The sequence below is a fragment of the Entelurus aequoreus genome, linkage group LG01 (genome assembly GCF_033978785.1).
Source record: "Entelurus aequoreus isolate RoL-2023_Sb linkage group LG01, RoL_Eaeq_v1.1, whole genome shotgun sequence".
Taxonomy (NCBI): domain Eukaryota; kingdom Metazoa; phylum Chordata; class Actinopteri; order Syngnathiformes; family Syngnathidae; genus Entelurus; species Entelurus aequoreus.
This window is the reverse complement of record NC_084731.1, coordinates 65,789,260-66,031,759: the sequence shown is the minus strand read 5'-3', so window position 1 is coordinate 66,031,759 and position 242,500 is coordinate 65,789,260. Positions and strand designations below refer to the sequence as shown.

Sequence of the window (242,500 nt, the reverse complement as noted above, 5' to 3'; positions counted from 1 at the left end):
CACACACACACACACACACACTTGCATTCTTGTATTTGTTACCTTCTTGAGACCGCCGAAAAATGCCTCCCTCTTTAGGACCACCCTTTCTAGATATATAAAGGTTTGTATTTACAACATTAATAATATATACACACTTTGCAAATATAAAAATGCTTGTTGTTAAAAATGAGTTGGAATTTCACAAGAAAAAGGTCACAATTTCACAAGAAAAACTTAGAATTTTACCAGTATTATAATAAAAGTCGTCATTTTACTCAACGCAAGTCAAAATTTTACAAGAAAAACTGAACATTTGTGCAATATTATGATAAAAGTTTGAATTTTACTCAATAACAGTCGCAATTTTACAACAAAAGCTTAACATTTGGGCAATTTTATTAAAAGAGTCGTAATTTTACTCAAACAATCAATCAATCAATCAATCAATGTTTATTTATATAGCCCTATCTCGACAAAAGTCACAATTTTATAAGAAAACTAACAATTTTGGCAAATTATAATAATAATCGGAATTTTACTTGGCAAAAGTATGACATAAGTCACATACTCAAAAATTGTCACTATTTTACAAGAACAAACAAATTTGAAATTGTCAGAATTTCATTTAAAAAATGTCACCATTTTGCATCAAAAAGTAATAATTTTACATTAAAAAGTAATAATTTTACCAAAAAATATTGCAATATTACAGAAACAGAAAGAATATGAGAAATTGTTCCCAATTTTATGAGAAAAAAGTCGACACATTGTGAGAAAAAGACTGCTTTTAGTTAATTTTTTAGTAATTGCTTTTTAATCTTCATTATTTACTTCATGTTATTACAGTATGTCCCTGTATACATATTTATTTATTTTAATTAATTTGGGCCAAAGGGGGCTAATGTCAATTTCTTACACACACTTGTTATTACACATGTTGGCCAGAGAGGGAGCACTTGACACTTTTATACTCACTTGTTATTTCATATGTTGACCAGAGGGGGTGCACTTTTAAACTGACACAGTCATTTTGAAAATCCCTCCTTTTTGGGACCACCCTCATTTTGAAAGATTTCACCACCAGGGTGCAAATGAGAAATTGTCTATTACAGTGTTTTTCAACCTTTTCTGAGCGAAGGCACATTTTTTCCGTAGAAATATATCCAGAGGCACACCACCAGCAGAAAACATAACAAAATTAAACTCAGCAGCCGGTATTGACAATAAAAAGTCATTGTCGCAATTGTTGGATATGAATTCAAACCATAACCAAGCATGCATGACTATAGCTCTTGTCTCAAAGTAGGTGTACTGTCACCACCTGTCACATCACACCATGACTTATTTTGAAGTTTTTAGTGTCTTCCTGTGTGTAGTGTTTTAGTTCTTGTCTTGCGCTCCTATTTTGGCTGGTTTTCCTGTTTTGTTGGTATTTTCCTGTAGCAGTTCCATGTCTTCCTTGAACGCTATTCCCCGCACCTGCTTTGTTTTCGCAATCAAGACTATTTCAGTTGTGGGGACGCTATCCTTCTTTGTGATGACATTGTTGATTGTCATGTACGGATGCACTTTGTGGACGCCGTCTGCTCCACACGCTGTAAGTCTTTACTGTCGTCCAGCATTCTGTTTTTGTTTACTTTGTAGCCAGTTCAGTTTTAGTTTCATTTTGCATAACCATCTCTAAGCTTCAATGGCTTTTCTTAGCGGCACTCGCCTTTTACATGTGTGGTGTGTGGTCTCATGTGGTTTGTGGACTTGGAGAAGGCATTCGACCGTGTACCCCGGGAAGTCTTGTGGGGAGTGCTCAGAGAGTATGGGGTAACGGACTGTCTGATTGTGGCGGTCCGCTCCCTGTATGATCAGTGTTGGAGCTTGGTCCGCATTGCTGGCAGTAAGTCGGACCTGTTTCCAATGAGGGTTGGACTCCGCCAAGACTGCCCTTTGTCACCGATTCTGTTCGTAATTTTTATGGACATAATTTCTAGGCGCAGTCAGGGCGTTAAGGGTATCCGGTTTGGTGGCTCCAGGATTAATTCTCTGCTATTTGCAGATGATGTGGTCCTGATGGCTTCATCTGGCCAGGATCTTCAGCTCTCACTGGATCGGTTCGCAGCCGAGTGTGAAGCGACTGGTATGAGAATCAGCACCTCCAAGTCCGAGTCCATGGTTCTCGCCCGGAAAAGGGTGGAGTGCCATCTCCGGGTTGGGAAGGAGATCTTGCCCCGAGTGGAGGAGTTCAAGTACCTCGGAGTGTAGTTCACGAGTGAGGGAAGAGTGGATGGTGAGATCGACAGGCGGATCCATGCGACGTCTTCAGTAATGCGGACACTGTATCGATCCGTTGTGGTGAAGAAGGAGCTGAGCTGGAAGGCAAAGCTCTCAATTTACCGGTCGATCTACGTTCCCATCATCACCTATGGTCATAAGCTTTGGGTTATGACCGAAAGGACAAGATCACGGGAACAAGCAGCCCAAATGAGTTTCCTCCGCCGGGTGGCGGGTCTCTCCCTTAGAGATAGGGTGAGAAGCTCTGTCATCCGGAGGGAGCTCAAAGTAAAGCCACTGCTCCTCCACATGGAGAGGAGCCAGATGAGGTGGTTCGGGCATCTGGTCAGGATGCCACCCGAACGCCTCCCTAGGGAGGTGTTTAGGGCACGTCCGACCGGTAGGAGGCCACGGGGAAGACCCAGGACACCTTGGGAAGACTATCTCTCCCAGCTAGCCTGGCAATGACTCGGGATCCCCCGGGAGGAGCTGGACGAAGTGGCTGGGGAGAGGGCTTCCCCGCTTAGGCTGCTGCCCCCGCGACCCGACCTCGGATAAGCAGAAGAAGATGGCTGGATGGCACTCGCCTTTTGTTTATTTTTTGGTTTAAGCGTTAGATGCATTTTTACCTGCACGCTGCCTCCCGCTGTTGTCTGTGAAAAGCAATTAGCTACCTGCCGCCACCTACGTATATGGACGAGTACTACAGGGTTACTCTGCCGAGCTCTAGACAGCGCAGACACTCAACAACAGCACATTTGCAGATTATAATTACTGGTTTGCAAAAAATGTTTTTAACACCAGACCGGTTGAAAAACACTGCTCTATTAGATGCAATGGTTTTCCGTATATTGGGACCATGATTTCGGTCCTAACTTGTTCACCGGTCCTCATATGGAAGGTACTTTTCCTTGTTGATGTCTCAGGAAGGGTAGAAATACAAGAACACACACACACATGTCCTCCATGCACCACGGCTCTCATGTGAAGGCACAAATGCCACGTGAGCAGGCCATGCGTGAACGCGCGAGACACCGGAGCCGCAGAGCAACGTGGTGTGGTTGTTTGCTCGCCTCGCAGCCTACCAGCGCACTGCAGAGCGGACACACCCCTCCTCTCCACACGCCTGACCGCACACGTTCGGAAAGATGTCAAACAAACAACACGGCGTCCGGGGCGCGCGGAACCAAACAGGGCGGGCACGCGCACGCCGTACAATTGTGTCGACGCCCGTCGTCTTACGAAAAAAAAAGACACGCGAGACACCAGGCTGGAATGTCGGTAATGTGATGTCTCATCTCCCCGGTCATCCCCGCCGAATCGCCGATTGGAGGCAAAAAAGCCTTGTCGCCTTAAAGCTCACGCGGTCAAAGTTGTTTACCTCTTCGTTACCTCTGACGTCACGACACACCCCTGTTTCAATGGGCGGGGCGTTGTCTTTGCGGACACTGAAGCCGACCAATGAGGGCGCGGCTATTCTGGAGTGTCACCAACCAGATCGGGGCCGATCCGCTTTACCCTCCTGTGATTGGCTGCGAGGGATCTGGTGGGCGGGGGAACGAGACCTCCTCCCCCCGTTGAAGCTCGGAGGAGGAGGCGGTGCATAACAAAAAGTAATGGCCATCTATTCGCTCACTGAAGAGCCAGGGATATATGTCGTCGTGCTACAGTAGGTGTTATTTACGTGTATACTATTTGGGCGTCTGGGGGCCCTGGTGGCGTCGTGACTCGGTCCGACTTTCTCGGCCGTCGTCCTGGCTTCACAAGCTGGCCGAAGTTGCGGGGTTTAAAGCAGCCAGCTAAGCGGGCTAGCGTTAGTTAGCTCCTACCCGCGCCGACGTCTGCCAGGGCGGACAAGTCTCTTCGCGGCTCCGCTCACGTCGGAGAGATTAGCGGCACGTCTAGCGTCGAAACGCCCGCGGTGCGGCGACTAAAGAGCTTAACAGCAACTCGGGTCTTAAAGGGGGGAAAGTTGAGTTAAGGTATGGAAGTCGCATTGCACAACAATAAAGTCAATAGTTGACTTCTCGCACCAGACTGCTGACTTGACTCCAAACTTGTCTCCTTTACCCGGGCAGCTGAAGGTGACATTTTAGAGGCTGCGGGACCATTCATGTCGCGTTTGTTATGCTGGTGTTGAACATAGTTGAGTTGCGCAAAGCAGTGTTTTTCAACCACTGTGCCGCGGCACACTAGTACTAGATTATCTAATTTCACCTATTTGGGTTAAAAATATTTTTTGCAAACCAGTAATTATTGTCTGCAAATGATGTGTCGGTGCTGTCTAGAGCTCGGCTGAGTAACCGTGTAATACTCTTCCATATCAGTAGGTGGCGGCAAGTAGCTAATTGCTTTGTAGATGTCGGAAACAGCGGGAGGCCGTGTGCAGGTAAAAAGGTGTCTAATGCTTAAACCAAAAATAAACAAAAGGTGAGTGCCCCTAAGAAAAGGCATTGAAGCGTAGGGAAGGCTATGCACTGAACTGGCTACAAAGTAAACAAAAACAGAATGCTGGACGACAGCAAAGACTTACTGTGGAGCAAAGGCAATGTACATCCGAACATGACATGACAATCAACAATGTCCCCACAAAGACGGATACAAACAACTGTAATATTCTTGATGGCTAAAACAAAGTAGATGCGGGAAATATCGCTTAAAGGAAGACATGAAATTGCTACAGGAAAATACCAAAAAAAAAAGAGAAAAAGCCACCAAAATAGGAGCGCAAGACAAGAACTAAAACACTACACACAGGAAAACAGCAAAAACCTAAAAATAAGTCAGGGTGTGATGTGACAGGTGGTGACAGTACACCTACTTTGAGACAAGAGTTATAGTGATGCATGCTTGGTTATGCTTTAAAGTCATATCCAACAATTGTTTTTTGTTTTTTAATGATTCCCGCTGGTGGTGTGCCTCTGCATTTTTTCAACGCAAAAAATGTGCCTTAGCAGAAAAAAGGTTGAAAAACACTGGCGTAAAGCATACTTGCCAACCTTGAGACCTCAGAATTAGGGAGATATTAAAAAGGCCCGCTGGGGGGAGCATATATATAGCTGTAATTCACTGAAATTCAAGTATTTATTTTATTATGTATGTATATATATATATACGCAAATAAAAGGAGGAGGATAGGAATGATGTTCGTTAAGAAGTTATCGATGCCATTAGCGAATCCTCTTATCGAACCGATTCCTTATTGAATCCAGATAGGTTGTTGTGTGTGCACCTTGTGTGTGCACTGAGTTCCAAAAGCCGTAGATGTTATGTGACCGGGCCGGCACGCTGTTTATATGGAGGAAAAGCGGACGTGACTGAGGACAGCATGCGGCCGTTAAAGGGTGAAGGTTTCAGGTGAGAGAGGACGCTAAAGGCACGCCCCCAATATTGTTGTCCGGGTGGAAATCGGGAGAAATTTGTGAAAATGGTTGCCCCGGGAGGTTTTTGGGAGGGGCACTGAAATTCGGGACTCTCCCGGGAAAATCGGGAGGGTTGGCAAGTATGGCGTAAAGTGCAATGGCTGCAAGGTCCGAGGGTGAAGGCCCCCTTCACTGACGTGCCACATGCCTCTTTCTCTTCCGCGGGACAGGGTCGACATCTCGGGATAGACGGAGGACCGCGTTCACGTCTCGGCCACTGTTCGAGGGCATGCTCAAACCCCAGGTAAGTAATTTTCATCATATATAAGCCATATAATATGGCCTTTTATTAATATCTCAATATTTTTAGGCCATGTCACGATACACCATATACAGTATATCTGGATATGTTGCCTTAGCCTTGAATGAACACTTGATGCATATAATCACAGCAGTATTTTAAACTTTCATGCAGAGAGGGAAATCACAACTAAAACTGTATTTATCAAACAGTTATTAAGCAGTGGCACAAACATGTCATTTCAAAACAGAAAGTGCAAGATTGTCAGAGACATTTCAAAACAAGCTTAGTGCACTTTTGTGCATGATGTCACTAAGATGACATATCAAAACAACACTAAATTAAAGTGCACTTTTTGTACAGAACGCCACTACAATAGTTTAAAACAAAGTGCACTTTTGTGCATGATGTCACTAAGATGACATATCAAAACAACACTTAATTAAAGTGCACTTTTTGTACAGAACGCCACTACAATAGTTCAAAACAAATAATGTGCACTTTTGTGCATGATGTCACTAAGATGACATATCAAAACAACACTAAATTAAAGTGCACATTTTGTACAGAACGCCACTACAATAGTTTAAAACAAATAAAGTGCACTTTAGTGCATGATGTCACTAAGATGACATATCAAAACAACACTAAATTAAAAGTGCACTTTTTGGACAGAACGCCACTACAATAGGTTAAAACAAATAAAGTGCACTTTTGTGCATGATGTCACTAAGATGACATATCAAAACAACACTAAAATTAAAGTGCATTTTTAGAATAGAATAGAATATATCTTTATTGTCATTGTACATTGTACAGAGAAATTGCAAGCAAACTAATTTACTGCAAATTCATAATAACACATAAAAACATAACAACATGGTACTCAAGATAAATAGATAAAAATACATAAAATATGTAAAAATACCAAGCACACAGCTCACATGCACAGTCATTCTTTTTTATGCCTTGTGTTCAGCAACACTATTGCTCTCTGGTAAAAGTGTTCTTAAAACTGTTTGTCCGGCATTTTGTTGTCCTGTATCTCCTGCCAAACCACCGCTTCTCCTGAAGCCAAACCACCGCCAGATGATGTACCCCGTGTTGTTTTTCTTGGGATTTAATTCTTCTTCCTTCATTTGTTACCAGATTCGCACCTTCTCTCTCTCGTATTACCACTCGCACCGCTAGCCTCACAGCTAACGTTACCCATGCCGCTACCTCTCTGCTCGGCGAGGGCGTATGACGTTGCACGCGCGACAGTATGTGACGTATGTAAGAAGGTGCACTTGTTTTAGAGAAGGAGAGACAAGAAAGAGTGAGAAACGCCTGTAGTGTAATGCCCGCAGCTAAAAGCAACTGCGTGAGAACATATACTCCAATATCACAATATAGTCAATTTCTGTATCGCACAGAGACAAACCCGCGATATATCGAGTATATTCCATATATCGACCAGCCCTACATATAAGTTAAAGTTAAAGTACCCATGATTGTCACACACACACTAGGTGTGGCGTAATTATTTTCTGCATTTGACCCATCACCCTCGATCAACCCCTGGGAGGCAAGGGGAGCAGTGAGCATCAGCGGTGGCCGCGCCCGGGAATCATTTTTGGTGATTTAACCCCCAAGTCCAACCCTTGTTGCTGAGTGCCAAGCAGGGAGGTATTGGCTCCCATTTTTATATGCCGTGTATATATATTTATTTTTACCCCACTCAGTCAGGGCCGTAACTACTCGGAGTTGACAAATACCGAGGTCAAAAGTCAGTGGTCCTCAGTGTTGGTGCTAGGAATTTTCAAAATGGGACCCCATCAAGTCATAAAAATGTAAATTTTTGGGGTCCCACTTTTTTGTAAGCCTTTTGAAAACAAACGATACATGTATGCATTATCCTGTTATATCTCACATTCTATATTGTGTTTTGGAAAAAGGTTGTCATAAACTTTACTTCATTCATTAAAAAAAATAAAACAAAATATTTTTTTTTATGTATATGTAAATGTATTCAGTTATAAACATTGATCAACTTCAGATCTATTCGTCAATTCTTTTTTTTTTAATGGTATTTGTTTGTTTTCTGCCCTTTTTGTCAAAGAAAACTATGTTTTTATGGCAAACACACCATATGCTAAATATTTGATGTGAAGTTATGGGAGCCTTGTATAGGTCAATAATTCAAATACACATTGATTTTGATTCAATATTATGTTTTGAGCAATGACAGTTTTGAAGAAAAAAAACAGCTTTGTTTTATTAGTCAACATTGCAACTTTTTCTAAAGTACATTTCACCTGTAAGCTTTTTTTATTCCACTTTTGTTATGTTTTTGTTTATTTGAATAGTATTTTTAGAATGTGCTGCAAGCCTTTAAAACATTAGCTGCGGGGCCGCAAATGGACTCCGGGCCACACTTTTGACACCCCTGCTGTAGATGATAAAAATACAATCTGATAAGTCTAACGATAAAAAGCAGAGCCTGACGACGCATGCGCGTTTATCATAACGCACAGTCAGCATCTCTGCTTCAGTAAACAATGACGGTGATGATGTCACTGGCTAACTTGTCAGCCACTTCTCCAAGAGACTCCTTTTGAACACTCCTCGCACATTAACACTTCAAAAGGCACATTCGCCCCGTTTGTTTACCTGCAAAGTATGTTTTTGAGGTGGAGGAGTCTGGTCGGGTGCTGGTTAGCTCGCAGGTGCGTCCTCGCTCTCCTGGCCAGAGAGAGAGAGAGAGAGACGTGACGGTGTGATAAGAGCGCACCATTACAATAAACAAAACAAAACACCGGCGGAAAGCGATAATCGATAAAAAAACAAAAACAAGCAAACTGGAGTTTTGACCCGGAGAAGGCAGGGTCGATTAAAAACCCCCAAAAAACTCTGCGTCCCAAGGACGCACAGACTTACGGAAATGCACGTCCTTTCTGATATAAATGCTTAAAGAGACACAAAAAGTGCGTTAACGCCAACACTGGTCCTAGAGGAGCTTTGACAGGCTGAAATCATGTGTATCCCAGCAACTGATCAATAAGATTACCTTGAGCAACAATAGTGTTGTCCTGATACCAATATTTTGGTACCGGCACCAAAATGGATTTTGGATACTTTTCGATACTTTTCTAAATCAATCAATCAATCAATCAATCAAAGTGTATTTATATAGCCCTTAATCACCAGTGTCTCAAAGGGCTGCACAAGCCACAACGACATCCTTGGCTCGGACCCCACATCAGGGCAAGAAAAAACTCAACCCAATGGGATACAATGAGAAAACCTTAAAATTAAATAAATAAAGGGGACCACAAAAATGTCATTATTGTCTTTATTTGAACAAAAAATCTTAGGGTACATGAAACATATTTTTATTATTGTAATTTAGTTCTTAAATAAAATAGTGAACATACTAGACAACTTGTCTTTTAGTAGTAAGTAAACAAACAAAGACTCCTAATTAGTCTGCTGACGTATGCAGTAACATATTGTGTCATTTATCTACCTATTATTTTGTCTACATTATGAGGGACAAACTGTAAAAATGGATTATTAATCTACTTGTTCATTTACTGTTAATATCGGCTTATTTTCTGTTTTAACATGTTCTATCTACACTTCAGTTAAAATGTAATAATCACTTATTCTTCTCTTCTTTGATACTTTACATTAGTTTTGGATGATACCACACATTTAGGTACCGATCCGATATCAAGTAGTTACAGGATCATACATTGGTCATATTCAAAATCCTCATGTGTCCAGGGACATATTTCCTGAGTTTATAAACATAATATAAAAAAAAATATATATATATATTTTGTGATGCTAAAAAATATTGCTGTAAACACACCGTTTAAGTGTCTTTCATGGAAACTGTGCATTATGGCCATCAGTGAAGAAAAATCCATAAATTAGCCACACCGTTTTATAAGACACAAAGCATAGGGAAAAAATAGCGGCTCTTAGTCCGGAATTCACTTATTGTATTTAACACGTGTCTATTTTTACACCCAAGTTGTCATCGCCAAGTGGGCCACTTTATGATCATGTCAGAAATAGAGAAAAGACAAAAGGAGTGTTTAGTCATCAGCTAGATTTATAACCTTGCTGCGTCCGTACAACAAAAGATGAGGAATACAGCCTCATAGAAAAATTAAATTTAAAACATTTGTGTGCACGTACAACACTTAAAACCTTTAGTATATGAGTATGTGGAATCAAATTATAGAATGGATTAAGTAAAGAAATCAAAACATTTACTTTAATGAGTCAATTTAAGAGGCTATTGAAGTGTTTACAAAGAAGAACCATAATTAACATCCTGAACTTATTGATAATATAATTCATCTCACTATATAAAAATAAAACTTACTTCACATGATTGTTATTATTTAAGGAGTATATTGTGAATACATTGAGAACAGGAAGTGAACAGTGTTAGCAATTGCTATGTAATGGATATAAGCTATGCTTCTTCCCACTCTTTTTCCAACATGTTGAAAAGACAAACTGGAAATTGTAATGTATCATATTGTAATGGTATGCATGTTGCAAATAAACTCCAACCATAACCGTAAGGCCTAAATGTCAACATATATTTTTTTGTTTATATCCCAACCATGACCACCCCCCCCCCGCCGATAAAAAACAAAACGAAAAACAGCAAAAAAAACAAAACAAAACAAACCAAAGTAATAATAATATTAACAAAAAAAATAAAAAAAAATAATACAAAATAAAATAATAAAAACAAATAGTAAGTAAATAAATAGCAAAAAACTATAGACCTATAGGGAGTAATCTTTTTTTAAACAGTACAATCGCTAATTCCATCCATCCATCCATCCATTTTCTTCCGCTTATCCGAGGTTGGGTCGCGGGGGCAGCAGCCTAAGCAGGGAAGCTCAGACTTCCCTCTCCCCAGCCACTTCGTCCAGCTCCTCCCGGGGGATCCCGAGGCGTTCCCAGCCCAGCCGGGAGACATAGTCTTCCCAACGTGTCCTGGCCTGGGTCTTCCCCTTGGCCTCCTGCCGGTCGGACGTGCCCCAAACACCTCCCTAGGGAGGTGTTCAAAGTTGGGCTCTCCTGTAATATCCCTTTCTTGTTAATGCTCTTTTTGCAAGCCACTAGTAGGATATTCATTAAGTGAACAGAGACGATCAACGCTAGGTGAAATCTCACTTGGGATCGAACCATAGAGACTGGGTATACGCGCCATTCTCCTCGGTACGCAGTGGTAGACCTAAACTGCAGCCGCGGAAGGGGAAGCCACAAAATGGATCTTTTACAACTGCCGTTGCCTCGTGTTGTTTATGGAGATGTGTGTGGTGGGCTTGGCACAGTCCATTAGGTATCCATACCGTGAGATGCCCTCCCTCTCCCCCCGTCCGTGATCTGGGTAATTGGTTTCTTCCTCTCACATAATGTATAGACAGAAGGAGGTGGTTGTACTTAGCCACTTGTATGTACACGCCACATAGGTTCAGTCAACTAATGAAATGTTAAGTTCACCCCTGATGCTTGATGGTCTTCTAGACTATATATGTTGTACATGGAGAGCAGCTCAAGCAGAAGTTCTACTTGGAAGGCAGCAACTTAACTGATTAGATATGCTTCGATAACTAATGCAATACAAAGCCGCCCCAAGTTAATCTTTCCACTGTGAGAATTGTATTGTTGGATCACATGCTGTTCCTTTTTTTAAATGATCTTTCGGAATTCCTTTGTTCCATAGATTGCAGTTATGCTGTATTTTCTTCAAATTTAATTCAACCACAATTTTTGGACAAATCTTTCGTCAACATTGGAGCATTTTTTGGACGGTTATATAACAACGGATGGCGCATGGGTACCCCCTCCCGTACCACACAAACACACACACACACACACACACACACACACACACACACACACACACACACACACACACACACACACACACACACACACACACACACACACACACACACACACACACACACACACACACATTATTGTATTTGTTACCTTCTTGAGACCTCCCAAAAATGCCTCCCTTTTTAGGACCACCCTTTCTAGATATATAAAGATGTGTATTTACAACATTAATAATACATACATACTATGCACATATAAAAAAGCCTGTTGTGAAAAATGAGTTGGAAAAAAGGTCACAATTTCACAGAAAAACTTAGAATTTTGGCAGTGTTATAATAAAAGTCGTCATTTTACTCAACGCAAGTCAAAATTTTACAAGAATATCTGAACATTTGTGCAATATGATGATAAAAGTCGCAATTTTACAAGAAAAGCTTAACATTTTGGCAATTTTATGAAAAGAGTTGTAATTTTATTCGACAAGTCACAATTTTATAAGAAAACTTTAAAATGTTGTCAATATTATGATAATCTAAATTTTACTTGGCAAAAATTATGACAGAGGTCATCATTTTACTGAAAATATTTAGCTATTTTACAAGAACAACAAAAAAGTTGGCAATAGTGTGATAAAAGTCAGAATTTCATGACAAATGTCGCCCTTTTGAGTTTAAAAAGTAATAATTTTACATAAAAAAGTAATAATTTTACGAGAAAATATCACAATATTACAGAAACAGAAAGAATATGAGAAATTGTTCCCTATTTTGTAAGAAAGAAGTCGACATATTGTGAGAAAAAGACTACTTTAAATAAAACATTTTTTTGTGTTTTTTTATTTGTTTTCAATCTTCATTGTTTGCTTCAAGTTATTTATCTGTTTTTGTCTCTATTTATATATTGCATTTTTTTAAAAATTCATTTTGGCCAAAGGGGGCGCATTTTAATTTCTTACACACACTTGTTATTTCATATGTTGACCAGAGGGGTATCACTTTTAAAAGCAACACACAGTCAATTTGAAAAATCCCTCCTTTTTGGGACCACCCTCATTTTGATAGATTTCACCACCAGGGGTGCAAATGAAACACTCTTTATTGGATGCAATGGTTTTCCATATTGGGACCATGATTTCGATCCAAACTTGTTCACATTTCCTCATATGGAAGGTACTTTTCCTTGTTGATGTCTCAAGAAGGGCAGAAATACAAGAACACACACACACACACACACACACACACACACACACACACACACACACACACACACACACACACACACACACACACACACACACACACACACACACACACACACACACACATGTCCGTTGCCTGTCCGGTTCTGTCCAGTTAGCTCTCCATGCATGACTGTGTGTGCTTGAGAATGTGCAATGGCTGTCAAATTGGGCAAAGACATAAACAGGACTCTTGGTGTGAGTGTTTGAGTGGGCTTCTCCCTGACTTTCCCCTCTCCAGAGTCCAGCGAGGGGCCCAGCCTAAGGGGGCAGGCTGCCTCTCTCTCCCCTTGCCGGCCAGCAGCGGGGGGCCGGGGCAGGGGAGCGAGTTGGACTCGGGACCCCTCCACCCCAGTGTGGGACACAGGTCATCTTGCTGCTGCTGGAACATGCTCCAAACAGCAGAAGCGAGGGACAGGACTAGACAAGCTTTTGTACTGCTGAGCAAACTCACTTTATCTTCTTTATTGTTGTCGTAGTTCACCTCTGTTCTAGTATTTATCGACCTCAACTTCCTACATTCCAAATATCATATTTTTGTTGCCCACGTCAAATCGTTCCTTCTTGTCCCCGGTGCTTTTTCAACATGTGACCAAAAAAGCGTTCTACTGTGGCCCACTTTTGTGCAGTCCGGGTCATTCCAGATCTGAATTGTTTTATGTGTCCTTTGGACTCGGAGTGACCCGCCCAAAGTATGCGCCAAAGCACATCAACTTAGGGTTTCCTCCCTTCTCTCTCCACAACTTCCTCCCCTCTTTCGATATGTCTTCCATTCTCCGCCTTTTTGGAGAAACCTCTGGCAGCACGTAACAATTTCAGGACCATTTGTGGGATCGTTCATGTGATGTCGACAGAGGATGCTCATTAGACTGTCAGAGAGGGCCTCTTTCCACAGCTTTATGTCCCACTTCCACTACCTTTCTTGGTCTGGACCAGATTCTGACTTTGACTCATAAGTGTTAGGATGTGGTTTAAAAAGTTAATTGCTGACATTCTTCTTTTTTTGTTTTCATTTCAACTTTACCGCAGTGATCTCTGTCTTTTCCCCATGTCTGCGCAGCGTTAAATCCATTTCTTCTTAGGACTTCGGTCCCGATCCTCCAAGTGTATTTATGCATTTATTTGACATGGACAGTACAATGAAACATTGCTACCCACAGGTAAGCCATGTCAAAGTACAGAAGACTTCTAGCCGTAAGCTAATTTGCAACCCTCGTCCCTGGTTAGGCTTTTAAAGAAAAGCTAAAAAAAAGTGTAAAACACTAGGGTGGCAAAGGGGTGGAAAGTTTCCGGTAAATTTCCGGAAATTTACCTGGGGAAGTTAAGCTCGGGAAGTTTGGAAATATTGACCATTTTTTGATTATTCAAAGTTGGACACTGTCCATGGGAATATATGGGAATTAATGGGGAATTATATCCATCCATCCATCCGTTTTCTACCGCTTGTCCCTTTTTTGGGGTCGTGAAGGGTGCTGGAGCTGAGGGCACTATTTTCAGACAGTTTGGCGTATTTATGTGAGGCAAAGGGTTCCAGCAGGTGTTCCCAGGGAATGTATTTTTTTTAAACGTTAGTCCACGAGTGGGCTCCAACTACCCGGTAACAAATGCTGGACTCCTCTGCCTCACACAAATACGTCAAACTGTCTGAAAATAGGGCCCCAAAAGGCCTCCTATTCCCTGGGAACACCTGCTGGAACCCTCTGCCTCACCTAAATACGCCAAACTGTCTGAAAATAGGGACCCAAAAAGCCTCCCATTCCCCGGGAACACCTGCTGGAACCCTCTGCCCCACCAAAATACGTCAAACTGTCTGAAAATAGGGCCCCAAAGGGCCTCCCATTCCCTGGGCACACCTGCTGGAACCCTCTGCCTCACCTAAATACGGCAAACTGTCTGAAAATAGGGACCCAAAAGGCCTCCCATTCCCTGGGAACACTAGCCGGAACCCTATGCCTCACCTAAATATGCCAAACTGTCTGAAAATAGGGCCCCAGAGGGCCTCCCATTCCCTGGGCACACCTGCTAGAACCCTCTGCCTCACACAAATACGGCAAACTGTCTGAAAATAGGGCCCCCGAAAGGCCTCCCATTCCCCGGGAACACCTGCTGGAACCCTCTGCCCCACCAAAATACGTCAAACTGTCTGAAAATAGGGCCCCAAAGGGCCTCCCATTCCCTGGGCACACCTGCTGGAACCCTCTGCCTCACCTAAATACGCCAAACTGTCTGAAAATAGGGACCCAAAAGGCCTCCCACTACCCGGGAACACCTACTCCGATTCCCCGGGAACACCTGCTGGACTCTTCGGCGTCACCAAAATACTCAAAACTGTCTGAAAATAGGAAATAATTATATTATTGGGCACTTGTCTATATGCTGCCACATCTTTGTGGCATTTTTGACGTAGCTCTTTGCACAGTATTTGCGAATGTACACAGCCTTTCCGCCTACATTGCTTGGGGTTAAATGTCTCCACACATCAGATGGTGTACGTGGCATTATTCTGTTTGTGTTTATTTATTTTTGTAAAACACAGATATACATAGTCAGCTAAACAATTGGAGTAGTCTTTAAAAATATTTTACCGATGCACAAATGAATAGAAATAGGCTAGATGAATAAGTGAACACTCAATCAGCATGCTAAATCAAACTATAACCTACATTCTTGTACGACAACAGAATGGCTAGCAGAACAGAAGGCAGAGGAAACTACACATTTTGATTTAGTATTTGCCAGTTGAAATTTACAGATCACAAAAAAGGTCAATTCAGATCGCTAATGTTGTTAGCATAAATTAATGTGATTTAACATTGAGAAAATTAGCATCATGGCTAACGGAAAAATATTTTTGTTTCATTATGAGACTGCGGTGGTACATAAACCTAGCTAGCTTGAGATATTGGCCCCAAAATCATTTAACAAGTATAGTAACAGCTAGATAGCTTGAGTGGAAGTCTGCTGGAGTAGTCTGCAGTCATACAGTAACAAGCAATTACACCTCTATTAAACTTAAATACCATAGAGCAAATATATTTACCCCGGTAATATCATCAACACTTACCTGACTGGATGAAGTCCTTGGGCTCAAATACTAGTGTGGCTTTAATAGCCCTGCTGTAGTGTGTAGCATGCTGGGAATTATCTGTGCATGTGATGGAAGAATGCACTGCACACGTGATGGAGGAATGCACAGTAGAGGGTTGAAATTTTACTGAATTTGCATTAAAACAGGTTTTTTTAGCTAATAATCATGCTGCAAGATCTAGCATGTTGCATTCAATGTTTCCATCCATCCATCCATCCATTTTTTACCGCTTGTCCCTTTTGGGGTCGCGGGGGAGTGTTTGAGCCTATCTCAGCTGCATTCGGGCGGAAGGCAGGGTACACACTGGTTAAGTCACCACCTCATCACAGGGCCAAGAGCATTCAATATTTATTCCCATTAATTCCCGTTAATTCCCATATATTCCCGTTAATTCTCATTGAAAGTTTCCAACTTTGAATATTCCCGGAATTTTGCAACCCACATACAAAAAGATTAAGACAAGTACAAAATACAAATACATAATAATTACAGAAAAGTTTAACTCTGACTTTAACTCCAGTGGCAAAGAGTTCCACAGATTTGAGGTCTTCACTGGAACGCAGACTGACCTACAGTGGTCCGCCACCTTTACACATCACATCAGGGGCTAATCCATTAAGACACTTAAAAAATAGCTTTTAAAAATTAGAGATTTCTAAAACTATCAAAACTCATCATGTTATATTTTTGGGTAATATGGCAGTGATGCTCCACTTTCCTAGAAACTCACTCAGACACGCTCTGTCTAAATGCTCTTTTTTCCCCCCAATATCTATTGGGTAGTGGTCCAAATCAAAGTCAACTTTAATAGAAGTTCATCTTAACTTCTGGGCGGTACTCCAAATCCTTCTTTTTTTGCAGCAGATGTCTCAATTTGTGCTTGTGACAAGGAAAGTGAGAAACCACGGGTGCTTGGTACTCACGCTCGCAAACAATGGTGCTTATGGAAATTGAATGCAATTAGAACTACTACAGGCTAAGTGGCGTCGGAGTCCTGCCACGATCCACCTCGGCGAGGACTATCTCACTGCAGAAAGACCCGATCAAATATGTCATTACATAATGCTCCTCGTTCAATAATAATACCATGAAGTGTTGCCTCATATTAGCATTTAAAACACATTAGGCCCTTTTCCACAAAAAGTTCAGGAACTTTTAAGTTCCTGGGAACTCTTGTTCCAGGAACTAAAGGTTCCTGTAGAACAGTGTTTTTCAACCTTTTTTCAGCCAAGGCACATTTTTTGTGTTGAAAAAATGCAGAGGCACACCACCAGCAGAAATCATTAAAAAACAAAAACCAGTTGACAGTAAAAAGTCGTCGTCGCAATTATTGGATATGAATTCAAAGCATAACCAAGCATGCATCACTATAGCTCTTGGCTCAAAGTAGATGTCACATCACACCCTGACTTATTTAGAGGTTTTTGCTGTTTTCCTGTGTGTAGTGTTTTAGTTCTTGTCTTGCGCTCCTATTTTGGTGGCTTTTTCTCTTTTTTTGGTATTTTCCTGTAGCAGTTTCACGTTTTCCTTTGAGCGATATTTCCCACATCTACTTTGTTTTAGCAATCAAGAATATTTCAGTTGTTTGTATCCGTCTTTGTGGGGACATTGTTGATTGTCATGTCATGTTCGGATGTACATTGTGGACACCGTCTTTGCTCCACAGTAAGTCTTTGCTGTCATCCAGCATTCTGTTTTTGTTTACTTTGTAGCCAGTTCAGTTTTAGTTTCGTTCTGCATAGCCTTTTCAATGCCTTTTCTTAGGGGCACTCACCTTTTGAGTGGGCATCCATAACACCTCAGCAATGCCACAGGCTGATTGCCTCCATGCCACGCCGCATTGATGCAGTAATCCGTGCAAAAGGATTCCCAACCAAGTACTGAGTGCATTAATTGACATTTTCAAATGTTTGATTTTGTTTTGCTGTTGTAAATCTTTTTTTTTTTCACTTGGTCTGAGGAAATATTCAAATTTTTTGAGATACGATTTTTGAGTTTTCTTAAGCTGTATGCCATAATCAGCAATATTAAAATAATAAAAGGCTTGCAATATTTCAGTTGATGTGTAATGAATCCAGAATGTATGACATTTTTGTTTTTTTAATTGCATTACAGAAAATAAAGAACTTTATCTCAATATTCTAATTTTCTGAGACAGTCCTGTATACAAGCCACGTACAGTTGACACTTTCATTGTTTTTTGTTTCTTATACATTTCCATGATCAGAAAATAGCAGATGGAAGAATAATATTCTTATATGTATCTGCCCCCTTTTTAACACAAATTATTTTGGATCAAATCAAATCAAATCAACTGTATTTATAAAGCACATTTAAAATTTACCACAGGGGTAGCCAAAGTGCTGTACAATGGGCAGGTTAAAAGATAATACGAGTACCGAGCAAACACAACACAACACAAACAGAACACGATAAAAAATAAATAAATGAAATAAAATAAATAAAACATAAAAACATAAAACAGGTTCACAGCAGGTGTATTATGGGACGCCATTGCAGGATGGATATCACTCAGTGTTAAAAGCCATGGAATAAAAGTATGTTTTTAAGAGATATTTAAAAACAGGAAGAGAGGAGGCTTGTCTAACACTCAGAGGTAGGTCGTTCCAGAGCTAGACTTTATAACTGTTCCCTCCACCAACACCCGAACTCTAACATACTTTTTAATTTTCGTTTAAGCATTTTCACAATGACACGTCCAATCAAAATCAAAAATCAGTTTGATATAATTCCAGTTGTCTCTTTTTGTAACTCTTTTTAAATTTCTAAAATATTCTTGCAACTTTGTAAGTCTTTCTTTAGAGAATTCCATGCTTTCACAGCAGCAACAGACAAGCACATTTCTTTCAAATTTGTTCGCACTCTTGGATGTTTAAAGTCATATGGCCTTCTGTGGTTCTCATCTTCAGACGTGAACACAAATAACTTTTGCAAGTCCTTCGGAATAACTTTATTTCTAGCTTTGAACATCACTAATAGAGTATGCAATTCTACAATGTCTTTTAGTTTTAGTAATCCTGCCCTAATGAAGAGTGCATTTGTGTGGTCTCTGTATTCTACTTTAAAAATAATACAAATTAATCTTTTCTGTGAAAGAAATAAAGGCATTATGTTGCTTTGATATGTATTTCCCCATATTTCTACACAATAATTGAAATAAGGTAGAATAATTGAGCGTTGAACGTTTGCGCACGTCTCTCGCCTCAGTGCCATCCCCTGCTGGCAACTCCTAACCACTTAAGACACCTCTGAAGGTCTCTTAAATATCGTGGAGAGTAGGAGTGATTCTTAGACTTAAGAACGTTGATAAACAGCTTTTATTCTTAAGTTTGAGAGTAGGACTAAATTTCGCAAATTTTCAGGACTTAAGTGTAAAATGGCACTCTAAGAAGCTTGATAAGTACGGCCCCAGTTCTTTGGGAAACCTTACCTGAATAATAGGATCTTTTACCTGTGTGACATTATCTCAGTATTGCACATTATTACTCCAAGCTGAACTCATGCAGCTATTTTATTTATTTATTTCAAGCGGAAGAAAAAGTAGTTTCCACTAACAACATATCATTTAGCCAAGATCTCAATAATTGTGTTCCTGTCATTCGTACACACTACCTCAAATGACTGAAGTATCACAATATCGATATTTTGGTTTGAGGGTTGATCCTACATCATAACAATCTGGTATCGGCGGTATCTATACTTCAGTATCGATCCGCACATTACGAAGCAGCATAGCTTGTAGGTTCAATGTACACAGTTGAATACTTTAGTTACTCAGACAGCAATATGTTTCTATACGTTTAAATTGGGGTATGTCGTTTCTTAATGGGGATAAATGTTAATGTCTCTTGTTTTCATGTTAGCATTTAAGCTAGCGCCAATCCGTCACACACACACATGTAATCGATATCAGCAGCATAAACCCTTGTTAAGTGTTCCTCCATTGCATAAGAGCAGGTGGGTAAGTAGGTAAGGTTAGTTTTGCTACAAAGTGAATTATGCGACTTAATTCATCACGTCCCCCATTTTTTGTCTCAAGTTCTCAGTGCCTCTAAAATGTGCATTCCACAGCTGTTAAGTTTGCTTGCAGGCACGCACGTTTTACAGTCAAATAGCCTTTCTAATAAAAAATGAATCACAACATTGGCAGTGTTGCCAACAGAGCTGCAGTCGATCAATGGTGCTGGGTGGAAGTTGACACCATCGTCTACTTTGCATAATTGGCCATGGGCGCATCATAATGAACTCAAAAAACTTAAGTTTGGTAAATGAAATACAAGATCTTCAGTGTTGGGTTGGTTACTGAAAACCAGTAACTAGTTACAGTTACTAGTTACTTTATTTAAAAAGTAACTCAGTTACTAACTCAGTTACTTACACCAAAAAGTAATGCGTTACTGTGAAAAGTAACTATTTAGTTACTTGTTTTTATTTGTTATTATTAATTTTTTTTTTGAAGGCTCCCATTAATACCCTTTTAGCCTTCATTTCAGTACTGCTATTGCACTGGGGAATAATACAATCTGTTGATCAACTTGACATGCATTTGCATCACTGAACTCTGCTAAGCAATGTGGTCTACATACAACACACAAAGACAAAGATATGTTACAAAGGGCCAATTTATTTCAGGCCAGAACCAATTGACAAAACTATTTTAACTAGCTGCAACATAACATACATAAGTAACAAACCGCATAATAACAACATAGCTGTAAAGCTGGCTTCACCCAAGGAAGGCACACATGACATACACAAAGCCTAACCAGGCATTTTTTTCTCTCAAGGAATTGTGAAATAAAATCATGTCTTCAGGAGATCAACACTGTACAGAAGCCCAGAACACTCTCATTTCCCCAGTTTTAGTTTAGAGATAAGGAAAGATTGGCCTGGCCCACAAGGATCCCTCTTTTTGTTTGTGAACTTTATAGTCTATACATTTAGAGTGATGTGATAATCAAACACTCTAGAAGTCTAGAATGAAAGAGAAACAATATATAAGAGAATTGACAGAGTGTGTGTACCTTCTGTGCTGAATGATGAGCAGAGGCAGAGTTTGGAGTGTTTTAGGGCTTGGTTGGTAGAGCGGACGTGCCAGCAACTTGAGGGTTCCAGGTTCGATCCCCGCTTCCGCCATCCTAGTCACTGCCGTTGTGTCCTTGGGCAAGACACTTTACCCACCTGCTCCCAGTGCCACTCACACTGGTTTAAATGTAACTTAGATATTGGGTTTCACTATGTAAAGCGCTTTGAGTCACTAAAGAAAAGTACTGTATAAATATAATTCACTAATTCACTTCACTTCTTTAGCTCGCTTTCCATTTTTATGTACTCACTGTCCAGGTGCCATATATGTATATATATATATATGTGTATAATATTTATACAGGTGCCATATATATATATATATATATATATATATATATATATATATATATATATATATATATATATATATATATATATATATATGTATGTTAAGTTAAAGTGCCAATGATTGTCACACACACACTAGGTGTGGCGAAATTATTCTCTGCATTTGACCCATCACCCTTGATATGTATATTATTTATATATATATATATATATATAAATGTATGTATATACAGTATATATATATATATATACTGTATATGTACAAACCCCGTTTCCATATGAGTTGATCAATTGTGTTAGATGTAAATATAAACGGAATACAGTGATTTGCAAATCCTTTTCGACCCATATTCAATTGAATGCACTACAAAGACAAGATATTTGATGTTCAAACTCATAAACTTTATTTTTTTTTTGCAAATAATAATTAACTTAGAATTTCATGGCTGCAACACGTGCCAAAGTAGATGGGAAAGGGCATGTTCACCACTGTGTTACATGGCCTTTCCTTTTAACAACACTCAGTAAATGTTTGGGAACTGAGGAGACACATTTTTTAAGCTTCTCAGGTGCAATTCTTTCCCATTCTTACTTGATGTACAGTTTAAGTTGTTCAACAGTCCGGGGGTCTCCGTTGTGGTATTTTAGGCTTCATAATGCGCCACACATTTTCAATGGGAGACAGGTCTGGACTACAGGCAGGCCAGTCTAGTACCCGCAATCTTTTACTATGAAGCCACGTTGATGTAACACATGGCTTGGCATTGTCTTGCTGAAATAAGCAGGGGCGTCCATGGTAACGTTGCTTGGATGGCAACATACAGTGCCCTCCAAAAGTATTGGAACAGAGAGGCCAGTTCCTTTATTTTTGTTGTAGACTAAAAACATTTGGGTTTAACATCAAAAGGTGAATATGAGACAAGAGATCAACATTTCAGCTTTTATTTCCAGGTATTTACATCTGGATCTGATACACAACTTAGAAGATAGCATTAATTGTAATGGAACACAACATTTTTAGGTGAGCAAAAGTATTGGAACATACAAACTTAAAATAGATTAAAGTGAATAAGACTTAATATTTAGTTGCAAATCCTCTGCTTTCAATAACTGCATCGAGTCTGTGAGCCATTGACATCACCAAACTGTTGCATTCTTCTTTTGTGATGCTTTTCCAGGCTTTCACCGCAGCCTCTTTCAGTTGTTGTTTGTTTTGGGGGGTTACTCCCTTCAGTCTCCTCTTCAGCAGGTAAAATGCATGCTCTATTGGGTTTAAGTCTGGAGACTGACTTGGCCAGTCTAAAACCTTCCACTTCTTGCCCCTGATAAACTCCTTTGTTGTTTTGGCAGTGTGTTTTGGGTCATTATCTTGCTGCATGACAAAGGATCTCCCAATCAGTTTGGTTGCATCTTTCTTTAAATTAGCAGACAAAATGTTTTTGTAGACTTCTGAGTTCATTTTGCTGCTGCCATCATGTGTCACATCATCAATGAAGATGAAAGAGCCCGTCCCAGAAGAAGCCATGCAAGCCCAAGCCATGACATTACCTCCGCCGTGTTTCACAGATGAGCTTGTATGTTTGGGATCATGAGCAGATCCTTTCTTTCTCCAAACTTTCGCCTTTCCATCACTTTGGAAGAAGTTAATCTTTGTCTCATCAGTCCATAAAACTTTTTCCCAGAATTTTTGAGGCTCATCTCTGTACCTTTTGGCAAATTCCAGCCTGGCCTTCCTATTCTTCTTGCTAATGAGTGGTTTGCATCTTCTGGTGTAGCCTCTGTACTTCTGTTCATGAAGTCTTCTGCGAACAGTAGATTGAGATACCTTCACTCCTGCCCTCCGGAGGTTGTTGTTGATGTCACTAACGGTTGTTTTAGGGTCTTTCTTTATAGCTCTCACAATGTTTCTGTCATCAACTCCTGATGTTTTCCTTGGTCTACCTGTTCGACGTTTGTTGCTTAGTACACCAGTGGTTTCTTTCTTCTTCAAGACATTCCAAATGGTTGTACTGGCTATGGCCAATGTTTGTGCAATGGCTCTGATTGATTGTCCATCTTCTCTCAGATTCACAATTGCTTCTTTTTCACCCATAGACAGCTCTCTGGTTTTCATGTTGGTTCTACCTCTAAATGCAGTCTGCACAGGCAAAACCTATCCTACCCAATGTGAAACTGAGCTCAGACATTCAGTGCTATTTATTGTTTGAATAATCAATGTAATTGGGAGACACCTGGGCAACAAAACACACCTGTCAGTCACATGTTCCAATACTTTTGCTCTGATGAAAAATGGGTAGTTTCAAACAAAAAGTGCTATCTTCTAGGTTGTGTATCAGATCCAGATGTAAATACCTGGAAATAAAAGCTGAAATGTTGATCTCTTGTCCCATATTCATCTTTTGATGTCAAACCCAAATGTTTTCAGTCTACAACAAAAATAAACAAATTGGACTCACTGTTCCAATACTTTTGGAGGGCACTGTATGTTGCTCCAAAAGCTGTATGTACCTTTCAGCATTAATGGCGCCTTCACAGATGTGTAAGTTACCCATGTCTTGGGCACTAATACACCCCCATACCATCACAGATGCTGGCTTTTCAACTTTGCGCCTATAACAATCCGGATGGTTCTTTTCTTCTTTGGTCCGGAGGACACGACGTCCACAGTTAAAAAAAACAATTTGAAATGTGGACTTGTCAGACCACAGAACACTTTTCCACTTTGTATCAGTCCATCTTAGATGAGCTCAGGCCCAGCGAAGCCCACAGCGTTTCTGGGTGTTGTTGATAAACGGTTTTCGCCTTGCATAGGAGAGTTTTAACTTGCAGATATAGCGACCAATTGTAGTTACTGACAGTGGGTTTCTGAAGTGTTTCTGAGCACATGTGGTGATATCCTTTACACACTGATGTCGCTTGTTGATGCAGTACAGCCTGAGGGATCGAAGGTCACGGGCTTAGCTGCTTACGTGCAGTGATTTCTTCAGATTCTCTGAACCCTTTGATGATATTACGGACCGTAGATGGTGAAATCCCTAAATTCCTTGCAATAGCTGGTTGAGAAAGTTTTTTTCTTAAACTGTTCAACAATTTGCTCACGCATTTGTTGACAAAGTGGTGACCCTCGCCCCATCCTTGTTTGTGAATGACTGAGCATTTCATGGAATCTACTTTTATACCCAATCATGGCACCCACCTGTTCCCAATTTGCCTGTTCACCTGTGGGATGTTCCATATAAGTGTTTGATGAGCATTCCTCAACTTTATCAGTATTTATTGCCACCTTTCCCAACTTCTTTGTCACGTGTTGCTGGCATCAAATTCTAAGGTTAATGATTATTTGCAAAAAAAAAAAATGTTTATCAGTTTGAACATCAAATATGTTGTCTTTGTAGCATATTCAACAGAATATGGGTTGAAAATGATTTGCAAATCATTGTATTCCGTTTATATTTACATTTAACATAATTTCCCAACTCATATGGAAACAGGGTTTGTAAATATATTAGAGGTATGTTGCTTTTAAAGGTATACTATCACATGACACAATCAGTTGCTCTTAGCGCTGTCGACATGCACCATTTATCCTAAGAATTTATCACCTGTCTACAAGCTTTAGTGCTCCACGCATGGTTGCTTTATCACACCTTTAAATCCAGCGGGAGACCCATTTTCAATCCCTTTCTCCAGTTTGAGACACACGTGTCATTTTAGCTACAAATCATCGTCCCACCTTAAGTAGCACTTGTACGAGCTCAGCCAATTTGCTGGTCTAAAGACAGTAGAAAATTCATGTAGCAAAGACTGTCTTTTATTTTTTTGAAGCATTCTCTAAAGAGCTTGGAATCTATTTTTATCCACGTGCAAAAAAAACCCAGATAACTAATTTGGGCATGTTCATTTATTGGAGTGGAGGACATAAGTTAAGCTCCCATATAATGCTCAGGATTTGACTTGTGTTTTTCACGTATAGCAGGGCTTCCGCGGGTCAGTAAAAAGCATCAAAAGTAATTAAAGTCAATGGATTTTGCAAATATTTAGGCCTTAAAGGGGAACTGCATATCGTTCACAATCGATAAGAAAGACATAACGAAGGATGTCTTTTTTTAAATGCATTTTAACTTGTAAATAAATGCGATCAAAAGTCTGCTTACAATGGAGTCTATGGGGGTCACTCTATTCTGCCTATAAAGCCCTTAAAAACATCCAAACACCTCCATTAGGGTTTTATATACATGATGTAAATATATACATATATATATATATATATATATATATATTAGGGGTGTGGGAAAAAATCGATTCGAATTCGAATCGCGATTGTCACGTTGTGCGATTCAGAATCAATTCTCATTTTTTAAAAATCGATTTTTATTTATTTATTATTATTTTTATTTAACTATTTATTTATTTATTTTTTTAAATTGTATTTTATTTTTTTAATTAATCAATCCAACAAAACAATACACAGCAATACCATAACAATGCAATCCAATTCTAAAACCAAACCCGACCCAGCAACATTCAGAACTGCAATAAACAGAGCAATTGAGAGGAGACACAAACACGACACAGAACAAACCAAAAGTAGTGAAACAAAAATGAATATTATCAACAACAGTATCAATATTAGTTATAATTTCAACATAGCAGTGATTAAAAATCCCTCATTGACATTATCATTAGACATTTATAAAAATAAAAATAAATGAACAATAGTGTCACAGTGGCTTACACTTGCATCACATCTCATAAGCTTGACAACACACTGTGTCCAATATTTTCACAAATATAAAAGAAGTCATATTTTTGGTTCATTTAATAGTTAAAACAAATTTACATTATTGCAATCAGTTGATAAAACATTGTCCTTTACAATTATAAAAGCTGTTTACAAAAATCTACTACTCTGCTTGCATGTCAGCAGACTGGGGTAGATCCTGCTGAAATCCAATGTATTGAATGAATAGAGAATTGTTTTGAATCGGGAACATATCGTTTTTGAATCGAGAATTGCGTTGAATCGGAAAAAAAAAAGATTTTGAATCTAATCGTGACCCCAAGAATCAATATTGAATCGAATCGTGGGACACCCAAAGATTTGCAGCCCTTATATATATATATATACATATATATATATATATATATATATACTATAGTAACATTTATAATAACATTTAATACTGACTTATTGTGATCATTTTAAGCATACGCAGTGCTCTTTTTTTTAAACATCACTGATTATTACTCACTGCAGACTTTATGAGAGCCAACAAACATAAAACATCACTTACTGTACAATGTCTGCTGTCATTAGGATGCCGACTGCTAAGATGTTCATATTCTCCCATTTAAATGAAGAATGACTCATAATCCTCGTGAATAAAAGGGGGTCCTTTCCTGTCGTTTCCGAGTTTAAATTGACTGTCAAAGTGTACATATTCATCCTTCTACTATCCAGGTGAGAGGCATGATTTATGATCTAGAATAAAGTTTGACGAGCAAGGAAGCGAGGAAGCAGCTGATTATGTCAACATTGGCACGCAAGCTTGTGATGACGCTATAAATAGTTTGTCTGCGTTAGCGCTTGTAATAACAATATCACTAATACTTGGTTAATATTGAAGTCACCAAATGTAAATGGATTATTGTTGGCGCTTTTTGGATGTTTTTTGGGGGGGTGGGGTTCATGGGCGGAATAAAGGACCTCCTATTGGTTCCGCTGTAAGCGGACTTTTATTAACGTTTATTTATGTGTTGGAACCCATAAAAAAATACATCTGTCATGTTTTTCATAATGATTGTGAACGATATGCAAAAAATTCTCCCCCAAAAAGTGCAGTTCCTCTTTAAATGCCATTCAAAAGCATTTAATACAATGTCTAGGGGCATTAAAAATGTTTATACAATTGCAAATGGCAACAGAAAAGACAACAAAACAAACCAACCATGCAGTTTTTCCAATAGGGCAAAACTTAACCTCAAGATGTTCAATATTTATTGAAGTGTCTTTTTTGCTAACAGAGTTAGAGAGTCTGTTTTATTTTTGTGTGTTTACCTATTTAGCATAAGAAAGTTCCATTACAATGGTAAAAAATACTACAGTAACCAAAAATGTTTATTGAGTTTTAGAGGGTTTGTATTTCCATTATTATTATTAATTTGACCACAGTTCATGTAAACTTTTCAACTATTTATCATTACCAATGCTTACAATTTTGTCATTTTGTCTTTACAGACAATTGTATGCCTTTGACTATATATATATATATATATATATATATATATATATATATATATATATATATATATATATATATATATATATATATATATATATATATATATATATATATATAAAACATTTCATGTTCACACTGAGAAACTTGGCAAATAATCATGAACTTAGAATTTAATGGCAGCAACACATTGCAAAAAAGTTGTCAGAGGGGCATTTTTACCACTGTGTTACATGGCCTTTCCTTTTAACAACACTCAGTAAAGGTTTGGGAACTGAAGACACACATTTTTGAAGTGGATTTCTTTCCCATTCTTGCTTGATGTACAGCTTAAAGGCCTACTGAAACCCACTACTACCGACCACGTAGTCTGATAGTTTATATATCAATGATGAAATCTTAACATTGCAACACATGCCAATACGGCCGGGTTAACTTATAAAGTGCAATTTTAAATTTCCCGGGAAACTTCCGGTTGAAAACGTCTAGGTATGATGACGTTTGCGCGTGACGTCAATGGTTGAAGCGGAAGTATTGGTACAGCATTGTATCCCAATACAAACAGCTCTGTTTTCATCGCAAAATTCCACAGTATTCTGGACATATGTGTTGGTGAATCTTTTGCAATTTGTTTAATGAACAATGGAGACTGCAAAGAAGAAAGCTCTAGGTGGGATCGGTGTATTAGCGGCTAACTGCAGCAACACAACCAGGAGGACTTTGAGTTGGATAGCAGGCGCGCTATCCGACGCTAACCGCCGACCGCATCGATGATCGGGTGAAGTCCTTTGTCGCGCCGTCGATCGCTGGAACGCAGGTGAGCACGGGTGTTGATGAGCAGATGAGAGCTGGCGTAGATGGAGAGCTAATGTTTTTAGCATAGCTCTGTCGAGGTCCCGTAGCTAAGTTAGCTTCAATGGCGTCGTTAGCAACAGCATTGCTTGGCTTCGCCTGGCGGTACAGCATTAACCGTGTGGTTACAGGTCCAGAGTTTGGTAGGATTGTTGATCTTCTGTCTATCCTTCCAGTCAGGGGCTTATTTCGTCTGTTTCTATATGCAGTTAAGCACGATGCTATCTCGTTAGCTCCGTAGCTAAAGTGCTTCGCCGATGTATTGTCGTGGAGATAAAAGTCACTGTGAATGTCCATTTCGCGTTCTCGACTCTCATTTTCAAGAGGATATAGTATCCGATGTGGTTTAAAATACAAATCCGTGATCAACAATAGAAAAAGGAGAAGGTGTGGAATCCAATGAGCCCTTGTACATAAGTTACAGTCAGAGCGAAAAAAGATATGTCCTGCACTGCACTGTAATCCTTCACTCTCACGTTCCTCATCCACAAATCTTTCATCCTCGCTCAAATTAATGGGGTAATCGTCTCTTTGTCGGTCCGAATCGCTCTCGCTGCTGGTGTTAACAATGGGCCCTTCAACCTGCGACGTCACGCTACTTCCGGTACAGGCAAGGCTTTTTTTATCAGCGACCAAAAGTTGCAAACTTTATCGTCGATGTTCTCTACTAAATCCTTTCAGCAAAAATATGGCAATATCGCGAAATGATCAAGTATGAGACACAGAATGGATCTGCTATCCCCGTTTAAATAAGAAAATGTCATTTCAGTAGGCTTTTAAGTTGTTCAACAGTCTCCCTTCTGCTATTTTAGCCTTCATATTGCACCACACATTTTCAATGGGAGACAGGTCTGGACTACAGGCAGGCCAGTCTAGTACCCGCACTCTTTTACTATGAAGCCACGCTATTGTAACACGTGGCTTGGCATTGTCTTGCTGAAATAAGCGTCCATGATAACGTTGCTTGGATGGCAACATATTTTGCTACACAACCTGTATGGACGGCGTGGCGAAGTTGGTAGAGTGGCTGTGCCAGCAATCGGAGTGTTGCTGGTTACTGGGGTTCAATTCCCACCTTCTACCTTCCTAGTCACGTCCGTTGTGTCCTTGGGCAAGACACTTCACCCTTTGCCTCTGATGGCTGCTGGTTAGCGCCTTGCATGGCAGCTCCCTCCATCAGTGTGTGAATGTGTGTGTGAATGGGTAAATGTGGAAATACTGTCAAAGCGCTTTGAGTACCTTGAAGGTAGAAAAGCGCTATACAAGTATAACCCATTTTTCATTTATTTACTTTTCAGCATTAATGGTGCCTTCACAGATGTGTAAGTTACCCATGCCTTGGGCACTAATACACCCCCATACCATCACAGATGCTGGCTTTTACACAAAGCACCGAAAACAGTATGGATGGTTCTTTTCCTCTTTGTTACGGAGAACATGACGTCCACAGTTTCCAAAAACAATTTGAAATGTGGACTTGTCAGACTACAGAACACTTTTCCTCTTTGCATCAGTCCATCTTAGATGAGCTCGGGCCCAGCGAAGCGTTTCTGGGTGTTGTTGATAAATGGCTTTGGCTTTGCATAGTAGAGTTTTGACTTGCACTTACAGATGTAGCGACCAACTGCAGTTACTGACAGTGGTATTCTGAAGTGTTCCTGAGCCCATGTGGTGATATCCTTTACACAGTGATGTCGCTTTGTTTATGCAGTACCGCCTGAGAGATCGAAGGTGACGGCCTTGCCGCTTACGTGCAGTGATTCCTCCAGATTCTCTGAAACTTTTGGTGATATTACGGAGTGTAGATGGTGAAATTTCTAAATTCCTTGCATTAGCTGGTTGAGAAATGTTGTTCTTAAACAATTTGCTGAGGCATTTGTTGACAAAGTGGTGACCCCCGCCCCGTCCTTGTTTGTGAATGACAGAGAATTTCATGGAAGCTGCTTTTATACCCAATCATGGCACCCACCTGTTCCCAATTAGCCTGGTCACCTGTGGGATGTTCCAAATAAGTCTTTGATGAGTATTCCTCAACTTTCTCAGTCTTTTTTCTCACTTGTGCCAGCTTTTTTGAAATATGTTGCAGTTACTAAATTGCAAATGAGCTAATATTTGCAAAAAATAATAACAAAGTTTTCCAGTTCCAACGTTAAATACCTTGTCTTTGCAGTCTTTTCAATTGAATATAAGTTCAAAAGGATTTGCAAATCATTGTATTCTCTTTTTATTTACCATTTACACAACGTGACAACTTCACTGCTTTTGGCTTTTGTATAATAATGATCTGCAGGACATTGTTGATAACTGATAACCTTGTATAGCTTCCAGCTCAAATCTGCACACGGTATTTTACATTTAGACATGGTTTCTGTGCTACATGTAAAACCGAAGTCTGCTCTTTAATTTTCGCAACCGATTTAGAAAAAGTGGCATAAAAAGGTCGACTCCACCAAGAAAAGTGAATCACTTTTCTCCTTGACGCTTTGAGCCGTCAGGGATGAGACACGTTTATATTTAACCTGCAATTCAAGTGTTCTATTAATGTGTATATTTAGCCAGCTTCTAAACAGACCTGCTTTGTTTGTGTTGCCCATGGCTCTGTGCCAGCATCTCATGTTAGCCCCGCCCATTCTAGGGTACACTTGGGCTACGTGACCCAGAAAGTCACAAAGAGGTCATCCCTCCCCTGGTGGTGGCATCTATGCATACTTTCCTTGCTTCTCTTCTAGAGCCTGCTTGCCTCGTAAATCCCTCTCTCCTTCCCCGCACCCGACTGCAGGAAACGGCCATTCAGCGAGTCGCAGACGAGAAGACCGAGGTGCACGATTGCAACATGGGTCGTTAAAACCATGCAAGGTTGTCCATAGCAACGCGGCGTGACGACCATCCAGAGGGAAAGTGAGCTCAAGTGCTAAGCGGCCGCAAAATATTTGTCATTTCACGTGAACCCTCAGCACAACTGCACATGTTTGTGTGTAGTGGGTCACATGATGGTGACGCTAAGACATCCATGTTGCACTATGACCAGGGTTTTGGAAAGTGGCACATTTTAGTCAACAGAGTCAAGAGTATTTGACATAAACCAATGTGGTCGTCATAAATGTTGAGCTGGTCAAAGCTACCTCAATGAGTCACGTGGCTCCCTCCCTGCTTCATAAAGCTATGTTTTATTACTGTATGTTATCTACAAAATACATAACATGTCAAAAACAGCTAGTCATAGCAACATTTCAAGTTGAAGTTTCAAGTTTATTCACAATACCATATTACGATTACAACAGTAGTGAATATCCATTTAAGGATGGTGGTAAGTGAAAGGGTCCCTCAGATAAGCTAGAAGCTTTTGTCAGGGGGTCCAGAGGTCAGTATATGCATGGAATGCTGAGACATGGTGGCAAGCACAAAAACACGATATGACAAACACTAAATAGGAGCACAAAAGCAAGCATACACATACAGTCGTGGTCAAAAGTTTACATACACTTACTTGTGAAGGACATAATGTCATGGCTGTCTTGAGTTTCCAATAATTTCTACAACTCTTATTTTTTTGATAGAGTGATTGGAGCACATACTTGTTGGTCACACAAAACATTCATGAAGTTTGGTTCTTTTATTAATTTATTTTGGGTCTACTGAAAATGTGAGCAAATCTGCTGGGTCAAAAGTATACATACAGCAATGTTAACATTTGCTTACATGTCCCTTGGCCAAACAGCTAAATTTGTGTTTCATCTGACATCACATGGACAAAGATAAGCCCTTCTGGAGTAAACTTCTGTGGTCAGATGAAACAAAAATTTAGCTATTTGGCCACAATACCTAGCAATATGTTTGGAGGAGAAAAGGTGAGGCCTTTAATCCCAGAAACACCATCCCTACCGTCAAGCATGGTGGTGGTAGTATTATGCTCTGGGCCTGTTTTGCTGACAATGGAACTGGTGCTTTAAATGGGACAATGAAAAAGGAGGATTACCTCCAATTTCTTCAGGACAACCTAAGACCATCAGCCTGGAGGTTGGGTCTTGGGCGCAGTTGGGTGTTCCAACAGGACAATGACTTGAAACACACGTCAAAAGTGGTAAAGGAATGGTTTAATCAGGCTAGAATTAAGGTTTTAGAATGGCCTTCCTAAAGTCCTGACTTAAACGTGTGGACAATGCTGAAGAAACAAGTCCATGTCAGAAAACCAACAAATTTAGCTGGACTGCACCAATTTCGTCAAGAGGAGTGGTCAAAAATTCAAGCAGAATCTTGCCAGAGGCTTGTGGATGGCTACCAAAAGCGTCTTATTGCAGTGAATTTTGCCAAGGGACATGTAAGCAAATATTAACATTGCTGTATATATACTTTTGACCAAGCAGATTTGCTCACATTTTCAGTAGATCCATAATAAATTCATAAAAGAACCAAACTTCATGAATTTTTTATTTTTTTTTGTGACCAACAAGTATGTGCTCCAATCACTCTATCACAAAAAAATAAGAGTTGTAGAAATTATTGTAAAGTCAAGACAGCTATGACAGTACGTTCTTTACAAGTGTATGTAAACTTTTGACCATGATAAGGCTGAAACAACGCGTCGACGTAGTCGACGTCATCGACGTCATCGGTTACGTAAATACGTCGACGCCGTTTTTGTGCGTCGACGCATCGCATAATGACGTGACACTACCGTCATGGCGAAGCGCAAAGCAGACGATCAAAGAAGACGATGCGAGCGGTGCGAGCGAGGGGGGAAAAGCATGCCAAAGGTGGTCAAAAGTGTGGGAGTATTTCAATAAACGGCCTAATAATGTTGTTGTATGCACACTGTGTCGAGCGGAAATGGCCTATAATAGCAGCACAACGGCTATGAACGAACATTTGAAAAGAAAACCATCAACTAGTCAATCGTCCGCGCGAGCATACGTTGTCATCATTACACAAAAACATGAATGTGTCATTTGTATCTGCTAGGGGTGTAACGGTACGTGTTTTGTATTGAACCGTTTCGGTACGGGGCTTTCGGTTCGGTACGGCGGTGTACCGAACGAGTTTCTAAGCTAAAGCTAAAGTCTTAACAAGCTGCTTTGCTCCGTCTGCCTCTGTCTCAGCACGCAGCATTGTCCCACCCACACAACCATCTAATTGGTACACACGCAGCATTGTCCCACCCACATAACCATCTGATTGGTACACACGAAGCATTATCAGCCAATCAGCAGTGCGTATTCAGAGCGCATGTAGTCAGCGCTTCAGCGTGGAGCAGATAGGTGTTTAGCAGGTGAGCATCAGGCAGCGAACTCTCAATCAATCAATCAATCAATGTTTATTTATATAGCCCTAAATCACAAGTGTCAAATGATAATAAACACCTCCCATTCAACTACTAGTAACATCACTATGAGCCCGTTGACCTTCTAGAAACTTAAACTGCAGCTCAGCTCACTCGCAATCCTGGCTTGAGGTGAAGGCTAATTAGCTCTCAGTTCCAGCCACATCGACCCCTTCTGAGCGCCTATTTTCAGCTGCTGGGAATATTGTAAACAAGAAAAGAACCAAAGCATGTAGACATGCTAACCTTTCTTCATTACAACTGTTAGACACTCACTGGAATGAGTAGAATTGGTTATTGTGTACTGTGTTGGACTGGATGTTTATTTTGCACATTTTAAAAGCAATACTTAATGTTTACAGTGCTCCAGAATATTTAGATTGGCACTTTTTTGTATTGGATGTTTATCTTTATTTTTGCACATTTTAGCAAATAAGCAATACTTTCACTTTTGTTGAAATGTTTACACTGTTGTTACAGAATATTTCGTTTTGCACTTTTTTGTATTGGATGTTTATCTTTATTTTTGCACATTTTAAAGCAAAATAAGCAATACTTTTACTTTTGAAATGCTTATACTATTGCAGAATATTAAGATTTGCACTGGATGTTGACTTTTATATTTGCACATTAAAAAGCAAATAAGCTACTTTTAATTTTGTTAAATGTTAAAAGTTTTAAATGTTTACATTGTTACAGAATATTTAGTCATGTTGTTGTCAATGTTGACTGAGTGGCCATACTTCTTTTTTTTTGTAAATAAAAGCCATGCCTTTTGAAAAAACGGGCCTACATTTATTTTTTCATCTTCATTTTGAATAAAAAAATAATCGGTAAAAGGAAAAATAATCTATAGATTAATCGAAAAAAATAATCTATAGATTAACCGATTAATCGAAAAAACAATCTATAGATTAATCGATAGAAAAATAATCGTTAGCTGCAGCCTTAGACCATGACTGTACATAAATACATTCAACCACGCACAACCCAACAGTAGTCTACCCCGAAGCCACATGTGACAATTAGAATAGAATAGAATAGAATAGAATAGAATAGAATAGAATAGAAAGTACTTTATTGATCCCTGGGGGAAATTCAGCACCACAGTTTGCTCACAATAGACAGTAATAATAATAAATAATATATTATATATATAATATATTATATATATAATATATAAATAATATAAATATATTCTACATATATTCTACATTTAAGTGCAGTCAAGGAACATATGTATTATACAGTCTGATGTTTGAATTAGGGATGTCCCGATCCAGGTTTTTGCACTTCAGATCCAATACCGATGTTGTTTTTGCACTTTCGATCCGATGCCGATACTGGCCGATACTGGCCTATCCGAGCATGTATTAAAGTTTAAAGTTATTTAGCCTACTTAGTTGTCAGATTCATGTTGAAAAGGGTTTTAGTACTCTTGATAACAACTAGCCAGCTGAATTAGGTGAGTTTGAATAATACACAATGGTTGGTAACAAGAAACTGACCTGTTTGTTCAAGGATAAACACAAAATAGACAAAATTATACATGACAAACAGAAATGGCATCATTGAACTAGGGCTGGGCGACATGGCCTTTTTTCAATATCGTGATATTTTAAGGCCATATCGCGATACACCATATATATCTGGATATTTTGCCTTAGCCTTGAATGAACACTTGATGCATATAATCACAGCAGTATGATGATTCTATGTGTCTACATTAAAACATTCTTCTTCATACTGCATTAATATATGCTACTTTTACACTTTCATGCAGAGAAAGAAATCACAACTACAAAAATCACTATTTTTTTCATATGGTGTTGATCTGGAAATGTTTGCCTCTGCATTTTGATGGTGTGGGCGTGTGGCACCGAACGGAGATGTTGACATGCAGAGTTTCAAACGCTCTTCATTCTCTAGCAGGTGACTTTTCAAATGATGCTACATATTAGCAGTAATGCTACTTTTTATAGCAACGCTTTTGCTCCACACTTGACAAATTACGGTTGTCTGCTTGACATATTCCCACTTGAAGCCAAACCACCGCCAGACGATGGACCCCCCGCTTTTTTGGGGGGGAATTAATTAATTATTCCTTCATTCGTATTACCACTCGCACGGCAGCGCTACCATCACAGCTAACGTTAGCCATGCTGCTACCTCTCTGCTGGGAGAGGGCGTATACGTATGTGACGCATGACGTGACAGTATGTGACGTATGTAAGAAGGTGCGCTTGCTGTCTGTGAGAAGGAGACACAGGAAAGAGTAAGAAGAGCCTGTAGTGTAATGCCAGCAGCTAAAAGCAACTGCGTGAGAATGTATACTCGAATATCACGATATAGTCATTTTCTATATCGCACAGAGACAGCTGACATTTTTACCGGTAACTTTTAATTCACATGGCCGTCTTAACGGTTAGGACACAGACCTGTGGATGTGTTGAAGGTGTGCTGGAAAATACGGAATGGAAATTAGGGAGCAGCAGAAAAGTGGAATGTAATATTTAAATCGGTGCGTTGGAAAACACGGACCGGAACCGGAATTTTAAAAAAAACTGGATCTGGATCGGCATTTTCCCATGCCTTGCCGATACGCATTTTTTGGCAAATATCGGCGGCCGATCCGATCCAAATATCGGATCGGGACAACCCTAGTGACAATGCTAACCCTCTAAAGGAGCACTAGTTATTCACATGAGGCATTAGAGATAGGTGGTTAATAGGTATGATTTCAGTTTCTTTTTGAAGTTGGAGAATGAATACAGCATCCTGAGGCTCTCATCGAGCCGGTTCCAGATCTTTGGTCTCCTGCATACAACACTTCGAGCAGTACAAGCCAGTAGACGATGTTTACCTGATATCATGTCAAAGTTACAAGTGTTGTGGGCATGCTGGGGACGATAGATAGAAACCAAGCTACAGAGCCTGAGATTCAGCCTGTGGATGACTTGATAGGTAGACAAGCATTGTGATAAATATTGAACTCTGTCAGTCTTAAGAGATGATAATTATGGAATAGATGTCAAGTGGGGGCATTAAACTTGGACCATGACATGGCCTGTATGATTTTCTTTTGCATGGATTCTAATTTGTGAAGGTAGCTAGGGAAGATGTTACATCCTCGTCAACAAGTTGTTTTACCATGAATTGATTTACGTGGACCCCGACTTAAACAAGTTGAAAAACTTATTCGGGTGTTACCATTTAGTGGTCAATTTTACGGAATATGTACTAAACTTTGCAATCTACTAATACAAGTTTAAATCAATCAATCAATACACCAGATGACATTACAGTAGTTTAGATGTGGTTCAAAGATAGGTTTGTATAGAGTAAGTAGAGCATAAAGAGCAAGATAATGACGAAGGTAAAAGAACAGGCCAACATATTTGGATAATTTGTTTAACAAATGGCTAATGTGACATTGTGCCGGTCTTTAACATTTCTCAATTTGTACTTTTAGATGTTGTTGTTGCGAAGGACAAATACAATAGCAAGAAGAGAAGTCTGAATTTAATTGAATTTAATTGAATTGCAAATGTTTATTGTAATTTGAGGATCCCCATTAGCTGACGCACAAACGCCAGGCTAGTCTTCCTGGGGTCCTTTTCAAAAGTTCAAAGTTAAATAATACACAAATCCAATTACAAATAAAAGAAAGGAAAATGACAAAAAAAATAAAACATTCTCAAAGTAATAAATTAAAATAACAGATACAGTTACAGAACATACTTAAATCCAGTTACAATAAAAGAAAATAAAAAGTGAAAGAGGAAATGTCATTGTTTTGTGTGTTATAAATTGCAGTCTAGATTTATAAAGGCAATGTGGACAATGGTTTTAATGCTTTTTAAGTTATTTCATTGGCAACCATTCTTATGACTAGGGATTAGTGTTGTCCCGATACCAATATTTTAGTACCGGTACCAACATGTATTTCGATACTTTTCGGTACTTTTCTAAATAAGGGGGACCACAAAAAATGGCATTATTGTCTTTATTTGAACAAAAAAATCTTAGGGTACATGAAACATATGTTTATTATTGTAATTTAGTCCTTAAATAAAATAGTGAACATACTAGACAACTTGTCTTTTAGTAGTAAGTAAACAAACAAAGACTCCTAATTAGTCTGCTGATGTAGGCAGTAACATATTGTTTCATTTATCATTCTATTTTGTCTACATTATGAGGGACAAACTGTAAAAATTGATTATTAATCCACTTGTTAATTTACTGTTAATATCTGCTTATTTTCTGTTTTAACATGTTCTATCTAAACTTCTGTTAAACTGTAATAATCACTTATTCTTCTCTTCTTTGATACTTTACATTAGTTTTGGATGATACCACACATTTAGGTATCGATGCGATACCAAGTAGTTACAGGATCATACATTGGTCATATTCAAAGTCCTCATGTGTCCAGGGACGTATTTCCTGAGTTTATAAACATAATATGAATTTTTTTAAAAAGGAAAAAAGATTTTGTGAGGCTAAAAAATATTGTTGTAATCATAGTAGTATCAACTAGATATACTCTTGTACTTGATATCATTACAGTGGATGTCAGGTGTAGATCTATCCATGGCATTTGTGTACTTTCAGGGTGCTAGCTTGCTGTTAACGGTTAGCTATTGTATTGATTCATTGATTGAAACTTTTATTAGTATATTGCACAGTACATAACATATTCCGTACAATTGACCACTAAATGGTAACACCCAAATACGTTTTTCAACTTGTTTAAGTCGGGGTCCACGTTAATCAATTCATGGTATCCTCCTACGGTGTGTAGTGAAGCATGTTTAGAGTCACCTCGTCCTCCAGTGATAATGCTACTTGTAAGAAACTGACTTTATTTGTCGCCATGGAGGCCAGGATTAGTGATTTAGAAGTAGCTTAAACACTGCTGACTGCAAATGGATGTTAGCTGCTAGCTAGCTAGCCATGTCTTAAAACACCTCTTCCTGAGGGTGTTTCAGTGTTATAACTTCACCTTTATCTTTAGTTTTTACACCAAAATGCGTCCATTCTCCCTTTTCTGTCTACACACTGTGTCTGCTTGTAAGTACTCCGTGTGTGTGCGCTGCCGAACATGCTCCTCTGCTCAAACAACCAGCAATGTCACGAAGTGACGACGCGCCGTCATGCCCGGGAACCGGTACTTTTCAAAGTTTTTGATTTATTAGTACCGCGATACTATACCAGTACTGGTATACTGTACAAGCTTACTACGGATGTATACCGAGTACCGGTATTTTTTGGTAGCAGTTCCTAATTAAGTCGGTTCATGAGGACCGTGACAATTCTGGACTAAAGATACAGCTATCAGTATTTTTTTGTTTCAACTGACAGACGTAATTATGACACGCTGTCACATTGAGTCCAGCTGCCGCTGCTACACATTGAAGTCAGCATTGAATAATGACAAATAGGGAAGCAACACCACACAAAAGTTTGTACCACAGCCATATTTCCTCTTCAAAAGTCACGCACACTGTGTCAGTTTGAAGTGAACACTCTTTACTCACGACCACATTTCATCAACCGTCCTCGTAGCGATCTGTTAATCCACAAGCCAATATAAATCAAATCAAAAGTGAAAAATTGAGGTATAATATAATAATCCATAAAGTTGCTTTGAAGCTAGATAGCATCCAGGTCTTTAGTTGCGTGGCATTAAAAGACATCTTGCTTGAATGTGTTTGTTGGTTCTGTCTCTTAAAGGCCTACTGAAACCCACTACTACCGACCACGCAGTCTGATAGTTTATACATCAATGATGAAATCTTAACATTGCAACACATGCCAATACGGCCGGGTTAACTTATAAAGTGCAATTTTAAATTTCCCGCCACACTTCCGGTTGAAAACGTCTAGATATGATGACGTATGCGCGTGACGTAAACGGTTGATACGGTAGTATTGGTACCCCATTGAATACAATACAAAAAAGCTCTGTTTTCATTTCAAAATACCACAGTATTCTGGACATCTGTGTTGGTGAATCTTTTTCAATTTGTTTAATGAACAATGGAGACTGCAAAGAAAAAAGTTGTAGGTGGGATCGGTGTATTAGCGGCGGACTACAGCAACACAGCCAGGAGGATAGAGATGGATAGCAGACGCGCTAGCCGCCGAACTCACCTTAACTTCCGCCGTCTCGTCGACCGCATCTGTGATCGGGTGAAGTCCTTCGTCGCACCGTCGATCGCTGGAACGCAGGTGAGCACGGGTGTTGATGAGCAGATGAGGGCTGGCTGGCATAGGTGGATAGCTAATGTTTTTAGCATAGCTCTGTGAGGTCCGGTTGCTAAGTTAACTTCAATGGCGTCGTTAGCAACAGCATTGTTAACCTTCGCCAGGCTGGAAAGCATTAACCGTGTATTTACATGTCCATGGTTTAATAGTATTGTTGATCTTCTGTCTATCCTTCCAGTCAGGGATTTATTTATTTTATTTCTATATGCAGTTAAGCACGATGCTATCACGTTAGCTCCGTAGCTAAAGTGTTTCGTCGATGTATTGTCGTGGAGATAAAAGTCACTGTGAATGTCAAATCCAAACCACACGAACATAAAACAATAACATTAGTTGGTCATTACAGTATGAATTTATACATATATATATATATATATATATATATATATATATATATATATATATATATATATATATATATATATATATATATATATATATATATATATATATATATATATATATATATATAGCCTATTATTTGTGCACGATTGACAAGTGATGTACTGAAAACCGCACTACCGAAAACCGTATGTCAACGAAATGCACGCCATTGTGGCTTTTAAGAAGAGAAAGTGAAACAATGGCTACAGCGCCTAGCATATGTGACGTCACGCTCGCTGCAGCTAGTCAAGGACGTCGAGGGACAGAGTCTCTAAACACAAGTTTAATGATAGCACCAGAATAAGATGATCATTTGTTGCTAGTTGTTTTTAAGTTAAAAAAAAACTCATTAAAAGTCTGTAAACACTTGAAAGAATCTCAACAAAGTGCATTGTGCAAAAAGCAGCAACAATTGAAAATATGGCATAACGATAAATAATATATATGTTATTACTAATTAATAACATTTGTTTTTAAATGTATGTATACATTTTTGAGCCTTTTTAAAGAAAACCATAGCAAATTATGCAAATTAATTGATGATGTCATGGTGGCCACGCTCATAACTACACCCCCACCACCACAGGTATCTTGGCATTTTAGGGGAAACCTGGATTGTATTGATTTATATAATATATTTTATATTATAAGTATCATGTAAAAGGTTTGTGTTGCACATACATGCCATGTATAAATATTATTTCCAGCTGTGTGTAATTGTGATGAATAGAAACACAGTGATGGGTCTGTGTGGTCCAAACAAGAAGATGACATTTTCACCTCACACTGACTTCTTTAAGACTTCAAAACAGGTGTTGATAAAAGACTTCCCTGCTCTGAGATGTTACAGTACATCATGTTGGAGATGTTCAACATTTTGTGCTACTTTTAATGCTAATTAAAATGCATTTTTTTACAGCTTTATTTCCACAAATCACATACACATCACATCACATATATAAGTACCGGTATCAATAAGTAATATCAATAAGGGTATCGTATCGATAAATTCTTCCTAATATACATCCCTACTTATGACTGAAACAAGTTTCAGTATTTTAATTACATGCCTGGGGCCGTACTTATCAAGCTTCTTAGAGTGCCATTTTACACTTAAGTCCTGAGAATTTGCGAAATTTAGTCCTACTCTCAAACTTAAGAATAAAAGCTTTTTATCAACGTTCTTAAGTCTAAGAATCACTCCTACTCTCCACGATATTTAAGAGACCTTCAGAGGTGTCTTAAGTGGTTAGGAGTTGCCAGCAGGGGATGGCACTGAGGCGAGAGAGACGTGCGCGAACGTTCAGGGAACGGAACAATGATTTTTTTTTTTTTGATGACGAGCAGCTGATCAAACGGTATCGTTTAGACAGAGCGGATATTATTTTTGTCAGAGATTTAATACTTTTCGATTCCTTGTTGATTTCTGCATGTGTCTGCAGTGGGCTAGTATATATAGAGCCACCCACACCAGTTTCAAATTAATTGCCTAATTAATGAATTGGAAAGAAAATGTTATGACAGTAGCGTATGTGTGTGGCCGTGAGGTGAGTGACGTCAGTGAGTGTGTGGGCGATAGAAGAGAGGGAGCGGTAGCGTGAGTGCCGGCGGGGACTAGTTTGTTTTGTATTATTTTGTAGTTTATTGTCAAAATATACACTCCCATTGTCCACTTAAATACTTCCAAGATATTTCTTTATTCTTAGACAACGGATTCCATTCCGTGATTGGTCATTTCTATGGACACAGAAATGACGTCACCTAAAATTCCGTTTACGGCACATAGTAATGTCGTAATTCAGCTCTGAGTGTGACACTTAAGATTCAGTCCTACACTTCGCTGAAAGTGTGAGTAAGACGCTTGATAACTAACTTTTAAGTGCAGCTTTCAGCGAATAATTTATTTACTCTTAAGTCAACTCTTAGCAGACTTCTTAGGAGTAATTCTAAGAAGCTTGCTAAGTACGGCCCCTGATCAATTCATCTGTTATTACTACCAAAATCAATTGGTGTTCAAATATCCATCCATCCATCCATCTTCTTCCGCTTATCCGAGGTCGGGTCGCGGGGGCAGCAGCTTAAGCAGGGAAGCCCAGACTTTCCTCTCCCCAGCCACTTCGTCCAGCTCCTCCCGGGGGATCCCGAGGCGTTCCCAGGCCAGCCGGAAGACATAGTCTTCCCAACGTGTCCTGGGTCTTCCCCGTGGCCTCCTACCGGTCGGACGTGCCCTAAACACCTCCCTAGGGAGGCGTTCGGGTGGCATCCTGACCAGATGCCCGAACCACCTCATCTGGCTCCTCTCGATGTGGAGGAGCAGCGGCTTTACTTTGAGCCCCCCCCGGATGGCAGAGCTTCTCACCCTATCTCTAAGGGAGAGCCCCGCCACCCGGCGGAGGAAACTCATTTCGGCCGCCTGTACCCGTGATCTTGTCCTTTCGGTCATAACCCAAAGCTCATGACCATAGGTGAGGATGGGAACGTAGATCGACCGGTAAATTGAGAGCTTTGCCTTCCGGCTCAGCTCCTTCTTCACCACAACGGATCGATACAGCGTCCGCATTACTGAAGACGCCGCACCGATCCACCTGTCGATCTCACGATCCACTCTTCCCTCACTCGTGAACAAGACTCCGAGGTACTTGAACTCCTCCACTTGGGGCAGGGTCTCCTCCGCAACCCGGAGATGGCACTCCACCCTTTTCCGGGCGAGAACCATGGATTCGGACTTGGAGGTGCTGATTCTCATCCCAGTCGCTTCACACTCAGCTGCGAACCGATCCAGCGAGAGCTGAAGATCCTGGCCAGATGAAGCCATCAGGACCACATCATCTGCAAAAAGCAGAGACCTAATCCTGCAGCCACCAAACCAGATCCCCTCAACGCCTTGACTGCGCCTAGAAATTCTGTCCATAAAAGTTATGAACAGAATCGGTGACAAAGGGCAGCCTTGGCGGAGTCCAACCCTCACTGGAAACGTGTCCGACTTACTGTGGGCAATGCGGACCAAACTCTGGCACTGATCATACAGGGAGCGGACAGCCACAATCAGACAGTCCGATACCCCATACTCTCTGAGCACTCCCCACAGGACTTCCCGAGGGACACGGTCGAATGCCTTCTCCAAGTCCACAAAACACATGTAGACTGGTTGGGCAAACTCCCATGCACCCTCAAGGACCCTGCCGAGAGTATAGAGCTGGTCCACAGTTCCACGACCAGGACGAAAACCACACTGTTCCTCCTGAATCCGAGGTTCGACTATCCGGCGTAGCCTCCTCTCCAGCACACCTGAATAGACCTTACCGGGAAGGCTGAGGAGTGTGATCCCACGATAGTTAGAACACACCCTCCGGTTCCCCTTCTTAAAGAGAGGAACCACCACCCCGGTCTGCCAATCCAGAGGTACCGCCCCCGATGTCCACGCGATGCTGCAGAGTCTTGTCAACCAAGACCGCCCCACAGCATCCAGAGCCTTAAGGAACTCCGGGCGGTTCTCATCCACCCCCGGGGCCTTGCCACCGAGGATCTTTTTAACTACCTCAGCAACCTCAGCCCCAGAAATAGGAGAGCCCACCACAGATTCCCCAGGCACTGCCTCCTCATAGGAAGACGTGTTGGTGGGATTGAGGAGGTCTTCGAAGTATTCCCTCCACCCATCCACAACATCCGCAGTCGAGGTCAGCAGAACACCATCCTCACCATACACGGTGTTGATAGTGCACTGCTTCCCCTTCCTGAGGCGGCGGATGGTGGTCCAGAATCGCTTCGAAGCCGTCCGGAAGTCGTTTTCCATGGCTTCCCCAAACTCCTCCCATGTCCGAGTTCTTGCCTCCACGACCGCCGAAGCCGCACACCGCTTGGCCTGTCGGTACCTGTCCGCTGCCTCAGGAGTCCTATGAGCCAAAAGAACCCGATAGGACTCCTTCTTCAGCTTGACGGCATCCCTCACCGCCGGTGTCCGCCAACGGGTTCTAGGATTACCGCCACGACAGGCACCAACTACCTTGCGGCCACAGCTCCAATCAGCCGCCTCGACAATAGAGGCGCGGAACATGGTCCGTTCGGACTCAATGTCCAGCACCTCCCTCGTGACATGTTCAAAGTTCTTCCGGAGGTGGAAATTGAAACTCTCTCTGACAGGAGACTCTGCCAGACGTTCCCAGCAAACCCTCACAATGCGTTTGGGCCTGCCAGGTCTGTCCGGCATCCTCCCCCACCATCGCAGCCAACTCACCACCAGGTGGTGATCGGTAGAAAGCTCCGCCCCTCTCTTCACCCGAGTGTCCAAAACATGAGGCCGCAAATCCGACGACACAACTACAAAGTCGATCATGGAACTGCGGCCTAGGGTGTCCTGGTGCCAAGTGCACATATGGACACCCTTATGTTTGAACATGGTGTTCGTTATGGACAATCTGTGACGGGCACAAAAGTCCAATAACAAAACACTGCTCGGGTTCAGATCCGGGAAGCCATTCTTCCCAATCACGCCTCTCCAGGTTTCACTGTCGCTGCCAACATGAGCGTTGAAGTCCCCCAGTAGAACGAGGGAATCACCCGGGGGAGCACTCTCAAGTACTCCCTCGAGCGAATCCAAAAAGGGTGGGTACTCTGAGCTGCGGTTTGGCGCGTAAGCGCAAACCACAGTCAGGACCCGTTCCCCCACCCGAAGGCGGAGGGAAGCTACCCTCTCGTCCACCGGGTTGAACTCCAACATGCAGGCTCTGAGCCGGGGGGGCGACAAGAATTGCCACCCCAGCCCGTTGCCTCTCACTGCCGGCAACGCCAGAGTAGAAGAGAGTCCAGCCCCTCTCGAGAGAACTGGTTCCAGAGCCCTTGCTGTGCGTCGAAGTGAGTCCAACTATGTCTAGTCGGAACTTCTCCACCTCGCGCACTAGCTCAGGCTCCTTCCCCCCCAGCGAGGTGACGTTCCACGTCCCAAGAGCTAGCTTCTGTAGCCGAGGATCGGACCGCCAAGTGCCCTGCCTTCGGCTACCGCCCAGCTCACATCGCACCTGACCTCTATGACCCCTGCTATGGGTGGTGAGCCCATTGGAGGGGGAACCCATGTTGCCTCTTCGGGCTGTGCCCGGCCGGACCCCTTGGGGACAGGCCCGGCCACCAGGCGCTCGCCATCGTGCCCCACCTCCGGGCCTGGCTCCAGAGGGGGGCCCCGGTGACCCGCGTCCGGGCGAGGGATATCTATCGCTACGGAGTTTCATTTTTTTAATGTTTTCTGCTGGTGGTGTGCCTCCGGATTTTTTCAATGCAAAAAATGTGCCTCGGCTCAAAAAAGGTTGAAAAACACTGCTGTAAAGCAAGTCAGTATACTTGTAGTTTTTTGTGTAGCAGGGTTCTTGCCAACCCTCCTTAAAGTCACTAAATGCCAGTATGAGCGATACAGACCCCCTCAGAGGTGTCAGTCAACTAGTTGTATCATCCCAAAAGTTATGAACATATTTGATGAAGGTTGAAAAGTTACTGCTTTAAAGCAAAGCACCAATCACTGTTAGTGTTCTGTGCACTTGCTAAACTACTCAGTAGTGAATGATGTATCTGGTAAAATCACATGTGTACAAACAACATGCACACACACGCAAGTCTAAGTCTATATATTTATACACTGCAAAAAGTCAGTGTTCAAAAACAAGGGAAACAAATACAAAAATTAGTGGTATTTTACTTGAACTAAGCAAAATTATCTGCCTATATAGAACAAGAAAATTTGGCTTGTCAAGACTTTCCAAAACAAGTAAAATTAGCTAACCCCAATGAACCCCAAAATACCTTAAAATAAGTATAATTTCACTAATAACAAGTGCACTTTTCTTGATAGAAAAAACAAACATGAGACCTTTTTTCTCAGTATGTTCAAAAATATTCTTAAATTAAGTAAATGCTAGTGCCATTATCTGGACATAAGGATATGCGCTCGGCATTACATTTTTTGAAACCAGCAAACTTATACTAAAAACTAGTTTATTTTTCTTAATGGAAAGGCAACAAGGCAACCGCTTGTTACTCTCGGGGTCTCCTAGCCGCTCAGGCAAATCATATTGTCTAAAAATGCATTTTCCCATCGATAACATGACATCATCGCACCAAGTGCGTGCTCTTTCAGTCAATTAGTGCGCAAGGAATATATATGTGTGTGTGTGTGTGTGTGTGTGTGTGTGTGTGTGTGTGTGTGTGTGTGTGTGTGTGTGTGTGTGTGTGTGTGTGTGTGTGTGTGTGTGTGTATGTATGTATGTATGTATGTATGTATGTATGCATGTATGTATATATATATATACACACACTACCGTTCAAAAGTTTGGGGTCACCCAAACAATTTTGTGTAATAGCCTTCATTTCTAAGAACAAGAATACACTGTCGAGTTTCAGATGAAAGTTCTCTTTTTCTGGCCATTTTGAGCGTTTAATTGACCCCACAAATGTGATGCTCCAGAAACTCAATCTGCTCAAAGGAAGGTCAGTTTTGTAGCTTCTGTAACAAGCTTAACTGTTTTCAGATGTGTGAACATGATTGCACAAGGGTTTTTCTAATCATCAATTAGCCTTCTGAGCCAATGAGCAAACACATTGTACCATTAGAACACTGGAGTGATAGTTTCTGGAAATGGGCCTCTATACACCTATGTAGATATTGCACCAAAAAAAACCAGACATTTGCAGCTAGAATAGTCATTTACCACATTAGCAATGTATGAGTGTATTTATTTAAAGTTAAGACTAGTTTAAAGTTATCTTCATTGAAAAGTACAGTGCTTTTCCTTAAAAAATAAGGACATTTCAATGTGACCCCAAACTTTTGAACGGTAGTGTGTATATATATATATATATATATATACACAGTATATATATATATATATATACTAGAGATGCGCGGATAGACAATTATTTCATCCGCAAACGCATCACAAAAGTCGTCATCCACCCGTCATCCACCCGCCATCCACCCGAACTAACATTTTATCAAAACCACAACCGCCCGCCACCCAACCGTTGTTATATATCTAATATAGACGATGCAAGGCATTCCTGTTAAAGAAAGGAGACTGATCCAATGCAGCAGAGACAGGACAGTCGCGTGCGGGTTAAGGACCCCCGGTAACTTTGTGACTTTATTGGACGCAGCCCCGGAAGTAAATGGGTGGAAGGCTTTTGTAGGGGGTGTCACGCCAAATTTCTACCCCCTACAACCCCCCCCCCCCCCCCCCCCCCCCCCATTTACTTCCGTGGTCATGTTTCCTCTTACGTCATTGACAGCGATCGATAGCACTTCGGCTTTGACTGCCCGTCGCTAGAAGGATACTTCGTCTTTGACAGCTGCTGGAATCTGAAGAAATCGATTATTGTTTTTTTTTGTACAGGCGCGAAACAGGACAGTCGCGTGCCGGTTAAGGACCCCCGGCAACTTTGTGACTTTATTGGATGCAGCCCCGGAAGTAAATGGGGGGGTTGTAGGGGGAAGAAATTTGGCGTGACAGGGGGAAGAAATTTGGCGTGACAGCTGCAGCAGTGCCTGATGAATAATTGCCTGTTTCAAAGAGTGCTGCTCGTTTTTCGTATGTGGGTAACAACATTTAACTATGTATTTTTTTTTCTGAATTGGTTCAACCGCCACCCGCCCGAATCTATTTAAAATCTATTTTTTTCGTCATGCATCCGCCCGACACGCGGATTACCCGCGGAGTCCGCGGTTGTGTCCGCAAACCGCGCATCTGTAATATATACATATATATATATTTACAGCCCAGCCCCAGGCCAATTTTTTTTTATTGTAATTTTGAAGAATTTATCTGAATGTGCATGAACTATTTCTGCTCAAAATTGTTTGAAATGTCGAATGTTTAATATTAACTGTCAGTTTACTGTAGTGTGCCAACTGTACTACTATAAGAGTACATATTTTCTATTGTTTCATTGAAAATAAAACAGCAAAGTCCATTTGGCTGTCATCTGTTTTAATTATGAGACACACTTGTGTCAAAGTCATGATTTTTTATTTCATGCTTGAAATAAGAAATGATTACTTTGAAAAGGTACTTTTATACTTTTGAGTGTTGATGACATAGCTTTGCAACGGTTGATATTCTAGTTTCAAGCATGTTTTACTCAATATGGGTCATAAAATCTCAGCTAATTTAGGACCAAAACACTTAAAACAAGTAAAATACTCTAACATAAAATCTGCTTAGTGAGAAGAATTATCTTATCAGACAGAAAATAAGCAAATATCACCCTTATTTCAGATATTTAATCTTACTTAGATTTCAGTTTTTGCAGTGTATTTCCTTTGGCAAACTGGAAATTAGCCGGCAGCTACAGAACATACTTAAATCCAGTTACAATAAAAGAAAAAAAAAGTGAAAGAGGAAATGTAATTGTTTTATGTGTTATAAATTGCAGTCTAGATTTATAAAGGCAATGTCGACAATGGTTTTAATTAGGGCTGGGCGATATGGCCTTTTATTATCAATCAATCAATCAATGTTTATTTATATAGCCCTAAATTAATATCTCGATATTTTTAGGCCATGTCACGATACACCATATATATCTCGATATTTTGCCTTAGCCTTGAATGAACACTTGGTGCATATAATCACAGCAGTATGATGATTCTATGTGTCTACATTAAAACATTCTTGTTCATACTTCATTAATATATGCTCATTTTAAATTTCATGCAAAGAGGGAAATCACAACTAAGTCAATTTACCAAAACTGCATTTATTAAACAGTTATTTAACAGTGGCACAAACATTCATGTCATTTCCAAAACAGAAAGTGCAAGATTGTCAGAGACATTTTAAAACAAGTTATGAGTTCACTTTTGTGCATGATGTCACTAAAATGACATATCAAAACAACACTACAATAAAGTGCACTTTTTGTACAGAACGCCACTACAATAGTTTAAAACAAATAAAGTGCACTTTTGTGCATGACGTCACACAAGATAGTTCAATAACTGTCAAATAAAAATGAGCTGCATAATAGGAAATCAAATAGTGTATGTCCTTCGCTATGTGGTAGGTTCCTGCGGACGTTATATCCTTCTGTTGTTTTTTTATACGGTGTTGATGTGGAAATAGTTGCTTCGGCATTTTGTTGGTGTGGCACCGAACGGAGATGTTGACATGCGGAGTTTCAAGCACTCCTCATTCTCTAGCGGGTGACTTTTCAAATCATGCTACATTAGCAGTGCTGCTACTTTTTGTAGCAACACTTTTGCCGCATAATTGTTCAACATATTCCCACTTGAAGCCAAACCACCGCCAGACGATGGACCCCGTGCTGTTTTTCTTGGGAATTAATTCTTCCTTCATTTGTTTCCAGATTTGCACCTTCTTTCTCTCGTATTACCACTCGCACCGCTCCGTTAGCATCACAGCTAACGTTACCATGTCGCTACTTGTCTGCTCCGCGGTAGCTTATGACGTTTCACACGTGACGTTTTAAGTCTCTATGAGGAGAGACAAGAAAGAGTGGGAAACGCATGCAGTGTAATGCCCGCAGCTAAAAACAACTGTTTTAGAACGTATACTTGAATTTAACGATATAGTCATTTTCTATATCGCACAGAGACAAACCCGCGATATATCGAGTATATCGATATATCGCCCAGCCCTACTTTTAAAGCTTCTTAGGTTCTTTCCTTGGCAACCATTCTTATGACTAGGGATTAGTGTTGTCCCGATACCAATATTTTAGTACCGGTACCAAAATGTATTTCAATACTTTTCGGTACTTTTCTAAATAAGGGGGACCACAAAAAAATGGCATTATTGTCTTTATTTTAACTAAAAATCTTAGGTTACATGAAACATATGTTTATTATTGCAATTTAGTCCTTAAATAAAATAGTGAACATACTAGACAACTTGTCTTTTTGTAGTAAGTAAACAAATAAAGACTCCAAATTAGTTTGCTGACGTATGCAGTAACATATTGTGTCATTTATCTACCTATTTTGTCAAAATTATGAGGGACAAGCTGTAAAAATGGATTATTAATCCTCTTGTTCATTTACTGTTAATATCTGCTTATTTCCTTTGGCAAACTGGCAATTAGCCGGCAGCTACAGAACATACTTAAATCCAGTTACAATAAAAGAAAAGAAAAAGTGAAAGAAGAAATGTCATTGTTTTATGTGTTATAAATTGCAGTCTAGATTTATAAAGACAATGTCGACAATGGTTTTAATGCTTCTTAGGTTCTTTCATTGGCAACCATTCTCATGACTAGGGATTAGGGTTGTCCCGATACCAATATTTTAGTACCGGTACCAAAATGTATTTCGATACTTTTCAATACTTTTCGGTACTTTTCTAAATAAGGGGGAGCACAAAAAATGGCATTATTGTCTTTATTTTAACTAAAAGTCTTAGGGTACATGAAACATATGTTTATTATTGTAATTTCAGTTCTTATGTGTCTTGTACATGTTAAGAATGGACAAAATAAAGGTGCTGTCTGTCTGTCTATCTTATTGCAATTTAGTCCTTAAATAAAATAGTGAACATACTAGACAACTTCTCTTTTAGTAGTAAGTAAACAAACAAAGACTCCTAATTAGTCTGCTGATGTATGCAGTAACATATTGTGTCATTTATCTACCTATTATTTTGTCTACATTATGAGGGACAAGCTGTAAAAATGGATTATTAATCCATTTGTTCATTTACTGTTAATATCTGCTTATTTCCTTTGGCAAACTGAAAATTAGCCGGCAGCTTCCACCGGCCAACCTCCAAGAGAAAAAACACGGCCAGCATGAAACACATTGGTCAGTGCGCGTCCTGCTGATTCCAACGACGGCAGGTTTGATTGATGCTGCTGACGGCCATAAGCACCACGCATATTATTCAAGAGTGGTAAGTCAGCGGAAGCCGCACTGCTCCAAGCTGTTTGTTCGCTGTATTGCGTGCCTGAAACTGGAATGAGTACAGATCTGGTCTAATAACCTGATGAAATATTTAGAGCCCCCTCTCAATACAACTCTGCATTGACTGTAATGGCCAGTCGAGGCACAGAGGGCTGATTTGACTCGTCAGTGAAGGGTGAACCAGCATTTTCACTTGATAAGTGGCAAAGAGAATGCCTTATTTACGCATGATTGCCTTTATTATGTAGCATGATGAACCATTCCATCGGGACTTGATAGTGACAAAGATGTTGACTGTGTTATTCGCAGCACTACATCTTTTTGAACCAGATTTAATAACCATTCATGTTTGGAGGCTCACGTTAACCTGCTAAAATCCTGGCAAGCATGTATCTGAACTAGGAATGAGCACAATACTTGAATAAATAATTCATACATCTCCAGGAATTCTGTAAATTTTTGTGGAAGCGATTGAAGCAAATTCAAGTCAACTATTAGTCTGCAACCAGCAGAGGCGCTGTTATTCCGTCCAAACCAGTGTTTCTTAGCCATAGGGTCAGAACCCTATGGCTAAGAAACATGGTCCAATGTTGGTGCAAACACAATAAAACATGGTCCAATGTTGGGCCACCAAAAAAAGTGTTTCTCAGCTCTGGTCCATATGGGCGCAGCGGTACTCGGTTGTAATACATTTTTAAGTAATGACAATCTCAAACAAACAGAGGTCTGGAGGTAAAGTCATAAAGAAGTTTCTTCAGCGCAAAAGTTATGACGACATTTTTAATTTCCACTTTCATTTTATGGAGAGTTTAGTTAAGAAGCATATTCATTTTTCATTTAGTTTATTTATTCTAGGATAACATAATTTTATGTAAATACATTTTTCGTCAGTTATTCATGAGTCCTTTCTTATTGCAGTTTAATTGGTTTTAGTACCTATTTTTGTAATCAGCCTGACCTAATCCTCAGGTTTCAGTGTTAAATAAATAATAATCTTTGTGACTAACACGTGATTTCATATAATTTGACAAGGTTGTAAACTGTAAGGACTGTAAGTAATATAAGACTTTTAAAGTCATTTTGATAAATGGTAAATGGGTTATACTTGTATAGTGCTTTTCTTCCTTCAAGGTACTCAAAGCGCTTTGACACTATTTCCACATTCACCCATTCACACACTGATGGCGGGAGCTGCCATGCAAGGCCCTAACCACGACCCATCAGGAGTAAGGGTGGAGTGTCTTGCTCAAGGACACAACGGACGTGACAAAGTTGGTAGTAGGTGGGGATTGAACCAGGAACCCTCAGGTTGCTGGCACGGCCACTCTCCCAACCGCGCCACGCCGATAGTAGGCTAATGTAGCCACTTATATCATGTGTTGACTTCATTTTAACACTTATATAAGACTTTCAAAGTATTTTTGATAGTAGGCTAATATAGACACTTACATCATGTGTTGACTTCATTATAACACTTATATAAGACTTTCAAAGTATTTTTGATAGTAGGCTAATATAGCTAATATAGACACATCATGTGTTGTCTTCATTATAACACTTATATAAGACTTCTAAAGTCATTTTGATAGTAGGCTAATATAACTAATATACACAATTGCATCATGTGTTGTCTTCATTATAACACTTATATAAGACTTTTAAAGTGATTTTGATAGTATAGGCTAATATAACTAATATAGACACATAATGTGTTGTCTTCATTGTAACACTTATATACACATACTTTTAAAGTAATTTTGATTGTAGGCTAAAATAGACATTTACATGATGTGTTTTCATTATAACACTTGTATACGACTTTTAAAGTCATTTTGATAGTAGGCTAATATAACTAATATAGACACTTACATCATGTGTTGTCTTCATTATAACACTTATATAAGACTTCTAAAGTCATTTTGATAGTACACTAATTTAACTAATATTGACACTTACATAATGTGTTGTCTTCATTATAACACTTAAAATTAATTATTTTGCGGCTCCAGAAAGATTAGTTATTTGTATTTTTGGTCCAATATGGCTCTTTCAACACTTTGGGTTGCTGACCCCTGTCTTGACTGAACCATTAACACAAAAGTGCTTTATTTATAAAACCATAACACTTGTATTCAATGCTTTATGACATTGTCTCCAAGTCATGATATTGTTTTCATACCACGTGAATGCCTCTGTTATACAATGTTTACGTCTGTGGACCTTTGGTTTGAAATATGATCTTGGTTCTTGAAAAAGAGTGAGTGAACAGAAGCGTTTAAAGAAAAAACAAAGAGTAGTACACAACCCCGCCATTGTTTTTGCTACTCATGAGAACAAAACCGTTTTTTCGCAAGTTTGTCATGTTCCGACTTCGATTCAAGCCAACATGTCTGCTTGTTTTTTTCATTCCTGTAACATTTGAAAGTAGGGCTGGGCGATATATGGAATATACTTGATATATCGAGGGGTTGTCTCTGTGCGATATAGAAAATGACTATATTGTGATATTTGAGTTCACACAGTTGCCTTTAGCTGTGGGCATTACACTACAGGCGTTTCTCACTCTTTCTTGTCTCTCCTTCTCACAGAGACATAAAACAAGTGCACCTTCTTACATACGTCACATATGGTCGCGCGTGCAACGTCATACGCCCTCGCCGAGTAGAGAGGTAGCGGTATGGGTAACGTTAGCTGTGATGCTAGCGGTGTGAGTGGTAATACGAGAGAGAGAAGGTGCGAATCTGGTAACAAATGAAAGAAGAACAATTAATCCCCAAGAAAAACAGCACGGGGTCCATCGTCTGGCGGTGGTTTGGCTTCAAGCGGCAAGATGTTGAACAGACAACAGTAATATGCAAAAGCATTGCTACAAAAGTAGCAATACTGCTAATTTGTAACATCATTTGAAAAGTCACCCGCTAGAGAATAAGGAGTGATTGAAACGCCACAGAATAAGGAGTGATTGAAACGCCACATGTCAACATCTACGTTCGGTGCCACACCCACAAAATGCAGAAGCAACCGTTTCCAGATCAACACTGGATGAAACAAATAGTCAACAACAGAAGGAGATAATGACCACAGGAACCTACCACATAGCGAAGGACATACACTATTTGATTTCCTATTATGCAGCTCATTTTTATTTGACAGTTATTGAAATATCTTGTGTGACATCATGCACAAAAGTGCACTTTATTTGTTTTGAACTATTGTAGTGGCGTTCTGTACAAAAAGTGCACTTTAATTCAGTGTTGTTTTGATATGTCATCTTAGTGACATCATGCACAAAAGTGCACTTTATTTGTTTTAAACTAGTGTAGGGGCGTTCTGTACAAAAAGTGCACTTTAATTCAGTGTTGTTTTGATACGTCATCTTAGTGACATCATGCACAAAAGTGCACTAATAGCTTGTTTTAAAATGTATCTGACAATCTTGCACGTTCTGTTTTGGAAATTACATGAATGTTTGTGCCACGGCTTAATAACTGTTTAATAAATACAGTTTTAGTTGGGATTTCCCTCTCTGCATGAAAGTTTAAAATGAGCATATATTAATGCAGTATGAAGAAGAATGTTTTAATGTAGACACAGAGAATCATCATACTGCTGTGATTATATGCATCAAGTGTTCATTCAAGGCTCAGGCAAAATATCCAGTTATATATCATGTATGGCCTAAAAATATCCAGATATTAATAAAAGGCCATATCGCCCAGCCCTATTTGAAAGTAAGATTTGTGTTACTTCTCCATCAACTGGCACAAGCGTGTCAATTAGGGCTGGGCGATATGGCCTTTTTTTAGTATCTTGATATTTTTAGGCCATATCGCGATACACGATATATATCTCGATATTTTGCCTTAAACAGTTATTAAGCAGTGGTACAAACATTCATGTTATTTCCAAAACAGAACGTGCAAGATTGTCAGAGACATTTTAAAACAAGCTATTAGTGCATTTTTGTGCATGATGTCACTAAGATGACATATCAAAACAACACTGAATTAAAGTGCACTTTTTGTACAGAACGAAAGTGCACTTTTGTGCATGATGTCACACAAGATATTTCAATAAGTGTAAAATAAAAATGAGCTGCACAATAGGAAATCAAATAGTGTTCGTCCTTCGCTATGTGGTAGGTTCCTGCGGACATTATCTCCTTTTGTTGACATTTTTTTTCATACGGTGTTGATCTGGAAATGTTTGCCTCTGCATTTTGATGGTGTGGCACCGAATGGAGATGTTGACATGCGGAGTAAGCACTCTTCATTTTCTAGCAGGTGACTTTTCAAATGATGCTACATATTAGCAGTAATGCTACTTTTTGTAGAAACGCTTTTGCCCCACACTTGACAAATTACGGTTGTCTGTTCGACATCTTCCCATTTGAAGCCAAACCACCGCCAGACGATGGACCCCCTGCTGTTTTTCTTGGGAATTAGTTCTTCCTTCATGTGTTACCAGATTCGCACCTTCTCTCTCTCTCGTATTACCTCGCACGGCTACGCTAGCATCACAGCTAACGTTACACATGCTGCTACCTCTCTGCTCCGCGAGGGCGTATACGTATGTCAGAATCAGAATCAGAAGAGTTTTTATTGCCATTGTTTGAGAACGGGTTCACAAACTAGGAATTTTACTTGGCGCAATCGTGCAACATAAAACACATATAATACAGAATAGAATAACATGAGCTGTAACTGAGCTATCAGATCTTGTTATTATTCATGTGTCTAATGGCCGAGGGGAAAAAACTGTTCAGGTGGCGGGAGGTGTGGGTCTGGATGGAGCGTAGTCTCCTGCCTGAGGGGAGAGGGGAGAATAGTTTGTGTCCAGGGTGAGAAGAGTCCGCTGTGATCCGACCCACACGCCTCCTGGTCCTGGAGGAGAACAGGTCCTGGAGGGGTGGGAGTTTGCAGCCAATCACCTTCTCAGCAGCACGTGCCATGCGCTGCAGTCGATACTTGTCCTGGACTGTGGCGCCGGGGAACCACACGGTGATGGAGGAGGCGAGGATGGACTTGATGATTGCTGAGTAGAACTGCACCAGCATCTTGGTCGGCACCTTCATTTTTTTCAGCTGCCGCAGGAAGTACAACCTCTGCTGGGCCTTCTTGATGAGGGAGCTGATGGTCGGCTCCCACTTGAGGTCCTGGGTGATGGTGGTGCCCAAGAAATGGATGGAGTCCACAATGGAGACGGGGGTGGGAGAGTCAATCAGGGTGAGGGGGGATGGTGGGGCTTTGACTTTCCTGAAGTCCAAGATCATCTCCACTGTTTTCTGGGCGTTCAGCTCCAGGTTGTTGAGGCTGCACCAGGACGCGGGCCGGTCCACCTCTCTCCTGTAGGCGGACTCGTCGCCATCCGAGATGAGGCCGATGAGAGTAGTGTCATCCGCAAACTTGAGCAGCTTTACTGACTGGTGACTGGAGGTGCAGCAGGGGGAAAGTACACAGCCCTGAGGAGTACCAGTGTTCGTGGTTCGACTGTCCGAGACAATCTTCCCCAGCCGCACGTGCTGTCTTCGGTCTGTCAGGAAGTCATTGATCCAACTGCAGAGGGATTCAGGCACGCTGAGCTGGTAGAGCTTGTCTCGTAGCAGTCCAGGGAGGATGGTGTTGAAGGCAGAGCTGAAGTCCACAAATAGGATCCTGGCGTAGGTTCCTGGGGAGTCCAGATGCTCCAGGATGAAGTGAAGGGCCAGGTTCACTGCATCATCCACAGACCTGTTGGCTCTGTAGGCGAACTACAGTGGGTCCAGGAGGAGGGCGGTGATGTCCTTGAGGTGGGGCAGGACCAAGAGCTCAAAGGACTTCATGACCACATGTATGTGACGTATAACGTGACAGTTTGTGACGTGTGTAAGAAGGTGCGCTTGCTGTCTGTGAGAAGGAGAGACAAGACAGAGTGGGAAGAGCCTGTAGTGCAATGCCAGCAGCTAAAAGCGACTGCGTGAGAACGTATACTCCAATATCACGATATAGTCATTTTCTATATTGCACAGAGACAAACCCGCGATATATCGCGTATATCGATATATCGCCCAGCCCTAGTGTCAATAGTTTATTGTCATTCTCCTTGTTTTGGGTGTTTTTGCTCAGCCACACCGAAAACATTGTCTTGCAGCTGCTTGTGTACACGGCGTTGTCACTCACCATAGCACAAGGTCGTCAGACCCTTTGTTGACGCTTGTGATGTTCAGATCCACAACAGCAACTTAGCCATTTATTAAACGCGTGCTATGCGGTCTTCCTTTCTTTGAAAATGTCCTCTGACATGGACGTAGCGGAACGGAACATTCCAAAAGACAAGTTGTAAGAACAGCAGGCCGTCTGATTGAAGTCAATAACGGATCCAAACATTTTGAATCATTCATATGGTCCTTACCCCTCCAGCAGTTTGTGACTTTGTTGAGGTTTGTGACTGGTTTTCTCTTAGTTCCTGTTTTTTTTCCCCCCTCCATCTGGCTCGCTTTCAGTCTGCGACGGGAGCAAAGAAAATGGCAAGAAAGGCGCTTTGTGGAAAGGACAGTGCATGTTTGTTTAAGAGGATGCCGGCCTCGTGGTGACATGCCTTTTTGTTGCCTTCACAAGGATGTCGATTGAAATAGACACACAGGAGCCGCTTGTAAACAAATATACACTTCTCGCAGTTTGCAGGAGAGCAAGACTCCTACGCATACCACGCTGGATATTTTCCCCGAGACACAAACCCTGAGCACAATCTGGAAACTATCTTCCGACAGGAATTCTGTCCGACTTGTAATATAAAAACAGATGACAGTTAAACTCGATCGCACTTTTGGTATGATAAAAGGATAAATGATGTCCATTGTTTGTCTTTTGCAAACAAACGATTAAAAGTTACATGTTAAGTAAACAACAAGCAAATGAGTATATACTTAGGTGACTTAGTATACCACAAGTCGTAGTTTGACAGGAAAAATGTAACCATTTGTTTACCAGAATAAAGGTATGTAAAGAGAGCAAAGAAACTATGAATGGGGCCGTCATAGATGTGTAAGTTACCCATGCCTTGGGCACTAATACACCCCCATACCATCACAGATGCTGCCTTTTACACTTTGCGTCTAGAACAATCCGGATGGTTCTTTTTCCTCTTTGGTCTGGAGGACACAACGTCCACAGTTTCCAAAAACAATTTGAAATGTGGACTCGTCAGACCCGCAGAACACTTTTCCACTTTGCATCAGTCCATCTTAGATGAGCTCGGGCCCAGCGAAGCGTTTCTGGGTGTTGTTGATAAATGGCTTTGGCTTTGCATAGTAGAGTTTTGACTTGCACCTACAGATATAGCGACCAACTGTAGTTACTGACAGTGACTTTTCTGAAGTGTTCCTGAGCCCGTGTGGTGATATCCTTTACACTCTGATGTCGCTTTTTTATACAGTACCGCCTGAGGGATCCAAGATCACAGGCCTTGCCGCTTACGTGCAGTAATTTCTCCAGATTCTCTGAACCTTTTAATGATATTACGGAGCGTAGATGGTGAAATCCCTAAATTCCTTGCAATAGCTGGTTGAGAAATGTTGTTCTTAAACAATTTGCTGAGGCATTTGTTGACAAAGTGGTGACCCTCACCCCATCCTTGTTTGTGAATGAGTGAGCATTTCATGGAAGCTGCTTTTATACCCAATCATGGCACCCACCTGTTCCCAATTAGCTTGATCACCTGTGGGATGTTCCAAATAAGTCTTTGATGAGCATTCCTCAACTTTCTCAGTCTTTTTTGCGACTTGTGCCAGCTTTTGTGAAACATGTTGCAGGCATCAAATTCCAAATCAGGAAATATTTGCAAAAAAAATGAAGTTTTTAAGTGTGAACATGAAATATCTTGTCTTTGCAGTCTATTCAATTGAATATAAGTTGAAAAGGATTTGCAAATCATTGTATTGTCTTTTTATTTACCATTTACACAACGTGACAACTTCACTGCTTTTGGCTTTTGTACAAGAAATTTGCCATTCACTCGTTACTTAATTGTTATTATACTCTAGGGATGTGAAATCTTACATTTACAACACTCGATTCAACACAATCCTCGATTCAAACCAATTCTTGCAATGTATTATATGGTATATAAACTATGTATATTACTCAAAATATTTTTCAAAACAGGTTACAGGTTATAAAAAAAACCCTCATGTTGGCTATACAGTATATATATATATATATATATATATATATATATATATATATATATATATATATATATATATATATATATGATTTACTGTTAAGACATTTATGAGTGTCCAAGGTCTTCTGCTGTCGTTTAAAAAAAAAAAAAAAAAAATCTAAAACGGTCTATGCTTAAACACTTATTATGAATAAAAATCAATGTTGTTTTGAACTATTGACCCATTTAATGCTCCAACTACTTCACATCAAATATTTGACTTCTGAGTTTTAGGGGGGAAAAGATTGCATGATTGTTGTTTATGCCATAGAAAAAAGGGTTTTCTTGGACAAAAAGGGTATAAAACATACAAAAAAACATACCTAATGTCAATAGATAGATCTGAAGTTGATCTACAGATTTAAGCATTGAAAGTAAAAACAAATAATATATGACTAACTTGTAACAATTTTATGAGTGGGACTTCTAATGTCGTTTTTTTTTAATATAAAGTGTTCAATGCTCAAACCATTATTATGAATCAAAATCAATGTAATTGTGAAATATTGACCTATTCAGGGCTCCAATTACTTATAACTAGATATTTCAATTTTGTGGGAGAATATTGCATAGTGTATTTTTGCCATAGTGAAAAAAAAGGGAATAAAACAAAAAAGAAACATAGAAAACTTTATATCAACAGATAGATCTGAAGTTGATCTACAGATTTCAGCATTGCAAGTAAAATAAAAAAATGCATGCCTTACTTGGAACACTTTTATGAGTGGGGCCCTCAAGGGGCCAAGGGTTTTCTAATGTCGTTTTTTTTATTTATTTAAAAAGGTCAACGCTCAAACCATTATTATGAATCAAAATCAATGTAATTGTGAATTATTGACCTATTTAAGGCTACAATTACTTCACATCAAATATTACATTTTTGAATTTCGGGGGAGAATATTGCATAGTGTGTGTTTTTACCATAGCGAAAAAAGGGCAGAAAACATAAACAAACACAGAAAACTTTATATTAACGATAGATCTGAAGTTGATCTACAGATTTCAGCATTGCAAGTAAAAAAAAATAATGCATGCCTTACTTTTAACACTTTTATGAGTGGGACCCTCAAGGAGCCAAGGGGCTTCTAATGTTTTTTTTTTTATTTAAAGTGTTCAATGCTCAAACCATTATTTTTTAATCAAAATCAATGTTGTTGTGAATTATTGACCTATTTAAAGCTCCAATTACTTCACATCAAATATTAGATTTTTGAATGGGGGGGGGATTTGCATAGTTTGTTTTTACCATAGCAAAAAAATGTGTTTCCTTTGACAAAAAGGGCATAAAACAAAAAAAAAAACATAGAAAACTTTATATCAACAGATAGATCTGAAGTTGATCTAAAGATTTAAGCATTGCAAGTAAAAACTAAATAATGCATTCTTTACTTTGAACACTTTTATGAGTGGGACCCTCACGGGGCCAAGGGGCTTCTAATGTTGTTTTTTATTTATTTAAAACGGTCAATGCTCTAACCATTATTATGAATCAAAATCAATGTAATTGTGAAATATTGACCTATTAAAGGCTCCAATTACTTCACATCAAATATTTGATTTTTGAATTTTGGGGGAGAAAATATTGCATAGTGTTTTTACCATAGCAAAAAAATGTGTTTCCTTTGACAAAAAGGGCTTGAAAAAACATAGAAAACGTTATATTAACGATCGATCTGAAGTTGATCTAGAGATTTCAGCATTGCAAGTAAAAAAAACAACAACTTTCTTTTAAGACTTGAATTAATGAGACCCTTTCGGGTCCTCTGACCTATAATGTTCAAACCATTGAAGAATTCCCTGAGGGTTAGAAACAATTCTTCTAAAGGTTGCATCAGTTCAAAATCATTATTAATAAGAATCTCAATTCGAATGCTAATCATGTTTTGTCCGGCACCTTTATTATACTGTTTTTATCCTCTGTGTTTTTTACAACGGGCATAATCTTTCTTTTATATATAACTCCATCTTCCCCCGTCTCTCTGCAGTGATGGAGTCCACTGTTGTGAGTACGTCCACCCTGGCCCCCGACGAGTTCGACAGGAATGTGCCGCGGATCTGCGGGGTTTGTGGCGACAAAGCCACTGGCTTCCACTTCAACGCCATGACCTGCGAGGGCTGCAAAGGCTTTTTCAGGTAGACCCACACGCCAGTGACGTGCCCACACGAGAGGGTACACTCACTTATGTACTGCAGGTGTCAGACTAAATGGGACATTTGCATATTAGTGTGCACATCCTGTATATGTATCACAGACCCCATCACTTGCACCCCTTTTACTGTCAAACGATTAAAATATTTAATTAATCACACTTTGTTCACAGTTAACTCAAAATTATTTGCTATTAATCACAGATAAATATAATTTTTCATCATTAATAAGAGTACCCTAGACAGATAATTCTCACGTTTTGATACCATGCAGTGTTGGTGCTAGGAATTTTCAAAATGGGGTCCCTGGGACCCCATCAAGTCATAAAAATGGGGTCCCACAGTACATTTTTGGGGTCCCACTTTTTTGTAAGCGTTTTGAAAATAAATGATGAATGTATGCATTATCCTGTTACATCTCACATTCTATATTGTGTTTTGTAAAAAGGTTGTCGTAAATGGAAAAGGGTATTCTTGTAGAATATGCAGAGATAAGATGTGTCAGTATCAACATGTTACTTGGAATCAATTTTTGGCAGCAGCAAAGTGGTCATTTGGGTAGATTTTAGCTTTTTAATTGTATTTCAACAAGTCAACAGTACAGTAGGTACTTAATTTTATATATGTAATGTACAGTACAGTACAGTAGGTACTTAATTTTATATATGTTATACTCATAAGGATATTCTAGTAGAATATGCAGAGATGAGATGTGTCGGTATCAAAATCTTTCGGCATGATTGGTAATGCACTTGTAGGTTCCCTGGTATCATCTGCGGTTTAACCTGAAAAGCTCTGCTATAATTACTGTCAAACATTGCCTCACCTGCTAGAACATACCGTAATGTCCGGGCTTTAGAGCGCACCTGTTTTGAAGCCACACCCACCTCATTTTTGGGCAAATATAATTTCATACATATATTGGGCGTACACGCGTCTATTAGCCGCAAGCATACAGTACACCCACAAAGTAATTACAGCGCTTCACTTTTTCCACATTTTATTCAATTAATTTTTGTCCTCAAAATTCTACACACATTACCCCATGACAATGATATGTTTTTATTTGTTTTTGTTTTTTAAAAATGTATTTAAAAAACCTCAATTTTGGGCAAATATAATTTCATACATATATTGGGCGTACACGCGTCTATTAGCCGCAAGCATACAGTACACCCACAAAGTAATTACAGCGCTTCACTTTTTCCACATTTTATTCAATTAATTTTTGTCCTCAAAATTCTACACACATTACCCCATGACAATGATATGTTTTTATTTGTTTTTGTTTTTTAAAAATGTATTTAAAAAACCTCAATTTTGGGCAAATATAATTTCATACATATATTGGGCGTACACGCGTCTATTAGCCGCAAGCATACAGTACACCCACAAAGTAATTACAGCGCTTCACTTTTTCCACATTTTATTCAATTAATTTTTGTCCTCAAAATTCTACACACATTACCCCATGACAATGATATGTTTTTATTTGTTTTTGTTTTTTAAAAATGTATTTAAAAAACCTCATTTTTGGGCAAATATAATTTCATACATATATTGGGCGTACACGCGTCTATTAGCCGCAAGCATACAGTACACCCACAAAGTAATTACAGCGCTTCACTTTTTCCACATTTTATTCAATTAATTTTTGTCCTCAAAATTCTACACACATTACCCCATGACAATGATATGTTTTTATTTGTTTTTGTTTTTTAAAAATGTATTTAAAAAAATGAAATAAATCATGACACATGACTACCGTAAGCAAAATTACCTGCCAATAGAACAAGAAAATTCGGCCTGTCAAGACTTTCCAAAACAAGTAAAATGAGCTAACCTCAATAAACCCAAAAAGACATTAAAATAAGTATATTCTCACTAATAACAAGTGCACTTTTCTTGGTAGGAAAAAATCTTGACATAATGATATGCGCTCGGCATCATGATTTTTTTTTCCATGCTTGAAGTAAGAAAATATTATTTAAAAAAAGTAGTTTTATACTTGTGAGTGTTGATGACACAGCTTTGCATCAGTTGATATTCTAGTTTCAAGCATGTTTTACTCAATACAGGTCATAAAATCTCAGCTACAAGCTGTACTATCTTACTGAGATAATTTAGGACCAAAACACTTAAAACAAGTAAAACCCTGACATAAAATCTGCTTAGTGAGAAGAATTATCTTATCAGACAGAAAATAAGCAAATATCACCCTTATTTGAGATATTTAATCTTACTTAGATTTCAGTTTTTGCAGTGTACAGTCTTTTTGAATATAATGCCTAGGGGTGTAACGGTACGTGTATTTGTATCGAACCGTTTCGGTATGGGGGCTTCGGTTCGGTCCGGAGGTGTACCGAACGAGTTTCCACACGGACATATTAAGTAGCACATCGCACGTTGTGTAAACAATGCACACCGAGGCACAACACACGGCATGCTAGCAACGACCGGGCTACGACCACATATAAAAGCCAGAGCTGGAAGACCCTCCTGCCCCTTTAAATCTCCCGTTTGGGAACACTTTGGTTGCGCGGTGCGGAGGACGGAGGTTTGCCGACATTGTTCAGCAGCGGTAAGGCATACTTCTGCCAACACGTCAAACATGCTAACCCATTTGAAGCGGCACCACCCCCAAGTGAACATCGCTTCAACAAAGACAAAGACGAGCAAACAGCTCCCACCTCTTACTGCCAAGTTAGCCAGGCTGGTTGGGGGGAAGAAAAGTTAATCTAAGGCTGAGTTGACTTGATACTGTTTAATGTTGCACTTTTTATATGTAGAAGAAAAGTTTTGTCATTTTTTTTAATCTGAGCAACAACTTCCATCCATCCATCTTCTTCCGCTTACCCGAGGTCGGGTCGCAGGGGCAGCAGCCAATGAAGGGAAGCCCAGACTTCCCTCTCCCCAGCCACTTCATCCAGCTCTTGATTAACGTGGACTCCGACTTAAACAAGTTGAAAAACTTATTTAGGTGTTATCATTTAGTGGTCAGTTGTACAGAATATGTACTGTAATGTGCAATCTACTAATAAAAGTCTCAATCAATCAATCAATCAATCAATCAATCAAAAAAAGCACTTTTTTTTATGTAGAAAAGTTTTGTTAAGAAACCATTCTGAGCCTTATCTTATTTAGTTTTTATTTTATATATGTTGGCCACATTAACCCTGGCAATGGACCCTGTGTATATATGTTATGCCATTGTTTACAAATTTGGTAAATAAATAGCCAAAAAATCTATATTTTGATGTTTTTTTTACTGTACCTAAAATGAACCGAACCGTGACCTCTAAACCGAGGTACGTACCGAACCAAAATTGTTGTGTACCGTTACACCCCTAATAATGCCACAAGCTTGGCAAACATATCTCAAATCTGTGAATACTAAAATATATGGGATTTTTTTTTTTAATGTATTTAAATTTTATTTTCAATACATTTGCAAAATTGTCATTATTGGGTGTGGTATGTAGAATTTTGAGGACAAAGACACATGTATTCCATTGCTTGAAGTGATGAATAAGGAATTCATAGAAGTAGAAATGCTGTGGACGTCTAGAAGACTCAGCAGTATTTATACTTCCGGTTCTTGAAAGCACTAAATGGAAGGAAACTGCAGCGCCTGCAGTGACCGAATTTGTCGGAAAGATGGCGCCATTGCACAATCAATAAAATACCCTCTTCGTGTTTTAAAAAAAAATCAAATTATTTTTTATCTTGGCTGTCAGCGAGGAAAAATCCATAAATTAGCCACTCCGTCTTATAGGCCGCAGGGTGCAAAGTGTAGGGAAAAAGTAGCGGTTTATAATCTGTAATTGTCGGTACTTAAATGAGTTTTCACGTGAAACCCCCTCATATTTTAGCAATGGCGGATTTTATTTTGCTGCGGCGGCGTGCCACAATCAATGACATGTAGGGGAAACCCTGACGCTTAAATCGCCGTCTTCACCCTCATAGGGCCGCCTTCACCCTCCTAGGGCCTTCCGCGCTTCTTTTTCCCGCAGAAATCCCTAAATAAGGCGCAGAGTTGTGTAAAGAACATAGTTCAAAGTCTGTGGGGAAATGTAGCGACTTATTTATTAGAGTAAGTACAGTTTCAAACATGGTTGGACACGTGTATTTAGCATTTTTATGTTTCTTAACAAAGTGGTTGTCATTGAGGGCCACATGTTCGGCCCCAGAGGGCCGCTTCTAACAGTAAATACTATTATTACACAATTTTTTTGATGCATTTTATGAGTAGATTTTTTAAAAACTAAAATGTAAAAAAATATGGTAAATTGCAATAATTTCAGCTCAAAATGTAGTGTATATTACTGTAAATGGAAAAACAGTACTGTTGTTTTTATGGTTTAAAAAAAGGCAGCTCAGTTGCCAGAATTTTACTGTAAAATTACTTGTTTTATGGTAAATAAAAAAAACTGCAATTTTACTGTAACATTTTGGCACCTGAGCTGCCAGTTTGTTTGTTTATTTGTTACTGCAAATCAACAAGTGTAGATTTTTCGGTGTATTACTGTAAATGCCAAAACGGCACCACCGTTTATTACAGTTAAAAAAGGTACTGTTTTTTTTATTTAGAGAAAAATGCTGTAAAAACCACAGTACATTTCACAATTTGACCTTGAAATCTATTGCTACTTTTACATGGCAGTTATGTTTGGTCCCAGAGGGCCGCTTCTAACAGTGAATACTATTATTACACCATTTTTTTGATGCATTTTATAATAGATTTTTTCAAAACTAAAATGTAAAAAAATATGGTAAGTTGCAATAATTTCACCTGAAAATGTAGTGTATATTACTGTAAATGGAAAAACAGTACTGCTGTTTTTATGGTTAAAAAAAGGCAGCTCAGTTGCCAGAATTTTACTGTAAATAAAAAAACTGCAATTTTACAGTAAAGTTTTGGCACCTGAGCCAGAATTTTACTGTAAAATTACTTTTTTTTGCTGTAAATAAAAAAACAAAACTGCAATTTTACAGTAACATTTTGGCACCTGAGCTGCCAGTTTTTGTTTATTTTTTACTGCAAATTAACAAGTCTATATTTTTCGGTGTATTACTGTAAATGCCAAAACGGCACCACCGTTTATTACAGTTTAAAAAGGTACTATTTTTTTCATTTAGAGAAAAATGCTGTAAAAACCACAGTAAATTTCACAATTTGACCTTGAAATCTATTGCTACTTTTACATGGCAGTTATGTTTGGCCCCAGAGGGCCGCTTCTAACAGTGAATACTATTATTACACAATTTTTTTGATGCGTTTTATTAGATTTTTTTCAAAACTAAAATGTAAAAAAATATGGTAAGTTGCAAAAATTTCACCTGAAAATGTAGTGTATATTACTGTAAATGGAAAAACAGTACTGCTGTTTTTATGGTTAAAAAAGGCAGCTCAGTTGCCAGAATTTTACTGTAAAATTTGTTTTTTTTTACTGTAAATAAAAAAACTGCAATTTTACAGTAACATTTTGGCACCTGAGCCAGAATTTTACTGTAAAATTACTTTTTTTTACTGTAAATAAAAAAAACTGCAATTTTACAGTAACATTTGACACCTGAGCTGCCAGTTTTTGTTTATTTTTTACAGCAAATAAACAACTGTATATTTTTCAGTGTATTACTGTAAATGCCCAAACTGCACCACCGTTTATTACAGTTAAAAAAGGTATTTTTTTTCATTTAGAGAAAAATGCTGTAAAAACCACAGTAAATTTCACAATTTGACCATGAAATCTATTGCTACTTTTACATCGCAGTTATGTTTGGCCCCGGGGGGCCGCATCTAACAGTGAATACTATTATTACACAATTTTTTTGATGCGTTTTATTAGATTTTTTTCAAAACTAAAATGTAAAAAAATAATGTAAGTTGCAAAAATTTCACCTGAAAATGTAGTGTATATTACTGTAAATGGAAAAACAGTACTGCTGTTTTTATGGTTAAAAAAGGCAGCTCAGTTGCCAGAATTTTACTGTAAAATTATATTTTTTTTAATTATTTTTTTTACAGTACATTTTAGGCACCTGAGCTGCCAGTTTGTTTGTTTATTTGTTACTGCAAATCAACAAGTGTATATTTTTCAGTGTATTACTGTAAATGCCAAAACGGTACCACAGTTTATTACAGTTAAAAAAAGTACTGTTTTTTTCATTTAGAGAACAATTCTGTAAAAACCTCAGTAAATTTCACAATTTAACCTTGAAATCTACTGCTACTTTTACATTACACAATTTGATGGATAACTTGCTTTGAAATCATTATTAGTAGTATTTATTTATAATAAAAAAAATGGTTTGATAATGTATTTTTGTATAATTAGACATCATTTAAGTTAACTTGATTTGTGATTACATGGAGTACATATATTTGGGTTCTCCCAAAATAGAAAGAAAGAATACATTTAGTAAGAAAAGTCACAGTACTGTATTGATACATATTATTTCCAGGCTTTCCAGAGCCAAATAAAATGATGTGGCTGGCCACATCTGGCCCCGGGACTTGACTTTGACACCTGGGACATAGACTATAGGTGCATTTAAATTATACAGAGTATTTGAAATAAAACAGCTATAGTGAACTTTATAAATTTGATTTAATATTTACTCATAATTTCTATGAACATTTTTTTGTGTATGCTGCAATAACAGTTGTCCAATGTTTCAGGCGCAGTATGAAGCGCAAGGCCTCCTTCACCTGTCCCTTTAACGGCAATTGCACCATCACCAAGGACAACCGGCGCCACTGCCAGGCATGCCGGCTCAAGCGCTGTGTGGACATTGGCATGATGAAAGAGTGTAAGTATGGCCGCTGACCCAAATAGCTGCAAGGTATTATGTTGACTGGAAATGTTTGTTGCACTTGATTACTGTCGCCTGATTGGCCAAACAACAGATATGATGTAATATTTAGACCAGGGTCAAGTGTCTTCAGGTTTTTGCCCCCATGACAGCGTGGACATGTTTGAACAAGTGGAGCCTCCTGCATTGTAAACACTCATTATTCTACACCTGCTGTCACATAGCATCCACCTCCACTTCTATACACGTTATGTAAATGGTAAATAAAAACCGAACACAATGATTTGCAAATACTTTTCAACTTGTATTCAATTGAATCAACTGCAAAGACAAGATATTTCATGTTCACACTGAGAAACTTTATTTTTTGCAAATAATCATGAACTTAGAATTTAATGGCAGCAACACATTGCAAAAAAGGCATTTTTACCACTGTGTTACATGGCCTTTCCTTTTAACGACACTCAGTAAAGGTTTGGGAACTGAGGAGACACGTTTTTGAAGTGGAATTCTTTCCCATTCTTGCTTGATGTACAGCTTAAGTTGTTCAACAGTCTCCCTTCTGCTATTTTAGCCTTCATATTGCACCATACATTTTCAATGTCTGGACTACAGGCAGGCCAGTCTAGTACCCGCACTCTTTTACTATGAAGCCACGCTGTTGTAACACATGGCTTGGCATTGTCTTGCTGAAATAAGCAGGGGCGTCCATGATAACGTTGCTTGGATGGCAACATATGTTGCTCCAAAACCTGTATGTACCTTTCAGCATTAATGGTGCCTTCACAGATGTGTAAGTTACCCATGCCTTGGGCACTAATACACCCCCATACCATCACACATGCTGCCTTTTCTAATTTGTGCCTAGAACAGTCCGGATGATTCTTTTCCTCTCTGGTCCGGAGGACACGACGTCCACAGTTTTCAAAACCAATTTGAAATGTGGACTCGTCAGACCACAGAACACTTTTCCACTTTGCATCAGTCCATTTTAGATGAGCTCGGGCCCAGCGAAGCGTTTGTGGGTGTTGTTGATAAATGGCGTTGGCTTTGTATGGTGGAGTTTTAACTTGCACTTACAGATGTAGCAACAAACTATAGTTACTGACAGTGGTTTTCTGAAGTGTTCCTGTGCCCATGTGGTGATATCCTTTACACACTGATGTCTCTTTTTGATGCAGTACTGCCTGAGGGATCCTAGATCCATAATATCATGGCTTAGGTGCAGTGATTTTTCCAGATTCTCTGAACCTTTTGATGATATTACAGAGCGTAGATGGTGAAATCCCTAAATTCCTTGCAATAGCTGGTTGAGAAATGTTGTTCTTAAACAATTTGCTTAGGCATTTGTTGACAAAGTGGTGACCCTCGCCCCATCCTTGTTTGTGAATGACTGAGCATTTCATGGAAGCTGCTTTTATACCCAATCATGGCACCCACCTGTTCCCAATTAGCCTGTTCACCTGTGGGATGTTCCAAATAAGTCTTTGATGAGCATTCCTCAACTTTCTCTTTTTTGCCACTTGTCCCAGCTTTTTTGAAACATGTTGCAGGCATCAAATTCCAATTGAGCTAATATTTGCAAAAAATAACAACGTTTCTCAGTGTGAACATGAAATATCTTGTCTTTGCAGTCTATTCAATTGAATATAAGTTGAAAAGGATTTGCAAATCATTGTATTCTCTTTTTATTTACCATTTACACAACGTGACAACTTCACTGGTTTGGGGTTTCGTACTTTCCTTAAAGCCTTTTTTTTCCTTGTCTTTTCTTTTGTGTACAGTAGTACCTCAAACTTTTAAAAGAAAAACAAACTTTGCGACAAATACCGTGTAAAAAACTACAATAGAAATATTACTAACTACAGTAGTAATGTAATAATGTATGACATTCACCTTGGAGACTGGACTTCTACATTATCTACTTCCAGCTGCTTCTCTGTCAAACACACCATCAGCAGCTTCTCCATATTGTCCTGGTTAAATATCCGCTGTTCAGATAATATTTTCACATTCTCGGCTGGCTATGCACATATTCTGCTTCAGTATGATGCCAGACTAGCAGTGATCTGCTCAAATTGTTTCGCCGAGTTTTCCTCATGTTTTTGATGATTTATTTTTTTAATTCAATTAATATCATCCACTTTTTTTCTGCGCTGTCCTTCACGCTCGCTTTCTTCCTTTTCACGGTTGGAAAAAAAGTTATGTCCGTATCTTGCTATAAGGTAGGGGTTCTTTACTTTTTGACCTGGGGGCCCAACCTTTTCACTACAGAGGGGCCCACTCAAATATGAACACTTAATTCGTTTTAGGATTAGTTTTACTGAGTTACTTTTAATCATCATCAATAATCCCTCGCCCTGATGAGCAGCCGCTCAACCTGGACACAGCGGATGTCCGGAAAACCCTGAGGAGAGTAAACCCCCGGAAAGCACCGGGACCTGATGACATTCCAGGCAAGGTGCTTATGGGATGTGCAGACCAGCTGGCTGGGGTTCTCACAGACATCTTCAACATCTCGCTGACCCAGGCTGTGGTACCACCATGTTTTAAGATGGCCACAATCATTCCAGTGCCTACAAAACCCACACTCTCCTCCCTCAATGATTATCGCCCCGTTGTACTCACCCCCATCATAACGAAGTGCTTCGAGAGGCTGGTAAGGGAATATATTGTCTCCAGACTTCCCCCCACATTCGACCCATACCAGTTTGCTTATCGCCCTAACCGCTCCACAGACGACACCATCTCCTCTGCACTCCACCTGAGCTTAGAACACCTGGAAGGAAAGGACACACACGTGCGGATGTTGTTTCTAGACTTCAGCTCAGCATTCAACATCATCATCCCGCAGCATTTGGTGAGCAAGCTGACCTCCCTTGGATTCAGTACCCCCCTATGCAACTCGCTGCTTGACTTCCTCACAGACAGACCCCAGTCTGTGAGAGTGGGCAACAACACCTCCAGTGCCATCTCCCTGAGCACCGGCTCCCCCCAGGGCTGCGTCTTGAGTCCGCTGCTGTTCACGTTGATGACCCATGACTGCTGCGCCAGGTCCACCACTAACCACATTGTGAAGTATGCGGACGACATGACAGTAGTGGGCCTCATCCGTGACAGCAACGACATGGACTACAGGGAAGAGGTGAAACATCTGGTTGACTGGTGCAGAACCAACAACCTGCTTCTGAACGTCGACAAGACCAAGGAGATCATTGTTGACTTCAGGAAGCACCAGTCCAGCCACGCTCCACTCTTCATCAACGGCACAGCGGTGGAGATGGTAAGCAGCACCAAGTTCCTGGGGGTGCAAATCACTGACAATATAACCTGGTCCCTACACACCGGAGCTCTTGTAAAAAGAGCTCAGCAGCGCATGCACTTTTTGCGTCGGATGAAAAGAGCACAGCTCCCTCCCCCCATTCTCACCACATTCTACAAAGGCACTATAGAGAGCCTGCTGACCAACAGCATCTCTGTCTGGACTGGAGCCTGCAATGCCTCAGACTGGAAGTCTCTCCAGAGAGTGGTGAGGACGGCGGAAAAGATTATCAGGACTCCTCTTCTTCCTATCCAGGAGATCGCAAAAAGCCGCTGCCTGACCAGGGCTCAGAAAATCTGCAAAGACTCTTCCCACCCCCACCAAGGACTGTTTTCACTGCTGGACTCTAGGAAGAGGTTCCGCAGCCTCTGAAGCAGAACCTCCAGGTTCTGTAACAGCTTCTTCCCTCAGGTTGTTAGACTCTTGAACGCATCATAATAATCCCCTCAATTCCCCCCAAAACGGATTAACTCCCTAGAATAAAAAGACAATATAACATACATCCATAAACGTGGATGCATATGAAAAAGTGCAATATATTTATCTGTACAGTAATCTATTTATTTATATCTGCACCTTATTGCTTTTTTATCCTGCACTACCATGAGCTAATGCAACAAAATGTTGTTTATTTGTACTGTAAAGTAAAAATTTGAATGACAATAAAAAGGAAGTCTAAGTCTAAGTCTAATTATATATAACCTACGTGCAGTCTTATCAGGATAAACCTTTTCAAATGATATAAAAGCATTTATTAAGATTAATTACCAAGGCTTAGGTCAGACGGATTACAAAAATAAATATGAATTAAATATACTGCAAAAGAAGGAGCTCATAAAAACTGATGAAAAATAAACGTATCATATTTTCCGGATCATAGAGTGCACCGCACCAGTATATAAACTGTACCCACTAAATTTGAGAATTGTTTCTTCTTCTTCCATATATTAGCTGCAGCGGACTATAAGCAGCAAATATAAACTTTATGAAATGTTTTCTTTGCACAGAAATATTTTGTAAATGTTTATTTACATACCTTAATTTTTTCCGAACAGTGTCTGTAACACGGCAGTAAAACGGCTGATCAAACAAAACAGAAGTCATCGTCGTGGACCCGCTAGCTCTCCAATTCGCTAAACAGACTCAATAATTCCACGGTGACGTTTTGGTGAATTTACTGAGGAATTTGTGAATGTGAAACAATACAAAACTAATGCTATTCTAAGTTAATAATACTAACACAGAGTTAACTAATGCTAACGACGTTAGCTTGATTACATTACGATAGCACATACAAATATGCATGAAAACACTCCTACAGACGTCGTATATGGGACGGTTTAGTTAGTATGAATTGTTTTAGGTATATTATAAAACTTACAAACTCTTGGAGTGATGAATGAAAAATCCGTACGAGTAGAAACGCTATAGACTATAGAAAGGACTAAATCGACCGTGCAGTGAGCGAACCCGTTGAAAAGATGGTGCCATAGCACAAACAATGACACACCTTATCAGTGTTTGCTTGTTTTTTGTTTTTTTTAATATCTTGCATTATGTTTGTCAGTGAATAAAATCCATAAATTAGCCACGCCGTTTTATAAGCTGCAGGCTTCATAGGGTAGGAAACAAGTAGCGGCTGATAGTCCGGAATCGCACAGTGCTGAAATAATTTTTTTTTAACTGAATTTGATCATGAATAATAATAATTATCTGTTTCTTAGATAAACTATCAATGAAATTAAAGTTCAAAGGAAAATACAGCTTCACACTTTAGTCATCATTTTGTGCTTAAGAAACTTCTCTATAACTTTCGCTTCTGACTTTTATTGTTTGTTTGATATTGTCATTACTGCCACAAGTGATGGAAAAGTGTATTACAACTGAGTACAGCTGCGGCCCACAGCTGAGAAGCAGCTATTTTTTGGTGGCCCGAGAGGGGGCACTGGTGACCCAACAATGGACCCCGGCCATATGGTTAAGAAACACTGTTTATTGGGATTATGCTCGCGAGAGCGGGGTTCACTCTGACATTTGCTGCGCCAACTAACGGCCCGTGGGCCATTGGCATATTGATTCTGTCCTAGTAGCTGACACTGTTTTATAAGCATATTATTGTGTGAGTCCAGTCCATAGTGGATCTAACATAATGGTGAGAGTCCAGTCCATAGTGGATCTAACATAATAGTGAGAGTCCAGTCCATAGTGGATTTAACATAACAGTGTGAGAGTCCAGTCCGTAGTGGATCCAGCATGATAGTGAGACTCCAGTCCATAGTAGATCTAACATAATAGTGTGAGAGTCTAGTCCAGGAGTCACCAACGCGGTGCCCGTGGGCACCAGGTAGCCCGTAAGGACCAGATGAGTAGCCCGCTGGCCTGTTCTAAAAATAGCTCAAATAGCAGCACTTACCAGTGAGCTGCCTCTATTTTTTAAATTGTATTTATTTACTAGCAAGCTGGTCTCGCTTTGCTCGACATTTTTAATTCTAAGAGAGACAAAACTCAAATAGAATTTGAAAATCCAAGAAAATATTTTAAAGACTTGGTCTTCACTTGTTTAAATAAATTCATTAATTTTTTTACTTTGCTTCTTATAACTTTCAGAAAGACAATTTTAGAGAAAAAATACAACCTTAAAAATGATTTTAGGATTTTTAAACACATATACCTTTTTACCTTTTAAATTCCTTCCTCTTCTTTCCTGACAATTTAAATCAATGTTCAAGTAAATTAATTTTTTTTATTGTAAAGAATAATAAATACATTTTAATTTAATTCTTTATTTTAGCTTCTGTTTTTTCGACAAAGAATATTTGTGAAATATTTCTTCAAACTTATTGTGATTAAAATTTTTAAAAAAAATGTCTCTTCTTTTTTTCGGTTGAATTTTGAATTTTAAAGAGTCGAAATTGGAGATAAACTATGTTTCAAAATTTAATTGTCATTTTTTTCGTGTTTTCTCCTCTTTTAAACCGTTCAATTAAGTGTAAATATCATTAATTATTAATAATAACATAGTTAAAGGTAAATTGAGCAAATTGGCTATTTCTGGCAATTTATTTAAGTGTGTATCAAACTGGTAGCCCTTCGCATTAATCAGTACCCAAGAAGTAGCTCTTGGTTTCAAAAAGGTTGGTGACCCCTGGTCTAGTCCACAATGGATCTAACATAATATTGTGAGAGTCCAGTCCATAGTGGATCTAACATATAGTGTGAGAGTCCAGTCCATAGTGGATTTAACATAATAGTGTGAGAGTCCAGTCCATAGTGAATCCAACATAATGTTGTGAGAGTCCAGTCCATAGTGGATCTAACATAATAGTGTGAGAGTCTAGTCCATAGTGGATTTAACATACCGTATTTTTCGGACTATAAGTCGCTCCGGAGTATACGTCGCACCGGCCGAAAATGCACAATAAAGAAGAAACAAAACATATATACGTCGCACTGGAGTATAAGTCGCATTTTTGGGGGAAATTTATTTGATAAAATCCAACACCAAGAATAGACATTTGAAAGGCAATTTAAAATATATAAAGAATAGTGAACAACAGGCTGAATAAGTGTACGTTATATGACGCACAAATAACCAACTGAGAACGTGCCTGGTATGTTAACGTAACATATTATGGTAAGAGTCATTCAAATAACTATGACATATAGAACATGCTATACGTTTACCAAACAATCTGTCACTCCCGATCGCTAAATTACATGAAATCTTCCTCCTCTGTGTCGCTCCTGGTATGCCCCGCTAGCGTCCATTCTTTCTGCTGCGCGATCGCCGTTTTCTGGTGCATATTTCACTACGTCCAGCTTGTAATCTGCATTATATGATTTCCTTTTCGGTGCCATTTTAGTTCAGTCCTTCTCAGTTTTTATAAGTTACCGCCAACGTTGATGTGATCCATTTTAGTAGCTCCTCAGTAGCGTATAGCATATAGCAGTTAGCATTCCAAAACCCACAATGCACTTCTGCCATGACCCGCCCCCGCCAAATTCTTATTGGCTGACGTGTGAGTGACGATTGCTGAATGAGATAAATAATATTATTTGATATTTTACGGTAATGTGTTAATAATTTCACACATAAGTCGCTCGGGAGTATACGTCGCATCCACGGCCAAACTATGAAAAAAAACTGCGACTTATAGTCCCAAAAATACGGTAATAGTGTGAGAGTCCAGTCCATAGTGGATCTAACATAATAGTGAGAGTCCAGTCCATATTTGATCTAAAACAATAGTGAGAGTCCAATTCATAGTGGATCTAACATAATAGTGTGGGAGTCCAGTCCATAGTGGATCTAACATAATAGTGAGTGTCCAGTCCATAGTGGATCTAACATAATAGTGTGAGAGTCCAGTCCACAGTGGATCTAACATAATATTGTGAGAGTCCAGTCCATAGTGGATCTAACATAATATTGTGAGAGTCCAGTCCATAGTGGATCTAACATAATAGTGAGAGTCCAGTCCATATTTGATCTAAAACAATAGTGAGAGTCCAGTCCATAGTGGATCTAACATAATAGTGTGGGAGTCCAGTCCAGAGTGGATCTAACATAATAGTGAGTGTCCAGTCCATAGTGGATCTAACATAATAGTGTGAGAGTCCAGTCCACAGTGGATCTAACATAATATTGTGAGAGTCCAGTCCATAGTGGATCTAACATAATATTGTGAGAGTCCAGTCCATAGTGGATCTAACAAAATAGTGTGAGAGTCCAGTCCATAGTGGATCTAACAAAATAGTGTGAGAGTCCAGTCCATAGTGGATCTAGCATAATAGTGTGAGAGTCCAGTCCATAGTGGATCTAACATAATATTGTGAGAGTCCAGTCCATAGTGGATCTAACATAATATTGTGAGAGTCCAGTCCATAGTGGATCTAACATAATAGTGTGAGAGTCCAGTCCATAGTGGCTCTAACATAATAGTGACAGTCCAGTCCATAGTGGATCTAACATAATAGTGAGAATCCAGTCCATAGTGGATCTAACATAATAGTAAGAGTCTAGTCCATATTGGATCTAACATAATATTGTGAGAGTCCAGTCCATAGTGGATCTAACGTAATATTGTGAGAGTCCAGTCCATAGTGGATCTAACATAATATTGTGAGAGTCCAGTCCATAGTGGATCTAACATAATATTGTGAGAGTCCAGTCCATATTGGATCTAACATAATATTGTGAGAGTCCAGTCCATAGTGGATCTAATAAAATAGTATGAGAGTCCAGTCCATAGTGGATCTAGCATAATAGTGTGAGAGTCCAGTCCATAGTGGATCTAACATAATATTGTGAGAGTCCAGTCTATAGTGGATCTAACATGGTATTGTGAGAGTCCAGTCCATAGTGGATCTAACATAATAGTGTGAGAGTCCAGTCCATATTGGATCTAGCATAATAGTGTGAGAGTCCAGTCCATAGTGGATCTAATAAAATAGTATGAGAGTCCAGTCCATAGTGGATCTAGCATAATAGTGTGAGAGTCCAATCCACAGTGGATCTAACATAATATTGTGAGAGTCCAGTCTATAGTGGATCTAACATGGTATTGTGAGAGTCCAGTCCATAGTGGATCTAACATAATAGTGTGAGAGTCCAGTCCATAGTGGATCTAACGTAATATTGTGAGAGTCCAGTCCATAGTGGATCTAACATAATAGTGTGGGAGTCCAGTCCATTGTGGATCTAACATAATAGTGAGAGTCCAGTCCATAGTGGATCTAACATAATAGTGAGAATCCAGTCCATAGTGGATCTAACATAATAGTAAGAGTCCGGTCCATATTGGATCTAACATACTAGTGACAGTCCAGTCCATATTGGATCTAACATAATAGTGTGAGAGTCCAGTCCATAGTGGATCTAACATAATAGTGTGAGAGTCCAGTCCATAGTGGCTCTAACATACTAGTGACAGTCCAGTCCATATTGGATCTAACATAATATTGTGAGAGTCCAGTCCATAGTGGATGTAGCATAATAGTGTGAGAGTCCAGTCCATAGTGGATCTAACATAATATTGTGAGAGTCCAGTCCATAGTGAATCTAACATAATAGTGAGAGTCCAGTCCATAGTGGATCTAACATAATAGTGTGAGTGTCCAGTCCGTAGTGGATCTAACATAATAGTGAGACTCCAGTCCATAGTGGATCTAACATAATAGTGTGAGAGTCCAGTCCAAAATGGATCTAACATAATATTGTGAGAGTCCAGTCCATAGTGGATCTAACATAATAGTGTGAGAGTCCAGTCCATAGTGGATCCAACATAATATTGTGAGAGTCCAGTCCATAGTGGATCTAACATAATAGTGTGAGAGTCCAGTCCATAGTGGATCTAACATAATAGTGTGAGAGTCCAGTCCATAGTGGCTCTAACATAATAGTGACAGTCCAGTCCATAGTGGATCTAACATAATAGTAAGAGTCTGGTCCATAGTGGATCTAACATAATAGTGTGAGAGTCCAGTCCATAGTGGATCTAAAGTAATATTGTGAGAGTCCAGTCCATAGTGGATCTAACATAATAGTGTGAGAGTCCAGTCCATAGTGGATCTAACATAATATTGTGAGAGTCCAGTCCATAGTGGATCTAACATAATATTGTGAGAGTCCAGTCCATAGTGGATCTAACAAAATAGTGTGAGAGTCCAGTCCATAGTGGATCTAGCATAATAGTGTGAGAGTCCAGTCCATAGTGGATCTAACATACTATTGTGAGAGTCCAGTCCATAGTGGATCTAACATAATATTGTGAGAGTCCAGTCCATAGTGGATCTAACACAATATTGTGAGAGTCCAGTCCATATTGGATCTAACATAATATTGTCAGAGTCCAGTCCATAGTGGATCTAACAAAATAGTGTGAGAGTCCAGTCCATAGTGGATCTAGCATAATAGTGTGAGAGTCCAGTACATAGTGGATCTAACATAATATTGTGAGAGTCCAGTCTATAGTGGATCTAACATGGTATTGTGAGAGTCCAGTCCATAGTGGATCTAACATAATAGTGTGAGAGTCCAGTCCATAGTGGCTCTAACATAATAGTGACAGTCCAGTCCATAGTGGATCTAACATAATAGTAAGAGTCCGGTCCATAGTGGATCTAACATAATAGTGTGAGAGTCCAGTCCATAGTGGATCTAACGTAATAGTGTGAGAGTCCAGTCCATAGTGGATCTAGCATAATAGTGTGAGAGTCCAGTCCATAGTGGATCTAAAATACTATTGTGAGAGTCCAGTCGATAGTGGATCTAACATAATATTGTGAGAGTCCAGTCCATAGTGGCTCTAACATAATAGTGACAGTCCAGTCCATAGTGGATCTAACATAATAGTAAGAGTCCGGTCCATAGTGGATCTAACATAATAGTGTGAGAGTCCAGTCCATAGTGGATCTAACGTAATAGTGTGAGAGTCCAGTCCATAGTGGATCTAGCATAATAGTGTGAGAGTCCAGTCCATAGTGGATCTAAAATACTATTGTGAGAGTCCAGTCGATAGTGGATCTAACATAATATTGTGAGAGTCCAGTCGATAGTGGATCTAACATAATATTGTGAGAGTCCAGTCCATAGTGGATCTAACATAATATTGTGAGAGTCCAGTCCATAGTAGCTCTAACATAATAGTGAGAGTCCAGTCCATAGTGGATCTAACATAATAGTGAGAGTCCAGTCCATAGTGGATCTAACATAATAGTAAGAGTCCGGTCCATAGTGGATCTAACATAATAGTGTGAGAGTGCAGTCCATAGTGGATCTAATGTAATATTGTGAGAGTCCAGTCCATAGTGGATCTAACATAATAGTGAGAGTCCAGTCCATAGTGGATCTAACATAATAATGAGAGTCCAGTCCATAATGGATCTAACATAATATTGTGAGAGTCCAGTCCATAGTGGATCTAACATAATATTGTGAGAGTCCAGTCCATAGTGGATCTAACATAATATTGTGAGAGTCCAGTCCATAGTGGACCTAACATAATAGTGTAAGGGTCTAGTCCATAGTGGATCCAGCATTATAGTGTGAGAGTCCAGTCCATAGTGGATCTAACATAATAGTGTGAGAGTCCAGTCCATAGTGGCTCTAATGTAATAGTGAGAGTCCAGTCCATAGTGGATCTAACGTAATAGTGAGAGTCCAGTCCACAGTGGCTCTAACATAATAGTGAGAGTCTAGTCCATAGTGGATCTAACTTAATAGTGAGAGTTCAGTCCATAGTGGATCTAACATAATAGTGAGTGTCCAGTCATAGTGCAGTGTTTTTCAACCACTGTGCCGCGGCACTAGTGTGCCGTGAGATACAGTCTGGTGTGCCGTGGGAGATGATCTAATTTCATCTGTTTGGGTTAAAAATATTTTTTGCAAACCAGTAATTTGAGTCTGCAAACTATGTGTTGTTGTTCAGTGTCGGTGCTGTCTAGAGCTCGGCAGAGTAACCGTGTAATACTCTTCCATATCAGTAGGTGGCAGCCGGTAGCTAATTGCTTTGTAGATGTCGTAAACAGCGGGAGGCAGCGTGCAGGTAAAAAGGTATCTAATGCTTACACCAAAAATAAACAAAATGTCAGTGCTCCTAAGAAAAGGCATTGAAGCTTAGGGAAGGCTATGCAGAACGAAACTAAAACTGAACTGGCTACAAAGTAAACAAAAACAGAATGCTGGACGACAGCAAAGACTACGGTGGAGCAAAGACGGCGTCCACAAATTACAGCCGAAAATGACATGACAATCAACAATGTCCCCACAAAGAAGGATAAAAACAACTGAAATATCTTTGATTGCTAAAACAAAGTAGATGCGGGAAATATCGCTCAAAGGAAGACATGAAACTGCTGCAGGAAAATACCAAAAAAAGAGAAAAAGCCACTAAAATATGATGATTTCTGCTGGTGGTGTGCCTCCGGATTTTTTCAACGCAAAAAATGTGCCTGGGCTCAAAAAAGGTTGAGAAACACTGCCATAGTGGATCTAACATAATAGTGAGAGTCCGGTCCATAGTGGATCTAACATAATAGTGTGAGAGTACAGTCCATAGTGGATCAAATGTAATATTGTGAGAGTCCAGTCCATAGTGGATCTAACATAATAGTGAGAGTCCAGTCCATAGTGGATCTAACATAATAGTGAGAGTCTAGTCCATAGTGGATCTAACATAATAGTGAGAGTCTAGTCCATAGTGGGGCCAGCAGGAGATCATCTTGAGTGGAGACAGATCAGCAGAGCAGAGACGTCCCCAACTGATGACAAATGAGTAGTCCACCCTGGGTCCCTACTTTGGACAGCTACTGCTTCATCTGTGGTCACCGAATCCGTGCGCCCACACCCTCTCTCCACGAAGGAGATGGGGGGCAGAGCAGAAAAGAAAGGGCAGATCAACTGGTCTAAAAGGGGGGTCCATTTATTGCTCCTCTTTGTGTTCGGGCTCAAAACTACAAGGTTCTGATCATCATTTTCCCCAACATAATCGTTGTTGGCTCTCATAAAGTCTGCTTTATTAGCATTGTTGTTGATGGGGAAGGGATGTGTGGTTCCTCCTCCACGTCACGTGACTGGCCTGCTTATTAACTCCCTAAATGGCTGGAGAATCTATGTGAGAGTGATACTATTTTGATCATGTATATTTATCCGCAAACTTTGTAAGTCTTTTGGTGTCATAGATCCGATGTATATGATATTAGTTCAATATAGACGACACTTGTTTTTCCACTCCACTGCTACTTTAAAGTAAAACAATGAACAGGGATGCAACTTTCATCTCAAAACACCCTTAAGTGGAGGTACCACTATTTGTTTTCTCACATCCCCTTATAGTCCCAATTCACCTTTATCCTCCATCAGTTTACGGGGGTAATTCGGTGAGAGGAGAATCATGGATGCTTGGATGGCACACATGAACAGGAGCTGTGTTGCGTTGCAAAAGTGCCAACATGTTATTGACAGGCTGCTGGCTGACTCTGGCTCTCTCTGTGAGCTCATTCAGTGGCTTGAACAACAAGGAGGCAGCAGAACAAAGACAATGTTCTCACTTGTTTAGTGCAGCAGGGGTCTCCATATGGACGTGCTCCCCTCCCACTCTCTTCCTCCCGCAGAACAACAACACCCCCGCCCAACGCTTTATTGACATAGTTGCTGTCACGGGTTGTCCCAATACCAAAATGTACATCAATACTTTTCCAAATAAAAGGAACTAATTTGGTACCAGTACCAAAATGTATATCGATACTTTTCCAAATAAAAGGAGCTATGAAAAAGGGTCAGCAATGGCTTAATTTTAACAGACAACCTTACAAAACAATAAACATGTTTCTTATTGCACTCAAATAACAATAATAGAAGGTTAAAATATAGATTAAAAGGCATTATACACATTGTGTTTTTCTTGTTACACTCAAAGAACAATTGATAATTTTCCATATTACATATAGTCTGACATAATCAAGGATTAGATTAGAATATAATAAAAAAACATTATTGACATTATATAAAATTATTCATGATTTATGGTTGGCACTCCTGGTCTGTGCTTTAAGAAAAATACAATTATTAGTAAGTACTTAAAACAATACTGTGGATAAATGTACACAGATAAGACATTTAGCAGGTAAAACACACTTTTTTCAAAGATAAAACACCAATTGTAGCAATTTGTTACCAAATTCAGTCATTTCACTTGCATTAGTTAACCGTAGATGGGCGGTCTTAACTACGCTAATATTTGGCATCAAGCCAAGCAGCTGTGTGCGTTTGTACATGTTACGTATCTACATGTTACGTATCTAAATGTTACATATCTACATGTTACGTATCTACATGTTACGTATCTACATGTTACGTATCTACATGTTACGTATCTACATGTTACGTATCTACATGTTACGAATCTACATGTTACGTATCTACATGTTATGTATCTACAATTTCTCATTGGGGATTAATAAAGTACTATCTAATCTAATCTAATGTAACGTATCTACATGTTACCTATCTAAATGTTATGTCACTTCCTGTTCCGGTTTCACGTCACTTCCTGTTTGGAGTTCGCGCGCGTCTGACTGACTGTTTTCGACGTAAGGCTGTCGAGTTTAACGATCACCTTGTGCAAAACCAGCACATCTTTTCTGTACTTTTTTGGCTTCACTGTGTCACTGTGCCGTGGCGCTTTGCAGTTTGTGTCGATCGGTGCTGCATCAGAGGAGTTCGAGGAGATGAAGCTCACACTCCACTCCCTGTGCAGCGATGTGACTGCGGTCAGAACACAGCAGGAGAAGCTTCTGGGGCTACTGGAGGAGGTGAAACAACTACGCCTCCAGAACGTGGAAAAAGACCGGCGCATTGTGGACCTGGAGCACCGAGTGGACAAGCTGGAGCAGTACACACGCATGAATGATGTGGTCATCACCGGCATCAAAATCAAGCCGCGCTCCTACGCGCGTGCGGTGGCTGCGGACAGCGGGGAGCCCAGCAAACAGGAGACACAGTCGGTGGAGCAGCAGGTGGCTTCCTATCTCCAGAGCAGGGGGCTAGAGATGGACCTTTAGCACATCGAGGCTTGTCACCCACTGCCCATGAACCAGAGACCACCAGCTGTCATCATGAGATTTACAAACAGGAATAAGAAAATTGCACTATTGAAGAAAGGACGCAAACTGAAAGGTACAGATGTTTTCATAAATTAACACTTGACAAAGAAAAATGCAGTACTTGGTATCAATGTAGCTTTGTGACTTCTACATCATCTCAATGCTACCCACACCAAGAACACAGACCTCACCAAGTATTGATATGGACATGTTACAGAAGATCTTACAACATCAACAAAAAGAACTGGACATGTGTGAGTATCAAGAGTACGCCACAACAGAGACTGATATGGAGATAGACCCTGATAATAATTTTTTCTCTGCCATTGTAAAAAACTAATTATTTTACCTGTGAACAATATGAAAGCAGTGTAAAATCAGAAGATAGTTTGTCAGTAATACATTTCAATAGTCGAAGCATGTACACTAACTTTGAAGGTATCAAGGATTACTTGAAAGAATTTAGTCATCCATTTACCTTTATTGCAATTACTGAAACCTGGTTCAACAATGATAAAGGTATTGATTTTAGTCTGAATGACTATGAATTAAGATACATGAACAGGATAAATAAAATAGGAGGAGGGGTCGCATTGTACATTCATAAATCTGTTACATTTCAAGTTTTAACAAACATGACCATAGCAGTCGATGGATTATTTGAATGTTTAACAGTGGAAATCCTGAATGACAAAAAGACAAATATCTTCATGAGTTGTGTATATCGGGCACCTGGTTCAAGCATAGAAACTTTCAATGTGTCAATGGGTAAACTATTTTCCTCTGTGAACCATAAAACCATATTTATCTGTGGTGATTTTAACATTGATTTGTTAAACTCAACCAAGCAAAAACATGTTGATGACTTAATTGACACAATGTACAGCTTGTCTCTATATCCAACCATAACCAAACCAAGCAGAATAACAACACCTAGTGCCACAATCATCGACAACATTTTTACTAACATTATGGGAAATCAAGTCACCAGTGGCCTATTTATATGTCATATTACTGACCATTTACCTGTTTTTACTTTATATGACTGTCATTTCAAGAAAACCAAAGACACTTTGGCAAAAATCTCTAAACGAATAACAACTGAGGAAACAATCTGTGCCCTAAACAATAGTTTAGCAGTTCAGGATTGGACTTCAGTATACAGAGAACCAAATGTGGACAGTGCTTATTGTAATTTTTTAGACATCTTTACTTCCCTGCATAATAAACATTGCCCCTTGAAATAATATTTTATAAAAGGAAAAAATAAAAATAGCCCTTGGATCACAAAAGAGATATTTAATGCCTGTAAAAAGAAAAACAATCTCTATAAACTTTTCATCAAAATAAAAACAAAAGAAGTCGAACAACGATACAAAAAGTACAAAAAAAAATTAACTGATATTATAAGAACAAGCAAACGGTTATATTATCAAAAAAAACTATATGAAAACAAAAACAATATAAAAGGAACTTGGGATGTTTTGAATAGTCTAATCAAACAAGGATATTCAAAGTTAACATATCCTGATTACTTTATTGATGAAAACGGTGAAGATTATAATATGAGTAATGTAGTGAATAAGTTCAATAGTTTTTTTGTAAATGTTGGTCCTAAATTGGCTGTTGATATCCCAGACAATGGAGTTACAAAATCAACTATTGAACAGAATTCTTCGTCATTCTTCCTCTCAGCTACAAATGAGCAGGAAGTGACAAACATTGTGCGGAAGTGTAAAAGTAAGTGCTCCACTGACTGCCATAATATCAACATGATATTGGTTCAAAAAGTTATACTGAAGAGTGTAAAACCCTTAACTTATATATGTAACCTATCATTCCAGACTGGCTGCTTTCCAAGTCAAATGAAAATCGCTCAGGTAACACGCTTTCACCAATTACAGACCAATCTCTCTTTTGCCTCAGTTCTCCAAAATTTTAGAGAAACTATTTAACTCTCGACTTGAATATTTTCTTGAGAAGCATCATATAATCAATGACGGTCAGTATGGCTTTAGGTCCAAACGAACAACATCAATGGTGATAACTGAAGCTATTGAAGAAATTACTAAAGCACTGGAGCATAAAAGATAAGCAGTTGGTATTTTTATTTATCTTAAGAAAGCCTTTGATACCATTAATCATTCAATTCTACTAGATTAAATGGAAAGATATGGAATTTGTGGGCTGGCTGGTGACTGATTAAAAAGTTATTTAAAACAGAACTAAACATAGTAAAATAATGGATGAACACTAATAAATTATCTTTGAATATAAATAAAACTAAGATAGTGATGTTTGGAAATCGCAACATAATGTCTGAACAGAAAATAAGTATTGATGGTACCCAAATTGAAATCGTAAATGAGAATACATTTTTAGGAGTAATAATTGATAGTAAACTATCATGGAAACCTCATGTCAGACACATTAAAACAAAAATCTCCAAAATCCTCTCAATTATAAACAAAGCAAAACTATACCTCAATGAAAATGCACTCCGTACTCTATACTGCACCTTGGTACTGCCATACCTTACATACTGTGTTTAAGTATGGGGGAATACTTACCACAACACAATTCATCCTCTGATCATATTACAGAAAAGAGCAGTGCGGATCATTTACAACGTTGGTTATTTAGAACATACTCATAATCTGTTTATGCAATCAAAGTTGCTCAAATTTGATGACCTTGTTATTAATAATCTTATATAAAGCATTTGACAAATGATTGCCGCCTAATCTACAACGTTTTTTTATAAGACGAGTGCAGGCTCATAACTTGGGAGGCTTTGGATATTTCTTATTGCCGAGAGCTCAAACCACTTGTAAACGTTTTTGTGTGTCTGTATGCGGAGTAAAACTATAGAACAAACTGGACTTACAACACAAGCAATGCCAAACTATTAATCGATTTAAACTATTATACAAACATGGGGTCTGGTTCAAATATAGAGATGAGGGTCTTTAATTTGACCTGCTGTTGTCTCAAAGTGTTAATGTTCTCAATGTTTCCTTACCATTATTGCTATGTTGTCTATTACCATTATTGCTATGTTGTCTATTACCGTTGTTGGCATTTTGTCTATTACCATTGTTGGTATATTCATTATTCCTACATTGTTGATACAAATTATTGTTACAGTGTAATAATTATTGTTACCTGTGGTAATGCCACTGTGATACAACATCTGTATTATAATCCTTGAACAAAGTAAGAGTAAAACTCATGTGAATAATCACTGAATGGAGAACTGGGGTGGGATTAAATAAATTATCTTCTTCCCACTCCCTTTCAGGCAAAACTGGACAATCATGCATTACATACTATACATTACCTTTTGCACTATATTAATTTATATTATTATGTGTTGTCAATTTTGTACTTTTTTATGTCATTGCCTGAAATAAATAAATAAATGAAAAAAAAATAATGAATGAAATTTATCTACATGTTACGTATCTCCATGTTTCGTATCTACATGTTACGTATCTACATGTTTCGTATCTCCATGTTTCGTATCTCCATGTTTCGTATCTACATGTTACCTATCTACATGTTACGTATCTACATGTTACATATCTACATGTTACGTATCTACATGTTACGTATCTACATGTTACATATCTACATGTTACCTATCTACATGTTACGTATCTACATGTTACCTATATATATGTTACGTATCTACATGTTACATATCTACATGTTATGTATCTACATGTTACATATCTACATGTTATGTATCTACATGTTACGTATCTACAATTTCCCTTCAGGGATTAATAAAGTACTATTTAATCTAATGTTATGTATCTACATGTTATGTATCTACATGTTACGTATCTACATGTTACGTATTTATATGTTATGTATCTACATGTTACGTATCTACATGTTGCGTATCTACATGTTATGTATCTACATGTTGCGTATCTACATGTTATGTATCTACATGTTACATATCTACAATTTTCCTTCAGGGATTAATAAAGTACTATTTAATCTAATGTTACGTATCTACATGTTATGTATCTACATGTTACGTATCTACAATTTCCCTTCAGGGATTAATAAAGTACTATTTAATCTAATGTTACTATGTACATGTTATGTATCTACATGTTATGTATCTACATGTTACGTATCTATATGTTATGTATCTACATGTTGCGTATCTACATGTTGCGTATCTACATGTTACGTATCTACATGTTACGATTACACATGTTACATATCTACATGTTATGTATCTACATGTTACATATCTACATGTTACATGTCTACATGTTACGTATCTACATGTTACGTATCTACATGTTACGATTACACATGTTACATATCTACATGTTATGTATCTACATGTTACATATCTACATGTTACATGTCTACATGTTACGTATCTACATGTTACGTATCTACATGTTTCGTATCTACATGTTACGTATCTACATGTTATGTATCTACATGTTACGTATCTACAATTTCCCCTCAGGGATTAATAAAGTACTATCTAATCTAATCTAATGTTACGTATCTACATGTTATGTATCTACATGTCTCGTATCTACATGTTATGTATCGACATGTTACGTATCTACTTGTTACGCATCTACATGTTAGCTATCTACATGTTACGTATCTACATGTTATGTATCTACATGTTATGTATCGACATGTTACGTATCTACTTGTTACGCATCTACATGTTACCTATCTACATGTTACCTATCTACAATTTATCCTCGGGGATTAATAAAGTACTAATCTAATCTAATGTTATGTATCTACATGATTGAATAAGAAGCAATGTACAACAACCAGAACAGTCTAGCTGTGATTGAGTCAATCCCAATCTACATGTTACGTATCTACATGTTACGTATCTACATGTTACCTATCTACATGTTACCTATCTACATGTTACGTATCTACATGTTACGTATGTATATGTTATGTATGTACATGTTGCGTATGTACATGTTACGTATCTACATGTTACGTATCTACATGTTACCTATCTACATGTTACCTATCTACATGTTATGTACCTCAGTGTTTCCCTCACATTCATTTATTTGTGGTGGCCCGCCACGAAAGAATTACGTACGCCACAAATAAAAAAAATAAAAAATCATTTTTTACTTATTTATTTTATTTTTTTGTCCTGTCCAGCTTCTCAGGCAAATCATATAGTTGATGTAGATGCCCATATAGGCTGTTCAGATTTACTTTACAAAAGAGAAGTGTAGGATACCTTTCTTGTTGCCTTATTTGTATTTGACCACTACTGTTTTTTGTTTATTTGTTACTGACTGTGGCAGGACACCTCTGCCTCTGTTTCACTTTATGTTGCTAGTAAATAATATGGTTGTAGTAGTAGGCTAAAGTTAAATTATTTAGTATGCACTAATTAAAGGGTCAGAGCTTTAAGAGACATTTTAGCTTTTATATTTTATAAGATATCTTTTTGTAAGAACCACAATTAATACATATATTTCAGTGAATAACTTATTGTTCAAATCTGTATATAAATATGTACATAAAGTGTTGTAATTATATTGTAAAATGGATGGATGGATGGACGCTTAAAACATAACTGTTATTATTAATTAGTAAGTATACATTTTTTGAGCCTTTTTAGAGAAAATCATATCATTGTAGTAAATTATGCAAATTACTCGATGATGTCATGGTGACCACGCCCATGGCCACGCCCCCACCACCACAGGTATCTTGGCAGTTTATGGGAAACACTGTACCTACATGTTATTTATCTACATGTTACGTAATCTAATCTAATGTTATGTACAAACCCCGTTTCCCTATGAGTTGGGGAAATTGTGTTAGATGTAAATATAAACGGTATACAATGATTTGCAAATCATTTTCAACTCATATTCAGTTGAGTATGCTACAAAGACAACATTAAAGGCCTACTGAAACCCACTACTACTGTTCACGCAGTCTGATAGTTTATACATCAATGATGAAATCTTAACATTGCAACACATGCCAATACGGCCGGGTTAGATTAGTAAAGTGCAATTTTACATTTCCCGCGAAATATTCTGCTGAAAACGTCTCGGTATGATGACGTTTGCGCGTGACGTCACGGATTGTGCGGACATATTGGGACACCATTGTGGCCAGCTATTAAGTCGTCTGTTTTCATCGCAAAATTCCACAGTATTCTGGACATCTGTGTTGGTGAATCTTTTGCAATTTGTTTAATGAACAATGAAGACAGCAAAGAAGAAAGCTGTAGGTGGGATCGGTGTATTAGCGGCTGGCTGCAGCAACACAACCAGGAGGACTTTGAGTTGGATAGCAGACGCGCTACCGTGAGTACGCAGCTTTGGCTTCCAAACATTTGATCGCTTGCCCGTACGTGCGTGCTGCTATGTGCATGTCACATATGTAACTTTGGGGAAATATATGTGCTGTAAGAACTTTACGGAGGTGAACGGTACTTTAGGCTGTGGGATTGAGTGTGTTGTGCGGGTGTTTGAGTTGTATTGGTGGATTATATGGACGGGAGGGGGGAGGTGTGCGGATTAATTTGTGGCATATTAAATATAAGCCTGGTTGTGTTGTGGCTAATAAAGTATATATATGTCTTGTGTTTATTTACTGTTTTAGTCATTCCCAGCTGAATATCAGGTCCCACCCGCCTCTCACAGCATCTTCCCTATCTGAATCGCTTCCACTGCCCTCTAATCCTTCACTTTCCTCATCCACAAATCTTTCATCCTCGCTCAAATTAATGGGGTAATCGTCGCTTTCTCGGTCCGAATCGCTCTCGCTGCTGGTGGCCGTGATTGTAAACAATGTGCAGATGTGAGGAGCTCTTCAACCTGTGACGTCACGCTACTTCCGGTACAGGCGAGGCTTTTTTATCAGCGACCAAAAGTTGCGAACTTTATCGTCGATGTTCTCTACTAAATCCTTTCAGCAAAAATATGGCAATATCGCGAAATGATCAAGTATGACACATAGAATGGACCTGCTAACATGTTACGTATCTACATGTTATGTATGTACATGTTACGTATCTACATGTTATGTATATACATGTTACGTATCTACATGTTACGTATCCACATGTTACGTATCTACATGTTACCTATCTACATGTTACCTATCTACATGTTATGTACCTACATGTTATGTATCTACAATTTCTCCTCGGGGATTAATAAAGGACTATCTAATCTAATCTAATATTATGTATCTACATGTTACGTATCTACATGTTACGTATCTACATGTTACGTATCTACATGTTACCTAGCTACATGTTACCTAGCTACATGTTATGTATCTACATGTTACCTATCTACATGTTACCTATCTACATGTTACGTATCTACATGTTACGTATCTACATGTTACGTATCTACATGTTGTGTATCTACATGTTATGTATCTACATGTTACTTATCTACATGTTACGTATCTACATGTTATGTATCTGCATGTTATGTATGTACATGTGCACAACAGGGTAGCTGGTTTACACATACTTATGTATGCTCATTCAAACGTCATATTGGTGTTTTTTTCACTGCACTCTCCCTGTTTGGTCTCCCACACCACAGTCATACTGACAGACGAGGAAGTGCAGAGGAAGAAGGACCTCATTCAGCAGCGGAAGGACGAGGAGGCCCAGCGCGAGGCGGAGAAGGAGGCGCGGCGACCTCGTCTCAGCGACGAACAGAGTCAGGTCATCGCCACGCTGGTGGAGGCGCACCACAAGACATACGACGACTCCTACTCCGACTTCTGCCGCTTCAGGGTGCGTTCTCATCACATCACAAATATTACAAGTACTGATATAACAAACTCAGTACATTGCAATATACACTTCCTAAAGGGTCATATTAGGATTTCAAACACTTCTTTGTGGTCTACATCAGGGTTCCCCAACCTTTTTTACACCAGGGACCGCTTGAATATAGGGTACTGGTACCAAAATGTAAGTCGATACTTTTCTAAATAAAGTGGACCACAAAAAATGACATTGTCTTTATTGAAACAAAAAAACTTAGGGTACATTAAACATATGTTTATTATTGTAATTTAGTCCTTAAATAAAATAGTGAACATACTAGACAACTTGTCTTTGAGTAGTAAGTAAATAAACAAAGACTCCTAATTACTCTGCTGACGTATGCAGTAACATATTGTCATTTATCTACCTATTATTTTGTCTACATTATGAAGGACAAACTGTAAAAAAATATTATTAATCTTCTTGTTCATTTACTGTTAATATCTGCTTATTTTCTGTTTTAACATGTTCTATCTACACTTCTGTTAAAATGTAATAATCACTTATTCTTCTCTTCTTTGATACTTTACATTAGTTTTGGATGATACCACACATTTAGGTATCGATCCGATACCAAGTAGTTACAGGATCATACATTGGTCATATTCAAAGTCCTCATGTGTTCAGGGACATATTTCCTGAGTTTATAAACAAAATATACATTTTAAAAGAAAAAAATATTTGTGATTATAACAAATATCGATGTAATCATAGTAGTATCGACTAGATATTGTTAAGTTAAGTTAAAGTACCAATGATTGTCTCACACACACACTAGGTGTGGCGAAATTATTCTCTGCATTTGACCCATCACCCTTGATCACCCCCTGGGAGGTGAGGGGAGCATTGGGCAGCAGCGGTGGCCGCGTCCGGGAATCATTTTTGGTGATTCAACCCCCAATTCCAACCCTTGATGCTGAGTGCCAAGCAGGGAGGTAATGGGTCCCATTTTTATAGTCTTTGGTAAGACTCACAACCTACCGATCTCAGGGCGGACACTCTAACCACTAGGCCACTGAGTAGATATGCTCCTGTACTTGGTATCATTACAGTGGATGTCAAGTGTAGATCCACCCATGGCATTTGTTTACATTGTGAAAAATACTGAACAAAACACCGTAAATGTTTTGTTCAGTATGGTGTGTCCTAATCTAATGCTTCCTCCTTTTTGTGCTCCCCCCTACTTTATTGCAACTTTAGAAAAAACTGAATAAAAATGGCAGACTCGTGCAAAGCTCTTCGGGTAAACCTCTACCGTATATGGAGGTATCCGCCGACATAACTAAGGCAAAATACGTCACTAAATTCTCAAATTCCAAACGGCTGATTTAGAGCAAGTCTGGAAGAAAACACAATTGTTGTATTAACATCTCTGCCATACCTCTATGATTTGATTTCAAATGTCCGTTACTTGTATAAATGCACAGGTGGCAACAGGTAAGAAAAGTTGCCATAGGACCTCTTCAATACAAAATGCAGAGTCATGCACTTTGTCTTTATTATTTTTGATGTCTTTATGCTGTTGCAAAAGCCAGTACAAAAGGGGTGGCAGCGGTGACGAAGAGGACACGTGAAGTTTAACAAAAGGTGCACTGTCCTGGCTGCTCATTACAATACGACTAATAAGGCAATAATGGAATGTACATCATAAAACTTCATCTCAGGAAAATATTACATTATTTACAAGAATGATGTTACAACACTAAATGACGACATACATAAATAGTAAATTAAGTATATACTTTTCAAAAGGAATGATTTCACCCTATGTACATACACATTCTTGTAGTGTACTTTTAATCAGTGTCAAAAGACGGTAAAAAGTTATCAATTGGATTTGCCATTACTGTCAAGAACAGACTTCATACAGAGCATCTGGAAAGTATTCACTTTTTCCACATTTTGTTATCTTAGAGCCCAAATGGAATACATTCATGTTTGTCCTCAAAATTCAACACACAAGACCCCATCATGACAATGTGATTTATTTATTTTTACTTTGCAAATGTTTTTAAATATCAAAAACTAAAACTTTGCTCAATACTTAGTTCATTCACCTTTGGCAGCAATTACACCTCAAGTCTTTTTGAACACGATGCCACAGACTTGGCACACCTATCTTTGGCCCATTCCTCTTTGCAGCACCTCTCAAGCTCCATCGAGTTCTTGGTCACCTCCCTGACTAGACTAAGATGAATGCAGCAATGTACAGAGACATCCTGGATCGAAACCGACACTTCCCATCCAACCCAATGGAGCTTGAGAGGTGCTGCAAAGAGGAATGGGCCAAACTGCCCAAAGACAGGTGTGCCAAGCTTGTGGCATGTTGTTCAAAAAGACTTGAGGATGGACCTGCATCAACAAAGTATTGTACAAAGGCTGTCAATACTTATGTACATTTTTCGATTTTGCTAAAATTATCAAACACCTTTCACAGTGTCATCGTGTTGTATTGTGTGCAGAATTTTGAGGACAAAAATGAATTTATTTCATTTTTTTTATAAAGTAGTCAAACTCGCAACCTTGTTCCCTCCTGCCTTGGTGCAAGTTGGTGAAAGTCAAGTCTCAAGCAAGGCAACAAAAACTGAGCTAGTAATCATCATGGGATGGGATGTCCAAAAAAAATATAGATTTTCAGATGAATCACAATTAATTGTAACGATTCTTAATACATTTTTTTTTTTAATTTAAACATTTATTTTTATTGTTTTTAAAAAAAAAATCAATCTTTCTTTTCCAGCCACTGAAACAAATCATATAGTAGATTTAGATTATCTATATCTGCTGTACACATTTACTTTAGAAAAGAGAAGTGTTGGATACTTCTCTTGTTGTCTTATTTGTATTTCACTTTATTTAGAGTTTGGCTAGCATTTTATTTAAAAAAAAGTAAAAAAAAAAAAAAGAGGTTTTCTTTTAGGTAATATAGAAATCAATCCGAGCTGTTTTATCTATTTTATGGAGGAATGTAGTTAATCGTGGAACTGGCGCCCAATGTTATTAAAAAAGTATTGATTTTTTTTTTTTTTGGCCCGTCCAGCTTTTCAGGCAAATCATATATTAGATGTAGATGCCCATATCAGCTGTACACATTTACTTTACAAAAGAGAAGTGTAGGATACTTCTCTTGTTGCCTTATTTGTATTTGACTTTATTAAATGGATTTATATTATCATTTGGTGCAGCCGGGTCGGAGCAGGAGGGGATAGAAAGAGAAAAAAAAGGAAGACGGGGGGAAATTGTAGGGACAAGAGGGGGATAAGACAGGGAGACAAAAACAACAACAGCAAACACAACAATAACAACAACAACACTAGAGCGACATCAGCAAATAGGACATGTACAAATATGATAGTAAAAGTGATAGCAAAGAAGCAGTTGGCGAAATAAATAATAATACAGAAATGACAATGAGCATTATTACACTACAGCAATCCAAATACCAATAGAAATATCGCTATTGATAATGAACAATACCAATAATTTACCTCAATTATCAACAATACAGTTATCACCTTTGTACTGATAACTAGAGATACAAAAGAATGCAGAAAAATGGAGGGGAAAAAAAGAGAAGCAACCTATATTAACCTTGTAGATTGTTATAGTAACAATACGTTAAGTTTTATCAATGTGCCATGTGTAATCAGAGTATTGATTTTGAATCAAGAATTGATTCTGAATCGTTATCCCCAAGAACCAAATGGAATGGTGCTTCCTAAAGACCCCCAGCCCTCATAAACAGCACTATAGTGGACTTGTGGTACAAGTACAGTCTGTCACACAAAACTAGAACCAGCATAAGGGATTCATTTCTTCTGTCATTTGATCAAATTTGTCCTATTTTTCCCTTCCAGCCTCCTGTCCGCCAGGGCCCGGTGACACGCAGCGCCAGCAGAGCGGCGTCCCTCCACTCTCTGTCCGACGCCTCCTCCGACTCCTTCAGTCACTCCCCAGGCGAGAGACTGCCGCTATATAAATGTCTCTCAAGATCAACACTGGCTGAAATATTTGCAAATAGACTCGCCTTTCAGGAGCACATGTTGTATTGGGAGGTTCCATAAATGCCCTGCAAGGAATATAAAGACAGAGTATTTAGAGATGACTAATATATGAGCTATTTGGCTGGTCTTATATCAGGTGTTGTCCAAAAGAGATCTATATCTACCTGCCAGTAAACATGAATGCACCAATGGAGCACACGCAGCGAGAGGCATGGTCACATGACCTCTGTCCAGCACAGACGACTGAAAATAACCCCGAGATGTTGAGAGGCTTCATGTGTTGTCATGGCTGTCAGCACACATCTCTGTTCTCAGTCGGCCTTCTTTCTTGTCCAGAAGTACAAGGTGTCCATGGAGTCTCTTTGCAGTTTTAATCGCTGGTTTTTACCTTGGTCAACACACCTCTACAGGGCATGTAGAAAGTATTCACAGCACTTCACATTTTATGTTACAGCCTTATTCCAATATGGAATACATTCATTTTTGTCATCAAAATTCTGCACACAATACCCCATAATGACAATTTGAAAAGGTTTTTCCCAAAAAACCTCACATAAGTATTGACAGCCTTTGCTCAATTTTTGTTGATGCACCTTTGGCAGCAATTACAGCCTCAAGTCTTTTTTAATACGATGCCACCAGCTTTGCACACCTATCTTTGGACAGTTCCACCCATTCTTCTTTGCAGCACCTCTCAAGCTCCCATCAGGTTGGATGGGAAGCGTAGGTTTTCATCCAGCATGTCTCTGTACATTGCTGCATTCATCTTTCCCTCTATCCTGACTAGTCTCCCAGTTCCTGCCGCTGAAAAGCATCCCCACACCATGATGTTGCCACCACCATTCTTCACTGTAGGGATGGTATTGGTGGAGACTTCAATCTTTGTCTCATTCGACCAGAGAATTTACTTTCTCATGGTCTGAGAGTCTTTCAGGTGCATTTTGGCAAACTTTTGACTAAGAAATGGCTTCCGTCTGCCCACTCTACCATACATGGTTTGCTGCAGAGATGGTTGTCCTTCTGGAAGGTTCTCCTCTCTCCACAGAGGAATGCTGTAGCATTGACAGAGTGACCATGGTCTTGGTCACCTCCCTGACTATACTAAGATAAATGCAGCAATGTACAGCGACATCCTGGATGAAAACCAACACTTCCCATCCAACCTGAAAGTGTCCAAAGATAGATGTGCCAAGCTTGTGGCATGGTATTGAAAATGTTTTGAGATATAAATATGACTTTTTAGTGTTTTGTTTGATTAATTTAGCAACATTTTAAAAAACAACTTTTCACATTGTCATTGCAGGGTATTGTGTGTAGAATTTTGAGGACAAACATGAATTTATTCTATAGTAGAATAAGACTAACATAAAAAAGTGTGTAATAAGCATACTCTCAGGATGCTCTACATGTGGGCACTTTGTAGGGGTGTGGGAAACAATTGATTCAAATTAAATCGCCATTCTCATGTTGTACGATTCAGTATTGATTCTCATTTTTCAAAAATGGTTTATTTTTTTATTTTATTTTTATTTACTGTATTTATTATTAATCCATCCAACAAAACAATACACAGCAATACCATAACAATGCAATCCAATTCCAAAACCAAACACGACCCAGCAACACTCAGAACAGCAATAAACAGAGCAATTGAGAGGAGACACAAACACAACACAGAACAATCCAAAAGTTGTGAAACAAAAATGAATATTATCAACAACAGTATCAATATTAGTAACAATTTCAACATAGCAGTGATTAAAAATCTCTCATTGACATTATCATTAGACATTTATATAAAAAAAAAAGAACAATAGTGTCCCAGTGGCTTACACTTGCATCTCATAAGCTTGACAACACACTGTCCAATATTTTCACAAAGATAAAATAGGTCATATTTTTGGTTCATTTAATAGTTAAAACAAATGTACATTATTGCAATCAGTTGATAAAACATTGTCCTTTACAATTATAAAAGCTTTTTACAAAGATCTACTACTCTGCTTGCATGTCAGCAGACTGGGGTAGATCCTGCTGAAATCCTATGTTTTGAATAAATAGAGAATTGTTTTGAATCGGAAAAATACCCCAAGAATCAATATTGAATCGTGGGACACCCAAAAATTTGCAGCCCTAGCACTTTGTAATACATTTTTACAATTGTAGTGACGTTATGGACACCCTGTATTACCGTATTTTTCGGACTATAAGTCACAGTTTTTTTCATAGGTTGGCCGGGGGTGCGACTTATACTCAGGAGCGACTTATGTGTGAAATTATTAACACATTATATCGTAAAATATAAAATAATATTATTTAGCTCATTCACGTAAGAGACTAGACGTATAAGATTTCATGGGATTTAGCGATTAGGAGTGACAGATTGTTTGGTAAACGTATAGCATGTTTTATATGTTATAGTTATTTGAATGACTCTTACCATAATATGTTACGTTAACATACCAGGCACGTTCTCAGTTGGTTATTTATGCGTCATATAACGTACAACAGCCTGTTGTTCACTATTCTTTATTTATTTTAAATTGCTTTTCAAATGTCTATTCTTTGGTGTTGGGTTTTATCAAATAAATGTCCCCAAAAAATGCGACTTATACTCCAGTGCGACTTAAATATGTTTTTTTCCTTCTTTATTAAGCATTTTCGGCCGGTGCGACTTATACTCCGGAGCGATTTATACTCCGAAAAATACGGTAATATTCATAACGACTCTCTTGACTTTTTTTTTAAATATTTTTTTTTGTTGTCTTCATTTTCCCCGCTGCAGAATCGGTGGATGCCAAAATGAACTTCAACAACCTGTTGATGATGTACCAAGAACAGGGCAGCAGCCCTGACTCCAGTGAGGAGGAAGGCTCCAGTTTCTCCATGCTGCCCCACCTGGCAGACTTGGTCTCCTACAGCATTCAGAAGGTCATTGGCTTTGCCAAGATGATCCCAGGCTTCAGGTAAATGCACTTCAGTCTCAGAAACCTCCTTCTATAGCTGTCAGAATAGTTTGCTGCAATAAAAAAAAAGAAAAAGAAAGAAACTTCTAAAGACGAATGCCCAACCCGTCCACCAGTCTTTTGAAGGATAAGCTTGTATATTTTGCTTTTTTCTGGGCTTTTTTCGTGTACCCCTGATGACAAAGAGGACAAGTGTAGTGATAAATATAGAATACTGTAGCGTCCCGGAAGAGTTAGTGTTGCAAAGGATTCTGGGTATCTGTTCTGTTGTGTTTATGTTGTGTTGCGGTGTGGATGTTCTCCCGAAATGTGTTTGTCTACTTGTTTGGTGTGTGTTCACAGTGTGGTGCATGTTTGTGACTGTGTTAATGTTGTTTTTATACGGCCACCCTGACTGTGACATGTGTGGCTGTTGACTAAGTATGCTGTGCTTTCACTTGTGTGTGTGTGTTTAAAATTGGCTTGATCATTAAAAGTTGAACCGATCGTTCATTGGGTCAGCATTTCTTGACATCTTCAAGCAAAGACATTTGTCAAACCCGTTCAACGCTACATTGGTGTCAGAAGTGGGATGGCTTTCTCAAAGAAGCTTGAGGATCTCATCAAGTGCTGGGAGAATGCACTTCCGGATGAAGACCGACTACCTCGTCACCGGGAAGAGGAAAGGAACAAGCGCCGCCCTGGTGGATTGGAGGCTCAACTACCTCACCACCAAGTAAATGAGAGGAACCTGCGCCGCCCTAGTGGACGGGAGGCCCATCCACTTGGAGGAAGAATGGAAGCTCAATATGATGGGACAAGATTGGAAGCTCAACCAGATGGAAGAAGTGCGCCTCGTGTTGGAAGGAGTGCCTGGCAAAGAAGTGCCTCTCCTGCGGTGATGGTGGACACAAATTCCCTGCGAGATGACTACAGGCCGAGCATCGCCACTCCAAAGCTTCCTCACTATAGTGGAGAAGGCTCTATTGAATCCTTCCTCCTCCAGGTCCAGCTAGCAGCACGTTTGAATGGCTGGTCTGATGTGGCAACCGCAGGGCATGTGGCGCTGTCCCTGGAAGGCCCAGCCTTACAGTGTTTGGTCGATTTACAAGAGGAGGAATTGGCTGATTGGGGGGCCATGCGCGAGGCTCTTCAACGACGTTACGGGCGACCAATCCATGCAGACGAAGCACGAGAGCAACTGTACAAGCGGCGACGCCTTTTGGGAGAAAGTCTCGGAGCTTATGCTGCGGACCTTCGCCATCTGGTGCGAAGGGGCCACCCAGCATTTCCAGAAGTATTACAGGAAGAACTCACCGTGCAAGCCTTTGTCCGTGGTCTACAGCCTGAACGACTTCGGGAACATCTCAGACTGTTTGCTAAACACTCTCTCTCTGCCGCATTGACTGAAGCCGAACGTGTGGAGCACGTCCTGTTTCCAGATGGCCGCCGTGATGTTCCGCGAGTCCGCCAGGCTGGATGGGACGAGACCGAACGAGAGGGAACCGACCAAGTGACTGCAAGGCCCCGGCCACGCTTCTCCCAGAGAAGGCAGACCGAAATGAACTGTTACCGCTGCGGTGTCCCTGGCCACATTGCAAGACACTGTCCAGCCCCTGCCCCCATTGACGTTGCCGCTGAGGTGTCGTCAAACTAGAGAGGGGTGTCAGTGTCGGGGAACTGACACCCGGGATGGTTTCCACTGTACCCGAATGTGACGCACAGCGCTTGGGCCGCCTGGGCAGGGCCCGGGGGCTATACCTGGAATGTGAGCTTGATGGAACAGTCTGCAGAGCCCTGGTTGACACGGGGTCCACTATCTCCATCATCCGGCCGGGTGTCCTTCCCCACTTGCAGCGCAGCTTGCCATCAGGCTGGACAATCACCAATGCCCGAATTACAACCGTCACGGGTAGCAAGGCTGCCATGCTGGGCCAAGGGACAGTGTGCATTAAGGTGGCGGACCAAGAGAGACGACACCCATTCTGGCTGGCTGACATTCAAGACCCCTGCATTGTTGGGCTTGACCTGTTGGAGATGTGGGGAGCTGTGGTCGATGTGCCTAGGGCCACGCTTCATCTTGGTGAGAAAACAGTTGCCCTCCAGGGTACTGATGAGCCAGGCGCCTGCAGAGTGACAGCCCCCACAGAGCCATCCCCGGCTACGGCCTTCATGGTGGACCAGGAGAAGTCTCAACCTAACCCTTCTACTAATAGACTGCCTACTATAGAGACCCAGCAGGCTATTGCAGAACTGTTAGAGCGAAGCAGTCAAGGCCTGGATACCACCCAGCAGGAGCGACTGAAAAGCTTACTGAATGCCTTCCAAGACATTTTTGCAGCGAAAGATGAAGACTGCATGCACACCAGTCTCGTACTCCACGACATTGACACAGGAGACGCACGACCAATCCGGCTACACCCACGCCGTCTTCCCCTTGCCAAACGAGTGGCTGCCCAGGAGAAAATCGAGGAGATGCGCCAGGCGGGCGTCATCGAGCCCTCCAGCAGTCCATGGGCAGCACCCGCAGTTCTGGTCAAGAAGAAGGACGACTCGTGGCGGTTCTGCGTCGACTACAGACGGCTCAACGATGTAACCCGCAAGGACTCCTACCCGTTGCCGCGCATAGATGATGTGCTGGACTACATCACTGGCTCCTCCTGGTTCAGCTCCCTGGATCTCCGAAGTGGCTATTGGCAGGTGGAGTTGGCCGCCGAAGCTCGACCAAAGACAGCGTTCACAATAGGTCAAGGACTCTGGCAGTTCAAGGTGATGCCGTTCGGGCTTTGCAACGCACCTGCCACGTTTGAACGGTTGATGGAGAGAGTGCTGGCATCCATCCCCCGTGATCGCTGTGTGGTGTACCTGGATGACCTCCTGGTGCATGCTGCAGGATTTAAAGGGGCTCTACAGAACCTCCAGCATGTGTTCCAGGCCATTCGTCAGGCTGGGCTGCGATTGAACCCCAAAAAGTGCCATTTGCTTCGGCGTGAAGTTTCCTTCCTGGGGCATGTCGTCAGTGGGCAAGGTGTTGCTACTGATCCAGCCAAAGTTGCCACTGTCCGTGACTGGCCAGCGCCAAGAGATGTTAAAGAGTTGCGGAGTTTCCTGGGACTGGCATCCTATTACCGGAGATTTATCAAAGACTTTGCAACGATTGCTGGCCCCTTGCACCAGCTCACACACAAGGGACAGTTATTTAAATGGACTGACAGCTGCAATGAGGCTTTTGCACAGCTGCGAGAGGCCTTGGTCCGAGCCCCAGTGTTGGCCTACCCAGACCCCAGCCGACCTTTCGTGGTCGATACAGATGCCAGTGATGTCGGTGTGGGGGTTGTGCTGTCACAGGAAGGGAATCACGGCGAGCAGGTCGTGGCCTTTTACAGTCGGGGGCTGAGCAAGCCAGAGCGGAACTACTGCGTCACCCGTCGGGAATTGTTGGCCATTGTCCTGGGCCTTCGTCATTTCCGACCCTACCTTTATGGTCAACGGTTTGTGTTGCGGACAGATCACGCCTCCCTCACCTGGTTGCTGAACTTCAAGGAACCCGAGGGGCAGCTGGCCAGGTGGGTCGAGATCTTGCAGGAATATGACTTCACGATTTCTCATCGACCAGGCCGCCTGCACGGCAACGCTGATGCACTGTCCAGACGGCCCTGTGAGGAGGCGTGTCGTTTCTGCCAGCGGGCGGAAGAGCGGTGCATGCCAGACCCATCAGTAGCTGCAGTCAGGCAACATGACATCACAGTCGACCTGGACAGCTTCACCCCCCAACAATTGATCGACCATCAAAGACAAGACCCAGTGCTTGAGAGAGCTCGCAGCTGGGTGGGGGCACAGCAGCGGCCGGAATGGACCACAGTGGTGCACTTGGATACTGAGACCAAAGCACTGTACTCCCAGTGGGACAGCCTCCTGTTGTCTCGCGACCTGCTGTATCGTCGCTGGGAAGCTCCGACAGGACAACATGCTGCCCTCCAACTCGTGGTGCCCCGTGTGCTGCGGCCTCAGGTCCTCGAAGTGATGCATGGCTTCCCAGGGACTGGCCATTTTGGAGTGACCAAGACCTTGCTCCGACTGAGGCAGCGTTTTTACTGGCCGGGCTGTCGCCGTGACGTGGAGATGCACGTCCACCGCTGTGATGCATGCACAGCAAAGAAAGGCCCCACACGCCGCTCCCATGCTCCCCTACAGCAGTTCCAGGTGGGGGCCCCCATGGAACGAGTGGGTGTGGACATTCTAGGCCCATTTCCGGTCACTGATAGCGGAAACCGTTACATCTTGGTGGCCATGGATTACTTCACGAAGTGGCCAGAAGCGTATGCGGTACCCGACCAGAGCGCTGCAACAACGGCAGAGAGATTGGTTTCGGAGATGTTCTGCCGATTCGGAGCTCCAGAGGAGTTGCACAGCGACCAGGGACGGAACTTCGAGTCTCAGGTATTCCAGGAGGTGTGCCGTCGCCTGGGTGTGAAAAAGACTCGCACCACGCCGCTGCATCCTCAGAGCGACGGGTTGGTGGAGCGTTTTAATAGAACCTTGGCCACACAACTTGCCATTCTCACCGACAAGAGGCAGAGAGACTGGGATTTACACCTCCCACTCATTCTTTGGGCCTACAGGACAGCGGTGCAGGAGTCAACACGCTGCACCCCTGCATCATTGATGTTTGGTCACGAACTACGCACGCCTGTTGATTTGGTTTTTGGCCCAGCCCCAGAACCAGAAGTGAGAGGAGCGCCGGGCCTGGACTACTACTACAACCTTGTGGAGCGGCTGCGGGAGGCCCACGATTTTGCCCGCACCAGCCTGACAGAGGCTGGGGCCCAACAGAAGCGGGCATATGACCTCCGCAGTCGAGGCCAGGACTTTGAACCAGGCGCGCATGTTTGGGTCTACAACCCGGTGAGACAGAAAGGACTCTCCCCAAAGCTCACTAGCCACTGGGTGGGACCCTGCAAGGTCCTCCAGAAGTTGTCCGACGTGGTCTATCGGATACGACTGGCACCTCGGAACCGGCTGGTGGTGCTGCACCGAGACCGCTTGGCCCCATACCAGCCATTGGACCAGAGCCGGGGGCACTTGGAGTCAAGCACCCTGCCAGAGAGGGATATACCCCCAGGGAGCAACGAGGATGCTGAGGTAATACCCCCTTCCGACCTACCTGCAGACAGTGGTAGCAGCCAGCCGCCATCAGAGGGGCGTCGACGACGCCGGTTGCCTCAGCACTTGCGGGACTTTGTGATGAACGCATGGGCTGTTGGGGACAACGAACCCAGCTAGGTGGGGGCTGTGTAGCGTCCCGGAAGAGTTAGTGTTGCAAAGGATTCTGGGTATCTGTTCTGTTGTGTTTATGTTGTGTTGCGGTGTGGATGTTCTCCCGAAATGTGTTTGTCTACTTGTTTGGTGTGTGTTCACAGTGTGGTGCATGTTTGTGACTGTGTTAATGTTGTTTTTATACGGCCACCCTGACTGTGACATGTGTGGCTGTTGACTAAGTATGCTGTGCTTTCACTTGTGTGTGTGTGTTTAAAATTGGCTTGATCATTAAAAGTTGAACCGATCGTTCATTGGGTCAGCATTTCTTGACATCTTCAAGCAAAGACATTTGTCAAACCCGTTCAACGCTACAATACAATCAGTGCAGTACAAGGTAAGTTGTTACATAGACAAATTAGTTTGAGGAAGTTGATGCAACGTTGAACACACAGGACCTGATGTACAAAAGCCAAAAGCAGTGAAGTTGTCACGTTGTGTAAATGGTAAATAAAAAGAGAATACAATGATTTGCAAATCCTTTTCAACTTATATTCAATTGAATAGACGGCAAAAAATTTGGTAGCAAATATGGCGGCTGTTGTTTAGTTGGCCATACTCTCTTTCCACATTATTCGAGCAAACACTTCTCTGTTCCTTCTCCCAGGAGTTACATAAGTTTTTTTTTCAAATCGGTCGAGGAATGTTGAAATAGCAAAATTTTTAATGGTATTATGGAATTCCTGGAATTTGGGGAAAACCGGCAATTTTTCCAGTTCAAAAAACAACTTTGTTTCTTGTCCTGATTAAGAGGAATGTTTTGATGGTGGAACGGTTGAAGTGGGTTGAAAAATGTGCAAATTGTGGAAGTTTGAAAAATTGCCAATTCATTTTGAAAGAGAAAAATGTAGTAGTCCACAAAAAAAAAGTGTAAAAAAAAGGGTGTAAAAAACAGGAATTCCTGGAATTGTTTTGAAATTGGAAAAACAATAGTTTGAATGTCCAGCATATGTGGAATATGTTGAATGGTTTGAATAGGTTGAAAAATGTGGGAATAGTGGAAGTTAGGAAAATGGTCAATCCATTTTGACTGGGAAAAATCTCCCGGAAAACCTGGAATTCTGGCAAATCTGGGAATTTTTGGAATGTGTCAAGGGAAAGCCCGTGATTCCCGAATAGGCTGAACAATTTGAAGTTAGAACGGTTTGAATTAAATACAATGTGGGAGTTTTAGAACTTTGAAAAATGTTTCATTTATTTCAATGGGAATTTCATGGAAATTTTGTAATTTTGGGAAAAGCGGGAATTTTTCTGAAAATGCTAAAAAATTGGAATGTTCTGAATAAGTTGGTGTTGGAATTTTCAAATCGGTGGAGGAATGTTGAAATAGTAAAATGTTTAATTGAGAAAGTTTATTACGGAATTCCTGGAATTTTGGGAAAACCGGCAATTTTTCCAGTTCAAAAAACAACTTTGTGTCTTGTCCTGATTAAGAGGAATGTTTTGATGGTGGAACGGTTGAAGTGGGTTGAAAAATGTGCAAATTGTGGAAGTTTGAAAAATGGCCAATTCATTTTGAAAAATGTAGCAGTCAACAACAAAAAGGCTTTGAAAAAACAGGAATGCCTGGAATTTTTTTGAAATTGGAAACATAATAGTTTGAATGTCCAGCATATGTGGAATATGTTGAAGGTGGAATGGTTTGAATAGGTTGAAAAATGTGGGAATAGTGGAAGTTAGAAAAATGGCCAATCCATTTTGAATGGGGAAAATGTCCCGGAAAACCTCGAATTCTTGGAAATCTGGTAATTTTTGGAATTTGTCGGTTTGAAGTTGGAACGGTTTGAATCGGATGAAACATGTGGAAGGTAGAGCGCGCCAAAATCTGAAGAAGAAGAAATAGATGAATTTTGGTGTAGAAAACTTAGCTTTGGAGCTTTCACACAATGAGTTCTACTTCTGTAGCACCAGAGGAGATCTCACAGAGAAGGTTGTCTTAAATGGAGACGGAGGCAAGGAAAAACTCTCTTTCAGGATGAAACTTTGAGTAAATATTTATGCATCAAAAATTCCTTTCTTGCAAAAAAAAAATATTCATGCAGTAAAATTTTGTGGCTTCTTTTTGGCCCGAGCCACACCCATGGTTTATGGTTTGTTGTTGCATGATGCTGCTGACTCACAGGCCGGAAAAATGGAAGACTAAAATGAGGGAATGGAAAAAAAGATGTTGCCTGCAGAATAATGACCATCAATGCCATCGCGATGCTGCACAATGTTCCACTTTCACTCATTGTTGACGTTTGATTTGGAGTCTAGGGAAGTTTCTGCAGTCAGTGTCAGAATGACTGATAACCTGCAGGAAATCTTTATGTTGCTGCAGTCATATTAGTCTATACCTGAGCAAAATAGGGCCCGCGGGCCACATGCGGCCCATTAAGATTTTCAATCTGGCCCGCCGGATGTTCTGCATCATTTTTAACATCAAAAGTGTATTTGCCATGATGATGTGCAGTGCTGTTTTTAAATGAGCGTAAGTCTTGAACTATAGAAAGTACTTCAATGGTTGAAATCTGCACTTTTGAGTGTTATAAGAGTTATTAGGGTAATCTAGGTCACAGCAGCTCAGACCAGGAACAAAGCAGAGTGGGCACATGTGTCAGGAACAGATGCGGAAGCAGATTTTTACAACAAATGTCTGCATAAAAGTGAAAATATTCATATTGTAGGTGTTTATTACACTTTGCATTCATATTTTGCTGTTTGTTACATTTTTGTTGTGTTTTGCTTGATTGTAAAAGATCCACAACTATGGAGGAGCTGGTCTGAGAAGTAAAAGATGTTCATATGTTGTTAATATTCACTGTTTTATTATTCATAGTTAATATTGTTAATATTTGGGCGGTATAGCTTGGTTGGTAGAGTGGCCGTGCCAGCAACTTGAGGGTTCCAGGTTCGATCCCCGCTTCCGCCATCCTAGCCACTTTACCCACCTGCTCCCAGTGCCACCCACACTGGTTTAAATGTAACTTAGATATTGGGTTTCACTATGTAAAAGCGCTTTGAGTAACTAAAGAAAAGCGCTATGTAAATATAATTCACTTCACTTCAATATTGTAAATCCCACTTTCTTTATTTTCATGTACATTTTGGGTGTCCCATTCAGTAAAAAAAATTAAAATTCCATTCCTCTTTTTTTTTTGAGGTGTTCTGTCATAACGTTTTTAGAACTCTATGGGACATTGTGACTTTTGGTATTAGTTTTCCTGAAAAAAAGGAAGCCAAACACACATACTGTACAGCTAAATGTGTATATATCATTTATACACACATACTGTACAGCTAAATGTGTATATATATTTATACAAACATACTGTACAGCTAAATGTGTATATATCATTTATACACAAATACTGTACAGCTAAATGTGTATATATCATTTATACACACATACTGTACAGCTAAATGTGTATACAACATTTATACACACATACACATTGGCCCCCCCAGACACATTTTTTCTCTCAATGTGGCCCCCGAGTCAAAATGTTTGCCCAGCTCTGAGTTAGCGTGAAGATATTTAGCTCTTTTCATGACTTTGAAGCGTTTGATCGGGTCAGGTTATTATCAGGTCACGGTGTTATCAGGTCAGGGTGTTATCACATGACATGGACTGGTAGAACATCCCATGGATCAGCACAGCGCTTTCTGGCTTCTTGCGCCTTCCAAACACAGGAAGAAACATGTTATGTCTGGCGGTCACTCCGACGTCAAGGCCAAAGCGAGAATTTCCTGAAAGTTGTCATTGCCAATGGCAGCCGCTGATGGATGAGGTTGGATTACCTTTGGAATGTTTGCTGGCTTTTTCTCACTTAAGACCAAACCTCTCCTCAGGATTTGAAGGTTCCAGCGAGTGTCACATTCTACGTTCCTTCAACATTCCGACACATTGAGTCCTCCATGCAGGGGTTTGTTTAAATCCTCACATGATGTTTCTAGAACCTCCCGTCTTTAATCCATCTTGCACAAATCTCACCACATGACTGCAACTCATCTACAATGACTTCTTATGCAACCAACTCCGAGTCCTGTTAGGGTGGTCCCCATACCAATGTTTTGGTACTTTTCGATACTTTTCTATATAAAGGGGACCACAAAAAAATGTCATTATTGTCTTTATTTGATCAAAAAAATCTTAGGGTACATGAAACATATGTTTATTATTGTAATTTAGTCCTTAAATAAAATAGTGAACATACTAGACAACTTGTCTTTTAGTAGTAAGTAAACAAAGAAAACATACTAGACAACTTGTCTTTTAGTAGTAAGTAAACAAAGAAAGACTCCTAATTAGTCTGCTGACGTAGGCAGTAACATATTGTGTCATTTATCTACCTATTATTTTGTTTACATTATGAGGGACAAACTGTAAACATTGATTATTAATCTACCTGTTCATTTACTGTTAATATCTGTTTATTTTCTCTTTTAACATGTTCTATCTACACTTCTGTTAAAATGTAATAATCACTTATTCTTCTCTTCTTTGATACTTTACATTAGTTTTGGATGATACCACACATTTAGGTATCGATTCGATACCAAGTAGTTACAGGATCATACATTGGTCATATTCAAAGTCCTCATGTGTCCAGGGACGCATTTTCTGACTTTATAACTTTATAAACAATAAAAAAGACAAAAGATTTTATGATAATAAAAAATGTCAATGTAAACATTATATTATCGACTATATACGCCTCTTATACTTGGTATTGTTACAGTGGATGTCAGGTGTAGATCCACCCATGGCATTTGTTTACATTCAGGAGTGCTAGCTTGCTGTTAGCGATGAGCTATTGTATCCTCCTACGGTTTGTAGTGAAGCATGTTTAGCTATTCCTAGTCCTGCAGTGATAATGATACTTGTAAGAAACATATTTTATTTGTCACCATGGAGGTCAGGATTAGTGATTTAGAAGTAGCTAAAACACTGCCGACTGCGGATGGATGTTAGCTGCTAGCTAGCTAGCCACTTCTTAAAGCACCTCTTCCTGAGAGTGTTTCAGTGTTATAACTTCACCTTTATCTTTACTTTTTACACCAAAATGCGTCCATTCTCCCTTTTCTGTCTACACACTGTGTCTGCTTGTAAGTGCTCTGTGTGTGTGCGCTGCCAAACATGCTCCTCTGCTAGTAAAACCAGCAGTGTCACGACGTGACTTCATGCCCGGGAACCGGTACTTTTCAAACAGAGTATACGGTAGTACCGTTTTGGATGCATTAGTACCGCGATACTATACTAGTACCGCTATACCATACAACCCTAATACTGTTCTGAGTATTGGATTTAAAAAAAAAAAATTTTCCACTTTGTCTTATTTGTGCATTTTCATTTTTTAAGTTGATTTATTGTCATGTCATTGGATCGACCACAACTGGTCTATTTAAGGGTGTCACTTCCTGTTGACAATTACATTTTTGCTAGCAGTTTGTATACAAATGATTAGAAGGACACGAGTGTTGCTGGCCTTGCTTTTTCTTGAAGTACACCTCTTTATTTTTGTTTTATTAAGTGTTTTTGGAGAGTGCGTGTTTTTCCTGTATTTTGTGTAGTTGGACATGACATTTTGAGGAGAGGAAAGTCTGGGCTTCTCTGCTTGGGCTGCCGCCCCCGCGACCCTACTTCGATGGATGGGTGGATGTTCAATGATAATAACGTCAGTCAATTACAACAATGTCTATGGCACATTAAGTTGGACTTGTAATCGTCAAAAAACAACCAAAAGATGTTGGTAGATGAGAATAGATTTGTATTTTCCTCTTTTTTTGTTGGTTTTCCTCTTGTTTTACCTAAAAGGGTGCTGACATGCCTGATATATTTCTAACATTTTATCATCGTCTCACGTGTGTGTGTGTGCTAAATGTTTGCTTCCTTTTTGGCAGAGAGCTGACTGCAGAGGACCAGATTGCTCTGCTGAAGTCCAGCGCCATCGAGGTGATCATGCTGCGCTCCAATCAGAGCTTCAACCTGGAAGACATGTCCTGGAGCTGCGGTGGGCCCGACTTTAAATACCAGATCAGCGATGTCACCAAAGGTCAGTGTGAAGGCTGCCACGCGCACGCTCCACGTTGTGTGTGTGTGTGTGTGTGTGTGTGTGTGTGTGTGTGTGTGTGTGTGTGTGTGTGTGTGTGTGTGTGTGTGTGTGTGTGTGTGTGTGTGTGTGTGTATGTGTTTTACATAAGGACTAGTCTGTAGACCAGGGGTGTCCATTATGTGGATGGCGAGCTAGCGGTGGATGGTGGAGGGTGTGTCAGTCCATCGCCAGACAGGCATTAAAAAAATAGACCTAAAAATGATGGCTCATCAATCTTCACCAAGACGTGACTTTGGTCACTTGATTGACATGCACGGCACCTGAGGGTCTTGTGAGATGACGCTGGCTGTTGGCCAGATCATTATTAAGAAAAAATGACCGACAGGAAGGCGAGGAACACTTTTTTATTTCAACCTGCCGTCAAAACTCTAAAGACCGACTGCGCAGTTCCTGTCTTCACAATAAAAGCCCTGCTTCATCCTGCCTGCGCTAACAAAATAAGAGTCTCAGAAATCCAGCGCACACAAGCTAGCAAGCTATGGAGTTTGCCGCCAATGTATTTCTTGTAAAGTGTATAAGAAGGAGAATGGAAGCTGGACAAACAAAAAGCAAGCACTTTCGTGTGGTATTGGACTTTTTTTCTCCTCCATTTGAAAATGTGGATGTTATAAAGTTAAGTTAAATATTATGGAATATTTAAAGGCCTACTGAAACCCACTACTACCGACACGCAGTCTGATAGTTCATATATCAATGATGAAATCTTAACATTGCAACACATGCCAATACGGCCGGGTTAACTTATAAAGTGCAATTTTTAATTTCCCGCTAAACTTCCGGTTGAAAACGTCTATGTATGATGGCGTATACGGAAGTATTCGGACTCCATTGAATCCAATACAAAAAGCTCTGTTTTCATCTCAAAATTCCACAGTATTCTGGACATCTGTGTTGGTGAATCTTTTGCAATTTGTTTAATGAACAATGAAGACTGCAAAGAAGAAAGTTGTAGGTGGGATCGGTGTATTAGCAGCTGGCTGCAGCAACACAAACAGGAAGACTTTGAGATGGATAGCAGACGCGCTATCCGATGCTAGCCGCCGACCGCATCGGTGATCGGTTTAAGTCCTTCGTCGCACCGTCGATCGCTGGAACGCAGGTGAGCACGGGTGTTGATGAGGGCTGGCTGGCGTAGGTGGATAGCTAATGTTTTTAGCATAGCTCTGTGAGGTGCCGTTGCTAAGTTAGCTTCAATGGCGTCGTTAGCAACAGCATTGTTAACCTTCGCCAGCCTGGAAAGCATTAACCGTGTATTTACAGGTCCATGGTTTAATAGTATTGTTGATTTTCTGTCTATCCTTCCAGTCAGAGGCTTATTTCTTTTGTTTCTATATGCAGATAAGCCCGATCCTATCACGTTAGCTCCGTAGCTAAAGTGTTTCGCCGATGTATTGTCGTGGAGATAAAAGTCACTGTGAATGTCCATTTCGCGTTCTCGACTCTCATTTTCAAGAGGATATAGTATCCGAGGTGGTTTAAAATACAAATCCGTGATCCACAATAGAAAAAGGAGAGAGTGTGGAATCCAATGAGCCAGCTTGTACCTAAGTTACGATCAGAGCGAAAAAAGATGCGTACTGCACTGCACTCTAGTCCTTCACTCTCACGTCCCTCATCCACGAATCTTTCATCCTCTCTCAAATTAATGGGGTAATCGTCGCTTTCTCGGTCCGAATCGCTCTCGCTGCATTGAAAACAATGGGGAAATATGAGGAGCCTTTTAACCTGTGACGTCATGCTACTTCCGGTACAGGCAAGGCTTTTTTTATCAGCGACCAAAAGTTGCGAACTTTATCGTCGATGTTCTCTACTAAATCCTTTCAGCAAAAATATGGCAATATCGCGAAATGATCAAGTATGACACATAGAATGGATCTGCTATCCCCGTTTAAATTTAAAAAATTCATTTCAGTAGGCCTTTAAGAGCGAGGAAATTTCACGACTGGATTTGTTGCACAGGTGGCATCCTATGACAGTTCCACGCTGGAAATCACAGAACGACCCATTCTTTCACAAATGTTTGTAGAAACAGTCTCCATGCCTAAGTGCTTGATTTTATACACCGGGCCAAGTGATTAGGACACCTGATTCTCATCATTTGGATGGGTGGCCAAAAACTTTTAGCAATATAGTGTATATATACTGTGTGTATATATATATATAAAACGATGAGGTGGATAACCAGGACTTGGTCATTAGAAAAGTAGCTGTTTTAAAGCGTCAAAGAAGCGGACTGGTGGACCGAGGACCTTTAATGTAGAACTTCAGCACCAGCATGTCCACTAAAGTCCCTGCAGGCACTTTGCCTTCCATACCACATTCCTTTTTCTGGGATGAAGCGAGGAATGTCACTCGCAAGCGCTTCACTGCACAAAACATCTGTCATGTCGGGAGAGACTCTCGCTGTATTTGACCATTTAATCACACAACTCCTCTATATTCACATCTATGGTAAGGTAATGCCTCTAAGTGCAATGACAGCATGAGAGAATACAATAAAGTATCATTTTATATATTGTCAATCCTGCCTTTATTTTTGGAACATTTAAAAAAAAAACATAAAACACTAGAACTTCATTCTTGTAATTGTATGATTCTTTCCTTCCAATGTTACATCATTTTTTGTAACACTGTACATTAATTCTCCAACCATTACCAATTCTCTTACTCTGACTTTTTTAACTTGATGAAACTGATCTAATTAATTTATTGTATTAAAACCTACATATTCCATATTTTTTAACTTTACAATTATTTCCCCTCTAGTGTTGTGACATTATACGTTTTTGAACTACACATTTAAAATGTTTTTATATACTACTTCCTTACACTTACTATATTTATAATTATGTACTTACATTATGATTGTTATATTATTATTATACCTGTCATATTAGTATAAATTAATTTTACTTTTTAAAGTCGTAATATTTAACACAAAAAATGATCGTGTGAATTTGTCACATTGCGTCTTTGTCTTGTGACATTAAAAATCTTTTAACTCAACGTTTACATTTATTTTTCATATATTACTGCTTTGTATTTATTATATTATTACTATACTTATCATTGTAATTTCATTTCACTTTTTAAAGTCGGAATATTTCACACAAAAAATAGTCTTTGTATCATTATCACATTGCGAGTTTATCTTGTGACAATATAAATCTTTTAACTCAATGTTTAAAATGTTTCTTAATATATTACTTTTTTATATTTATTATTATATTAATATTATGTTATAATTATACTTATGTAATTTAATTCCACTTTTTAAAGTCATAATATTTCACACAAAAAATAGTTTTTTTGTCATTATTACATTGCGAGTTTATCTTGTGACAATATTAATCTTTCAACTCAATGTTTAAATTGTTTCTTAATATATTAAGTTTTTATATTTATTATTATAATTAATATTATGTTATAAATATACTTATATAATTCAATTCCACTTTTTAAAGTCGTAATATTTCACACAAAACATTTTCTTTTTGTCATTATTACATTGGGAGTTTATCTTGTGACAATATTAAACTTTTAACTCAATGTTTAAATTGTTTCTTAATATATTACTTTTTTATATTCAATATTATATTAATAGTATGTTATAATTATACTTATATAATTTAATTCCACTTTTTAAAGTCGTAATATTTCACACACAAAATGTTCTCCTCGTCACTTTGTCATATTATTCTGTTATTCTTCTAACATTACGATTATTTTCTCGTAAGCCCACAATTTTTCCCCTCAATTTATGATTTTCTTCAACTCTATTTTACTACTTATTTTCTAACAAAAATGTAGATGTATTCTGTCATTTAACACTTCTTTTCTGTAGAACAGAGGCATATGAAAACAATATCATGACTTGGTGACAATGTCATAAAGCATTGAATACAAGTGTTATGGTTTTATAAATAAAGCACTTTTGTGTTATTGGTTCAGTCAAGACAGGGGTCGGCAACCCAAAGTGTTGAAAGAGCCATATTGGACCATAAATACAAAAAACTAATCTGTCTGGAGCCGCAAAAAATTAAAAGCCTTATATAAGTGTTATAATGAAGACAACACATGATGTAAGTGTCTATATTAGTTATATTAGCCTTCTATCAAAATGACTTTAAAAGTCTTATATAAGTGTTATAATGAAGACAACACATTATGTAAGTGTCTATATTAGCCTACTATCAAAATGACTTTAAAAGCCTTATATTAGTTACAGTCCTTACAGTTTACAACCTTGTCAAATGATCTGAAACCACGTGTTAGTCACAAGGATTATTATTTATTTAACACTGAAACCTGAGGCTTAGGTCAGGCTGATTACAAAAATAGGTACTAAAACAAATTAAACTGCATAAGAAAGGACTCATGAATAACTGACGAAAAATGTATTTACATAAAATTACGTTATTCTAGAATAAGTAAACTAAATTAAAAATGAATATGCTTCTTAACTAAACTCTCCATAAAATGAAAGTGGAAATGAAAAATGTCGTCATAACTTTTGCGCTGAAGAAATGTCTTTATGACTTTACCTCCAGATCTCTGTTTGTTTGAGATTGTCATTTCTTAAAAATGTATTATAACCGAGTACTGCTGCGGCCCATACGGACCAGAGCTGAGAAACACTTTTTTTGGCGGCCCAACATTGGACCCCGACCCTATGGCTAAGAAACACTGGTTTCTGCTGAATAACAGCGCCTCTGCTGGTAATATTCCACCTTTATTTTTTTCGTAATACTAAGAATTCTCTCTCGTAACATGACAATTATTTCCCTCATTGTCTTGGGATTGTAATGTCATCTTGTAACTTGGTGTTTTTTTACTGGAATATATCACTTTAAAGTTGTATTATTTCACTCTACGATTATTTTCGCCTAACATTAAAAAAAAAGGAATGTATTGTCATAACTACATTTTTCCTTGTAATATTATGTCCTTGTCACTTCTGGTAATTGTATTATTTGTAATATTTGTCAGTACAGTACTAGAGTACTTTATGAGAGGGGCAGTATATTACAAACCGCTTTCAATACATCACTGTAAACTACAATAATAAACCTATAAAACGGTTATATTACCAATGTCTTGCATGAGAGCTTATGGAGGTGTACCTAATGTTATGTCCCCACAAATGAAACTGCATCGCACACAAAAAAAAAGTACAATATTACATATTAACAGTTATTACGTTTCTCCTGCAGCAGGCCACACTCTGGAGCTGCTGGAGCCGCTGGTGAAGTTCCAGGTGGGCCTCAAGAAACTCAACCTGCAGGAGGAGGAACACGTGCTGCTGATGGCCATCTGCTTGCTCTCTCCAGGTACTGTGGGAAGGGGGGCCTCAGGTGATCTTTGACTTCCTGTGGGCGGAAAAATAACAATAATTAGGGATGTTCCCATAAAGGTTTTCGCTGCCAATACCGATCGTTGGAGAGTGAGATTGGCCGATACCAATACCCATCACATGTATTAACTGTAACATTTTAATTGTGTTTACAATATATATATACTATAATATTACAATACTATATATATAACGTAATAATAATAAAACATTTAAACAAGTGAATATTCAGAACAATACTTAACATGTTAAAGTTAAAGTAGCAATGATTATCCCACACACACTAGGTGTAGCGAAATTATTCTCTGCATTTGACCAATCACCCTTGATCACCCCCCTGGAAGGTGAGAGGAGCAGTGAGCAGCAGCGGTTAGCCGCGCCCGGGAATCTTTTTTGGTGATTTAACCCCCAATTCCAACCCTTGATGCTGAGTGCCAAGCAGGGAGGTAATGGCTCCCATTTTTATAGTTTGAACTCACAACCTACCGATCTCAGGGCGGACACTCTAACCACTAGGTTGAAGGGTTTCATGAGTTTTGTTGCATTTAGGATTCCTTACAGAAGTCAAAGTGCATATATTATGAATGTTTAGTCATGCAAGAAAGCATATAGTACTACCGTATTTTCTGCACTTACTACATTTTAGAATGTATTATTATTTGTTCTCATATATTAGCTGCACTGGACAATAAGCCACAGCTATATACATTGTGAAATGAGTTATTTATACAAAAATATTTTGTAAATGTTTATTTACATACTTTAATTGTTGTAACACGGCAGTAAAACGGTTGATCAGACAAAACAGAAGTCATGGTCATGGACCCACTAGCTGCGCAAGCTAGCTCTCCAATCAGCTAAACAGACTCAATAACTCCACGGTTAAGTTAAAGTTAAAGTACCAATGATTGTCACACACACACACTAAGTGTGGTGAGATCTGTCCTGGGAGGTGAGGGGAGCAGTGGGCAGCAGCGTTGGCCACGCCCGGGAATCATTTTTTGGGTGATTCAACCCGCAATTCCAACCCTTGTGACGTTTTGGTGAATTTACGGAGGAATATGTGAAACTGAAACAATACAAAAAGAATGCCATTGTACAGCTATAATACTGACACTCGTAAAGGTGTTAGCATATCAGCTAATGCTAACGACGCTCGCTTGATTACATAACGATAGCACGTAAAACTATGCATGAAAACACTCCTACAGACATCACACATGGGACGGTTTAGTAAGTATGAATTGTATTAGATGTATTGTAAAACTTGCAAACATTGCTTGGGGTGGCGAATGAAGAATCCGTAGGAGTAGAAACGCTATGGACTACTAGAAGATGAAACGGCACTTTCGGTTGAAAGCACTAAGTGGAAGGACAGAATTCATCCAAAAGATAGCGCCATTGCACACTTTTTCAGTGGCTTGTTATTTTGAAAATTATTTGCATTATGGCCGTCGGCAAAGAAAATAGCATAAATTAGCTGCAGGCTTCAAAGCGTAGGAAAAAGGGAGTTGGAAGAACCTCGTTAACGCGGCACGCATGTAATCTCCAACGAGCGTGTTGACAAAGACAAGTAGGTACACGTCAACATGGCTAACACCCAGTCCCGCCGTCCCCCCACAGACCGTCCAGGCGTGCAGGACCATGCGCGCGTGGAAGCCCTCCAGGACCGTCTGTCCGAGACCCTGCAGGCCTACATCCAGCTCGCCCACCAAGGCGGGAACCTGCTCTACGCCAAGATGATCCAGAAGCTGGCGGACCTGCGAAGCCTCAACGAGGAGCACTCCAAACAGTACCGCTCCCTCTCCTTCCAGCCCGAGCACAGCATGCAGCTCACCCCGCTGGTGCTGGAGGTCTTTGGCAGCGAGGTCTCCTAGTGGCAGGCCCGCACACACCAGGGTAACACTACGACGAAAATGGAGGGAGGGAGCTGATGATGTCCTGTACCGACTAAATGGAGTCGTGAAGTCTCTCTAAAGAAGTCAATGTGGCGAGAGAGCAGATAATAACAGACAGTAAACAAGGGAACTACATTCAGTACAACTTAAGCTAAACACTCAACTTCTGCCTATTTACAAGGTTTTTAAGTCAGGGATGCACGATAATGGAAATTTGAACCAATACCGATAATTACCAATAGATACCAATATTTATGTATTTACACAAGATTGTGTTCATGAAATGTATTTAAAATGTATACTCTAACTAAGAATATGCCAACCTATTGTAGAGAACTGATATGTCATGACGTTATTAGTAGAAGTACACTTCCTGCTATAATTCTGACCCGTGAAAACAATCAGAATCATTGTGTGGGAATTTATTGATATTACAACTTTTCAATTATTTAATTGATAGACCGCAAGCAACTCAAACATTCTGAACATGTTCTTGTAGGATGAAAAACAACAATCTGTCACATACTAAACTCAACTTGGCGACAACACCGATGCAAGCGGAGTCACATTTCAAATGATACATTTCCCGGACAGTAATCGAGTGCCTGAATATTGCTTATCATTCGCAATCTTTACATGAGACAACCACTCGTTTTACTTTTTTAATATGCATTCTCATGTAAATACAATCAGCTAACATTTGAGGTACTGGGATTTGCTCTATTCCGTGATTTAAAGTGCTCTAAACACACCTAAAAACCTCCATCACAGTTTTATTTACACACTGTAAGTATAAATGTAACATTCATAATAACATGTCATATTTTTTTCATTTTAAGCATACAGCGGCATATTTAATACCACAGATGTGTCACAATGTTGGTTATTTCCTCTAACAACAAGACTACTAGTCATGGCAGACTTCATGAGAGACAACTACTACTACTTTCGGGCAAATTATTATTTTTGAGCCTGAATATAAGAAGGATGAGCTACAAGTTTTAAAAGATGAGTGATTAGCAGATCGAGCAAGTAGCAGTATCTCTAAGTGCTAAACAAGAAATATAAACTACGAACTGGGATGTCGACTGTTAGGATGTTGATATCTTTTCGTTTAGATGAAGAATTATTCATAATCCACACACAGGTAAAAAAAACAAACAAGCGTCTTTTCGTATCTTTCCTACCATTTTCGGGTCTAAGTTGTATGTCAGAGTTGACCAACTTCTCGGTTTATGGCCACAACCTTCTACTATACAAGTTTATTTATAACCTACAATTAACTTTGACACACTAAGAGGCGATGCAGCAGTGCGCCGGCTCGGTATGTCAACAGCTGCATACGCTAGTTAGCTCTCTGTGATCACGCCGTTGCTAAATGTAGTTCCTCTGCGTTAGCACTTCTAATTACAATATCGCAAACACTTGGTCAATATGCAGTTCACGAAATTGGCGGTTTTGGGATGTTTTTTAGAGGGCTTCATAGGCGCAATAGACGACTCCTATTAGCTGCATTGTTAGCTTCCCGTATTTTACAAATTGGAATGCAGAAAAAAACGTTCTTGTCTTACAAAGGATTGTGAATGATAGGCAACATTTAGAACAAAGTGCACCTTAAGGAGAGTGAATCCAATAACAGTGGGACAATGATTGTAAGTCTTTATTATTATCGGCTCATTTTTCATGATTGGAATGATCCATGTGGCGTCAGTATCGGTGGATAATTATCGTGCATCTCTTAACTTAAATCAACGCTGCTTCAAATGCCTGGACATTTTTGTGCGCGCGTTTACAATGCACATCAACAACACTCTCAGTTATTCATTTAGCCATTCCGTTGAGCTACCTCTTCTTCTTTTTCGTTTTTTTACCGGGGTTGTTTTATATTTCTATCACTTATGTGACATTGCAAGGCTTTAGATACAGTACGGACGACGTTTTATTTGACGAGATCAGTGCCTCGACATACTTTGAGTTGATGTTATTTTGCTTCTCTCCAAGCGGGTGTGTATCGTCTCTCACCAAAGGTGTTGAACAACCATAACAGTCTTGCAGCCGCTCGTTCCTCACTAGCCTCACAACCCCTGAAGGAAAACGGTCAGTATTTGGCTTTATATTGAGTGTGGTCTGTCATTTACATTTGCTAGGATTTCGGTTTGCCTGGTTCCAAAGTGAGAATCAGCCACTAAATGTGTTTTTTGTTTTGTTTTGTTTTTTAACTGCAAACTGTCAATCAAACCGGGCCAACATTATGGCTTGTTGCTCTTAGTTTGTTTTCCTAATGCCTTTCTTTACATAGTTTATTTTGTGTAAATAGTTCATTGCTATCACATGTATCCTCAGCACTGTTATATCACCTTTTATTCAAGCCCATGTACCGATACACATGATCCATATATCACAGATTTTTAAGGGCTAAAATGCCAAATCTAACTGGAATTAAGGCCCAAGTCTGAGGCCTGAATTGTTGAGATGTATACAGTATGTATATATGTGTGTAAATATATGTATATATGTGTGTACATATATATGTATATGTATATATGTGTGTATATATGTATATATGTATGTATATGTATATATATGTGTGTATATATATGTATTTATATGTATATGTGTGTGTGTATATATACATATACACATATGTTTATATATATGTATTTATATGTATGTATGTATATGTATCTGTATATATGTACGTACAGTAAGTGTATATATATATATATATATATATATATATATATATATATATATATATATATATATATATATATATATATATATATATATATATATATACACACACATATGCACACACATTTATATATATATATATATATATAAATATATATATATATATATATATATATATATATATATATATATATATATACACATATGTATTTATTTATGTGTGTATATATATACATATACACATATATATATATGTATTTATTTATGTGTATATATATACATATATATACACACACGTATATATATATATATATGTATATATATATATATACACACATATATATACACACGTATATATACACACGTATATATATATGTATTTATTTTTTGTGTATATACAGTATGTATATGTGTGTATATATGTATATGTGTGTATATGTATGTATATATATAGATGTGTGTATATATGTATATATATATATATATATAGATACACATAAATAAATACATATATATATATATATATATATATATACACACACATACATACACATAAGTAAATAAATGTATATATATGTGTGTATATATATATCTACATATATATACATACATACACATAAGTAAATACACACATACATATATATATACACACACACACACACACATATGCACACATATATATATATACACACACACACATATGCACACATATATATATATACACACACATATGCACATATATATATATATATGTATGTACACATAAATAAATACACACATGTATATATATATATATATATATATATATATATATATATATATATATATATATATATATATATATATATATATATATATATATATATATATATATATATATATATATATATATATATATATATATATATAGCTGAAATTGGATTAGAAATGGATGTGATTGCTGTTCATCTTTAAAACAATTCCATGAATTGTTCCTTCTGGGAATATGAGTTAAAACAATGGATGCTTCAGGCCTACACCTGTATCGCACCCTTTCTTTGCTGACTGGGAATTGAATTATGTAAGAATGTTCTTTGGGGGGGGGGGGGGGGTCTTTTGGTGTGGGGCTCTCCCCTCTCAGGCCCCTCCGGGTGCATGTTGTGCAGCCCTTTGGTGGCTGTGTGGTGTAAATACCAGCTATAAATCACACTACAGTGGCTCGGAATACTTTCAACTATACGCAGTCGTGTAAAGAATCCAGGCCCTGGTAAAAATGTTATTCATCACAGAAGTTGAAAATGTATGAATCAGGGATGTGCCGATTGATCACTATTGGCCGATTTTCCTAAAAATGATGTCATCGCCGTTGACGATGACATTATTTTATTGGCGATCCCATCTGGCTGACAGTGTATTTGTTGTTATTTCCCCAGGCTGACAAGCAGCTAGAAGCTAATTATGTGTCTCCTCCAAGCTAATAATAATAATCACTTCCATTACGGAAAATAAACTGCAGTTCTTTGTGTCCTAAGTACCATTATCACTGGAGGATGAGGCTGAACATGATACACGCAATATTGTGTTGATTTTGTTCAAGTGTCAGTAGCACTCACCATAGGTGTGTTGTCGGTGCACGTGACTGGCATCGGATTCGGCAGCATAAAACCCTGATCGGCACATCCCGAATGTTTCCATTTACAAAGTGACATGCTATGATAACGCTCTCATTTTGCCTCATATCAATGCTGCGCTGCGGCCAAAGTAGTCCCTCTAAACGAGGACTGTAACTAAGCTGTAAGCAGTCGCCAGGATCCAAGAGTCTATGCCAGATATTTGTAAAACATATGCAAGTATAGTTTTCATCTTGTTTACTTTTGATCAACTCCAGCCAGGGAGCGTCAGCATTCAACACACTGCCAAAAAAAGGCGATGTCATATTTTGCCAGTTGATTTCTACATTTCCTATTGATAAATGTAAAGCCATACACCGTTTTTTACAACCTGTGGTTCCAAACTTCCAATGGCTTATGCACCCCCCCAAGGCGATTGATTATGTGGAAATAGACCGGACTTCTGATCTTTCATTGCGTTTCGTTCGAACGCCAAGTCACTTCCTGCGACCACGTACAGTTTTTGGCTATGCAGGCCCGTGCCAGACCTCACAGCGCTTCCTGTGACATCATCCCAGGGCCGCGCTCCACTCGTCGGAGAGCGTCGCCGCTTTTAAGCTGACCCGACTCACCAGCAGGACCGTTCTGTCACTGTGGTTTTTAGTCCCACCCGAGCTCCCAGACCGCTTGTAGACCTCTAGACTTGCATTGAAAGCATCCTGTAGATTCACGTAGAACATCCAGGATTGAGAGTATTTACCGTGTGCTTGGTGCCTGAATTTTTCCAAGGTCTACTCACCGATTCTGGCTTTCTTCTCTTCTCCAAGACGATAGCATGCAGTGTCTATTTGTACGTGGGAGTGTTCGGACCACCACGATACTTTGACCCCGGTCAAAGTAAAAAAGTATTACCACAAAAAAAAGTGCCGCTTTTGCAAGAAAAAGGTGTGTAAAGACGGTTCTACCGAAAAAGTTGTAGTCTGTTTTGTTTTTTTTGTTTGTTTTTTTACAAGGGGAAAAAGTTGTATTTCTACAAAAAAAGGTGGTGATTTTGCAAGGAAAAGGTGTGTAAAGATCATTTTACCAGAAAAGTTGTACTGTTACAACTTTTTTACCGTGTAAAAAAAAATATTTGTACAAAAAAAATGTGGTGATTTTGCAAGGAAAAGGTGTGTAAAGACCGTTTAACCGGAGAAGTTATACTGTTACAACATTTTTCCCTTGTAAAAAGTCGTATTTTTACAAAAAAAAGTTGTGATTTTACAAGGAAAAAGTGTGTAAAGATAGTTTTACCGGAAAAGTGTTAGTACCATTTTTTATTTTTTTTATTTTACAACTGGAAAAAGTCGTATTTCTACAAAGAAAAGTGGTGATTTTGCAAGGAAAAGGTGTGTAAAGATAGTATCACCGGAAAAGTTGTACCGTTTTTTTGAATTTTTTTTTTTACAAGGGGAAAAAAGTCGTATTTCTACAAAGAAAAGTGGTGATTTTGCAAGGAAAAGGTGTGTAAAGATAGTTTTACGGGAAAAGTGTTAGTACCATTTTTTAATTTTTTTATTTTACAACTGGAAAAAGTCGTATTTCTACAAAGAAAAGTGGTGATTTTGCAAGGAAAAGGTGTGTAAAGACTGTTTTACCGGAAAAGATGTAGTGTTACAACTTTTTTCCCTTGTAAAACAAAATATTTCCACAAAGAAAAGTTGTGATTTTACAAGGAAAAAGTGTTTAAAGATCGTTTACCGGAAAAGTTGTAGTACCATTTTTTTAATTTTTTTTTTACAACTGGAAAAAGTCGTATTTCTACAAAAAAAAGGGGCGATTTTCCAAGGAAATGGTGTGTAAAGATAGTTTTACCGGAAAAGTTGTAGTACGTTTTTTATTTTTACAAGGGCAAAAAGTTGTATTTCTACAAAAAAAAGTGGTGATTTTACAAGGAAAAAGTGTGTAAAGATCATTTTACCGGAAAAGTTGTACTGTTATTTTGTTTTTTTTATAAGGGAAAAAAGTCGTATTTCTACAAAAAAAAGTGGCGATTTTCCAAGGAAATGGTGTGTAAAGATAGTTTTACCGGAAAAGTTGTACTGTTACAACTTTTTTCCCTTGTAAAAAATAATGTTTCTACAAAAAAAAAGGGGTGATTTTACAAGGAAAAAGTGTGTAAAGATAGTCTTACCGGAAAACTTTTAGTACCGTTTTTTTGAAAAAAAATTTACAAGGGGAAAAACTCGTATTTCTACAAAAAAAGTGAGGATTTTGCAAGGAAAAGGTGTGTAAAGACCGTTTTACCAGAAAAGTTGTACTGTTACAACTTTTTTCCCTTGTAAAAAAAAAAATTTCTAGAGAAAAAAGTGGCGATTTTACAAGGAAAAGGTGTGTAAAGATCGTTTTACCGGAAAAGTTGTAGTACCGTTTTTTTTGAATTTTTTTTTACAAGGGAGAAAAAGTCGTATTTTTACAAAAAAAAGTGGTGATTTTGCAAGGAAAAAGTGTGTAAAGATCATTTTACCGGAAAAGTTGTACTGTTACAACTTTATTCCCTTGTAAAAAAAAATATTTCTACAAAAAAAAGTGGCGATTTTCCAAGGAAAAGGTGTGTAAAGATTGTTTTACCGGAAAAGTTGTAGTACCGTTTTTTTTGTTGTTTTTTTTTTTTACAAGGGGAAAAAGTTTTATTTCTACAAAAAAAGTGGTGATTTTGCAACTACACTAAACTATCTTTACACTGTGTGTAAAGATAGTTTTGGTGGAAAAGTTGTAGTACTGTTTTTTCGAAAACAAATTTAACAAGGGGAAAAAAGTCGTATTTCTACAAAAAAAAAGGGGTGATTTTGCAAGGAAAAGGTGTGTAAAGACAGTTTTACCGGAAAAGTTGTACTGTTAAAACTTTTTTCCCTTGTAAAAAAAAAATATTTCTACTAAAAAAAAGGGGCGATTTTCCAAGGAAAAGGTGTGTAAAGATGGTTTTACCGGAAAAGTTGTAGTACCGTTTTTTTGTTTTTCGTTTTTTTACAAGGGGAAAAAGTTTTATTTCTACAAAAAAGTGGTGATTTTGCAAGGAAAAGATGTGTAAAGACCGTTTTACCGGAAAAGTTATACTGTTACAACTTTTTTCCCTTGTAAAAAAAAAAAAATATTTCTACAAAAAAAAGTGGTGATTTTACAAGGAAAAAGCGTGTAAAGATCGTTTTACAGGAAAAGTTGTAGTACTGTTTTTTTCGTATTTCTACAAAAAAAAAGTTAAGAGAAAAACAAATTGTCACATAACTCTAAATTGTATGATTCCACAAAGTAAACAATCAGTGTGTATTACAACAGTAAAAAAAGGAGTAATTGCTCGTGTGGTGAAAAAAAAGTTGTCTTTTATGTTAAGAGGAAAATCGTATTTTCCAACCTATTAGCAGCTACTTTTTCCCCACGCTTTAAAAACTGTGCGGCTAATCTATTCATTTTTCATAATGTTTCGTGTTCAACAAACAGTTTTCATACGACACCAACAGAGACACTGAAAAGGTGTGTTATTGTTTGTACAAGTGTGCTCACTGCAGGTGCTGCGGGTTAAAAATGTACTGTCCGTTTTGTTCCTTGAACTGGAAGTATAACCGCCGACAACGTTTTTTTCTCGAAAGGATTCTTCATTCGTCGCTCCAAGCAACGTTTGTAAGTTTTACAATACAACTAAAACTATTCACTTACTAAAGCGTCCCATGTGTGATGTCTGTAGGAGCATTTTCATGCATATTTGTACGTGCCATCGTAATGTCATCAAGCTAGCATCGTTAGCATTAGCTAATATGCTAACACGTGTCTGTCAGTATTATTAACTTACAAAATTGTTTCTGTATTGTTTCAGTTTAGTAAATTCACCAAAACGTCACTGTGGAGTTATTGAGTCTGTTTAGCTGATTGGAGAGCTAGTTTCCGCAGCTAGTGGGTCCATGACCATGACTTCTGTTTTGTTTGATCAGCTGTTTTACTGCCATGTTACAGACACTGTTTGGAAACAATTAAGGTATGTAAATAAACATTTACAGAAGTTTTCCGTGTAAATAACTCATATATGCGGCTTATAGTCCAGTGCGGCTAATATATGGAAAATATTTTCCCCTAAAATTCAGTGGACGGGAAAATACGTTCAATCGTTTTCAACTCAGTATTTTTAGTTGTGTTTTCAACAATAAAGCAGACACGTCTTGAACATAAACATTATGGCAGGTCTCAGACGCTTTAGTTCATGTGAGAATTTTGTTTAAGAAGAAAAAAAAAACTGCAACCTTTCCATGTGAGATCACAACTTTTTTCTTAGAAAATGACAACTCCATTCTTGTATTTACCACTTTTTCTTGTCGTTCTAATTTTGCTCATTTGGGACACGGTCCTAATAGTCTGGAAGAATGTGTAACTGCCTCCACACACGGTCAGGGTTAGGGATGAAAGTATCGTCATATTGTACATACCATACATATATACATACATACATACATGCGTACATACATACAAAAGTATGTACGTATGTATGTATATATATATATATATATATATATATATATATATGTATGTACATACGTATGTACATACATATATATATATACCTACACATGTACATACATATATATACACACGTACAAACATATATACATACATACATGCATACATACATACAAAAGTATGTATTTATGTATATATATACATTATATATATATATATATATATATATATATATATATATATATATATATACACACGTACATACATACATATATACATACATACATACATGCATGCGTACATACATACAAAAGTACGTACGTATGTATGTATATATATATATATATATACACACGTACATACATACATATAAACATACATACATACATGCATGCGTACATACATAAAAAACTATGTACGTATGTATGTATATATAATATATATATATATATATATATATATACATACACATGTACATACATATATATACACACACGTACAAATATATACATACATATATACATACACACGTACATACGTACGTACGTACATACATACAGACATACGTACGTAAATACATATATACATACATACACATGTACGACATATATACACACGTACATACATACATATATACATACATATATACGTACATACATATATACACACATACGTACATACATATATACATACACACATAAATACATATATACATACACACGTACATACATATATACATGCATATGTACATACATACATACGTACGTCCACACAGTAGCGGCCCTGAAAGCCACATTTTCCAGTTAGTTTAGTTACTTAGGGTCAAAAGCGGCTCCAAACGTTACTTGTCCACATGTTTGAACTCCTGCACGGTGGTTGTTGGACCTTGTAAATTCTCCATCACATGACCTCATGGTACCATCACCAGCAAGCTTTACAGTACACTTACTTTGTGTGACCGCCGCCATTACAAGTCCTGCCAGGGATTGTAGTGGACCAACCTCATGTAGTTCTAAGACCAGGAGGGTCCACCATGGATGTACACCATAGTCTACCTAAAATACCTACCTCTTTTAGCTCTCTTTTTTGTTGCTTCTGTTTGTACTTTTTGTAATATTTGTATTCATGTTGGTATTTATTGTGGTCTAATGAGTCAAACTTCAATGATTACCTCAGAGATATCTCACACATAACGGGAGAGTCCAGCTAATGAAGTCCTTCATAGATTTTTTTTTTCACCTCTTGTACCATTCTCATACTTTACTTTCTTTTTACCCACAGTGTTTGTTTTCCCACTTGTACCATTCTCATACTTGCGTTTCTTTGTACCCAGTGTTTTTGTTTTTTCCCTTCTTGTACCATTCTCATACTTTACTTTCTTTTCATCCACAGTGGGTTTTTTTTCCTTCTTGTACCATTCTCATACTTTACTTTCTTTTTACCCAGTGTTTTTTTCCCCTTCTTGTACCATTCTCATACTTTACTTTCTTTTTACGCACAGAATACCGGGAATGTTTTAATTTATTTTTTTTCCCCCTTCTTCCAATAAATCTTGTGCCTGCACCAGCGGGGCTCACACTGGCGAGAAAGAAGCTGCACACACTTGAGAAAGTTCCCTCCAAGGACTTTTCCGAGTGGATGCAGCAGAAAGGTGTGTTAGTTCCACTCGGTAATATTTGCATACTTTTGACTCCCTTCCCATCCTTTTTCCCGGCGATATCGTCTGTACGCGTACATGCAATGCTGCTTTTTTTTTAAACTGGCGACACTACAAGATGTACAGGAGGCAGGGGATTCATATGGCCCCCTTCCTCGTGGTTTACCTGACAAATGAAACGTGACAAATTCACTCCGAGCGTTGAATATCTTCAAATGTGTTTTGTGACATTTCCACTTTCGGTTCCATCAAATCCCCCCAGGATTGAGGCCAAATGAATCCCTCCCCCACTGTGGGCGTGGTACTCATCTGTTGTGTACTTATGTCAAACTGCTTCAGGTAAACACTGAATGAAGACTGAGGAACACTGTTGCCGTGGTGACCGTGTTCCGCAGCTTCACGTGTGATTGGGAGATTGGCTAACTTCCTACTTTTGACTTTGGCATGGACTTGTACCCCAAATATGCCACATTGGATTGGAAACGCCTGAACCAACAAAAGCACTTATGATGACGCAACACGCAAACTGATTGGATGGATTTGCCGTCGGAGGCCTCAGTTTTAGGTTCCGCTTGGCTCCAATTATTAGGTTAAAAAAAAAAATGTAATCACCTAAATTTTATTGTTATTGCAATGTTATCTTTTGTCGCTTTATTATTATTATTTTTTCAAATATCTTTTTTTTCTATTATAAATTGGTGTTTATGTAATATTATTTTGTCAGATGTTTTGCAAATCAACAATAAACACTTGTACATTGTCCTGTGTTGGAACAATATTCATCTTTTTCACCATTTTAGGCAAAAAAAAAAGATCACGATTCATTTTTTCATATCAGCTGATCTCAATTAATATCACCATTTAAAAAAAAAAGAAAAAGATTATTATTGAAGCGGATTGTCCCGTGCAGGATTACAGCGAGTAGCACATCCCTCCTGTTTACTACTGCAGTATCAGACATGACATAATATTCATACTAACAGCTGACTGCTGTCATATACAGTATATCATTGTACTTACTAGAGGTGTAACAGTACAGGTAAACCCACAATCCGGTCCTTACCTGCTTTTAGAGCCACGGTATTGCTTTTTCAGTACATTTTGTGGGTTTAAAGACAACTTGTTTAACTCTCAAAGTTATGTTGCTTGTCATCAAAAAGTAAATGCTGCAGTAAACAAAGTACAATTGGTCTAGTGAATACTATAAGACTTTTACTTCAAGTTAACATTTACTAAACATTACTTTCACAAATAGTAAATTATTATTTGTATTCTTTAATGACTTGTATACATCAGTGCTTCTCATCAGTGTTCAACCCAAATTTATTATTTATTATTATTTTTAATAACTTTTATAAATCGGTGCTTCTCACCAGTGTTGTATTTATTATTTATTTGTATTCTTCAATGACTTGTGTACATCAGTGCTTCTCACCAGTGTTTTATTTATTACTATTAATTATTAGTATTATTTAATGACTTGTATACATCAGTTTTTCTCATCATTGTTGTATTTATTATTCTTTATTATTAGTATTATTTAATGCTTAATCAGTGCTTCTCACCAGTTCTTTGGCAAACAAGCAGTGACCAAAATTTGGGATTTTTTAAAACTAATTATGTCTCTTATATTGAATAGAATTACATTTAAGTGCAGTTTGAATTTGAGGTGCTGTAAAACAACAGTTACCAACACATAAAACAAGTTGAATCATTATTTCAGGGACCAAAAAACACAACGTGTCTGTTAGCAGTTATTTTTAGTCCATATTATATCAGGTACATTTAATTTTTGCAGACAAATATTTCGATCTAAAGATGCCTTTTCTGACTAAATTAATGGGTGTGTTGATTCTCCCAGTTGGGACCAATACAATAACCTCAGGTTACCAATGCAGTCTCAAAGAAGTTTTCTGAGTGCCTGCAAGTCCTCGTTCAGGGCAGGACTACTGGTGACTTGCAACAGATGGTAAAAGTAAAGTCGGCTCCTTCTCACTTGCTAAATGTACATGGACAACTTTGATTTAACTGATCATCACTCGAATTAGAATTTTCCAGTGTACAAAAAAAAGATGTGGTTGTGGCGTACATTTTCATGCATCACACCTGAAATCGGAATACTTTACTTTGACATGCGCAGAAGCCAAAACAAAGGCGTGTTGTTATTGTGGTATGGCGCAATCTTGTGGACGTGTTGGGACACTGCAGGTACGGACTAAGTGACTTCCACTACAAACATTCCTGCTTGTTCAAAGTTATCACGGTATTTATTCTTCTTCTTGTCCTTCTTTTCACTACTTTTGCTCTGCTTTGTGAAATGGAACTGTTTTGTGACGTGTCTTTAGACATTGTGTGTGTGTTTGATGCTAGTAGTTAGCACTTCAATTAGCTGCAAAGTGGTGAATAAAACAGCTCGTTAAGACGACAACTAGATTCATTATTTTATTGTGATTCATTGTTTTATTGTGACATGGACACGTGACACTCATTCCGAGATGAATAAATGTCTTCACCACAAAGTACATCTGACACCAAAGTACAAACCCCGTTTCCATATAAGTTGGGAAATTGTGTTGGATGTAAATATCAATCAATCAATCAGCTTTATTGTCCATTCTTACATGTACAAGACACATAAGAACTGAAATTACATTTTCGGCACAATATATTCCAAATATAAATGGAATACAATGATTTGCAAATCATTTTCAACCCATATTCAGTTGAATATGCTACAAAGACAACATATTTGATGTTCAAACTGATAAACATTTATTTTTTTGCAAATAATCATTAACTTTGGAATTTGATGCCAGCAACACGTGACAAAGAAGTTGGGAAAGGTGGCAATAAATACTGATAAAGTTGAGGAATGCTCATCAAACACGTATTTGGAACATCCCACAGGTGAACAGGCAAATTGGGAACAGGTGGGTGCCATGATTGGGTATAAAAGTAGATTCCATGAAATGCTCAGTCATTCACAAACAAGGATGGGGCGAGGGTCACCACTTTGTCAACAAATGCGTGAGCAGATTGTTAAACAGTTTAAGAAAAACCTTTCTCAAGCAGCTATTGCAAGGAATTTAGGGATTTCACCATCTACGGTCCGTAATATCATCAAAGGGTTCAGAGAATCTGGAGAAATCACTGCACGTAAGCAGCTAAGCCTGTGACCTTCGATCCCCCAGGCTTTACTGCATCAACAAGCGACATCAGTGTGTAAAGGATATCACCACATGGGCTCAGGAACACTTCAGAAACCCATTGTCAGTAACTACAGTTGGTCGCTACATCTGTAAGTGCAGGTTAAAACTCTCCTATGCAAGGCGAAAACAGTTTATCAACAACATCCAGAAACGCCGTCGGCTTCGCTGGGCCTGAGCTCATCTAAGATGGACTGATACAAAGTGGAAAAGTATTCTGTGGTCTGACGAGTCCACATTTCAAATTGGTTTTTGGAAACTGTGGACGTCGTGTCCTCCGGACCAAAGAGGAAAAGAACCATCCAGATTGTTATAGGCGCAAAGTTGAAAAGCCAGCATCTGTGATGGTATGGGGGTGTATTAGTGCCCAACACATGGGTAACTTACACATCTGTGAAGGTGCCATTAATGCTGAAAGGTACATACAGCTTTTGGAGCAACATATGTTGCCATCCAAGCAACGTTACCATGGACGCCCCTGCTTATTTCAGCAAGACAATGCCAAGCCACCTGTTACATCAACGTGGCTTCATAGTAAAAGAGTGCGGGTACTAGACTGGCCTGCCTGTATTCCAGACCTGTCTCCCATTGAAAATGTGTGGCGCATTATGAAGCCTAAAATACCACAACGGAGACCCCCGGACTGTTGAACAACTTAAGCTGTACATCAAGCAAGAATGGGAAAGAATTCCACCTGAGAAGCTTAAAAAATGTGTCTCCTCAGTTCCCAAACGTTTACTGAGTGTTGTTAAAAGGAAAGGCCATGTAACACAGTGGTGAACATGCCCTTTCCCAACTACTTTGGCACGTGTTGCCGCCATGAAATTCTAAGTTAATTATTATTTGCAAAAAAAAAATAAAGTTTATGAGTTTGAACATCAAATATCTTGTCTTTGTAGTGCATTCAATTGAATATGGGTTGAAAATGATTTGCAAATCATTGTATTCCGTTTATATTTACATCTAACACAATTTCCCAACTCATATGGGAAAGGAGTTTGTACATCCGACACCAAAGTACATTCGACACAAAAGTACATCCGACACCAAAGTACACCTGACACCAAAGTACTGTAACAAACGCACCCAAGTTCCCCGTGGGTTTTTGCCACTACGAAAATTAAGGAGTCACGGGTGGGACCTGATATTCAGCTGGGAATGATTAATACAGTAAATAAACACAAGACATATATAACTATTAGCCACAACACAACCCGGCTTATATTTAATATGCCGCAAATTAATCCCACATACCAAACACCTCCCCCCTCCCGTCCATATAACCCGCCAATATAAATCAAACCCCTGCACAAAACACTCAATCCCACAGCCCAAAGTATCGTTCACCTCCCCAAAGTTCATATAACACATATATTTCCCCAAAGTCCCCAAAGTTACGTACGTGACCTGCACATAGCGGCATGCACGTACGGGCAAGCGATCGAATGTTTGGAAGCCGCAGCTGCGTACTCACGGTACCGCGTCTGCCCATCCAACTCAAAGTCCTCAGACACCAAACTTTTAATCGCATTATTAGTTCCCACAAGCATACATATCTCACTCACGCTACAGTACACGCATCAATAGGGACTGGAGGTCGGCTGTAATGGCTGACCTCCTAATTTTAACTACCAAGTAGACACTATGGGGGCCTTGTACACATGCATGTGGGAGGGTTGGGGTTCGGCGCACCCCTCATTGCCTCGTCGGCCGGCGCGGATTGCGGGGACTGCAGTTTGGTGGCCTGCCAGGCTTTTATTCATTTATTATTTTTTTTTTTAATTAAATTTTTTTTATTTAATTTTTTTTTTTTATTGTATTTTATTTTTTTATTGTATTTTTTTTATTTAAATTTTTATTACTTACTTTTTTATTGTATTTATTTTTTTTATTTTTTTATTTTTTTTATTTGTTATTTTTAATTTAATTTAATTAAAAAAAAAAAATATTTATTTTTTTAATTATTATTATTATTTTTGTTAAATTTTATTATTTATTTGTGTGTGGCGTCGCGCGGGTCTCGCTTCCTGTTGGGTGGGGTCCGTGCCCGTGTGGCCCGACCTTGCGCTGTGGGGTCTCTGTTGGTGACTTGATGTGGTGGGGGCGCGGCGCCCGTGTCTGGTCTGGATACTGTGTCTCGGTTGTTTGGGCGGTGGTGTGTTTGTGCGGGTTTGGGTTGGGGTGGTGGGGTCTTTTGGTGGGGGGGGGGTGTTGGTGTCTCTTGTTTGCGTGTTGGCGTTTGGGCTGGCTGGCGGGCTGCCGCTGGCTGGTCTCCGTGATCCTGTTGGCGTGTGGTTGCCGGTCACGGTTTTTTTTGATCGCTTTGATTTGATTGGGTGGTGCTGGCTGTCTGGGGGTATTGCGGCTGCTGTTTCTACTGCCGTTTGTTTGTGGAGTGGGCGCCCGTGGCTGCTGGGTCTGGTGCAGGGGGGTGGCTGATGTTGTGACTAGTGGCAGCACGTGCGCTTGGTGGTTGTCGGGGCTGACAAACTGTGTATATGTATGTATATGTGTGTGTATGTATGTATGTATGTATGTATATATATGTGTATGTGTATATATGTGCATGTATGTGTATGTATATGTATATATGTGTATGTGTGTGTATGTGTACATGTGTATGTGTATGTATATAGATATGTAGGTATATTTCTGGGGGTACGTTCTGGGCCTGCCTGTCAGGTGGGAGTCGGCGCCTCAGGCTACTGCATCCGGACTGCGTGTCTGGAGCTCCTGGGTCCCACCGTCCATCCCTTCCGGGTGCCCGTCTTGGTTGGGGCCTGCTGGGTCTAGTCCCTGCGTCTACTGTGGTAGCTTGGTGCTGCAGGGTGCTGCGAGTCGGCCAGTTGTTGGGGTAGTGACCTTGTGTGTCAGCATGTCTGTTATCTTCTTTTAATTCTTTTTTTTTTTTTAATAGATTTTATTATTATTATTATTATTTTTTTTAAATATATTTTATTAATATTATTATTTATTTATTAATTTTTTCCCCCTACCTCAGGTGGGGGACTCGGCTGGGCGGTGGTTGCTGGTTATTCCATCTCCATCGTTGGGGTCCCTGCGGGTGGGGTGGGTGGTTCCCGTGCCCCCGTGCTGGGTGGTCCTGTGGCGGCCGACTTGGGTGGGGTGGCCGGGGGGTGGCCGGGGGCTGGCCTCGCCGCGCTCTCTGGGGGTGGGGGGTGGGCTCATGGGGGCCCGGTTGCCGGTGGGGCGGGGGCGGTCTTCTCGTCCGGTTGCGGGGGGTCTCCGGGCCCCTCGGGCGGGGCATCCCGCCTTTCTGCCCGTGTGGGGTGTGGTCTCTCACTGGCTTGGGGTCTGGCTGTTACCCTGCTTTTCTCGTGCCTTGTCCTCTGCCGGGTGCGTCTGTCTGCGGCCTGCTGCTGGCCCTTGTGGGCGGCGCGGTGGGCCGGGCTCTGGGGTTCCTGTCGCTGTCCGGCTTGGCTGCGTGGGGGCGGTGATCCCTGGTTCCCTGGGCACCACACCTACTGTTTATGGGTTGGGCTCTCGGTGAGGCTGGGGCCGTACTCTGGCTCCCGCACACACTGTGAGTCAAATGTATTGTACACACAAATTCACAAATTCTCACTAGAAATGCGCGGTTTGCGGACACAACCGCGGAGTCGGGCGGATGCATGACGAAAAAAATAGATTTTAAATAGATTCGGGCGGGTGGCGGTTGAACCAATTCGGAAATATATATACATAGTTAAATGTTGTTACCCACATACGAAAAACGAGCAGCACTCTTTGAAACAGGCAATTATTCATCAGGCACTGCTGCAGCTGTCACGCCAAATTTATTCCCCCCTACAAAAACACAGCACACCACAACAGCAAACGTGGTACGCGACAAACTAAAAACGGGAATACTAAAGACCAAGAAAAAAAAAAACAATAATAGTCAACACTTTCTTAATGGAAATGACAATAATATTATAATAATGATAAATAGTATTATCACACATTAATATCTCTTAGCCTCTAATGCGTGGCCAAGAGATATTAATGTGTGGCACACATTGAATGTCTCTGCTGCATTGGATCAGTCTCCTTTCTTTAACAGGACAAAGCTTTCTAACCTCACTAATGCCTTGCATCGTCTATATTAGATATATAACAATGGGTGGGTGGCGGGCGGTTGTGGTTTTGATAAAATGTTAGTTCGGGTGGATGGCAGGTGGATGACGACTTTTGTGATGCGGTTGCGGATGAAATAATTGCCTATCCGCGCATCTCTAATACTCACATACATACACATACACACATACATAGGTACCTACGCTTCCACATACATATACAAATACAGTACATATTTACACACTCAAAGTTCGTACATCCACACGCACATTCATTATACAAACATACACATACTGTACATATACATTCACTGTACAAACATACATATACACTTTCTGTACATATACACTCACTGTACAAACACATATACACATACTGTACATATACATTCACTGTACAAACACACATACTGTATACATGTCACCGCCTGCTGCCACCTTGTGGTTTGTATGCTCAGTTTTCATTTGTTGGTGCAGCAGACCTGGCTCTTACCTTTTTGTCTTCCTCAGAGTTCCTGTGTTTCCCTGTGGGCGGAGTTGTGAGACGTGCACAGCTGTGTCCAATCTCACCAGCACTACTTAAGCAGCACCTTGTCAGCTGGATGGCACTCGGCAATTCCACTCCTTGACTCTGTTCATATGAAGACTCCTATGCTCCTTGTATTTTTGCTACACACCATTTTGGCTATTTTCAGTGCCATCCAGCTTGGTATGTACGTTGATAGTTTGCACGTCTTGCAACTACGACCCAAGTTTAGTTAGTTTGTATATTATCTTTTGTTCTTTTTGTCACGGTGCTCTTTATGTGTTCTTTTTTTTCGCACCGTCGCTTTTTGTTATATTCTATTGTTGGATCATTGTTGTGATCGCTTCTTTTGTTAAGTAAAGAACTATTTACTCACAAATCCATCTGCATCCTTGGGTTCCTCTGTTCCACATTTAATCGAACTGTGACAATACACATACTGTTCATATACATTCACTGTACAAACACACATATACACATACTGTACATATACATTCACTGTACAAATACACATATACACATACTGTACATATACAAGTACATATGCATAAATACACTCATGCACATAATCACGTTTCATCAAACATATATTAATGTTGTTATCCTAGGGTAAACTGGGTATAACACATGGCACTCTGACAAAGCTTACCCTATTGTTACTATAACAATCTACAAGGTTAATGTAGGTTGCTTCTCTTTCTTCCCCTCCATTTTTCTGCATTCTTTCGTATCTCAACTTATCATTACGTATATGTATTGTTGCATTTGAACAATTGTATTGTTGATAATAAAGGTAAAGTATTGGTATTGTTCATTATCAATAGCGCTATTTCTATTGGTATTCGTATTGCTCCATTTTTAGTGTAATAATGCTCATTGTCATTTCTGTATTATTTTTTATTTTCGCTAACTGCTTATTTGCTATTACTTTTACCATCATATTTGTACATGTCGTATTTGCTAATGTTGCTCTATTATTGTTGTTGTTGTTGTTGTTGTTGTGTTTGCTGTTGTTGTTTTTGTCTCTCTGTCTAATCCCCCTCTTGTCCCCACAATTCCCCCCTCTGTCTTCCTTTTTTTTTGTCTTTCTATCCCCTCCTGCTCCGGCCCGGCTGCACCAAATGATAATATAAATACATTTAATAAAGTCAAATACAAATAAGGCAACAAGAGAAGTATCCTACACTTCTGTTTTGTAAAGTACATCTGAACAGCCGATATGGGCATCTACATCTACTATATGATTTGCCTGAGAAGCTGGACAGGACAAAAAAAAAACAAAAAACAAAAAAAACCTCAAAGTCCTCCTGGAAATAGAGTCTATGTTGTCCCGGTTCTCCACAGGCCAATGGAAAGTCCACAAAACAGGTAAAGAATGAGAATTCTTCCAGGAAGTGGCTCCGTAGCAAAAAACGCTGGGTCTGACAGGTGCTCCAGGTGGTTTGTGACGTCAATTTCCGCTTCCGCCCGGTCTGATAGCACCGGATGCCTTTTATATCCCCACATACTTTTATAGCCCCCCCGGCCAGCGGCTTATGGGGACCATAATAGGGTTTCATGTTTACCACATTAATAGTATCCACCTTAGACTTGTCAGTCAACCAACGAATACTGTAATTTACAGGACCTAACTTTTTCTCTACCTGCACAAGCCCTAACCATCTGGGTGCAAGTTTGGCAGAGAATTTACGTGAAGCTTTGGAAAGTGGGTGCGCCCTAATCCAGACCAGATCCCCAACTACAAAATGTACATCTTTGCGTCGTGCATTATATCTGGCTTGTCGAGCTTTGGCCGCGCCTACATGTCTCTCCACTTCCTCCTTTAGGTGTGTGTGTGTAAGTATGGTGTGATATGCAGATGTGTGTGGTGGTGGAGCTTTGTGCACCAGTCGTTCCAGGGGTCCCATCAGATTCCGCCCGAGAGTCAACCTGGCAGGGGTTGAACCAGTCGTCTCATGGACAGCGGTGTTAAGGGCAAACCGGAATTCAGGCAGCCACTTATCCCAGTCCTGATGATGGTTCCCTACAAAGGCAGCAATCATGGTCTTGAGGGTGCGATTGACTTGTTCTGTCATGTTGGTTTGTGGGTGGTAAGCTGTGGTTAGTTTATGGGTTACCCCCAGGATTCGCACAGACGGGACATCAGTTGGCTTGTGAACTGTGGCCCTCGGTCAGACACAAGATACGTGGGAACTCCCCAGCGAGTGAAAATGTCAGCGCTCGGGAGGCAAAGGCAATTGGCCGTTCTTCACCTTCAAGGCGTTGCATCAGGACCGCACCGAGGCCCAAGTCACTGGCATCACAGTGAACCTGGAAACTGATTTGTGGATGGGGCTGAGCAAGCACTGGTGGCGACTGCAAAAGGGATTTGAGATGGTCGAAAGTCGCCTGGCAGGTAGAACTCCACTCCCAGGGAACATCCTTCTTTTTTAGTTGGTTTAAGGGAGATGAAATGTCGGCCAGCTTGGGAATGAACTTGTGGTACCAGCCGACCATGCCAAGAAACCTCTGAAGACTCTTCAGGTCTGTGGGAGGGGGATATGCAGTTATTGCTGATATTTTTTCTGGATCTACTTCCACTCCTTTGCCTGATATTAGGTGTCCAAGGAAGGTGAGCTGATCTTGAAGCAGGTGATATTTCTTGATGTTGAGGGTAAGGTTTGCTTGTTGTAATTTTGCAAACACTACTTCAAGGTCAAGCAGATGTTGTTCTTCTGTTTGCGAAAACACAATGATGTCATCAATGTACACAAAACAGATTCTTCCCCTAAACTCACCCAGCACTGTCTCCATTAAGCGCTGGAAGGTCGCCCCAGCATTGCACAGTCCAAACAGCATTACTTTAAATTGGTATAGGCCCAGAGGTGTGATCATGGCAGTCTTTGGCTTGCTATCCTCATCCATGGCAACTTGCCAGTAGTCACTCTGCAGGTCAAGAGAGCTGAAATATTTTGCACCTTGCAAGGACTCCAGGATCTCATGTATGAGGGGCATGGGATAGGCGGCATGCTGGGTTTTGGCGTTCAAGCCACTGTAGTCCACATAGAATCGGGGTGTGCCGTCCTTCCTGGGTGTCAGAACAACAGGAGAGGCCCACGGAGATGTTGATGGCTCTATCACTCCAGTGCTGATCATTTTTTTGATTTGGTCTTCGATTATTTATTGTTTTTGACTGGACACTCTGTAAGCTCGCTTCCTCACAGGCATCTCATCCATGGTGGTGATTTGATGTTTAATTACCCTGGTGGCCCCAGTAGTCTCGGTCCACACAGTTGGCCACTTCTGCAGCAGTGGCCGCACCACCTCAGGTTGGGATTTGAGGAGGGGGATTGCAGACTGATTGACTTGGGGTTCCTCATTTATGGCCATGTAAAAATTGATGGAGGGACCAGGGTGAGTCCAGCGAAGCATTTCTCTGCCTTTGGGGAGAAATTTGAATTCTCTCCCTCCGGGCATGACATACTTCCTGAGATGAGGCTTGAGTACCATTTGTGATGTGGTGATGAAGTCAAGACCTAGCAACAAGGGCATACATAAGTGGCCATCAGCCATCACATTAACCTGTAGGGTGCTGTGACAGTCATGCAATTGAGGAGCAGGGTGGCTTTTCCAACTGCTTGGTTTACTTGTCCATTTGCCCTGACAAACTTTGGAATTCCGCTTGGCTCCGGAACTTCGCCGCATTTCCTCACAGCCTTCCACAGCGTATGACTCATTAGTGAGTACGTGCATCCAGAGTCCAGGACTCCATCTCCCTTAGAGCCGTGCATGTTAATAGGGACCACCAGGAGGGATTGTTTTCCCATAGCAGCGGCAAGGTCAGCCCCACTTCGACTCGGCCCATGCGCCATCTTCTTTCCCGATCCTTCTGGAGGGTTGCACTGTTGGACACGACTCCAATAGTCTTTACTATTAGTCCAATCCCGTTCAATCAGGGAGCCCACCTTGACCAGCTGTTCTACCGTTGTCACAATTCCATGTAGACCACTGGCCAACCTGGGATTGCAGGCACTGAGTATGCTGCGCACGATCTCGGCTTCCTCCATGTCATGTCTCCACTTCAAGCAGAGGGCACGATAATCATATGCGAAATCTTGCACTGATTAGGGGTTTGAAGAATGGAGTGGAGCTGCATCTCAATCTTGGATTGGTAGTCAGTTGGCAAAAAGGCTTCTAGGAAAGACTGCTTGAATGTAGACCAGCTGGTTATGTTACTGCGGGCTGCCGACCACCAACTCCTGGCAGGACCTTTTAAGACAGCATTGAGGGTTCCCACCAGCTCAGCATCGCTCAGAGGGCGGAGTGCTAGAAAGTTTTCACACTGTTCGATGAAATCTCAGACATCGGCTGAGCCTCTGGACTCTCCAAACTGGGGAAATTCCATCCTGATGGGTGGTCTGGCGGTGCCAGCAGGTGTAATGGCGGTGACAGCAGGTGGTCTGGTGGTGACAGCAGGTGCGATGGTGGTGACAGCAGGTGGTCTGGCGGTGACAGCAGGTGTAATAGGGAAGGTGATGTCTCTGACAGGTGGGTGGTGGCTGACTGGTATAGTGGCTGCAGGAGTGGAGAAGCTAGCTGGTCGCCAAAACCTTTGGGTTTTACCAAGGGTATTTTTCAATTCCCCTCCCCACCTTTCATCTCTGCGACGCAGACATGCTACGACAGCTTGGTCGAAATTCTGCACCTTTGTGTCCACATATGCTTTCATCTCTCCAGCCATGGCCTCCATCGCTGCCCTAAGTCCATCCTCCTGGTTAAGTTTGCTGTCGACCGCTTCTGTGAGTCGGTTCTCCAGAATGTCCATTCGTTGTTGCAGCGTTAGAAGTTGCTCCAGGACGGCTTCTGGTTCCGCCCCACCCTCTTCCTCTGCTGCCGCATCCTGTCTTGACTGTTCTAAATACATATTGTCCAGCAAGTTAGTCAGTTCAGCAACACCATTTTGATTGGGCCTACTGGTGACATGGTCGGAAAGGGTCAAGGGGCGGAGTTGGGTCCTGGGCTGCATCAGCAAAGTCCTGTCTGTCCTCTTCCTCCATGAGGGAGTGGCTGCTGGTCGACATTGCTCCAATTAAACTAATTATGTGTAAGTATTATTAACTGTCGTATTTGTTAGTGTCTATTTGTGTAAATGTATAAAAATGGTATGTATTTATGTACCAGAAAATGGATGTATATATGTATCAAAAATGTAGAAAAGTGGTGACACAATAGGAGTGTGTGTGCCACACTGCTGACTATTTAGGGAAAAAAGTGAACCCAATATACATTTATATTTTAACAAGAATAATAATGTTTATATACTACTTACAGTATTCCCCTTAACGTGCTTTGCAAAAAACAAGAAAATAAGAGTATCTGATATCAATGATACACTCAGCCCCGCCTCCCTGTACGGGCCACCACTCTGTAACAAACGCACCCAAGTTCCCCGGGTGTTTTTGCCACTACGCAAATTTAAGGAGTCACGGGTGGGACCTGATATTCAGCTGGGAATGATTAATACAGTAAATAAACACAAGACATATATAACTATTAGCCACAACACAACCAGGCTTATATTTAATATGCCACAAATTAATCCCGCATAACAAACACCTCCCCCCTCCCGTCCATATAACCCGCCAATATAAATCAAACCCCTGCACAAAACACTCAATCCCACAGCCCAAAGTACCGTTCACCTGCCCAAAGTTCATACAGCACATATATTTCCCCAAAGTCCCCAAAATTACGTACGTGACCTGCACATAGCGGCACGCATGTACGGGCAAGCGATCAAATGTTTGGAAGCCGCAGCTGCGTACTCACGGTACCGCGTCTGCGCATCCAACTCAAAGTCCTCCTGGAAAAAGAGTCTATGTTGTCCCGGTTCACCCCAGGCCAATGGAAAGTCCACAAAAAAGGTAAAGAATGAGAATTCTTCCATGAAGTGGCTCCGTAGCAAAAAACGCTGGGTCTGACAGGTGCTCCAGGTGGTTTGTGACGTCAATTTCCGCTTCCGCCCGGTCTGATAGCACCGGATGCCTTTTATATCCCCACATATTATTTACGTTACATATTTAATATTAACATGATTATTTAACACGCCTGTAACAGTTTATAACAGACCTGGGCATTCTACGGCCCGCGGCCCTTTGCGCATCCCTGTCCGGCCCGCATGAGGCCAATCATAAATTACAAAATACATTTAAAAAAGTATCTATGTCGAGTGTGCAATACAACGGTGCTGCTTTTGTTTTGAAAAGCGTTATTTGTATTACTTCCGTGTGGACGTATGCGCGTGTGCGATTGTGAGTGAATTGAACGGCGCAATCACAAATTACAAAATAAAGTTTAAAAAACATCTATGTCGTGCGCGCAATACAACTGTGCTGCTTTTATTTTGAAATGTGTTATTTATGGCCGTTTGTCCGGGGGGAACCTGTGAGTGAAGGTGCATAGAGGCAAGTGATGAGACGCTAAAAAAAGAAAAGTTGATGACGAATGGCGTGTTTTCAACAAGACATGGACTGGCAAGTATTTCTTTACATAAATTAAAGGTAAAGCCGTGTGCTTAATTTGTGGTACACAGCTTGCTGTGTTTAAATATCATTTTAATCGCCACCACACGATGAAACACGAGGGAAAATACCGGAATGTGTCTGATGAAGCGCGCGCAAGGGAGGCTGATGCGTTGATGGTAAAACTGCAAACCCAACAAGGACTTTTTGCCATATTGCCATATTTCACACCCCCAGAGATGCAGCTGTCAGGACAAGTTTCGTCATTTCTCACAAAAGCGCCAGAAAAAGTAAGGCGTTTTCTGACGGAGAGTTTATTAAGGAGTGCTTATTGGACTTTGTTGCGCTGTATGCCCGGAGACATGGACTGTTTTTCGCTAACTTTGGATGAGAGCTGTGATGTACGTGACACCGCCCAGCTGCTCTTCTTCTTACGTGGGATAACTGCAGACTTTCAAATCACGGAGTAGCTGGCAGCCATGCAGTCAATTAAAGAGACAACCACAGGTAATGACTTGTTCACATAGGTAAATGCGTGTTTGGACATGTTAGGACTGAAATGGGACAAGCTGGCAGGTGTGACAATCCAATCCACTTTATTTATATAGCACATTTAAACAACTAAATGTTTCCAAAGTGCTGCACAACAATATTAAAAACAATATTCAAATATTATCCTTAGCTCCACCAATGACTGAATAAAAAGAAAAAACAATTACATATAAAACCAATATAAAAAACAATATAAAATACATATGATTAAAAACTATTTTTAACAACGGATTGTTGTCCAAATCTGACGGGGAAAAATGTTGGATAATGCAGGATAAAGTGACCATCAAAAGCAATCTGCTTTTGTATAAAGTTAAGTTAGGTTAAATTAAATTATTATTATTATTATTTAATTATTATTATTATTATCATCATTATTATTTATCTTACGGTATATCAAAAATAATATTGAGCAAAATGTAATTGAAATATTTTCGTGTGGCCCTCCAGCAGTGCTCGGGTTGCTTATGCGGCCCCCGGTGAAAATTAATTGCCCATCTCTGGTTTATAATAAGTACTTGGATGACATAATAAGTATATATATATTTATTTTCCCAGCTGAGCACAAGTTAGCTGTGACTGGCAATTTATTATATATATATACATCGATGGACCCCTATGACCATTACAGTACACCTGACACCAAAGTACACCTGACACCAAAGTACACCTGACACCAAAGTACACCTGACGCCAAAATACACCTGACACCAAAATACACCTGACACCAAAGTACACCTGACACCAAAGTACACCTGATGCCAAAGTACATCTGACAACAAAGTACATTTGACAACAAAGTACATCTGACACCAAAGTACATCTGACACTAAAGTACATCTGACACCAAAGTACATCTGACAAGTATATCTGACACCTAACCTTAACCCTAACACATCTGATAACCAAAGTACATCTGACAACAAAGTACATCTGACAAGTACATCTGACACAAAGTACATCTGACACAAAGTACATCTGATAACCAAAGTACATCTGAAAACCAAAGTACATCTGACACCAAAGTACATCTGACAATAAAGTACATCTGACACCAAAGTACATCTGACAAGTATATCTGACACCAAAGTACATCTGACACAAAGTACATCTGACACAAAGTACATCTAACACCAAAGTACATCTGATAACCAAAGTACATCTGACACAAAGTACATCTGACAACAAAGTACATCTGACACCAAAGTACATCTGACAAGTATATCTGACACCAAAGTAGATCTGACACCAAATTACATCTGATAACCAAAGTACATCTGACAACAAAGTACATCTGACACCAAAGTACATCTGACACCAAAGTACATATGACAAGTACATCTGACACCAAAGTACATCTGATAAACAAAGTACATCTGATAACCAAAGTACATCTGACACCAAAGTACGCCTGACACCAAAGTAAATTTGTCACCAAAGTACATCTGACACCAAACTAAATCCGACACCAAAGTAGATCCGGCACCGAAGTAAATCTAACACCAAACTAAATCCGACACCAAAGTAGATACAACACCAAAGTAAATCTGACACCAAAGTACATCTGACACCAAAGTACATCTGACAAGTACATCTGACACAAAGTACATCTGACACCAAAGTACATCTGATAACCAAAGTACATCTGATAACCAAAGTACATCTGACACCAAAGTACATCTGACAACAAAGTACATCTGACACCAAAGTACATCTGACAAGCATATCTGACACCAAAGTACATCTGACACAAAGTACATCTGACACCAAAGTACATCTGATATCCAAAGTACATCTGACAACAAAGTACATCTGACACCAAATTACATCTGACACCAAAGTACATCTGATAACCAAAGTACATCTGACAACCAAAGTACATCTGACACCAAAGTACACCTGACACCAAAGTAAATTTGTCACCAAAGTACATCCGAAACCAAACTAAATCCGACACCAAAGTAGATCCGGCACCAAAGTAAATCTGACACCAAACTAAATCCGACACCAAAGTAGATCCGACACCAAAGTAAATCTGACACCAAACACACGCAGTCAGGATCATTGTAACCACAATTTCAAGAATCTGAATGACTTTGGTCTCCTTCAGAATAAAATGCAGATCTGCTCACAATCTTCCTGATGGCGAGTTTACATGAAGCCTTTTTATCCCGCTTTTAATCCCATTGAGTGTGTCAATGTTGTGTTTCAACTTCTACGCTAATGTTAGTCCTATTTCTTTATTCACTTTTTATGTGCTCCTTCTTTTCTTCCTTCTTTCATTCCTTTCCTTATTTCATTCCTTTCCTTCTTCCTTTCTTCTTTCATTCATTTTCTTCTTCCTTTCTACCTTCCTTCTTTCCTCCTTTCTTTCTTTCATTCTTTTCCTTCTTCCTTTCTTCCTTCCTTTCTTTCTTTCTTTCTTTCTTTCTTTCTTTCTTTCTTTCTTTCTTTCTTTCTTTCTTTCTTTCTTTCTTTCTTTCGACTTTTCTCCTTTCTCTTAATTTCTTTTTTCTTTCCCACTTTCTTTCCCGCTTCCCTTCCTTCTTTTCTTCTTTCTTTCTTCCTTCCTTCCTTTCTTTCTGCCTTTCTTTTTTTTCTTTCTTTCTTTCTTTCTTTCTTTCTTTCTTTCTTTCTTTCTTTCTTTCTTTATTTCTTTCTTTCTTTCTTTCTTTCTTTTTTCTTTTGACTTTTCTCCTTTCTTTCTTTCTTTCTTTCTTTCCTACTTTCTTTCCTGCTTTCCTTCCTTCTTTTCTTCTTCCTTTCTTCCTTCCTTCCTTCCTTCTTTTCTTCTTCCTTTCTTTCTTTCTGTCATTCTTTCTGCCTTTCTTTCTTTCTTTCTTTCTTTCTTTCTTTCTTTCTTTCTTTCTTTCTTTCTTTCTTTCTTTCCTTCCTTCCTTCCTTCCTTCCTTCCTTCCTTCCTTCCTTCTTTCTTTCTTTCTTTCTTTCTTTCTTTCTTTCTTTCTTTCTTTCTTTCTTTCTTTCTTTCTTTCTTTCGACTTTTCTCCTTTCTCTTAATTTCTTTTTTCTTTCCCACTTTCTTTCCCGCTTCCCTTCCTTCTTTTCTTCTTTCTTTCTTCCTTCCTTCCTTTCTTTCTGCCTTTCTTTTTTTCTTTCTTTCTTTCTTTCTTTCTTTCTTTCTTTCTTTCTTTCTTTCTTTCTTTCTTTCTTTCTTTCTTTCTTTCTTTCTTTCTTTCTTTCTTTATTTCTTTCTTTCTTTCTTTCTTTCTTTCTTTCTTTCTTTCTTTTTTCTTTTGACTTTTCTCCTTTCTTTCTTTCTTTCTTTCTTTCTTTCCTACTTTCTTTCCTGCTTTCCTTCCTTCTTTTCTTCTTCCTTTCTTCCTTCCTTCCTTCCTTCTTTTCTTCTTCCTTTCTTTCTTTCTGTCATTCTTTCTTTCTTTCTTTCTTTCTTCTTTCTTTTCTTTCTTTCTTTCTTTCTTTCTTTCTTTCTTTCTTTCCTTCCTTCCTTCCTTCCTTCCTTCCTTCCTTCCTTTCTTTCTTTCTTTCTTTCTTTCTTTCCGACTGTCCTTCCTTTTTTCATTCTTCCTTTCTTTCTTCCTTTCTTTATTTTCTTTATTTTCTTTGTTTCTTTCTTCCTTCCCTCCTTCTTTCCTTTCTTTTTTCCTTCCTTCTTTCCTTCCTGCTTTCCTGCTTTTCTACCTTCCTTTTTTTTCCTTCCTGCTTTTCTTTCTTTCTTTCTTTCTTTCTTTCTTTCTTTCTTTCTTTCTTTCTTTCTTTCTTTCTTTCTTTCTTTCTTTCTTTCTTTCTTTTCTTTCTTTCTTTCTTTCTTTCTTTCTTTCTTCCTTTTTTTCTTGGGTAAATAAATATTACTACATGACATATATACTTACATCATGTATATATTACATGTTATTATGAATGTTACTACATGACATATATACTTACATCATGTATATATTACATGTTATTATGAATGTTACTACATGACATATATACTTACATCATGTATATATTACATGTTATTATGAATGTTACTACATGACATATATACTTACATCATGTATATATTACATGTTATTATGAATGTTACTACATGACATATATACTTACATGTATATAAAACCCTAATGGAGTTGTTTGGATGTTTCTTTAGGGCGTCCATAGGGAGAATTGAACGACTTCTATAGGCGGACTTTTGATCAAATGTATTTAATATTTAGAATACATAAAAATAAGTCCATTCGTCTTGTCTCTCATCCCGATTGTGAACTATAGGCAAAATTCCCCAAAAAGTGCACTTGCCCTTTAATCCAGAGGGTGTGGCAAGGGGGCGCTGCAGCCCTCCAATTCGAGTCTTCTCGCCAACAAAGCAGTGAACAAAAAAACACTCGCCCCAAGGTTCCAGCGACCTTGTTTCACTCTTGGCGAGGACCGTGCGCTGCCTGCGCCACCAGAGGGCAGTGTTTCATCTGCACTTGTCTACAAGACCATCCCTGACCTCTGGGTCAACACACAGGCCTGCAGGAGCAGTTGGCATCGGTTATGTCTCAGCGTGCATCGTGACCACAGAATCCTGGTGGGTTTAGAGGGGATGCAATGGTGCAGGTCACACACACACACACACACACACACACACACACACACACACACACACACACACTGAATAGGCGTGTATCATAACACATCTGACACATGCACAATATGGCGGGTGAGATTTGAGCTCATCTTTACTACACATCTCTGGGACTTGCAGGCGAGGTGGCGTGTGCAGCCGTGTGCAGGAGGAACCCAATAAAAGGTTATCTGAGAAATCCAGTCATTGCTCGACAGTTAATTGTCAGGCTCGCCGCGGAGACCAGCGCTTGTTTTGCCTGCTGATAAGCTTGCGCTGGTGCGGTTGGCACAGACCGTTGCGTCTGCGCATGAGGTTGGACACATCCCTGAGGTGAGCGCTTCTTTTTTCTCTCTTTTTTTTGGGGCGGCGTGGTGTCCCAGCCGAGCGAGGAAAGAAACGCTCACTCGCGAGCATGTTTGCGTCCACGTGTCGGACGAATCGGACGCCAGCTGCGTTCTCCGGTGTGTCAACGTCAAACGTGGCCGACATCGGTCGGAGACACGAGTCCCGCTGCCCTGCGATCTCACCCTGAAGAGTCTGCAACAACAGTCTGTACTCAACGTTATTAATGATGACTGCCACCTTTCCTGATGAATAACATGGTCCCAATAATCCACAAAGTCAACAGTAGACTCAATAATTGACAGGCAACACCCGGCAGGCACAAGACGTTGATGCAACGTTGATTATACCCACTATATGTTCTTTAACACTGACTTAAAAACATCCATCCATTTTCTACCGCTTGTCCCTTTTGAGGTCGCGGGGAGTGCTGGAGCCTGAATGCAGCTGAGACTCAAAAAAAACCCTGCAAAATGTTGTGTTTGTAAATTGAGACAACGTTGATGTCTTAACGCTGGATCCACGTTGTTGGTTTGGGAAAATGACCAAAATTCTACGTCAAATCAACATCAGAATCAGACATTGATTAAACGTTGTCAAAAAGCATGTTGTTTCAACGATTTATTTGTGTTGTACAATATTGGTTGGGAAATGACCAAAATTCAATGGTCAAATCAACGTCTTAGAACCCAACATTGATTAAACGTAGTCAAAAAGCATGTTGTTTCAATGTTGTATTTGTGTTGTAGAATATTGGTTGAAAAAGGAACAAAATTCAATGTCAAATCAACGTCAGAACCCGACATTAAATATGATGTAGGATCTGAGCCGAGGATGTTGTCAAAGTTTATTTGTGCAGCCCTTTGAGTCACTCGCGATTTAGGGCTGTAAAAATAAACTTTAAATTTGATTGAATAAACGTTGTCAGAAAGCATGTTGTTTCAATGTTGTATTTGTGTTGTAGAATATTGGTTGGGAAATGACCAAAAATCAATGGTCAAATCTACGTCAGAACCCGACATTGAATATGATGTGGGATCTCGTCAAAGTTTAGTTATTTATTTACACACACACACACAGAAGCGCACACACACACACACAGAGACACACATTTCATCACACACACACAGAGACACACACATAAATGCACACACATAAGCACACACGCACACACAAAAACACATACTGTGACACGCACACACAAGCACACACACACAGAGACACACTTACACACATTTCAACACTCACACACATACACACACACACACACTTCAATTGACACACACACACACACACACACTTCAACAGACACACAAACACACTCACACACACACATACACTTCAACACACACACACACACACACACACACATAAACACACACACATACACACATGCACAAACAAAAACACACACAAACACAGTGACACGCACACGCAAGCACACACACAGACTCATAGAGACACACGCACACACTTCAACGGACACACACACAAACACACACACACTTCAACACACACACACACACTTCAACACAAACAGAAACACATACACAAGCACACACACACAGAGACACGCTCACACACACAAAGACTCACAGTGACACACACACGTAGACACACATTCACATATTTCAACACACACACACACTTCAACGGACACACGCACACACTTTAACGGACACACATACACACACTTCAACACACACACACACACACACATAGACACACATTCACACATTTCAACACACACACACACTTCAATGGACACACGCACACACTTTAACGGACACACACACACACACACACACATCAACACACACACAAACACACACACACAGAAACGCACACACATATACGTACACACACAAAAACACAAACACAAGCACACACACACAGTGACACGCACACACAAGCACACACACACACAGACTCATAGAGACACACGCACACACACACACTTCAACACACACACACACACACACACAGAAACGCACACACATGTACACACTCAAAAACACTTGCACAAGCACACTCACACAGTGACATGCACACACAAGCACACACACACAGAGACTCATAGAGACACACACACACACTTTAACGGACACACAAACACACACACACACTTCAATGCACACACATACACACACACACACTTCAACACACACAGAAACACACTCACATACACACACACTTCAACACACACAGAAACGCACACACGTACACACTTGCACACACAAAAACACACACACAAGCACACACACACACACAGAGACTCACAGAGACACACGCACACACTTTAACGGACACGCACACTCACATGCACACACATGCACAAACACACACACACACACACACACACACACACACACACACACACACACTTGCTTGCTTATGGTTGTCCATCGAGTCCGATGACGACATCCACTTCTATCGGTGAGTTCGTTGGTGGCTGAATAGCCCTATCCTGGATAAACAAACCCTACTGCAGGTAGGTCATGTAAATGTGGTGGTGGTGGTGGAAACGGCAACCGTAGGTGTATTCCTCCTGAGTCTTCTCTCCTGTCTCTTGGCTGTCCTATCCTCCTCCAGCAGGCGGGTGCCATCCTGGCACAGCTGACGCCAGGTGTTACGATCAGCAGCCACACCCTCCAGGACCTCAGGTCTGATTTTACACTTCCTTAGTGCAGTCTTCAGCTGGTCTTTATATCGTTTCTTCTGCCCTCCAGCAGAGCGACGACCATGGTGTAGCTGGCCGTACAACACTTTGCGAGGCAGGCGGTCTGAGGGCATCCTTACTACGTGGCCCAGCCATCGTAGTTGGTGCAGGGTGATCATGGCCTCAATACTCCTGCAGTTGGTTTTTGAGAGTATTTCAGAGTGAGGCACACGATCACGCCATGTGATCCCCAGGGTGCGCTGAAGGCAGCGTATGTGGAACTGCTCTAGGGCCTTGCTGTGGCGGCTGTAGGTTACCCAGGCCTCACAGCTGTAGAGGAGGGTAGTGAGGCAGATAGCTTGATAGACAGAGACCTTTGTGTGGAGATGGAGGTTCTTGTTTTGGAAGACCCGACGCCTGAGTCTCCCAAAAGCTGCCGCTGCCTGCTTGATCCTGTTCTGGACTATCAACAGTGTTGTCATCAGAAAAAATGCTTCCCAGGTATCTGAAGGATGGAACGATTGGTATTTGTTCTCCAGAAACAGTGAAGACAGGTGATGTAGATGGCTTGTTGGAGCTCCACTGGCAAACTACTTCCGTCTTGTTGGTGTTGACGGTCAGTCCCATCCTGCTGTATGCTCTCACCCCAGCCGCAAGAACAGACTGGAGGTCTTGTGGGCTGTGAGATACAAGAACACAGTCATCTGCGTACTGCATCTCAACAATTCTCTCCCTCTGCAGTTTGGTGGTAGCCTGAAGCCTCCTGATATTAAAGACGTTCTCTTCAGCCCAGATCTTTGTGATGTACTGGTGCAATGTTCTTGTGCAGAAGTATCCTCCTTGCTTCAGTAGTTCAGCCGGGATGTTGTCATTACCGGGGGATTTGTTGTTTTTGAGGGAGCGGGTAGCTGATCGGACCTCCAGGAAGGTTGGGGGCTCGTCCAAATTGTGCATGACGGGAAGTGTAGGCAGTTCATCCAGAACAGTGGGGTCTGCATCAGATTCCTGATTCAACAGGGTGCTAAAGTGTTCCGCCCATCTCAGCAGGATGCTAGGTTGGTCCTTCAAGGTTGACAGGCCGTCTGCTGTTTTCAGGGGAGTGATGCAGCGGTTTGTTGGGCCGTAGGTCTTCTTGACAGCATTGTAAAAGTTATGCATGTCATTTTTATCGGCAAAGGTTTGGATTTCATGTGCCTTTTTTCTCCACCACTCATTCTGCATCCTCCTAACAGCCCTTTGCACTTCTCCTCGAGCTCTCTGCCATTTCTGCCTGGCGCTACTGGATGAAGGGTTCTCTAGGGTTGCCCTGTGTGCTTTGTGCATATCCTTCAACAGGACATGGATGGTGTCCGAGTTTTCATCAAACCAGTCTTGGTGGTTCTTGCTCTTGAAGCCAATTGTTTGGGCTGCTGCCTCATAGAGAGCCGAGCTGATAGAGTTCCAGTTCTGGTCAATAGAGTTCTCAGAAGAGTTCAAGGAAGACTCCACCGCCCCAAGTTTCTCAGCCAGGGAGCGGCGAAAGTCATTTCTTGGATCAGGGTTTTCCAGGCGGGCGCAGTCTAGCTTCTTCCTTTTGGGTCCTCGCCGTCTCAAGGGAGGGCGCACTTGCATGTGGACATTGGTCATAATCAAATGATGATCTGTCCAGCACTCTGCACCTCTCATGGCACGGGTGATGAGGACGTCTTTGATGTCACTACGCCTCACTATGATATAATCTATCAGGTGCCAATGTTTAGAACGGGGGTGCATCCATGAAGTCTTATATTTAGCCTTCTGCTGGAAGATGGTGTTGGTTATGGTCAGGTTATGCTCTGAGCAGAGAGTAAGCAGTCTCATCCCATTTGAGTTAACCTGACCAACCCCATGTCTGCCAAGTACTCCACTCCATATCCTGCTGTTCTGTCCCACTCGGGCATTAAAATCCCCAAGCAAGAAGATCTTGTCATTCTTGGGGATCCGGCAGAGAGTCTCATCAAGTGACTGGAAGAAGGAATCCTTGACCTCACTCTCAGATGGCAGGGTCGGTGCATAAGCACTGAGAAGTGTGGCGTAGCGATTCCTGACCAGGGGGATACGGAGGGTCATTAGTCTTTCACTAATGCCGACAGGTGTTTCAGTGAGTCTTGGCAGCAGTGTGTTTTTGATGGCCAGTCCTACACCATGCAGATGTTGTCCTCCTGAGGGGTAGCCTTTCCAGAAGAATGTGTAGCCCATACCTTCCTCAGTTAGAGAGCCTTCATCCAGGATCCTGGTCTCACTCAGGGCTGCAATGTCAATGTTGTAGCGATTCAGCTCTGCAGCAACCAAGGCAGTTCTTCTGCGAGGTCTGTCAGATCTGCCGTACGAGTCCAGGAGAGTCCTTACATTCCATGTTGCCAGTTTCAAGTTGCATGATTTTTTTTATTTATTTCGACCGCAGGTATGGAATGGCCCGATAGGTGCGGTATCCTATCCAGGCGAGATTGAGTGGGCAATTTTTAGGCCACCTTTTCTAGGCCCGTCCTCAATTGAGGTGAGCAGTGCCGTCCCTAAATAAGGCTGCTCAAACACACAGGGGTCTGCCGAAAAGAGTTTCCACTCAACCGAGCTGTTAGCGACCTATACCCTGTGCTGCTGCCGTGCAGGGTTCTAGCTAAGAGCTTCCAGTCCATTCAAACCTGCTCCCGTTGCCAGAAACCCCATCGCCGTCAGACTTCAACCAGATGTTAGTCCAGGTACTGTTCACCATGGTCAGAAGTGGGTACCTGCGCAAGGAGATATTTAAGTGCCAAAGGAGGTGCGCTTTCTCCAGTAGCACTATCTTCACCACAATGAGGTAAACCCGGTGGCGTGGGTGAGCCCATGACGACCAGCCCCCCATCATGACTGCAGGAGGTTGCCGGGTCCTTAATCTTTCAAGGCCCGCCTATTGCGCACCGCCAGCACATTGCTTTTCTGTCAGGGTGTGCTCCCTTAGCCTTTGCCTAAATAAGCTGACCCACAAGGCAATGGGGCTATTTACCCATAGTTGGGGCAGGGTTGACGGGCGTCAGGGCGTGTTCCACACAATGGTGGGCCTATACGCCACGTCTCTGGGGCCCACTGCTGCTCCGAGATCCCCTTCAGTTTAGTTCGGGGTCTGCAAAGACCCTTATCCGTGTGTGGCCACAAGGAGGCACTGAAGGAGTCTTGGTGGTGGAGAGGCTTTGTACCAACAGGAGGAGACTTACGCACTCGGCTCCTCTTTTCACCCCCCGAGGGGGGCTAGCTGGCGGCGGTAGCTGTAAGCAGAGAGTAGCAAGCAGAAAGCAACATGCAACATGCAACATGCACTATCTACAGACATCTCTCTACTTCTACCGCACCAGACGCGTCACATACACCCTGTGTAAGACACAAACCTGCGAAACACACACACACACACACACACACACACACACACACACACACATGCGTCTCTGTGATAAATGTAAAAGTGAGATTTGATTTCTTTAATCCCACTTTGGAATCAGACTTTTGGAGATGACACCTACACACTCTTGCAAGGGAAGTAATAACAAGTGTGTGTGTGTGTGTGTGTGTGTGTGTGTGTGTGTGTGTGTGTGTGTGTGTGTGTGTGTGTGTGTGTGTGTGTGTGTGTGTGTGTGTGTGTGTGTGTGTGTGTGTGTGTGTGTGTGTGTGTGTGAGAGTTTTATTTCAAAGTCAACAGCCGCACAAGAGAAGTTAAAGTGCAAACAAGCAGCAGCATTACACAAAAAGATAAATCCAGTCACATTAAAAATGCGAATCACCAATTGACCTTTTTCTTCACGGCCCGCTCATGTGATCATCCTGATGTCATTAGAGTCATGCAGCCATGTGCTGCTGGTTTTACAACTGGAAGATGGTCCTCTAATGAAGGGACCACTTTCTCACCCACACTGTACATATACAGTATTACTAGATCATTATTTCTACTGTCTTCACCACCTCAGAAAACACTCCAACTACCACCATCATGACAACATAATGTACAGTAGTGTAGTAGACCTAAGTATTCATTAAGTACCACCATAATGACAACATTAAAATACAGTAGTGTAGTAGACCTAAGTATTCATTAAGTACCACCATAATGACAACATTAAAATACAGTAGTGTAGTAGACCTAAGTATTCATTAAGTACCACCATAATGACAACATTAAAATACAGTAGTGTAGTAGACCTAAGTATTCATTAAGTACCACCATAATGACAACATTAAAGGCCTACTGAAACCCACTACTACCGACCACGCAGTCTGATAGTTTATATATCAATGATGAAATCTTAACAATGCAACACATGCCAATACGGCCGGGTTAACTTATAAAGTGCAATTTTAAATTTTCCGCTAAACTTCCGGTTGAAAACGCCTTTGGATGATGACGTATGCGCGTGACGTAGCCAGTGAAACAGAAGTATCGTACCCCATTGAATACAATGCAAAATAGCTCTGTTTTCATCTCATAATTCCACAGTATTCTGGACATCTGTGTTGGTGAATCTTTTGCAATTTGTTTAATGAACAATGAAGACTGCAAAGAAGAAAGTTGTAGGTGGGATCGGTGTATTAGCGGCGGACTACAGCAACACAACCAGGAAGACTTTGACTTGGATAGCAGACGTGCTAGCCGACGCTAGCCACCGACCACACGGATGATCGTGGTGAAGTCCTTCGTCCTTCCGTCGATCGCTGGAACGCAGGTGAGCACGGGTGTTGATGAGCAGATGAGGGCTGGCTGGCGTAGGTGGAGCGCTAATGTTTTTATCATAGCTTTGTGAGGTCCCGTTATACTAAGTTAGCTTCAATGGCGTCGTTAGCAACAGCATTTTTAAGCTTCACCAAGCTGGAAAGCATTAACCGTGTATTTACATGTTCATGGTTTAATAGTATTGTTGATTTTCTGTCTGTCCTTCCAGTCAGGGGTTTATTTATTTTGTTTCTATATGCAGTTAAGCACGATGCTATCACGTTAGCTCCGTAGCTAAAGTGTTTCGTCGATGTATTGTCGTGGAGATAAAAGTCACTTTGAATGTCCATTTTGCGTTCTCGACTCTCATTTTCAAGAGGATATAGTATCCGAGGTGGTTTAAACTCAACGCTAAGAAAACGGAAATGCTGATTATCGGTCCTGCTAGACACCAACATCTATTTAATAATACCACCTTAACATTTGACAACCAAACAATTAAACAAGGAGACTCTGTAAAGAATCTGGGTATTATCTTCGACCCAACTCTCTCGTTTCAGTCACACATTAAGAGTGTTATTAAAACGGCCTTCTTTCATCTCCGTAATATCGCTAAAATTCGTTCCATCTTGTCCACTAGCGACGCTGAGATCATTATTCATGCGTTCGTTACGTCTCGTCTCGATTACTGTAACGTATTATTTTCGGGCCTCCCTATGTCTAGCATTAAAAGATTACAGTTGGTACAAAATGCGGCTGCAAGGCTTTTGACAAAAACAAGAAAGTTTGATCATATTACGCCTATACTGGCTCACTTGCACTGGCTTCCTGTGCACTTAAGATGCGACTTTAAGGTTTTACTACTTACGTATAAAATATTACACGGTTTAGCTCCAGCCTATCTCGCCGATTGTATTGTACCATATGTCCCGACAAGAAATCTGCGTTCAAAGAACTCCGGCTTATTAGTGATTCCCAGAGCCAAAAAAAAGTCTGCGGGCTATAGAGCGTTTTCTATTCGGGCTCCAGTACTCTGGAATGCCCTCCCGGTAACAGTTAGAGATGCTACCTCAGTAGAAGAATTTAAGTCCCATCTTAAAACTCATTTGTATAATCTAGCCTTTAAATAGACCCCCCCTTTTTTAGACCAGTTGATCTGCCGTTTATTTTTTTCTCTCCTCTTCTCCCCTGTCCCTTGCGAGGGGGAGTTGCATAGGTCCGGTGGCCATGGATGAAGTGCTGGCTGTCCAGAGCCGGGACCCCGGGTGGACCACTAGCCTGTGCATCGGTTGGGGACATCTCTGCGCTGCTGACCCGTCTCCGCTCGGGATGGTTTCCTGTTGGCCCCGCTGTGGACTGGACTCCTGCTGATGTGTTGGATCCACTGTGGACTGGACTTTCACAATGTTATGTCAGACCCACTCGACATCCGTTGCTTTCGGTCTCCCCTAGAGGGGGGGGGGGGGGTTACCCACATATGCGGTCCTCTCCAAGGTTTCTCATAGTCATTCACCGACGTCCCACTGGGGTGAGTTTTTCCTTGCCCGTATGTGGGCTCTGTACCGAGGATGTCGTTGTGGCTTGTACAGCCCTTTGAGAAACTTGTGATTTAGGGCTATATAAATAAACATTGATTGATTGATTGAAATCCGTGGTCCACAATAGAAAAAGGGGAGAGTGTGGAATCCAATGAGCCAGCCTGTACCTAAGTTACGGTCAGAGCAAAAAAATATATGTCTTGCACTGCATTTTAGTCCTTAACTCTAATGTTCCTCATCCACAAATCTTTCATCCTCGCTCAAATTAATGGGGTAATCGTCGCTTTCTCGGTCCAAATCACTCTAGCTGCATTGAAAACAATAGGAAAATATGAGGAGGCTATCAACTGACTACGTCACGCTACTTCCGGTAGGGGCAAGGCTTTTTTTTATCAGATACCAAAAGTTGCGATCTTTATCATCGTTGTTCTCTACTAAATCCTTTCAGCACAAATATGGCAATATCGCGAAATGATCAAGTATGACACATAGAATGGATCTGCTATCCCCGTTTAAATAAAAAAAAAATCATTTCAGTAGGCCTAGTGTACCTAAGTATTCATTAAGTACCACCATAATGAAAACATAGTGTACAGTAGTGTAGTAGACCACTCAGCATCTAGGGTTGGAATTGGGAGTTAAATCACCAAAAATGATTCCTGGGCACGGCCACCGCTGCTGCTCACTGCTCCCCTCGCCTCCCAGGGGGTGGAACAAGCGGATGGGTTAAATGCAGAGGGTAATTTCACCACACCTAATGTGTGTGTGTGTGTGTGTGTGTGTGACTATCAGTGGTACTTTAACTTTAACAGAAAGACATGTTTTATGCCACTCCTCCTTTGTCTCATTTTGTCCACCAAACATTTTATGCTGTGCGTGAATGCACAAAGGTGAGCTTTGTTGATGTTATTGACTTGTTGGAGTGCTTATCAGGCATATTTTGTCAGTGAATGACTGCAAACTAATCCATGCTAACATGCTATTTAGGCTAGCCTTATGTACATATTGCATTATGTGCCTCGTTTAGCCCTCTAAATGTGGGCGGGGCTGCATCATCAGAAGGGGGGAGGCAGTTTCATATTGCCTAATTTGTGTTTTATATTGGTGTTTTCGCGCAGAAGTTGAAGAAAATAGTGACACAAGTTAAGGAGTCAGCCTCCAGATGTTTCCAAGTGATGGGGGAAATGAGGACAGTAAGTCTCATTACTTAATTTAACTTTTTACTCACTATGTTGCTTTTTTTGTTCTCTTCCCTCCTGACTTGGGCATTGTTCTTCTAATTTACTGGGGAGAGGAAAAGGGCAGAGCTGGAAGAAGAAGAAGCAGCTGTTTGTGTGTGTGTGTGTGTGTGTGTGTGTGTGTGTGTGTGTGTGTGTGTGTGTGTGTGTGTGTGTGTGTGTGTGTGTGTGTGTGTGTGTGTGTGTGTGTGTGTGTGTGTGTGTGTGTGTGTGTGTGTGTGTGTGTGTGTGTGTGGGGGTTAGGAAGTGTTCTCCTTGGAAAATAATGGCTACCAAAATGCCTTTCCAGCTCACAAACATTTCCCCTGCCCTATACACACACACACACACACACCCACACACACACACGCACGCACGCACGCACGCACGCACACACACACACACACACACACGCACACACACACATTCGCACACACACGCACACACACACACACACACACACACACACACACATTCTTGTGTTTGTTACCTTCTTGAGACCTGAGAAAAATGCCTCCCTCTTTAGGACCACCCTTTCTAGATATATAAAGATGTGTATTTACAACATTATTAATATATACAAACTATGCAAATATACAAAAGCTTGTTGTGAAAAATGAGTTGGAATTTCACAAGAAAAACTAAACATTTGTGCAATATTATGATACAAGTTGGAATTTTACTCAATAACAGTCGCAATTTTACAAGAAAATCTTAAAAATTAGGAATGTCCGATAATGTTTTTTTGCCGATATCCGATATTCCGATATTGTCCAACTCTTTAATTACAGATACCGATATCAACCGATACCGATATATACAGTCGTGGAATTAACAAATTAGTATGCCTAATTTGGACAACCAGGTATGGGGAAGATAATGTCCTTTTTTTTAAAATTAATAAAATAAAATAATATAAATACATTTAAAACATTTTCTTGAGTAAAAAAGAAAGTAAAACAATATAAAAACAGTTAAATAGAAACTAGTAATTAATGAAAATGAGTCAAATTAACTGTTAAAGGTTAGTACTATTAGTGGACCAGCAGCACGCACAATCATGTGTGCTTACGCAGGGGCGCCGAAAAGGGGGGGGGGTAAAGGAGGCGGATTCTAGGGGCCCATGATGGAGGGGGGCCTAGAGAGGCCCCTAATGATAATGAAATTATAATACAGGGGGCCCTGTAAAGATTCTTTTCATGGGGCCCAAAATCCCTAGCGGCGCCCCTGTGCTTACGGACCGTATCCCTTGCAGACTGTATTGATCTATATTGATATATAATGTAGGAACCAGAATATTAATAACAGAAAGAAACAACCCTTTTGTGTGAATGAGTGTAAATGGGGGAGGGAGGTTTTTTGGGTTGGTACACTAATTGTAAGTGTATCTTGTGTTTTTTATGTTGATTTAATAAAAAAATAAAAAATAAAACTAAAACAATACCGATAATAAAAAAAACGATACCGCTAATTTCTTATATTACATTTTAAAGCATTTATCTCTATTAAAAATGCGGCAATTTTATGAAAAGAGACGTCATTTTACTCGACAAAAGTCACAATTTTATAAGAAAACTTTAAAATGTTGGCAGTATTATAATAATAATCTGAATTTCACTTGGCAAAAATATGACAAAAGTAATCATTTTACTCAATAAACGTCACTATTTTACAAGAACAACAGAAAAATTGGCAATAGTGTGATAAAAGTCAGAACTTTTTACGACAAATGTCACCAATTTGCATTAAAAAATAATAATTTTACATAAAAAAGTAATAATTTTACGAGAAAATATTGCAATATTACAGAAGCAGAAAGAATATGAGAAATTGTTCCCAATTTTATAAGAAAAAAGTTGACACATTGTGAGAAAAAGACTGCCTTTAGGTAATTTGTATTTTTTTTAATTTTTTGTTGGTAATTAGTTTTTAATTTTCATTATTTACTTCAAGTTATTACATACACATTAATATATACATATTTATTTTAATTTTTTTAATTCATTTTCGCGTTTCAATTTCTTACACACACTTGTTATTTCATATGTTGACCAGAGGGGGAGCACTTTTAAAAGCGACACACAGTCAATGTGAAAAAACCCTCCTTTTTGAGACCACCCTCATTTTGACCAGCAGGGGTGCAAATGAGACATTGTCTATTAGATACAATGTTATTGGGACCATGATTTATGTCATCACTTGTTCACACCTCCTCATATGGAAGATACTTTTCATTCTTCATGTCTCAAGAAGGGTAGAAATACAAGAACACACACACACACACACACACACACACACACACACACACACACACACACACACACACACACACACACACACACACACAAAACATACCACTGTGTTTACTCACTTTTTAGCCCGTTTAGTCTTGCGGTTTCTAGAATGATGAGATTATACATAATGTAGAGCTGAGGGTGAAACTCTTCCGAGGTGTTCCCAGTCCACACACTTCATATGTACCTTGAAAATATTTTTTGTCTTGAAAATCAACTTTTACCTTGAAAATAATTTTTTGTCCTGAAAATAAACTTTTGTCTTGAAAATCAACTTTTACCTTGAAAATATTTTTTGTCTTGAAAATCAACTTTTACCTTGAAAATAATTTTTTGTCTTGAAAATCAACTTTTACCTTGACAATCAACTTTTACTTTGAAAATCAATTGTTTCCCTTGAAAATAATTTTTTGTCTTGAAAATCAACTTTTTTATTGAAAATCATTTTTTTCCTTGAAATTAATTTTTTGTCTTGAAAATCAACTTTTACCTTGAAAATATTTGTTTTCCTTGAAAATATTTTTTTGTCTTGAAAATCAACTTTTACCTGAAAATAATTTTTTGTCTTGAAATTCAACTTTTACTTTGAAAATTATTTTTTTCCTTGAAAATAATTTTTTGTCTTGAAAATCAACTTTTATCTTGAAAATCCTTTTTTTTTCCTTGAAAATCATTTTTTGTCTTGAAAATCCACTTTTACCTTGAAAATCAACTTTTACCTTGAAAATAATTTTGTGTCTTGAATATCATTTTTGTGTCTTGAATATCATTTTTTTGTCTTGAAAATCAACTTTTACCTTGAAAATCAACTTTTACCTTGAAAATAATTTTTTGTCTTGAAAATCAACTTTTACCTTGAAAATCAACGTTTACCTTGAAAATAATTTTTTGTCTTGAAAATCAACTTTTACCTTGAAAATATTTTTTTGTCTTGAAAATCAACTTTTACCTTGAAAATCAACTTTTACCTTGAAAACAATTTTTTGTCTTGAATATCATTTTTGTGTCTTGAATATCATTTTTTTGTCTTGAAAATCAACTTTTACCTTGAAAATCATTTTTTCCCCTGCAAATCAACTTTTACCTTGAAAATAATTTTTTGTCTTGAAAATCAACTTTTACTTTGAAAATCAACTTTTACCTTGAAAATAATTTTTTGTCTCGAAAATCAACTTTTACCCTGAAAATATTTTTTTGTCTTGAAAACCAACTTTTACCTTGAAAATAATTTTTTGTTCTGAAAATCAACTTTTACCTTGAAAATATTTTTTTTCCTTGACAATCATTTTTTTCCTTGAAAATCAACTTTTACCTTGAAAATTATTTTTTATCTTCAAAATCAACTTTTACCTTGAAAATCAACTTCCATCCATCCATTTTCTACCGCTTATTCCCTTCGGGGTCGCGGGGGGCGCTGGAGCCTATCTCAGCTACAATCGGGCGGAAGGCGGGGTACACCCTGGACAAGTCGCCATCTCATCACAGGGCCAACACAGATAGACAGACAACATTTACACTCACATTCATTCACACAAAAGGGCCAATTTAGTGTTGAAAATCAACTTTTATCTTGAAAATAATTTTTTGTCTTGAAAATCAACTTTTACCTTGAAAATCATTTTTTGTCTTGAAAATCAACTTTTACCTTGAAAATCATTTTTTGTCTTGAAAATCAACTTTTACTTTGAAAAAAATTTTTTTCCTTGAAAATAATTTTTTTGTCTTGAAAATCAACTTTTTTTATTGAAAATCATTTTTTTCCTTGAAATTAATTTTTTGTCTTGAAAATCAACTTTTACCTTGAAAATATTGTTTTTCCTTGAAAATAGTTGTTTGTCTTGAAAATCAACTTTTACCTTGAAAATATTTTTTTTGTCTTGAAAATCAACTTTTATCTTGAAAATCAACTTTTATATTGAAAATAATTTTTTGTCTTGAAAGTCAACTTTTACCTTGAAAATCATTTTTGTCTTGAAAATCAACTTTTACCTTGAAAATCATTTTTTGTCCTGAAAATCAACTTTTGTCTTGAAAATCAACTTTTACCTTGAAAATATTGTTTTTCCTTGAAAATAGTTTTTTGTCTTGAAAATCAACTTTTACCTTGAAAATAATTTTTTTGTCTTGAAAATCAACTTTTATCTTGAAAATCAACTTTTATATTGAAAATAATTTTTTGTCTTGAAAGTCAACTTTTACCTTGAAAATCATTTTTGTCTTGAAAATCAACTTTTACCTTGAAAATCATTTTTTGTCCTGAAAATCAACTTTTGTCTTGAAAATCAACTTTTACCTTGAAAATCTTTTTTGTCTTGAAAATCAACTTTTACCTTGAAAATATTTTTTTGTCTTGAAAATCAACTTTTACCTGAAAATAATTTTTTGTCTTGAAATTCAACTTTACTTTGAAAATCTTTTTTTTCCTTGCAAATCATTTTTTGTCTTGAAAATCAACTTTTACCTTGAAAATCATTTTTTGTCTTGAAAATCCACTTTTACCTTGAAAATATTTTTTTTGTCTTGAAAATCAACTTTTATCTTGAAAATCAACTTTTACCTTGAAAATCAACTTTTACCTTGAAAATATTTTTTTGTCTTGAAAATCAACTTTTACCTTGAAAATCATGTTTTTCCCTGCAAATCAACTTTTTACCTAGAAAATAATTGTTTGTCTTGAAAATCTACTTTTACCTTGAAAATCAACTTTTACCTTGAAAATAATTATTTGTCTTGAAAATCAACTTTTACCTTGAAAATCAACTTTTACCTTGAAAATAATTTGTTGTCTTGAAAATCAACTTTTACCTTGAAAATATTTTTTTGTCTTGAAAATCAACTTTTACCTTGAAAATCAACTTTTACCTTGAAAATAATTTTTTGTCTTGAAAATCAACTTTTACCCTGAAAATATTTTTTTGTCTTGAAAATCAACTTTTACCTTGAAAATCATTTTTTCCCCTGCAAATCAACTTTTACCTTGAAAATCAACTTTTACCTTGAAAATCATTTTTTGTCTTGAAAATCAACTTTTACCTTGAAAATCTACTTTTACCTTGAAAAAAATTTTTTGTCTTGAAAATCAACTTTTACCCTGAAAATATTTTTTGTCTTGAAAATCAACTTTTACCTTGAAAATAATTTTTTGTTCTGAAAATCAACTTTTACCTTGAAAATCATTTCTTTCCTTGACAATCATTTTTTTCCTTGAAAATCAACTTTTCCTTGAAAATTATTTTTTATCTTGAAAATCAACTTTTACCTTGAAAATCAACTTCCATCCATCCATTTTCTACCGCTTATTCCCTTCGGTGTCGTGGGGGGCGCTGGAGCCTATCTCAGCTACAATCGGGCGGAAGGCGGGGTACACCCTGGACAAGTCGCCATCTCATCACAGGGCCAACACAGATAGACAGACAACATTTACACTCACATTCACACAATAGGGCCAATTTAGTGTTGAAAATCAACTTTTACCTAGAAAATAATTTTTTGTCTTGAAAATCAACTTTTACCTTGAAAATAATTTTTTGTCTTGAAAATCAACTTTTACCTTGAAAATCATTTTTTGTTCTGAAAATCAACTTTTACCTTGTAAATCAACTTTTACCTTGAAAATCATTTTTTGTCTTGAAAATCTACTTTTACTTTGAAAATCATTTTTTTCCTTGAAAATAATTTTTTGTTTTGAAAATCAACTTTTACCTTGAAAATCATTTTTTGTCTTGAAAATCTACTTATGTTGAAAATCATTTTTTGTCTTGAAAATCTACTTTTACCTTGAAAATCTGTTGTTGTCTTGAAAATCAACTTTTACCTACAGCTCCAAATGTTGTATTCATGGATTTTAGTGCAGGATTGAAGCAGTTCACCTACTTGGTTGTCCTACATTAAGAGCTGAAGAGTTCATATGGTGGCTAAAAAATGCAGAGTAGGCGTGAGACCATCTACCCTGATCAGAACAGCCTGAGGTAAATTCAGATGGAAGCATGTAGTGCTCTAAAATCTCTTGATACACAGCTGCATTGACTCTGGACTTGATGAAACATAGTGGACCAACACCAGCAGCTGACATGGCTCCCCAAACCATTGCTGACTGTGGGAACTTCACACTGGATTTCAAGCAACTTGGATTTTGCTCCTCTCCAGCCTTCCTCCAGACTCTAGCGCCTTGACTTCCAAATTAAATACACAACTTGCTTTCGTCAGAAAACAGGACTCTGGACCACTCTGCAACTGTCCAGTGCTTCTTTTCCATAGCCCAAGTCAGACGCTTCTTCTGTTGTCTTGAGTTCAGGAGTGGCTTGACCATGGGAATACAGCTACATGCTTCCATCTGTTGAAAAGCTCTATGGAGATGATGATTTCATTTTCCAGCATGATTCAGCAGTGCCAAAACCACCAGTAACTGGTGTAATGACCATGGCATTACTGTCCTCGATTGGCCTGCCAACTCCCCTGACCTGAACCCCATAGAGAATTTGTGGGGTATTGTGAAGAAGAAGCTGAAAGACACCGGACCCAATAATGCAAATGAGCTAAAGGCCGCTATTGAAGCATCCTGGGCATCCATAACACCTCAGCAATAGCACAGGCTGATTGCCTCCATGTCACGCCGCATTGGTGCAGTAATCCGTGCAAAAGGATTCTCAACCAAGTACTGAGTGTATTAATTGTCATTTTCAAATGTTTGATTTTGTTTTGTTGTTATAAATCTTTATTTGTTACTTGGTATGAGAAAATATTCTAATTTTTTGAGATGGGATTTTTGAGTTTTCTTAAGCTGTATGCCATAATCAGCAATATTAAAATAATAAAAGGCTTGCAATATTTTAGTTGATGTTTATTGAATCCAGAATGTATGACATTTTCATGTTTTTAGTTGCATTACAGAAAATAAATGACTTTATTACAATATTCAAATTTTCTGAGACAGTCCTGTATAGTAAGCAGGGGCCAAACAATGACACCACAGGCCAAATGTTGGGCATCCCTGAGCAGGAATCAAACATGGTACAACTTCATCACTTTACGCCGTCATTACTGAGTGAGATTCGGTATTTTTGTTGCATTTCAAAGTCACGGTTGAACCGGCAGGAAGACGGACTCATGAGGGTTTCAATAAAATATGAATGTTGTTCTTGTCAGCACTAACGCAGCTGATTGCTTCGGTCAACAGTTGGCCAAAGTGTGTGACAGTAAAACTTGGAACATTGAATGTACTTCTCTGTGGTTCCTGCATGTCCAGCATCTTCAGACCAGTATGGAACACAGGCAACATTGTTGTGAGCACCATGATAGACACATCAGAGGTTTTTGTTGGAGTTGCGTGGCTTTGTTCCAGAGTGGGTGAAAGCAGGTCGTGTTGTTACGTTTTTAACGGGTAATGTTTGTGGGTGGATGCGTTGTTGTGTCATTGTCTGATAGCGAGAGACTCTGGTGTGTGGGCACAGTGTCAACGCTGTGAAAACCTCGGTGTGCACCTGGAGACGGGCTGGGGACACCTGGCGACCTCCTTGTGGGCTTTGTGGTCCCCCTGGTGACCTACATGCAGTAGACAGACAGCATGAGATGATAGTGTGTGGGACTAAGCATACGCTTAGCAATACCTGTTTTAATTCAAGTTATTATGATTTAGTTCAGTTCATTTAATTATTTTATTCTTCAAAAAATCAAACAAAGGAAGAAACATAACATTACAGTCAACTAGATGAGGCCATTCCTGAAGGAAGTGCGTGTGAATGCTCCAATGCTGAAGTTGAAGTGAAACGCTGACAGAATGTAGTATGAATGTAAGAATAGTTGGAATGTTGGAATGGTTTGAATGTTGAAGAGTTTAAGTTTCCAGGAAAACCGGAATTTGGTTTGGAACTTGGGAAAGTGTTAGTTTGAATGTTCAGGATGAGTGGAATGTGTTGATGTTGGAATAGGTTGAAACATTTTGAAATTGTGCAACTTGGAAAAATGTCCCATTCATTTCAATGGGAACTTCCTGGAAAATTGGGAATATGGGGGAAAGTGGGATTTAAAAAAAAAATGATTAGGAGCATGTATGTTCTGAATGAGCGGAATTGTTTAAATCGGTCAAGAAATGTTGAATTAGTAACAGTTTTAAATTGAGAAATTCCTGGAATTTCGGGAAAACCGAGAATTTTTGTAGTTCCTTAACCAACTTGGTTTTTGTCCTGAATATGAGAAGTGTTTTGTTGGTGGAACGGTTGAACTGGGTTGAAAAATGTGAAAGGAGTAGTCAAACTTAAGGGGTGGAAATAGGTTACCAAAAAATGCGAATCCCTGGAAATTTGTGGAAGTTTGAAAAATGGCCAATTAGTTTTGAATGGGGAAAATGCAAAAAAAAAAAAAAAAAAGGAATTATGGGAAATCCTGTATGGAATTAATTTTAGAATTGTTGAAGTAGAGCACACAATTCTTTAACTGGCTGAATATTTTGAAGTGGGAATGGTTTGAATCAGATGAAAAATGTGTGAATTTTGGAACTCAGCACATCTTTTTGTACTTTTTTGTGCTTTTTTGGCTTCGTCGTGTCACTGTGCCGTGACACTTTGCAGCTTGTGTCCATCGGTGCTGCGGGCTAGCACACCGAAGCCGGCTAGCATTAGCAGCCTGAGATACGGAGGTGGGATTTTTTCTTCTGTTGCTGGATGCGTCGGCAGTTAGACCATCGTGATGCCTGCACCGAGGAAAAGCCCGACATTGGAGGAGTTCGAAGAGATGAAGGTCACACTCCACTCCCTGTGCAGCGATGTGACTGCGGTCAGAACTCAGCAGGAGCAGCTTTTGGGCCTACTGGAGGAGGTGAAACAACTACGCCTCCAGAATGTGGAAAAAGACCGGCGCATTGTGGACCTGGAGCAGCGAGTGGATGAGCTGGAGCAATACTCCCGCATGAATGATGTGGTCATCACCGGGATCAAGATCAAGCCGCGCTCCTACGCGCGTGCGGTGGCCACGAGCAATGGGAAGCCCAACGAGCAGGAGACAAAGTCGGTGGAGCAGCAGGTGGCTTCCTATCTCCAGAGCAGGGGAATAGAGATGGACCTGGAGCACATCGAGGCTTGTCACCCACAGCCCATGAGGAACCAGAGACCACCAGCTGTCATCATGAGATTCACAAACAGAAAAAAGAAAATCGCATTATTAAAGCAAGGACGCAAACTGAAAGGTACAGATCTTTTCATAAATGAACACTTGACCAAGAAAAATGCTGACATCGCAAGGATCACACGACAACTTAAAAGGCAAAGCAAGATTCAACAAACCTGGGTAACGAACTGTAAGATCTTCATCAAACTAAATGGGACGCCGGAGGAAGCAAAAGTCTTGGTGGTAAGGAAAATAGAAGATCTTGATAAGTATTGACATTGATGCTGTACTTGGTATCAATGTAGCTTTGTGACTTTTACATCTTCTCAATGCTACAAACACCAAGAACACAGACCTCACCAAGTATTGATATGGACATGTTAGAGAAGATCCTACAACATCAACAAAAAGAACTGGACATTTGTAAGTATCAAGAGCACGCCACAACAGAGACTAATATGGAGATAGACCCTGATAATAATTTTTTCTCTGCGATTGTTAAAAACTGTAATTATTTTACCCCTGAACAATATGAAAACAGTGTAAAATCAGAAGATTGTCTGTCAATAATACATTTCAATAGTCGAAGCATGTACACTAACTTTGAGGCTATCAAGGATTACTTGAAAGAATTTAGTCATCCATTTACCATTATTGCAATTACTGAAACCTGGTTCAACAATGATAAAGGTATTGATTTTTAGTCTGAATGACTATGAATTAAGATACATGAACAGAATAAATAAAATAGGAGGAGGGGTCGCATTGTACATTCATAAATCTGTTACATTTAAAGTTTTAACAAACATGACCATAGCAGTCGATGGATTATTTGAATGTTCAACAGTGGAAATCCTAAATGACAAAAAGACAAATATCTTCATGAGTTGTGTATATCGGGCACCTGGTTCAAGCATAGAAACTTTCAATGAGTGGATGGGTAAACTATTTTCCTCTGTGAACCAAAAAAACATATTTATCTGTGGTGATTTTAACATTGATTTGTTAAACTCAACCAAGCAAAAACATGTTGATGACTTCATTGACACAATGTACAGCTTGTCTCTATATCCAGCCATAACCAAACCAAGCAGAATAACAACACCTAGTGCCACAATCATTGACAACATTTTTACTAACATGATGGGAAATCAAGTCACAAGTGGCCTATTTATATGTGATATCACTGACCATTTACCTGTTTTTACTTTATATGACTGTCATCTCAAGAAAACCAAAGACACTATGGCAAAAATCTCTAAACGAATAACAACTGAGGAAACAATCTGTTCCCTAAACAATAGTTTAGCAGTTCAGGATTGGACTTCAGTTTACAGAGAACCAAATGTGGACAGTGCTTATTGTAATTTTTTAGACATCTTTACTTCCCTGCATAATAAATATTGCCCTGTGAAAGAATATTTTATAAAAGGAAAAAATAAAAATAGCCCTTGGATCACAAATGAGATAATTAATGCCTGTAAAAAGAAAAACAATCTCTAGAAACTTTTCATCAAAATAAAAACAAAGGAGGTCAAACAACGATACAAGAAGTACAAAAATAAATTAACTGATATTATAAGAACAAGCAAATGGTTATATTATTAAAAAAAAACTGTATGAAAACAAAAACAATATAAAAGGAACTTGGGATGTTTTGAATAGTCTAATCCAGTGGTTCTTAACCTGGGTTCGATCGAACCCTAGTGGTTCGGTGAGTCGGCCTCAGGCGTTCGGCAGAGCCTCCGCCGCAGCGGTCAAAACACACCAGACTCATGAATTGATTAACGTGTACCCCGACTTAATTAAACAAGTTGAAAAACGTATTCGGGTGCTACCATTTAGTGGTCAATTGTACGAAATATGTACTGTACTGTGCAATCTACAAATACAAGTTTCATTCAATCAATCAATCAATCAATCAATCAATCAATCAATCAATCAATCAATCAATCAATCAATCAATCAATCAATCAATCAATCAATCAATCGTGTAAATAAAAACTTCTCCCTATCAGCGTATCTGTACTGTAAAGTTAACATTTGAATGACAATAAAAAGGAAGTCTAAGTCTAAGTATTATGGATTCCCTTAAACAATGTTCCCTTTAATTTTCCATCTGATTTGCAAGTGTGTAATTTGTTGTGAGTTCATGCACTGTGTTGGTTTTGTACTTTGAACAAGTTGATGTTCATGCACGGTTCATTTTGTGCACCAGTAAAAAAAACATATAACTTTGTCTTGAATAAAAAAATAAATTAAAAAAAATTAAAAAAAATTCACTAAAGAAGGGTTCGGTGAATGTGCGTATGAAACTGGTGGGGTTCGGTACCTCCAACAAGGTTAAGAACCACTGGTCTAATCAAACAAGGATATTCAAAGTTGACATATCCTGACTACTTTATTGATGAAAACGGTGAAGATTATAATATGAGTAATGTAGTGAATAAGTTCAATAGTTTTTTGTAAATGTTGGTCCTAAATTGGCTGTTGATATCCCAGACAATGGAGTTACAAAATCAACTATTGAACAGAATTCTTTGTCATTTTTCCTCTCAGCTACAAATGAGCAGGAAGTGACAAACATTGTGCGGAAGTGTAAAAGTAAGTGCTCCACTGACTGCCATGATATCAACATGATATTGGTTCAAAAAGTTACTGAATATTGTAAAACCCTTGACTTATATACAGTATGTAACCAATCATTCCAGACTGGCTGCTTTTCAAGTCAAATGAAAATCGCTAAGGTAACTCCGCTCTTCAAAAGTGACAGCAAACACGCTTTCACCAATTACAGACCAATCTCTCTTTTGCCTCAGTTCTCAAAAATCTTAGAGAAACTATTTAACTCTCGACTTTAATCTTTTCTTGAGAAGCATCGTATAATCAAGGTCCAAACTAACAACCTCAATGGCGATAACTGAAGCTATTGAGGAAATTACTAATGCACCGGAGCATAAAAGATATGCAGTTGGTATTTTTATTGATGTAAAGAAAGCCTTTGATACCATTAATCATTCAATTCTACTAGATACAATAGAAATATATGGAATTATGGGTCTGGCTGGTGACTGGTTAAAAAGTTATTTAACAGGGAGGGTACAGTTTGTAAAAATGGGTCAATTTTTATCTGATACTCTTGGCATTGCTTGTGGTGTCCCCCAAGGGTCCGTGTTGGGGCCAACACTGTTTAATGTGTATATTAATGATATGTTTAATACATCCAAAGTACTGAAATGTATACTATTTGCAGACGACACAAATATATTCTACAGTAGTGATGACTATAATGAGCTCATAAATACAGTAAACACAGAACTAAACATAGTAAAAAAATGGATGGACACAAATAAATTATCTTTGAATATAAATAAAACTAAGATAGTGATGTTTGGAAATCGCAAAATAATGTCTGAACAGAAAATCAATCAATCAATCAATCAATGTTTATTTATATAGCCCTAAATCACAAATAAGTATTGATGGTACCCAAATTGAAATCGTGAATGAGAATACATTTTTGGGAGTAATAATTGATAGTAAACTATCATGGAAGCCTCATGTCAGACACATTAAAACAAAAATCTCCAAAAGCTTCTCAATTATAAACAAAGCAAAACTATACCTCAATAAAAATGCACTCCGTACTCTATACTGCACCTTGGTACTCCCATACCTTACATACTGTGTTGAAGTATGGGGGAATACTTACCACAACACAATTCATCCTTTGATCATATTACAGAAAAGAGCAGTGCGGATCATTCACAACGTTGGTTATTTAGAACATACTCATAATCTGTTTATGCAATCAAAGTTGCTCAAATTTGATGACCTTGTTAAATATAATACATTAATAATCTTATATAAAGCATTTAACAAATTATTGCCGCCTAATCTACAACGTTTTTTTATAATACGAGTGCAGGCTCATAACTTGAGAGGCTTTGGATATTTCTTATTGCCAAGAGCTCAAACCACTTGTAAACGTTTTTGTGTGTCTGTATGCGGAGTAAAACTATGGAACAAACTGGACGTACAACACAAGCAATGCCAAACTATTAATCAATTTAAACTATTATACAAACATGGGGTCTGGTTCAAATATAGAGATGGGGGTCTTTAATTTGACCTGCTGCTATACTCTGTCTCAAAGTGTTAACATGTGCTCAATGTTTCCTTACCATTATTGCTATGTTGTCTATTACCATTATTGCTATGGTGTCTATTACTATTGTTGGTATATTCATTATTCCTACATTGTTGATACAAATTATTGTTACAGTGTAATAATTATTGTTACCTGTGGTAATGCCACTATGATACGACATCTGTATTATAAATCTTAAACAAAGTAAGAGTGAAACTCATGTGAATAATCACTGAATGGAGAACTGGGGGTGGGATTAAATAAATGATCTTCTTCCCACTCCCTTTCAGGCAAAACTGGACAATCATGCATTACATACTATACATTACTTTTTGCACTATATTAATTTATATTATTATGTGTTGTCAACTTGTACTTTTTTATGTCATTGCCTGAAATAAATAAATAAATGAAAAAAAAAGAAAACTTTGAAGAATACCTCATTTATTTCAATGGACATTTCCGAAAAAATTGGGAATTTCGGGAAAAGCAGGAATTTTTGATGAACTTGAATGTTCTGAATGAGTTGAAATGGTTGGTGTTCGATAAATGTTGAAGTAGTAACATGTTGAAATGGTATTACGGAATTCCTAAATTTTGGGAAAACCAGGTATTTTTCCAGTTCAAAAATGTTATCCTAATCAAGAGGAATTATTTGACGGTGGAATGATTGAAGTGGGGTGAACAAATTGTGAGTAGTCGCCAGAAAAAAGGGTGGAAATAGGGCTTTGGAAAACCAGGAATTATGGAAAATCCTGGAATTGTTTTGAACTTGGAAAAATAGTAGTTTGAATTTCGTGAATGGTGGAATATGTTGAAGGTGGAATGGTTTAAATAGGTTGAAAAATGTGGAATTGGTAAAAGTTTGAAAAATGGCCAATTCATTATGAATGGGGAAAATGTCATGAAAAACATGGAATTCTGGGAAATCTGGGAATTTTTGGATATTGTAAAGGGAAAGCCTGCAATTCCTGAATAGGCTGAACAGTTTGAAGTTAGAACGGTTTGAATTGGATGAAAAATGTGGAAGGTAGAGCATGGCAGAATCTAGAGAAGAAGAAAGTACCAATGATAGTCTCACACACACACACACTAGGTGTGGTGAAATGTGTCCTCTGCATTTGACCCAACCCCATGTTCACCTCCTGGGAGGTGAGGGGAGAAGTGAGCAGCAGCGGTGGCCGCGCCCGGGAATATTTTTTGGCGATTTAACCCCCAATTCCAACCCTTGATGCTGAGTGTCCCATTTTTTTTATAGTCTTTGGTATGACTCGAAGAAGAAGTTGTTGAATAATAAATAGATGGCTTTTGGTGTAGAAAAGCATATGAGTGAATGTTTTGGAGCATTCACACAATTTTGAAGGAAAAGGATTAGAAAAAAAGTTTAAAACGTATTATATCTGCCGGCTATTTTTAAAAATACAACAATTGACTTTCAGTGTTTGCGCTGCCATATTTTCATTTTACAACTATTAAACCAATTTTACTCAGTCGTATCTTTTCATCATAGAGATGTTTACCTTTTTTTTATTACAGAAAGAGATTTCCATTGTTTTATTCCACTGTCAAGTTTGTTCCGTAAACCAACACCTCTGATTGAAGTACTTATTTCCATTATCAGTGTTGTAAATCGACATGTATTAAAGTCTCACTTCCTTTCAGATGATCATTACTTTCTCTTTTGACGTCTTCTTGTCTCTCGTAATAATTGTGAACAATAGGCACAATTCCCTTTAAGTCCTATCATTTTGTATATTATTGCTTCATATTTCATTGACTTACTTTTTAGTAACATAACTGTGACCTAATATTGTGTTTATTGACATGATATCATAGTAAACCCCTCCTCCACAGGCCATCAGCCTGATGTGTGCAAACTAACATGAACTTTGAAATGCGGTGAAAACACAAACCACACACTTCTACAGGAAGCTTTAGTTTCAAGAACAAAAAAGGTTCCAGGAACTTAAAGTTCCTGAAATTTTGGTGGAAAAAGGCCCTTTGGTTTGTCAGCATGTTACCAATATGAAGTTTTCAGAAACATTTATTATTAGGGCTGTCAATGTGAACTCATGCAATTAATCACAAATAATATTGCATTACTCAAGTATAAAGCCAGATTTAATTGACTGTACCTTACCTTGCTTTACCTTAACCACGGATGGTTACCTGTTGCCATATGGCAGGGGTTTCCAAAGCCATTAGAGGCCCACAGCACATTCTAAAATGACTATTTAAAAAACCCCAAAGTGAAATAAAATATCAAACAGGTGAAATGTAACAAGAATAAGTTGTGATGTTGACTCTAATAACACAAAGTTGCCATGCAGGCTGTTTTTTTTAATCTTTAAAACTGTCATTGCTCAAAAAATTACAAATACATTAAAATCATTATGGTATGAAATATTGACATAGTCAAAGCTCCAATTACTTCACATCAAAGATTCCACTATTTTTTTTTGGGGGGGGGGATCTTGCATATTTTAAGTTTGCCATAAAAAAAACAAAGTTTTTTAAGACAAAAACGGCATAAAACAAACAAACAAACAAACAAAAAAAACATGGAAAAAGTAATCAAAACTTGTATTACAAATAGATCTGAGATTTAAGTGGGGAAAGTAAAAATAAAATGTATGACTTAATACCAACACTTTTATGAGTGGAGCTCTTTTGGATCCTCAATCATTTTAGTGGGATTTATGAAAAGAAAAAACTGTCATTGCTCAAAAAATAATAATGAATCAAAATCAATGTGGGTATGAATGATTGACATAGTTAAGGCATATTTTGGGTTTGCCATAAAAAACCCATTGAAAAAGTAATAAAAACTTCTACAACAGATAGATCTGAAGTTTATCTAGAGATTTAAGTGTGGAAAGTAAAAATAAAATGTATGACTTATTTGTAATACTTTTATGAGTGGAGCCCTTCTGGATCCCCAATCATTTTAGTGGGATTTATGAAAAACAAATAACAATAAATGCGTTTATACATTGTGGATGCTTCCCCACCGTAAGTTTTTGCTGTTCTCCAGCATTCTGTTTTTTTTTACACCCTGATCAGTTTAGTTTTGTCCCGCATAGCCTTTCCATTCGGCTCTCGCCTTATGTTTCTTTCTTTATTAAATACAATTTTACCTGCTCGCTGCCTCCTCGGCTTTCTGCACCCTGGGAATACGCCACTTATCGCCGTCATGTGACCCGAGCGTCACAAATATATGACTTATTTTTAACATTTTGATGACAGACACTTCTGGGTCCACGGGACCAAACCCTAAAGGTAAAAAATATACATATATATTGTATTGATTTTGAAAATGAAATATGTCAAAAAGGACCCCACATTCTTTGATTTTTCAGTGGGTGGCCCTCAGTGGAAAATTTTGGACACTGGTCAGTGCAAAGAGTCCGACGGGTATGCTCACTGGCAAATTTCAAATGAAAATACACCCCGACGGTACTTTAGGTAAGATTAGCAAGCTTTGAACCAATAAATGACATAAAATGTTTTATGTGAAATCGGATTTCTGTGTAAAAATGTTGGTATTTTTAAAGTTCAGTAAAAATGATGCACACGAGTAAATTAATGCGATTAATCGCAATTATTTAAGAAACAAACATGTGATTTGTCTGATTAAAAAATCTAATCTTATTATAAACCATGACTTTCCACAGCCTGTGTAGTGTCTTCCTAAAAAAATATCGTACAGTCAAGCGTGCAGTACTCATTCTCACCACAAAGGGGCGGGGGGGCGCACATGAGCATTTCGCTGCTGTCTTCCTCCAAAGAGGCAAAGCACAACCAAAATAAAGCATGGAGAACAACTAAGTAACCGAGCATTTCCTGGAGAATGATGAAGTAAAAGTTTTCCGTTTGTTTTCAAGCGTGCAGTACTCTTTCTCCCCACGAAGGGGCGGGAGGGCGCATGTGAGCATGTTGCTGCTGTATTCCGCCAAAGAGGCAAAGCACAACCAAAATAAAGCATGAAGAACAACTAAGTAACCGAGCATTTCCTGGAGAACGATGACGTAAAAGTTTTCCGTTTGTTTTTTTGCAATTGAGTATTTTGAAAATGGCGGAAAAAGAAGTGAACGATTCTCTAGTGGTTAGAGTGTACGCCCTGAGATCGGTAGGTTGTGAGTTCAAACCCCGGCCGAGTCATACCAAAGACTATAAAAATGGGACCCATTACCTCCCTGCTTGGCACTCAGCATCAAGGGTTGGATGATCAAGGAGATGGGTCAAATGCAGAGGACAAATTTCACCACACCTAGTGTGTGTGTGACAGTCATTGGTACTTTAACTTTAACTTAACTTAACTTTGTAATGTTTTGTTTGAACGTTGAATCGAGCAAAATCACTTAAAGTTTCAAAAAATCAAGTCAGTGCCTCACGAGCCATTAACTCTTCTACTTTAATCATTGTATTACCTTACCATCCTACTTGGCTACCAGACACCCTCTCCACTGATAAATAGCACCCTTGGTAGGTTGGAAAATGTTTTACTGTATTTATTGGCAGTCATAAAAAGTATCAATAATTATCGATTAATACAAAAAACTTACACTATATTGCCAAAAGTATTTGGCCACCCATCTAAATGATCAGAATCAGGTGTCCTAATCACTTGGTGCATAAAATCAAGCACTTAGGCATGGAGACTGTTTCTACAAACATTTGTGAAAGAATGGGCCGCGATTTCCAGCGTGGAACTGTCATAGGATGCCACCTGTGCAACAAATCCAGTTGTGAAATGTCCTCACTCCTAAATATTCCAAAGTCAACTGTCTGCTTTATTATAAGAAAAGTGAAGAGTTTGGGAACAACAGCAACTCAGCCACCAATTGGTAGGCCACGTAAACTGACAGAGAGAGGTCAGCGGATGCTGAAGTGCATAGTGCAAATACTTTCTGCACAGTCAGTTGCTACAGAGTTCCAAACTTGATGTGACCTTCTAATTAACCCACGTACAGTACGTAGAGGGCTTCATGGAATGGTTTTCCATGGCCGAGCAGCTGCATCTAAGGCATACATCACCAAGTCCAATGCAAAGCGTGGGATGCAGTGGTGTAAAGCACGTCGCCACTGGACTCTAGAGCAGTGGAGACGCCTTCGCTGGAGTGATGAATCACGCTTTTCCATCTGGCAATCTGATGGACCAGTCTGAGGTTGGAGGTTGCCAGGAGAACGCTACATTTCGGACTGCATTGTGCCGAGTGTGAAATTTGGTGGAAAAGGAATTATGGTGTGGCGTTGTTTTTCAGGAGTTGGGCTTGGCCCCTTAGTTCCAGTGAAAAGAACTTTGAATGCTCCATCATACCAAAACATTTTGGACAAGTCCATGCTCCCAACCTTGTGGGAACGGTTTGGAGCGGGCCCCTTCCTCTTCCAACAAGACTGTGCACCAGTGCACAAAGCAAGGTCCATAAAGACATGGATGACAGAGTCTGGTGTGGATGAACTTGACTGGCCTGCACAGAGTCCTGACCTGAACCCGATAGAACACCTATGGGATGAACTACAACAGAGACTGAGAGCCAGGCCTTCTCCACCAACATCAGTGTGTGACCTCACCAATGTGCTTTTGGAAAAATGGTGGAAAATTGCTATAAACACACTACACAACCTTGTGGACAGCCTTCCCAGAAGAGTTAAAGCTGTAATAGCTGCAAAAGGTGGACCCAGATCATATTAAACCCTATGGGTTAGGAATGGGATGGCACTTCAACTTCATATGTGAGTCAAGGCAGGTGGCCAAATACTTTTGGCAATATAGTGTAGCGGCAGCGCTTGCACTTTTTGCGTCGGATGAAAAGAGCACAGCTCCCTCCCCCCATTCTCAGCACATTCTACAGAGGCACTATAGAGAGCCTGCTGACCAACAGCATCTCTGTCTGGACTGGAGCCTGCAATGCCTCGGACTGGAAGTCTCTCCAGAGAATGGCGAGGACGGCGGAAAAGATCATCAGGACTCCTCTTCCTCCTATCCAGGAGATTGCAAAAAGCCGCTGCCTGACCAGGGCTCAGAAAATCTGCAAAGACTCCTCCCACCCCCACCAAGGACTGTTTTCACTGCTGGACTCTAGAAAGAGGTTCCGCAGCCTACGAAGCAGAACCTCCAGGTTCTGTAACAGCTTCTTCCCTCAGGCCATAAGACTCTTGAACGCATCATAATTATCCCCTTAACTCCCACAAAATTGATTAAATCGCTGGAATAAAAAAGACAATATAACATACATCCATAAACGTGCACGCATATGAAAAAGTGCAATATATTTATCTGTACAGTAACCTATTTATTTACCTTATTGCTTTTTTATTCTGTACTACCATGAGCTGATGTAACGAAATTCCGTTCTTATCTGTACTGTAAAGTTCAAATTTGAATGACAATAAAAAGGAAGTCTAAGTCTATATCGTGATATAGTTTTTGGCCATACTGCCCAGCCCTAGGTAAACATTGTGTGAACAGTTAATAATGGTCAGTTTGACCCTGGAACATTTTAAATACATTTCCATTCTTTCTGATAGGATATACAAATTATATGAACTCATCAAGTTTGAGCTGTGAGACAATAAATGTAACTTAGTCAATCACAATCCAAATATTTGAACTGGACCTACAGCAGCTTTAGATTAAGATTTAATTTTAGAGTCCACCGATCACAAAAAATGTGTCTTTACATTTGGATATGACGACTTGTGAGTGCAGAGCCGGCCCAAGGCATAAGCGTACTAAGCGTTTGCTTAGGGCCCCGCGGCCACCAGAGGGCCCCCAAAAGCAATTAACAAACAATTCTTATTTTTTATTTTTTGCATGTACGAGTCTGAGTCAGACTCGTACATGGCAGTGATTAGTATTAATAACAAAGTCGGCCATCAGATTTCTTACAGTGATGTCATAAATGGCTTTGCCTCCAGAAAAGCCAGGAAGCACAGGTTTTAAGGAGTGGGTGGAGTGGTGTGGGTGGTGAAGAACAGAGGAAAAAAACTGTGATGTGATGGTCAAATGTGTGAATTAAGGACCTTAATTTAAGGTATTTTATTTTGATTTTTTCCCCCAAAATTTTTTGCACATCGTTATGTACATTTACATAGTTTTAATATGTAGTAACTTTATATTTGTTTATAAACCGTTATGTTACCTTGTTTCTGGTAACTCTGTTCATTAATATTATTTAAGTATTTGCTTGATATTTAATTTAATTATGTTGTTTTTTGTACAATTGAATTTGTTCCTTTTTATATATATTTAAGTGATTTTATTGTTGCACTTTATTGTTTTTCTTGCACTACGAATTATTTTTGCGCATTGCTGTTTCAGGTTTTTGTTACCAAAAATAATAAAGTGAATCAGAATCAGCTTTATTGTCCAGTTATGTTTAACACACATGGAATTTAACTTCAGTAGACTGCGCTCTCTTTGTACAAAGTAAACATTAAATATGAACAATTAACTAAAAATATAAACTAGTAATTAAAGACTAATATGTACAAGACTGATGAGACAAGATGACACTTTTACTGTAAATACAAAGCTTTATCACTTGGACTGTTCAACCCCAGGCCACGCTTGTAGCTTGATGTTTTCTACATTTTAAAATTAGGAACAATATGTGGCAGTCTGGACATCATTCGTTCATTCATTGGTATTATTTATGTTCTTAACTGGGCCACCCCCATATCTTTACAAATGACATGTCATTTGTAAAGACATGCCAGGCTGACAATAGGATAATGTAAACAACACTGCCAGAGACGCAATGAGTTTATAGTAGGTGTGTGAATGATCAACAATCAATATTATTGGCAGAAAAAGAGGGCCCCAAAATCAAATTTTGCTTAGGGCCCCATGGAGGCTTGGGCCGGCACTGTGTGAGTGCATGACAATGTTGACTCCAATCCAGGATGTTGTAACAAAACAAAAAAAGGCAACAACTGCTTGTGACTTGCCAAACCTTCACAGTCGGGCCTTCAAAGTTAAAAGTTACTCAAAAGTTCTAAACGGAAACCAACAAGCCGACGGTTGTGTGCAAGAACATGCTGAGCTATCATGGTTGCAGAACAGTACAGGTGGGAAAGCTGGTCTCACACACACACACACACGCACACACACACACACACACACACACACACACACACACACACACACACACACACACACACACACACACACACACACACACACACACACACACACACACACACACAAACTTGTCAAACACTTGTCTAACACTGTCCAACCACTAAGAGAGTGTTTGTCAGCTGCGAGGAGGGGATTTCACAAGAAGTGTGTGTGTGTGTGTGTGTGTGTGTGTGTGTGTGTGTGTGTGTGTGTGTGTGTGTGTGTGTGTGTGTGTGTGTGTGTGTGTGTGTGTGTGTGTCTGTGTGTTCTTGTATTTCTGCCCTTCTTGAGACACCAAGAAGGAAAAGTACCTTCCATATGAGGACCGGTGAACTAGTTAGGACCAAAATCTTAGTTCCAATACGTAAAACCATTGCATCTAATAGAGAGCCAAACACTAGAGTCCGTGAACATTGCTCCAAAGTCAGGATTTATTGTTGATTTAATATGCATACAAAAGTAAACATTGACAGGTGCAAAGACAGCAATATATGATAAAAACAAGCTAAAGAAGGACTTCCCTATTCATAACCGAAAAAACCCGCCAGGTGAACAGCTGATTTTACGACTTCCGGTGCTGACGTAAGACAACCCATATGTGATTATAGGATGAACAAATCCACTACGCTACTAAGACTATAGTGGCCATTAACAGTTAGCTTCTACATCTAGGTTGCCCAAAGTGCGGCACAGGGGCAGTTTTATACTTGTGAGTGTTGATGACACAGCTTTGCAACAGTTGATATAGTTTCAAGCATGTTTTACTCAATATAGGTCATAAAATCTCAGCAACAAGCTGTAATATCTTACTGAGGTAATTTAGGACCAACACACTTAAAACAAGTAAAACACTCTAACATAAAATCTGCTTAGTAAGAAGAATTATCTTATCAGACAGAAGATATGAAAATATAGCCATTATTTGGGATATTTAATGTTACTTAGATTTCAGTTTTTGCAGTGCAGATCATATCCTTTCTTGTTTGCATTATGTTATTCAACTATGTTTTGGTCACATGGATCCTTTGTTTATCTTCTATTAATAGGAGCAACAGCTACACACCTGTCCTGATTTTATGATGAGTGTTGTCACCTGGTCTAAGGCTAACTGTATCAGCCTTTCCAAGATGTCCCAGGTTCTAAATTGATACTGTTCCAGAGGATGTTGATATTGTTCTGGACTGTTGTGTGGATACACTATACATTTTTTTGTGTTTGCGTGTGTGTGTGTGTGTTCTTGTTTTTCTACCCTTCTTGAGACATGAAGAAGGAAAAGTAGCTTCCATATGAGGAGGTGTGAGCAAGTGAGGACATAAATCATGGTCCCAATAACATTGCATCTAATAGAGAGCCAAATACTAGAGTCTGTGAACATTGCTCCAAAGTCAGGATTTTTTGTTGATTTAATGTGCATACACAAGTAAACATTGACAGGTGCAAAGACAGCAATATAAGATAAAACAAGATAAAGAAGGACTTGCAGCGTGAAGAGGTTTGTGTATTCACACATTTTTATTTGCCTTGTAATATATAATACGTGCTTCATTCTCTTTTGTTCGGGAGTCTGAATTAGGTCGGCATTCTACATTTCCTTAGCTACCTTCTTAATTAAATCTCCATTTCTCTTTTTCCGCCATCGACACACTTGAAAGTGTTCCGTTCTTTGCATTTGTGAAGTAAATAAACGTTCTCCTCTTCATGTTTTTATTGAATGGTATCTGCTTCCGGGTTGTATCCCACACCTCGAGACTGGCGCACACCCCTCCTCCTCGAGAGATCTGGTTTCCAATCACATAGTCCAGGAGTGTTAACCCGACTTTTCAAAAACCGAACACGATCGGGTTAAGGTGTTTCCATAGGCAGTAGGAGGCTTATTTAGAGCCAAACTATTTGTGCAATCAGACTAATTTGATTCATGGACTCGTACTGAGTGACTAGGACGGCAGAGGCCGGAATCCGACCTGGAACCCTCAAATTGCTGGCACGGCCGCTCTACCATCTGAGCAAGTAAAGAGACCCTCCATATGGGGTGACCTCATCCTGTTTGGTTTTTGATCCGTTTGGTTTCAACTTCCCAAGTTCCCAAGGTTGTGACGGCCACAGAGAGGCTCCTTAATAGGAGTCACAAGTCTGCAACAGCTGAGTCAAACATCTGTCGGGCCTTCCCAGCCCCAGCCATAAAGTTCTGGGCTTAATTGAATAAATGGAATCCATTTGCTGATTCCACTTCCAGAAAGGGTCCCTGAACGTGTTTTCCCCCCAATCTCCTCAGCTGTAGCGTGTCTTTGAATGGACTAACCTCTGCCCCTCCTGCTATACAGCTGTTCTCTTGCCTCACATTCTTGGCTTCTTCAGGGTTGTCAGAGGCCCAGGACTCTCCTCCCAGCTTTGTGTGAGCGTGTGAGAGCCTACAAGAAAGAGCAAGGGCCGATGTAATAATGTAAGACGCAGCCAGAGCCTGAAGGACAGAGTACAGCTGCATGGCAGGCCGCCATCTCCCCAAAAACCTTCTCACCCCCAGCTGTTTGCCTCCAGTCCGTCCAGGTCCTCCCTCCCCCACCTTCCTACTCGGCCTATTTTTAGCAGGAGAGAGGAAAAGGAGAGACGGAGGCCTTGGTATTTTCTCCCTTCCGCCCTCTGTGTCCCGCTCCTCAGACTTCCCTCCCCACCTTGGAGCAGGTAACAGACTGGGGAATGGCAAACAAAGGAAAAGTGCAACACAAAAACAGGCACGGTCCGACAAACAACAAAGCAATTAGCCGGTGTTTGGTCTGGCTGGAACAAGCTCGACCTTTCAGGAAACGCCCCGTTCCTGTAGAGTTAGGTCGGCTCGCCATTCAGCCTGATTGAAGGCTCACATTCTTGACTGCGTCTCTTAAAGAGGTCACCGAGGCCTGCATGCTAACGCTTGTTTCATGGACAACGTGTTTGAAGAGGAAATATATAGTGTTGTAGTGTTTGTGCAGTGTTGTGTCACCTTCACAAGGAAGCGGATTCATATGGCCCCATTGCTAGCGGTTTACCTGACACATGAAACGTGACGAATTGGGGGGATGGACAATCCACTACGGTTGTTAGCAATGAACTGATACTTTTCTATTGTTCTTGTAATCAGACAATATTTTTGGTATATTAGTTGGAATTTTTACCAGACAGTCTTCTTTAGAAGGGTCACCCAACCACTGGGACGTGTTGCATATCAGCTGTTCTGTTTCCCCCCTCCCCCCGTCGCTTGATGGTTATTGGAAGAGGGAGTCCTAGGTATGCGATTGATGGTTTCCTTGGGCCGCTTCCTTATTTGATCGCCTCCTTAATCCATCGTTTGAATTTGTTACTTTCTGTGCCGATGATTTTGCCGTTGTCCCGGTCTATGATGTGGTTATTTATTTTGCAATGATCTGATATGGCTGATTTGAAGATTCCCTGTTCGGATTTTTGTTTTACCAACCAGGTCGACTCGACGGGTCTGCCTGGTTGGCCACGCCTATAAGAACAGCTGATAGGCAACACGTGACAGTGGTCAGGTGACCCTTCTGAAGAAGACTGCAGATGACAGTCCAAACATGTCAAGTAAAAATTAGTTCTAATATACCGAAAATATTGTCTGATTACAAGAAAAGTTGCAAAGTACAGTATATGAATAAAAAGAGGCGGCACAGGTGAAGGTGAAGGTCCTGACAAAGGTCCTGGCTTCAATCCCCGAGCTTGGGGTCTTGCTGTGTACAGAGGTGGGTAATAACGCGCTACATTTACTCCGTTACATCTACTTGAGTAACTTTTGGGATAAATTGTACTTCTAAGAGTAGTTTTAATGCAACATACTTTTACTTTTACTTGAGTATATTTATAGAGAAGAAACGCTACTTTTACTCCGCTCTATTTATCTACATTCAGCTCGCTACTCGCTACGGATATTTATCGATCTGTTAATGCACGCTTTGTTTGTTTTGGTTTGTCAGACAGACCTTCAAAGTAGGATCTATCGTATGCCTGTGTTTCATCCAATCAGGTGACGTTTGACTCCGTTTCACCAATCAGATGCAGTCACTGGTGACGTTGGACATATCAAACAGAGCCAGTCGGTCACATGACCGTCACACGTGGACCCCGACTTAAACAAGTGGAAAAACTTATTCGGGTGTTACCATTTAGTGGTCAATTGTACGGAATATGTACTGTACTGTGCAATCTACTAATAAAAGTTTCAATCAATCAATCAAAAGTGTGAAGGAAAAAATACACTTTTTCATTTCAACCGTACCTTTCTCAAAAGTATAAAGACTGACCACACAGTTTCTGTCTTCACAATAAAAGTGTTATCAGCAGTGCTGTCTGATTCCAATCAATGCAAGTCATCAGAATCAGGTAATACACCAACTTATATTCTTGTCTTCATGAAAGAAAGGAATCTATATGTCAAACATGCATGTATATTCATTAAAACACCTTTAACATGTGAACAAAAACGGCAAAATAAATAAATATGAATTATATAATGTATATATAAATGTGTGTGTATATATATATATATATATATATATATATATATATATATATATATATATATATATATATATATATATATATATATATATATATATATATATATTTTTTTATATATATATATATATATATATATATATATATATATATATATATATATATATATATATATACATATATATATATATATATACTGTATATGATATGTGTGTGTATGCATGCGTATATATGAGGTAGATCACCTCGACTTGGTCATTTATTAAGTAATTGATTAACGTTGAAAAACTTATTGGGATGTTACCATTTAGTGGTCAATTGTATGGAATATGTACTGTACTGTGCAATCTACTAATACAAGTTTCAATCAATCAATCAATGAATGCCTACTGAGCCTATGGTGCTGTTAAGTTATTGTGGCTCAATTTGTCTTAATTTTTTTTAATTTTAATGTATTATTATTTAATATATATTATTGCTTTAGTTGCTTAAGAGATATTCCTGGCTCTGAATTTGCTCATTGCTATTTGTATGTTTTTGTGCATTATTTGTTGCCGTCATCATTAAACGAACAGGTTACTCATCAGTTACTCAGTACTTGAGTAGTTTTTTCACAACATACTTTTTACTTTTATTCAAGTAAATATTTGGGTGACTACTCCTTACTTTTACTTGAGTAATACATCTCTAAAGTAACAGTACTCTTACTTGAGTACAATTTCTGGCTACTCTACCAACCTCTGGCTGTGTGGAGTTTGCATGTTCTCCCCGTGACTGCGTACTGGTACTCCGGCTTCCTCCCACCTCCAAAGACATGCACCTGGGGATAGGCTCCTCCCACCTCCAAAGATATGCACCCGGGGATGAAGTGAAGTGAAGTGAATTATGTTTATATAGCGCTTTTTCTCTAGTGACTTTGATCTGTTGTCTTGGAAGACGTTTAGCTTCTCTGAGTATTTTTCATCAGTTCATGGTCATAGACTTAACTTGGACAGATCTAATATGAACGCTTGGGGCCAAGGTCCTAACTATTTATCCTCTAACATATAAGTAGTTAGATGATAAAAAAAAAATGTGTCCATCAACAAATGGTAACCATAGAATCAAATCGTTCATACACAGTATCGAATGTCATTGAATCGTTCATAGACTAAATTGAATGGTATCGAATCGTTCATACACTAATAATAATGATGGATTAGATTTATATAGCGCTTTTCTAGACTCTCAAAGCGCTTCACAAAGAAGTGAAAAGCCATCATTCATTCACACCTGGTGGAGGTAAGCTACATTTGGAGCCACTGCTGCCCTGGGGTAGACTGATGGAAGCGTGGCTGCCAATTTGCGCCTACGGCCCCCTGCAAAGAACCTGCAACCCTCAGGTTTCTGGCACGGCCGCTCTACCCACTACGCCATGCCGCCCCTTAAATCTAATTGAATCGTTCATATGCTACATCGAATGTTCTGTTTTATAAATGCAAGTCGAATTGTCCATTACTAAGAGATTTGCATCCCTACAATCCACTTGAGCGGCCAGGTGGCAGTGGAGTGCCGAACATCTTGTGCTTTGTGACGATTCAGACGTTGACCACAGCGTCAGTTGCTATGAAGAGTGGCGCGTTGCATAATTTTCAGCAGACTGCGTTGCAAAAATTATTAACCCCCCCCTCTTTCTCTCACACGAGATCCACCCAGGAATGGGGCCACATGAATCCCTTCCCTACTGCAAGTCTGTAGAAAAGTCCTTAATAGCCATTATACCAAGTAAAACTATTTAGTAGAACATTTGAAGTTGTATGTTGTATAAAAACCTGTCAGGTTCAAACACCGAACTATCTATTAAACGAGACAAGAAGCAAGGAATCGGGCAGAAGCAGAGTTACATTTTGCTCATGAGGAGAAATGTTTGGGGCTGCACACTCAGTTACAGTCTCCCACCACGCTCTGAGGGGCAGTCCCACATGCTCCTCTATTTATTCGGGAATTCCCTAGTTAACATCACTGAGGCTGCTTCTAGGGGGAGGGGACACTTAGGACGAAAGCAGCCCCAGTATCACAATACGTGATTATTCAGAATGCAAATGTGCTTGAACTCGAGATTTCGCCCTAGCTCTGCTTTGTCTGGGTGTTGTCGTCTTATCTTCATTGAGGTACTTGAAGTCCGTAGCGGGCTGGAAGGCAGAAACTGCTGCTGCGAGACAACTTGCAGTGGAAGATAACAAGTTTTGTGCCTTTGCACAGATAGAAAAGTTCAACTTGAACACGATAGATAATAACTATAGCAATGGCCTTTAAGCATAAGAGTTGTGTGATAACTTATACATAATTATTCTAACAAGACCTTTGCTTGATCTCATCTTGAACTTTAAGGCCTCCCTCTGTGTTGCACATTTCCACATTATACAGATCCCGGTGTGTTCCTCAAGGACAGCAAGCTTCTCCGCATCAGCGTTTTCCTCTGAGCATTCCAACTGATACTTTTTTGTGTCCTTTAAATTTTGACAAACTGGTTTGTTTCTTTTATGGATGCACAAGCTCTCATTATGGCTACAGTGGCTATTCAGAGAAATCCATTCCAAGTCCCAAAATAAAAGTCACAACGTTACAAGTCCCTTCATCCTCGAAATATATCAAATATGCACAAGGTCGATCCACCTCGAGAAAGTGACTTTGAGGGGAAACTGAGCCCGAACACAAGGGTCGTGGCCCCCAAAAAATGACTTTCCTTTGGTCCGTGTGTTTTCCCAAGGGATGAAGTTACATTTGAACCACAGCGCAGAGGCAGACCACACGGCAGCTGAGATCAGGGGTGGGGGGTTGTTGACCTCCTCGGCCACATTTCTCTTCCGCAGACAGCAGACGCAAACACTCCCTCCAAAAGATCAACACAGGTTCATTCAGCTAACATAGCTGATGGCCGTCTGCCAGTAGCTTGTGCGTCTGAGCGTTTCCATTGGCGTGTCTGCTGAAAATCTTGTGGTAGGTCGCACGGGAGCCAAGTCTTTCACTGACGTACACACCGACAATGATTCCAACGTCATAAGAAAACTGATTTGACTCAAAAGAATCAGTGTCTCCCTTTATTTCCATGCAGAACATTTTAAGGGTTCAACTGAATCTGAACTTTTAAAGAAACATTTTTATGTTCACATTCTTAATAATGCAGGCAAATTACAACATTAACAACACAACCCATGTTAAAGTACGATGCTTATGAATTACAAGAAACAAACCAACTTTATTGTAAGAAATAACCTTTTTCTCCAAATCAACGATGCCCCCGCGTAACTAGCCATTAAACATAGTTGTGTTTGTTTACATCACTAAAAGAGTAACACAAATTTGTCGTCGTAACACATACAGTAAATCCCACTTCAACTGTAAGGAAAAAGGCCATGTGACTATTCCAAGGAGTTGAGGAATTGCGTGTGAATGCTCCAATGCTAAAGTTGAAGTGAAACGCTGACAGAATGTAGTATAAATGTGAAAATAGTTTGAATGTTGGAATGGTTTGAATGTCGAAGAGTTTGAATTTCCAGGAAAACCAGAATTTGGTTTGAAACTTGGGAAAGTGTCAGTTGGATGAGTGGAATGTGTTGATGTTGGAATGGTTTGAATAGATTGAAAAATGTGGGAATTGTGCAACTTGGAAAAATGTCCCATTCATTTCAATGGGAACTTCCTCGAAATTTGGGGAAAAGTAGGATTTTTTTTTAATTATTAGGAGCATGAAGGTCCTGAATGAGCTGATTTGGTTGGTGTTGGAATTGTTTAAATCGGTCAAGAAATGTTGAAGTACGAACAGTTTGTTAATTGAGAAATGGTATTACGGAGTTTCTGGAAAACCGGGAATTTTTCAAGTTCTTAAACCAACTTATTTTTTTTGTCCTGACTAAAAGGAATGTTTTGACAGTGGAACGGTTGACGTGGGTTGAAAAATGTGAAAGGAGACATCGCGCTAAAAAAGGTTGGAAATAAGGTTAGAAAAAATGGAATTCCTAAAAATTTGTTGAACATGGAAAAATGGTTGTTTGAATTTCCAGGATGAATTGAATGTGGGAATTGTGGAAGTTTGAAAATTGGATCATTCATTTTGAATGGGGAAAATGTCCCTGACTGGGAATTCTAGGATATCCGGTATTTTTTTTTTTACAATTGTTAAAAGAGTAACACAACTTTGCAAATTGTCCAATGTCGTCGTAACACATACAGTAAATCCCACTTCAACTGTAAGGAAAAAGGCCATGTGACTATTCCAAGGAGTTGAGGAATTGCGTGTGAATGCTCCAATGCTGAAGTTGAAGTGAAACGCTGACAGAATGTAGTATAAATGTGAAAATAGTTTGAATGTTGGAATGGTTTGAATGTCGAAGAGTTTGAATTTCCAGGAAAACCAGAATTTGGTTTGAAACTTGGGAAAGTGTCAGTTGGATGAGTGGAATGTGTTGATGTTGGAATGGTTTGAATAGATTGAAAAATGTGGGAATTGTGCAACTTGGAAAAATGTCCCATTCATTTCAATGGGAACTTCCTCGAAATTTGGGGAAAAGTAGGATTTTTTTAAAATTATTAGGAGCATGATGGTCCCGAATGAGCTGATTTGGTTGGTGTTGGAATTGTTTAAATCGGTCAAGAAATGTTGAAGTACGAACAGTTTGTTAATTGAGAAATGGTATTACGGAGTTTCTGGAAAACCGGGAATTTTTCAAGTTCTTAAACCAACTTATTTTTTTTTGTCCTGACTAAAAGGAATGTTTTGACAGTGGAACGGTTGAAGTGGGTTGAAAAATGTGAAAGGAGACATCGCGCTAAAAAAGGTTGGAAATAAGGTTAGAAAAAATGGAATTCCTAAAAATTTGTTGAACATGGAAAAATGGTTGTTTGAATTTCCAGGATGAATTGAATGTGGGAATTGTGGAAGTTTGAAAATTGGATCATTCATTTTGAATGGGGAAAATGTCCCTGACTGGGAATTCTAGGATATCCGGTATTTTTTTTTTTACAATTGTTAAAAGAGTAACACAACTTTGCAAATTGTCCAATGTCGTCGTAACACATACAGTAAATCCCACTTCAACTGTAAGGAAAAAGGCCATGTGACTATTCCAAGGAGTTGAGGAATTGCGTGTGAATGCTCCAATGCTGAAGTTGAAGTGAAACGCTGACAGAATGTAGTATAAATGTGAAAATAGTTTGAATGTTGGAATGGTTTGAATGTCGAAGAGTTCGAATTTCCAGGAAAACCGCAATTTGGTTTGGAACTTGGGAAAGTGTCAGTTGGATGAGTGGAATGTGTTGATGTTGGAATGGTTTGAATCAGATGAAAAATGTGGGAGTTGTAGAACTTTGAAAATCGTCCCATTCATTTCAATAGGAATTGTTCCAGTTTAAAAAAAAAACTGTCTTGATTAAAAGGAATGATTTGACGGTAAAACGGTTGAAATGGGTTGAAAATGTGGAAGGAGTAGTCGACAGAAAAAAGGATGGAAATAGGGCTCTGGAAAACCAGGGACTCTGGAAAATCCTGGAATTTTTTTGAACTTAGAAAAAAAGTAGTTTGAATTTCCAGAATGGTGGAATGTGTTGAACGTGCAATGGTTTGAATAGGTTGATAAATGTGGAAATGGGGAAAGTTCATTTTACAAACGTTTGTAAATGGGGAAAAATGTCTCGGAAAACTGTGAATTTTGGGAAATTTGGGATTTTTGGGGAATTTTTCAAGGGAAAGCCCGCGATTCCCAAATAGGCTGAACAGTTTGAATTTGGAGCGGTTTAAATCGGATGAAAAATGTGGAAGGTAGAGCGCGCCAAAATCTGGAGAAGAAGAAGAAGAAGAAGATGTAGAAGAAGAAGTAGAAAAACAAATAAATTAATTTTGGTGTAGAAAACCAAATGTGTGAACGCTTTGGAGCATTCACACAATTATAATCACTAGGGGTGTAACAGTGTTGGAGATACTGCTCTTTCAAAGTCTTAACAAAAATGCCGCGACGCATGAAAAACTTGGTGTATAGTTCTCCCGGGTCTGAAAATGAACTACATCTCCCAGAATCCTATGCGCAGCGCCGGGTCGACAAGGTGGACCGACGTAAGCAGGAAGTGAAGTGTGTTCGTAGTCGATGAAAGGAATAGTTTTTTTCGACATTTCCTGAAAAATGGATGAAAATTCATAACTGTTTGAGTTATGTTGCCAACAAACACACTAGTGGTTAGAGTGTCCGCCCTGAGATCGGTAGGTTGTGAGTTCAAACCCCGGCCGAGTCATACCCAAGACTATAAAAATGAGAACCATTACCTCCCTGCTTGGCACTCAGCATCAAGGGTTGGAATCGGGGGTTAAATCATCAAAATTGATTCCCGGGCATGGCCACCGCTGCTGCTCACTGCTCCCCTCACCTCACAGGGGGTGATAAAGGGTGATGGGTCAAATGCAGAAAATAATTTCGCCACACCTAGTGTGTGTGTGACAATCATTGGTACTTTAACTTAACTTAAGGGTGAGGTGGAGCCTATCCCGCTGCACTGGGGCAGACCCTTTGGACAAGTCGCCACCTCATAAACCATCACCCAGAAAATATATTTGAAGCCAGACCTCAGTTTGTGAGGTATTTAAAAGTTAGATTGTTGGACACAGAAAGTCAAAGACACTAAAGTGAACATTATTGTTTTACCATGCATGTTTACATTCACTTTAAAGACACTCAACTATAAGTTTAAAACAAATATTTGCTTAAAACAGAGGATGTTCCTGTACAATTCTTTGCACTTAAAAATATGTTTGTAGTATGAATAGAACAGTAGTATGAATAGAACATTTTAGCATTCAATTAAACTACAGTGAGTGTGTTATCTTAAAAACTCCTTGCACTTCATTTTGCACACTTCCGCATTTTTAAGTCCTTTTTTTGGGACATCTACCACAGTAGATGTCACAAGCCTGGTCTCTCCAATCTGTTTCAACTTCAAGGTGTATTTTGAAGTGAAATGTGTCACAGAGCAAATCAGTCCAAGTCTCCTCACTCATTTCTGCGCTGATGTATGGACCTCAACACTAACTAGACTATATAACAACCTTTCAGGTAACTGTCCACGGTTTAAGTGAAGCAGCATCTGAGGGCAAAATACATGTGGTAGTTAATTAAATTTGATACATGATTAATGGGATTATTTTTTGTGATTAATCACATGAGTTGTTTTGTTAAATTTGACCCCTGTAGTGTATTTCAATTTGGTCACTAATATACACTATATTGCCAAAAGTATTTGGCCACCTGCCTTGACTCACATATGAACTTGAGGTGCCATCCCATTCCTAACCCATAGGGTTCAATATGACGTGGGTCCACCTTTTGCAGCTATTACAGCTTCAACTCTTCTGGGAAGGCTGTCCACAAGGTTGCGGAGTGTGTTTATAGGAATTTTCCACCATTCTTCCAAAACCGCGTTGGTGAGGTCACACACTGATGTTGGTTTGAGAAGGCCTGGCTCTCAGTCTCCATTCTAATTCATCCCAAAGGTGTTCTATCGGGTTCAGGTCAGGACTCTGTGCAGGCCAGTCAAGTTCATCCACACCAGACTCTGTCATCCATGTCTTTATGGACCTTGCTTTGTGCACTGGTGCACAGTCATGTTAGAAGAGGAAGGGGGCCGGCTCCAAACTGTTCCCACAAGGTTGGGAGCATGGAATTGTCCAAAAGGTTTTGGTATCCTGGAGCATTCAAAGTTCCTTTCACTTGAACTAAGGGGCCAAGCCCAATTCCTGAAAAAAAACCCACACCATAATTCCTCCACTGACCCCTCTCTGTCAGTTTACATGGCCTACCACTTCGTGGCTGAGTTGCTGTTGTTCCCAAAATCTTCCATTTTCTTATAATAAAGCCGACAGTTGACTTTGGAATATTTAGGAGCGAGGAAATTTCACGACCGGATTTGTTGCACGGGTGGCATCCTATGACAGTTCCCTGCTGGAAATCACTGAGAGTGGCCCATTCTTTCACAAATGTTTGTAGAAACAGTCTCCATGCCTAAGTGCTTGATTTTATACACCTGTGGTCGGGCCAAGTGATTAGGACACCTGGTTCTCATCATTTGGATGGGTGGCCAAATACTTTTGGCAATATAGTGTTTCTTTCTACTAAAACTCACAAAGATACATTAATACAGTAATTATTACACATATTGTATGTTGGGTTTAGAAGTTATGCTTGAAACAATTTTTTTTTGTTTCAAACACATTTTCTCCGGATTCTAAGAACATTTTTAGTTTAGTTTAGTCTTTATTTGAAGGGACAATGCACAGAAACATTAAGCTCAAAGACAGATATGTTCTGTACCAGATTATAGCTAAATAGCTCATTTCCATCTGCAGTCCCTGGCTACCTAAATTAAAGGGGTACAAAAATCATACAATAAACATTACAGTCATATTGAGTCAAAAACTAGTTTCTGTGTTTGCAATCCTCACAAAAGCACATGTTTATAGTAACACTCACAAATATACATTAATGTAGGCATTATTAGACTTATTACATGTTTGGTTTAGGAGTTATGCTTGAATAAAAAATGGTATTGCTTCAATCGCATTTTCTCTGGATTCTAAGAACATTACTGTCATATTGAGTCAAAAACTAGTTTTTGTGTTTGTAAACCTTACAAAAGCACATATTTATAGTAAAACTCACAAACATACATTAATTCAGGCATTATTAGACATATTGCATGTTTGGTTTAGGAGTTACGCTTGAATAAAAAATGGTATCGCTTCAATCGCACTTTCAACGGATTGTAAGAACATTACTGTCATATTGAGTCAAAAACTAGTTTTTGTGTTTGTAAACCTTACAACAGCACATATTTCTAGTAAAACTCACAAAGATACATTAATTTAGGCATTATTAGACATATTGCATGTTTGGTTTAGGAGTTATGCTTGAAACTTTTTTTTATCGCTACAAACGCATTTTCTCTGGATTCTAAGAACATTGCTGTCATATTGAGTCAAAAACTAATGTTTGTGTTTGCAAACGTTACAAAAGCACATGTTTCTAGTAAAACTCACAAAGATACATGAATACAGGCATTATTAGACATATTGCATGTTTGGTTTAGCAGTTATGCTTAAATAAAAAATTGTATTGCTTCAATCACATTTTCTCCGGATTCTAAGAACATTACTGTCATATTGAGTCAAAAACTAGTTTTTGTGTTTGTAAACCTTACAAAAGCACATGTTTCTAGTAAAACTCACAAAGATACAATAATACAAGCATTATTAGATATATTGAATGTTTGGTTTAGGAGTTATGCTTGAATAAAAAATGGTATTGCTTCAATCGCATTTTCAACGGATTCTAAGAACATTACTGTCATATTGAGTCAAAAACTAGTTTTTGTGTTTGTAAACCTTACAAAAGCACATGTTTCTAGTAAAACTAACAAAGATACAATAATACAAGCATTATTAGATATATTGAATGTTTGGTTTAGGAGTTATGCTTGAATAAAAAATGGTATTGCTTCAATCGCATTTTCAACGGATTCTAAGAACATTACTGTCTTATTGAGTCAAAAACTAGTTTTTGTGTTTGCAAACCTCACAAAAGTACATGTCTCTAGTAAAACTCACAAATATACTTTAATAAAGGCATTATTAGACATTTTGCATGTTTGGTTTAGGAGTTATGCTTGAAACTATTTTTTATTGCTTCAAACGCATTTTCTCCGGATTCTAAGAACATTGAGTTGAGTTTGAGTTGAGTTTGAGTTTATTTCAAACATGCATGCATACAACATGATACATCACAATTTCCAGTTTCTCTTTTCAACATGTTCGAAAAGGAGTAGGAAGTAGAAGAGTTTATTTAATCCTGCCACTTTTCTTTTACATAACAGTTGCTAAAACATTTGTTCACTTCCTGTTCTCAATTTATTCACAATAAACACAATAAGTAATCACAATAAAAATAAATAAATAAATAAATAATACTCGGTGAAGTAAGTTACATTTCATATGGTGAGATGAGTAAGATTATTTTGAAAATGAACGGATGGATGGTTGGATGAAATAAATTCAGAATGTTTATCATGGTTCTTCTTCTTTGTACTTTGTAAACACTTTAAGTTTGAAGAGTTTCTTGAAGTGGATCATATTAGTACATTGTTTGATTGCTTTGCTTAATCCATTCCATCATTTAATTCCACATACTGATATACTGAAGGTCTTAAGTGTTGCATACAAATCTTTTAAAAAACATTTTTCTCTAAGATTATATTTTTCCTCTTTTTTTGAGAAGAATTGTTGTATATTCTTAGGTAGCAGGTTATAGTTTGCTTTGTGTATAATTTTAGCTGTTTGCAAATTCACTATGTCGTGGAATTTCAGTATCTTTGATTCAATAAATAAAGGGTTTGTATGTTCTCTATATCCAACATTATGTATTATTCTAACTGATCTTTTTTGTAACACCGTTAATGAATGAAGTGTACTTTTGTAGTGATTTCCCCATATTTCTACACAATAACTCAGATATGGTAACACTAGCGAGCACTAGAGAATATGAAGTGATTTTTGGTCTAGAACATGTTTTGCTTTATTCATTATTGACGTGTTTCTTGCTATTTTATGTTGTATATTTTTTACATGAGATTTCCAGTTAAATTTATCATCAAATATTATACCTAGAATTTGGTTTCATTTACTCTTTCAATTTGTATTCCATCTATTTGTATTTGTCTTTGACTTTCTCTTCTACTGTTACCAAATAGCATTATTTTAGTTTTACTGAGATTCAAAGAGAGTCTGTTTTTGTCAAACCATCTTTTTAATTTGTTCATTTCTTCTGTTATTATTTGTATTATCTTCTGTGTGTTCTCTCCTGAACAAAACACAGTTGTATCGTCCGCAAATAATACTAACTTTAAATCTTTTGTAACTTTACTGTCATACTGAGTCAAAAACTAGTTTTTGTGTTTGCAAACCTCGCAAAAGCACATGTTTCTAGTAAAACTCACAAAGATACTTAATAATTCAGGCATTATTAGACATGTTGCATGTTTGGTTTAGGAGTTATGCTTGAATAAAAAATGGTATTGCTTCAATCGCATTTTCAACGGATTCTAAGAACATTACTGTCTTATTGAGTCAAAAAATAGTTTTTGTGTTTGTAAACCTTAAAAAGCACATGTTTACAGTAACACTCACAAATATACATTAATACAGGCATTATTAGACATATTGCATGTTTGGTTTAGGAGTTATGCTTAAAACTATTTGTCATTGCGTCAAACACATTTTCTCCGGACTCTAAAAACATTACAGTCATATTGAGTAAAAAACAAATGTCTGTCTTTGCAAACCTTTGTCTTTGCTTTGTATTATTTTCCATGAATGTTCACACCAATTACAAACAGGATGCCGTGTAGGTTTGCAGGCATAAGAATACGTGTACAATTACTGTAATTTAATTTCAACAATAAAAGGGGTCGCAGCCAATCCTCAGCATTTAGTTTTTGTCCCTTGTTCATTTCCCCTGGGCTGAAATGCAATTGCCGGTGAGAAATAAGCAACCTTGCGCAAGTAATCATGCTAAATGCTGCGCACAAACAACAGTAGACCCAACAAAGTTTGTCTGGTAAAGTCTCCCTACTCGATAAACGTCTGAGAAATAGCATGAATTAATTGAGGACAATTCAAAATAAGAGTACTTTCTCATCCAGTTCATGAAAGCTCTAATTGGTGAATATTGACAGTATCATTGAGCAAGTAGTGTGACAACTTTATAGGCAGTGAGTCTCCGCCTTACTACGACCAACTTGGACAATAATGACCAGAGTTACAGCTTTCGTTTATTTTAATCATCGAATAATCGATCGATTAGTTTGTCCAATTAGTCGAGTAATCGGTAAAACTTTAAAGCCTCAATGCGTATTTTAGGGAAACTGTTAATATTTTTCTACTCAAATGTTTTCTTTTTTTTTTTCAATGAATGCATAGCTTTGACATTTGAAGTGAATTATATTTATATAGCACTTTTTCTCTAGTGACTCAAAGCGCTTTACATGGTGAAAGCCATTTAAGCGACATTTAAACCAGTGTGGGTGTCACAGGGAGCAGGCGGGTAAAGTGCCTTGCCCAAGGACACAACGGCCGTGACTAGGATGGCGGGGATCAAACCTGGAACCCTCAAGTTGCTGGCACGGCCGCTCTACCAACTGAGCCACACTGCCATTTAAATTGAAGTTTTGCCATGTGTGCATTAAAAATAATATTAGTGAAAAAATTCTGATAGCTGCCACAAAGATCACAGCACCCACGCACCACCGCTCTCATGTGCACTCAATTGCAGAAGCCGTGCAGAAACAATGCACGCCTATGTAAAATTCTGGGCACTTTATGCGGTCAACATTTTATAAATTTTCATTGGATAAAGTCATTAAACGACTAAACGAGGCAACATTATATAAATCAATGCTTTTTTCTAATCAAATTATTCAATTTAATTGTTGCAGCCCAATATTGACATTAACCTAAGCGGCATATATTGTTTAGGTATGTTGCTTTTAATTATTTGGATATATGTAACTTAGTGTTGTCAAATTATTAAAAAAAAAAAAAAAAATCAGATAAATCACATTTTTGAATTTGGATTCATCAAAATGAATTAAAAGTCATTATTCACGTGCATAATTTAAATAAAGATACATTTAACTGTCAGTGTCATACAGGAACATTTTTTTAAATGATTTACCTGAATGCACCACGTTTATTTGCTCAATACTTGGTCACAGTATGATAGAAAGTTCCTTCAGCGTTTATTATTATGTTAGATCCACTAAGGACTGTACTTAGAGGGGGGGTTACCCACATATGCGGTCCTCTCCAAGGTTTCTCATAGTCATTCACATCGATGTCCCTTATGTGGGCTCTGTACCGAGGATGTCGTTGTGGCTTGTGCAGCCCTTTGAGACATTTGTGATTTAGGGCTATAGAAATAAACATTGATTGATTGATTGATTGATTAGGAAGTTAACATTTTGGTTTATTGCTCGCCATGACCAAAACAATAACACACGGGAGTCCTAATACCGTAAATGCAGTATTTGTCATTGATGAAACTTTCGGCGAATCAAAATGTTAGAAATTGTACCGGAAAGTTCAGTACTTTGAAGTAGACCAATAAAAACCCAATAAACGGGGACGGAAATTTGACCTGGCAAATATAAACAAAACAAAACACCAGCGGAAAGCGATAATCCATTAAAAAAAACAAGCAAACCGGAGTTTTGACCCGGAGAAGGCAGGGTTGGTAAAAATAAAATCTGCATCTCTGGGATGCGCGGCCTTCCGGAAATACGCGTCCTTTCTGATTTCAATGCGTAAAAAGAAAAAAAGTGCGTAAACGCCAACATTGCTAAGTTTTTACCTCAACACTGACCTAGCCACCTTTAAGATCCACGGTTAAAGTGCAGGAGCATGTCAAGTGCATCAGTCATCTGCACATTGACAGTCTTGGTCAAAAGTGTACATACACTTGTAAAGAACATAATGTCATAGCTGTCTTGAGTTTCCAATCATTTCTACAACTCTTTTTTTTTGTGATAGAGTGATTGGAGCACATACTTGTTGGTCCCAAAAAACATTCATGAAGTTTGCTTCTTTTATGAATTTATTATGGGTCTACTGAAAATGTGAGCAAATCTGCTGGGTCAAAAGTATACATAGAGCAATGTTAATATTTGCTTACATGTCCCTTGGCAAGTTTCACTGCAATAAGGCGCTTTTGGTAGCCATCCACAAGCTCCTGCTTGAATTTTTGACCACTCCTCTTGACAAAATTGGTGCAGTTCAGCTAAATGTGTTGGTTTTCTGACATGGACTTGTTTCTTCAGCATTGTCCACACGTTTAAGTCAGGACTTTGGGAAGGCCATTCTAAAACCTTCATTCTAGCCTGATTTAGCCATTCCTTTACCACTTTTGACGTGTGTTTGGGGTCATTGTCCTGTTGGAACAACCAACTGCGCCCAAGACCCAGCCTCCGGGCTGATGATTTTAGCTTGTCCTGAAGAATTTGGAGGCAATCCTCCTTTTTCATTGTCCCATTTAAAGCACCAGTTCCATTGGCAGCAAAACAGGCCAAGGGCATAATACTACCACCACCATGCTTGACGGTAGGCTTGGTGTTCCTGGGATTAAAGGCCCCACCTTTTCTCCTCCAAACATATTGCTGGGTGTCGTGGCCAGACAGCTCATTTTTTGTTTCATCTGACCACAGAACTTTCCTCCAGAAGGTCTCATCTTTGTCCATGTGATGTCAGATGAAACAAAAATTCAGCTGTTTGGCCACAATACCCGGCAATATGTTTGGAGGAGAAAAGGTGAGGCCTTTAATCCCAGGAACACCATTCCCACCGTCAAGCATGGTGGTGGTATTATTATGTTCTTGGCCTGTTTTGCTGCCAATGGAACTGGTGCTTTAAATGGGACAATGAAATATGAGGATTACCTCCAAATTCTTCAGGACAAGCTAAAATCATCAGCCCGGAGGTTGGGTCTTGGGCGCAGTTGGGTGTTCCAACAGGACAATGACCCCAAATACACATCAAAAGTGGTAGAGGAATGGCTAAATCAGGCTAGAACAGGGGTCGGCAACCCAAAATGTTGAAAGAGCCATATTGAACCAAAAATACAAAAACAAATCTGTCTGGAGCCGCAACAAATTAGAAGCCATATTACATACAGATAGTGTGTCATGAGATATACATTGAATTGAGATGACTTAAAGGAAACTAAATGAGCTCAAATATAGCTACAAATGAGGCATAATGATGCAATATGTACATATAGCTAGCCTAAATAGCATGTTAGCATCGATTAGCTTGCAGTCATGCAGTGACCAAATATGTTTGATTAGCACTCCACACAAGTCAATAACATCAACAAAACTCACCTTTGTGTATTCACGCACAACGTTAAAAGTGTGGTGGACAAAATGAGACAGAAAAAGAAGTGGCATAAAACACGTCCTAGAAAGTCGGAGAACGTTATACATGTAAACAAACTGAAGGTGAGTTCAAGGACCGCCAAAATCAGTAGGACAAAACGGCGCTCGCCAAATACTCGAATCAGTGAAGCATGTTTAATACAAACAGTGTGCTTTATAACAATTAGGGAGGTTTGTGTCATGTTTGTCCTCCTACAGAAACCATATTAAAACAAAAAAAAAATTTTTTTCCCCTCATCTTTTTCCATTTTTCATACATTTTTGAAAAAGCTTCAGAGAGCCACTAGGGCGGCGCTAAAGAGCCGCATGCGGCTCTAGAGCCGCGGGTTGCCGACCCCTGGGCTAGAATGAAAGTTTTAGAATGGCCTTCCCAAAGTCCTGACGTTTGGACAATGCTGAAGAAACAAGTCCATGTCAGAAAACCAACACATTTAGCTGAACTGCACCAATTTTGTCAAGAGGAGTGGTCAAAAATTCAAGCAGAAGCTTGTGATGGCTACCAAAAGCGCCTTATTGCAGTGAAACTTGCCAAGGGACATGTATTAACATTGCTGTATGTATACTTTTGACCCAGCAGATTTGCTCACATTTTCAGTAGACACATAATAAATTCATAAAAGAACCAAACTTCATGAATGTTTTTGTGACCAACAAGTATTGGAAACTCAAGACAGCCATGACATTATGTTTTTTACAAGTGTATGTCAACTTTTGACCACGACTGTACAAGATTATTCGATTAATTTTCTGATTAATCACAGGACTTGTATTTTTGACAGCCCTGATATAAATACGAGTATTTAGTGAATATTGAATATGAAGACCTTTTAAGTCAGCTACTAAGGCAACACTTCCTGCTATTGTCTCTCAGACACAAACACACTCTGTTACGACACACACACACACACACACACACACCCACACAACTTTGGTGTGGCGTCTGCTGCGGGAGGTTGACACGTCAGGGCAACTGTGTGGTGTGTGATAGCCAGCGAGCTGAAGGGAGTGATTGGGGAAAGAGAGAGAGAGTGGAGCTCACATGAAGGGAAGCGTCAGACGTGGACATTGCAGAGGCAGTTGTGAGTCGGTGCACTTCAGCAACACACCCCTGGCGGCTCCCACAACCACGCTGACTTACCGGACTGCACACCACAACCTCACAACTGGTAGGAAATATTCTGCACAGCTGTTATTTTGCCAATAACAATTGCTTATGCAGGGTGCTCTCTGATAGAAGGCTAGTTGCTCTGCATTAAGTAGGACCCATCGGAGAAACTTTGAAAATAATGGCTCATTGTTATTTGTTTGCCTTTGGAAGTGCTGTCCCTTAAGGACGGGTAAAGGGGGGGGGGGGGGGGGATTGGAAACAGACCCACCCGCCCCGGAGTGTCCACTCACAGAACTTTGTGAACAATGAGAACCAGATCATTAAAACTATGCAGGAGGTCAACATAAACAGGTCAAACATGGCGGCTGTAGGCTGCTTTTACAAACAGGATGGAGTTATCCTGATGTGTTTTTTTTCCAGATGAATACAGCCTGTATATCTCTCCTCCGCCATCCGTCGTTCTAAATCATGACAAAGTTCACATCGCACACTTTGAATAAGTGACTGCTGAGGACTCGTATCACATCTTCATGACCAAATGACTAAAACAATAGTATCTATAGCAGAGGTGTCATAGTCGTCTTCACTGAGGGCCACATGGCAGTTATGTTTGGCCCCAGAGGGCCGCTTCTAACAGTGAATACTGTTATTACAAACATTTTTTATTCTTATTTAAAAACTAAAATGTGAAAAAAATATTGTGAATTGCAATAATTTCACCTCAAAATGTAGTGTATGTTACTGTAAATAGAAAAACAGCACTGCTGTTTTTAGAGTAAAAAAAAAAAAAGGTAGCTCAGTTGCCAGAATTTTACTGTAAAATTCACATTTGTTTTTTTTTTTACTGTAAATTAAAAAAAAACTGAAATTTTACAGTAAAATGTTGGCACTTGAGCTGGCAGTTTTTTTAACCGTAAATCGACAAGTGTTGATTTTTCAGTGTATTCTGTAATTGCCAAAGTTTATAACAGTAAAAAAAAAAGTACAGTTTTTTTCATTTAGAGAAAAATGCTGTAAAAACCGCATTTTATGGTCAAATTTCACAATTTGACCATGAAATCTATTGCTACTTTTACATTGCACCATTTGATGGATAACCTGCCTTGAAATCTCTATTATTAGTATTTATTTCTATTTAAAAAATTGTTTGAATGTTTGATCATATATTTTTGCATAATTAGACAATATTTAAGTGAACATCATTTGTGATTACATGGAGTACATTTTTTTTCCTCCCAAAATAGAAAGAAATAATACATTTAGTAGGAAAAGTTACAGTACTTTATTAATACATATTATTTCCAGGCTTTCCAAGGCCAAATAAAATGATGTGGCCCCCGATCCTTGAGATTGACACCTATGGTCTATAAGCTAAAAAAAACGATTTGAACTACTTTCTTTAAATTGCCTCCTTTCAGATTGAGTTATGGAAATGTATTTCATAATGACTCTGGACGGGCATTTGACTTAACTGTCTTCATCAACCATTATATCAGGGTTCTCCAACCAGTGGCTCGTGAGCTCGCCAACCGTTGAAATAAACTCTCAGTAGTTTTAATAATTGTTCAATTCAAACATGAAGCTTGTATTTAATGACAAACTATCACAGAATAGCATAAGGATATTGGCCACATTATTTGAGTGGAGCTCTGCTTCCTAAACAATTCAAATGTTGCCAGTCATACAAATACAACATAAAATATTTTTTTTTGTCAAAGTATCAATCAATCAATCAATCATCAAGGTTTATTTGCACCTTCCAACATCACATTGGTGCGCAACGTGCTTTAAAGGACCAGCAAGTTAATAGCAAGTAAACTCACGCATAATAAAACAGTAATAATAAATACTTATAGCAATTGTTTGTTAAAAGCCAATTTACACAAATATGTTTTTACTTGCGATTTAAAAGCTTCCAGCTCCGTGATGGCTCGCAACTCAGGTGGGAGGGAGTTCCATAACGTGGGTACGGATGTGGAAAAAGAACGATCACCCCATGTTTTTAAGTCTCGTCCTTGGTACTCCCAAAGTGTGTGTAAAGATTAGCACCAACAGTTCAAGTATGCTGGGGTCAGACCACTGATGGCCTTAAAGTCCGCCCGAGTGCAGGCTCCAGCACCCCCCTCGACCCCAAAAAGTGACAAGCGGAAGAAAATGGATGTAAAACATCCTGGGAGAACAAAGAGAATAATATGGCCATGTTATGTTCTGGAAATAGTGTCAAAGCGCTTTGAGTACCTTGAAGGTAGAAAAGTGCTATAACCCATAAAGCAGACCTGGGCATTCTGCGGCCCGCGGGCCACATCCGGCCCTTTGTGCGTCCCTGTCCGGCCCGCGTGAGGCTAATCATAAATTACAAAATAAATTTTAAAAAGTATCTATGTCGAGTGTGCAATACAACGGTGCTGCTTTTGTTTTGAATAGCGTTATTTGTATTACTTTCGTGCGAATGTATGCGCGTGCGTGATTGCGAGTCAATGTGAACAGCGGCGATCACAAATTACAAAATACATTTTAAAAAACATCTATGTCGTGCGTGCAATACAACTGTGCTGCTTTTATTTTGAAAAGTGTTATTTATGGACGCATGTCCATGTGTAACCTGTGAGTGAAGGTGCACAGCGACAAGTGATGCCCGGTTACCCCCGAGATGTCAGCTCACGCTAAAAAAAGAAAAGTTGATGACGCATGCCGTGTTTCCAACAAGACATGGACTGCCAAGTATTTCTTTACAGAAATTAATGGTAAAGCCGTGTGCTTAATTTGTGGTACACAGCTTGCTGTGTTTAAAGAATATAATTTGAATCGCCACTACACGACGAAGCACGAGGAAAAATGCCGGAATCTGTCTGATGAAGAGCGTGCAAGGGAGGCTGATGTGTTGATGGTAAAACTGCAAACCCAACAAGGACTTTTTGCCAAATTTCACACCCCCAGAGATGCAGCCGTCAGGACAAGTTTCGGCATTTCTCACAAAATCGCCAGAAAAAGTAAGGCGTTTTCTGACGGAGGGTTTATTAAGGAGTGCTTATTGGACTCTGTTGCGCTGATATGCCCGGAGAAGAGGGGCGCATTTGAGAACGTGTCACTCTCCCGACGCACTGTAACGAGGCGGGTTGAGACCATCGCTGGAAACTTGGAGCTTCAGCTGAAGAACAGAACGGCCGACTTTGTTTTTCGCTGGCTTTGGATGAGAGCTGCGATGTACGTGACACCGCCCAGCTGCTCATCTTCTTACGTGGGATAACTGCAGACTTTCAAATCACGGAGGAGCTGGCAGCCATGCACTCAATTAAAGGGACAACCGCAGGTAATGACTTGTTCACAGAGGTAAATGCGTGTTTGGACATGTTAGGACTGAAATGGGACAAGCTGGCAGGTGTGACAAGGATGCAGGATATAGTGACAGAAAATTAACCCTGTGCAGAAATTGACATTTTTGCATTGTATTATACATCAGGAAATGTTGTGTAAGACAGTGTTAAAAATAAAACCATCAAAAGCAATCTGCAAATATTGTCGATGTGGCCCTCCAGCAGTGCTCGGGTTGCTCATGCGGCCCCTGGTAAAAATTAATTGCCCACTCCTGCCATAAAGTATAACCCTTTCAGCATTTACCATTACCATGTTTTTTGGAGCATGGGTGAGGCGGCCAGCAAAAAGTAGCTCCAATAGTGAGGGAAAAAAATCTGCTCAAGATATAAATGCATTTTTAAACCAAAACGTGAGTTGTGGATATACCAACCTTCAGTTTATGCGCTGGCAAAACAAGCGTTTTGTTTGGGCTGAAAAAAAAGATTTGTTTTATTTTGTAAAAGTGGCTCTCAGAAGAAAACAAAAGGCCCTGGGTTATATCATAACACATTTTTAGTTACGGGATGTAAATATTATTTTAATAGGATGGGATCATTTATACATGAAAGTTCTGCTCTCCTGTTTCCAAAATAAGCATGTATTTATTGGTTATTGTGTCATGCAGTACTAAATTAAATGAGTGTTATCAATACTTTGATGTACTGAATGTTTTGTCTGGTCCAGAGCTGGGCAAACATTTTGACTCGGGGGCCACATTGAGAGAAAAAATGTGTCTGGGGGGCCAATGTGTATGTGTGTATAAATGATATATACACATTTAGCTGTACAGTATGTGTGTATAAATGATGTATACACATTTAGCTGTACAGTATGTGTGTATAAATGATATATACACATTCAGCTGTACAGTATGTGTGTATAAATGATATATACACATTCAGCTGTACAGTATGTGTGTATACGTAAATGATATATACACATTTAGCTGTACAGTATGTGTGTATAAATGTTATATACACATTTAGCTGTACAGTATGTGTGTATAAATGTTATATACACATTTAGCTGTACAGTATGTGTGTATAAATGATGCATACATATTTAGCTGTACAGTATGTGTGTATAAATGATATATACACATTCAGCTGTACAGTATGTGTCTATAAATGATATCTACACATTCAGCTGTACAGTATGTGTGTATACGTAAATGATATATACACATTTAGGTGTACCGTATGTGTGTATAAATGATATATACACATTTAGCTGTACAGTATGTGTGTATCCATCCATTTTCTACCGCTTGTCCATTTTGGGGTGGCGGGGGGTGCTGAAGCCTATCTCAGCTGCATTCGGGCGGAAGGCGGGGTACACCCTGGACAAGTCGCCACCTCATCGTATAAATGATACATACACATTCAGCTGTACAGTATGTGTGTATAAATGATATATACACATTTAGCTGTACAGTATGTGTGTATAAATGATATATACACATTTAGCTGTACAGTATGTGTGTATAAATGATATATACACATTTAGCTGTACAGTATGTGTGTTTGGCTCCCTTTTGTTCAGGAACACTAATACCAAAAGTCACAATATTCCATAGAGTTCTAAAAAAGTTATGACAGACCACCTCAAAAAAAGAATGGAATTTTACAGTTTTTTACTGAATGGGACACGCAAAATGTACATGAATATAAAGAAAGTGGGATTTACAATATTAACTATGAAAAATAAAACAGTGAATATTAACAACATATGAACATCTTTTACTTCTCAGACCAGCTCCTCCATAGTTGTGGATCTTTTACAATCAAGCAAAACACAACAAAAATGTAACAAACAGCAAAATATGAATGCAAAGTGTAATAAACACCTACAATATGATATATTATCACCTTTACGGAGAAATGTGTCATAGAAATTTGCTTCTGCATCTGTTTCTGACACATGTGTTTGGGGCTGGCTGCTCTGAAAACAAAGCACTCTGCTTTGTTCCTGGTCTGAGCTGCTGTGACCTAGATTAGCGTAATTGATTGATTAATTGAGAAGTTTATAGACATCTTAAAGAATTTAATCCATGTGATACTTTGAAAAGGCAGAAGGATGGCACAAAAAAGCCAAAAGGCTTGTTTCCATTGTGGTCCATTAAATATTCATCACATTTGATACATTCAGTAATAAAAGACATATAACCTGTAACATGTGTATAAAAAAATTATGTTAAAAAATTGATACATTATGTACATATACACAGTATACATGTCAGGTGATTTGAAAAACAACATATACAAAAGTAATATCTCCTATAACACTAAAAAGTGCAGATTTCAACCATTGAAATACTTTCTATAGTTCAAGACTTAAAAAACATCACAGCAAATCATCATGGCAAATACAATTTTGATGTTAAAGGTCTAAAAAAATGATGTAGAACGTCCGGTGGGCCAGATTGAAAATCTTAATGGGCCGCATGTGGCCCGCGGGCCCTATTTTACCAAGGTCTAGTCGAGTCTGCATTTCATGGAGATAAATCATTAAGGTGGCAGGTTTGTGTAGTTTGCAAAGGTCAAGGGGCGGCGGGTTAAGAGCCCTCCAGTCAGCTGGAAGTGGCCCTCAGGGACATAACTCCACTGACTCACTACAAGTTGATGAATGCAAGCAAGTTAACAAGGTTGCTGAAGGGTAAAAAAAAGGGACAAAGAAGTTGGTTTCAGTTTGAAATGTAAACGGTCACAAACATGTCCCTGATTACACTGTCAAGAACTGCACTGGTAGACTTTACCATTTCACACCAACGTTTGTGGACTACATGCATGCTGGTCTGAAGACCCGCAAGTCTGTCTTGATCTTGGGAGGATCCCTCACTGTGAAGGAGGGATTAGGATCAGATTCATGGTGTAGTCAGTATGAAAAGATGCTGTTAGATGTATGGTATACTCCGTATGAACGGACTGTTACTTATTTGAGTACCACTCTTACTTATTAGATAAGTGTTTTTCAACCACTGTGCACCGTGAGATACAGTCTGGTGTGCCATGGGAGATTATCTAATTTCACCTATTTGGGTTAAAAATATTTTTTGCAAACAAGTAATTATAGTCTGCAAATGATGTGTTGTTGTTGAGTGTCTGTGCTGTCTAGAGCTCGGCAGAGTAACCGTTTAATACTCTTCCGTATCAGTAGGTGGCAGCCGGTAGCTAATTGCTTTGTAGATGTCGGAAACAGCGGGAGGCAGTGTGCAGGTAAAAAGGTGTCTAATGCTTAAACCAAAAACAAACAAAAGGTGAGTGCCCCTAAGAAAAGGCTTTGAAGCTTAGGGAAGGCTATGCAGAACGAAACTAAAACTGAACTGGCTACAAAGTAAACAAAAACAGAATGCTGAACGACAGCAAAGACTTACTGCGGAGCAAAGACGGCGTCCACAATGTACATCCCAACAATGTCCCCACAAAGAAGGATAAAAACAAGTGAAATAGTCTTGATTCCTAAAACAAAGTAGATGCGGGAAATATCGCTCAAAAGAAGACATAAAACTGCTACAAGAAAACACCAAAAAAAGAGAAAAACACAACAAAAAATAGGAGCGCAAGACAAGAAGTAAAACACTACACACAGGAAAACCGCAAACAAGTCCAAATAAGTCAGGGTGTGATGTGACAGGTGGTGACAGTACACCTACTTTGAGACAAGAGCTATAGTGATGCATGCTTGGTTATGCTTTAAAGTCATATCCAACAATTGCGACAACAACTTTTTATTGTCATTTTTTAATGATTTCTGCTGGTGGTGTGCCTTTGGATTTTTTCAACGCAAAAAAATGTACCTTGGCTCAAAAAGGTTGAAAAACACTGCATTAGAGTACCACTCTTACTTATTAGAGTACCACCCTCTGGTGGAAAACTGATTTCTCTGCAGGAATGTGATGTCAGGTTGATGTGGATGCTGAGGGGTTTGTCTTTGCACAGGGAAAGACTGTCAGAAGGCTTTTGTCGTCTTACACAAACTTGGAATGATCCATAATGCATACTTGCCAACCTTGAGACCTCCAAATTCGGGAGATTTGGGGGGAGGGAGGTTGAGGTGGGTGGGGTCGGGGTTAAGGGGCCGGGGGCGGGGTTAAGGGGGGAGGAGTGAATTTATAGCTAGAATTCACTGAAATTCAAGTATTTCTTATATATATATATAAAATAAATACTTGACTTTCAGTGAATTCTAGCTATATACATATATATATATATATATATATATATATATATATATATATATATATATATATATATATATATATATATATATATATATATATATATATATATATATATATATATATATATATATATATATATATATATATATATATATATATATATATATATATATATATATGTGTATTTTATTATTATATATACACATAAATAAAATAACTACTTGAATTTCAGTGTTCATTTATTTACACATTTACACACATAACACTCCTCTTTACTCATTGTTGTATTTGAAAGTGCAATGCTTTGCAGCCAGTAGCACAGCCTTTGAAGGAGCGTAGGTATGGGCAGTGTAATATTCTGGGTTGGAGTCAATAACCAGGCGATTGCCTGCAAATATTCAAAGTTGATTCATAGAAAGAGACGTGGGGTGTAACCTCAGAGGAAGGGCAAAATGTAAACACACTTTAGCACTTTAGCACAAGGAAAGGTTTTTGTGTCTCAGTCTGTGGACTGAAAGCATGGACCAGCCTGAGTGATGGACTCTAACTCTGTTCAAACATTTGAAGAAATTGAACAAATGTAATATTTAGGTTGGGAATAGTGAGGTCTAGTCTTCTTTTGAATGACTTGATGATATATTGATTTATTGTCTGGGTTAATCCAGTTATGTGGATCAGATGAATGTAATCCAGTTATGTGGATCAGATGAATGTAATCCAGTTATGTGGATCAGATTAATGTGATCCAGTTATGTGGATCAGATGAATGTAATCCAGTTATGTGGTTCAGATGAATGTAATCCAGTTATGTGGATCAGATGAATGTGATCCAGTTATGTGGATCAGATTAATGTGATCTTGTTATGTGGATCAGATTAGTGTAATCCAGTTATGTGGATCAGATGAAGGTAATCCAGTTATGTGGATCAGATTAATGTGATCCAGTTATGTGGATCAGATGAATGTGATCCAGTTATGTGGATCAGATTAATGTAATCCAGTTATGTAGATCAGATGAATGTAATCCCTTTATGTGGATCAGGAGGATTTAATCCAGTTATGTGGATCAGATGAATGTGATCCAGTTATGTGGAATTTAATCCAGTTATGTGGATCAGATGAATGTGATCCAGTTATGTGGAATGTAATCCAGTTATGTGGATCAGATGAATGTAATCCAGTTATGTGGATCAAATGAATGTAATCCAGTTATGTTGATCATATGAATGTGATCAGTTATGTGGAATGTAATCCAGTTATGTGGATCAGATGAATGTGATCCAGTTATGTGGATTAGATGAATGTGAACCAGTTATGTGGATCAGATGAGTGTAATCCAGTTATGTGGATCAGATTAATGTAATCCAGTTATGTGGATCCGATGAATATGATCCAGTTATGTGGATCAGATGAATGTGATCCAGTTATGTGGATCAGATTAATGTAATCCAGTTATGTAGATCAGATGAATGTAATCCCTTTATGTGGATCAGAAGGATTTAATCCAGTTATGGGGATCAGATGAATGTGATCCAGTTATGTGGAATTTAATCCAGTTATGTGGATCAGATGATTGTGATCCAGTTATGTGGAATGTAATCCAGTTATGTGGATCAGATGAATGTAATCCAGTTATGTGGATCAAATGAATGTAATCCAGTTATGTGGATCAGATGAATGTGATCCAGTTATTGGGAATGTAATCCAGTTATGTGGATCAGGTGATTGTCATCCAGTTATGTGGAATGTAATCCAGTTATGTGGATCAGATGAATGTAATCCAGTTATGTGGATCAAATGAATGTAATCCAGTTATGTGGATCAGATGAATGTGATCCAGTTATGTGGAATGTAATCCAGTTATGTGGATCAGATGAATGTGATCCACTTATGTGGATCAGATGAATGGGATCAGATGAATGTGATCCAGTTATGTGGATCAGATTAATGGGATCAGATAAATGTGATCCAGTTATGTGGATCAGATGAATGGGATCAGATGAATGTGATCCAGTTATGTGGATCAGATAAATGTGATCCAGTTATGTGGATCGGATGAATGGGTTTAGATGAATGTGATCCAGTTATGTGGATCAGATGAATGGGATCAGATGAATGGGATCCAGTTATGTGGATCGAATGAATGTAATTCAGATATGTGGATCAGATAAATGTGATCCAGTTATGTGGATCAGATGAATGTAATCCAGTTATGTGGATCAGATTAATGTAATCCCTTTATGTGGATCAGATGGATGTGATCCAGTTATGTGGAATGTAATCCAGTTATGTGGATCAGATTAAAGTGATCCAGCTATGTGGAATGTAATCCAGTTATGTGGATCAGATGAATGTAATCCAGTTATGTGGATCAGATGAATGTGATCCAGTTATGTGGAATGTAATCCAGTTATGTGGATCAGATGAATGTGATCCAGTTATGTGGATCAGATTAATGGGCACAGATGAATATGATCCAGTCATGTGGATCGGATGAATGTGATCAAATGTGCTTCACAGGAAACTGGATATCAGTTAAAGTTAACTGTGTAAAAAAAGTTTATACTTTTTTCGATTACCCTTTTGAGATATGTTTAATTTTACTTTATTTTATTTTTTGGTGAAATAATAATATAACAATGTCATGGTGGAATCTAGTGGGACCTTTTCCACGCTCAGCTCTGTTTCCACAGTCACCCAAGCATCAATGTGGAGAATAAAACGCTATATTCCCTGAAACATATGATTTCCCACGTTACATTTAGCTTGTGGCTGGTGGAAGTAGAGGTGGGGGAATAAAACATTTCTAGATGCATCACAATTCAGACATGGACGGTTATAAAATGGATGAGTAAATGTCAATAATGGATATCTGGACATCTAGAATGTTGTGGCCCGAAGAAGATTTATATTACGGTCTGTAATAGGGTTGTACGGTATACCGGTACTAGTATAGTATCGCGGTACTAATGAATCATATTTGATACTATACTGCCACTAAAAAGTACCGGTTCCCAATATTATTATTATTTTTTTAACGGGCATGACGGCGTGCCATCACGTCATGACATTGCTGGTTTTACGAGCAGAGGAGCATGTTCGGCAGCGCAGACACACAGAATACTTACAAGCAGACACAGTGTGTAGACAGAAAAGGGAGAATGGATGCATTTTGGTGTAAAAAGTAAAGATAAAGGTGAAGTTATAACACTGAAACACCGTCAGGAAGAGGTACTTAAAAAAATGGCTAGCTATCTAGCGGCTAATATCCATCCAGTCGGCAGTGTTTTAGCTATTTCTAAATCACTAATCTTTGTCTCCATGGCGACAAATAAAGTAAGTTTATTCCAAGTTCGATTATCACTGGAGGACGAGGAATAGCTAAACATGCTTCACTACACACCGTAGGAGGGTACAATAGCTCACCGCTAACAGCAAGCTAGCGCTCGTGAATGTAAACAAACGCTATGGGTGGATCTACACCTGACATCCACTGTAATGATAGAGTGTATCTAGTCCAGAGCTGGGCATTCTGCGGCCCACGGGCCGCATCCGGCCCTTTGTACGTCCCTGTCCGGCACGTGTGAGGCCAATCATAAATTACAAAATAAATTTGAAAAAGTATCTATTTCGAGTGTGCAATACAACGGTGCTGCTTTTGTTTTGAAAAGCGTTATTTGTATTACTTCCGTGTGGACGTATGCTCGTGCGCGCAGCGGCAATCACAAATTAAAAAATAAATTAAAAAAAACATCTATGTCGTGCGTGCAATACAACTGTGCTGCTTTTATTTTGAAAAGTGTTATTTATGGGCGTATGTCCTGTGAGTGAAGGCGCCCAGCGACAAGTGATGCCCGGTTATCCCCGAGACGCTAAAAAAAGAAAAGTTGATGACGAATGGCGTGTTTTCAACAACAAGACATGGACTGCACAGGTTGCTGTGTTTAAAGAATATAGTGTAACGACCTGCTGAAGTTGATGTTGTGTTTTTGAGTTGCGGAAATGAGGAGTGAGGATAGACGTGCGTGTGGAAGAAACGAGATAAGTTGAGCTGTGTTAGTATAGCTTGCTCAATAAAAGTTTAAAAAGAGCGTCAGACTTGGTGTGCACTTCTTCTGGACGCTACAATTGGTATCATAAGTAAAACTTTGTGCATACTGCCGCTGCTTAATTGTGTGCGCATACTGCGCTGCTTGTGTGCTCAGCCTGCTACGTCATCGGGAGGTACGTGCCACGATGTTTCCTGGCGACTTTGTCAAGATTGAACAGGAGGGAAAGGACATTGAGTGGGGACTTATGGTGCCGGCAGCACTGCAGATGTCTGTGTGTATCCTGGACGTGAGAAGCTCGTCACAAAGAGAGAGAGAAAGGGAGGAAGGAGAGAGGCAGCGTCTACAGGTGCAGCGCACGCTGCTTGGCATGGGGGAATTCCGCCCTCAATGGAGACTCCCAGGTTTGATGGCAAGGCGAACTGGGAGGCATTTCATCCCACTTCTGACACCAATTGTAGCGTCCAGAAGAAGCGCACACCAAGTCTGACGCTCTTTTTAAACTTTTATTGAGCAACCTATACTAACACAGCTCAACTTATCTCGTTCTTTCCACACGCACGTCTATCCTCACTCCTCATTTCCGCAACAGCAGTGCTTCCTCCTTCTTCGCCAATCACCTTGCAGGCGTGCTACGTTCACAACAAAGAGGATGCAGGATAAAGTGACAGAAATTGACATTTTTGCATTGTATTATACATCAGGAAGTGTTGTGTAAGAAAGTGTTAAAAATAAAACCATCAAAAGACATCTGCTTTTGTATAAAGATAAGCTAGGTTAAATGAAAATATTATTATTATTATTATTTATCTTACGGTATATCAAAAATAATTTGAGCAAAATTTAATTGAAATATTGTCGGTGTGGCCCTACAGCAGTGCTCGGGTTGCTCATGCGGCCCCCAGTAAAAATTAATTGCCCACCCCTGATCTAGTTGATACCACTTTGATTACATCAATATTTTTTATCATCACTGCACACATAAGGACTTTGAATATGACCAATGTATGATCCTGTAACTACTCGGTATCGGATCGACACCTAAATGTGTGGTATCATCCAAAACTAATGTAAAGTATCAAAGAAGAGAATAATAACTAATTATTACATTATAACAGAAGTGTAGATAGAACATGTTAAAACAGAAAATAAACAGAAATGAACAGTAAATGAACAAGTAGATTAATAATCCATTTTTACAGTTTGTCCCTCGTAATGTAGACAAAATAATAGGTAGATAAATGACACAATGTGTTACTGCATACGTCAGCAGACTAATTAGGAATCTTTGTTTGTTTACTTACTACTAAAAGACAAGTTGTCTAGTAGGTTGCTATTTTATTTAAGGACTACATTACAATAATAAACATATGTTTCATGTACCCTAAGATTTTTTGTTCCAATAAAGACAATAATGACATTTTTTGTGGTCCCCTATGTTTAGAAAAAGTATCGAAAAGTATGGAAACACATTTTGGTACCAGTACCAGTACCAAAATATTGGTATGGGTACAACACTAGTCTGTAATATCAAGTTTGTCAGTAGTTATAGCAAATGTTAACACATCCACAAACGATAGTTTATTTTGAAAGTCAGACTGTGATTTAGTGCTTATTGTTGACATGCTATATCTCTATCCTGCTGACTAAGACTAAGTACTGACATGTTCGTCTTCTATATCGTGCTTTTTGGCAACGTGCCCTCCAAGTGCTGCTCCCTCACCACGTATTGCCTGACTGCATTCTTCTAATTCCTCCTGTGACTGCAGCAAGAGTAAACCACCCAGGTGTACCTTCTCTTTGGAACTCACCTGGGATGGGACATTCAGTGCTGAACTGAGCACGTCTGAATGTCTTTAAAGGACACAATATTACACGTCTCAAACTCTCTCTTCATCTTATTCGTAACACATTCTGTTTCATTCATGTTTTATGCTTAGTTTTTTTTATTTTTAGGGTTGCCCAATAATCCTGTTAATTGTGATGAATATTTATTATATACAGTGCATGTGGAAAGTGTCCACAGTGCTTCACTTTTTCCAACTTTTATTATGTTACAGCCTTACTCTAAAATGGAATAATTTGTCCTCAAAATTCTACAGACAATACCCCATTAAGACAAAGTGAAGTTTTTTTCATTAATTTGCACTATATATATATCTTGTTATTATTTGTAATATTAAGTGTTATGTTTTTGTAATTGCGTTTAAGTAATTTTTTAACTCTAACGCTACTGTCTTTGTCTGCTGTCTTCTCTTCTTGTACTTGACTGACAGAGCAACAACAACAATAGGGCTGTGCGGCACAAAGATTTGATGTAGCCACGGCCTGTCAGGACACTGATGCTGGTGGCAGTGGGAATAAGCTGAACTATGTCTAAGAAATAGTTTTAAGAGTGGTCCTTAAAACTAGTTAACTCAGGGGCCACATTAAGTTAAAATAATTTAAAAGAATCTATTTGTGTGCATGTATATATATATATATATATATATATATATATATATATATATATATATATATATATATATATATATATATATATATATATATATATATATATATATATATATATATATATATATATATATATATATATATATATATATATATATACATATATATATATATATATATATGTATATATATATATATATATACAGTCGTGGTCAATAGTGTACATACAGTTGTAAAGAACATAATGTCATGGCTGTCTTGAGTTTCCAATAATTTCTACAACTCTTATTTTTTTGTGATAGAGTGATTGGAGCACATACTAGTTGGTCACAAAAAACATTCATGAAGTTTGCTTCTTTTATGAATTTATTATGGGTCTACTGAAAATGTGAGCAAATCTGCTGGGTCAAAAGTATATATACAGCAATGTTAATATTTGCTTACATGTCCCTTGGCAAGTTTCACTGCAATAAGGCGCTTTTGGTAGCCATCCACATGCTACTGCTTGAATTTTTGACCGCTCCTCTTGACAAAATTGGTACAGTTCAGCTAAATGTGTTGGTTTTCTGACATGGACTTGTTTCTTCAGCATTGTCCACATGTTTAAGTCAGGACTTTAGGAAGGCCATTCTAAAACCTTCATTCTAGCCTGATTTAGCCATTCCTTTACCACTTTTGACATGTGTTTGGGGTCATTGTCCTGTTGGAACACCCAACTGCGCCCAAGACCCAACCTCCGGGCTGATGATTTTAGGTTGTCCTGAATAATTTGGAGGCAATCCTCCTTTTTCATTGTCCCATTTAAAGCACCAGTTCCATTGGCAGCAAAACAGGCCAAGAATATAATACTACCACCACCATGCTTGATGGTAGGTTGGTGTTCCTGGGATTAAAGGCCTCACCTTTTCTCCTGCAAACATATTGCTGGGTATTGTGGACAAACAGCTAAATTTTTGTTTCTTCTGACCACAGAACTTTCCTCCAGAAGGTCTTGTCTTTGTCCATGTGATGAGCAGCAAACTTTAGCTGAGCCTTAAGGTATGGCTTCTGGAGCAAGGGCTACCTTCTTGCATGGTAGCCTCTCAGTCCATGGCGATGCAAAACACGCTTGACTATGGACACTGACACCTGTGTTCCAGCAGCTTCCAATTCATTGCAGACCTGCTTTTAGGTGGTCCTCGGCTGACTCTCAATCATCCTGACCAATTTTCTCTCAGCAGCAGGTGATAGCTGGCGTTTTCTTCCTGATCGTGGCAGTGACAAAACTGTGCCATGCACTTTATACTTACCAACAATTGTCTGCACAGTTGCTCTTGGGCCATTAAGCCTCCAAGTGACTTTCCTGACTTGTTCAAATCAAAGATTTGTTTTTTTCAGATCTGTGCTGAGTTCCTTTGACTTTCCCATTGTGGCATTTGTAACCGAGTCTAACGACTGCATCACATGAGCCCTATTTAAATGGGCTCAGAGAAGTCAACAGGTGTCGTCAATCATAATCACTCACATGAAGTTAAGAGGCCATGCCATGAAGCTAATTTGATTTGATTGTAACTTTTCTACATCACCAAAATTGATCATGTGTGTTGCTGTATATATACTTTTGACCCAGCAGATTTGCTCACATTTTCAGTAGACCCATAGTAAATTCATAAAAGAAACAAACTTCATGAATGTTTTTTGTGACCAACAAGTATGTGCTCCAATCACTCTATCACAAGAAAATAAGATTTGCAAAAATTATTGGAAACTCAAGACAGCCATGACATTATGTTCTTTACAAGTGTATGTACACTTTTTACCATGACTGTACATTTATTTATCTCTATATATATATAAATATATATATATATATATATATATATATATATATATATATATATATATATATATATATATATATATATATATATATATATATATATATATAAATATATATATAAATATATATATATATATATATATATATATATATATATATATATATATATATATATATATATATATATATATATATATATATATATATATATATATGTATACATATATATATATATATACATACATATATATATATATATATATATATATATATATATATATATATATATATATATATATATATATATATATATATATATATATACAGTATATATATATATATATATATATATATATATATATATATATATATATATATATATATATATATATATATATATATATATATATATATATAATGTATTTATTTATTTATGAGAGGTTACCAAGTGAAAGTTTTTTAATGATAATACAAGCATGTTTCTTTCATGAAGACAAGAATATAAGTTGGTGTGATTGTGATGACTTGCATTGATTGGAATCAGACAGTAGAGATGATAACGTCCACATTTTCAAATGGAAGAGAAAAAAAGTCCTCCTTTCTGTCCAATACCACATGAAAGTTTGTCCAGCCTCCATACTCCTTTTTATACACTTTACAAGAAATACATTGGCGGCAAACTCTGTAGCTTACTAGCTTGTGTGCGCTCGCTTTCTGAGACTCTTATTTTGTTAGCGCAGGCAGGATGGAGCAGGGCTTTTATTGGGAAGACAGGAACTGCGCGCTCGGTCTTTAGAGTTTTGACGTCAGGTACGGCGCGAGAGTCTGTCAAAATAAAAAAGTGTTTCTGGCTTTCCTGTGGGTCGTTTTTTCTTAATAATGATCTGGAAGCAGCCAGCGTCATCTCACCCTCGGGTGCCGTTAATGTCAATCAAGTGACCAAAGTCACGTCTTGGTGAAGATTGATTATCACTCATTTTTAGCTCTATTTTTTTAATGCCTGGCTGGTGATGGACTGACACACCCTCCACCATTCACCGCTAGCTCGCCATCCACCTAATGGTCAACACTGCATTAGAGAGTGTTCATGGACACTTGGACTTCACAGAAAATACAAAAAAACGAACTATTTCAGAAATTTAACTAAATTTAGCACATGGAAATGAAGTGAGTGTGACTAGCAGACAGCACTGTTTTTTATTCCTTGGACCCAGACTGACCTTGGACATCATCAGGTTAGATTTAATTTTTTTAAGGGGAAAATGAAATCTGGAGTTAGAAAATGTTCTCCGCCTTGCAGGTGGACTGTGGTTGGAACAAGTGGAGATACACTATATTGCCAAAAGTATTTGGCCACCCATCCAAATGAGGAGAATCAGGTGTCCTAATCACTTGGTGTATAAAATCAAGCACATAGGCATGTAGACTGTTTCTACAAACATTTGTGAAAGAATGGGCCGCTCTCAGTGATTTCCGGCGTGGAACTGTCAATAGGATGCCACCTGTGCAACAAATCCAGTCGTGAAATTTCCTCGCTCCTAAATAATCCAAAGTCAACTTTATTATAAGAAAAGTGAAGGGTTTGGGAACAACAGCAACTCAGCCACCAAGTGGTAGGCCACGTAAACTGACAGAGAGGGGTCAGCATAGTGCAAAGACTTTCTTCTACAGAGCTCCAAACTTCATGTGACCTTCCAATTAGCCCACGTACAGTACGCAGAGAGCTTCATGGAATGGGTTTCCATGGCCGAGCAGCTGCATCTAAGCCATACATCACCAAGTCCAATGTAAAGTGTGGGATGCAGTGGTGTAAAGCACGTCACCACTGGACTCTAGAGCAGTGGAGACGCCTTCTCTGGACTGATGAATCACGCTTTTCCATCTGGCAATCTGATGGACCAGTCTGGGTTTGGAGGTTGCCAGGAGAACGCTACATTTCGGACTGCATTGTGCCGAGTGTGAAATTTGGTGGAGGAGGAATTATGGTGTGGGGTTGGTTTTTCAGGAGTTGGGCTTGGCCCCTTAGTTCCAGTGAAAGGAACTTTGAATGCTCCAGGATACCAAAACATTTTGGACAATTCCATGGGATGGCACTTCAAGTTCATATGTGAGTAAAGGCAGGTGGCCAAATACTTTTGGCAATATAGTGTACGTTCAAGTCAACTCGGTTTCATGGCAGATGTTTTCATTCTGACGCCACATGCTGGACTGTATATTTCTGGAAATAAATGCAAACCACGACTATGGTAACTTCATGAGAACACAGACAGTGAAATATATTGAACTAAATCTGGGCTATTTATTTGGTTAACATTTGCCATCGCTTCCTTCAAACAAGTTGAAGAAAAAAAGTAGTGCTGTTAAGCGATCAAAAAGAAATGAGCGATTAATTGATTTTGATCCTGAATTCATACAATTAATCTCTTTTTCAATATCACCTAAAAATGCTGCCCTCAACTTCAGGTATTTTTTGTATTATCTGATTGTGGTTGCTGACGTACTGTATCCTGTGAAATATTTGCATTGTTACATTTATAATGTATAATGAGGTCAGGTGTGAAACACCTCAAAAAAAGCTTTTATTTTGAAAAGTTTTATTTATGGGCGTATGTCCTGTGAGTGAAGGCGCACAGCGACAAGTGATGCCCGGTTATCCCCGAGACGCTAAAAAAAGAAAAGTTGATGACGAATGGCGTCTTTTCAACAACAAGACATGGACTGCACAAGTTGCTGTGTTTAAAGAATATAGTGTAACGACCTGCTGAAGTTGATGTTGTGTTTTTGAGTTGCGGAAATGAGGAGTGAGGATAGACGTGCGTGTGGAAGGAACGAGATAAGTTGAGCTGTGTTAGTATAGCTTGCTCAATAAAAGTTTAAAAAGAGCGTCAGACTTGGTGTGCACTTCTTCTGGACGCTACAATTGGTATCATAAGTAAAACTTTGTGCATACTGCCGCTGCTTAATTGTGTGCGCATACTGCGCTGCTTGTGTGCTCAGCCTGCTACTTCATCGGGAGGTATGTGCCACGATGTTTCCTGGTGACTTTGTCAAGATTGAACGGGAGGGAAAGGACATTGAGTGGGGACTTATGGTGCCGGCAGCACTGCAGATGTCTGTGTGTATCCCGGACGTGAGAAGCTCGTCGCAAATAGAGAGAGAGAAAGGGAGGAAGGAGAGAGGCAGCGTCTACAGGTGCAGCGCACTCTGCTTGGCATGGGGGAATTCCGCCCTCAATGAAGACTCCCAGGTTTGATGGCAAGGCGAACTGGGAGGCATTTCATCCCACTTCTGACACCAATTGTAGCATCCAGAAGAAGTGCACACCAAGTCTGACGCTCTTTTTAAACTTTTATTGAGCAACGTATACTAACACAGCTCAACTTATCTCGTTCTTTCCACACGCACGTCTATCCTCACTCCTCATTTCCGCAACAGCAGTGCTTCCTCCTTCTTCGCCAATCACCTTACAGGCGTGCTACGTTCACAACAAAGAGGATGCAGGATAAAGTGACAGAAATTGACATTTTTGCATTGTGTTATACATCAGGAAGTGTTGTGTAAGAAAGTGTTAAAAATAAAACCATCAAAAGCCATCTGCTTTTGTATAAAGATAAGCTAGGTTAAATGAAAATATTATTATTATTATTATTTATCTTACGGTATATCAAAAATAATTTGAGCAAAATTTAATTGAAATATTGTCGGTGTGGCCCTCCAGCAGTGCTCGGGTTGCTCATGCGGCCCCCAGTAAAAATGAATTGCCCACCCCTGATCTAGTTGATACTACTATGATTACATCAATATTTTTTATCATCACTGCACACATGAGGACTTTGAATATGACCAATGTATGATCCTGTAACTACTCGGTATCGGATCGACACCTAAATGTGTGGTATCATCCAAAACTAATGTAAAGTATCAAAGAAGAGAATAATAAGTAATTATTACATTATAACAGAAGTGTAGATAGAACATGTTAAAACAGAAAATAAACAGAAATGAACAGTAAATGATTAATAATCCATTTTTACAGTTTGTCCCTCGTAATGTAGACAAAATAATAGGTAGATAAATGACACAATGTGTTACTGCATACGTCAGCAGACTAATTAGGAATCTTTGTTTGTTTACTTACTACTAAAAGACAAGTTGTCTAGTAGGTTGCTATTTTATTTAAGGACTACATTACAATAATAAACATATGTTTCATGTACCCTAAGATTTTTTGTTCCAATAAAGACAATAATGACATTTTTTGTGGTCCCCTATGTTTAGAAAAAGTATCGAAAAGTATGGAAACACATTTTGGTACCGGTACCAGTACCAAAATATTGGTATGGGTACAACACTAGTCTGTAATATCAAGTTTGTCAGTAGTTATAGCAAATGTTAACACATCCACAAACGATAGTTTATTTTGAAAGTCAGACTGTGATTTAGTGCTTATTGTTGACATGCTATATCTCTATCCTGCTGACTAAGACTAAGTACTGACATGTTCGTCTTCTATATCGTGCTTTTTGGCAACGTGCCCTCCAAGTGCTGCTCCCTCACCACGTATTGCCTGACTGCATTCTTCTAATTCCTCCTGTGACTGCAGCAAGAGTAAACCACCCAGGTGTACCTTCTCTTTGGAACTCACCTGGGATGGGACATTCAGTGCTGAACTGAGCACGTCTGAATGTCTTTAAAGGACACAATATTACACGTCTCAAACTCTCTCTTCATCTTATTCGTAACACATTCTGTTTCATTCATGTTTTATGCTTAGTTTTTTTTATTTTTAGGGTTGCCCAATAATCCTGTTAATTGTGATGAATATTTATTATATACAGTGCATGTGGAAAGTGTCCACAGTGCTTCACTTTTTCCAACTTTTATTATGTTACAGCCTTACTCTAAAATGGAATAATTTGTCCTCAAAATTCTACAGACAATACCCCATTAAGACAAAGTGAAGTTTTTTTCATTAATTTGCACTATATATATATCTTGTTATTATTTGTAATATTAAGTGTTATGTTTTTGTAATTGCGTTTAAGTAATTTTTTAACTCTAACGCTACTGTCTTTGTCTGCTGTCTTCTCTTCTTGTACTTGACTGACAGAAAAACAACAACAATAGGGCTGTGCGGCACAAAGATTTTATGTAGCCACGGCCAAAAAAACTAGTTAACTCAGGGGCCACATTAAGTTAAAATAATTTAAAAGAATCTATTTGTGTGCATGTATATATATATATATATATATATATATATATATATATATATATATATATATATATATATATATATATATATATATATATATATATATATATATATATATATATATATATATATATATATATATATATATATATATATATATATACATATATATATATATACATATATATATATATACATATATATACAGTCGTGGTCAATAGTGTACATACACTTGTAAAGAACATAATGTTATGGCTGTCTTGAGTTTCCAATAATTTCTACAACTCTTATTTTTTTGTGATAGAGTGATTGGAGCACATACTTGTTGGTCACAAAAAACATTCATGAAGTTTGCTTCTTTTATGAATTTATTATGGGTCTACTGAAAATGTGAGCAAATCTGCTGACTCAAAAGTATATATACAGCAATGTTAATATTTGCTTACATGTCCCTTGGCAAGTTTCACTGCAATAAGGCGCTTTTGGTAGCCATCCACATGCTACTGCTTGAATTTTTGACCACTCCTCTTGACAAAATTGGTACAGTTCAGCTAAATGTGTTGGTTTTCTGACATGGACTTGTTTCTTCAGCATTGTCCACATGTTTAAGTCAGGACTTTAGGAAGGCCATTCTAAAACCTTCATTCTAGCCTGATTTAGCCATTCCTTTACCACTTTTGACATGTGTTTGGGGTCATTGTCCTGTTGGAACACCCAACTGCGCCCAAGACCCAACCTCTGGGCTGATGATTTTAGGTTGTCCTGAATAATTTGGAGGCAATCCTCCTTTTTCATTGTCCCATTTAAAGCACCAGTTCCATTGGCAGCAAAACAGGCCAAGAATATAATACTACCACCACCATGCTTGATGGTAGGGTTGGTGTTCCTGGGATTAAAGGCCTCACCTTTTCTCCTGCAAACATATTGCTGGGTATAGTGGACAAACAGCTACATTTTTGTTTCTTCTGACCACAGAACTTTCCTCCAGAAGGTCTTGTCTTTGTCCATGTGATGAGCAGCAAACTTTAGCTGAGCCTTAAGGTGTGGCTTCTGGAGCAAGGGCTACCTTCTTGCATGGTAGCCTCTCAGTCCATGGCGATGCAAAACAGGCTTGACTATGGACACTGACACCTGTGTTCCAGCAGCTTCCAATTCATTGCAGACCTGCTTTTAGGTGGTCCTCGGCTGACTCTCAATCATCCTGACCAATTTTCTCTCAGCAGCATGCACTTCTATCCTCACTCCTCATTTCCGCAACTCAAAAACACAACATCAACTTCAGCAGGTCGTTATACTATATTCTTTAAACACAGCAACCTGTGCAGTCCATGTCTTGTTGTTGAAAACACGCCATTCATCATCAACTTTTCTTTTTTTAGCGTCTCTTCACTCACAGGACATACGCCCATAAATAAAACTTTTCAAAATAAAAGCTTTTTTTGAGGTGTTTCACACCTGACCTCATTATACATTATAAATGTAACAATGCAAATATTTCACAGGATACAGTATGTCAGCAACCACAATCAGATAATACAAAAAATACCTGAAGTTGAGGGCAGCATTTTTAGGTGATATTGAAAAAGAGATTAATTGTATGAATTCAGGTTCAAAATCAATTAATCGCTCATTTCTTTTTGATCGCTTAACAGCACTACTTTTTTTCTTCAACTTGTTTGAAGGAAGCGATGGCAAATGTTAACCAAATAAATAGCCCAGATTTAGTTGACTATATTTCACTGTCAGCGTTCTCATGAAGTTACCATAGTCGTGGTTTGCATTTATTTCCAGAAATATACAGTCCAGCATGTGGCGTCAGAATGAAAACATCTGCCATGAAACCGAGTTGACTTGAACGTACACTATATTGCCAAAAGTATTTGGCCACCTGCCTTTACTCACATATGAACTTGAAGTGCCATCCCATGGAATTGTCCAACATGTTTTGGTATCCTGGAGCATTCAAAGTTCCTTTCACTGGAACTAAGGGGCCAAGCCCAACTCCTGAAAAACCAACCCCACACCATAATTCCTCCTCCACCAAATTTCACACTCGGCACAATGCAGTCCGAAATGTAGCGTTCTCCTGGCAACCTCCAAACCCAGACTGGTCCATCAGATTGCCAGATGGAAAAGCGTGATTCATCATTCCAGAGAAGGCGTCTCCACTGCTCTAGAGTCCAGTGGCGACGTGCTTTACACCACTGCATCCCACACTTTACATTGGACTTGGTGATGTATGGCTTAGATGCAGCTGCTCGGCCATGGAAACCCATTCAATGAAGCTCTCTGCGTACTGTACGTGGACTAATTGGAAGGTCACATGAAGTTTGGAGCTCTGTAGAAGAAAGTCTTTGCACTATGCTGACCCCTCTCTGTCAGTTTACGTGGCCTACCACTTGGTGGCTGAGTTGCTGTTGTTCCCAAACCCTTCACTTTTCTTATAACAAAGTTGACTTTGGATTATTTAGGAGCGAGGAAATTTCACGACTGGATTTGTTGCACAGGTGGCATCCTATGACAGTTCCACGCTGGAAATTACTGAGAGCGGCCCATTCTTTCACAAATGTTTGTAGAAACAGTCTACATGCCTATGTGCTTGATTTTATACACCAAGTGATTAGGACACCTGATTCTCCTCATTCGGATGGGTGGCCAAATACTTTTGGCAATATGGTTTCAGACATGGCCTCCAAATAATAATTTCCGCAATGTAGGAATCATTAATCATGAATTGAATATTTTTATAGCTAAAGCGCCCTCCTACAATACATGTTTCAACATTATGGGAGCTCTCTCGACATGATATAACACCTTTTTGTCATATTTACATGTTTTTAATCCAATACAGTAATGCTGCCAAAGTAATCCCTCCCTTTCTACACTTGACCATATTTTCCGGGCTATAGAGAGTACTGGTAGTTTACAATTTTAGAAGAAATACATATTTGGACATATATTAGCCACATAGAAATATAAACCACAAATAGATCATTAATATTTCACATATATTAGCTGCATCAAACTACAACCCGCAGATATATACCGCTACGCAAGATGTTGTAAATGTTTATTTACATACCTTGATTGTTTCCAAACTGTGCCAGATGGCAGTAAAATGGATGATCAAACAAAACAGAAGTCATGGTCATGGACCCACTAGCTGCGGAAGCTATCTCTCCAATCAGCTTAACAGACTCAATAACTCCACTGTGATGTTTTGGTAAATTTACGAAACTGAAACAATACAAAAAGAATGCCATTGTAAGTTAATAATACTAACACAGACACTTGTAAACGTGTTAGCAAATTCACTAATGCTAACAACGCTACCTTGATGACATTACGATAGCACATACAAATATGCATGAAAACACTCCTACATACATCACACATGGGATGGTTTAGTAAGTGTGAATTGTTTTAGTTATATTGTAAAACTTACAAACGTTGCTTGGAGCGATGAATGAAGAATCCTTCCGAGCAGGAATGCTATGGAAGGTTATACTTCCAGCACAAGACAGGAAGTACATTGTCAACCCGTAGCACCTGCAGTGAGCAAACTCGTCCAAAAGATGGCGCCATAGCACAAACAATAACACACATTTTCAGTATCTCTGCGGGTGTATTATGAAAACAATTTGTTGAATACAAAACATTATGGCCATCAGCGAAGAAAAATCCATAAATAAGTCGCAACTTTTTGTAAGCAGCAGTGTGTGTGTGTGTGTGTGTGTGTGTGTGTGTGTGTGTGTGTGTGTGTGTGTGTGTGTGTGTGTGTGTGTGTGTGTGTGTGTGTGTGTGTGTGTGTGTGTGTGTGTGTGTGTGTGTGTGTGTGTGTGTGTGTGCGAATGGCTGCAATGCATACACGAGAATGTAGTGGTGTGTGCACAAAAAGACCCCATAAATAATGACTAACCTTTTTAGGCCACGTGAATATATCTCCTTACTAGGGTTGTACAGTATACCGGTACTAGTATAGTATTACGGTACTATACTCTGTTTGAACAGCAGCGCACACACACAGAGTACTTACAAGCAGACACAGAAAAGGGAGAATGGACGCATTTTGGTGTAAAAAGTAAAGATAAAGGTGAAGTTATGACACTGAAACACCCTCAGGAAGAGGTGCTTTAAGACATGGCTAGCTAGCTAGCGGCTAACAATTCATCGACAGTCAGCGACATAGCGACAAATAAAGTACGTTTCTTACAAGTTACATTATCACTGGAGGACGAGGAATAGCTAAACATGCTTCACTACACACCGTAGGAAGATACAATAGCTCACTGGCGTCACAATGTAAACAAACGTCATGGGTGGATCTACACCTGACATTCACTGTAATGATACCAAGTACAAGAGTGTATCTACAAACGTAGTTGATACTACTATGATTAAATCAATTTTTATATCAATACAACAAAAATAAGCAGATATTAACAGCAAATGAACAAGCAGATTAATAATCAATTTTAACAGTTGGTCCCTCATAATGTAGACAAAATAATAGGTAGATAAATGACGCAATATGTTACTTTATACGTCAGCAGACTAATAGGAGTCTGTGTTTGTTTACTTACTACTAAAAGACAAGTTGTTTAGTATGTTCACTATTTTATTTAGGGACTAAATTATAATAATAAACATATGTTTCATGTACTCTAAGATTTTTTGTTACAAAAAAGACAATAATGACATTTTTTGTGGTCCCCTTTATTTACAAAAATATTGAAAAGTATGGAAATACATTTTGGTACCGGTACCAAAATATTGGTATGGAGACAACCCTGGTCCTTACCCAAACTGTTGATCACAATGTCCATTTCCTCAAATAAGAGGATATGTAAAATATGTTGATGACCTGTGGATGAGTGAGGATGCAATGACTGAGTTTACCCAGCAGTCCATTGAAATCTGATTTTTTTATTGCTAGTAAAATGTGATCTTTATCAGAAGTGGCCCCAATGTGGCCCCGATGTGGCCTCAACGTCACTTGCATGCACGGTTCAATAAAGTGAAAACAAAGGAAGTTGACCAGCTTCCGTTAATGAACAAGTAAGTCACTACTAAGTCGCAAAATCAAATAAAAGTCGCCACCATAGATATGGTTGCCACGCCTTAAAAATGAGTGTTTTTAATGTGAAAATAAAGTCAAGTAATATAGAGGAGGAACAGATGTATAAAGTGTTGTATATTTGGGAAGGTTTTCATGTTTTTATGGCTGTTTAGTAGAGAAGCCATCAGCGTGGATCTACGTCTGATTTATTTTTGTAAGCAAATGTGCCACAGCGTCAATTCCAATCTTTCAACAATTGCTATTTCTTCGGAATCAAAATTTATATTCATGTATTTTATATTAATTGCGCACTATTGACTTGTGATGCACCCAAAATGTGGCCGTCAAAAATAGATGGATCTCGCCATAACCGGATGTTGTGATGAAGTATCCACTTCCACTGACGGGCTGCGTCTTTTCTCTCATACACCAACTACAGCAAGCATTTGTTAAATATTAACAGTAATACACTGTAAAATCAAAAATACTTAATATCAGTAGTAAATGCAGTGTATTCCTGCTAACACGACACAGTAGATGACCTAAGTGACTATGGTTATAATACGTAGAAAACACATGACTTTACTGTGAAAAGAATGACAAATTGTACAATGCATTTGCAAATACTGTAATGTCACAAACATGTAAATACTCTAAAATATATGGTATTATTATTAACAGATACGGAGCATTTAAGGATAATTTGTTAATATCTCACTTGAAGGAACATGTTGTGAGTTGTCCAGTGAAAGGTTGTACAAATACTTCAAAGGTAAAATCCCCATGTACCGCTCGCATGTCTCCGAAACACAGGCATTTTGCAGATACTTGTATTGGTGACAGGGCAACACGGTGGATTAACACTAGTGGCTCACAGTTAACCTAAGTGACTATGGTTATAATACGTAGAAAACACATGACTTTACTATGAAAAGAATGAAAAATTGTAGTATGCATTTGCAAATACTGTAATGTCACAAGCATGTAAATATATGGTATTATTCTCATCTGAATTAAATATTTTGCAGATTGAACATTTACATTTACAGCATAATTTAATAGTTTTAGGGGTTTGTCTCAAAGCATTAGCCTAGTTAACATTTGGCTAACAATGTGTTTTCTTGTATTTTTATAGCAAGTAGTTTAAGACATTGAGGGGTTACATCTATGTGCTTCATTGCAAACTGCATGACAATGAACCACCTTCGTGTTGAAAGGTGTTGGAAGCAGATATTTAACAGATACGGAGCACTTAAGGATTATTGTCTCACTTGAAGGAACGTGTTGTGAGTTGTCCAGTGAAAGGTTGTACAAATACTTCCAAGGTAAAATCCCCATGTACCGCTTACATGTCTCGGAAACGCAGGCATTTTGCAGATACTTGTATTGGTGACAGGGCAACACGGTGGATAAACGCTCATGGCTCACAGTAAGGAGGTCCTGGGCTCGATTTCCGGTCTAGGAGTCATTGTGCGTGGAGTTTGCATGTTCTCCCCGTGACTGTGTGGGTTCCCTCCGGGTACTCCGGCTTCCTCCCACCTCCAAAGACATGCACCTGGGGATAGGCTCCTCCCACCTCCAAAGACATGCACCTGGGGATAGGCTCCTCCCACCTCCAAAGACATACACCTGGGGATAGGTTGATTGGCAACAGTAAAATTGGCCCTAGTTAGTTTATGGTGAATTCCTGGCAACCACAGCTGCCGGTATTTTACCACAAGTGGGTATTTGTTTATTTGTAAACAGGCTAACGACAGATCTTTTTTTTTTTCATAGTCATTTAAGGTAAGCAGAAACATTTATGTCATATACATCCTGGCAACCACAGCTGCTGCTGGTTTATTGTAAACCGTGGGGATTTTTTTTCCCACAGTGTATAAGAAACACTGCACTTCTCTCTGGTTTTCTTATCAATTCTTGTCAATATATCAGAAAATATCAATCATATAACGAATGTCATCAGCGTAAAATAAGCAGCGGTATTGAGTTGTACTGAGTACTGTTCATGGTCAGAGGGCAGGTTAGGAGTGGGACATGTTATAAGACACGTTCCAACAAATCTCTACTAAAATCACATGCATAGTTTTTATTGATTTGAGAGTTTGGTGAACAGTTCAATAGAGGATGACTTCTCTTTGTAACCTCTTTTTGTGAATAGTAGTTAAGTCCAGTGGCATTGACCTCAGATGGTATCAACATAGACTAGACTGTGCGTTTTATTGGAAGGTATTCCCAGAAAAGAAGGTGTACAAGTCTCCAGTTGTTCAGCAGAGTAATCCACAGCCGTGTGCTGACAACAAACACAGTGTTGTAGAGCAGCCACATCTCCAGATCACATTTCCTCTTCCTGGTCTAAGATCATCTCGTATGACTGCGATGCACAGCAACGGGACCACCGGTGGGTTGTGTGTGGGAAACGAGCAACAACAAGGTGCAACAGCCGCTTTGTTAAAACCATTAGAAAATAACTGTCTTCAGATTTTTTGTCCATTTCCTAATCATCTTGTTTGCATACTTTGCACCAATTCTATTCATTCTGTCTCATGAGAGAACACTTACAGCTGTGCTGTTGTCACAGGGGCATTTTTACCACTGTACATCGCCTTTCTTTTTAACAACACTCAGTAAAGGTTTGGGAACTCAGGAGACACATTTTTGAAGTGGAATTCTTTCCCATTCTTGCTTGATGTACAGCTTAAGTTGTTCAACAGTCTCCCTTCTGCTATTTTAGCCTTCACACATTTTCAATGGGGGACGGGTCTGGACTACAGGCAGGCCAGTCTAGTACCCGCACTCTTTTACTATGAAGCCACGCTGTTGTAACACGTGGCTTGGCATTGTCTTGCTGAAATAAGCAGGGGCGTCCATGGTAACGTTGCTTGGATGGCAACATATGTTGCTCCCAAAAGCTGTATATACCTTTCAGCATTAATGGTGCCTTCACAGATGTGTAAGTTACCCATGCCTGGGGCACTAATACACCCCCATACCATCACAGATGCTGGCTTTTACACTTTGACCCTAGGACAGAACGGTTGGTTATTTTCCTCTTTGGTCCACAGTTTCCAAAAATAATTTGAACTGAGAACAGAACAGAACACTTTTCCACTTTGCATCAGTCCATCTTAGATGAGCTCGGGCCCAGTGAAGCGTTTCTGGGTGTTGTTGATACATGGCTTTGGCTTTGCATAGTAGCGTTTTAACTTGCACTTACAGATGTAGCGACCAACTGTAGTTACTGACAGTGGTGTCCTGAAGTGTTCTCGAGCCCATGTGGTGATATCCTTTACACACTGATGTCGCTTTTTGATGCAATACCGCCTAAAGGGATCCAAGGTCACGGGCGTTCAATGTTGGTTTTCGGCCTTTCTCCAGATTCTCTGAACCTTTTGATGATATTACGGAGCGTAGATGGTGAAATCCCTAAATTCCTTGCAATAGCTGGTTGAGAAATGTTGTTCTTAAACAATTTGCTCAGACATTTGTTGACAAAGTGGTGACCCTCGCCCTGTCCTTGTTTGTGAACGACTGAGCATTTCATGGAAGCTGCTTTTATACCCAATCATGGCACCCACCTGTTCCCAATTAGCTTGTGCACTAGCCAAATAAGTCTTTGATGAGCATTCTTCAACTTTCTCAGTCTTTTTTTCCACATGTGCCAGCTTTTTTGAAACATGTTACAAGCATCAAATTCCAAATGAGCTAATATTTGCAAAAAATAAAAAAGTTTCTCAGTGTGAACATGAAATATCTTGTCTTTGCAGTCTATTCAATTGAATATAAGTTGAAAAGGATTTGCAAATCATTGTATTCTCTTTTTATTTACCATTTACACAACGTGACAACTTCACTGCTTTTGGGTTTTGTATGTTTGCTAGCAAGGTTCAAATGTCAAGGCAAGGACTTGCCAATGTGTTTACAGTGGTCCAAGTTCTTCTATGCAACAGGAGCACTTGAGTGTTTTTAGGAAAATGCTGCAGAAATAAAGAACAAATACAGTTCAAACCCATTAGGGCTGCAACAATTAATCGGTTATTTAGATGAGCAAAAAAACGTTGATTTATATTCTGTTACTTCTATTTGTTTAATGACCATAACTCATGAAAATTGATAGCATTCTGACCACATGGAGTGCCTGGAACTTTAAATATGCGGACATAGTTTCAGTTGCAACGGAGCACACATGAGAGCGGTGGTGTGTGGACCAGGGAAATACTTAAAAAACAACATGTTTCTGTTAAAAGTGACATTTCAATATTTTTTTTAAATTTTAATTTTAATTTTTATTAATCAATACACAACATTACCATAATAATGCAATTCCAATTCCAAAACCAAACCCCACCCAGCAACATTCAGAATAGCAATAAACAGAGCCATTTAGAGGACACAAAAACATGACACAAAACAATCTAAAAGCAGTCAAGCAAAAATTAATATTATCAACAACAGTATCAATTTTAGTAACAATTTCAAAGTCAAACAAAAATTAATATTATCAACATTAGTATCAATATTAGTAACAATTTCAACATAGCAGTCATTAAAAATCCCTCATTGACATTATCATTACACACATTTATAAAAAAATAAAAACATAAAAATAAATAAATAAATACATTTAAAAAAAATAATATTAATGAACAATAGTGTCACAGTAGCTTACACTTGCATCACATCTCATAAGTTTGACAACACATTATGTTGTTTTCCACAAAGATAAAATAAGTCAGATTTTTGGTTCATGTAATAGTTAAAACTAATTTAAATAATGGATCCCATATTCCAATATATGACTCATTATTATCTCAACTAAATGCAGTTTTAATGTTGATGATGTGCATTTATTCGAGAGAAAAAAAAAAGGTAGGACATGCACTGAGGCTGTAAAGTCTCGATTGTCTGATTACGCGATTAATCAAACCAAAAATGATCGATAGGCGCAGTTCTAAAACCCAAAGTAATTATTTTATTGCAGGTTAAACTGTTTAAACATGTGGGCAGTGTTTGTCACAGGGTCCGCATCACCACCTGTGTTTACATGGTACAAACACAGTTATTGTACGTCCATGATATCACACTGATATCAATATGGCTACTGCACACGTGTGCACGCCAACAGGTGATGCTAAAAATAAACCTGTGATGAAACATGCACTTGGAGAAACAAAGAGCCACTATCAGCAACACTATTAATAACGGGACACACGGCGGGAATGACGCACAAGTGTTACGTTCTACACATGCAAACACAAAGACCTGCTGTGTACACTCGAAGGAGCAACTGCAAGTTATTAATATCTTGGCAGGCAAAGGGTGGGGATACACACACACACACACACGTATGGATGCACGCATTGGGAGTTTGATACTCCAGCTGCTCGGACAGAATTTCCCCGACAGCTGTGCATTTCTCTGGACTGAAGAATGACTGCGGTGCAATCACTGGAGGCACTTCCGGATTTCAGGCGATGGTGTAGAGTCCTGTTAGGCTGCTGTTTATTTACCAGCATCAGCATCACTTTATTCACCAGCATCAGCATCACTTTATTCGCCAGCATCAGCATCACTTTATTCACCAGCATCAGCATCACTTTATTCACCAGCATAAGCATCACTTTATTTACCAGTATCAGCATCACTTTATTCACCGGCATCAGCATCACTTTATTTACCAGCATCAGCATCACTTTATTTACCAGCATCAGCATCACTTTATTTACCTGCATCAGTGCAGGTTTAAGCGTATTTTGAAAGGTTTGGAGGCAAATATATAAGTGATCATGAAAAAATATTTAAAATGGAAAACTGCACATTTTGGGGGGAATTTTGCCAGTGGTTCCCAATCATTATGAAAGACATGACGACTGATGTATTATTATTTTTAATGCATTCTAACTCGTAAATAAACGTCAATAAAAGGTCCTCCTCGCCACCCATGAAATCCAGTAAAAAAAAAACATCAAAAGAGCGCCAACAATACGCCATTGTAACTTAATAATACCAACAGACACTTTAAATGTGTTAGCATATTTGCTAATGCTAACGTCGCTAGCTTAAGTACGGTACATTCCGATTGCACGTACAAATGTGCATGAAAACACTACTACAGACATCACACATGGGACGGTTTAGTGAGTAAGAATTGTTTTAGTTACATTGTAAAACTTGCAAACGTTGCTCAGAGTGATGAATGAAGAACCTTTTCAAGCAGAAACGCTATGGACAGTTTCACTTCCGGTTCAAGTACATTTTCAACCCACAGCACCTGCAGTGAGCGAACTTGTCCGAAAGATGGCGCCATAGTACAAATAATAACACACCTTTTGAGTGCCGGTGTAATAGATTTTTTTTTTTTTAATACAACAAATAAGGAAAATTATCCACACCATTACATAAGCCGCAGGGTTCAAAGCGTGGGAAAAAAGTAGCGGATCATAGTCCGTAAAATACGGTGATATACACAACAACAAACTATTAATTAAAAAGAGAATGCACTTTGGGGGGGAGTCAAAAAATAATCTATTTTTGAGTGAAAGATTTGGAGGCAAATAAATAAGTGATCATGAAAACATTTTTAAAATGGAAAACTGCACTTTTTGGGAGAATTTTGCCAGTGGTTCGCAACCGTTTTCTAGTACATTTTCAACCCACAGCACCTGCAGTGAGCGAACTCGTCCCAAAAGATGGCGCCATAGCACAAACAATAACACACCTTTTGAGTGTAACAGGAGAAGTATTTTTTTTAATACAACAAATTAAGAAAATGTTATGAATTAGCCGCACCATTACATAAGACGCAGGGTTCAAAGCGTTGAAAAAAATTTGAGGATTATAGTTATATATACAATATATATATAACTATATATATATATATAGTTATATATATATATATATATATATATAACTATATCTATATATATAGTTATATATATATATATAACTATATATATAGATATAGTTATATAGATATATATAGTTATATATATATATATATATATATATATATATATATATATATATATATATATATATATATATATATATATATATATATATATATATATATATAACTATATATATATATATATAACTATATATAACTATATATATAGTTATATATAGTTATATATATATATATATAGTTATATATATATATATATATATAACTATATATATATATATATATATAACTATATATAACTATATATATAGTTATATATAGTTGTATATAGTTATATATATATATACAGTTATATATAATATACACTTATTAATTAAAAAATATATATACACTTGGGGGGTCAAAAAAAATCTATTTTTGAAAGGTTTGTAGGCAAATATATAAGAGATCGTGAAAACATATTTAAAATGGAAAACTGCACTTTTTGGGGAATTTTGCAAAGACATGACAACTAATGTATTTATTATCCGACGAGGCGACTAATCATTAAGATAATCGTTGACTAATCGAATATCAAATATAATTGTAAGTGTGGTTATTCTTTTAACAACCCAGCATGTTTAATATCATGGTGCAGCCGTACCTAATGGAGCGGATGCTTCCATCCTATTCAGTAGCTTTTCGCTTATATTTGGCCGCCGAGTCACTCGTCAAACTATGGCACACAAATAGTAACTTAGTCACTTAGCATGATGTGTGACGTACAGACTGAACTCCTCCAATACTTCATCCCAACAATGATTAAAGTACAGTGTTGCTATAAATCATCTGCAGGGACGAGCCAGTCAACCAAAATAGCAGCTTCTGCTCGCCTGGAGGAACCAAGAGGATGTTATGGCAGACTAACTTTAGATACAGGAAGTGCATGAGAGCGTGTGGCGTGCAGAGGCACCACAGAAAGAGGATGGATGCTTGTGAAACAAATACGGCATCACAGAAACCAGAAGTTTGTCTCCTGTTTATTTTTAGCATCGCAATGCTCGAAATGAGAAGACGGAGAAGCGTCGGCAGAGATCATTTGTCTCGATCTTTTTATAACACAGGAGATCGTATCTTGGCAAATGTGATTCTCACACGTTTGAAATTCATTGTTCTACACAACCCCAAAAGCAGTGAAGTTGTCACGTTGTGTAAATGGTAAATAAAAAGAGAATACAATGATTTGCAAATCCTTTTCAACTTATATTCAATTGAATAGACTGTAACGACAAGATATTTCATGTTCACACTAGAAACGTTGTTATTTTTTGCAAATATTAGATCATTTGGAATTTGATGCCTGCAACATGTTTCATAAAAGCTGGCACAAGTGGCAAAAAAACTGAGAAAGTTGAGAAACACTTATTTGGAACATCCCACAGGTGAACAGGCTAATTGGGAACAGGTGGGTGCCATGATTGGGTATAAAAGCAGCTTCCATGAAATGCTCAGTCATTCACAAACAAGGATGGGGCGAGGGTCACCACCTTGTCAACAAATGCCTGAGCAAATTTTTTAAGAACAACATTTCTCAACCAGCTATTGCAAGGAATTTAGGGATTTCACCATCTACACTGCGTAATATCATCAAAAGGTTCAGAGAATCACTGCCCGTAAGCCATTATATTATGGACTTTGGATCCCTCAGGCGGTATTGCATCAAAAAGCGACATCACTGTGTAAAGGATATCACCACATGGGCTCGGGAACACTTCAGAAAACCACTGTCAGTAATTACAGTTGGTCGCTACATCTGTAAGTGCAAGTAAAAACTCTACTATGCAAAGCCAAAGCCATGCATCAACAACACCCAGAAACGCTTTGCTGGGCCCAAGCTCATCTAAGATGGACTGATGCAAAGTGGAAAAGTGTTCTGTGGTCTCACGAGTCCACATTTCAAATAGCTTTTGGAAACTGTGGACGTTGTGTCCACCGGAACAAAGAGGAAAATAACTATGCGGACTGTTCTAGGCGCAAAGTGTAAAAGCCAGTATCTGTGATGGTATGGGGGTGTATTGTGCCCAAGGCATGGGTAGCTTACACGTCTGTGAAGGCACCATTAATGCTTAAAGGTACATACAGGTTTTGGAGCAACATATTTTGCCATCCAAGCAACGTTATCATGGACGCCCCTGCTTATTTCAGCAAGACAATGCCAAGCCACGTGTTACAACAGCGTGGTTTCATAGTAAAAGAGTGCGGGTACTAGACTGGCCTGCCTGTAGTCCAGACTTTTCTCCCATTGAAAATGTGTGGTGCAATATGAAGGCTAAAATATCAGAAGGGAGACTGTTGAACAACTTAAGCTGTACATCAAGTAAGAATGGGAAATAATTCCACTTCAAAAATGTGTCTCCTCAGTTCCCAAACCTTTACTGAGTGTTGTTAAAAGGAAAGGCCATGTAACACAGTGGTAAAAATGCCCCTCTGACTACTTTTTTGCAATGTGTTGCTGCCATTAAATTCTAAGTTCATGGTTATTTGCAAAAAATAACACAATTTCTCAATGTGAACATGAAATATCTTGTCTTTGCAGTCTATTCAATTGAATATAAGTTGAAAAGGATTTGCAAATCATTGTATTCTCTTTTTATTTATCATTTACATAATGTGACAACGTCACTGCTTTTGGCTTTTGTATTTGCATGCACTTCCTGTTAGCATCATGTTCCATGATGTACTTTTTGGGTGGTACGCAGCAAATATGTTTAGCGATGATGTGCATGTGTGTACTTGACCACTCCACCCTGGTTAATGACCCTAATAAAGCATAATTTCCTTGTGCAGGTCAACTAATGAGTCTTGGCTTCCTTGACTTGCATGACGAGGTTAGATTAAGTGAACGATTTTAGATGGGATGTTAATTCTCTTATTGTTGTTTAGATTCAGAATAGAAAGACACCCAATGGAGCCTGACCACCACTACATGTGCTTTGTAGGAAAACACAAATGACACACTATTACAACATTATTCACACAATGAGACTATTCATGAAGTTCTAGTTATATTCTGATATGTAAGGTGGTGGTCACTAGTAAGTATACAATACGTTTCCTCTTTTAGGCACTCGTGCTTTAACCATTTGATTAAGGAATCGCTTGCGGACATTCAGTGTGGATATTTTTGTTGCCAGCACTTTATCCACATTTTAATACATTTTGCACCGATGGGTTGGATGACGACACTGATCATCCATGAGTGAGATCGGCCAATCACACGTTTTAACTGTAATTTTCATCTATTTATTTATGGTGAGTGATATTGACAGTTTACCAATATCAACACAACATATAAACTAGTTTCTTATTTTATTTTATTACATACAATTGTTTGAGCAAAACAAAGTCAATATAACACAATATTTAGTGAACTTACTGCCAATACTCCACAAACTCAAAACATTTTCACAAACTAAAAAAAGTTTCACAAACACAAAAAAATTTTGCAAACTCAAAAAAGTTTTGCAAATTCAAAAGTTTCGCTAACTCAAAAAAGTTTCACAAACTCAAAAAAGTGTCACAAACTCAAAAAAGTTTCACAAACTCAAAAAAGTTTCGCAAACTCAAAAAAGTTTCGCAAACTCAAAAAAGTTTTGCAAACTCAAAAAAGTTTTGTTAACTCAAAAAAGCTTGGCAAACTCAAAAAAGTTTTGCAAACTTAAAAAATTTTCACAAACTAGAAAAAAAAGTTTGGCAAACTCAAAAAAGTTTAACAAACTCAAAAAAGTTTAACAAACTCAAAAAAGTTTCACAAACACAACAAAGTTTCACAAACTCAAAAACGTTTCGCAAATTCCAAAAAAATGTTTCGCAATCTCAAAAAAGTTTCACAAACTCAAAAAAAAAGTTTCACAAACACAAAATGTTTCTCAAACTCAAAAAAGTTTTGCAGAATAGATTTTTTTTTGTTCTGCATATTCAAAAAAATGTTTTGCACACTCAAAAATGTTTCATAAACTAAAAAAAAGTTTCACAAACACAAGTTTCATAACTAAAAACATTATATTTTTCGCAAACTTAAAAAAAGTCCCATAAATTCAAAAAAGTTTCGCAAACTCCTAAAAGTTTTACTCACTCCAAAAAGTTTCACTAACTCAAAAACGTTTTCTTTTTTTTGCAAATTCCAAGAAATTTGTTTCACAAACTCCAAAAAAAAAAAGATTCACAAATACAAAAATGTTTCACAAACTAAACAAAAGGTTCACAAACACAAAAGTTTCACAAACTCAAAAAAAACATTTCACAAACACAAAATGTTTTACAAACTCAACCAACTTTCGCAAACTAGAATTGAGTTTTTTCCGCATATTCAAAAAAATGCTTCACAAACTCAAAAATGTTTCATAAACTAAAAAAAAGGTTCACAAACTAAAAAGTGTCATAACTCAAAACATCATCTTTTTCGCAAACTTAAAAAAATGTGCCATGAATTCAAAAGTTTTGCAAACTCAAAAAAGTTTCACAAACTCAAAAACATTTTTTATTTTCACTAATTCCAAAAAATTTGTTTCACAGGCTGACACAAATCTTCTTTGCCAGAAATGTTGAAATGTAATATTTATTCTACACATTTTTACAACATTGGAAAACATTAGTAAAACTTCTCAGAGGATGAGAGAACTCCTGGCAATGACTGACTTAGAATGGCCAAAGGTATAGATGTGTGTGTCCAAGTTAAAGGAAACATCTTCTTCTAATGGATTTATTACAGTCTTTGCAAGCTAGGTAATGTTTGCTGTGGTCTGGAACAACATGGCAAACAAACAACTATTGGAGGCATAATGATGCAATATGTACACACAGCTAGCCTAACTAGCATGTTAGCATTGATTTTCTTGCAGTCTTGCACTGACCAAATATGCCTGATAAGCCCTCCAACAAGTCAATAGCATCAACAAAGTTTACCTTTGTGCATTCACACACAGTATACAAGGTTTGGTGGAAAAAATTAGACAAAGAAAGAGTGGCATAAAACACGTCTTTCTGTGGCAGCGTCGGAGAAAGTTGTTCATGTAAACAAACTGTTGCGTCACAGTCTACACAACTAGGGTGAGTTCAAGAACCGCTGGAATTAGTAGGACAAAACGGCGCTTGCCAAATATTGTCATAAGTGAAGCATAAACACAAACATGTTAAACAGTGGACTTTCTAACAATTATGATAATGATAAATGATAAATGGGTTATACTTGTATAGCGTTTTTCTACATTCAAGGTACTCAAAGCGCTTTGACAGTATTTCCACATTCACCCATTCACACACACATTCACACACCGATGGCAGGAGCTGCCATGTAAGGCGCAAACCAGCACCCATCAGGAGCAAAGGTGAAGTGTCTTGCCCAAGGACACAACGGACGTGACTAGGATGGTAGAAGGTGGGGATTGAACCCCAGTAACCAGCAACCCTCCGATTGCTGGCAGAGTCACTCTACCAACTTCGCCACGCCGTCCAATTAGGAAGGTGTGTGTCATGTTTGTCCTCCTACAGAAAACTTATTAAAACTAAAAATATATTTATTTCCTCATATTTTTGTATTTTCATACATGTTTTTAAAAGTTCCAGGGAGCCACTGGGGTGGGACTAAATGCGGCTCCAGATCCGCGGGTTGCCGAACCCCCGTTCTAACCAAAATGACTTTGTTGTTTACGTTGACAACTTTGTAAAAAATAGCCTCATAAAAGAAGCAACTAAAGAACGAACACACAAAGCAACATTCAGTGGTTAAAAATGTCTCAGCGTTGTACTTTAGTGTCAGTAGTAATATCAGTAGTAATATCAGTAGTAATGTCAGTAGTAATATCAGTAGTAATATCAGTAGTAATATCAGTAGTAATATCAGTAGTAATATCAGTAGTAATGTCAATAGTAATATCAGTAGTAATATCAGTAGTAATGTCAGTAGTAATATCAGTAGTAATATCAGTAGTAATATCAGTAGTAATGTCAATAGTAATATCAGTAGTAATGTCAGTAGTAATATCAGTAGTAATATCAGTAGTAATGTCAGTAGTAATATCAGTAGTAATGTCAGTAGTAATGTCAGTAGTAATGTCAGTAGTAATATCAGTAGTAATATCAGTAGTAATGTCAGTAGTAATGTCAGTAGTAATGTCAGTAGTAATGTCAGTAGTAATATCAGTAGTAATGTCAGTAGTAATGTCAGTAGTAATGTCAGTAGTAATATCAGTAGTAATGTCAGTAGTAATGTCACAGGTCATACAAACTTTAGGTATACAACTGTTGTTATTATCAACTCTTGTACAACGTGAACTTTAGTGTCAGTAGTAATATCAGTAGTAATGTCAGTCGTAATGTCAGTAGTAATATCAGTATAATTTCAGTAGTAATGTCAGTAGTAATGTCAGTAGTAATATCAGTATAATTTCAGTAGTAATGTCAGTAGTAATGTCAGTAGTAATATCAGTAGTAAAGTCAGTAGTAATATCAGTAGTAATGTCAGTCGTAATGTCAGTAGTAATGTCAGTATAATTTCAGTAGTAATGTCAGTAATAATGTCAGTAGTAATATCAGTAGTAAAGTCAGTAGTAATATCAGTATAATTTCAGTAGTAATGTCAGTAGTAATGTCAGTAGTAATATCAGTAGTAATATCAGTAGTAATGTCAGCAATAATATCAGTAGTAATATCAGTAGTAATATCAGTAGTAATGTCAGTAGTAATGTCAGTAGTAATATCAGTAGTAATATCAGTAGTAATGTCAGCAATAATATCAGTAGTAATATCAGTAGTAATATCAGTAGTAAAGTCAATAGTAATATCATTAGTAATGTCAGTAGTAATATCAGTAGTAATATCAGTAGTGACGTCAGTAGTAATATCAGTAGCAATATCAGTAGTAATGTCAGTAGTAGTACCAGTAGTAATGTCAGTAGTAATATCAGTAATAATACCAGTAGTAATGTCAGCAATAATATCAGTAGTAATATCAGTAGTAATATCAGTAGTAAAGTCAATAGTAATATCATTAGTAATGTCAGTAGTAATATCGGTAGTAATATCAGTAGTAACATCAGTAGTGACGTCAGTAGTAATATCAGTAGCAATATCAGTAGTAATGTCAGTAGTAATACCAGTAGTAATGTCAGTAGTAATATCAGTAGTAATACCAGTAGTAATGTCAGCAGTAATATCAGTAGTAATATCAGTAGTAATGTCAATAGTAATATCAGTAGTAATGTCAGCAGTAATATCAGTAGTAATATCAGTAGTAATGTCAATAGTAATATCAGTAGTAATATCAGTAGTAATGTCAGTAGTAATGTCAGTCGTAATGTCAGTAGTAATATCAGTATAATTTCAGTAGTAATGTCAGTAGTAATGTCATTAGTAATATCAGTAGTAATATCAGTAGTATTATCAGTAGTAAAGTCAATAGTAATATCATTAGTAATGTCAGTAGTAATATCAGTAGTAATATCAGTAGTAATACCAGTAGTAATTTCAGTAGTAATATCAGTAGTAATACCAGTAGTAATGTCAGTAGTAATGTCACAGGTCATACAAACTTTAGGTATACTACTGTTGTTATTATCAACTCTTGTACGTGTACTTTAGTGTCAGTAGTAATGTCAGTAGTAATATCAGTATAATTTCAGTAGTACTGTCAGTAGTAATGTCAGTAGTAATGTCAGTTGTAATGTCAGTATAATTTCAGTAGTACTGTCAGTAGTAATGTCACACATCAAGAGTTGTTATTATCAACTGTTGTACAACGTGTACTTTAGTGTCAGTAGTAATATCAGTAGTAATATCAGTAGTAATGTCAGTAGTAATATCAGTAGTAATATCAGTTGTAATGTCAGTAGTAATGTCAGTAGTAATGTCAGTAGTAATATCAGTAGTAATGTCAGTAGTAATATCAGTAGTAATGTCAGTAGTAATGTCACAGGTCATACAAACTTTAGGTATACAACTGTTGTTATTATCAAGTCTTGTACAACGTGTACTTTAGTGTCAGTAGTAATATCAGTAGTAATGTCAGTAGTAATGTCAGTCGTAATGTCAGTAGTAATATCAGTATAATTTCAGTAGTAATGTCAGTAGTAATGTCATTAGTAATATCAGTAGTAATATCAGTAGTATTATCAGTAGTAAAGTCAATAGTAATATCATTAGTAATGTCAGTAGTAATATCAGTAGTAATATCAGTAGTAATACCAGTAGTAATTTCAGTAGTAATATCAGTAGTAATACCAGTAGTAATGTCAGTAGTAATGTCACAGGTCATACAAACTTTAGGTATACTACTGTTGTTATTATCAACTCTTGTACGTGTACTTTAGTGTCAGTAGTAATGTCAGTAGTAATATCAGTATAATTTCAGTAGTACTGTCAGTAGTAATGTCAGTAGTAATGTCAGTTGTAATGTCAGTATAATTTCAGTAGTACTGTCAGTAGTAATGTCACACATCAAGAGTTGTTATTATCAACTGTTGTACAACGTGTACTTTAGTGTCAGTAGTAATATCAGTAGTAATATCAGTAGTAATGTCAGTAGTAATATCAGTAGTAATATCAGTAGTAAGGTCAGTAGTAATGTCAGTAGTAATGTCAGTAGTAATATCAGTAGTAATATCAGTAGTAAAGTCAATAGTAATATCATTAGTAATGTTAGTAGTAATATCAGTAGTAATGTCAGTAGTAATGTCACAGGTCATACAAACTTTAGGTATACTACTGTTGTTATTATCAGCTCTTGTACGTGTACTTTAGTGTCAGTAGTAATGTCAGTAGTAATATCAGTATAATTTCAGTAGTACTGTCAGTAGTAATGTCAGTATAATTTCAGTAGTACTGTCAGTAGTAATGTCACACATCAAGAGTTGTTATTATCAACTCTTGTACAACGTGTACTTTAGTGTCAGTAGTAATATCAGTAGTAATATCAGTAGTAATGTCAGTAGTAATGTCAGTAGTAATATCAGTAGTAATATCAGTAGTAATGTCAGTAGTAATGTCAGTAGTAATATCAGCAGTAATATCAGTAGTAAAGTCAATAGTAATATCATTAGTAATGTCAGTAGTAATATCAGTAGTAATATCAGTAGTAATATCAGTAGTAATACCAGTAGTAATTTCAGTAGTAATATCAGTAGTAATACCAGTAGTAATGTCAGTAGTAATGTCAGTAGTAATGTCACAGGTCATACAAACTTTAGGTGTACTACTGTTGTTATTATCAACTCTTGTACGTGTACTTTAGTGTCAGTAGTAATGTCAGTAGTAATATCAGTATAATTTCAGTAGTAATGTCAGTAGTACAGCTGTCAGTAGTAATGTCAGTAGTAATGTCAGTAGTAATGTCAATATAATTTCAGTAGTACTGTCAGTAGTAATGTCACACATCAAGAGTTGTTATTATCAACTCTTGTACAACGTGTACTTTAGTGTCAGTAGTAATATCAGTAGTAATATCAGTAGTAATATCAGTAGTAACATCAGTAGTAATATCACAGGTCACACAAACTTCAGGTATACTCCTGATACTTGTTATTAAAAAGTCTTGTACAACTTGTACTTTAGTGTCAGTAGTAATATCACAGCTAGTACCTACTTCAGGTATACTACTGTTGTAATTCCCAAGTCTAACCAATCAGGGAGCAGAATGAAAAGGCACATTACTGGAAATGTTCATCAAAAATTGCACTGTGTAATTTCTTCTTGACCTGCGGCGTGGGAGAGAGTTGTGCAAAAGCCAAACGCCCTGACACAAATGATTATTATGAGTCAGCGCTGCTGTTGGGAACTAGGGACAAATAAAGCTGCAAGTCAGGCTGTAGAGGTTTAGCAAAACCTTTGTGCATCTGCACTTACCTGCTGAAA

At 38.9% G+C, this 242,500-nt stretch overlaps 2 protein-coding genes across 4 annotated transcripts in view; both read left to right on the top strand.

Annotated features, from left to right (window-relative positions):
• Positions 1-3,730: 3,730 nt before the first annotated feature.
• Positions 3,731-119,537, top strand: LOC133655885 (vitamin D3 receptor B). Of its 3 annotated transcripts, none has more exons than XM_062056496.1 (10): positions 3,731-3,916; positions 5,840-5,913; positions 61,641-61,788; positions 68,486-68,616; positions 91,150-91,346; positions 95,240-95,339; positions 98,172-98,352; positions 109,531-109,682; positions 114,956-115,072; positions 116,719-119,537. In XM_062056496.1, exons 3-10 carry the CDS (start codon positions 61,643-61,645, stop codon positions 116,970-116,972), a joined length of 1,278 nt encoding a protein of 425 aa, XP_061912480.1. In that variant the 5' UTR covers positions 3,731-3,916; positions 5,840-5,913; positions 61,641-61,642; the 3' UTR covers positions 116,973-119,537. The 3 variants fall into 3 exon arrangements, with proteins under 3 accessions (XP_061912480.1, XP_061912489.1, XP_061912473.1); XM_062056505.1 differs by lacking the exon at positions 3,731-3,916 and adding an exon at positions 3,945-4,229; XM_062056489.1 differs by lacking the exons at positions 3,731-3,916; positions 5,840-5,913 and adding an exon at positions 31,286-31,483.
• Positions 119,538-199,502: 79,965 nt separating this feature from the next.
• The window catches only part of LOC133655864 (histone deacetylase 7-like), a 159,399-nt gene continuing 116,401 nt past the window's right edge, over positions 199,503-242,500 (top strand). The window contains exon 1 of the mRNA XM_062056453.1: positions 199,503-199,642. The gene's annotated coding sequence lies outside the window, so the exon portion shown is untranslated. The remainder of the gene's footprint in view (positions 199,643-242,500) is intronic.

Bases quoted from the DNA above. Each gene is read 5' to 3' on its own strand.
- LOC133655885 (XM_062056489.1), top strand. The intron at 61,789-68,485 runs GTAGACCCACAC...CCAATGTTTCAG, and splicing joins GGCTGCAAAGGCTTTTTCAG to GCGCAGTATGAAGCGCAAGG. The intron at 91,347-95,239 runs GTGCGTTCTCAT...TTTCCCTTCCAG, and splicing joins CCGACTTCTGCCGCTTCAGG to CCTCCTGTCCGCCAGGGCCC.